Source organism: Aquarana catesbeiana, linkage group LG02, assembly GCF_042186555.1.
Source record: "Aquarana catesbeiana isolate 2022-GZ linkage group LG02, ASM4218655v1, whole genome shotgun sequence".
NCBI lineage: Eukaryota > Metazoa > Chordata > Amphibia > Anura > Ranidae > Aquarana > Aquarana catesbeiana.
The window spans coordinates 28406214-28694571 of NC_133325.1; the positions used below are offsets into that span (position 1 = coordinate 28406214).

Genomic DNA, 288358 nt, shown 5'->3' on the forward strand with positions numbered 1-288358 from the left:
CATCTCAGCACCCCACTCCTATCCCCCCCCTCATCTCAGCACCCCAATCCTATCCCCCCTCATCTCACCACCCCACTCCTATCCCCCCCTCATCTCACCACCCCACTCCTATCCCCCCCCCTCATCTCAGCACCCCACTCCTATATCCCCCCTCATCTCAGCACCCCACTCCTATCCCCCCTCATCTCACCACCCCACTCCTATCCCCCCCCCTCATCTCAGCACCCCACTCCTATCACCCCCCTCATCTCAGCACCCCACTCCTATCACCCCCCTCATCTCAGCACCCCACTCCTATCCCCCCCCCTCATCTCAGCACCCCACTCCTAACCCCCCCTCATCTCAGCACCCCACTCCTAACCCCCCCTCATCTCAGCACCCCACTCCTATCCCCCCCCTCATCTCAGCACCCCACTCCTATCCCCCCCTCATCACAGCACCCCACTCCTATCCCCCCTCATCTCAGCACCCCACTCCTATTCCCCCCCTCATCTCAGCACCCCACTTCTACCCCCCCATCTCACCACCCCACTCCTATCCCCCCCTCATCTCAGCACCCCACTCCTATCCCCCCTCATCTCAGCACCCCACTCCTATCCCCCCCTCATCTCACCACCCCACTCCTATCCCCCCCCTCATCTCAGCACCCCACTCCTATCCCCCCCTCATCTCAGCACCCCACTCCTATCCCCCCCCTCATCTCAGCACCCCACTCCTATCCCCCCCCTCATCTCAGCACCCCACTCCTATCCCCCCCCCTCATCTCAGCACCCCACTCCTATCCCCACCCCCATCTCAGCACCCCACTCCTATCCCCCCCCTCATCTCAGCACCCCACTCCTATCCCCCCCCTCATCTCAGCACCCCACTCCTATCCCCCCCCTCATCTCAGCACCCTACTCCTATCCCCCCCCCCCCATCTCAGCACCCCACTCCTATCCCCCCCCCCATCTCAGCACCCCACTCCTATCCCCCCCCTCATCTCAGCACCCCACTCCTATCCCCCCCCTCATCTCACCACCCCACTCCTATCCCCTCCCCATCTCAGCACCCCACTCCTACCCCCCCATCTCAGCACCCCAATTCTATCCACTCCCCATCTCAGCACCCCACTCCTATCCCGCCCCCCATCTCAGCACTCCACTCCTATCCCCCCCATCTCAGCACTCCACTCCTATCCCCCCCATCTCAGCACCCCACTCCTATCCCCCCCATCTCAGCACCTCACTCCTATCCCCCCCATCTCAGCACCCCACTCCTATTCCCCCCCATCTCAGCACCTCACTCCTACCCCCCCATCTCAGCACCCCACTCCTGCACCCCACTCCTACCCCCCCATCTCAGCACCCCACTCCTATGCACCCCACTCCTATCACCCCCCCATCTCAGCACCCCACTCCTATCCCCTCATCTCAGCACCCCACTCTTGCACCCCACTCCTACCCCCCTCATCTCAGCAACCCACTCCTATCACCCCCCCATCTCAGCACCCCACTCCTATCCCCTCATCTCAGCACCCCACTCTTGCACCCCACTCCTACCCCCCCATCTCAGCACCCCACTCCTATCCCCTCATCTCAGCACCCCACTCTTGCACCCCACTCCTATCCCCCCTCATCTCATCACCCCACTCCTATCCCCCCCTCATCTCACCACCCCACTCCTATCCCCCCCCCTCATCTCAGCACCCCACTCCTATCCCCCCCTCATCTCAGCACCCCACTCCTATCCCCCCCCCTCATCTCAGCACCCCACTCCTATCCCCCCCCTCATCTCAGCACCCCACTCCTATCCCCCCCCCTCATCTCAGCACCCCACTCCTATCCCCCCCTCATCTCAGCACCCCACTCCTATCCCCCCCTCATCACAGCACCCCACTCCTATCCCCCCCTCATCTCAGCACCCCACTCCTATCCCCCCCCCCCTCATCTCAGCACCCCACTCCTATCACCCCCCTCATCTCAGCACCCCACTCCTATCCCCCCCCTCATCTCAGCACCCCACTCCTATCCCCCCCTAATCTCAGCACCCCACTCCTATCCCCCCCTAATCTCAGCACCCCACTCCTATCCCCCCCCCCTCATCTCAGCACCCCACTCCTATCCCCCCCCCCTCATCTCAGCACCCCACTCCTATCCCCCCCCTCATCTCAGCACCCCACTCCTATCCCCCCCCTCATCTCAGCACCCCACTCCTATCCCCCCCCTCATCTCAGCACCCCACTCCTATCCCCTCCTCATCACAGCACCCCACTCCTATCCCCCCCTCATCTCAGCACCCCACTCCTATTCCCCCCCCCCTCATCTCAGCACCCCACTCCTATCCCCCCCCTCATCTCAGCACCCCACTCCTATCCCCCCCCTCATCTCAGCACCCCACTCCTATCCCCCCCCTCACCTCAGCACCCCACTCCTATCCCCCCCCCCCCCCTCATCTCAGCACCCCACTCCTATCCCCCCCCCTCATCTCAGCACCCCACTCCTATCCCCCCCCTCATCTCAGCACCCCACTCCTATCCCCCCCTCATCTCAGCACCCCACTCCTATCCCCCCTAATCTCAGCACCCCACTCCTATCCCCCCCTCATCTCAGCACCCCACTCCTATCCCCCCCCTCATCTCAGCACCCCACTCCTATCCCCCCCTCATCTCAGCACCCCACTCCTATCCCACCCTCATCTCAGCACCCCACTCCTATCCCCCCCCTCATCTCAGCACCCCACTCCTATCCCCCCCCTCATCTCAGCACCCCACTCCTATCCCCCCCTCATCTCAGCACCCCACTCCTATCCCCCCTAATCTCAGCACCCCACTCCTATCCCCCCCTCATCTCAGCACCCCACTCCTATCCCCCCCCTCATCTCAGCACCCCACTCCTATCCCCCCCTCATCTCAGCACCCCACTCCTATCCCACCCTCATCTCAGCACCCCACTCCTATCCCCCCCCTCATCTCAGCACCCCACTCCTATCCCCCCCCTCATCTCAGCACCCCACTCCTATCCCCCCCCCCATCTCAGCACCCCACTCCTATCCCCCCCCTCATCTCAGCACCCCACTCCTATCCCCCCCCTCATCTCAGCACCCCACTCCTATCCCCCCCCCTCATCTCAGCACCCTACTCCTATCCCCCCCCCTCATCTCAGCACCCCACTCCTATCCCCCCCCCCATCTCAGCACCCCACTCCTATCCCCCCCCTCATCTCAGCACCCCACTCCTATCCCCCCCCTCATCTCACCACCCCACTCCTATCCCCTCCCCATCTCAGCACCCCACTCCTACCCCCCCATCTCAGCACCCCAATTCTATCCACTCCCCATCTCAGCACCCCACTCCTATCCCGCCCCCCATCTCAGCACTCCACTCCTATCCCCCCCATCTCAGCACTCCACTCCTATCCCCCCCATCTCAGCACCCCACTCCTATCCCCCCCATCTCAGCACCTCACTCCTATCCCCCCCATCTCAGCACCCCACTCCTATTCCCCCCCATCTCAGCACCCCACTCCTACCCCCCCATCTCAGCACCCCACTCCTGCACCCCACTCCTACCCCCCCATCTCAGCACCCCACTCCTATGCACCCCACTCCTATCACCCCCCCATCTCAGCACCCCACTCCTATCCCCTCATCTCAGCACCCCACTCTTGCACCCCACTCCTACCCCCCTCATCTCAGCAACCCACTCCTATCACCCCCCCATCTCAGCACCCCACTCCTATCCCCTCATCTCAGCACCCCACTCTTGCACCCCACTCCTACCCCCCCATCTCAGCACCCCACTCCTATCCCCTCATCTCAGCACCCCACTCTTGCACCCCACTCCTACCCCCCTCATCTCAGCACCCCACTCCTATCCCCCCCCTCATCTCAGCACCCCACTCCTATCCCCTCATCTCAGCACCCCACTCCTATCCCCTCATCTCAGCACCCCACTCCTATCCCCCCCTCATCTCAGCACCCCACTCCTATCCCCCCATCTCAGCACCCCACTCCTACCCCCCTCATCTCAGCACCCCACTCGCACCCCACTTCTACCCCCCTCATCTCAGCACCCCACTCCTATCCCCCCCCATCTCAGCACCCCACTCCTATCCCCCCTTCTCAGTACCCAACTCCTATCCCCCCCCTCATCTCAGCACCCCACTCCTATCCCCCCCCTCATCTCAGCACCCCACTCCTATCCCCCCCTTCATCTCAGCACCCCACTCCTATCCCCACCCCCCATCTCAGCACCCCACTCCTATCCCCCCCCCCATCTCAGCACCCCACTCCTAACCCCCCCCATTTCAGCACCCCACTCCTATTCCCCCCCCCCCCTCATCTCAGCACCCCACTCCTATCCCCTCATCTCAGCACCCCACTCCTATCCCCACTCCTATCCCCCCCTCCATCTCAGCACCCCACTCCTATCCCCCCCCCATCTCAGCACCCCACTCCTACCCCCCATCTCAGCACCCCACTCCTACCCCCCATCTCAGCACCCCACCTCTACCCCCCCATCTCAGCACCCCACCTCTACCTCCCCATCTCAGCACCCCACCTCTACCCCCCCATCTCAGCACCCCACTCCTATCACCCCCCCATCTCAGCACCCCACTCCTTCCCCCCCATCTCAGCACCCCACTCCTGCACCCCACCTCTACCTCCCCATCTCAGCACCCCACTGCTATCCCCCCCCATCTCAGCACCCCACTGCTATCCCCCCCCATCTCAGCACCCCACTCCTATCCCCACCATCTAAGCACCCCACTCCTATCCCCTCATCTCAGCACCCCACCTCTACCCCCCCATCTCAGCACCCCACCTCTACCCCCCCATCTCAGCACCCCACCTCTACCTCCCCATCTCAGCACCCCACTCCTATCACCCCCCCATCTCAGCACCCCACTCCTTCCCCCCCATCTCAGCACCCCACTCCTGCACCCCACTCCTATCCCCCCCCATCTCAGCACCCCACTGCTATCCCCCCCCATCTCAGCACCCCACTCCTATCCCCCCCATCTCAGCACCCCACTCCTATCCCCACCATCTCAGCACCCCACTCCTATCCCCTCATCTCAGCACCCCAGTCTTGCACCCCACTCCTATCCCCCCCCATCTTAGCACCCCACTCCTATCTCCTCATCTTAGCACCCCACTCCTATCTCCTCATCTTAGCACCCCACTCCTATCTCCTCATCTCAGCACCCCACTCCTATCCCCCCCTCATCTCTGCATCCCACTCCTATCCCCCCCCTCATCTCAGCACCCCACTCCTATCCCCCCCTCATCTCAGCACCCCACTCCTATCCCCCCCATCTCAGCACTCCACTCCTATCCCCTCCCCATCTCAGCACCCCACCCCCCATCTCAGCACCCCACTCCTATCCCCCCACCTCAGCACCCCACTCCTATCCCCCTCATCTCAGCACCCCACTCCTATCCCCCTCATCTCAGCACCCCACTCCTATCCCCACCATCTCAGCACCCCACTCCTATCCCCACCATCTCAGCACCCCACTCCTATCCCCACCATCTCAGCACCCCACTCCTATCCCCACCATCTCAGCACCCCACTCCTATCCCCACCATCTCAGCACCCCACTCCTATCCCCACCATCTCAGCACCCCACTCCTATCCCCACCATCTCAGCACCCCACTCCTATCCCCACCATCTCAGCACCCCACTCTTGCACCCCACTCCTATCCCCCCCCATCTCAGCACCCCACTCCTATCTCCTCATCTTAGCACCCCACTCCTATCTCCTCATCTTAGCACCCCACTCCTATCTCCTCATCTTAGCACCCCACTCCTATCTCCTCATCTTAGCACCCCACTCCTATCCCCCCATCTCTGCACCCCACTCCTATCCCCCCCCCTCATCTCTGCATCCCACTCCTATCCCCCCCCCTCATCTCAGCACCCCACTCCTATCCCCCCCTCATCACAGCACCCCACTCCTATCCCCCCCTCATCTCAGCACCCCACTCCTATCTCCTCCATCTCAGCACCCCACTCCTATCCCCCCCATCTCAGCACTCCACTCCTATCCCCTCCCCATCTCAGCACACCACCCCCCATCTCAGCACCCCACTCCTATCCCCCTCATCTCAGCACCCCACTCCTATCCCCCCTATCTCAGCACCCCACTCCTATCCCCCTATCTCAGCACCCCACTTCTATCCCCTCCCCATCTCAGCACCCCACTTCTATCCTCTCCCCATCTCAGCACCCCACTTCTATCCTCTCCCCATCTCAGCACCCCACTTCTATCCTCTCCCCATCTCAGCACCCCACTCCTATCCCCCCATCTCAGCACCCCACTCCTATCCCCCTATCTCAGCACCCCACTCCCCATCTCAGCACCCCACTCCTATCCCGCCCCCCATCTCAGCACTCCACTCCTATCCCCCCCATCTCAGCACTCCACTCCTATCCCCCCCATCTCAGCACTCCACTCCTATCCCCCCCATCTCAGCACCTCACTCCTATCCCCCCCATCTCAGCACCCCACTCCTACCCCCCCATCTCAGCACCCCACTCCTGCACCCCACTCCTACCCCCCCATCTCAGCACCCCACTCCTATGCACCCCACTCCTATCCCCTCATCTCAGCACCCCACTCTTGCACCCCACTCCTACCCCCCCATCTCAGCACCCCACTCCTATCCCCTCATCTCAGCACCCCACTCTTGCACCCCACTCCTACCCCCCTCATCTCAGCAACCCACTCCTATCACACCCCCATCTCAGCACCCCACTCCTATCCCCCCCCTCATCTCAGCACCCCACTCCTATCCCCCCCCTCATCTCAGCACCCCACTCCTATCCCCTCATCTCAGCACCCCACTCCTATCCCCCCATCTCAGCACCCCACTCCTACCCCCCTCATCTCAGCACCCCACTCGCACCCCACTCCTACCCCCCTCATCTCAGCACCCCACTCCTATCCCCCCCCATCTCAGCACCCCACTCCTATCCCCCCTTCTCAGCACCCCACTCCTATCCCCCCTTCTCAGTACCCAACTCCTATCCCCCCCCCTCATCTCAGCACCCCACTCCTACCCCCCTCTCAGCACCCCACTCCTATCCCCCCCTTCATCTCAGCACCCCACTCCTATCCCCACCCCCCATCTCAGCACCCCACTCCTATCCCCACCCCCCATCTCAGCACCCCACTCCTATCCTCACCCCCCATCTCAGCACCCCACTCCTATCACCCCCCATCTCAGCACCCCACTCCTACCACCCCCCCATCTCAGCACCCCACTCCTATCCCCCCCCATCTCAGCACCCCCCCCCCATTTCAGCACCCCACTCCTATTCCCCCCCCTCATCTCAGCACCCCACTCCTATCCCCCCCCCATCTCAGCACCCCACTCCTATCCCCCCCCATCTCAGCACCCCACTCCTATCACCCCCCATCTCAGCACCCCACTCCTATCCCCCCCCCATCTCAACACCCCCCCCCCATTTCAGCACCCCTCAACTATTCCCCCCCCTCATCTCAGCACCCCACTCCTATCCCCTCATCACAGCACCCCACTCCTACCCCCCCATCTCAGCACCCCACTCCTATCCCCCCCCATCTCAGCACCCCACTCCTATCCCCCCATCTCAGCACCCCACTCCTACCCCCCATCTCAGCACCCCATTCCTACCCCCCATCTCAGCACCCCACTCCTACCCCCCATCTCAGCACCCCACCTCTACCCCCCCATCTCAGCACCCCACCTCTACCCCCCCATCTCAGCACCCCACTCCTACCCCCCTCATCTCAGCACACCACTCCTACCCCCTCATCTCAGCACCCCACTCCTATCCCCCCTCATCTCAGCACCCCACCTCTACCCCCCCCCCATCTCAGCACCCCACCTCTACCTCCCCATCTCAGCACCCCACCTCTACCTCCCCATCTCAGCACCCCACTCCTATCACCCCCCCATCTCAGCACCCCACTCCTTCCCCCCATCTCAGCACCCCACTCCTGCACCCCACTCCTATCCCCCCCATCTCAGCACCCCACTGCTATCCCCCCCCCATCTCAGCACCCCACTCCTATCCCCACCATCTCAGCACCCCACTCCTATCCCCTCATCTCAGCACCCCCATCTTAGCACCCCACTCCTATCTCCTCATCTTAGCACCCCACTCCTATCTCCTCATCTTAGCACCCCACTCCTATCTCCTCATCTTAGCACCCCACTCCTATCTCCTCATCTTAGCACCCCACTCCTACCCCCCCATCTCAGCACCCCACTCCTATCCCCCTCCCTCATCTCTGCACCCCACTCCTATCCCCCCCCCTCATCTCTGCACCCCTCTCCTATCCCCCCCTCATCTCAGCACCCCACTCCTATCCCCTCCCCATCTCAGCACCCCACCCCCCACCTCAGCACCCCACTCCTATCCCCCTCATCTCAGCACCCCACTCCTATCCCCCTCATCTCAGCACCCCACTCCTATCCCCCCCATCTCAGCACCCCACTCCTATCCCCCCCATCTCAGCACTCCACTCCTATCCCCCCCATCTCAGCACCCCACTCCTATCCCCCCCATCTCAGCACCCCACTCCTACCCCCCATCTCAGCACCCCACTTCTATCCCCTCCCCATCTCAGCACCCCACTCCTATCCCCTCCCCATCTCAGCACCCCACTCCTATCCCCTCCCCATCTCAGCACCCCACTCCTATCCCCTCCCCATCTCAGCACCCCACTCCTATCCCCACCATCTCAGCACCCCACTCCTATCCCCACCATCTCAGCACCCCACTCCTATCCCCACCATCTCAGCACCCCACTCCTATCCCCACCATCTCAGCACCCCACTCCTATCCCCACCATCTCAGCACCCCACTCCTATCCCCACCATATCAGCACCCCACTCTTGCACCCCACTCCTATCCCCCCCCATCTCAGCACCCCACTCCTATCTCCTCATCTTAGCACCCCACTCCTATCTCCTCATCTTAGCACCCCACTCCTATCTCCTCATCTTAGCACCCCACTCCTATCCCCCCCCCATCTCTGCACTCCACTCCTATCCCCCCCCCATCTCTGCACCCCACTCCTATCCCCCCCCCTCATCTCTGCATCCCACTCCTATCCCCCCCCCTCATCTCAGCACCCCACTCCTATCCCCCCCTCATCTCAGCACCCCACTCCTATCCCCCCCATCTCAGCACTCCACTCCTATCCCCTCCCCATCTCAGCACCCCACTCCTATCCCCCCATCTCAGCACCCCACTTCTATCTCCTCCCCATCTCAGCACCCCACTCCTATCCCCTCCCCATCTCAGCACCCTACTCCTATCCCCTCCCCATCTCAGCACCCTACTCCTATCCCCCCATCTCAGCACCCCACCTCTACCCCCCCATCTCAGCACCCCACTCCTATCCCCCCATCTCAGCACCCCACTCCTATCCCCCCATCTCAGCACCCCACTCCTATCCCCCCATCTCAGCACCCCACTCCTATCCCCCCCCCCTCATCTCAGCACCCCACAACTATCCCCCCCCTCATCTCAGCACCCCACTCCTATCCCCACCCCCCCATCTCAGCACCCCACTCCTATTCCCCCCCCCCCATCTCAGCACCCCACTCCTACCACCCCCCCATCTCAGCACCCCACTCCTATCCCCCCATCTCAGCACCCCACTCCTATCCCCCCCATCTCAGCACCCCACTCCTATCCCCCCCTCATCTCAGCACCCCACTCCTTCCCCCCCATCTCAGCACCCCACTCCTGCACCCCACTCCTATCCCCCCCATCTCAGCACCCCACTGCTATCCCCCCCCCCCCATCTCAGCACCCCACTCCTATCCCCACCATCTCAGCACCCCACTCCTATCCCCTCATCTCAGCACCCCCATCTTAGCACCCCACTCCTATCTCCTCATCTTAGCACCCCACTCCTATCTCCTCATCTTAGCACCCCACTCCTATCTCCTCATCTTAGCACCCCACTCCTACCCCCCCATTTCAGCACCCCACTCCTATCCCCCTCCCTCATCTCTGCACCCCACTCCTATCCCCCCCCCCTCATCTCTGCATCCCACTCCTATCCCCCCCCTCATCTCAGCACCCCACTCCTATCCCCCCCTCATCTCAGCACCCCACTCCTATCCCCCCCTCATCTCAGCACCCCACTCCTATCCCCTCCCCATCTCAGCACCCCACCCCCCATCTCAGCACCCCACTCCTATCCCCTCATCTCAGCACCCCACTCCTATCCCCCTCATCTCAGCACCCCACTCCTATCCCCCTCATCTCAGCACCCCACTCCTATCCCCCCCATCTCAGCACCCCACTCCTATCCCCCCCCATCTCAGCACCCCACTCCTACCCCCCATCTCAGCACCCCACTTTTATCCCCTCCCCATCTCAGCACCCCACTCCTATCCCCTCCCCATCTCAGCACCCCACTCCTATCCCCTCCCCATCTCAGCACCCCACTCTTATCCCCTCCCCATCTCAGCACCCCACTCCTATCCCCACCATCTCAGCACCCCACTCCTATCCCCACCATCTCAGCACCCCACTCCTATCCCCACCATCTCAGCACCCCACTCCTATCCCCACCATCTCAGCACCCCACTCCTATCCCCACCATCTCAGCACCCCACTCCTATCCCCACCATCTCAGCACCCCACTCCTATCCCCACCATCTCAGCACCCCACTCCTATCCCCACCATCTCAGCACCCCACTCCTATCCCCACCATCTCAGCACCCCACTCCTATCCCCACCATCTCAGCACCCCACTCCTATCCCCACCATCTCAGCACCCCACTCTTGCACCCCACTCCTATCCCCCCCCATCTCAGCACCCCACTCCTATCTCCTCATCTTAGCACCCCACTCCTATCTCCTCATCTTAGCACCCCACTCCTATCCCCCCATCTCTGCACCCCACTCCAATCCCCCCCCATCTCTGCACCCCACTCCTATCCCCCCCCCCTCATCTCTGCATCCCACTCCTATCCCCCCCCCTCATCTCAGCACCCCACTCCTATCCCCCCCTCATCTCAGCACCCCACTCCTATCCCCCCCATCTCAGCACTCCACTCCTATCCCCTCCCCATCTCAGCACCCCACTTCTATCTCCTCCCCATCTCAGCACCCCACTCCTATCCCCTCCCCATCTCAGCACCCTACTCCTATCCCCTCCCCATCTCAGCACCCCACTCCTATCCCCTCCCCATCTCAGCACCCCACTCCTATCCCCCCCTCATGACAGCACCCCACTCCTATCCCCCCCTCATCTCAGCACCCCACTCCTATTCCCCCCCCTCATCTCAGCACCCCACTTCTACCCCCCCCTCATCTCAGCACCCCACTCCTATCCCCCCCCCATCTCACCACCCCACTCCTATCCCCCCCTCATCTCAGCACCCCACTCCTATCCCCCCCTCATCTCAGCACCCCACTCCTATCCCCCCCGTCTCACCACCCCACTCCTATCCCCCCCCTCATCTCAGCACCCCACTCCTATCCCCCCCCTCATCTCAGCACCCCACTCCTATCCCCCCCCTCATCTCAGCACCCCACTCCTACCCCCCCCATCTCAGCACCCCACTCCTATCCCCCCCCTCATCTCAGCACCCCACTCCTATCCCCCCCCATCTCACCACCCCACTCCTATCCCCCCCCTCATCTCAGCACCCCACTCCTATCCCCCCCATCTCACCACCCCACTCCTATCCCCCCCTCATCTCACCACCCCACTCCTATCCCCCCCCTCATCTCAGCACCCCACTCCTATCCCCCCCCTCATCTCAGCACCCCACTCCTATCCCCCCCTCATCTCAGCACCCCACTCCTATCCCCCTCCTCATCTCAGCACCCCACTCCTATCCCCCCCCTCATCTCAGCACCCCACTCCTATCCCCCCCTCATCTCAGCACCCCACTCCTATCCCCCCCTCATCTCAGCACCCCACTCCTATCCCCCCCCTCATCTCAGCACCCCACTCCTATCCCCCCTCATCTCAGCACCCCACTCCTATCCCCCCCTCATCTCAGCACCCCACTCCTATCACCCCCCTCATCTCAGCACCCCACTCCTATCCCCCCCATCTCACCACCCCACTCCTATCCCCCCCTCATCTCAGCACCCCACTCCTATCCCCCCCTCATCTCAGCACCCCACTCCTATCCCCCCCTCATCTCAGCACCCCACTCCTATCCCCCCCATCTCAGCACCCCAGTCCTATCCCCTCATCTCAGCACCCCAGTCCTGTCCCCTCATCTCAGCACCCCACTCCTATCCCCTCATCACAGCACCCCACTCCTACCCCCCCCATCTCAGCACCCCACTCCTATCCCCCCCTCATCTCAGCACCCCACTCCTATCCCCCCCCTCATCTCAGCACCCCACTCCTATCCCCCCCTCATCTCAGCACCCCACTTCTACCCCCCCCCCCTCATCTCAGCACCCCACTCCTATCCCCCCCCTCATCTCAGCTCCCCACTCCTATCCCCCCTCATCTCAGCACCCCACTCCTATCCCCCCTCATCTCAGCACCCCACTCCTATCCCCCCCCCTCATCTCAGCACCCCACTCCTATCCCCCCCCCTCATCTCAGCACCCCACTCCTATCCCCCCCCTCATCTCAGCACCCCACTCCTATCCCCCCCTCATCTCAGCACCCCACTCCTATCCCCCCCTCATCTCAGCACCCCACTCCTATCCCCCCCCTCATCTCAGCACCCCACTCCTATCCCCCCCCTCATCTCAGCACCCCACTCCTATCCCCCCTCATCACAGCACCCCACTCCTATCCCCCCCTCATCTCAGCACCCCACTCCTATTCCCCCCCCTCATCTCAGCACCCCACTTCTACCCCCCCCTCATCTCAGCACCCCACTCCTATCCCCCCCATCTCACCACCCCACTCCTATCCCCCCCATCTCAGCACCCCACTCCTATCCCCCCTCATCTCAGCACCCCACTCCTATCCCCCCCCCTCATCTCAGAACCCCACTCCTATCCCCCCCCCTCATCTCAGAACCCCACTCCTATCCCCCCCCTCATCTCAGCACCCCACTCCTATCCCCCCCTCATCTCAGCACCCCACTCCTATCCCCCCCTCATCTCAGCACCCCACTCCTATCCCCCCCTCATCTCAGCACCCCCCTCCTATCCCACCCTCATCTCAGCACCCCACTCCTATCCCCCCCCTCATCTCAGCACCCCACTCCTATCCCCCCCCTCATCTCAGCACCCCACTCCTATCCCCCCCCTCATCTCAGCACCCCACTCCTATCCCCCCCCTCATCTCAGCACCCTACTCCTATCCCCCCCCTCATCTCAGCACCCTACTCCTATCCCCCCCCTCATCTCAGCACCCCACTCCTATCCCCCCCCTCATCTCAGCACCCCACTCCTATCCCCCCCTCATCTCAGCACCCCACTCCTATCCCCCCCCTCATCTCAGCACCCCACTCCTACCCCCCCATCTCAGCACCCCAATTCTATCCACTCCCCATCTCAGCACCCCACTCCTATCCCGCCCCCCATCTCAGCACTCCACTCCTATCCCCCCCATCTCAGCACTCCACTCCTATCCCCCCCATCTCAGCACCCCACTCCTATCCCCCCCATCTCAGCACCTCACTCCTATTCCCCCCCATCTCAGCACCCCACTCCTATTCCCCCCCATCTCAGCACCCCACTCCTACCCCCCCATCTCAGCACCCCACTCCTGCACCCCACTCCTACCCCCCCATCTCAGCACCCCACTCCTATGCACCCCACTCCTATCACCCCCCCATCTCAGCACCCCACTCCTATCCCCTCATCTCAGCACCCCACTCTTGCACCCCACTCCTACCCCCCTCATCTCAGCAACCCACTCCTATCACCCCCCCATCTCAGCACCCCACTCCTATCCCCTCATCTCAGCACCCCACTCTTGCACCCCACTCCTACCCCCCTCATCTCAGCAACCCACTCCTATCCCCTCATCTCAGCACCCCACTCTTGCACCCCACTCCTATCCCCCCCCTCATCTCAGCACCCCACTCCTATCCCCCCCCTCATCTCAGCACCCCACTCCTATCCCCTCATCTCAGCACCCCACTCCTATCCCCTCATCTCAGCACCCCACTCCTATCCCCCCCTCATCTCAGCACCCCACTCCTATCCCCCCCCATCTCAGCACCCCACTCCTATCCCCCCTTCTCAGTACCCAACTCCTATCCCCCCCTTCATCTCAGCACCCCACTCCTATCCCCACCCCCCATCTCAGCACCCCACTCCTATCCCCCCCCCCATCTCAGCACCCCACTCCTATCCCCCCCCCCATCTCAGCACCCCACTCCTATCCCCTCATCTCAGCACCCCACTCCTATCCCCCCCCCATCTCAGCACCCCACTCCTATCCCCCCCCCATCTCAGCACCCCACTCCTACCCCCCATCTCAGCACCCCACTCCTACCCCCCATCTCAGCACCCCACTCCTACCCCCCATCTCAGCACCCCACCTCTACCCCCCCATCTCAGCACCCCACTCCTATCCCCCCTCATCTCAGCACCCCACCTCTACCCCCCCATCTCAGCACCCCACCTCTACCTCCCCATCTCAGCACCCCACCTCTAACCCCCATCTCAGCACCCCACTCCTATCACCCCCCCATCTCAGCACCCCACTCCTTCCCCCCCATCTCAGCACCCCACTCCTGCACCCCACCTCTACCTCCCCATCTCAGCACCCCACTCCTATCACCCCCCCATCTCAGCACCCCACTGCTATCCCCCCCATCTCAGCACCCCACTCCTATCCCCACCATCTAAGCACCCCACTCCTATCCCCTCATCTCAGCACCCCACCTCTACCCCCCCATCTCAGCACCCCACCTCTACCTCCCCATCTCAGCACCCCACTCCTATCACCCCCCCATCTCAGCACCCCACTCCTTCCCCCCCATCTCAGCACCCCACTCCTGCACCCCACTGCTATCCCCCCCCCATCTCAGCACCCCACTGCTATCCCCCCCCCCATCTCAGCACCCCACTCCTATCCCCCCCATCTCAGCACCCCACTCCTATCCCCACCATCTCAGCACCCCACTCCTATCCCCTCATCTCAGCAACCCAGTCTTGCACCCCACTCCTATCCCCCCCCCCATCTTAGCACCCCACTCCTATCTCCTCATCTTAGCACCCCACTCCTTTCTCCTCATCTTAGCACCCCACTCCTATCTCCTCATCTTAGCACCCCACTCCTACCCCCCATCTCAGCACCCCACTCCTATCCCCCCCCCCTCATCTCTGCACCCCACTCCTATCCCCCCCCTCATCTCTGCACCCCACTCCTATCCCCCCCCTCATCTCAGCACCCCACTCCTATCCCCTCCCCATCTCAGCACCCCACCCCCCATCTCAGCACCCCACTCCTATCCCCCCACCTCAGCACCCCACTCCTATCCCCCTCATCTCAGCACCCCACTCCTATCCCCCTCATCTCAGCACCCCACTCCTATCCCCCCCATCTCAGCACCCCACTCCTATCCCCCCAATCTCAGCACCCCACTCCTACCCCCCATCTCAGCACCCCACTTCTATCCCCTCCCCATCTCAGCACCCCACTCTTATCCCCTCCCCATCTCAGCACCCCACTCTTATCCCCTCCCCATCTCAGCACCCCACTCTTATCCCCTCCCCATCTCAGCACCCCACTCTTATCCCCTCCCCATCTCAGCACCCCACTCCTATCCCCACCATCTCAGCACCCCACTCCTATCCCCACCATCTCAGCACCCCACTCCTATCCCCACCATCTCAGCACCCCACTCCTATCCCCACCATCTCAGCACCCCACTCCTATCCCCACCATCTCAGCACCCCACTCCTATCCCCACCATCTCAGCACCCCACTCCTATCCCCACCATCTCAGCACCCCACTCCTATCCCCACCATCTCAGCACCCCACTCCTATCCCCACCATCTCAGCACCCCACTCCTATCCCCACCATCTCAGCACCCCACTCCTATCCCCACCATCTCAGCACCCCACTCCTATCCCCACCATCTCAGCACCCCACTCCTATCCCCACCATCTCAGCACCCCACTCCTATCCCCACCATCTCAGCACCCCACTCCTATCTCCTCATCTTAGCACCCCACTCCTATCTCCTCATCTTAGCACCCCACTCCTATCTCCTCATCTTAGCACCCCACTCCTATCTCCTCATCTTAGCACCCCACTCCTATCTCCTCATCTTAGCACCCCACTCCTATCCCCCCCCCTCATCTCTGCATCCCACTCCTATCCCCCCCCCCTCATCTCAGCACCCCACTCCTATCCCCTCCCCATCTCAGCACTCCACTCCTATCCCCTCCCCATCTCAGCACCCCACTCTTATCCCCTCCCCATCTCAGCACCCCACTCCTATCCCCACCATCTCAGCACCCCACTCCTATCCCCACCATCTCAGCACCCCATTCCTATCCCCACCATCTCAGCACCCCACTCCTATCCCCACCATCTCAGCACCCCACTCCTATCCCCACCATCTCAGCACCCCACTCTTGCACCCCACTCCTATCTCCTCATCTTAGCACCCCACTCCTATCTCCTCATCTTAGCACCCCACTCCTATCTCCTCATCTTAGCACCCCACTCCTATCTCCTCATCTCTGCACCCCACTCCTATCCCCCCATCTCTGCACCCCACTCCTATCCCCCCCCCTCATCTCTGCATCCCACTCCTATCTCCTCCATCTCAGCACCCCACTCCTATCCTCCCCATCTCAGCACTCCACTCCTATCCCCTCCCCATCTCAGCACTCCACTCCTATCCCCTCCCCATCTCAGCACACCACCCCCCATCTCAGCACCCCACTCCTATCCCCCTCATCTCAGCACCCCACTCCTATCCCCCCTATCTCAGCACCCCACTCCTATCCCCTCTATCTCAGCACCCCACTTCTATCCCCTCCCCATCTCAGCACCCCACTTCTATCCTCTACCCATCTCAGCACCCCACTTCTATCCTCTCCCCATCTCAGCACCCCACTTCTATCCTCTCCCCATCTCAGCACCCCACTCCTATCCTCTCCCCATCTCAGCACCCCACTCCTATCCTCTCCCCATCTCAGCACCCCACTCCTATCCCCCTATCTCAGCACCCCACTCCTACCCCCCCATCTCAGCACCCCACTCCTACCCCCCCATCTCAGCACCCCAATTCTATCCACTCCCCATCTCAGCACCCCACTCCTATCCCGCCCCCCATCTCAGCACTCCACTCCTATCCCCCCCATCTCAGCACTCCACTCCTATCCCCCCCATCTCAGCACTCCACTCCTATCCCCCCCATCTCAGCACCCCACTCCTATTCCCCCCCATCTCAGCACCCCACTCCTACCCCCCCATCTCAGCACCCCACTCCTGCACCCCACTCCTACCCCCCCATCTCAGCACCCCACTCCTATGCACCCCACTCCTATCCCCTCATCTCAGCACCCCACTCCTATGCACCCCACTCCTATCCCCTCATCTCAGCACCCCACTCTTGCACCCCACTCCTACCCCCCCATCTCAGCACCCCACTCCTATCCCCTCATCTCAGCACCCCACTCTTGCACCCCACTCCTACCCCCCTCATCTCAGCAACCCACTCCTATCACACCCCCATCTCAGCACCCCACTCCTATCCCCCCCCCTCATCTCAGCACCCCACTCCTATCCCCCCCCTCATCTCAGCACCCCACTCCTATCCCCTCATCTCAGCACCCCACTCCTATCCCCCCCTCATCTCAGCACCCCACTCCTATCCCCCCATCTCAGCACCCCACTCCTACCCCCCTCATCTCAGCACCCCACTCGCACCCCACTCCTATCCCCCCCATCTCAGCACCCCACTCCTATCCCCCCCCATCTCAGCACCCCACTCCTATCCCCCCTTCTCAGCACCCCACTCCTATCCCCCATTCTCAGTACCCAACTCCTATCCCCCCCCTCATCTCAGCACCCCACTCCTACCCCCCTCTCAGCACCCCACTCCTATCCCCCCCCTTCATCTCAGCACCCCACTCCTATCCCCACCCCCCATCTCAGCACCCCACTCCTATCCCCACCCCCCATCTCAGCACCCCACTCCTATCCCCACCCCCCATCTCAGCACCCCACTCCTATCCCCACCCCCCATCTCAGCACCCCACTCCTATCCCCACCCCCCCATCTCAGCACCCCACTCCTATCCCCACCCCCCATCTCAGCACCCCACTCCTATCCCCCCCCATCTCAGCACCCCACTCCTATCCCCCCCCCATCTCAGCACCCCACTCCTATCACCCCCCATCTCAGCACCCCACTCCTACCACCCCCCCATCTCAGCACCCCACTCCTATCCCCCCCCATCTCAGCACCCCCCCCCATTTCAGCACCCCACTCCTATTCCCCCCCCTCATCTCAGCACCCCACTCCTATCCCCTCATCACAGCACCCCACTCCTACCCCCCCATCTCAGCACCCCACTCCTATCCCCCCCTCATCTCAGCACCCCACTCCTATCCCCCCCTCATCTCAGCACCCCACTCCTATCCCCCCCATCTCAGCACCCCAGTCCTATCCCCTCATCTCAGCACCCCAGTCCTGTCCCCTCATCACAGCACCCCACTCCTACCCCCCCCATCTCAGCACCCCACTCCTATCCCCCCCTCATCTCAGCACCCCACTCCTATCCCCCCCCTCATCTCAGCACCCCACTCCTATCCCCCCCTCATCTCAGCACCCCACTTCTACCCCCCCCCCTCATCTCAGCACCCCACTCCTATCCCCCCCCTCATCTCAGCTCCCCACTCCTATCCCCCCTCATCTCAGCACCCCACTCCTATCCCCCCTCATCTCAGCACCCCACTCCTATCCCCCCCCCTCATCTCAGCACCCCACTCCTATCCCCCCCCCTCATCTCAGCACCCCACTCCTATCCCCCCCCTCATCTCAGCACCCCACTCCTATCCCCCCCTCATCTCAGCACCCCACTCCTATCCCCCCCCTCATCTCAGCACCCCACTCCTATTCCCCCCCCTCATCTCAGCACCCCACTTCTACCCCCCCCCTCATCTCAGCACCCCACTCCTATCCCCCCCATCTCACCACCCCACTCCTATCCCCCCCATCTCAGCACCCCACTCCTATCCCCCCTCATCTCAGCACCCCACTCCTATCCCCCCCCCTCATCTCAGAACCCCACTCCTATCCCCCCCCCTCATCTCAGAACCCCACTCCTATCCCCCCCCTCATCTCAGCACCCCACTCCTATCCCCCCCTCATCTCAGCACCCCACTCCTATCCCCCCCTCATCTCAGCACCCCACTCCTATCCCCCCCTCATCTCAGCACCCCACTCCTATCCCACCCTCATCTCAGCACCCCACTCCTATCCCCCCCCTCATCTCAGCACCCCACTCCTATCCCCCCCCTCATCTCAGCACCCCACTCCTATCCCCCCCCTCATCTCAGCACCCTACTCCTATCCCCCCCCTCATCTCAGCACCCCACTCCTATCCCCCCCCTCATCTCAGCACCCCACTCCTATCCCCCCCTCATCTCAGCACCCCACTCCTATCCCCCCCCTCATCTCACCACCCCACTCCTATCCCCTCCCCATCTCACCACCCCACTCCTACCCCCCCATCTCAGCACCCCAATTCTATCCACTCCCCATCTCAGCACCCCACTCCTATCCCGCCCCCCATCTCAGCACTCCACTCCTATCCCCCCCATCTCAGCACTCCACTCCTATCCCCCCCATCTCAGCACCCCACTCCTATCCCCCCCATCTCAGCACCTCACTCCTATTCCCCCCCATCTCAGCACCCCACTCCTATTCCCCCCCATCTCAGCACCCCACTCCTACCCCCCCATCTCAGCACCCCACTCCTGCACCCCACTCCTACCCCCCCATCTCAGCACCCCACTCCTATGCACCCCACTCCTATCACCCCCCCATCTCAGCACCCCACTCCTATCCCCTCATCTCAGCACCCCACTCTTGCACCCCACTCCTACCCCCCTCATCTCAGCAACCCACTCCTATCACCCCCCCATCTCAGCACCCCACTCCTATCCCCTCATCTCAGCACCCCACTCTTGCACCCCACTCCTACCCCCCTCATCTCAGCAACCCACTCCTATCCCCTCATCTCAGCACCCCACTCTTGCACCCCACTCCTATCCCCCCCCTCATCTCAGCACCCCACTCCTATCCCCCCCCTCATCTCAGCACCCCACTCCTATCCCCTCATCTCAGCACCCCACTCCTATCCCCTCATCTCAGCACCCCACTCCTATCCCCCCCTCATCTCAGCACCCCACTCCTACCCCCCTCATCTCAGCACCCCACTCCTATCCCCCCCCATCTCAGCACCCCACTCCTATCCCCCCTTCTCAGTACCCAACTCCTATCCCCCCCTTCATCTCAGCACCCCACTCCTATCCCCACCCCCCATCTCAGCACCCCACTCCTATCCCCCCCCCCATCTCAGCACCCCACTCCTATCCCCCTCATCTCAGCACCCCACTCCTATCCCCCCCCCATCTCAGCACCCCACTCCTATCCCCCCCCATCTCAGCACCCCACTCCTACCCCCCATCTCAGCACCCCACTCCTACCCCCCATCTCAGCACCCCACTCCTACCCCCCATCTCAGCACCCCACCTCTACCCCCCCATCTCAGCACCCCACTCCTATCCCCCCTCATCTCAGCACCCCACCTCTACCCCCCCCATCTCAGCACCCCACCTCTACCTCCCCATCTCAGCATCCCACCTCTAACCCCCATCTCAGCACCCCACTCCTATCACCCCCCCATCTCAGCACCCCACTCCTTCCCCCCCATCTCAGCACCCCACTCCTGCACCCCACCTCTACCTCCCCATCTCAGCACCCCACTCCTATCACCCCCCCATCTCAGCACCCCACTGCTATCCCCCCCATCTCAGCACCCCACTCCTATCCCCTCATCTCAGCACCCCACCTCTACCCCCCCATCTCAGCACCCCACCTCTACCTCCCCATCTCAGCACCCCACTCCTATCACCCCCCCATCTCAGCACCCCACTCCTATCACCCCCCCATCTCAGCACCCCACTCCTTCCCCCCCATCTCAGCACCCCACTCCTGCACCCCACTGCTATCCCCCCACCATCTCAGCACCCCACTGCTATCCCCCCCCCCATCTCAGCACCCCACTCCTATCCCCCCCATCTCAGCACCCCACTCCTATCCCCACCATCTCAGCACCCCACTCCTATCCCCACCATCTCAGCACCCCACTCCTATCCCCACCATCTCAGCACCCCACTCCTATCCCCACCATCTCAGCACCCCACTCCTATCCCCACCATCTCAGCACCCCACTCCTATCCCCACCATCTCAGCACCCCACTCTTGCACCCCACTCCTATCCCCACCATCTCAGCACCCCACTCCTATCCCCACCATCTCAGCACCCCACTCCTATCCCCACCATCTCAGCACCCCACTCTTGCACCCCACTCCTATCTCCTCATCTTAGCACCCCACTCCTATCTCCTCATCTTAGCACCCCACTCCTATCTCCTCATCTTAGCACCCCACTCCTATCTCCTCATCTCTGCACCCCACTCCTATCCCCCCCCCTCATCTCTGCATCCCACTCCTATCTCCTCCATCTCAGCACCCCACTCCTATCCTCCCCATCTCAGCACTCCACTCCTATCCCCTCCCCATCTCAGCACTCCACTCCTATCCCCTCCCCATCTCAGCACACCACCCCCCATCTCAGCACCCCACTCCTATCCCCCTCATCTCAGCACCCCACTCCTATCCCCCCTATCTCAGCACCCCACTCCTATCCCCTCTATCTCAGCACCCCACTTCTATCCCCTCCCCATCTCAGCACCCCACTTCTATCCTCTCCCCATCTCAGCACCCCACTTCTATCCTCTCCCCATCTCAGCACCCCACTTCTATCCTCTCCCCATCTCAGCACCCCACTCCTATCCTCTCCCCATCTCAGCACCCCACTCCTATCCTCTCCCCATCTCAGCACCCCACTCCTATCCCCCTATCTCAGCACCCCACTCCTACCCCCCCATCTCAGCACCCCACTCCTACCCCCCCATCTCAGCACCCCAATTCTATCCACTCCCCATCTCAGCACCCCACTCCTATCCCGCCCCCCTTCTCAGCACTCCACTCCTATCCCCCCCATCTCAGCACTCCACTCCTATCCCCCCCATCTCAGCACTCCACTCCTATCCCCCCCATCTCAGCACCTCACTCCTATCCCCCCCATCTCAGCACCCCACTCCTATTCCCCCCCATCTCAGCACCCCACTCCTATTCCCCCCCATCTCAGCACCCCACTCCTACCCCCCCATCTCAGCACCCCACTCCTGCACCCCACTCCTATGCACCCCACTCCTATCCCCTCATCTCAGCACCCCACTCCTATGCACCCCACTCCTATCCCCTCATCTCAGCACCCCACTCTTGCACCCCACTCCTACCCCCCCATCTCAGCACCCCACTCCTATCCCCTCATCTCAGCACCCCACTCTTGCACCCCACTCCTACCCCCCTCATCTCAGCAACCCACTCCTATCACACCCCCATCTCAGCACCCCACTCCTATCCCCCCCCCCTCATCTCAGCACCCCACTCCTATCCCCCCCCTCATCTCAGCACCCCACTCCTATCCCCTCATCTCAGCACCCCACTCCTATCCCCCCCTCATCTCAGCACCCCACTCCTATCCCCCCATCTCAGCACCCCACTCCTACCCCCCTCATCTCAGCACCCCACTCGCACCCCACTCCTATCCCCCCCATCTCAGCACCCCACTCCTATCCCCCCCCATCTCAGCACCCCACTCCTATCCCCCCTTCTCAGCACCCCACTCCTATCCCCCATTCTCAGTACCCAACTCCTATCCCCCCCCTCATCTCAGCACCCCACTCCTATCCCCCCCTTCATCTCAGCACCCCACTCCTATCCCCACCCCCCATCTCAGCACCCCACTCCTATCCCCACCCCCCATCTCAGCACCCCACTCCTATCCCCACCCCCCATCTCAGCACCCCACTCCTATCCCCACCCCCCATCTCAGCACCCCACTCCTATCCCCACCCCCCATCTCAGCACCCCACTCCTATCCCCACCCCCCATCTCAGCACCCCACTCCTATCCCCACCCCCCATCTCAGCACCCCACTCCTATCCCCCCCCCATCTCAGCACCCCACTCCTATCCCCCCCCCATCTCAGCACCCCACTCCTATCCCCCCCCATCTCAGCACCCCACTCCTATCCCCCCCCCATCTCAGCACCCCACTCCTATCACCCCCCATCTCAGCACCCCACTCCTACCACCCCCCCATCTCAGCACCCCACTCCTATCCCCCCCCATCTCAGTACCCCCCCCCATTTCAGCACCCCACTCCTATTCCCCCCCCTCATCTCAGCACCCCACTCCTATCCCCTCATCACAGCACCCCACTCCTACCCCCCCATCTCAGCACCCCACTCCTATCCCCCCCCATCTCAGCACCCCACTCCTATCCCCCCCCATCTCAGCACCCCACTCCTACCCCCCATCTCAGCACCCCACTCCTACCCCCCATCTCAGCACCCCATTCCTACCCCCCATCTCAGCACCCCACTCCTACCCCCCATCTCAGCACCCCACCTCTACCCCCCCATCTCAGCACCCCACCTCTACCCCCCCATCTCAGCACCCCACTCCTACCCCCCTCATCTCAGCACACCACTCCTACCCCCTCATCTCAGCACCCCACTCCTATCCCCCCTCATCTCAGCACCCCACCTCTACCCCCCCCATCTCAGCACCCCACCTCTACCTCCCCATCTCAGCACCTCACCTCTACCCCACCATCTCAGCACCCCACCTCTACCTCCCCATCTCAGCACCCCACTCCTATCACCCCCCCATCTCAGCACCCCACTCCTTCCCCCCCATCTCAGCACCCCACTCCTGCACCCCACTCCTATCCCCCCCCATCTCAGCACCCCCATCTTAGCACCCCACTCCTATCTCCTCATCTTAGCACCCCACTCCTATCTCCTCATCTTAGCACCCCACTCCTATCTCCTCATCTTAGCACCCCACTCCTATCTCCTCATCTTAGCACCCCACTCCTATCTCCTCATCTTAGCACCCCACTCCTACCCCCCCATCTCAGCACCCCACTCCTATCCCCCTCCCTCATCTCTGCACCCCACTCCTATCCCCCCCCCTCATCTCTGCATCCCACTCCTATCCCCCCCCTCATCTCAGCACCCCACTCCTATCCCCCCTCATCTCAGCACCCCACTCCTATCCCCCCCTCATCTCAGCACCCCACTCCTATCCCCCCCCATCTCAGCACCCCACTCCTACCCCCCATCTCAGCACCCCAACTCCTACCCCCCATCTCAGCACCCCAACTCCTACCCCCCATCTCAGCACCCCACTCCTACCCCCCCATCTCAGCACCCCACCTCTACCCCCCCATCTCAGCACCCCACCTGCACCCCACCTCTACCCCCCCATCTCAGCACCCCACTCCTACCCCCCTCATCTCAGCACCCCACTCCTATCCCCCCCCATCTCAGCACCCCACTCCTATCCCCCCATCTCAGCACCCCACTCCTATCCCCCCCTCATCTCAGCACCCCACACCTATCCCCCCCCTCATCTCAGCACCCCACTCCTATCACCCCCTCATCTCAGCACCCCACTCCTATCCCCACCCCCCATCTCAGCACCCCACTCCTATTCTCCCCCCCCATCCCAGCACCCCACTCCTACCACCCCCCCATCTCAGCACCCCACTCCTATCCCCCCCCCATCTCAGCACCCCACTCCTATCCCCCCCCATCTCAGCACCCCACTCCTATCCCCCCCCTTCTCAGCACCCCACTCCTATCCCCCCCTCATCTCAGCACCCCACTCCTACCCCCCCATCTCAGCACCCCACTCCTTCCACTCCAATCCCCACCCCCCCTCTCAGCACCCCACTCCTATCCCCCCCCCATCTCAGCATCTCAGCACCCCACTCCTATCACCCCCCCATCTCAGCACCCCACTCCTACCACCCCCCCATCTCAGCACCCCACTCCTATCCCCCCCTCATCTCAGCACCCCACTCCTATCCCCCCCTCATCTCAGCACCCCACTCCTATCCCCCCCCTCATCTCAGCACCCCACTCCTATCCCCTCATCTCAGCACCCCACTCCTACCCCCCATCTCAGCACCCCACTCCTACCCCCCTCATCTCAGCACCCCACTCCTACCCCCTCATCTCAGCACCCCACTCCTATCCCCCCTCATCTCAGCACCCCACTCCTATCACCCCCTCATCTCAGCACCCCACTCCTATCACCCCCTCATCTCAGCACCCCACTCCTATCACCCCCTCATCTCAGCACCCCACTCCTATCCCCACCCCCCATCTCAGCACCCCACTCCTATCCCCACCCCCCATCTCAGCACCCCACTCCTATTCTCCCCCCCATCTCAGCACCCCACTCCTACCACCCCCCCATCTCAGCACCCCACTCCTATCCCCCCCATCTCAGCACCCCACTCCTATCCCCCCCCATCTCAGCACCCCACTCCTATCCCCCCCATCTCAGCACCCCACTCCTATCCCCCCCCTTCTCAGCACCCCACTCCTATCCCCCCCTCATCTCAGCACCCCACTCCTACCCCCCCATCTCAGCACCCCACTCCTTCCACTCCTATCCCCCCCATCTCAGCATCTCAGCACCCCACTCCTATCACCCCCCCATCTCAGCACCCCACTCCTACCACCCCCCCATCTCAGCACCCCACTCCTATCCCCCCCTCATCTCAGCACCCCACTCCTATCCCCCCCTCATCTCAGCACCCCACTCCTATCCCCCCCCTCATCTCAGCACCCCACTCCTATCCCCTCATCTCAGCACCCCAACTCCTACCCCCCATCTCAGCACCCCAACTCCTACCCCCCATCTCAGCACCCCAACTCCTACCCCCCATCTCAGCACCCCAACTCCTACCCCCCATCTCAGCACCCCAACTCCTACCCCCCATCTCAGCACCCCACCTCTACCCCCCCATCTCAGCACCCCACTCCTACCCCCTCATCTCAGCACCCCACTCCTATCCCCCCTCATCTCAGCACCCCACCTCTACCTCCCCATCTCAGCACCCCACCTCTACCCCCCCATCTCAGCACCCCACCTCTACCCCCCCATCTCAGCACCCCACCTCTACCTCCCCATCTCAGCACCCCACTCCTATCCCCCCCATCTCAGCAGCCCACCTCTACCCCCCCATCTCAGCACCCCACCTCTACCTCCCCATCTCAGCACCCCACTCCTATCCCCCCCCTCATCTCAGCACCCCACTGCTATCCCCCCCCCCATCTCAGCACCCCACTCCTATCCCCACCATCTCAGCACCCCACTCCTATCCCCACCATCTCAGCACCCCACTCCTATCCCCTCATCTCAGCACCCCACTCCTATCCCCTCATCTCAGCACCCCACTCTTGCACCCCACTCCTATCCCCCCCATCTCAGCACCCCACTCCTATCTCCTCATCTTAGCACCCCACTCCTATCTCCTCATCTTAGCACCCCACTCCTATCCCCCCCCCTCATCTCTGCACCCCACTCCTATCCCCCCCCCTCATCTCTGCATCCCACTCCTATCCCCCCCCCTCATCTCTGCATCCCACTCCTATCCCCCCCCCTCATCTCAGCACCCCACTCCTATCCCCCCCATCTCAGCACTCCACTCCTATCCCCTCCCCATCTCAGCACCCCACCCCCATCTCAGCACGCCTATCCCCCATTTCAACACCACATCCCCCCCCATTTCAGCACTCCTACCCCCCATCTCAACACCACATCCAATCATCTCATCCCCCCCGCTATCTCAGTACCCCATCCCCCCACATCTCAGCACCCCACTACCCCACATCTCATCACCCCATTTCGCCCCTAGCCCACAATCTTTGGAAATCACACAGCACCGGATGTAGAGGGGTTTGGCGATCCGTGTGCCCTTCAGGATAGGTGCTGAGATTCAGGTGTGTTCTCTATCATTCGAAAAATAATACACATATTACAAAGTAGGGTTGTCCCGATACCACTTTTTTAGGACTGAGTACAAGTACCGATACTTTTTTTCAAGTACTCGCCGATACCGATTACCGATACTTTTTTTTTTTTTTTTTTTTATGTCACGTGACAGTTTTTTTTTTTTTTTTTTTTAACAATGCTTTCTTTTTGTTGGGGAGGGGGGGGGGGGGTGGGGTCAACGGTGTCTGTGTGTGTTGTTTTTTTTGTTTTTTTTATTTACAATTTTTATTTTTTACAATAATTTTTTTTATTCATTTTTGCAATGGTTTTTTTTTTTTTTTTTTTTTTAATCAGCCCTGTTGGGGGGCTTTGGTGAGATATCAGGGGTCTTAACAGACCCCTAATATCTCCCCCTTGAGACAGAGAAAGAGACCGAGGATAGAGATTCCCAGTCCCTTTCTCTGCAGCCTCAGCTGCACTGAGAATGAATGGAGAGAAGACAGCGGCTCCTCTCCATTCATAAACTGAGACATTGTAATCACAAGAGATTACAATGTTTCAGTTATGTGAATGGACAGAGTCAGCTGACTCTATCCATTCACAAAGGAAGGAGGCGGAACGGAGGGGACAACGGAGAGGCAGAGGAACTGAGGAACGGAACGGAGGGGGACAGATAAGGAGAGGGGGACAGAGGAACGGAACGGAGGGGGACAGATAAGGAGAGGGGGACAGAGGAACGGAACGGAGGGGGACAGAGGAACGGAACGGAGGGGGACAGAAGAACAGAGTGGGCATGGAGGAGGATGCAGTGACAGTCAGCGGTGATCGCGTGGGGAAGTTACAAGCACCGATCACCGCTGTATGTCACTGAAAGCCGCGGGGGGGGGGGGGGAGCTAGTAACTCACCCACACGCCGATCACTGCTGACTGTCATAGTATCGGCGGAAGCATCGGGAGCATTTGCCCGAGTACAAGTACTTGGGCAAATGCTTGGTATCGGTACCGATACTAGTATCGGTATCGGGACAACCCTATTACAAAGGTTCTCCCCAATATCCATAATGTGTAATAAACCCCCCCCCCCCCCCCCCACAGGTGAAATAAGACCCCCCGGCGGGGTGACAACCAATACTTTATGATCACCCACCTAATATTGAGTAGATCCCCCTTTTGCCACCAGAACTACCCTGACCCGTCATTGGACTCCATTAGACCTCTGAAGGTACGCTGTGGTATCCGGCACCAAGCCGTTAGTACAGATCCTTTAAGTTGGGTAAGTTGTGCAGTGGGACCTCCATGGATCAGACTTGTTTATTACATCCCACAGATGCTCAACTTGTGATCTGGAGAATTTGGAGGCCAATTCAACACCTCAAAATCATTATGTTCACCATTCTTGAATTCATTGGGCCAGTCCACCTTCTTCCATTGCTTCATGGTCCAGTTCTGATGCTCATGTGTATGTTGTAGGCTCTTTTGACTGTGGACACTGGTCAGCATTGGTACCTTAACTAGTCTGTGGCCACACAGCCCCATACACAACACACTGCAATGCTCTGTGTTTTGACACCTTTTTATCAGAATCTGCATTATGTTTGTCAGCTATTTGATCTACAGTAGCTCTTCTATTGGATTGGAATACACAGAACAGCCTTCATTCCCCACCGCTATCAATGAGCTTTCCCTCCCCACCTCCATCAATGAGCCTTCCCTCCCCACCTCCATCAATAAGCCTTCCCTCCCCACCTCCATCAATGAGCCTTCCCTCCCCACCTCCATCAATGAGCCTTCCCTCCCCACCTCCATCAATGAGCCTTCCCTCCCCACCTCCATCAATGAGCCTTCCCTCCCCACCTCCATCAATGAGCCTTCCCTCCCCACCTCCATCAATGAGCCTTCCTTCCCCCACCTCCATCAATGAGCCTTCCTTCCCCCACCTCCATCAATGAGCCTTGGCCGCCCATCACCCTGTCACGATTGTTTGGATTTCCTTCCTTGGACCACTTTAGGCCAGTCCTGACCATGGCAGACTGGGAACATCCCACAAGAGCTGCAGTTTTGGAGTTGCTGTGACCCAGTCATCACAAACTTTTGACAGCGATTGGGTTTGGGGTGAATGGACAGGTCAGAGTCCAGGATTATACCTAGCACCCTGGCGTGAGGGGAGGGACTGATAGTTGTATTATTGTTCTTGATGGAAAAGTCATACGGGAGTGGGGAATATTAGATCTGTTTTAGAGAGATTTAATTTAAGGAAGTGGTGCGACATCCATGCTGATAGGTCAGTTAGTAATGCGAGAGGAGACTGGAGGATTGAGGTGAGGAGTAGATGGGTAGATTTGAGTGTCATCGGGGTAGAGATGGTACTGGAATCCTTGGAAGGTTATCAAGTGACCAAGAGAGGAGGTGTAGATAAAGAAGAGAAGGGGTCCACGAACAGAGCCTTGGGGGACCCCCACAGAAAGAGGAAGTAGAGAGGAGGATACAGAGTTGTAGGTAACATTGAAGGAGCGCAGTGATCGGTGGGAGGAGAACCAGGAAAGAGCAGACTCTTGGAGGCCAAGGGAGTGGAGCTGGTGGTCAGCAGTATTAAAGGCCGCAGAGAGGTCTAGTAGTAAGGGTATGGATTAGTGGCCATTGCTTTAAGCAGTTAGTAAATCGTTATTGCGTTTTAGTAGGGCAGTTTCTGTGGAGTGCTGTGAGCGAAAGTCAGACTGTAAGGGTCAAGAAGTGACAAGTGCTCTTCAAACGCATGCCTTTGTGATCCTTATAGTGCCCCCTATAGGTATTGCGTTCACCAGAACAACTCACCCCGCACAGGGGTATCTCGCTTTCACAGTATCTGCCACTGTGCAGCAATCTCCAGATCCGTGCTTGCGGTGTCAGTTTTCCTTTCTCTTTCTCTATAGGAAAGAGACACTTCCATAGCATAATTCCATTTTAGGAATAGATTTATTGGTGGTAAACAATAAAAAAAAAAAAACATACTCACATTGTCTCAATGAATACACAGCCTTTTAAAATCAGAAAGCCGTGACGATTCGTGTTCCATGTCCCGAAACCGGAAGTGACGCAAAGACGCTAGATGCTCCGCCCTGCGCATCATCAAGGCGTCATCTGGAGCGGCGCCATCTTGCTGCACTTCCCAGTTTATATAGCATGTGGTAATCCCTAAACTTTGTCACATGACCATGTCATTTTTGGCTGGCCCATATAATGTATACGGGCAAAATCAATGATATTATGTTACTGCATGTTACCCGTATCAATTCCTCATCATCCCAAATTGCTGGTAATCTCTTGGGTGCTTGTTAACTGGCTGCCCATGTTTTATCCTTTAATTTCGGTACCTTTATGACAGGTTCCCCCCAGATTTACCGTGAATGATCGTCACGGGGAGACTGCATGCTATACCAATAATAAAATACATGTAAAAAACACATTTAAATTTGCTATTATACTTGTGGAAACCTAAAAACAAGCATACCTTACTTAGTATGTGATATATATTAACCCCTATATAATATCCGAGTGTTTAACTGCTTGGCTACCGCGCCATAGTAAAATGAAGTCCTCTCTTTGGGTGGGGGGGGGGGAGATATCTGAATGATGCCTGTAGCTACAGGCATCATTCAGATATCATTCTTTCCAGCCGGCGATTCTGTGCACGATAAGAAAGATCATAGCGGCACTTCCACTGCTTGATCGTTCTTATAGGCGACGTCCCCCTCCCGCCACAGTCCGGTGCTTCTTCGGGCTCTCCCGTGCCATCGGGGACCCGGAGAAAGAATCGCCCGCTGCCGGATGAGGAGCATAGAGATTTCCGGTGACCAGATGATCACCAGTCATCTCTATGACCGTCGGAGGCCTGGGTGACGAGCATAGAGATTTCCGGTGACCAGGTGGTCACCAGTCATCTCTGTGACCGTCGGAGGCCCGGGTGCGACGTTATGACGTCACGCCCGGACCCCGCATTGTAAACAAAGCTGCGATCGCGGCTGTCAGCATGAGATCGGAGAATTTTTTTTTTTTCCGATCTTATGCTTTACAGCCTGGAGGAGAGATGTGGGGTCCACTCCATAAAGAGGACCTGTCACGATAGGTTCCTATTACAAGGGATGTTTACATTCCTTGTAATAGGAATAAAAGTGATCAAAAAAAATTTAATGTAAAAAAAGTGTAAAAATAAAATAAATAATAAAAACAATTTTTTAAAACGCCCCTGTCCCCGGTAGCTTGCACTCAGAAGTGAACACACACGTAAGCCCCACCCACATATGTAAACGCCGTTCAAACCACACGTGAGATATCGCCACGTGCGTTAGAGCGAGAGCAATAATTCTAGCCCTAGACCTCCCCTATAACTCTAAACTGGTAACCTGTAAACCTTTTCAAAGCGTCGCCTATGGAGATTTTTAAGTACCGAAGTTTGGCACCATTCCATGAGTGCGCACAATTTTAAAGCATGACATGTTGGGTATCTGTTTACTCGGCGTAACTTCATCTTTCACATTATGCAAAAACTTTTGGCTAACTTTACTGTTTTTTTTTTAAACATTTGAATAATTGCTGCGTAAATACCGTGCGAGATAAAAAGTTGCAATGACTGCCATTGTATACTCTAGGGTTTTTGCTAAAAAAACATAGATAATGTTTGGGGATTCTATGTAATTTTCTAGCAAAAAAAAATGATGATTTTTACATGTAGGAGAGAAATGTCAGAATTGGCCTGGTAGGCAAGTGGTTAACCGCTTGCCGACCGTCCGCTGCAGTGATACTGCAGCAGAATGGCACAGGCAGGCGAATCGCCGTCATGGTACGGCGGTATCATAGACGGCCACTAGGGGTCGCATGCGCGCCCCCTGCTTGCCCACAGAGCCGATGCCAGTGCCTGGCGGTCTCTATCACCACCGGGTTCCCGCGATCGCTCGGGGCACACGGAGAACTGGGAGCTGTGTGTGTAAACACACAGTTTCTGGTTCTCTGAGGGGAGAACTGACAGATCCTCTGTTCATACAGACTATGAACAAGCGATCTGTCGTGTCCCTCTGTCCTCCCCCCCTTCAGTTAGAACACTCCCTAGGACACACATTAACCCCTTCACTGCCAGTGATATTTTTACAGTTATCAATGCATTTTTAATCGCACTGATCGCTGTATTAATGCCAATGGTCCCAAAAATGTGTCAAAATTGTCCGACGTGTCCGCCATAATGTCGCAGTCATGATAAAAATCGCTGATCACTGCCATTACTAGTAAAACGATTTAATAATAAAAATGCCATAAAACTATCTCCTATTTTGTAGACGCTATAACTTTTGCGCAAACAAATCTATAAACGCTTATTGCGTTTTTTTTTTTTTTTTTTTTTCCAAAAATATGTAGACGAATATATATCGGCCTAAACTGAGGGAAAAAAAAATTTTTTTTTTTAATTTATTTCTTGGGAATATTTATTATAGCAAAATGTAATGCGTTTTTTTTTCAAAATTGTCGCTCTTTTTTTGTTTATAGCGCAAAAAATAAAAACCGTAGAGGTGATCAAATACCACCAAAAGAAAGCTCTATTTGTAGGGAAAAAAAGGACATTTTTGTTTGGGAGCCACGTCGCACGACCACGCAGTGCCGAATCGCAAAAAATGCTCTGGTCTTTGGCCAGCCAAATAATCCGGGGCTGAAGCGGTTAAAAAATGTAAAAAACGTAAAAGCGATTAAGTGAAGACTAAAAAATAAAATACAATTAGATGCCATAACACATGCGCTTGTTTGTATTACCCTGTGATCACTTTGATTTTATTGTACAAATTATTATGATGATAGTACTTTTTTAATAGATCCATATTAGAGCTGCACGATTAATCGTCAATAATCGTTATTGCAATTTTTTTTTTTTGCCGTTGCGATCTTGACAAAAGTGTTTCATGATTCTGTCTATGCAAAGAATTCTCTCTGCCCTTCTGAAGCCACAGCTGTCAAAAGAAAGGAAGAAAAAAACTGGGCATTCTGCCAAGAATCAGAACATTCTTTAGCAGTGCAACTAAGTATAAATATTGTAACAATTTGTCAATGGAATAGACTTTGTATGTAAATGAAGAAAGTTTAACCACTTAAACACTAAACCTTTCTCTGACATTTGGTGGTTTCAAGTTAAAATCTTTCTTTTTTTTGCTAGAAAATTACTTAGAACCCGTAAACATATTATATATATAATTTTTTTTTTTAGTAGAGACCCTAGAGAATAAAATGATGGTTGTTGCAATATTTTATGTCACACTGTATTTGCGCAGCGGTCTTTTAAATGCAATTTTTTGGGAAAAAATTACTTTAATGAATTAAAAAAAAACCATATTAAAAAAAAAAAAAAACAGTAAAGTTAGCCCAATTTTTTTTGTATAATGTGAAAGATTTTACGTTGCGAGAATCGTTAGAGAATCGTGATCTTTTTTTTCTAAGCAAAAAAATTGTGATTCTCATTTTTGCCAGAATCGTGCAGCTCTAATCCATATATTTTTGACCTATGCCATGTGGAAGCCGCCTTCTCCTTTATGATCCTATACCCAATCATTTAAAGGAGAGTTGTAAAGGCAGAAGGTTTTTTATCTTAATGCATTTCATGCACTAAGATGATAAAAACCTTCTGTGTGTAGCAGCACCCCCAGTTACCTACCTGAGCTCCTTCTCTCTCCAGCGATGTCCACGATCCACTCAGCCATCCAGTACACTCCTCCTGATTGGCTGAGACAGAGTAGCGGCGCTATTGGCTCCCATGGCTGTCAATCAAAGTCAGTCAGCCAATCAGGGGAGAGAGGGGCGGGGCCAGGTCGGGGCTCCATGTCTGAATGGATACACTGACCTTTGACTCAGCTTGGATGACTCCTGTAGCAAGCTGCTGGCTGAGGGGCACTCAAAGGAGGGAGGGACGAGGAGCAGCAAAGAGGGACCAGAGAAGAGAAGAATCAGGGCTGCTCTTTGTTCCAGTGTCCTGGTGCCATACTGACACAGGTACTCATTGATGGCCCTCTGCTGTGTGTGCAGCCGCTGCAGCATTGCCAACGTTGAGTTCCACCTTGGCAGTATGCTGCAGCTCAGGGAACATGACTGCCAGTTTCTTGTCCTCCTTGGGCACCCCCCCCTCCTCTCTAGGCTCACGTTACTCCTTCTTGTACCTGTGTACCATCATTGGAGCCTTCAAATCGCTGCGCATCCTCCTGCAGCATGTACCCAACACTGTGGTCGAATAGTTCGGGGGACTCCCCCATGCATGATGTTGGGGCTAGGGAAGGAGTGACTGTGGAGCCGATGGAATCGGCCGCTTTGGGAGCTGCATTGGCAGGCAAACTACTCTGAGCCTGGGTGACAGAGGATGAGGAGGGCTTTGTTATCCATTCCACTAACTCTTCTGGATGTTGTGGCTCAATAACAAGGCCAGCTGCAGAAAAAAAGGACAAGCTTGCCCCATGGCCACTTGCTGAGAATGCACAGTGTCCACAACCAGTACTGTCGATTTGTAGACACAGAGCCTGCTTGCCCTCTTTTAGTGGCCTGTGAGCGTCTGCCTCTCCTTGGTGGCCTTCCGGACATGCTGTAAATTTTGTTTGGCAAAACCACACTACACTGTTATGTGTATTGTGTACACCACCAGAAAAGTAGTAGCAAGTGCACCAGGGGTGCACGGTATTGTGTACACCAATAGAAGTGTAATAACAACTATGTGTGTACTGTGTGTACACCACCAGAAAAGTAGTAGCAAGTGCACTAGGGGACATAAGTGTAATAATAACTATGGGTGCACAGTACTGTGTACACCGACCTGAAGTATATTAGAAAAAGTACACCAGGAACGGCCTGCAGTCAGATATAGCTAAACTGTTTGGGGTGGATATATACGAGACTGTGTATGTGTGTGTGTGTGTGTGTGTGTGTGTGTGTGTGTGTGTATATATATATATATATATATATATATATATATATATATATATATATATATATATATATATATATATATTACACTGCAGCTAACTGAATAACCTGCCCGCCTGCTCAATCTAAATGATACTCTCTACTCTCTCTCCGGCCACGCCAACAACACACTACATGGGGCCGACGTGCAGGCAGCCTTATATAGTGTGGGGCATGGACTTAGCTCCCCTGAGCCATGATTGGGCAAAGGCACCCTGCCTTTGGCCAATTATGGCTCTCTTAGCTGAGGGCGCTGGGATTGGCCAAAGCATGCAGGTCATGGTGCATGCTTTGGCCAATCATCATACAGCAATGCACTGCGTTCCCGCTCTGCTCAAATTTGGCGCGAACATCCAATGTTCGAGTCGAACTTGTGTTTGACCCAAACAGAAAGCTCATCCCTACCCCTCACCAAGTCATGTATAGGGTACAATCCCCCAAAATTTCAAATGTGTGGGATTTTTATTATGACATTTAGCAAAATGTCTAGACACACTGTCATAGCCATTTATTATATTCTGTACATTTTCTTTTAGACAAATGCTTAACAGTCTTTTAGTACAGCCAATATACTGTAGCACACAGCTACATTCTAAGGCATACACTGCTCCTTCAGTATCGTACCCAATAAATTCCTTTATATCGTAGGTGGTACCATTACTGATAGATTTGAACTGTAACTTCTTTTCGTTAGGACGTTTCGTTTGAGTGCATGCAAAACATCTTTTGCACAAATAAAAACCTTTACCGGTAAAGAATGTAAAACTTTTTTGGAGGATCTAAAACACTTTTAACTAGTTGGTCACGAAGGATGGGGGCTCTCCTATATAAAAACTTAGGTCTCTTGGGTAATAAATCTTGGAGAAGTCTGTCCGACTTTAAAATATGCCAATGACATATTATTTTTTCAATTTTTTTTTGTGTTGGATATTTTAATCCAACACTATGGGTACTAGATCTGGTTGGCAATCTGATTTCTTATCTTTAATTAAATCTCCCCTGTTCATGTGTGTTACTTCTAGGATTTTCCCGTTGATAAATTCCTTGTCATATCCTTTCTGTACAAATCTATCACCAATCTTATTAGCCTGTGTAAGAAAATCCCCTACATTAGTGCATTTACATCTTAGTCGCATGATCTGTCCTTTTGGAATATAGAACAGCCAGTTTTTATGATGGCAACTTTTGATCGGTAAATAGCTGTTTCGATCCACGTTCTTAAAATGGGTTTTGGTGATATATTTGTCATTTACTCTAGATATTTCCAAATCTAGGAAAGATATGGTGTCCTCTCCAATTTGTCATGATATTTTGATGTTCCTATCGTCGTTGTTAAGCAAGTTAAAGAAATTTTGTAGATGGTCTCGATCCCCTTTCCATATAACAAACACATCATCAATATATCATTTATGAGTAAAATTAGTTCTTCAGGTGGCTCATTAAAAATTCTTTCTTCCTCCCATTGGGCCATGAAAAGTCCTGCAATACTAGGGGCAAACTTTGCTCCCATGGCCGCCCCAGTTTTTTGTTGGTAGTATTGATGATGGTACCAAAAATAACTGTGTTTAACCACTTGCTTACTGGACACTTAAACCCCCCTCCTATCCAGACCAATTTTCAGCTTTCAGCGCTGACGCACTTTGAATGACAATTGCGCGGTCATACAACACTGAACCCAAATTAAATTTTTATCATTTTTTCCCCACAAATAGAGCTTTCTTTTGGTGGTATTTGATCACCTCTGCGGTTTTTATTTTTTGGTAAAAAAAAATAAAAAGACTGAATTTTTTTTAAAAAAAATATTTTTTTTTTATATTTTGTTATAAAAAAATTAAAAAAGGTAATTTTTTCTCCTTCATTGATGTACGCTGATGAGGCGGCACTGATGGGTGGCAGTGATGGGCACTGATGGGTGGCAGTGATGGGTGGCAATAATGGGCACTGATCTGTTACACTGATAGGCAGCACTGCTAGGTGGCACTGATTGGCACTACTGGTGGGCACTGTTCGGTGGCACTTGTGGGCACTGTTCAGTGGCACTTGTGGGCACTGTTAGGTGGCACTGTTAGCTGGCAAAGATGAGGCAGATGTGCCTCTTCCACTTCGGGACCTTTGTCCCTCTCATCTGAGCCGGTGATCGGCTTTTTTTTTCTACTCGCGCTGTGTGAGTGTGTGTAGAAAAAAAGAAAACGATTACCGATGTTTTGTTTACATCATGTGATCAGCTGTCATTGGCTGACAGCTGATCACATGGTAAGGGGCCGGGTCAGTGATCTCGGATCGGTGATCAGACGAGTCTCAGTGACTCAGTGATCACAGTGCGCTCGGCGCAGAGCGTGTGCACAGGGGAGGCCGTCATATGACGGCCTCCCGGGAATTCAAGTCCGCGCTGTGGCCGTCATTCGGCCATAGCGCGGATGGCAAGTGGTTAAGACAGAAATTGAGACATTTGACAAGGAATTTTCTTTGCATACAGGGGAGTTTTGTAAATTTCCTAAGCCCCCATTTCGTAGCTTCACATGCCTGATAGTGGAGAATAATAGTGTATAAAGACGAAACGTCCGCTGTTGCCATCAGTAATGGTCCGGTATCTATTCTTTCTTCAAGTAACTGCAATATTTGTTTGGTATCTTTAAGATACGCTCTGGTAACATTCCCTCCCTCTTGCTCGTGACCCCCTCCATGACTTTTCCATTAAGATCAGTAATACAACTATCAGTCTCTCCTCTCATGCCAGGGTACTAGCTATAATCCTAGACTCTGACCTTTCCTTTCTTCCAATGGTTTTTATTTCAAGTTTTCAGATTTTCCATAGTAACACAAAATTACAAAATCAGTTAACGATTTTGTAGTGGTATTTCCAGCATTATCACCTATAACAGATATAAACTTACAATAATATGGTGCTGACATTTTGCCTCCTGAGATATCATTTATGGTATTATTGCTACATTTGTTTTTCAGAATGGATCCGTGCCTGGGCTAAATTGACATTTTTAGATTTCAGCATTAGAACCCACATTTCTTTGTCAGACCAATTAAAGATATAAGAGGTAGTGAAAGATAGGTATAGAAAGAAAAGAATAAGGAAAGAGTGAGAGTTTTAGAAAGTGACCCCTGTGTCCCTGGACCCCGATCCCCGCCCCCCGCCTGCCCCCTTATATCAATATAGTTCTGAGATCTCCTGTTAAGTACCGAGTCCAGGGGCTCCGTGTTTTTTCAAACTGTTGCATTTTATCATGTAAGATCGCTGTTATTTGTTCATTAAGCATGATTCAGGAGAGTTTGTGTTTGAGCAGATCGAATGGCACCACTGCCGATTTCCATGATTTGGCTATTGTGATTTTTGCCGATATAAATATAAACATTATAAGACGCCTTTGAGATTTTGAAGCTGAGTCTATCTTGGCACCTAGTACTGCCTGTTTTGGGGATTTAATTAAGTTTACCTGGGTGAGAGTGTATATAAAATTGTACACCCTGATCCAGTAGAGTTTCACCTTAGGGCATTGCCACCATGTGGTGCATCGTCCCCAGTTGTCCACAGCCCCAAAAGCATCTAGGGGATGCCGCGGGTATAAAGGTCACCAGTCTTGCTGGGACAATATACCATCTCATTAAAACTGCTTCTATTAGTGAAGTATTTATGATGGATTTTGTGGCCCTCTGGGCTATTTTGTGCCATTTGTCCAGCTCAATACTCTCCCGGAGGTTGGCCTACCATCTCTTCATATCTTCTAGCTTTTTAGTACAATTCGTGAGGACTATGTATATTTCAGAGATATGACCTCCAACCTTATCATATTGTGTGCAGAAATATTCCATAGGTGTCATCGTAGCTATGTCTGAATTTTTAGATATTGTAGACAAGAAGTGCACTATCTGTGTGTATCTGTAGAACTCTGAAATCGGTAACTGGTGTTTGTCCTCTAGTGCTCTACTCGTTAGGATGCCCCTATGATCACATAAATCTGCTATTCACAGTAGACCTTTGTTCGTCCACCACTCAAAGGTTCTGGGAGAGAGGCCCGGGGTGAATCTCGCTTTTTCCAATAGTGGAGCTAAAGGAGTATGTGGGGATTGGGGGTCTCTGCTTAGGAGACAGCCAAAGAATGGAGGACTTTGGGTGTGTCTTACAAGCTTCTGCTTCTATCCGCATCCAAATTGGATGTGGTTGTGAGCTATGGAATCTAGTAATATGTGCCAACTGTTTAGCGTAATAGTATTTTAACAAATATGGAAAGCCCAATCCGCCTTTTCTCTTGGGGGTGTGTAGCATGCGTATATTCACCCTAGGCCTCTTGTTTCCCCAGATAAATGACAGATGTTTCGTTTGGAATTATTTCAGGTCTGCTTTGGCTAGTGCCACTGGTAGTATTCTAAATAGATACAATATTCTTGGAAGCACGTTCATTTTGACCGAGTGCAGTCTGCCAAACCATGTCGGTGGACGGATCAACCATCTTGTTAGGTCTGCTCCTAGATTTTTAAATAATGCAGGGTAATTTTGGGAGTACAGTGTGTTCCAGGATGGAGTAAGATTATTTCCCAAATATTGGAGGGAATCCGTTTTCCATGTAAATTTGTAAGATCTTTTTACGGTGGAAATCGTGTTTTCTTCTAAGGAGATGTTCATGGCCTGCGATTTGTCATTGTTGATTTTGAAGCCTGAGATTATGGAGAATGGTTTGAGTATAGCATATAGGTTTGGAAGGGAGGTGATAGGGGATGAAATTGCCATCATTATATCATCCGCAAAAAGGATGCATTTGTGTTTGGTGCCCCCACATTCTATTCCCCTGATGTCTAAGGAGGCCCGTATCTGTATCGCTAATAGTTCTAATGCTAGCACAAAGAGTAGCGGGGACAATGGATAGCCTTGGCATGTCCCTCTTTGGATGTTAATTGGGTTTGAAAAATAGCCTTTTACTGTTAGTGCTGCCATCGGGGAGCTGTAGAGAGTTTTAAGCGTGGATAAGAAGTGAGTTCTGAATCCTAGTCGGGTCAGGACAAAGAAGAGGTAGTCCCAAGACAGAATCTAATGCTTTGTGAATATCCAATGATAGGAACATTCCCTGTCTTGGCCCCCTCCCATCCCAGTGGACCGCGGAAATGATGTCTATGACCCTACGTGTTTGATCTGTCGTTTGGCGCCCCGGTACGGATCCTGCCCGATCTGGGTGGATGTAGTTTGCTAAAAATGAGTTTATTCTGACCGCCAGAATCTTTGTCATAATCTTTAAGTCAGTGTTGATCAACTAAATTGGGCATTCATTTTTTACAACTTCCGTGATCTTTACCCTGTTTCGAGAGAACATGTATGAATGCTTTATTTTACTCGGCAGAAAGAGCCGTGCCCTGCCTAATTGCATTAAAGAAGGTACAAAGATGTGGGATCAGAAGCTCTTGAAATTTCCTATAGTATAGCCTTGAAAATCCCTCTGGGCCTGGGGCTTTGGAGGGGTTAAGATTCTTGATTGCCTGTACGATCTCAGTTTCAGTGAATGCTTGGTCCATTAATTCTAAATGCTCCTTCTGTATTTTCGGAAGAGGGATATGTCTAAAGAATTCCTTAATTTTATTCGGTCTTATTTTCTCTGAGGTACTATATAATTTGGCATAAAATTTTGTGAATTCGGTGACTAGTCTTTCTGGGTTCTGACTTAGCTGCCCATTATTTAGCCGCAGCTTAGGTAATGCTGATGTATAGGGACGGGCTACTAATTTTCTCGCTAGCAGTGTGGTGGGTTTATCACCCATCATGTAATATCTGTGCCGTGACCAGCGTATTCGTTTTTCCGCTTGTGTGGTAAGGCTTAGCTTCAGGGCTAATCCTGCCTTATTTATTTTATGTCTAATGTCCACCTGTGATGTCGCTTTTTGTTCCTTTAGGAGGTCTCGCAATGTCTGTTCCTGTTGTATCACCGTGCTGTCTCGAGATCGCTTACGTCGTGCCGCCAGTTGGAGTAATTTGCCTCTAATAGTGGGCTTGTGGGCTGCCCAATTTATTACAGGGGAAGTTGTTGCTGGTAGATTTTCCCTAAAGTATAGGCGTATCTCTTGTTCTATTTTTGCTACCATTATTGGATCGTTTAGAAGTGTGGTGTTTAATCACCATGGGGATGAGTGAGGTTTTTTCCACAGATTGGAAAGAGAAAGCCTGACCAGCGAGTGGTCCGACCATGGTGTGTTAAGTATCCTGACTGAGATCACACATGGTAATAGTGGGGTCCCTATAAAGAAATGGTCAATTCTGGAATATGTACGATGGCTTGGGAATAGAAGGTGTAGTCCCTGGCTGACGAATTATCCTCTCTCCACGCATCAAAAAGGTCGTTGTGCACCAGCCGTGCTAAGTGGCTGCTACTTTTAGGTACCGTTTATATATTAGTTTACTGTGTGATGATTTGTCCAATATTTGGTCTAACGGTAGGTTGCTGTCCCCTCCTAGGATCACCTGTCCCTGTGCTTTTGGGAGGAGTACTTCGAACATTTTATAGAAGAAGTCCATTTAACCTGTGTTAGGGGCATAATAAGAAATTAGGGTGGTTAACTGGTCATTTAAATGGCCCACTGCCATTATATATATCTACCCTGTTTGTTCCTAATTATGGTGGTAGGGACAAATGGTATTCTACGAGAGAAACATCACAGTTTTTTCTCCGGACCTGAACAAGTATAAAACTGTGGGTATTTTGTGCTGAGATATCTTGGGGTTGAGGTTTTGGAGAAGTGAGTCTCCTGCAACATCAAGATATCTGCTTGTTGTTTGTGATAATATTTGAAGGCTTTTGTTCTTTTAACGGGAGAATTGAAGCCCTGCACAATATGTGTGATGATGGTGTATTTGGTTTGGTGGTCAACCGCCATCGTGGTTCCGCAGAGCACACTTACCCAGACCTACATATGGAGCCGTCTGTGTCCTCATTCCAGCGGACGCAGAATTTCCAGTGGCCCACAGGGGTAAAGCCAGACCAGGGGGGGGGGGGTCACCCCCCCATTGAGAAAGGAAAGAAGAGAAGAAAGAAAGAGAAAGGTTAGTGATTTTTGGAGAAAACTCCAATACATAACTATTGGCATATAGTATAACAGTACTATATGTGACGCTGTCTCCTAGGGGACAGGGTTCACCCCAGGTAAAAATCCTGGGAACTAATGTGTGAGGTTGCTTTCATCCAAGAATGAAAGCCAGGTCACTTGAGTGGCAGGTGTGTCCACCCCGGCCTCAATTTTTGACCCTTTAAAAAAAAAAAAAAAAAAAAAAAAAAAAAAAAGCAGGATGCAAAAAAAACCCCCAGAAAATTATATTTTATTAGCTCTAAGTCCATCTAGCTAAAGTCTACGCCCGAGGCCTTCCTGCCTCTCTTTTGCCTGTATCGTGGGGGGTCGCCTCCATGTGGTGAACTTGTTCATCTGATCTAGTTTAATGTCCAGAAAAACAAAACAAAAATAAACCTGTTGAACAAGAAAGATTTATATGTTAACTTTTAACTTCAGCAAAAATCTGCAACTTTCTAGGCTTTAAAGCCTGAATTCCCTCTGGAGGGGTAATCTCCATAGCATAGGCGTGCACAGCCTATTGCATTAGGGTGTGCACCTCAAACCAAAGCTCAAACACACCTCTCTCTCTCTCTCTCTCTCTCTCTCTCTCTCTCTCTCTCTCTCTCTCTCTCTCTCTCTCTCTCTCTCTCTCTCTCTCTCTCTCTCTCTCTCTCTCTCTCTCTCTCTCTCTCTCTCTCTCTCTCTCTCTCTCTCTCTCTCTCTCTCTCTCTCTCTCTCTCTCTCTCTCTCTCTCTCTCCTCTCTCTCTCTCTCTCTCATCTCTCTCTCTCTCTCTCTATATATATATATATATATAATATATATATATATATATATATATATATATATATTATTGCATTGGTGGGCACTAATAGGTGGCACTGAAGCAGTGATGGGCACTGATGAGTGGCATAAATGGGCAACTAATCGGCACTGGTAGGTTCCGCTGATAGGCAGCACTGCTAGGTGGCACTGATTGGCACCACTGGTGGGCATTGATAGGGTGGCAATGGCAGGTGGCACTGGAAGGGGGTACTGATTGGCGCAGATGTGCCTCCTTCCTCTTCGGGACCGATGTCCCTTGCACATAAGCCAGTGATCGACTTTTATTTCTCCTCACGCTGTCATCGCGAGGAGAAAAAAAACGATTAGAGAGCTTTTGTTTACACACGTGATCAGCTGTCATTGGCTGACATCTGTTCACGTGGTAAGGGGCCGGGATCGGCCCCTTACTCAGATTTGTGATCACCCGAGTCTCAGTGACTTGGTGATCTCAGCGCGGGCTGCCCTGCAGGGGGCGCGTGGGGAGCGTGCAAAGGGGAGGCTGTCATATGACAACCTCCCAGAAATTCAGGTCCGCGCTGTAGCCGTCATTCGGCTATAGCGCACACGCCAAGAGGTTAAAATAACATTATCAAAGCGTTATTTTACCACATGTGAGAACAGTTTACAAAAAATGACATTTAAAAATTGACTTTATGTATGGGCAAAAAAAAAAAAAATCTATATATATACTTTTTTGCTGACAAGCCAGGCAGGGTTCATATTAATTTGAATTGTATATGTAATATAATAAAACACACACTTACTTACTTTTTTGCTGACAAGTTAGGCAGGGAGGGTTTTGGCCCATCGTGATTCATGTGTCTGGCTACCAGTGCCAGTGTCCTGCCGAAAAAGGTCCCCCAGCGGATAATGCCCCCCTGTACTGCGCAGGCGCAGTGTTTGCGCAATACAAACCACAACGGAGCCGCCAAAAATAGCCGCAGCTGTGAGTCAGCTGTACATGGCGCTCACTGCTCATGTGACCCGCCTGCCGCTATCCAGGCTGAGGCTCTGCTCTTCTTCCAAGGGAGAGAGAGGAGGCCCAGAGGGGGGGGGCGGAGTGCATACGTATATCACTCCGCCACCGCAACTATAGAAGTCGCAGCGGCAGAAAACAGATGTTTTTGCTTGCTAGACCAATGAGTGCTCAGCACAGGCCAGGGTTTAGGGTGTGCCTGTGCACACCCGGCACACCCTATGGGCACGCCTATACTCCATAGATGGGCTCAACTAGTCTTAGTCAGACCCGGTGCCCTTTGTGGATCAATGGGAGGGGATTCCCTGTAGGTAGATGCAAGACCCCTCGTGGGGGGTTCAAACTGATCTGCTCAGGTTGGTGACAGGAGTCTTCTGTTGTTCCTGGGCCTTTGTGAGGACCAAATGGGTGACAGAGCCCTGTTCTGGCGGTTGGTGGGCGGTGTAGGCAGGTGGTCCCTAGAGCTGATTCCCAGTCCCAGTAGGAGGGCTTTGCCGCCATGGTAATTTGAGAAGGAATAATTCTTGCCTTTGTATGTAAAGGAGAGTCTGAAGGGGAAAGACCACCTGTATTTGATTTGGCAGTTCAATAGTTGCAGTAGGAGCGGCTTTAGAGTGCAGGGTTTTTGCACCGTGGAGGGGGAAAGAGCCATGAATAATTGGATCGGGGCTCCAAGTAGATTCAGATCTTTTTTGTATCTGGAGGCCGCCATTAGTTTTTCTTTAATTTTGTAATAGTGCGGTTTCACTATTATTTCTCGTGGAAGTCCATCGGACCTTGGGGCTGTCAGGGCTCTGTGGATTCGGTCGACCTGTAGGTGATGCGGTAGTATGTCAGGTATTAGATCCGTCATGAGAATGTTCATGGCTCCCTCTAAGTCTGTGTGAGTTTCCAGCAGTCCCCGTATGCGTATGTTGTACCGGCGGGACCTATTCTCTAAATCCTCAATTTTAGCGTAAGCCTCCTCCAGTCGCCCCTGAAGTTCTGTTGTCATCCTGGTATTGTGGTTGATTCTATGCACAGTTTTGTCTACTTTCGTTTCAATAGTGTCCAGTCTGAGTCCAAAACTCTGTATATCCTGTTTTATATCATTAGTAATGATGGAGCACGCTTTAGATAATTCCTGCTGTAACATAGCCAAGAATCTTGCCAGCAGTACTGCATCTCCTACATAAGGGGCTTGTGGAAGTGAGGCTGGGGCTGGGCTGGACTGGCTAAAGAGAGATTCTGCTAAATCTGCCATGTTTCTATCCAAGGAGGAGCCTGGTGATCCTGCCCAGTCTGGATGTCCCAGGGATGCTCTGGTAGACAGGGATAGGGAGGGGGATTCTGCTCCCTCTATCTCCTCATCTGGGTCCTCGGAGGATTGAGAGGAGAAGGGGTCTCTTGGTGCTGCCATGGGAGAGGGATTGGAATGCTGCAGGGATTCGGGCTGCTCAGGGCTTCGGCCGCCTTGTGTGTCCTTCTTACCCGGCGCCATCTTGGGAGAGGGGGTATGTGCAGAGGAAGGTTGCTTTGGCTGATTTCTCCGTATATTCTGCTTGTATTGACGCTTCTGGCGTCTCATCTCCTTCCCCACGGGTACCGGTTCAGCTGAAGCTCAGTTTTGGGTCGTTCTGGCTGTTCCTGCACTAGTTGTAGCTGAATTGAAGCCGGCGGTGTGCGGAGCTCGGCTACTGCATTACCGTCCCGGCCGCCGCGCGCATGCGCACAATACTGACCTTTCCTTTCAGTCCCAAATCCAATCGCTGTAAAAAGCTTGTAGACTTCACCTCTGTAACATCTCTAAAATGCGACCCTTTTTAACTAATGAAACCACCAAGCTACTCATTCACTCCCTTGTTATCTCTCCCCTTGACTATTGCAAATCCCTTCTCATACATTCTCATGCAAATCCCTTCCCTACCTCTCCATAGGCTATCCCCTCTTCAGTCTATCATGAATGCTGCTGCCAGACTCATTCACCCTACCAACCATTTAGTTTCTGCTACACCTCTCTGCCAATCCCTCCCCTGGCTTCCGCTCACCCAAAATTCAAAATACTAGCAACAACTTACAAATCCACACACAACTCGGCCCCCAGCTACATCACTAACCTAAGTCTCAAAATACCAACATAATTATTCTCTTTGTTTCTTCCAAAACCTCCTGCTCTCTAGCTCCCTCGCCACCTCCTCCCATGATTGCCTCCAAGACTTTTCCCGAGCCCCTCTCATCCTATGGGACTCCCTACCCCAATCTGTCTGGCTATCTGCTACTCCTGTCTGCTTTTTGGCGATCCCTGAAACCCCTCCTCTTCAAAGAAGCCTATCCTGCCCCCACCTAACAACTGTACATTTATTTTCTCCATCAGCTCATCCCCCACAGTTATTACCTTTTTGTATCGCTTGACCCTCCCTCTTAGATTGTAAGCAGGGCCCCCTGATTCCTCCTGTATTGAATTGTGCCATAACTGTACTGTCTGCCCTCATGTTGTAAAGCTCCACGCAAATTGTTGGCGCTATATAATAATAATAATAGGGGGCGTGGCCTGAACTGACATGGAGATGGATGCCTAATCCCTGCGCTCCTGCCGCCACAGGAATATACTGACTGACTTTAGAGGAATTCAGAACCCACACAACTCTCAAACTATGGGTACTGCCTCCCGGAATTCTTCGGCATCCAGATCTCGTTCCCCTCGGGAACTGAACGGAGGATTAAGTCAAAATATCCCGGAGATGTTCCGCTCGCATAGAGGGACCATGGCGGCTTCCCGCCACGGAGCGACCCACACGCAGCCCCAGCCCTCGCCTCCGACGGTACACACGCTGCCCCCACAATCAAACTCTCAGATTCATGATGCCGGTATAGTACTCTCCCCACAACCGCATGTCAATATGCAAGACCTGAGGGCGATTGCGGACGATATAAAGGATACCCTCTCTGCCGCCATCTCGGAGCTCAGATTGGATATACGCTCCCTGACTGACAGAGTCCTCACCGTTGAAAAGGCCACAGAACGCCATGATTCGTACATATACAAAGCAGCCACCCGAATCGATTCCCATACCTTACAGATGAGGGACATGCAGCGACATTTAGAAGACCTCGATAACAGAGGCAGGCGTCACAACCTCCGGATCCGAGGCCTGCCGGAAACGATCGAGGGAGATAATATACCCCCCGCTGTGAATAGCCTCTTCAACAATCTCCTCAGCAGACCTCCACAAACGCCGATAGCAATGGAAAGAATCCATAGGGCCCTGAGACCCAAGGGCAGGGAGACAGACCCTCCAAGGGACATCATCTGCTGCATCGTTGATTACAAAATCAAAGAGGAAATACTCAGACAAGCGAGGGGCAGAACACAGATTTTACACGACGGACATATTGTTCAGATATACCAAGATCTATCTGGAATTACTCTGCAGCATCGTCGGGACCTAAAACCCCTACTTGACACCCTCCGATCGAAAGGTATCCAGTACAAATGGAAATATCCTTTTTGCCTGTCAGCCTCCACGATGGGTCGCACGGCCCTTCTGAAAGTGCCAGAAGACCTGCCGCACTTCTGCAGCGTCATGGGAATTCCACTTGTTGCTGTACCTAACTGGTACGCTGAATTCCGTCACACAGTTGCCAAGAAATCAGCTCCTCAGGCAGAACCGATGGAAGCCCAAGAAACCCGGTACCGCAGGAGAAGATCTCCGTCGGCCCCTCGGCTCCCTACCGGACCTCGTCCTGGATATCCAGATGTCAGTCCTACCGATTCCCCACGCAACAGAAGGGCTCGCAGAGACCGCTAACCTATTCCACATATTTAATGAAGCTAGCTCACTCGTTCATGGTTGAACATGTTTGAACTGTTTTCACTCTGTTCCTGACAATTGTTTGCTGTTATGTTCACTTCTCTTGAAACCTTACTATGGGCGCGGATCAAATGTCCTCAGTTTGAAAGTATGCTTCCACGCCCACTGTCATCTCTGCCCGGCAACACCCCTTCACAGTGGCAACTACAAGACCCATAACGCTCAGCGACACAGAGGCCGCCGCTTCTGACCTTCACGCATGCTCCGCCCACCTCCTTCTGAGCCGCTGACTACAACCCTACTTCATAGACCGCGGAACTGCACCCAACCCGTCCTGCATGTGATTTGGGCTTCCTCCCGCAGACCGCTTCCTTCGCCCTCATCTAAGGACCATTCTAGTGAGACAGCCTCCGATCCCAAGACTCGCACTGGCATACATGGGCTCTATGGGCGCTGCCCGTCTCGATTGGCTGGCTCCTAACCTGAACTATGGCAACTACAAGACCCATATTGCACCGCGACACAGAAGCCACCGTTTCTGTCCTTCACGCATACTCCGCCCCGCCTCCTTCTGAGCCGCTGACTACAACCCTGCTTCATAGACCGCGGAACTGCACCCAACCCGTCCTGCATGTGATGTGGTCTCCCTCCCGCAGACCGCTTCCCTCACCATCATCTACGGACCACTCTAGTAGGACAGCCCTCGAACCCAAGACTCGCACTGACATACATGGGCTCTATGGGCGCTGCCCGTCTCGATTGGCTGGCTTCTAACCTGTACTCTGGATCTTGGATGGAACCTTCCCAATCTACTGCTGATCTCTGGGCCGACTCATTAGTATTTCAATGAGCAGCAGGCCATTTCTTATTAGTATTTCCTCATATCACTTTAGAGCTGCCAGAGTCCGGGACTATGAGCCCTCATGTTCGCCATCTGCTCAGACCGCAAGTATCTTTGTAATGCTATTCTAACCCTAAGAGACTGATCTCACCTGTTCAATCATTTCAGTTCATTTCTAGATTGTTCTTTTAATATGTTTCAGTTCGCTTTTCTGATCCGGGCTCCCTGCCTGACTCAGCTGCTCATGGCCTTCCGATGCCTCCCCAGAATCGCAGACTCCGGCTGTATTGGATGCTATCGCATGGGCATGGCTCTGAGTTTGGCTATAGATCCTAGCTCAGAACTTAAAACATGCCCGTCTCAGGGCCTCCTTGTTGATATAATTTGCCTACCTATAATACTTATAGGGCAATTTGGTATTACTTAGATTGTTTACCTATAGTACTGTTTTTCTTGAACATATTCCTCCGTTAAGATAATAAATGAACCTGTGGCGGCGGACCGTTTTTATATAAACAGTCCTTCTCCACCGTTCTGGTTCTAGGTCAACCCCAACACGGTCGCCTTACTCGGTGTGGTCACCACCTTGTCGGTGCTCACCTTGTATACGCACCGTAACTTACCGATCTAGTGTATATATAGAGGTAGGTGGATACTTTACTCCACACCTCATCGGTAGTTCTTAGTGTCCCTTTCACTCCCTCCCAGCGAACCTCTTACGTGATAACATCAGCTCGCCTTCCCCGGTCCACTCCCTTCCTCTCCCGCGATTAACCCATGGCCAACCCCGTAGACCCCCGACCGTCTCTCCGCGATATGCGCCCACCCGTACAGACGCTTACACTTCACTCGATCAACATACGAGGCCTCAACACTCCCGAAAAACGGTCGAAACTCCTTTACTCCCTGCAACGAACAAAAACACACGTAGCCCTTATACAGGAGACACATTTCAGATCGGATTCCGTCCCTAAACTACAGAGTAACTACTTCCCCACGGTATACCATGCCCCTAACGCAGAAGCAAAATCCAAAGGTGTCTCCATTCTAATCTCCAAACATTGCCCCCTTCAGGTTACTGAGGTTGTCAAAGACCCACAGGGCAGATTCCTGTTCCTCAAGGGAACCCTTCACCAACGACCCATCACCATAGCCAATATTTATGCCCCCAATTCCCATCAAGTCTCCTTCTATCGCTCCACCATCCAACGACTCATAGGCTTCCAAGTGGGAACCTTGATTGTCAGCAGCGACTTCAACGTTGCACTGAACCCCTCTTTAGACACCTCCAATGGTGCCTCTCACCTTACCTACAGGGCTCTTCGAGCAATCAAATTGCAATTTACAACATTACTACTCCACGATACATGGCGCACACTTCATCCCAATGTGAAGGATTTCACCTTCTTCTCTGCCCCACACGGTAAATACTCTAGGATTGACCACTTCTTTCTTTCCCAAAACGATCTATCCCACCTCACAAAAGCCTCAATCGAACCCATGGTACTCTCGGATCACCACCCAATCTCTATGACATTAACCTTGCCAACGACTCAAGCCAGATCCCATATTTGGAGGCTTGACAGCTCCCTTTTGACCGACCCGGTTAATATACAACAGATAGCCACAAGCCTCTCCCAGTACTTCACAGAGAATACGTCCGATGACGTTGACATTTCCACCACATGGGCCGCACACAAATGTGTCATCAGAGGTAACTTCATCTCCCTGGCCGCCAACCGCGCTAAAGCTACACAAGCTCGTATCATCGACCTTACTACACGAATCACTAAACTAGAACGTGCCCACAAAGCTTCATTAGCTGTTTCCACGTTAACCAAACTTACACAGGCTAGGGAGGAACTTCTCACGGAACTTAATTGTAAAATGAAACGCAAATTCGCCTTATCTCAAAAAATGTACTATGAATTTAGCAACAAAGCGGGTAAATTTCTAGCAAGGGCACTACAAGCCAAGAAAGCCTCCTATGTTATCCACAAACTCAAAACTCCCACGGGTGACACTTTAGTTACTACGGAAGACATCTCTGACCAATTCCTTCACTACTTCTCTGATTTATACAATCTCCCCCCAACACACCCCACTAAAACTACCCTCCAGCGCACCTCATTTCTGTCTGATTTCCTCGATAAATACGCCCCAACCCCTATTAACCCGTCTGAATCTTCGGACCTGGACCGTCCACTCTAAAATGCTGAGATCCTCACAGCTCTAAAACAGATGAAACCAGGTAAAAGCCCGGGTCCGGACGGCCTGTCGGTTAGTTACTAAAAATCTTTCCCGGAAATCCTCATTCCTAACCTTACCCGAGCATTCAACAATCTCTCTGCCCCTGATACGACTAGTAGAGATATCCTTGAAGCCCATATTACCCTTATCCCCAAACAGGACAAAGATCCAACATTAGTCTCCAATTATCGTCCGCTGTCTGACCAGACCAACCATACCTATTACTCACGTGCTCGGGCTCACCTTTTCTTTCACCAAGGCGAATTGTTACCCCACTTGTCCCTGATCTCAAAACTTCCAGAATATGACATTCCCTTCTACACCTACCTACAAATCCGGCATTTTCTCACGCAGACTAGTCCAACCTCCAACTGGCACAGAGACTTTACTCCTTTCGAACTGCTTTGTAGCAGTGAAGAACCCCAGCGCCACTTGATCTCCACCATCTACGCACTCTTGTTCTCCAATCACAAACTTAAAGATGATGCTATCATTCGACGCTGGGAATCTGAGCTATCTATTGACCTCTCCACAGTGGAATGGGAACGTATATTAAGCCATACTCACAAGGGCTCCATTAACGTATCTATCCAAGAGAATAGATACAAAATATTCTCGAGATGGTACAGAATGCCCGTTAAGATCCATCAATTCCACCCATCTGTCCCTCCCACCTGTTGGAGATGCCACTCATCTGAAGGCACCCTCATACATATTTGGTGGGAATGCCCCCTCATCCAACCGTTCTGGACCGAGATACAAAGCAAGATCACCCAAATAACCACCTATACCCCATCCTTCACCCCTGCTCAATACATGCTCCATCATACCCCCATGTCCCCCTCCGCTTACAAAAAATCCCTTACTATACACCTTTATCAATGCCGCCAACCTCTGCATTCCTGCACTATGGAGAAACTCACCCCCCCCGTCTGTGGAAGACTGGTTCCGACGGGTGGATAGGTTGGCGGACATGGAAAAACTTATTAACCAAGCTAAAGATACTCCTCTCAAATTTACTACCACATGGGCCTGCTGGACCCATTTCAGGGAATCAAACATACAAGCTGCGCCACTTGTCAGCCCACCTCCACCCCTACACGCTCCATAAACGGAATTCAACACTCCTGTATACTCAGATCTTCCCCCCAAGGATCCCCTCATGTATCCTCTCCCCTCCCCCCCAAACACACTCAACGCTGGACGGCACATCCTATAATACTCATTAACTTCCTACCTTCCCCCTCCTAACCCTGCCTACTCCCTGACCGTTCCAACTAGAGGTTCTTCCTGAATATATATAGACACAATTCTGTACTTTTCCCCATAATAAAATCCCTAACCGCACGGGAACGTGCTCACGGACTCTGATATACCGAACATGTCTAACCCCCATCCAGTCTACCGTGGCCCCCACCCATTCACAGCATGGTCCCTTTAGGGGTGAATGGGTCCCGGGCAGACCATCTTGGTATATACTGTCTCTTCTTTAGTCACATATGACCACGCATTCTTCCCTCCCCCTACGTATAACAAACCCTCAAACACTCCCACGCTACCCCCATGTCTCACTGAACTCTTATCAACCCAGTGGTCAACGACTCTTTTATGTTTAGCAGCTTGTAGCCAATTGCACCAAACTCAAATGGAAGCTTCGGGAACAACAATTTTTATGGTTGGCTTAACCTATTGTTTCGTGTTTTCTGTCTTCCTTATTTGCTAATTTACAATGTAGAAGCTGTAACATGCCTGCTTCCTGTCTGTCATATTGTTGTTATTGTAAATCTGATAAAATTCAATAAATATTATTTGAAAAAAAAAAAATATAATAATAATAATAATATTTATGTGTAGCGCTACCCCCCAAGGAGCTGCTGGATCCCCACATGGTTGTTATGGGCAACAATAGTTTTCAATTTGTAGAAACACAGTCCCTGAGAATGGCACCTGGCTGCTCTAGGCCCAAAGTTAGAAATGTTGGGGTGCTCATGGCTGTCTTACACTGCACTCAAGCTGTCCCCCTTGGTCCCAGACATGTGAGGTAATGCACTACACTGTCCTCTCCTTCCTTTGGGTGTGATGGCTGGTTTGTACTCTTCTACCCTTAAAGTAGCTTACTATGTTCTGGAAACATTCAATGAGTTCCAGAAGGCAGGGGGAGGTAACCGAGCCACAGCCTGTGAAGCACTGCTCAGCCTCCTAAACGCAATTAACACATGTTCCTTTGCCTACAGGCGAGCCAAACTAAATTTACCTACATTAGCAACTGTGATGGTGCTACACAATGCATACAGTGAAGGCTATGTGGGTGGGTCATACCCCACTTTCTCCATTCATAAAATATCTTGTTAATCTTTTAAGTGAATAAAAGAAGTTCTGTGATTGGACGGGGTAGAGATTGTGACGTTCATTCCCCTTTCATCTTACTACCATAGAATACTCTATATTCATTGAAAAGACTTTCACTGTATGTGTTGTATGATAGCCAGAATTTGAAGTCTCAACACTGGAATTTTACTGGTTACTGTGCTGCCTGGGCTAAGTAACGCACCAGCCATCCACACATGGTACACACCTCAATAGAGGTGATTTATTGGCACACACCAAATATCCAAATATAATTTTTTCCTGGAGTTCAGCTTTAAGGAAGACAAACATTGTGAAAATGCCTTGATACATTTCATGCCACAGCACACAATGATGAAAGGGCCTTGACATGTTTCGTGCCACAGCACTTAGTCATAAGACTAACTCTTGTTCTTTATGAGTAAGTGCTAAAACACATCAAGGCGTTCTCACCACTGTACGTATGTCTTTTGGTATAAATCTCCTGTTTTCTTTATTGCACTCATGGGCTTTGATTTCTTGTGTGGTTTGCTTGCATAGCTAAGTATAGCATATTGCTTGACATGTTGTTTTTCTTTTTTTGTGGTGTAGGTTAAGTCATGATATTGACACATCAAACGTTGGAGCTTCCAGATACAAGTATATTTCAAATACAGCCACTTGAATGCCCTGGACTACACACAGGTGATAGTTATGGAATCTGCAATGTTGTATTTTTTCAGTTTATTAATTTAAAGTGGATCTCAGACCACTTGGTTGGGCTCTTGCCATAATGTACAAGTATGTTGTGTATTATGGCAGACTTGGCAACTAGTGCACCCCCCCTCCATTGGGGATTGGTCCAGGCTTGCTGTTGCCGTTATTATCCCCCCTGGTTATTCTTCCCAGTTCAACATTGTTCCTCCTGTGGGTGGCCACTGGTTATGTATCTCCTGCACATATGCACAGAAGTTACATCATCTCCGTCACCTGGCTGTGATCTTTTACAGGTATCGGGAGTATAGGCAACACTGTGCATGTCTCTTCTGCCAAAAAAAAAAACCTCTCATCACCTAGCAATTTTTTATTTCTTTATGTAGCGCCCACCAACTTAGGTGTGTGCTAATCAGTTAATTAGGATTAGTGTCAGGTAAAGTTGCCAGTGTTTTACCCTGTTGGTGTAAGCTGGTTGGTTAAGTTGGTTGGGAGATTTGAAAGAATAGAGGAGGGTGTGGCCACCTACACTCCCTGCAAGATTTCCATCACTTTCTCTGAAATGTTCTGGAAGGTGGGTGGACTGAGGGAGCAGAGTGGCAGGTAGTTTTTGGAGCTAGCTCTGAGCCAATCATTGTTTTGTTTGGGTAGAGGTGGGACTGTTATAAAAACTAAGGTCGCATGGTTCCTGGTGTGTTTGGAGATGGGAATTGAATCCAGAAAGGCTGCAAAGATGTGATCAGCAAGGAGCAGGCTTGAAGGCCTGGGGGTGTAATGCTCTCAGTGCTGGATAGCAAAAGAACTTGAACCTGAAGGCCTGAGAATTCAGAGGCCTCAGTGCTGGATGGTTCACCACATTAAGTTATCAGAAGAAACTCCGGTAGCAATGGGCCAGACATTACCGGCTGGGATGGTTCTGAACATGGGGAGCAGGAAGCAGTTGCTAAAAGGATGAATTAGATTGGGGTGAGCCCGGAATTTTCCTGAACTGACCTGGGAGGATCGCAGGAGTCAAGATAGGCAGGTGAGGCCTGGTACTTCTAACATCCACATACCAAGGTGTTTTTCAGAGAGGCACTGGTCAGTTCATTAAGGGAAGAGGATATAACTACTGGTAAAGGAACTAAAGATTAAGAGGCAACTCATACATCCTGGGGTCACAGACTAAATATTGCAAGATCTTTTCTAACATGCTGCAAGGAGAAGAATAAAGTTTATGTTCAAATCTTACTGGACTGTCTGCTGATGTTCTTCATGCAGGGGAGGAAAACAGAGATCCACTGACAGAAAGGTATGAACTAACAGCAGCTCCCAAGTGAGTAGTGCGCTACATTTACTTCAATTTCACTTGAAATTACCTTGAATTTATGTTGTTCAGGAATCATTGCAACAATAGAATATTCAGAAATATGGTCCCTGTAATACTTCTCGTTGGTTAACCACCTTTGTGGTGAATGACAGGGGCAGAGACGTGTGCTCCGTAATACAGTTGGCACCCATTTACAAAGTTGGCTCATAGTAAATCGTAACTGCAGCTGTGGATTGGCTGAACTTTGGAATTTCTGAACCAAAGTCCTGTTGAATTCAATGAAAATCTGAACCAAGGTTTAAAAACTGTGTAGAAAAGAGCAGACGACAATGTAAAATTGACCAGGATAGTTTAGGAAGCTTCTGACTTCTGGCTCTTCATTTACAGGGGAAGAGGTGGTCAAATTCAGAGTCCCGGGACCTTTGAAATTGAACCAGGTTATTATGGGACAAGGAAGGTGGTTGGAAGTCAGCCGCACTGGTTACATGGAGGACACTAAAATTGAAAAGGGTAACTGGAGTTTGTCAGCAATATTGGGGAGAGTAGAAGTGTATGAATCACAAAAGTGGTTGAATAAAATTAAGTCTTTGGCAGCCTGGATTTCCATTTGAGTGCCCTTACATTTCATTGTAATGCAAATGCACATGCTCTTAAAACTAGACATTGAGGTGTTAGAGTTATACACACTGGAGACTAGCCTATGAGGGATAATTTAGCGTACTCTGAAGATTGTTTTGTAAGGTGTTAACACACATATTCTGGCAACACACATACTCTAGAGCAGTGATGGGAAAACCTTGGCACCCCAGAGGTTTTGGAACTTCATTTCCCATGATGCTCACCTACACTGCAGAGTGCATAAGCATCATGAGAAATGTAGTTCCAAAACATCTGGGTTGCCAAGGTTCACCATCACTGCTCTAGAGTCTGGCTACTAAAGCCTAATTAATGTTTGTGCACTGCAGTATGGTCACCATCAAGTTAATGCAGATACACTGAAAACTGGTCACTGAGACATTGGTGTACACACATTGTAGACCAGTCACCAATAGGCATGTGCGCATACACTCTAAATTTTTCACTTAGGGGTGTACTCACTTTGGTTGCCAACGGTTTAGACATTAATGGCTGTGTATTGCGTTATTTTGAGGGGACATCAAATTTACACTGTCATACAAGCTATACACTCACTACTTTACATTGTAGCAAAGTGTAATTTCTTCAGTGTTGTCACATGAAAAGATATATATTAAAATATTTACAAAAATTTGAGGGGTGTACTCACTTTTGTGAGCTCTCTCTCTCTCTCTCTCTCTCTCTCTCTCTCTCTCTCTCTCTCTCTCTCTCTCTCTCTCTCTCTCTCGATATATATATATATATATATATATATATATATATATATATATATATCTATCTCTTTATATTACCATTACATCAGGGTCCCCAGAGAGCCGCCACCACTTACATCAGGGTCCCCAGGAAGCCTCCCCTTACATCAAGGTGCCCAGAGCCCCCCTTATTAAATTAGGGTCCCCAGAGAGCCCACCCCCTTACATCAGGGTCCCTGTGGTTGGGGACCCTGGGACTTGGGGCTATGGACCCCAGATTCTGGGCTTTAGCCCTAAAAGCTACCCCCTAGTGATGCTACTGCCTTCTACTATGAGCATGCCTCCGTTTTTTGCTAGTGTCATATGGCAGCCATTTCTTTTCTGATCAACCTCTTCCAATAAAAAGTATTGATCTATAGTTGACAACCCAATTAATCGATATGCCACATGCAGGGAAGTAGAGTCTGATCGATAATTGAAAGATATGGTCATACGTTACTGATGGCTTCTCTGCTTCCACCATTCAGTCTCATAATCTGATTAATTGAGATATGATCAGATTCATAACCACAGCATATATGCACTGCTGATCAACGCAAAATGATTAATGGTTTTCCGCATTGACCAATCGAAGTTATGGCTACTCGATTATTTGCTGATTCAACCCTTTTTGATTGAAACCCAGATAATTAAAACAAAGCACATATAGCCACCATTAGGAGGGTGGACATCTTCAACTCTGCTGCTTTTTGCTAATTTCATGTTCTTCAGTCATGACTCTTCTGGGCCAGCCCGGAAGTGATGTTCAGGCTCTGGTAAGATGCTTTCTTTAGTAAGCTGTGGTGCGCTCTCCAGGTCCAGAGCCTCTGGCTTTGCCTCAATCATTTCTGATGACTCAATCTGTGAGTAAGCAGACTGGACTGAGCTTCAGGATCCATCTTTGTCAAAATGTTGAGTTGCTTTTCTCTAGTTCTTACTTGCTTAGTGAGAGGAAATTGGAGCTGACGTCATCTACTAGGTGGAGTGTTGTGCTTTTAAATATACTTTAAACAGACACCTACTGTGCCCATGCAGGGCAAAGTGATAGTGTTCCCCTTCCACCCAATGCCCACTTTTCTTTTGCTTATTCCTCACCCTTCCCCTGTCACTGAAATTAGGGGTTTTGGCTACCCAGGGGAGCTGTAGCCTCACTCCCTGGTCATCTGGCTGCATTTGGCTGGTAGACTCAAGCAGTGCCACAGGATAGCGTGTCCCCTATACCTGGAAGTGACCTGTAGTGTTGCTGGTTGCAACAGAGGAAGGAGCAGTGAGAGAGTGTAGGCAAGGTGAGTATAGGGGGGTCACAGAGGGGAGGGAAGGCCTTTACAGAAAGCCTAAGCTTTGCTCTGAATAGTGACATCTCTTAAATTTTAAAGTGTATTCTAGTCAAATATTCAGGAGTTACAACGTTAACGCCAGCCAATTTTTTTTTCACTCACTTTCCATTCTAAGGACACTCTTCACTGGGACAGAAAGTGAGAAAAGACCTTCCTAACATGGATCCAGATGAAAATAAAGACCACTAAACTTTTTATTATTTTCATTGTTTCCTGCAACACCCCTGTAGAGAGATCCCATTACTTTTACGCCTGGAGTTCCAGCGTTGCCCCGTGTATGAGTCCACTTCGGTCTCTGCAACTCATATTGGAGCATGAATGGCACTGAGTAAAACACACCTCCATACATGTATACATAGACTGTGACCAAGAATGCATGCAATTTACTGAATGAATGTCCAGCAATTGGGTACTCAGTCTGGCCACAGATGGTTGCTGGATCATTGGATAGTTTTTGGATCATGTTTGAGCTGCTGAAGATAAACATGCTTATACCTAACCAGCATGCACGTTCCTGTGCGCTAAAGAATCTTGCTCTTACCTTTTGTGGGACAGTTGGTAAAAGCAGAACATTTCTGCTTCTTCCCAGGTGCTGCGAAACTTTGAATTCCCCAGCCAAAACAGAATGCATTAGTGAACTCAACTAGCAGATGTTCTCAGTTCTCTTCCACTTCTCTTCTCTTCCTGGATTCTCCTCCGAGATAGCACCTGATTCCAAAATTTGTGAAGGTCTGTCTCCACACTGGATTGTGTTCATGATTACAGAGGTTCCCCTTTTCAACCTAGACATCCCCTCTCTCTCCATTTCTCATCTTCTCTATTTCCCTTATTTCTCCTTCTCCCTGTAAATCCTTTATCCTTTTTATTTTTTCTTGTTGCAGATATTCTGTTGGCTAAGACCAATGGAGTAGCTCTTTTTTTTCCAGGAACATGTAGGCCTACCCAACTACTAACATTCTCTCCTCTTTAGTGGTGTCTCTAATATTAATAAATATGGTGTTATAGCTAGGGGGCCTTACCTGACTTTGTGGCATTCTCTGCATTGCTTACCTTAATGGATAAATCACCAATGCAAAGTACAACCTTTGTCCAGTATATCGGATATAGTACTCCTCTCTTTTGATTTTCTACATCTTGTACTGCCTGGTGCTTTGCCTTGTATAATGGAATACTTGAATAAAGTCAATAAGCTTTGCTCATGGTGATACCTAGATAGCTACTCAATCCCACCAACTGTGCAATTATGGCATAATTAGTCTAATGCTTATGTACAGACTGTTCAGAAGAGACAGATAAAGCGACTCTCCCCCCTTACACAACATAACATCTGAGGCACTTCACAAAAGTCAATTCTCATTTATTTTTATTACAAAGAGATTTTGTTTTTTTCCACAAGTTAAAAAGGAATTCTGTATAAAACTTGGCACTTGTGAACTGGTAGCATGGAGGGAGACATTGGGTACATAGCAGAGCCTCCCATCGTGCCCAATATCCACCCTGTATACATAATCCTCACAAACAACCCCTCCCCCCACCCCCCAAATAGGCTTTTTAAATACATAAAGAATTAAGCAAGAATGCTGGTTTTCTGGATTACAATAAATAAGGGTGTGTAATACACAGAGAAGAGACATCGTCCATGTCAGTCAATGTGGTGCGGAGGATAAAACCAATATATTGCAGAATTCAATGTTCTTGTGTAAACGTGACCGTACTGTCACCACTGGAGCATTTTGGGGAGAGCGACATGCTGGGGATCGACCCATCCTGATAAGATGAGATCAGGGATCATAATAGCAGATGCTCTAAAATCTAGTGGGAGAACTGTGACAATAAGAGGTCATCGGTACCACAAGGTGCTCCGTGTGAAGACAAACAGGAAGTGAAGGAAATTTCTCCGGTGGGAGATAATACTGACATTATTAATAATGTTAGTCAACATTACACCCTCTGTTTGGATAATACTGACACTGGAAGTTCCTTCTCTTCGAAATATAATACTGACATCGTAAGAGCAATCAGCAGCGTCTTCGTACAAAGTGCCTGCAAGGACGATCTTCTACGCTACGTATAACAATAAGGAGTGGCTTCGGCTATAAGTGCATTGTGAGATTGACAGCTGTGTCTTCTAATGCTGGTTGACAGAGATGCCACTAAAAGTGCATTGTGGAGGATTTTTTACGACTTGAATGTGAACGTTTTCATAACGACATCACAGTGCTTTGTGGCTGTTATACATCTTCTATTGCTAACTGGCAAGGAAAAACTTTTACAGGTAAATTTTGCGGAGAAGAGAAGTGCGAGGGCTACCTTAAAGTGACCCTACAGATGCATTATGGGAATGGCGCTGGAGTCCTGTACATAGAGCCTGTGATATGAGGGAAGGTTCCCTCAACGTCACCTTGTTAGAAAAATGGAATGAGATTTGGCAGATGAAATGCGAGGGTTAGCCTTGAGAAAAGGGTAAGCTTTGGGACTGGAGCTAGACTTGTGGGTTTACAGTATTTGTTAGGGTATGGATGAGAAGTAGGCTTAGCTTTAGAACAAGGATAAATATTAGGATAAAAGTGAGGGTAAGTATCAGGGTTGTAGTTAGGATAAGTGTTTGAATTTGAATGAGGTGTATGGGTAGTTCTTAAGAAAATTGTTGGTTACAGCTGGAGTTGGGATAAGAAAGTTTTAGCATGGCAGCAAGGGTAAGTTTAACAGTTAGAGTTATGGGAAACATTAGGACTAAGTATAGGTTTAGGATAAAGGTACCTGTTAGCATAAGTATTAGGATAGTAACCAGAGTTGGAGTCAGAGTTTAGATCAATGCAATAAGGAGAAGAAATAGAAACATTAATGCACAGAAACAAACATGGAGCCTCAGAGGAGACACAAAGGAGAGACACATAACGGATGTGACTTCTTGGGGAAGTGTTTCCCCCATTCCTACACACAAAATCATCACACCCCAATACCAGGAGATAAGTACCGTATAAGATAAAACAGAGGAGGCATACCTCCCCCTATCTTCCCCCTTACAGAAAGCTACAGGAAAAGTGCAGAGCAGTATAGGGGTATATCTACCTCCCCCAAGACCATAAGGGACCCCCTGTACCATATGGAATAATTCTACAGAAATACAGACATGACCACACATTACACACGTCACAATGGGGGAACTTATTGCTGAATATGAGGGACCATCTTTACCTGCCTCACTGAATTTAGGAGGTATAGAGGTTGTGGGACAAGATATTTGGCCCTTTGATATGTTCATTTTAGTGTTATTCCCTTTTTCAAAGGAGAACTAAAGATAAGAATACAGTACAACATGAGACACCGCCATTCAGCTTATCAGCGAGTTGGAGCTTCCAGGAAAGTTTTGTAAAAAATAGTGGAGCAAAGATATTTCCATGACATCAGAACAATAAGGCTTAACAGCAGTTGTCAGGTGGGAGCTCTGTATGTGGCCCGGAGAGATAACAAATATAAATATGAAATAAATCTATGATATGTCAATTCTATGAAAATGTGCAAAAAAAATGAACGCTGGGTGTGATATGTCTGGAACCACCAGGATAACTGGGTGGAGTGGGATATCGCAACTCAATCATTGCCTGAGACAAACAAAAGCTAGAGAATCATTGGAGAGTGAGCAATTGAATTATAATGGACACACACTGGACAATAAACCATTCATTTATAGAGACTCTAGCAGAAGTAGAGTACAAGTTGCTGGTATAAAAGCAGTTTTGTACACCTTGTATAGTCAAGTGTTGGCCACATCAGAATCAGAGCACTTGGATGACCGGGCCTTATTTAAGAGGCACTATCTGGTGACCAGCTTTATGTGTTGTACTATGTTAGATAATAACCAAAAGGGAAATGTAGGTATTGCCTTTATTTTCTCTTCCCTACTACAATCATCTTGTATGGATATGGATTGTGTTTTCTTTCATATCCTGCTCCATTTAAAACCAACTAATATGCTTTATTGTAGGTTGCTTCAGTTCTCCTTTAAAAAAATTTGGGGAGGCCTTGGTCCTGAATCTGTCAAGGTCTCAGGTTAAACCAGAATTTTTCTTTTGTTTTTACATGTTCCATGGCAAGCTACATGACTGGATCATGTGTTATGGGACAGTCTTGCAGACCAAATCACAAGGTCAATGATTAACATCCAATATTCCATGTCAATCTACCTACCTACTAAACTAGATTGTGGCCATAATGATTACCTTTCTTCCAAGGCCACCTCTTCTGTACTTACCTTTCTAACAAATCCACATGTTGTGATTAACATCCTACATAGATCACCTGTTTCATAATTATCTTATGACCGAGTCAATTATTCCATGATTAGCTGACTTGGTCACATGTTTTTTGACAATGTTCCTGACTAAGTCACCCATATGTTGGCTACTTTTCATTATATATTTTTTTAAGTTGTATACCGCATGGCGGACTGAAGGTATTACAGATAGCCAATATGTACTGCAGTGTAAATTGAATGTGTGCCAATTTTAATTACATATTCCTCTTTCAGGGTCAGTGTTGTAACCCTCCATGACCTGCTTCGATAAACACATATAATCTTCTCCTTAGTTATAATTGACTATACCAACATTTGACCCTATATGGACAACCTGCCTTCTCTCTCCACTAAACTTTCCATAAACATTATGCATATCATGATAACAAGATGCCTGCTACATGGGGATGTCTTCAGACTAACAGTCTTTATCTGCAGACATTCCTGAATCCATTTGTTTGTTTGGTCACATAGATCTTGCAGGAAACCCTGATCACATGACCCTGGCATGGAAAACTGCTTAGGAACATGATCCTGTACAGGAGCACGGTCTGGGGTATATAATTCCTGAAAAGGGGCTTAGAAGTAGGCCTTAACCCTTTACAAATTCCATAAAGCTGGTGTGCAGGTCCTGCCTGGTATATAGGAAATGCTGGGGAAAAAGTAGCTGCCATACTGTGGGCAGGACTGCATGTAGATCACTTATTTAACTGAAAAATACATTAAGAGGAGCATTGTTCCCAAAACTGTCCACTTCTAATTGTCTTACTGGACGCTGCACTGGTCATATAAGGCTACCTACCCCTGGTCAACAGAGGGGCAATTAAAGGAAGTCTCATAGAAATACCCATTATTTCAGCCTCAGAAAACAGCTCTGGTCAGAGAAGGGTTTCGCCCAAACCCTCCTGAAAAATTGTCTTTTTTGGCTTCATAGCGGGTTTTATGGTTCTCAATGTTATTGCCTCTTAGAGACTTTCTTGCCATTTTAGACAGGTTAATTCCAATTCATTTTTTATATGTGTGTCTTCATCCTCTATGTTCACCTGTTGCTATTAAATTCTTAGTTCCCCATCTCCAGCAGGGTCAAGGTTGTGCTCTGTGCTGAGAACAGATGCAGAGGGGCCCTGGGAGATGCCAAATGGGGACACAACAGGAGAACGAGCTGCCAACGGAGACAGAGATGGGGAAAAGCTTGGCGGTATTATTGAAGATAGAGAAGCTTCATTAATTATAGGAGAACGGCGAAGAGATGAGAAATTAGGGAAGGTTCTGGCCACAGCTGGTTTAGGAGGCACAGTCTTTGCACCTGGATGAGCCACAGATGTGATAAGAGGAGGAGGGTCAATGCGAGGTTGAGGAATGGCTTTGGGCTTTGGTTGGAAAGGTCTTCTCAGTGCAGACTCATCCTTGAGTCGAGCAATCTCCATAAAAACGCTGGCCAGTGGCTGAAATTGAGGACACCAGTTAAGCAAGTAATCCCAGTTGTAGCTGCCACGCAATTCCTCATCACTAGCCACAATGGCTGTCAGAGAGCCTTCCACAGATGGCTTGCCATCTTCAGGAAACGTGTAGTCCTTATGGTGAGGCATATTAAGTCCACAGCCCACTCCCATGAAAGCACCTCCTCCCCCACCATCATCACGATACTGGCTAGAAGACTTTTTGTTCTTGAACCACTGACCGCTGTCCATAGAGGGGTCACAGGAAATATCAGATAGTTGATCAGCATCTTGTTGGATTCCAGAATCTGGACCTCTTGCAGATATGTGTTCTTGCATAGAAGATGTAATGCTTGCCACACGTGGATACTCATTGATCATACGAATTTCATCATCTTCAGCAGCTTCAGCAGATCCACGTCCACTGGAATGTGAGGGGTCCAGAGACCCTCCTCTAGTGTAAGATCCATCCACAGTAGAAGAATCCATGGGGTAGCCTGGAAGAGTCTGGTGATAAATTCGATCGCCACTGCCAATAGCCGATTTATCATGTCCCATCCGTTGCAAAGTTCCACCTTGTAAACTGTCCATTTGTGCATCACCTTCTTGGCCTTTCTTTTGGATTCCCCGAGACCTGCAGACCACTAGTATAATGGCAACTGCAGCGAGCACAACAACCACTGCCAATGAGGAAGCCACTGACACAATAAGGAGCAAATTCAGGTCAGGTGCCAAACCAAAAGATGTATGTGTAATGTCTACTGTAACCTGTGCAATGGCAACTCGAGAGGATGGCAAGGGACTGTGGGCATGAACATCCATGGTCATTTCCCTAGTCTCTCTCTTAGAACGTCCAGAACGATGCCTTTGACTGTCTACCTTCAAATAAATTTGTCCAGTGGTTTCATTGATTCCAAAGTATGGTGATGGTTTAGAAAATGAGTAGAGAACTACCCCATCAGCCCCCTCATCTTCATCTGTGGCCTGGACATGGCCAATAATTTGTCCTTTAGCAGCTCCTTCTGGCACCTCAAAATTGAAGTATTGGGCTACAAATACAGGGTCATACTCATCCTCTCCAGTCACAAGGACTTGTACAGTGACTGTAGCAGAGAAATTACCAGCGTCTGTTGCTTTTATTATCATGCTGAAGGCTTTACTGCGCTCATAATCAAAACTCTGCCGGGAAAGTAGTTCCCCTGAGGTTCTGTTCATAGAGAATACATCTTTTCCAGTCAGCATTCCAGGTTCTGCTGGAGGAAGCTCAATCACGTTGTACAGCAGCTGGCCAAATATTCCTGTGTCAAGGTCGATGGCATGAATGATTGTGAGCAGAGTGTTTGCTGGTTGGTTTTCTCTAATGCTGGTTGTCAGTATCTGCACTGGGAAGTAAGGTTTGTTATCATTGATATCACGGACTTCCACAGTTAAAGGAACAAGAGCAAAGTTGGCTGGTCCATTCTGGCCATCAAAAGCCAAGATTACAAGGGTGTGCATGGCCTGCCTTTCTCTGTCCAGTTGGCGGACTAGCTTTATTGCTCCAGTTGCCTCATTGATCTGGAAGAGGTGACTCTCATCTCCAGAGGTGATTCTGTAATGCACCATGCCATTTTCACCAGAATCTGAGTCTTGTGCCAAGACCCGAAGAACTTCAGAGCCAACAGGAGCAGCTTCACTGAGGAGAACACTATAATCTGGCCGTGGAAACACAGGAGGGTTGTCATTGACATCCAGTATGGTGATTAGCACAGGAACAGAATGGCTACGTTGTGGGACACCTCGGTCTGATGCCCCCAAAGTCAAGTTATAGAAATTAGTGGTCTCAAAATCTAAAGCATCGGTTAAGATGATTGAGCCGACATGCTGAAAATGTCCATTCCACAAGCGCATTCCACTTTGCACCTGAAACACGTTGCCAACATTTCCACTCAAGATGGTGTAATCCAGTCCAGAATTTTCCAGACTCTGGTCAGCATCAGTGGCCTCTAGGATGAGGATAGTACTGCCTAGTGGAAGATCCTCAGGGACTGATGTAGTGTACTGCTGCTGTGGGAAGACTGGAGCATGGTCATTCACATCCATCAAAATTATCTGCACAGTGACAATGGAAGCCAGACTTGGAGAGCCATTATCTCGAGCTTCAACTATGACATCCACTAGTGGCCCCTGTGTTTCCAGCTCCATGGCCTGCGTTGTGAAAAGTGTCCCTGCAAGAAAATAAAAACGTGATTATCCACCATGGAAACTGGTGGCCATAATGCAGTATTTTATTGATTCACTCTATTCTGTATGAATGAATAACATTTGAACTGGAGAGAAAATAGCCTAATAATGGGAAAATTACATATTGTCTGACAATATCTAAGAAAGAAAGCCTCCAATATCCTAGTTACCTTATATGACTTAATGCTAAAGGAATGTCATTGTAAACTGACTATATGGACAAGCTAGCCCACTAATCTTTCAGGAATGTGCTATCTTCCTTAGAAGACCATTTTGCTCCAAAGGGGGTGAGTTGACCATTTCTTTACATTCGACTCCTATATATACAACAGCAAAAACTTGGAGTAACTGTCTCCTATCAGAGCTGCCATCATGCATGCGTCTGATTCTGGTCATCTGCGCAATGCCATATAATGGAGAGACCCATGGCGGGAACAGCATCTTTGGTTCAGTATTCTTGTTATATTTTCTAATATTACATTTGTTATCTGTATCTGTCATTACCTAATTAAATGTTATACTTATAAGTATTTGTGTGATCTCATTTTGCACATATCAAATACAACACCAAAAACGTAAACTATCACTTAACCATGATAAAATACCTAATAACAATCCATTTTCCCATATTTGCCCAGATTTAATGCACATGCATTTTCACAGGATAAACAACTCTGCAATTTTTATTTTTATTTTTTTTTAATATAAATAAGCCATTTTTTTTAGTATAAATACACCCCTTTGCCTTCTTTTCATGAGATGTTCTCAGTTCTCTTTTAAAGTACATGGTGAACAGAGCAAAACCTGTAGTGATAACAATTAGACATGTGCAATTTGTTTCATTCCAAATTAGCTTTTCGTCAAAATTCGGCATATTGGTCAATTCGGAAAAACATCCGAATTAACGAAAAACCTTTTAACAAATTTTTCCCAAAACAAATTTTCGAAAAGAACGAAAATTCTGAGAAACTAAAATCTGAAAATAAGAATGAAAATCTGAACATTCAAAAGTATGAAAATCCGAAAATTCTAAAATCTGAAAGAACAAAAAACATTTTGGATAATTTTTATTATAATTAAATTATTAAGTTTATTAATTATTATTATTATTAATAACAATAATAAAAACTATTAATAGTTATAAACTATTAAATTATAGGTATTAGAATTTCCTTTCAACTTTGGCTGTTAGTGAACGTAACAAATTATTAACCATTATTATAGTTTTATTATTATTATTTATTAATAATTATAAAAACTATAATAATAGTTATAAACTATTAAAATATAGGTACTGGAATTTCCTTTCAAATTTGGCTGCCTGTTAGTGAACGTAATGAATACAAATTTATCCGAATTTATGAATTTTCAAAATAACGAATACCACATCTATACGAATGTATGTATGTAAAAAAAAAAAAAACAGAATAAAACAAAAATGGAAAAAAAAAAACTAATTTTTCGGCAGTGCACATGTCTAATAACAATAAGTCGTATCTGTTGCCAACAAGGCAAACAATTCTAGTCTGGGAAGAACTGATGTGATCCTGCTTTAAGTGGTTTGCTCGATATCTGACACAGTTATGGTAATGAGAACTTACCGTTTTCTGGATGGATGTAGAATGCTCCACTTCCGGCTGACAGCACTGTGTAGGTGATTCTGCTGTTTTCCCCGGAGTCCCGATCTGTGGCTGAGATGGTGATAAGCGGAGTCCAGGCCTTCGTATGTTCCATGATGGTCACCTAATAGAACAAGACACAGGCAGTGATTGTAATGGCATTACTCAACTATCAGCACTAGAGGGAGCTCTTTTCCACATCATAACACTGAAGAGCCATTTAATAGCTTCACCAAGGGATCTATGTCACAGATTTGCAAAATGATTGCTTTTCAGTTCCGAGTAGAGATGGACAGAGTGATTTCCTTTATAAACTAGCTTTGTTAGATAATAAACTCTCAGCTTTGCTCATTCAAAATTAGCTTAAAGTTATATTACACCCAAAAGCAAATATTTATTATTTTGCAGCTTAAAAATTCTTAGCTACATTTGTTTTCATTTTTAGGCTTTCTTTCCCTTATTTTAATCTCGGCCAGTAAGTTTTTTGTTTTTCAGCAGAACAAGCAGGTGTAGCAGTTAGAGGGTTGTGACAAGCCGTTTACCACTGTCAGGGGTGCTTACAATTATCGACTTTTATTTATTCATGTAAAACCTTTATCCCAAAAGGAAAAAAAAACTGTTGTTGTAAACTGCTTATAAAGTGTTAGCCAGAGTTTGGCTTCAATTTGTTATTGTATCTAAATCTGCTAACACTCCCCTCCCCCGCAGACTGAAAATACTGTTGTCTGCAGTGTCCCCTGTGCTCCTTCATCCAGAGTGGGGGGGGCGCTCTAATACAGGAGGTGTGTTACTGGTTAGATAACTAGGTGAAACCAGAGAGAAAAAAAAAACATGCAGCCACCACATCTAATTATTGGTAAGCTGCAATATATTACATTTTCGGTTTTGGGTTTAATACCACTTTAAACAAAATTTACTACTTCTTTGTTTATAGGATGTGTTTAGGGAGTACAATTTATGTCTCTGTATTAGGTTTTTTACCCTTTTTTGAATGTATTAGATTATTAGAGTTTGGTTGCTTTTTTTTCACTTGCTTTTATTTAATGTGTGAAATAAAGGCTAAATGGGGAATTTCTGGCACAAGGCCAAGCCCGGGATAGGCGACAGAAGCTTCTGTAACCTTCAGAAGCCATTTAAAGCCTGGTGTCCACCAAAAAGAAAACTGTTAATGCTGATGTTTAATCTGCCAAAAATTTCCCTCCCTGGACCCCCCACCCTCTCACCAACAACATGCTAATTCTTTTTTTAAATAAAATCTCTCTCTTTTAATTTCACTCTCATTTTAGTCCCAATCACATCATCACTAAGTCTCTGTGCCTCTGCATGCAGTCCAGGCAGATTATGGCTGGTGGGAGGGGCCAGCAGGGTGCTATACATAGGGACCTTGGCCCCATGCTCCAGGGGGCCCACACGGCCACCTGGACAGGAGGACAGCATGTAGAATAACCGGTCCCTCCATGCAGCTGCCGAATGTCCGCTTCTCTTCCTCCCGCAGCAGCTGCAGGAAGGATATGGAGGGCATCAGTTCCTCTACATGCCGCTCCTGCCACCTCCCTATCGCTGTTCTGCTGTCCCGGGATCCTGTGTGCTTCCCTGGTGCCCCCACCTCTGCCGGGTTTCCCCCTCCCACCTCCTGACGGCTGCTGCAGGGGATCTGTCAGGATAGAGAGTGGGTAAGGAGCCGGTAAATGTGTCATTTACCGGATTCTTCCTTGTCTTAATGAATAGAGTCAGTGATCCGTAACGATCACTGACTCTGTTTTTTTACTTTTTTAAAAAATTTTATTTATTTTATTATTTTCATTCATTCACAGCTAAGGTATAGTAAAGTTTGTTTACTATGGGCGGCACAGTGGTGTAGTGGTAGCACTCTCGCCTAGCAGTAAGAAGGGTCACTGGTTCAAATCCCAACCACGACACTACCTGCCTGGAGTTTGCATGTTCTCCCTGTGCCTGCGTGGGTTTCCTCCGGGTACTCCGGTTTCCTCCCACACTCCAAAGACATGCTGGTAGGTTAATTAGATCCTGTCTAAATTGTCCCTAGTATGTATGAATGTGAGTTAGGGACCCTAGATTGTAAGCTCCTTGAGGGTAGGGACTGATGTGAATGTACAATGTATATGTAAAGCGCTGCGTAAATTGACGGCGCTATATAAGTACCTGAAATAAATAAATAAATAAATATGCCTCAGTTTATGAATGAGCAGAAAGCTCTGTACAGCTATTCCTGTTCATTCATTCTGTGCAGCTGAGGCTACAGAGAAAGGGACTGATGAATCTGTCATCAGTCCCTTTCTCTGTCTCAAAAGCGAGACATCAGGGGTCTAAACGGACCCCTGATATTTCACTAAAGCCCCCCCCAATGGGGATCCTAAAAAATGTGTAAAAAATAATAAAAAAATAAAACTGTGAAAAAAAAAATAACATTGTAAAAAAAAAAAGCTTCTGACACCAATGGCAGAACTACTAAGGTCACAAAGGTTGCACTTGCGACTGGGCTCTGGCGTTCCACCACCATGGGGGGTCCCCAAGATGTTAGGAAGGTGGCTCACTGCGGGACCATAATAAAGGGTCCAAGGATGGGAGTAAACGTCCCCAGAATCAGTGGGAAGGGCTCCAGGCAGGGGCCCTTCATGGCTTCTTGTATCCGGGCCCTGAAGGTTCCGTCTGGTCTACAGGTTAGTGTGTTGTGTTAAGGAGAAGGCCTACAGGTACAGTATGTGTGTTGCATTAAAGAGTGTTTGTACACAGTGCATGGGGCTAGTTTATGTTAAAAGTGAGCTTAGCCTTTAAAGTGTTTGTAACTCTACACTGCATGCCAGCTGCCAGGCCCTCTCTTGTATCCAGCTGTTATACGCAGTGTAAGTGTTTTTGTGGAAAACAAAGCATCTAAATACCATTTTTGCAGATATCTTCAGGCCAGTCACGTGACTCCCGGCCGCTCTTCTACTCCATCCAGGGCTACAGCGTGAGGAGCTGAGATCTCCCGCTAACGTCAGCCGGGAGGTCACGTGACTGCTGTGCTGGCCACTCAGCTCCTCCCGCTGTAGCCCTTAGATGGTGGTGGAGAGAGACTGGGAGTCATGTGACCAGCCTGAAGATATCTGCAAAAAAGGTATTTAGATGCTTTGTTTTCCACAAACCCTTACACAGCATGTTATAGCTGGATAAGAGAGGCTGGTAGTAAATTTTTTTAAATGTTTAAAATACTACTAATAGCGGCACGATGGGAGGGGAGGGGCGACACACACAGCTGACAGGCAGGGAGGGGCGAGAGGACAGAGTAGAGCTACGGATGACAGAGGCATGTAAACTGACCACAGTGTCAGGGCTCAGCAGCCATGATAAACTGCAATCAGTTTACAGGGGGGTGTGCAGAACCAGGCAAGATCAGCCTGGTATTTCAGGTGATAGAAGGGGCCAAGTTACACAGCACAAGCACTGTGCTGTATAACATGCTTTTTTTTTAGGGTAACAAACACTTTAAGCCTCAATTCACACCTGAGCATTTTGCCGTATCTATTTGCACATTTCCCTACACATGAAAAGGCTTAACATCGAAAATCATATTCTTTTGTATTTGGCTGTTCACACCTCTGTGCTCAGTCGATCAAAGCTTTAAAAGGTACATGAGCTTGCTTTGAAGCTGTGCCGTACGTTTTAGCTTCCACAGACTTAAATGAATGCACCTATAAACATGCAACACAAGCATTTTCACATGTTTTTTGGGATTGGGCAGTTATTCTCCTCTGCTCTCCTCTCACCCAAATAACCCAGCTTAGAAAAAAATAAATAAAGGAGCAAGGCCATGCTATGATGGATGCGAAGGCATGTATTCCTGCAGGCTCACCCCAGTCTTTACGACCCCGCTGTTATGCATTTCAAGAGCAAGAACAAGAGGCCAAGGTCCTGAGAGGACAGTGGGAAGCAGGTCTACCCAGACTGGGAGTCCTCTTTTTCTACAGTGAGCCTCTATAGCTGTATTACTCTGTATGCATACTTTTCATTCACCCAAATAAAAAGGCTTCAAAAACGCTTGGTCACGCTTCAAAAAGGCCTCCGCACATATGTGAGAGCCAAATCAGGGGCCACGTTGTGACTGTTCAGGGGAGATCTTCCACCTTCCTTGTACAGTCACCAACCACTGTAGAGATGTCATGAGGAAGGGCCTGGGGGCCCCTTCAATTTGGGTCATAGATTTTGTGACATCTACCTGGTACAGGCTTTGTCGGAACTCTGGAGCATTATCGTTGACATCCTGCAGCAGGAGGCGAAGGTCTGCCCGACTCTGGTGTTTTCCATCAGAAGTTTGAATGGTTAAGGTGTAAGACGTCCTCTCCTCATAGTCCAGTGGTTCTGTCAGCCATATCTGGCCACCATAGCGGAAGATGCTGAAGGTGCCCCCCGGGAACCCATCAACGGACAGCACATACCATAATGGGGGCCCCGAGTCTACGTCATTTGCTGTCACCTGAGCAACCTCAGAGCCAATCACAGCATCTAGAATGGAGAGAAAATGGGGTAACAGATGGTAAGCTTAGAGATATTTTTGAATAAAGTGATTCTGAACTAATTTACCTGCCAAAAGGCCTCCCCTACTGCATAGTCTGCACTGGTGATCCTGATATTCACTAATGAGGTGTTGAAGCTTTCTTTGTCACCTGTCTGCTCGCTGGGCTGATTTAGCTTCATCACATTACTGCTGTCCTCCACATGTTCTTACCCCTCCTGTACTAGTATATCCAAAGCCAAAATCTATTTTTTATTGGGTTTTGGATAGTAGTTGCTTTGCTGTTTATGTGTTGTAGGGGATATTCCACTTCCTGTCTTGGAGACACAATAGGAGGTGAGGGAAAACCCCTGTTAGACATATGTCTCCAGAATAGATGTCCCCATTGGAAGATGGAAAATTTGGTTGGCTCTTTTGCATTTGCAACTTACTACAGTCATGCATGGCTTCATGGTCCAAATCACGCAGTTTCCTTGTATGTCAACAATTCTGACTCCTGCTCCATGTAAACAAGCCCTTAGGTGGCTGAGTTTCTGTGTATTCTGGCCAGAATATAAAAATATTATTCTGGTGCTAATTGTAGACCTACCTTCAGAAACACTCAGCTCCATCTGAACAGGGATGGTAGGACTGTTATCATTTACATCCATTACTACCAGGGTGAGGGTTGTCGACCCAGTCAGTGGAGGAGACCCCCGATCCGTCGCTGTCACTAGCAACCTAAAATACACAAAGAAGTATGTAATATATTGTAGTACAGGGCTCAAAATTTCAAGTCCTGAACTACTAGACAGGCCTTAAGAGTTACTTGCCACCAGTTGCCCCACTCAACCCCTACCCTGCCCCGCCCCTAATTGTGCTCCTAAACACGCCCTCGTAAATTATCATCATGAGATTACACTGTTAAATGTTTTATGTAGAAATAAGTAACAAAAATAAATATTAACAACAACTTTAACAATATTAACATAAAGCATATTTCATGGATCTGACTGTGATAAATAAAATTGGTATAAAATATGATTGGCTACTATAGGTACTGTACACATCATTACTGCTCTGTTAAGAAAATATTTTAATGCTATATAAAATATAGCCTTAAAAAAACAAAAAAAAAAACAATGAATGACACTTTCACTGATTTAGGAAGCAGAGACACTTACAGCGGAGCACAACACGAGAGGGGAGCGGGAACTGCCAAAGTTAACTTTTCCTATTAACAAGCTGTTGATTGGTTGCTAGGCGGCCAATAGGAAAAGTAAACTTTGGCAGCACCCGCCCAACCCCCCTGCCCACACTGCCCCGCCCCCACCTCATCTAGTTCTTTCCCGACTCGTGCTGTATGCCAAGTCCTGCTAAGAGAATTACAGGGAGGTGGAGGCAGGGAGGAGAATCTGCTCCCATTCAACCCTGCCTGCCGGCAGCGAACGCCAACCCATCACCCCCCGAAGCGGCTCCACACTCGCCCTCAGCTTATTTCCACTTGCCTAATGCGAGCAGGTGAGTGGAAATTTTGAGGGCTTCTGTAGTATATGATGTCTTCAGAACAGGAGCTACAAGGAACTTGTTATTAAAACACAACCTTTTGATGGGTAACAAAAAGCCGTATATTCTAAAACTTGTAAAGTACCGGTCAGTGGAGGCAAAACAAGAGGAACATGGAGGATTTGTAGGACATTCAGTGTACACAGGGAAGATGTCAACATATAGACAGAATAGAGGATGGGGGCGTGGCTTGCCGGCTTGTGTGGATGGCTGCTTAGATTCACAGCTCCAGAGTTTATCCAGCTAAAGCGACTTAATTAGCGGCTCCTGTGAAGGGAAAACATACTCATCAGCTGCCCAAACACTCTAGCGCTGCCGACGGACATGCTGAAGAGGAGAAAATTGTCTACACTCCCCAGGAAACTGACAGACTATTATGCCCTGTCAGACCTAACGAGCGGCCAAGATGGCGCCGGCCGCGGCCGAGATATGACAGAGCGGCTCTCCTCACCATATCGCAATCAGAGCCCCACACTGACTCCGGAGCAACACAGATCCTCAGACATACAGGGTGAGTGCTCTCCTCCTAACTCACCCACAACTTCCAGCCCTGCCAAAACTCGGCTTAGAACGGATGAGCCACAGCAAACACTGCCTGTCACAGCTCCCTGCCTGTTCACTCTCCCTCCTCCACAAAAATCATCAATGCTTGATACATTCCCTGCTTCAGATCAGCCACTATCTGAGAACACCATGAAGAACATGCTGCTCTCACTAAGGCAAACACTATATACTGATCTTTCCACAGCTGTCTCCTCACTCTCACTAACTGTTAACCAGCATGATCAAGCCATAACACAAATGGATGCCAAGATGGGAGATTTATTCTCTGCTCACAATGAGCTAGTGGATGGCTTTGCAGACCATGAAGAGGAACTTCAAATGATTAATCTGAAGCTCGCAGACCTGGAAGACCGCTCCAGGCGAAACAATATTAAATTCCGTAATATTCCAGAGTCGATCCCACAATCGGATCTGGTACAATTTCTGCAATCCCTAATGCGTGCTCTTTCGCCTGACCTATCTGCTCGTGACATGGAAATTGACAGGGCACATAGACTACCAAAGCCATCTCACCTTCCTGCTTCCACACAGCTGTCGACTATAACCAAAGCACTTCAGAATCATAAGATACCCTACAAATGGGGTTTCCCTACTAAACTACTCATTACTCATCAAAACAAAACGCATGTAGTTCGTACCCTCTCTATGGGTCTTACACTCCTGAGAAACTGGCACATCATCCCGGAGGAACGGCCGTACCCTTCTGATCACCCTCCAATTCATATGGAGACCCTCCAAATCCCTGACATCTAGGACTCGTACCCTTCTACATACCCACTATATAGCTGGGAAACTGTAACGCCTCTATCCAGTACTTGCCTGCCTGTTCAGAGATACCTGTCCCACGTTGTGGACAAAAGTTCTCTCCCCCCTGCTGATTGTTTGCAGTAGTTTCTGCACATTGAGCCCAGGTCTCTTTTGTTACTGGGCTCTTCCTTTTTAATCACAGACCCTCTACCCACTCCCTGCACCAGCCGATCTCTACCCACCTTTCTACCAAGCTATACCCGGGTCGCTACCCCTTAAACAACAGACTACTCATCTTGCTTCTTAACACGGACATCAAAATATTTGCAAAAGTCATGGCATACAGATTAATGATCTGTCTTCCTTCTCTGGTGCACCCGGATCAAGTAGGCTTTAAGCCGGACAGACAGGCCCCGGATGCAACAAGAAGGGTCATCAGTTTAATTAATTGGGTCGCCCAATCACGAACGCCTTCTCTGCTACTATCATTTGACGCAGAGAAGGCGTTCGATAGGGTGCACTGGGGATTTCTAAGAGCAGTACTATCCAAATTTGGAATCACAGGCTGGTTTCAATCTGCCATACTTTCACTTTATTCAAATCCCTTGGCCAGAGTGCTATCAGACGGAACCCTGTCTACACCATTCGCGATTACTAACGGCACCCGCCAGGGTTGCCCACTCTCCCCTCTCGTCTTTGCTCTACTTATGGAACCTTTAGCAGCAAGGATTAGAGGGGATGAGCGCATTTCAGGCATCATACACAGCGACAAGGAACACAAAATAAGCCTCTTTGCCGATGATGTCATACTATTGATCACAAATCCAGCCCAATCTATGCCAGCAATCCAAGAGATCATTGCTCAATTTAGCTCTGCCTCCTTCTATAAAATTAACTCCTCTAAGTCCCTAATCCTCATGCTTAATCTCACACGCAGTCAACAATCCCTCCTGGAGAGGACTCTCCCCTATTCTTGGACAAAACAATCCATCCCATATTTAGGGATAAAATTAGCCTCCTCTCTTCCTCAACTCTATGACCTAAACTACCGTGCTTTCCAAAAACTACTTCCACAACTTTTAAACCAAATGCGCACAACAGGCCTTTCTAAACTAGGAAGGATTGCCTCCTTTAAAATGCTTATCCTCCCTAAACTGCTTTACCTATTTCGCACAGTGATTCTAACTATACCCCACTCCTTTTTCACATACATACAAAAACAACTCTCCAGATATATATGGGAAACCAAACCGCCCAGATGCGCTCACTACATCCTAAGCAGACATCATAAAAAATGAGGGGTAGGCCTTCCCCACATACAAACTTATTACTACGCTTCCATCCTGGACCAGCTCTACTACTGGTGGCACCCAAACTTCAATAAGTCCTGGTCGATCGTGGAATCATCTTCCTTCAAACCAAACACCCTACGTGAGGTACTCCTCACGTCAGTGGGCTCTCTACCAAACACAAGGACGGATCCCCCGTCAATCGCGGCCTCGTTGACAGTATGGAAGAAATTCACCCAGACGACCTCTACAGGTCACCCGTCGCACACAGTACCAATCCCTCTCAGATCGTTAATGCTGCTGTTACCTAACCTAAACCTACAAAATTGGCAGAAACACAAGATCAATACTATCTCAGACCTCTACCACACAAACAGTTCCCTAAAAACTCTCACGAATCTCCAAACCGAATACAACCTCCCCCACACAGAAGCCTTTACATTCTTGAGGATCTCTCACTTCCTTCAGTCATCTAAACTTCCCAATATGACCAAAATACCTGAACCGATACACAACTTCTATACACACACGACTTACCCAAAACATGGTATCTCCACAATGTACTCTGCACTGAATGACGATCGACCCTACTCCCGAATACCATCTCTCTCAAAATGGTCAGAAGAACTAAACATTACTATTACCCCCAATATGTGGACACGTGCCTTTAAACACACCTTCTCAGCTTCCCACTGCTCTAACCACTGAGAATCTTATCAAAAAACGATACACAGATGGTATCTTACACCCTACCGTCTCTCCAAATTCTTCCCAGGACATCCCTCTACATGCTGGAGAACATGTGGAAGCACAGGTACACTAACTCACATCCTATGGTTTTGCAGATCTATAAGCTCGTTCTGGAATCAAATATTTACCATAATCTCCAATATATCTCAGGTAACAACGCCTCCTAATCCCTCGTTAGCATTGTTACATCTGGGCATTGAAACATTTTCCACCAGATCATGAGTAGTAATAATGCATCTTCTACTCGCAGCAAAACTAAATATTGCCAAACTCTGGAAATCTACAGATTCTCCTTCCATTGCCAATACAATCACTGATCTGAACCTCCAGTGTAGCTAGGAAGAATCTAACTATGGAAACATTTTTGTTTAACTGGTCTGCCTGGCTTACACATCTAAAATGCTCTGTATCATTATAACGTACTCACTATCTCACAACTTCCCCTTAGCTCGCTTTGTCTCCTTTATTCTCTTATCCACACTCATACTATGAAATAATAACTCATTAAGCTGGTTGGTGCTCCTCCCCACCCTTCACCTCCCCACCCCTCCCATCTGGAGCCATTCTGTTTCTTTGTTTGCATTAATAAGCATGATCCACCACTGTTTAGTCTCATTTGTTAAACTACTTATGCTGTATTTCCAACTTCTTTCTCCGTTATGGACTCATTTACTCCAGTCGGAACATTCAACATGCTGTAACAACTGCATTTTCCTCTTTTTTTGTTTCTGAAAATTTTTATAAAGAATTATTGAAATATAAACAGAATAGAGACAGCATTGAGACCACACTCACCGTGCCTCAGACCAGATCTCCCGGTCTAAAATGGCAGCTGTTGCAATGACTCCCGTCTGGGCATCAATACGAAACAGATCCTTCATGGGCTGTGATGGCTCAAAAGCGTAAATGACCTGACCGTTCATTCCTTGGTCTGGATCTTCAGCGAGAACCTGGAAGACAGAAGAATACTCTTGTCACCCGTGTAAAAGCTGACAGTTACCTTATTCTGGCCTATAGAGGCCTGATCCCTAACTTTTGATTGGACAATCAAAATCTTAATTGACAGAATTCATGTTTATTGGGTTGAAGTGATTGTCCTACATGTGTAGAAATAAATGTATGTTCCTGATGCTTATTAGAGCTGAGCTTCTTGGATGAATTGCAAAACATCTTTAACATTATGGAACAAGTCTTGTTGAATGTGAACGTCTACTACTAACTATACTGTAGTCTGGATATATGAGAACCTTCACATATTCAGTCTATGCTATTTGCCAATCTGAGGATCAATTTTTTTATTGGATGTCACCATTCCCCTAAGACCAATGCTTCCACTCAGCTGGCAGCTTCTAGATATGTGCACGTCAGAAAGTTTTGTTTTGTTTCGTTTCAGATGCAGTCATTCATTGAAGAATTTAATTTTGTCATATTTATTATGTTATCCGGATTCGTTTTTGGAATTCATTTTGTATCTTCAGCATTCATTTCGTATATTCATCGGTCCAGGTGGATTCGAAAAATTTTGCAGTTTTTCTGGAAGATTACTATACTGTACATTATTGAATCGGAAGGATTCAGTATTTTTGGACGCTAGTCCAACCCACCAAGAGAAAGGGCATGAGTTGATTGGACAATATCGACTGGTGTCACATGCATCCGAATTAAAAAATGGAACGAAATTCGGATCCATTTTTTATCTGAATTTTTAAACAAATTTGAAAATTGAATTAATTTCACCATGGGCCCGAACTATGATCGCATCATGTGACGTCATCCAAATGAAACAAATGCATTAGTTAATTTCAGTATACGTTTTTTTGGATTTGTTGACATTCGTTACTATGGCCATTCAAAAATGAATACACATCCGAATCTCCAAAAATGAAATTTACGCCTGAAAAAGAATCAAAACGGAATGCACATATGTAGCAGTTTTGACAACTGGGATTTAAAAAAGAAAAAAGAGAGGTTATAGGATTACCTGTATGATGCGGCTCCCATCAGCCTGGGCCTCCCAGATATAAACCGTGTATTGTGGGAGCTGAAAGCGTGGTGCGTTGTCATTGGCATCCTGCAGCAGGACATTGATGGAAGTGAAGGCATAATGTTGGACCGTCTCTGCCTGAACCACCAACTTATACCGTGGGCTGGATTCGTAGTCCAACAGGGCTGGTTGTAGGACCGTAATCTGCCCTGTGGGGGAATGCAGGGTTAGGTATTTATTGTCCAGCTAATGGATGGTAACTTGGGGACATTAAAGGGTATAAATATGGGCAAATTCTAAAAAAAAATATTCAGCACAGTTCTCCAACGCACATTTCCTTATGTTCTGTTTTGTTAAAAACAGGAAGCTTTGGTTCTATATGGAGTCCATTTATAAGGGTACCTGTGTTCGGGTTGATGTTAAAGGCACCATGCTCATTTCCGCTGAGGAAGCTGTAGGTGATTTTCCCAGAAGAGCCTCCGTTGTGTGTGGCTCTCACCGCTCCAACCACAGAGCCTGCAGAGGAAGAAAAACACATGGAAAATGCAAAAAAAAGTAGATGTAAACCCAATCGCTAAAATCTTGCATAAGCTTTAACGTGTTACAGCAGTAGCAAACACTGCTTCATCACTAGTAGCTACAGATAAGCTTATAATTAAGCTTGCCTGCAGGTACAAGGAATATCTCCTAGTTTAGGAGCTATTCCCATTTGTAGCAGCCAGTGATGTCACCGACGCATGCACACTGCATTCTGAAAGGACGTGTGCCGTCCATTCAGGGTACCTTGCCTTGGCTCCAGCAGTGATGTTGTTGCGGCTCTGCCATTCAAACAGTCCTTAAACCCTGAAGGAAGACTGGGTGAAGAAGGAAGCCCTGTCAATGGTGACAGCGTGCCGCTGGAGGGCTTCGTTTTAAGGTAAGTCTTTCATAATGTGTTAGTATGACATAACATTAACTTATAGGGGAAGCGTTTTTTTTTCCATTCACGACTTTACTACCGCTTTAATGTAAGTCTTTTTCAATAATTTCAATTGTGCCTTGAAGACCCTTTTTCAAGTACATCCTGTAGGGTGACAATGCTCTGTCCTTGTCTCTCAATTATGCTCTTGCATTGTCACCCTGTCTCATGGGCTAGAGATTTTGACACACATCACACAAGCATATTCTACTGTTGTTGGAAAAAATGCTTTGCAGCCATTGCTGGAGTGCGCATAGACAGAGACAGGGCTGGACTGGAACAAAAATTTGGCCCTGGACTTCATCCAGAAGTTGCCTTTAATTTTGCAAACATGCACAAAACCAGTATATATACTGTTATATATACGGTGACCCCGCCCCACTCTGATGCAATGCAAGATTCCCGTTGCATCAGAGGGGGGGTGGGGTCACCCATACACGTCACTAGGAAACCCCGGCATTTCTCCTTGTCAGAGGGGGATGGGGTCACGTGAAGGGTGACTCCGCCCTTAGCTACATAGCTACATAAGAGCTGTCAAGCTGGCACCGCGTCATTGGCTGGGTCCCTCCGGTGGAGGCAGGATCCTGTGCGTATTCCTCACTGGAGTCGCTTGAGATCATCCATCGCTGGAGATCGAGAATTGGATTACATCGCTGGAGTAGGAGCATGGATTTATTGGATTACATCGCTGGAATCTCTCTTTTATTTTTTATTTTTTAATAAAGGACTTGTCCCAAGCCCTCTCCTGTGGTTTTTTTAACATTTTGACACTTTCGTTTTGGGAAATGGTAGGGGTACAACGTACCCCTTACCAATTCACATGGGGGGGGGCGGGATCTGGGTGTCCCCTTTGTTAAAGGGGGCTTCAAAATTCCGAAAAAACCCTGCCCGCAGACCCCCACAGCCCCTGGGCAAGGGTTGCGGGGATGAGCGAAAAAACCCCGCCCGCAGACCCCCACAACCCCTGGGCAAGGGTTGTGGGGATGAGGCCCTTGTCCCCATCAACATGGGGACATCCACCAAATGTTGAGGGCATGTGGCCTGGTACGGTTCAGGAGGGGGGGCACTCTCTCGTCCCCCCCTCTTTTCCTGCAGCCTGCCAGGTTGCGTGCTCGGATAAGGGTCTGGTGTAGATTTTTGGGGGAACCCCACGCCATTTTTTAAAAAATTTTGGCGCGGCAGAAAGCATATCACAGAGCTTAAAAATTATTCTATACCACAGAACAGGCCAGCTATTATATAAGTGGGACAGATGGAGGCCATTGTTGGACTCTTACAACAGTCTTTTATATCTTGGATTTAGTTCATTTGAATTATCTCAGCATTTTACTTTTGCGGACAGCTATTTGACCATAATATTATGTAAGACAGAAAGCTTACCAGTATGGCTGGTTCTAAAATGACTTTGTGGGAGCTATGTGACTAATTATTGTAAACACAATAGTGAAATCCTTGGTCTGGTATGACCCCACTCTCACCTTGCTGGCTGTTTTCTGACAAGCTGATGTCAGTGGAATCTCTCGGGAAACGAGGTCCTCTGGCTGCTTCCTCCCGTAGATGTATGACCAGCACAGCTGTGGTTGAAAGCGGAGGTTCCCCCAGATCTGAGGCCTGTACAAAGACTGTGCGATCCTTGGGACTCATTCCCTCCAGTGGCTCCAGCAAACGCACCTCCCCAGTGTAAGGGTCCACTGAAAACCCACCTTTTGTTGACTGTGGAGCCAGCCTGTAGAGAATAGAAGCATTGGCACCTGCATCCTTGTCTTCTGCTCTCATTGCAGTCAATGTCCGCTTGATGGGAGTATTACGGGACAGGTTTAGAAGGAACGGACTGCGCTGAAATGCTGGGGCATTGTCATTCACATCTCGGACTATAACTGTCACAGAGGCCTCTGCGCTACGTGGCCCTGAGGGGTCAGAATCCATAACCCATGCTATAAATGTGTAAGCAGCTCGGCGCTCGCGGTCAAGCTGAACTGAGGTTGTGATCTGTCCAGTTAGTGGATCAACATGGAAGGCTCCTTGAGTACCATTAGATAGATGGAATGTTGTTTGACCATTGGGGCCATGGTCAGGGTCAACGGCTATCAACTTTACAACTAAACTGCCTACAGGGGCATCTTCTGAGATCTCTGCGTTGTAAGAGACTGCTGAGAAGGTCGGTGTATTATCATTAAGATCCAGTACAGACACGGTGACAACTGTAGTGGCACTGAGGGATGGATTGCCACCATCTTGGACTAATACAGTGAGGCGGTAATCTGATACAGATTCTCGGTCCAAAGCCCGTGATGTGGAAAGGGCTCCAGATTTGGAGTCCAAATTGAAGTCAGTGGATGGATCACCATCTAATGAGAAGAAGAAAAGAAACATTAGGCATGACCGTATGGAATCCTCCAACGCATCACAGATTATAAAATCTGCCTTTTACACGATCATAGCTCTACTTTGCCCTTTTTTTACCCTTGGGTGATCTGTGAAAATGCCAGAAAACTTGAAAGTGACTCACCGATAAGCCGATACTGGAGGTGCCCATTGCTACTGGCGTCAGGGTCCCAGGCGCGAAGTATGCACAGGGTTGTGGGATCCTGATTTTCAGGCACTTCCAAGAACACATTGTCACTCTCAAATTTTGGAGCATTGTCATTCTCATCATCAATGGCGATGTGCACCCTGGCCTCTGACACACGCGGCGGCGAGCCTCCATCTCGCGCATAAACTGTAATACAAGGAGTGAGATGCAGTTAGCGGGTGTACAGAGTATAGGTCAGTAATATGGGGGGGGGGTAGGATCATCTTCCCCAACAAAAATATTTACCTGTTAGTTTGTACACCTCCTTCGCCTCTCGATCAAATGCTCGCTTGGTAGTCAGAATTCCAGTTTTTGGATCAAGAGAAAACTCGTCTCCGGTCACCCCTCCATATGTGATCTGTCCACCAGGACCTATGGAGACAAGAGGGATTTTGAAGAAGTTGTTCTCACCTCCATATTGTGGAAACACCATACAAGGTAAATTTTTATATAAGAAGCAGTGATTTTATTTAGTTCAATAATTTATTATATATATATTTATTCTATTAAGCACTGAACCATCCCAACATTGCCGACTATTGGTTAGTGAAGCATTTAATAACTAGAGACTGATCTGCACATGTGCTGAGCCCATTATGAGGGTCTCCCACCATCCCTGTGCTGAGATCCTGGGACTCTATACCTGCTATACTCGTTATGAGGTGTTCCCATTTCCATAATCCCTGCACTGCGTTCCCAGGTCTGTACACCTGCTGTGCTCATTATGAGGGGTTCCCACCATCCCTGTGCTGAGTGTCTGGGTCTGTACCCCTGCTGTGCCATTATGAGGGGTTCTCACCATCCCTGTGCTAAGTTCCCAGGTCTGCATAGGGACCAGGGTTGTTGGGAACCCCTCATAATGAGCATAGCAGATGTGCAGACCCAGGACCAACGATGGTGACAGAAAAAGCCGTCAAGTAGTTTAACTGTTCAACATCTATCAGCTGGACAATCAGTTTAGGGTGGAGTGGCAATACAAGTATGGTCTAACTTTCTGGTGATGTTTCTTGTTACACCAACATTTAGGGTATACTACAAAACAGTCACATTCAGCAGCCCCCCCCCCCCATTTAGCCCCCCCCACCACCACTTAACAGGGATCTATAAATGGAAGACCACAAGTCCCATCCGCAAAGAGGGACTCATCAATCTCAATGGAGCACAAATGTAGGGACAGTGCTTACCTCCTCCAGACCCACAACCAACGGCCTGTACCTTCATATAGACCTGGGGCTGGGGCAAATAGTCTGCAGTAGCCTGTGCATTGCACTGGTAACAGTTCCAATGCTCTGCCAGCTCCAATACAAAAAATGAATAAATGCATATATTTTCTTTCATTAATATGGGTGCATTTATTAATTTGCTTATATAGCAATGTCTATTTACACAGAGCTTTACATATGTATTATATACTCACATCAGTCCCTGCCCTCAAGGAGCTTACAATTTAATGTTCCTAACTCACATTCATACTAGGGCCAATTAGTAGCCAATTAATCTACCAGCATGTCTTTGGAGTGTGGGAGGAAATCAATGCATGCACAGGGAGAACATGCAAACTCTGTGCAGGTATACAGTAGCGCCATGGTTGGGATTCAAACCGATGAGCCTACTGCTGCTAGGCGGGAGTGCTAACTGCTTAGCCACTGTGCTGCCCAAAATTTGTCTTTGCATGCCAGGGAAAAGGACTGACGTGCAAATGAAGCAAACCCAGCCTCAAAATGTACTCTGTATTCTGCTAGCATAGTTCCCTTCACTCACCAAGATCTCTGTCCACAGCCCGCAATCTCAGCACACTTGTGCCGGCGGATTGGTTTTCCAGCACCTTCCCTTCATACTGGCTTTTCTCAAAGGTGGGGGTTTCATCATTTACATCAAGAATGGAGATGGAAAGAGTCTGTGTGCTGGACAGGCGAGGTGAGCCATGGTCTGTTGCCACTAAGGTTAGGTTATATCCAGGTGTCTCCTCACGATCTAGAGCTCTCACGACAGACAGGGCACCTGATTGGAAAGACATCAATGATATGATTAGTTATTGGACAAACCAGCAAACATTTTGGTGAGACAATCCTTATACATAAAGCACAGCAAACCTAAAGAGAGTGCTGAACCATAAGCTATTATAAGCCACTTGGGCTTAGGCCAGTTCCGCTGAAGGCCCGCCAGAAAAAATGGTTCACTCCACTTCAGCCCACTGTCTGCTGAAAACAGGTCACACGAGTGCAGAACAAACTTCACTCCTGTGATCCACAGGTAGAAGTACAGCTAAACAAGCTTTAGCTGTACCTCTTTAAAGGAATTATAACTCCTAAAGTAAAACACCCCCGTGAGAGGACTCCAATAGCATAACTGAAGCTGCCATAATTATTATTACTGTAGCCAGGTGCTGGGCTACAGCAATATGGAGAAGGAGACATTACCTTTTAATTATTCTCTTGCTCGATTGGGATACTGATGTATGCTACACCATTCTCCTTCAGCCAGCAGGGGGAGAGCTAAAGCTAAAAGATCCCACAGACTTCTTAGAGCGCTGAGAATCCTAGAAGTTGTAGTTTGAGTGGACAGCCATGTAATGGGACTAATAGACTCCTCACACTACCAATCTAACTAGTCACTGTGCAGTAGGAGGACTGGAGAGATGATTTTTATTAAACTGCCAAGGAAGGTTCTTCCTCTTGGCACTGAGGGAGTTAGATAGAGAGCACTCTCTGTCTGAATATTCGCCTCGCAGCTGAAGACCATACCAAAGATTTGAGCCTGAGACTGGGAGTGAGGTCACCTGGGAGCAGTGCAGCACCGCCCTGGCACTGCTGCTGCAGGGACTTTGGAGCGCTCACTCACCCTATGCTTCCCACCGCTTATCCCTGGAGGCTTATAAAGGAGAAACCAAGGGGACCCCCTCTTTTACAGCAAGAGGTCACTGCAGCATCTCAGGGACTGTTGAAAGGGTTATTCACCCATTGCTGATTCCAATTCATACTGCACTCTATACTGCACTTATTCCAAACCTAGACTGCACCTATAACAACCATATACTGAATTATACGAAACCTTTAGAGAATACATTAAGGTAAAAACCTTCTCCCTTTACAACCACTTTAACCACTTGCCGACCAGCCTCCGTCATTATACAGCGGCAGGTCGGCCTGATCCCGCAAGCCGTTGTAGCTGTATGTTGGCTCCTTTAAGCGGGATAGCAGGCACGAGCGCGCCTGCTGCACTGCGGGGGTGCCGATGCTCGTGATCGGTGGTCATCGCGCAATCTTGGACACGAGAGGCAAAACAGGGACGTGTGTGGGTATGTACCCACACACATCCCTGTTCTGTGAGGAGAGGCAGATTGTGAGTTCCTAATAGCTAGGAACCACGATCTCTCATCTCCTATAGTCAGTCCCCTCCCCCCACAGTTAGAACACACACTAAGGAACACAGTTAACCCTTTGATCGCCCCCTAGTGTTAACCCCTTCCCTGCCAGTGACATTTATACAGTAATCAGTGAATTTTTATAGCACTGATCGTTGTATAATTGTCAGTCGTCCCAAAAACGAGTCAAAAGTGTCCGATGTGTCCGCCATAATGTTGCAGTCTCGATAAAAATCGCAGATCGCCGCCATTACTAGTATAAAAGAAAATAATACAAATGCCATAAACCTATTTTGTAGACGCTATAACTTTTGCGCAATCCAATCGATATACGCTTATTGCAATTTTTTTTACCAAAAATATTTAGAAGAATACATATCGGCCTAAACTGAGAAAAAAATGAGCTTTTTTAAAAAAAAAAAAAATTGGGGATATTTATTATAGCAAAATGTAAAAAATATTGTGTTTTTTTTTCAAAATTGTCGCTCTTTTTTTGTTTATAGCGCAAAAAAGAAAAACCGCAGAGATGATCAAATACCACCAAAAGAAAGCTCTATTTGTGGGAAAAAAGGGACGTCAATTTTGTTTGGGCAAAGCGTCACGCGACCGCGCAATTGTCAGTTAAAACGACGCAATTCCGTATCACAAAAATGGCCTGGTCATTGAGCAGCCAAATCTTCCAGGGCTGAAGTGGTTAAGTATTGCTACTATTGCAACCCTAAAAATGTCAACTTTTCAGAGCTAGTTAAAAATAACGGTTTTAGGGACTTAGGAGCTAAATTGAGGAAAAGGACCTCCAAGGTAGTATTCTCAGGAATACTACCGGTACATCGAGCCACACCAGAAAGGCAGAGGGATATTAGGGAAGTAAACAAGTGGCTGAAGAGCTGGTGTAGTAAGTAGGGGTTTGGGTTCATGGAGGACTGGGCTGACTTCTCAGTCAATAACTGGTACTATAGAAGGGACGGACTGCACCTAAATGAGGAGGGTGCAGATCAGCTGGGAATGAAGATGACCAAAAAGTTAGAGGGGTTTTTAAACTAGGTGATGGGGGGAGGGTCCAGAGGTAGAGATAGTCAGCCTGGAACATATTCCAGAGGGTAGTATCGGGGCATTAGTGGTAGGCTGACTAAAGTACATAAACCCAAGGTAAGTATAGTAGCAAGTCCTAGTTGCAATCTCGGAACACCAAACAAGAGGATAATATGCAACCGGTCTAAACTACATGGCATGTTCACCAATGCCAGGAGCCTGGTGGACAAGATGGGTGAACTAGAGATACTGTTGTACGAGGAGGATTTGGATTTTGTGGGAATTTCAGAGACCTGGTTCAACAGCTCTCATGATTGGCTGGCAAATATTCAAGGGTATACCCTTTATCGCAAGGATAGAGAGGGTAAAAAAGGGGGAGGGGTATACCTATATATCAAGAATAATGTACAAGTGAATGTGAGAGATGACATCACTAAGGGAGCTAGGGAGAAGGTGGAATCCTTATGGGTAGAGCTCCAAAGGGATGAAGCTAAGGGGAAAATAATACTGGGAGTATGCTATAGGCCCCCTAACCTAAGGGAGGAAGGGGAGACAGATCTCCTATCACAATTTGGATTAGCAGCAAGGATGGGAAGTGTTATCATAATGGGGGATTTTAACTATCCATACTTAGACTGGGCGGAGGGAACCGCGCATTCATCTAAGGATCGCTAGATCCTAAACATCTTGCAGGATAATTTTATGGGTCAGATGGTAGACGCACCAACTAGAAATAAAGCATTACTGGATCTACTGATTACCAACAATACAGACCTGATCACGGATGTGGAAATACGGGGCAATTTAGGTAAAAGCGATCACAGTTCAGTTGGCTTCAGTATAAATCACACAAATAGGAAACATAGGGGGAATACAAAGACACTGAATTTCAAAAGGGCCAACTTCCCTAAACTACGAGCCTTGCTAGAAGGCATAAATTGGGAAAAAACCTTAGGAACAAAGAACACGGAGGAGAGATGGATTTGCTTTAGGAGCATATTAAATAAGTGCATGTAAACAGTAAAAAAGGGAGGACAGACCATATTGGCCCCATAAAGAATGAGGAAGGACATCTGGTTACAAAGGATGGGGAGATGGCGAAGGTTTCAAATTTATTCTTCTCAGTCTTCACGAGGGAATTGGGGGGCTTCAGTAACCAAAACTGCAGTGTTTATCCTCTTGACACATCACAGGAAGCACCTCCATGGTTAACAGAGGACAGAATTAAAATTAGACTTGGGAAACTTAACATTAATAAATCACTGGGACCAGATGGCTTGCACCCGAGGGTACTTAGGGAACTCAGTCAAGTAATTGCCAGACCATTGTTCCTAATTTTTACTGACAGTCTTACTTACTGGAATGGTACCAGCTGATTGGAGAATAACCAATGTAGCACCAATATTTAAAAAGGGCACAAAATACATCCCTGGTAATTACAGACCAGTTAGTCTAATATCAATAGTATGTAAACTCTTGGAGGGGATGATAAGGGACTATATACAAGATTTTAGTAATGAGAACGGTATCATTAGCAGTAATTGGATGGATTTATGAAGAATCGTTCTTGCCAAACCAATCTATTAACCTTCTATGAGGAGGTGAGTTGCCATCTAGACAAAGGAAGGCCTGTAGACGTGGTGTATCTGGATTTTGCAAAAGCATTTGACACAGTTCCCCATAAACCTTTACTTTATAAAATAAGGTCCGTTGGCATGGACCATAGGGTGAGTACATGGATTGAAAACTGGCTACAAGGGCGAGTTCAGAGGGTTTTGATAAATGGGGAGTACTCGGAATGGTGAGGGGTGGGTAGTGGGGTCCCCCAGGGTTCTGTGCTGGGAACAATCCAATTTAATTTGTTCATAAACGACCTGGAGGATGGGGTAAACAGTTCAATCTCTGTATTTGCGGACAATACTAAGCTAAGCAGGGCAATAACTTCTCCGCAGGATGTGGAAACCTTGCAAAAAGTTCTGAACAAATTAATGGGGTGGGCAACTACATGGCAAATGAGGTTCAATGTAGAAAGATGTAAAATAATGCATTTGGGTGACAAAAATATGAATGCAATCAATACACTGCAGGGAGAACCTCTGGGGGAATCTAGGATGGAAAAGGACCTGAGGGTCCTAGTAGATGGTAGGCTCAGCAATGGCATGCAATGACAAGCTGCTGCTAACAAAGCAAACAGAATATTGGCATGCATTAAAAAGGGGATCAACTCCAGAGATAAAACGATAATTCTGCCGCTCTACAAGACTCTGGTTCGGCCGCACCTGGAGTATGCTGTCCAGTTCTGGGCACCAGTCCTCAGGAAGGATGTACTGGAAATGGAGCAAGTACAAAGAAGGGCAACAAAGCTAATAAAGGGTCTGGAGGATATTAGTTTTGAGTAGGGATGAGCTTCGAGCTCGAGTCGAACTCATGTTCAACTCGAACATCGGCTGTTCGCCAGTTTGCCGAACAGCGAGTTTGGGGTGTTCGCGGCAAATTCGAAAGCCGCGGAACACCCTTTAAAAGTCTATGGGAGAAATCAAAAATGCTAATTTTAAAGGCTTATATGCATGGTATTTTTATAAAAAGTGTTTGGGGACCTGGGTCCTGCCCCAGGGGACATGTATCAGTCCAAAAAGAAGTTTTAAAAATGGCCATTTTTTCGGGAGCAGTGATTTTAATAATGCTCAAAGTGAAATAAAAGTGTAATATTCCTTTAAATTTCATACCTGGGGGGTGTCTATAGTATGCCTGTAAAGGGGCGCATGTTTCCCGTGTGTAGAACAGTCTGAGAGCAAAATGATATTTCAAAGGAAAAAAAGTCATTGAAAACTACTCGCGGCTATAATGAATTGTCGGTCTGCAAATACACATAAAAGTTAATTGATAAAAACGGCATGGGATTCCCCCACAGGGGAACCCCAAACCAAAATTAAAAAAAAACGGCGTGGGGGTCCCCCTCAAAATCCATAGGGGAACCCCGCGCCAAAATTAAAAAAAAAAATGGTGTGGGGTCCCCCTAAAAATCCGCAAGCACGCAACCTGGCAGGCCGCAGAAAAAGAGGGGAGGACCCCCCCGAACTGTACCAGGCCACATGCCCTCAACATTGGGAGGGTGCTTTGAGGTAGCCCCCCCAAAGAACCTCGTCCCCATGTTGATGAGGACAAGGGCCTCATCCCCACAACCCTTGGCTGGTGGTTGTGGGGGTCTGCGGGCGGGGGGCTTATCAGAATCTGGAAACCCCCTTTAATAAGGGGACCCTCAGATCCCGCCCCCCCTGTGTGAAATGGTAATGGGGTACAAAAGTACCCCTACCATTTCACAAAAAAACCCTTCTCCCTAGTTTTTCTTCCTTTCTTACAGCTCATCCTGTGCTTGGCGGCCTGGCTGCACCTTGAAACATACACTTCTTTTGTACTTACTTTCTCTCTATCCATACACTAATAGATGTTTCATTGTTTTCATTTGTAGTTAATTTGCATCTAAATCCTGATGATTGGTAGAAAGCCAAGAAACGCGTAGAGTTACAAACTTATGGATACACAAATTGTTTCATTATATAAGAATAATAATACTTCTTTTTTCTGTAATTGCTTTTATTACATGAGTTATGTTCCCTGTCTTACTGCCTGTATATGCCAAACTATGATGTATGATGTATCTTATGAAAAGAAAGGGGGGGGGGAAATGCCCGGTACTAGTGTCCGGGTAAGGGGTTACTTTAACAGCACTAATTGAATATCAATTATTCAATAATAACCAACTAAAATGCCGTAAATAGATTAAATATATCACTTTATTAAGTATTTTAAAACAACATTGAACATGTTGGACAGTATGTTGGATTAAGATAAAAAATATGTATATAGATGAATTTTTTTGGGTTCTGTTGAAACCCTGTTGCTACATATATCATCAGATAATGGGTCAGACTGAGCGAACTATAGTTGATAATAACATTGAATCGAAAAGCAATAAACAGAAATGCACAAACAAAAACAAAAAACAAAAACAAAAAACATACAACGTGGAACAACGTCCGGACGCCTATAGGATCTTGCTACGTGTGAGCTGGTACGGAGAAAAATTATAAATGTTTGGTGATGTTATTTAGTTTATTAACTAAATATCAATAATCAAATGATAGCCAAAAAGGTACCTGATAAGCGGACGAGAAAGATCCTAGGGAGATATACGGGAGAGGATGATGGGGAGGGGAGATCGCACGTACACGAGAAGCCAAAAAAGACATTAACTATGCCACCCCTCAACAGTGAACCATACAAGCCTGATGATCTGAAGGTGGTTAATCTATCTAGCCACCGTTTAAGTCCAGACCATCTCAGTCTCCTTGCCAAAGGTATGTCCTTCTCACCGACATCCACTATGGATGAGTTTACTGTATATAAGGACATTGCCTTATTCCTGAGAAAAGTTTTTCTACGATCCCTATATGAAGGTAAAAATGAAACCACAGCAACCAATCCCATTATAGATTCGGATGACCAACAGGCTTTGGATATTCTGAATTCTCTACTGTACGAAAACCAAGCACATAGTGAGGAGCCCCATACACTGATCAAACGATCAGTGGACCTAAAAATCAAATCACAGAAAATGCCTCCCCTGACCAAGAATAGATGGTTAAGCCTCTTTCTTGAGATGGTGCAATCCGACCTAGAGAAAATTAAATGGAACAAAAAAGGCAATGATAACCTAACCGATAGTGAAAGAATCGCCCTCGATGATCTTAAAAAAAGAAAAAATATTGTAATAAAAAATAGCGACAAGGGAGGCAATGTTGTCATCCTAGATGACACACACTATGAAAAAATAGCAAAAAAGCTACTCACTGATGCTACTACTTATCGCAGACTAGACCATAACCCCTTTCCAGCACTGATCCAGGATTTAAATCGGAAACTTACCTTTGCCAGGGATGAGGGATTGCTGACTATGCGAGAATACCAGCATCTTTCAGTACAGGACTTCAACACACCTACCTTTTACATAATCCCTAAACTGCATAAAAACTTGAATGATCCACCTGGTAGGCCGATTGTATCGGCCTGCCAAGGTCCTTTTGAACGCATTGGTGGGTACCTTGATCTCCTGCTGAAAGATATGGTCACGAGCCAAAAATCCTTCGTACAAGACACTCGTCATGTCTTGGCTAAGTTGACAGAGTTTGAGAATCTTGACCAATTGGGTGAAATCTGGCTAGTCGGTATTGACGTCGAGTCACTATATACCTCAATACCCCACGACTGCGGGATCAAAGCAGTTGATACCTTTTTGAACACCATCTATCCCGAATCAGGACCACAAAACGAATTTTTGATAGATCTGTTGAGATTTATGTTAAAAAACAATTACTTTCAATTTCTAACGGTCTATTACCAACAAATACGAGGTACATCCATGGGGGCAGCATGGGCACCCTCATACGCGTGCCTCCACTTAAGCTTTTGGGAGGAGATGATGGTGTTCCCTTCGTCGATGTACCGCAGCCATGTTCACGCCTGGTTGCGGTACATCGATGATATTTTTATGATCTGGCGGGGTACCCAAACCGACATGTTGAAGTTCATCCATGAACTGAATGTCAATTCATTTAATATACACCTGACGTACTCCTTCAGTCAAACAGAATTGTCCTTTCTCGATCTACAAATTCGTTTTGAGAATGGACAATTACTTACGTCTACTTACCGTAAGGAAACAGCAGCGAATACCTTTTTGAGCGCTACCAGTCACCATCCTCATTGGATAAAAAACGGTATCCCGGTAGGCCAATTCCTGCGCCTTAAACGAAACTGTACAAAAGCCAGTGATTACCGTAAGGAGAGCCAGGATCTCTACATGCGATTTAGAGAGCGTGGCTACTCACATCGGCAAATCAAACGAGCTAGGAAAAAGGCAGCGATTCGCAAACGCCAAAGCCTACTTTCCATTGAGCCAACCAGCATTCCTGATTCATTCCCTCAAAAAAAAGACGCACCAGTCAGGATAATAACCACCTTTGGATCCCAATGGAATGACATTCGGTCAGTTCTAGAAAAACATTGGGGTCTATTGGTAAATTCACCAGGACTAGGCAGGATCGTAGGCTCATCACCCCAGTTGGTTGCCCGACGGGCAAAGAATTTGGGAGATATTTTGATACAATCCGAATTCATTCGAAAACAAGAAAATACCTGGATATCAGAGTACCCACGAACACTTGGCATGTATCCTTGTAATAGATGCCAAATCTGCCCTTATGTAGACAGAACATCTACTTTTACAGACGCACACGGGAAAGGGTCATTCAAAATCTATGATTTAATTAATTGTTCCACATCCCGACTAATCTATATGATCACATGCCCGTGTCCCAAAATCTATATTGGAAAAACGAAAAGACAGTTAAAAATCCGCATCGGCGAACATTTGCGCGAAATTAATGACAAAACCAAAACTCCAGAAAAACCTCTAGCAAAGCACTTTGCGCAATTTCACGGGGGAAATTCACGAGGCATGAGGGTAAAAGGTATTTATGCTTTGCATTTGCCCCCCAGACGTGGCGACTTTGATCGTATATTATTACAAAAGGAGAAGTGGTGGGTGTACCGCCTAAAGTCGCTAGTCCCAGTGGGGCTAAACACTGAACTAAATTTTCAGCCCTTTTTACCCACCTAGATGGTTGCCCTACTTTACAATTGCCCTGTGTCTTTGGTTCAATACAGTTGGTATTTTTTGGTGTTATACATATATATGAGTGTGTGCCGATATGATTGATACCAATCACTTGGTATACACACATATGTTCAATGTTGTTTTAAAATACTTAATAAAGTGATATATTTAATCTATTTACGGCATTTTAGTTGGTTATTATTGAATAATTGATATTCAATTAGTGCTGTTAAAGTAACCCCTTACCCGGACACTAGTACCGGGCACTTCCCCCCCCCTTTCTTTTCTGTGTATTATGGTTACAGCTTGCACTTGATTGATTAAATTTTCCAGGTGTCTCTTGTTCCCCATCCTTTCCCTTACCCCTTGTATTATGTATCTTATGAAGCATGTCTTACGTCAATTTTATTAAAGTATCTTTTATCATTCACATCTTGTTACGTAACAGGTGACCGCGCCACCTTCTGACTTCATCGGGAAAGCCATAGGGAAGTCCTCGTCAAGTCCCCGTGCGTCAGAGGAGGGTGGGGTCACTGGGTGGCCCCGCCCTCCGTTATTTAAGAAGTGTCAGAAAAAGAGAAGCATCACACAGTGGGAGCCTCCCATGGATGTGGAGCGGCCCAAGAACGAAGTGGGGAAGAAGACGCCGCGGAGGAAGATGCCGGACGAGAACACCGGAGCAAGAAACAGAGGATCGGAGGAAGAACCAGAGGAAGAAGAAGATGGAGGAAGAAAGAAGGAAAAAGACCAGAAGAAGATGGAAAGACAAAGACTTTAAATAAAGGAATTGTCAAAAACTGTCTCTTGTAATTTTTAATACTTTTGACACTTTTTTGTGAAATGGTAGGGGTACTTTTGTACCCCATTACCATTTCACACAGGGGGGTGGGATCTGGGGGTCCCCTTGTTAAAGGGGGCTTCCAGATTCCGATAAGCCTCCCGCCCGCAGACCCCCACAACCACCGGCCAAGGGTTGTGGGGATGAGGCCCTTGTCCTCATCAACATGGGGACAAGGTGCTTTGGGGGGCTACCTCAAAGCACCCTCCCAATGTTGAGGGCATGTGGCCTGGTACAGTTCAGCAGGAGGGGCGCTCTCTCATCTCCCCCTCTTTTCCTGCGGCCTGCCAGGTTGCGTTCTTGGATAAGGGTCTGGTATGGATTTTTGGGGGGACCCCATGCCATTTTTTAAAAAAATTTGGGGGCGGGGTTCCCTTAAAATCAATTTTAAGGGGGACCCCCACGCCATTTTATTTTTTAATTTTGGCGCGGGGTTCCCCTTAATATCCATACCAGACCTGAAGGGCCTGGTATGGAATTTAGGGGGACCCCCAAGCCTTTTTTTTTTTTTTTTTGGTTCGGGGTTCCCCTATGGGGGAATCCATGCCGTTTTTATCAATGAACTTTTATGTGTATTGTCGGACCGACAATTCATTATAGCAGCGAGTAGTTTTCAATTACTTTTTTTCCTTTGAAATGTCATTTTGCTCTCAGACTGTTCTAAACACAGGAAACATGTGCCCCTTTACAGGCATACTATAGACACCCCCCAGGTATGAAATTTAAAGGAATATTACACTTTTATTGTTTCACTTTAAGCATTATTAAAATCACTGCTCCCGAAAAAACGGCTATTTTTAAAACTTTTTTTTGCATTGATACATGTCCCCTGGGGCAGGACCCAGGTCCCCAAACACTGTTTATGACAATAACTTGCATATAAGGCTTTAAAATTAGCACTTTTGATTATTCATGTTCGAGTCCCATAGACTTTAACAGTGTTCGCGTGTTCGAACAAATTTTTTGCCTGTTCGCATGTTCTGGTGCGAACCGAACAGGGGGGTGTTCGGCTCATCCCTAGTTATGAGGAAAGGTTGCAACACTGAACTTATTCTCTTTGGAGAAGAGACACTTAAGAGGAGATAGAATTTCAATATACAAATACTGTACTGGTGACCCCACAATGGGGATAAAACTTTTTCGCAGAAGGAAGTTTAACAAGACTAGTGGCCACTCATTAAAATTAGAAGAAAAGAGGTTTAACCTTAAACAACGTAGAGGATTCTTTACTGTAAGAGCGGCAAGGATGTGGAATTCCCTTCCACAGGCTGTGGTCTCAGCGGGGAGCATCGATAGTTTCAAGAAACTATTAGATACCTGAACGGCCACAACATACAGGGATATACAATGTAATAGTGACATATAATCACACACATGGGTTCAACTTGATGGACTTGTGTCTTTTTTCAACCTCACCTACTATGTAACTATGTAATAGAGCTGTGGCCAGGCTATAGATTTTCAAATATTATCATATTCTAAACAAGCAGCAAAAGAGTTTGCAACAGCTTTTCTCCGATCTTTGTGGCTATGGGCAGTATAGAGTAACTCATTTTCAAAGATTACAGTGGAAAGTGCCTTAACTTTGATTTCTGCAGCACATCTTTATCTGATCCACCTTCCAGCAGTAGTAATAAGCTTGGGTTTGGTCCCAGTGTTAATTTTGGCAGCAAATTTTGCTTTAGTCTTAGGACTAAAATGGCATTTTAGTTTAAGTCCCATTTGTGTTTTAGTCATAGTCTTTGACTAAAATGCCATTTTAGTTTTAGTCCCATTTTAGTCATCGTATTTTAGTCAACTAAAATCGAATGTGTTTAGTAAAATTGCAATGCATTATTTAAGCATTTCTCTAGAATTTTATGGTATTAAAGTGACACTAAACCTTTTGTTTTTTGTTTTTTAAATAACAAACATATCATACTTACCTCCACTGTGCAGTTCGTTTTGCACAGCGTGGCCCCGATCATTGTCTTCTAGGGTCCCCTGGCGGTGCTCGCGGCTCCTCCTAGCATCGGTAAACCCCCTGGGAGAAGCGTTCTCCCGGGGGGTTACCTTGAGGGTGTGCTCCCGAGTCCAGCATTTGCATCTATAGACACAGAATGCTGGACTCGGCCCCGCCCCCCAGCGTCCGCATCATTGGATTTGATTGACAGCAGCGGGAGTCAATGGCTGCCCTGCTATAAATCTATTTATTTAAGAGCCGAGGACCCCTTGCAGAGAGGAAGAGCGCATTTCCACCGAGTGATTGAAGGGCTAAGGTGAGTAAAACAGGGGGGCTAGGGGGCCGGTCAGTGTCAGAAGTTTTTTCACCTTAATGCATAGGATGCATTAAGGTGAAAAAACACGAGGGTTTACAACCCCTTTAAGGTTTGAACAAACTCACAGATACAGCTCCATGAAAACCGAAAGTTAGTTCACGAGGGTAAACGTCCCTCCTTGCCATTTTTGTCATGTTTTCAGTCCTTAACGAAAACGGATTTGATTTTTGTCATACTTTTCGTTAGTGGACAAAAATGTGCTGTACTTTTGTTTCGTTACTGTAAAAAATGCCGCTGACTAAAATGCTTTCGTTGACAAAATTAACACTGTTTGGTCCAAATCCAAACCCAGATGTTGTCATTGCCGGCTCAATCAGCTGTGGGTGGAGGATCCCATGTGACCATATTAGATCAATTATTTCAACCTACAGCTGATTGGCCAGGCATTTACAGCTGTCTTCTGGGATCAGCCAGGCCAGACCCAAACCCAGGCTCATCCCTGTCCATCAGTGACCTGAAAGCCTTCTAATCTCTAGTGTAAACACAGGAAAGGTGCACATAAGAAAGGAAAAGCTGAGTTCTGTCTAGACTCAAATACATCACTGCTTCTCTTTTTGAGGATGAATTGCTCGACAGTACCTGCTGCTACAGAAGTTATTGAGAGCTTTATTTAAATTTGTCTAGTAACCTGTCAATCTTACCTGAGTGTGGATGTATCTGGAACCGACCATCCTCATTACCTCCGGCTATCTGATAACCAACTCTCCCATTCTCTCCTAGGTCTGGATCTTGTGCCACCAGGAAAAGAGCTGTGGATCCAACAGGCAGGTCCTCTGATAGCCATAATGTAGCTGGTGTGAGGAACCGTGGAGTGTGGTCATTGCGGTCGCTGAGAAAAATTCTGGCGGTGACAGAAGTTGACCGACGCTGACTGGCGTTCAGTGCCCGATCTGTAGCTTCCACCATGAGTAGGTAAGAAGACACTTTTTCACGATCTAATGGCTTTGCTACACTTAATACCCCAGTCTCTGTGTCCAGTCGAAAAGTAGATTCAGCAGCTTCTGGCTCTTGCCGCATCAAGGAATAACGCACCTGGCTATTGGGGCCTGGACCATCGCGGTCTATAGCTTGGAAGGTAAAGATGGAGGAACCAACCTGGGCATCCTCTGGAATCACCAATGTCAGTGGATCCTCTGGAAACATTGGTGAGTGGTCATTTTTGTCCTGCACTTCAATCTCTACTTGCACTACCCTTGGGGGCAGATACATACCAGAAACTTCATGTGCTTCCTCAATGCTTACTCGGAGGCTGTGACGGGGCTGACTCTCGAAGTCCAGTTCTTGTACGAGAAATATGTTGCCAGTTCGACCATCCACCATAAAGTTTCCATGTTGGTCATCTAATAAAGTGTAGATCGCAGAACCATGAGGCGTTTTAGGGGAAACAGCACCCAGAAGAGACCCAGGTGGTAATCCTTCCATTGGCATCAGGACCAGTACACTGGGGTTGGGTTTGGTAGGGTAACGAGTAGATGTCACCACCTAAAAATTTAAATGTAACTACAGTCAGTTATTATAAATGTAAGTTTTTTTTTTTCTTTAACAGTTGGATACTTATCTGTGTGTACAGTACCTGAATACGAACAGTGGCCTCTGAGCTTTTAGCTGGAGATCCAGAGTCTCTAGCCTGGACAGTCATTGTGTAATGGGATCGATCTGCATGGTGTAAAACTGTTGCTGTGCGTAGCTCTCCTGTGTGCGGGTGAAGGGTGAATCGCTCTGCCCATGGACCTTGGTAGTAAAAAACAAGAAACACATAACTTGATGCATAAGCAAATTTAAAAAAAGGAGTAAAGACATATATGTATACAGTATATAGAGACCCAACCCAAGATTTGAGAGTTGGGGTCATGTGAGTAGATTCTGAACATTCTGAAGAAATGGATTTACTAATCTACAGCACATAATGCCCCTACATCAGTGGTCTTTGGGTGTAATAAAAGACATTCTTCCCCACGGGCATTGGTGCCATTGGTTGTAATAAAAGACCCCTCTTCTTGAGAACTGGTGTCACTGGGAATAATAAACCCCACTCCTGGCCAGTGGTGTTCAAAGGTAATTTACCTGCTTGTAAACTTCATGTCCCAAGACGTTCTTTGTTGTGACATCACAGCCAGAACTATACATTCTCTATTGGGCAGGAGATCATGCTCACTAGTACCTGTAATAGAATGCTGAGTCCAACGCCCATCAGCTGCTGCTGCTCTGCACAAGAGCTAACCTTGCACACAATGAGAAAGCACTGAATGTAGGGCCTTCTTATTGCAGGAGCTGTTCTATGGCAACCAGGGCCCCAGTTTGGGGAATGTTAATCCTCCATGGTATTTCTTATTCATAGTAATAGTCATTTATATTTTTCTCTCTTATATTATGCCCTCTCAAAGAGCGCAGAAATTCTGATGTCTAGTGTGCTGTCTGTAAAGGGAAGACTGGGGTAGGGCTTGAGCATAAGATAACAAAAAAGAAGACATTTAAAGACTTTATTTTATTTGCACTCTGACTAATATAACAGTTTAAAAAGAAAGCTAAAATTGTGCTTTAAAGGTCAGTTCACACAGAGCTGATATTTGACTCTTGTGTGGATGCAATATCCACTGCCTTGTCAAATTTCAGCTTGTTATATTTCTGCAGTTGTCAATGGGGTCTTTCATCTGACATGCTAGCTGCACCTTCTGCAAGGACCCATTTTCAGGGGTCCCCACCCTGTTGGAGTTGTTAGGTTCAGGCTCCTTTGAAGGACAGATACAACTTGATACTTCAAAGTACACTCTTGCTACAGGGAGATCAAGCCTGCGGAATCCCATTAAAATAAGAGCTTTACTGACCCTCCAACATCTACATTATTGGACTGGCCACCTCAGTGGGAGGTCTTTTATTTGTAGTAGAGGTAGGTACCTGACAAGCTGTAGATGACTGTTCCATTCTCCCCCTCATCTGGATCCTTTGCCAAGATGGATGCTGCAAACATGCCTGAACTTTTGCCCTCCATTATCTACGGAAAGAGAATACACAGAAGGGCATTACACTCTGGTCAAGAGAGAAGATATATTAAGCAGAATCAATTTCATTGTGACTATAAACTTTGTGCCCCTCCTAACGCTATAATTTCCCTGATATCATGGTATCCACCAATGAAACCTTCCCCCATTATCAAACAGAGAACCTCATTATCATGTCTTCCTGTTGTCACCTGTATTGGTGTTTCCCTTCCAGATACGGGGTACAAAAACTCAGGACGATTGTCATTCTCATCCAACACAGAGACATGGATGGTTCCGGTTACACTGCGTGGAGGAGCTCCACCATCTTGGGCAATGACCAATAGCTGGTAGTTGGCCTGGTGTTCCCGGTCAAGACTCCTTCTTACAGACAGTTCTCCTGTACAGACAGAAGGCAGGACATTTTGTAAATATATATTTTGGAGGAAGTTGAAGTTGATGGCTGCAGGATATGTTTGGATTTTTTTTTTAAAACACAGAATGTTCCCTACTTAATGGCCACTTACCAGTATGTGGGTGTATACTGAAGTCAGTTTCTTGAGCTGGAAGTCTGTAAGTAATACGTCCATTCTGACCAGCATCTCTGTCTGTAGCACTGACCCTTCCCACAATTTCTCCTGAGGGCCGATTCTCAGGAATACTCATAAAATACCTCTCCTCGCTAAGGCGCGGAGCATTGTCATTTTCATCAGTCACTCGAACACGCACGGTACAAGTGGCAGTTCGGATGCCAGATCCCCCAGATGCCAAGACTGCCAGAACGTAAACTTCACGACTTTCTCGATCCAAGGCCCCTCGTACATAAAGCCACCCAGTCTCTGGCTCAACGCTGAACCCCACGGCATCAGCGTCTGGTCTCAACCTATAACGTAAAGGGTTCTCACCTCCAACCGGAAGCAAAGCTTGCACCTGCACCAGCCGGCTCATTGGAGGGCTACCTTCTCGGACCTCTACGCGATAATCAGAGGCTCCACAGGCTGGCTCAGATTCCTGTTCCAGCACAAGAACAGTGACTTCTAACTCAGAAGTCAGCTGTGGGAATCCACCATCAAGGGCAAGAACACGCAGCTCATAATTTTCTTGTGTCAGGGGCCCAGTAGTCTGGATCTGTCCTGAACTGTCAACACTAAAGGGTCCCTGTGACACAATCTGGTAATTAATCTGTCCATTGGCTCCTGTATCAGGGTCTGTTGCTTTAGCAGTAAATATAACAGATCCAGTAGGTGGGGAGCCTTGGAGTCTCAAGGTATGCGAGGTCAAAGCAAAGATTGGTGGGTTGTCATTGATGTCGGTGATCCTAAAGTTAATCCGGGCCCGGGTATAGGCTGGAGGAGACCCACTGCGAGCTTGGACTTCTAGAGTAAGCTCAGCGTCTTGTTCTCGGTCAAGTGGTTGATGTGTGGACAATATTCCAGAACGAGGGTCCAGAGAGAAAAGGCCACGAGGGTCACCAAAGACCAGCGAGTACAGGATCACACTTGAGACACCTAGGAATAGTAAAAGTAGAGCCTCTTAGTGTTTTTAAAGCAAAAGAACAGGTATGCAAAATTAGATGGAAATAATGCACTCACAGTAATGGGTTAATATTCTGTCACCCTAAAAGCATTTTACTGTGGTGGTTGAATATCACAACATATATGTGTATAAAAGTGAGACCTACAGTATCTCACCAAGTGAGTACACCCCTCAGATTTTTTAAATATTTTATTATATCTTTTCATGTGACAACTCTAAAGAAATGACACTTTGCTACAATGTAAAGTAGTGAGTGTACAGCTTGTATAACAGTGTAAATTTGCTGTCCCCTCAAAATAACTCAACACACAGCCATTAATGTCTAAACCACTGGCAACAAAAGTGAGTACATCCCTAAGTGAAAATGTCCAATTTGGGCCCAAAGTGTAAATATTTTGTGTGGCCACTATTATTTTCCAGCACTGCCTTAACCCCCTTGGGCATGGAGCTCACCAGAGCTTCACAGGTTGCCACTGGAGTCCTCTTCCACTTCTCCATGACGACATCACAGAGCTGGTGGATGTTAGAGACCTTGCACTCCTCCACCTTCCGTTTGAGGATGCCCCACAGATGCTCAATAGGGTTTAGGTCTGGAGACATGCTTGGCCAGTCCATCACCTTTACCCTCAGCTTCTTTAGCAAGGCAGTGGTCGTCTTAGAGGTGTGTTTGGGGTCCTTCTCATGTTAAAATACTGTCCTGCGGCCCAGCCCCTGAAGAGAGGGGATCATGCTCTGCTTCAGTATGTCACAGTACATGTTGGCATTCATGGTTCCTTCAATGAACTGTAGCTCCCCAGTGCCGGCAGCACTCATGCAGCCCCAGACCATGACACTCCCACCACCATGCTTGACTGTAGGCAAGACACACTTGTCTTTGTTCTCCTCACCTGGTTGTTGCCACACACGCTTGACACCATCTGAACCGAATAAGTTTATCTTGGTCTCATCAGACCACAGGACATGGTTTTAGTAATCCATGTCCTTAGTCTGCTTGTCTTCAGCAAACTGTTTGCGGACTTTCTAGCGCATCATCCTTAGACCAATTTGATGCAGTGTGCAGCGTATGGTCTAAGCATTGACAGGCTGACCCTCCCCCCGCCCCTTCAACCTCTGCAGCAATGCTGGCAGCACTCATACATCTATTTCCCAAAGACAACCTCTGGATATGACGCTGAGCATGTGCACTCAACTTCTTTGGTCGACCATGGCGAGGCCTGTTCTGAGTGAAACCTGTCCTGTTAAACCTCTGTATGGTCTTGGCCATCATGCTGCAGCTCATTTTCAGGGTCTTGGCAATCTTCTTGTAGCCTTGGCCATCTTTATGTAGAGCAACAATTCTTTTTTTTAGATCCTCAGATAGTTCTTTGCCATGAAGTGCCATGTTAAACTTCCAGTGACCAGTATGAGAGAGTGAGAGTGATAACACCAAATTTAACACACCTGCTGCCCATTCACACCTTGTAACACTAACGAGTCACATGATACCTGAGAGGGAAAATGGCCCAATTTGGACATTTTCACTTAGGGGGTGTACTCACTTTTGTTGCCAGCGGTTTAGACATTAATGGCTGTGTGTTGAGTTATTTTGAGGGGACAGCAAATTTACACTGTTATACAAGCTGTACACTCACTACTTTACATTGTAGCAAAAGTGTAATTTCTTCAGTGTTGTCACATGAAAAGATATAATAACATTTTTAAAAAAATATGAGGGGTGTACTCACTTGTGTGAGATACTGTATGTATGTGGGTAATGCTTGGATTAGGCTTTTGTAGATATGCGGTATGAAGAAAATGGTTGTAGCTTGCCCAACCTGGTAAGGTCTGTGCTATTTTGACGATGAAAGTATTATTTCATACTCAGCACCCAGGGTATATGGAATTTTTTCAAGGAGCTTTCTTTAAGCCTTATTCTAAGTTTTCCATTAACTCTAACAAAGTCAGTGTTAAAATCTTTTGCATTACTTGTTGAACTCATGTAATGTATAGATGGCATAATTTTTTTATTTATCAAAGTTGAGTTTTTAGGAATAAATAAATGAATTGGAAAAATGTTTTATCCTACTAAGGGACGAAAGACAATGCAGATTCATTTGGGTGTATTTACTAAAAATAGACAAATAGACTTTGCAAGTGCAGTTGCTCCATAGCTTAGTAAATTAAGTGAAGCTTCACTTTCCAAAGAATACCCAATCACATGCAGGGAAAATAAAAATAAAAAAACAGCATTTTTGCTTGTGCATGATTGGAAAATGGATGTCAGCAGATTTTCCCCTTATTTAAGTTCTGTAGCAACTGCATTTCCAATGCTCAGTCTATTTGCCTTTAGTGAATCCACCCCAATTGTAATGAAAACCAATGCTTGTAAATTGCTAGGTAAATTGTGGATAAAGCAGATGTATCGGATCTTATAGAAATCTCAAAACGGTGTAGATACACAGTGCAGAAGTCATAACAGAATATACCTGCTGGGTTGGTGGCTTTCACACTACCCACACTTGTTCCAGGAGGCGTATCCTCAGATACTGTGAAGTCATACTGGGGCTGCAGAAATGTAGGCACATGGGCAGCACTCGGCAGAATGCTGACATTTACCCGGGCATTCATCTCGGCTCTGACTCCACCTCCATCCTGAGCTCCCACTTCCAGATGTAGGACAGAGCCAGCCCGTGCAGACAGAGCACGAGCCACGATAAGAGTACCTGAAAGAGAGTCACAGTAAGAACCTATACAGAGAGCATCACCATAATAGTTATAGTGTAGGGCCACCACCACATATCATAAACACTGGGTTTTATTTACGAAAAGCATATAGACTGTGCACTTTGCAAATGCAGTTGCACTCATTTTTCCAGAGCTTAGTAATGTAGTGAAGCTTTACTACATTAGATCAAAGAAATCAGCAGAGCTTCACTAAGCTCTATGAAAAATGAGTGCAACTGACCTTGCAAAGTGCACAGTCTATTTGCCTTTCGTAAATCCACCCCAGTGTGTTACCACCACCATAGATAATGGACAGTGTGCCACCACCACCATATATCATAGACAGTTTTCTACCACCACCATAGATCATAGACAGTGTGCCACCACCACCATATATCACAGACAGTGTGCCACCACCACCATAGATCATAGACAGTGTGCCACCACCACCATAGATCATAGACAGTGTTCCACCACCACCATAGATCATAGATAGTGTGCCACCACCACCATAGATCATAGATAGTGTGCCACCATAGATTATAGACAGCGTGCCGCCACCACCACCAAAAATCATAGATAGTGTGCCACCAACACCAGAAATCATAGACAGTGTACCACCACCACCATTGGTCATAGTCAGTGTACCACCACCACCACTGTAAGTTGCCAGAAGCACTTAGGTGTACCCACCATAGTTACTTTGTTAATGATGTCGGCAAAAACAATTGTCCATTTGTTTTACCAGTTCTTATTCTTATACATACTATTGATCCGGAGAGGAAAAAAAAAGCAAAATACCGGTGAGCCAAATTTACATTTTAATGTCTAAAGGATGTAAGCCAATTCTGAACTCATTACCTGAAGTCAGTTATATTTCCTAATATTCTTAATATCTCATAATTATAGCAAGGAAGGCATTCAATTCGCAAATGCATTTAGTTAGATATTACCTATTAAGTTTGACTGCCTGACAGCACAGAACAAATGCACATGCAGTTTCACAAGGCAAAGAGTACTTAATTTTTAAAATTTTATTTTAGTATACTATTTTTTTTTTAAATACGGCCCAAACACATTTAGCACTTGCTATCTTTTTCTGGACTGGTGTGCAGCTTTAGACCGTATGAATAAAAGCTGACCGCTGAGAGTACCCACACCAACGTAATATGGTTTTTCCCAATGAAGTAACTCATTTTGCTGGACACCTTGGCCTGTTACAAGAAGTGGAAAAATAACGGATCTACTGGCAGAATCAACAAGAAATAAAACTGTCGCTGTTGACAGACTTCATTAGACACGTCATTTTCGACTTTTCCACTAGTTAGGTTATTATAGAGCTCTGTCAGATAGCCACTAGAGGGAGGTGTGTATCTGACTTCCAGAAAGTACATTGATTTCCATGAGTGTACCGACTGGTAGAATGGCATTGCGAAGAAGGAGACAAGCATTGTGTAGTTCTGCAAATCAGGAAGCACAACCTGAGTATGTAATGAGGAATTATGATTCCCCACATGTACATATATAATTACAAATTACTATTAAAGGCAAGCTTTTTCAAACATTAACCCTTGACTGCCCGCCCACTATGGCCCTTTAACTGGGTCTTAAGGCTGGGGGGGGGGCAAGACAGATTTGGAAATTACGCGACCAGAGTCATTGGCTGTCACAGTGGTTATATGATGGGGAGCCCAGCCTGACAGCTCCTGATCATATCTCGAGTGAACGAGAGATGTCGGTGACAGCTTAGGCGTTGTGCTTGGAGCATGTAACCAATGCACTCTCAGTACAGAAACCTCAGCCACCACTGACACATAAGTATGGTGTGTGAGCATAAAGGCACATATGAGTTACATGGTTGGCAGGAGGTTAGCCCACCCTGGTAGCAACCACCATAGATGGTAGACATAGGTCCTCTTATAGGGGAACTAAACTCTACAAATCCCTACCTCCACTCCAACAATGCGACAGCTGCGAGGTCCCTCGCTGTCACCAACATCTTCTCCCTGGCTACTTTAGGGTGCCTGGTCTTCACCCACCTGGTGCCTGGTCTTCATTCCAGTGCTGAGGTGTTTGGAGAATATACACTGTGCTGAGTATGCACAGCTCAGTGTACATTCTAAAGAAGATTGTGAACAGGCATGTGAGTTTTAGTGCAGAAGAGACATGACATGTGATATAGTTAATTTGTTACATTTAGTTTCACTGTATATACCATTTTTTTGTGAAGTTGGCCATTTCCGAACCTCCTTTGGCTGCACTATTAATGAGGGGGGCTAAACCATACCTTGGCAAAAGCCTGCGTTGACACCTGAGCAGAGTGATTTTCCTGGTAATTTTGCTCATGTATTAAGCTTAGGCATTTGGTTCCTGGGCTGGGCAAGGAAAGGAGAGCAGTTCTAGAGGAGGAGAGGAGTCCTTTGGGTGCAAAAATGCATGTATCATGTATTTACAGGCACTCTCAATGCCAATGAAATAAAAAATGCCTGAATAGGCTAAACAAAAAAAAAAAAAAAAAAGCTAATGTCCTTTATTTGAGTGTAAGGCGTAGAGCTTATGGCCACTGAGCGTACAAGTGTGACCAGGGACAATTAGAAAGAATGGGATTCTGCATATTGAGTGTAGTCAGGCTTAGAAAAACAAGCTGAAAAACACTCAAGTGTGAAGGGGTCTAACAGTAAACATATGGTGGTCATATTATGTTCTTCCATCCCCTGTAAGGACCACATTATCGGAAACGTTGCCCAGTTTGCACATGCCAGAAATGTATTTGGCAGTAAACACTGTTGCTTACTTTTCTGGTCTGTCAAAATGTCCAAATTTCTTTAGCATCACATAAATCCACAACTGTACCACGTCACAATATTTTTTACTATGGTTTAAAAAATTTGTATTTTTACACAATTTTTTTTTTTTTTTTTAACAGTGACCTTACCTGTATCGGGTTCTATGCGTAGAAGTGGGGGGCTATTCCCTGATATGATATGGTAGGTGATGATACCATGAATTCCTTCATCTTTATCGCGGGCAGTCACACTGAGTATAGGAGTGCCTGGTGGGCTCAGTGTGCTTACACTACCCCCATATTCCAGAGGATAGAAGACTGGACGGTTATCATTGACATCTTCTACGGAAACCCTCACAACACATCCAGAACTCAGACCACCCTGCAAGAAACAAGAAGGATCTTAGATACATATACACTCTGTCCATCGACTGTATTCTTATTGTGTAGCGGGGGGGAGCAAAAGTCCATTCTTTAACCCACAGCAGTCCAGCTTAGATTATCACTTAAAATATAATATTAATGGTAAACCATTTTTTTTGCACAGTGCATACCGGTAGTTAACATAAAGGTATATAACATACAGTGAGAGGAAAAAGTATTTGATCCCCTGCTGATTTTGTACGTTTGCCCACTGACAAAGAAATGATCAGTCTATAATTTTAATGGTAGGTATACTTTAACAGTGAGAGACAGAATAACCACAAACAAATCCAGAAAAACGCATTTCAAAAAAGTTATAAATTGATTTGCATTTAAATGAATGAAATAAGTATTTGACCCCTTCACAAAGTATGACTTAGTACTTGGTGGCAAAACCCTTGCTGGCAATCACAGAGGTCAGACGTTTCTTGTAGTTGGTCATCAGGTTTGCACACATCTCAGGAGGGATTTTGTCCCACTCCTCTTTTCAGATCCTCTCCAAGTCATTAAGGTTTCGAGGCTGACGTTTGGTAACTCAAACCTTCAGCTCCCTCCACATATTTTCTTTGGGATTAAGGTCTGGAGAGTGGCTAGGCCACTCCAGGACCTTAATGTGCTTCTTCTTGAGCCACTCCTTTGTTGCCTTGGCCATGTGTTATGGGTCATTGTCATGCTGGAATACCCACTTACTGCACAACCCATTTTCAATGCCCTGGCTCAGGGAAGCAGGTTCTCATCCAATATTTGACAGTACATGGCCCCATCCATCGTCCCTTTGATGCGGTCAAGTTGTCCTGTCCCCTTAACAGAAAAACATCCCCAAAGCATAATGTTTCCACCTCTATGTTTGATAGTGGGGATGGTGCTTTTGGGGTCATAGGCAGCATTCCTCCTCCTCCAACACGGCGTGTTGAGTTGATGCCAAAGAGCTCGATTTTGGTCTCATTTGACCACAACACTTTCACCCAGTTTTCCTCTGAATCATTCAGATGTTCATTAGCAAACCTCAGACGGTCCTGTACATGTGCTTTCTTGAGCAGCGGTACCTTGCGGGCAGGATTTCAGTCCTTCATGACGTAGTGTGTTACCAATTGTTTTCTTGGTGACTATGGTCTCAGCTGCCTTGAGATCATTGACAAGATTCTCCCATGTAATTCTGGGCTGATTCCTCACCGTTCTCATGATCATTGAAACCTTACAAGGTGAGATCTTGCATGGAGCCCCAGACTGAGGGAGATTGACAGTTATTTTGTATTTCTTCCATTTGCGAATAATCACACCAACTATTGTCACCCTCTCACCAAGCTGCTTGGCGATGGTCTTGTAGCCCATTCAAGCTTTGTGTAGGTCTACAATCTTGTCCCTGACATCCTTGGACAGCTCTTTGGCTTTTGCCACGGTGGAGAGTTTGGAATCTGATTGCTTCTGTGAGCAGGTGTCTTTAAGAGACACCATTTAAGAGAGTGCTCCTAATCTCAGCTCATTACCTGCATAGAAGATACCTGGGAGCCAGAAATCTTGCTGATTGATAGGGGATCAAATACTTGTTTCACATATAACATGCAAATCAATTTATAACTTTTTTGAAATGCGTTTTCTGGATATTTTTGTTGTTATTCTGTCTCTCACTGTTAAAATAAACCGACCATTAAAATTATAGACCGATCATTTCTTTGTCAGTGGGCAAACGTACAAAATCAGCAGAGGGTCAAATACTTTTTTTCCTCACTGTATTTACATTATACTCTATATATTACACAAACAGACACCACCCTATTCACATAGAGTAGGCAATAACATCATTACTGTATAACAGAGCATCACTTTCTGGAATTTTCTCTAAGCCAGAAAACGTTTCTACACCAGTGCCCTACCCTACACTTACACACTGCCACACCACTTTTTACAACAATGCTAGGTTTACTCTCTATCATCTACCTAGACTGATATTTCTTCGATCTGGGTCCAATGAAGGATGGACTTATCACTGAATCCAAGGTTGGATGTACATGGACCATGAATGAAAGCCATGAGACTAATTCCGGCAACAGCCTGGCTATAGAGAGGTGCAGTAACTAGTGCTTCTCTAGTACTAGTAGAGAGCTTCCAAATTTCTGAAAATGTATTTGTGAGCGGTAGCCAATTGTTCCTATATTATGGAGAAATGGAAACAAAGATTTTAATGCATGTGCATCTGCCAAATTTGATCACAGCAGGTTTTGATGATCTGTCAACTACAAACAAAAAGAGGTGCTAGATCTTCTATCATTGGTATCTGATGTTGTCAAAGACCATTCTACTGAGACAAGATAACTTGCTTTGGCTAGGCTGCTTACAAATACCAAACAAAGGCCCCTAAAAAGAGGGGAGTCTTCAGACGCATCCAATAAAACAGGAGCACCACACCAAACATCTGAAAGTCCAAAGCAATGTTTTAATAAATGATCAGTAGAAAGAAATGCAGCATGTTTCGGGGATTTGGACTCTCCCCCTTCACCAGGACTTGTGTATTGTATAATCTATAAATGTGGCTGGACTTGTGTAAAAAAATCAAATTCAGCCACATTTAGATATTATACAATACATAAGAGTGTCCGAACCCCCAAAATGATTTCTTTCTACTGATTCACGTATGGATGCTCAGACCTTTAGTGGGAGCTCCTGATTACTCTAATGCCCAGATAAGTGTCCTTGTGTGATCCTTATAACGTGTTTTCTAAAGGGAAGCAAACATCCCAACTGCATTTTTGTGTCCAACCAGACCCTTAGGCCCCTTGCACATTGGGTCGTCTAGCTGCTATGCACCCAGGAGGGACAGGTGCAGCATCCAGGGCCCTAAGCACAGGTACCACTTGCTACAGCCTTCAGTCCCATCCTGCTGCAGACTGCCATAGACTGCTATCCTGCTAGACACTGCACTCGTCCTTCCTGGGAACACTAAAGATACACAGCAGCTTAACAGTCCCATGTGCAAGGTGATTGGGCTAGAACTTACCCTCTTGGATGGACCTTATGTTGAGAGGAAGGTCATTCAACGCTATATCCATGAATAGGTTAAACCAGTAACATCAGCGGTCCCGGTCCATACACCTTTTTCCCCATATTTTTATTCATAAAGGCAGAACATAAGACAGACCATAGACCAAATATGACAAATATAAAATGACACACTCCATGCACTAGGATAAAGGCCTACTAGGTAGTAGGGGCTGTGCTAAGGATGCTGTTACCATCAGTCCTTTCAGCATTCCTGGCTGTGCTGACAACTCCACCCAGCGACCCCTTGTGTCACACGTAACTCTGCCCCTACACGTGAGTACACATACCAGTAAGAAGGTGTACAGGCTGGGACCTCTGATATTACTGTATTAACCCTTTATTGGCTTACTCTCAATATAAAGCCCAACTACAAGAGTTGTAGCTCAATAAGAGTGTGATCTAGTTATAACAAATTTGCTGTGCAAATGCCCCAATCATTTACACAGCCATCGTGATAATCATCACAATCTGTCTAATATGTTTATTTCTTATGATCTTCAGCTCCATCTAATGGCCATAATGTGGAATTTTCCCGAAATACCTGATTCAGGAAAACACCTCATTATGGCCATTAGATGGAGTTGATGGACATTATAAATAAACACATTAGACAGATCATGTTGATTATTTGTGATCACTGTGTGAATGCCTCAAGCAAAAAGGCCCTCAACTGTGTTGTTTGGAAAGACACTTTGACACATTTGATTTCCTTTGAAAACTACATTATAAAGATCACAAACATATACTTATCTTGACTTGGCATTTATGAATTAGGGCAGTGAATTATGTACAGGGATGTGAATTTGATCAGTGTGATGGACAAATATAGACAGTTCTTACTGTCACACTGGGAGGGGATGTACTAAAACTGGAGAGTCCAAAATCTGGTGCATTTCTGCATAGAAACCAAGAAATCAGCTTCCAAGTTTTATTGTCAAAGCTTAATTGAACAAGCTGAAGTAAGCAGCTGATTGGCTACCATGCACACCTGCAATATAGTCTGAGTGCTCCAGCTTTAGTAAATCCCCCCTATATGTTTTTTGTGGATCACTTGATTATATGGTTGTTCTGTATTCCACATGTTTTATATATAAATTGCTGAGTCTTATTGCTAAGGCTCTGTTCACATCTAGCCGTTGCTATTTTTCGGGCGTTTTTTCTGGCTTTTATTTGGAGAGTTTTTTTGCAGAGTTTTTGCAGCATTTTTGTACAGGCATTCTGAAGTTCAAACTGTCACCAATGTAAAAGAATTAAAAAGCCTGTAATCTGCCAAAAAAGAAGCTCATGTACTTTTTTGAGCGACGGGCATTTTGCTTTAGGTGACAGAACGCTCAGATGTGAACAGGGGCCATTGAAATGAATGGGATTTGTTGGGCGTTTTTAGAGCTGAGGCTCATACCCCATACACACGATCAGAAATTCTGCCAGCAAAAGTCGGATCTGAGCTTTTGGTCAGAAATTCCGACCGTGTGTATGCTCCATTAGACGTTTGCTGGCAGAATTCCAGCCAGCAAAAGATTGGGAGCATGTTCTCTATTTTTCGGTTGGAAAAAGTTCCAATCGGAAATTGCGATCTTCTGTACAAATTCCGACACACAAATTTCCTACGCATGCTCGGAAACAATTTGACGCATGCTTGGAAGCATTGAACTTAATTTTCTCGGCTTGTCGTAGTGTTGTACGTTACCGCGTTCTTGACGGTCGAAAGTTCAGAGAACTTTTGTGTGACCGTGTTTATGCAAGGCAAGCTTGAGTGGAATTCCGTTGGAAAAACCAAGTTTTTTTCCAACGGAAAAAACACTTGCGTGTACGGGGCATTAGAGGAGAAAAACACCCAAAAACGCCTAGGTGTGAACAGAGTCTAATAAATAGGAGATTGGGTATACGATATAGGGGTAGAGAGAGAAACACTCTAATGATGGTTTTGGATATTTCTGGATAAATCCCCCATTTAGATGCTGACAGCTTAGAGGGGGAAAGTAGAGCGTGGAAGAGTCATTTATTGATATTCTCAGGGAGATGTCCGCCTGACTAAGATTGCTTACCAAAACTGGTTTCTAGTACTTATTTCAAAGTATTAATGGATCATCAAATACCATTCCTTGCTAACGGTAGTTGTAGAAACATTTGTTGGTTTGATTCGCCGAAGTGTTACTCGATCCAGTCCAAGCCCACACTTCAGTAGGACTACTAACTTTTCTGGTTCTTGGGACTGATTGACCTATTCTCTGTGTCTAAGGACTGGAGGTGGATATATAATATGGGTCTGAGCACTGACAGATTGATTATTTGGATCGTTAGACTTATTATATATACAGTATGTTGGGACCCGTTTATCTCTTTGGTTTTTAGAACTCATGGGGTAGTCTCTGGTTTACAGAGCTAAAGAAATGAATTCTGGATTTTATGACTACAGATAAGATAGGGTCTGTAGATTTGTTCTTAAGTCAAATTTGTATGTTGGAACAGGTATATTTTTTAAGTGTAACTCCAGCCAAAAAATATATTTTTAAGTTTTTTGAATAGCATATGGAAGGGTTACCACCCCTGTAAAATTTGTTTTGCTGTCTGTGTTTCTGTTCAGAAGATTTCAACTTACTTTATGTTCCTGCGATAATTGGATTTTGAACATTTTGTTTTGGGTTGTTGTGGAAACAAGTATTGGTGATAAAGCTTCAGTGGAGACACATTTTTCCCATGTTAAAGTGGTGTTCCAGCCACAATTTTGTTTTTTGTTTTTTAAAGTCAGCAGCTACAAACACTGTAGCTGCTGACTTTTAATAAGGACACTTACCTGTCCAAGGAACCCGCAATGTCGCCCCCAATCCCCCCCACCCCCCCCCCCCCGAGGCCAATCCATCCATCGGCCCGGGTGCAGGCACCGCCATTGTAACTAAGGGAAACCGGCAGTGGAGCCTTCAGGCTTCACCGCCGTATTCCTACTGCGCATGTGCGAGTCGCGTGGCGCTTTCTGAATGGCCCGTTGTCTTCTGGGACGCACACAGGTCCCAGAGGGCAGCGGGGTGAAGGAGGAAATGACGCCCTGGGCCACGGCCGAGGTAGGACAGAAGTACACTCAGTACTTCACATAAGATAAGTAAAAAGGAAAAAAAAAAATTCATTATCCAAAATCAAGTGGTGGAGGGGTTGTCATTCCTTTAAGCACAAGTTGTAAAATAGGGTGGAACTGCACTTTAACTCTTACAGGAGTGAATTTCCCTTCCTAGAGTTAAATTTCCTTTCACTTCCCTCTCACTTCCTGTTTCTCCCTTCGTTCGTAAGTACGAGTCGTTCGTAACTCAGATGGTCGTAACTCAGGGACTGCCTGTATTTGGATTACCATGATTTTTAATTTTTTTTTTTTTTTTTATTTAATAGTCTACAAATGTATCCAGAGCTGTATTTACCACAATGGCACAATACTTACAGATTGTGATACATTTTTTACTTATTTTTCCTTTTTCCTTCCACCTCTGGACATTTGTGGCTAAATCCGTTATAAGAAATATAGAAATATAGAGGGAAAGGGGTGCAGGGGTTGGTAAGAGAAATCAGAATCCTTTTTTAGAGGAAGCATACAACTTTCTCTTCTTTTTTTGGTGAGTACTACTAAAGCAGAACTCTGGGGCAGATATAAAAGACACAAATGAATGCAGCTCTGTATTCAATAATACAATATTATTTTTTTAATGCAATTGGTGTATTACCTAAATTTGACCTGATATCAAACTCTTGCAGTTACAATACAGCATTGCTGAGACTGGTAAAGGGAGAAGCAGCAAAAGGAGCTAATAAGTTGTGCTTATATACTAGCATAGGACATGCGCATAAGTGTGCTGCTTTTCTTTTTACTGTCCAGTCACAGGCTAGGTGAGGAACAAGCCCTGTGTTTTCTTTTTCTGTCAAGCAGGACTGTAATATGTGCCGGAGCACACATATTTACAAACCATGTGGTAGGTAAAACAGCTTCCTTAAATATATTTAATCTGTGTATTTAATACTTTGCCTGGAGTTCAGCTTTAAAATGTTGTTGTGAATATGGAGCCATGGGCGTAGAATAAGGTGTTGCAGGGGTCACAATTGCAACCATGCCCCTAGCCCCAGGGGGCACTGCAGCTCCCTGTCATATTATCACATCCTCCACAAAGTCCAGCTCCGATCTGCCCTAGGGCCCCACAGCCACGCTCCAATACTGGGCATCCACTTTGCCTTCCACAGTCCACACCCCTCTGTTCTCATTGGCTGGGGAGAAGCTGTGAGCCATTTCCTGAATGGAGAGGAGCATGGGGTGAGAACAGCCTAGGATGGGGAAGTGTCTGTGCTGTGTGCTGGCAACATGGAATGGTAACCGAGCTCAGCGAGTTAAGAGGAGAAGAGAGCCATCCTGTAGCCACGATGAGACCGATGTCACTGGTGAGGTAAGACACCGCTCAGTGTCTCCTAGTCACCAGCTGGGATTCTTTGCACTTCCCCCACCCAGAGATGTCTGCTTACCCCACTTTCCTGACAACTGGGGAGAAGACACACACCTCTGGGAGGTAACCTTCCCCCAACACTGACAAAGAAACCTTCAGAAATTGCTAAAACAAATCCCTTAACATTCCCTGAGGGGCTGCAGGCTCCAGATTTTGTGTCACACGGCTTTGCCCCCCCCCCCCAGATCTAAGTTGCACCCCCCCAAAGCCCCTAGGCCCTGACCACCCCCTCCACCCTGGATGCAATGCCCGACTGCTGAGCTCCTTTCCCATTATGGCACTCTATACTGCTCCTCCTCCACAGGGCTGAAATCACATTACTTTACAACACAGCCAGTTGGCCATGATCTTCACAGGGTGTATCTGCCTATTGCAACTACACTGCCAATCCGACCAGAGAATTTCACAGGTCAGAACGGCAACATAAAAGCCAGATACACCCTGTGAAGGCTGTATCTGTGTAAAGGAATGTGATTTCAGCCCTGTGTAGTGTGTTTGGGGGGGGGGGGAGCTCTGCCAAGTGACCTGCTAGGGGTCCCTATCCTCTGATTCTCCAGTGGTGACCCCTGTCCTCTGATGTAAGGAGGAACTCTGGGAACTCAAAACTCTTAAGCCGGGGGGGGGGGCATGTCAACTTTTGCATCGGGTCCCACAAGCTTCAAGTTATGCCTCTGATGGAGCCCCGAACAGTACCTTCTTTGGCTAAGTTTTAATCAGATGACACAAGAGGCAGAGCTTGTACAAAAGGACATAATCATTCAGATAGGCCTAGGACAGCACCTTGTCTAAATACGGTTCTGAACATATTTTATGATCTGGTTAAATCATTGCCTGCATTCCAGAATTTGTCTTTGAAATGCCCTTTGATCCTCTCGTTATTCCTCAGTATATTTTTTTTTCATCCCATACCCCATTCTCATTGCCTACACATCCCTCTGCTTTCCCCAGCTCCTCTTGTCTCCCAAGGCCCTCTCACCCCATCTGTGGCGGTCACATGAAGCAGGAAGAATCTTTCTCCATCGTCTCGATCCAGAATGTCTGAGAGGCAGATCTCTCCGCTGTCCGAGTGGATCTGAAACTGAGGTGGGGTTGCCGGGCTTAGAGAGTAGGATACGGTTCCTAGACTGCCACTATCTGCATCCGATGCTGAGACCTAGGAGAACAGAGAAACAAAGACTTTCATTTTCCCACAAAGGGCTCTGTGACAAATTACAGGCAATTACAAAAAAAAAGTTATTTAACTGCAATTTAAAATATTTCCACACCCAACAGTAGGGTTGTCGCGATACCACTTTTTTAGGATCGAGTAAAAGTACCGATACTTTTTTTCAAGTACTCGCCGATACCGATACTTTTTTTTTAATGTCACGTGACAGTGTTTTTTTTTTTTTTCTTTTTTTTTAGGGGGGTGGGGGTGGGGTGAACGGTGTCTGTGTGTTTTTTTTTATTTACATTTATTATTTTTTACAATAATATTTGTTTTATTCTTTATTGCAATATGTGTGTTTTTTTTTTTAATCAGCCCTGTTGGGGGGCTTTGGTGAGATATCAGGGGTCTTAACAGACCCCTGATATCTCCCCCTTGAGACAGAGAAAGAGACAGAGGTTAGAGATTCCCCAGTTCCTTTCTCTGCAGCCTCAGCTGCATTGAGAATGAATGGAGAGAAGACAGTGGCTCCTCTCCATTCATAAACTGAAACGTTGTAATCACAGGAGATTACAATGTTTCAGTTAATGAATGGACAGAGTCAGCTGACTCTATCCATTCACACAGCGGAGAGAGACAGCACAACGGAGGGGGACAGAGGAAGAGAGAGGAACAGCAGAACGGAGGGGGACAGAGGAAGAGAGAGGGACAGCGGAACGGAGGGGGACAGAGAAGGAGAGGGGCACAGCGAAGGGGGATAGAGGAACAGAGGGGGACAGAGAAGGAGAGGGGCACAGCGGAGGGGGACAGAGGAACGGAGGGGGACAGAGAAGGAGAGGGGCACAGCGGAGGGGGACAGAGGAACGGAGGGGGACAGCGGAGGGGGACAGAGGAACGGAGGGGGCATGGAGGATGCGGTAACAGTCAGCAGTGATTGCGTGTGGGGGAGTTACAAGCACCGATCACCGCTGTATGTCACTAAAGCAGCTGAAAGCAGCGGGGGGGAGAAGCTTGTAACTCCCCCATGCGCCGATCACCGCTGACTGTACAGGTATCGGCGGAAGCATCGGGAGCATTTGCCCGAGTACAAGTACTCGGGCAAATGCTCGGTATCGGTACCGATATTAGTATCGGTATCGGGACAACCCTACTCAACTGGAAGAAACTTTTCAGCCATGTATACCAGTTCTGTGCAGTGAGCATTGCCCTGACAATTATATGACACTCTAAACTTCTTCAGCTTCCCTTGAAGTGCCAACATAAAAGTTCAGCTCTTGTAAATTTTTTTTGGTTGCATGAAACCAAATGTAAATTATTACTGAATTACTAAGACAGTCTTTCTCAACCAGGGTTCTACATGATCCTAGGATTCCTCTAGAGCAGTGATGGTGAACCTTGGCACCCCAGATGTTTTGGAACTACATTTCCCATGATGCTCAACTATACTACATAGTGCATGAGCATCATGGGAAATGTAGTTCCAAAACATCTGGGGTGCCAAGGTTTGCCATCACTGCTCTAGAGGTTGCTTGGGATTCCTTGAACAATGAACTATCCATGTTGCTCAGATAAGTAACCAGTTACATCAGTGGTTTTTTGGTTATCTCTTAGGGGAAGCATTCTTCCCGTTGACCACCAATATAAGGAATGGTCCTCCAACTGATCATCAATGTAAGGAGCATTCTTCCCACTGACCACCAATGTAAGGATCATTCTTCCTACTGAACACCAATATAAGGAGCATTCTTCCCACTGACCACCAATTTAAGGAGCATTCTTCCCACTGTCCACCAGTGTAAGACACATTCTTCCTACTGACCACAAATGTACAAATTATTCCTCGTATTGACCATCAATGTAAGGAACATTCTTCCCACTTGCCACCAATTTAATGAGCTTTCCTCTCACTATCAATGTAATGAGCATTCTTCCTACTGTCCATCAAGGTACAGAGCATTCTTCCCACTGACCATCAATGTAAGGAACATTCTTCACACTGGCCATCAATGTACAGAGCATTCCTGTCCCTGATAACCAATGTAAGGAGCATCCTCCCCACTGTCCACCAATGTAAGGAGCATTCTTCCCACCGATTATCAATGTAAGGAGCATTCTGCCCAGTGGCTATCAATGTAAGGAGCATCCTTTCCACTGACCTCCAATGTACGGAGCATTTTTCGCACTGACCACCAATATAGGGAGCATTCTTTCCACTGGCCACCAATGTATGGAACATTCTTTTCACTGGCCACCAATGTAAGGAGCATTCTTCCCACTGACTATCAATGTAAGGAGCATCCTTCCCACTGACCTCCAATGTATGGAGTGTTTTGTGCACTGGCCACCAGTGTAAGGAGCATTCTTTTCACTGCCCACCAATGTAAGGTGCATTCTTCTCACTGTCCACCAATGTAAGGGACATTCTTCTCACTGACCACCAATGTAAGGAGCATTCTTCTCACTGACCACCAATGTAAGGGACATTCTTCCCACTGACCACCAATGTAAGTAGAAACCTTTTCACTGACCACCAATTTAAGAAGCATTCTTCTCGCTGATTATCAATGTAAGGAGCATCCTTCCCACTGTCGTCCAATGTAAAGAGTGTTTCTCCCACTGACCAACAATGTAAGTGATATTCCTCCCACTGACCACCGATGTAAGGAGCATTCTTCTCACTTACCAAAAAAGTAAAGTTCATTCTTTCTACTGATTACTACTGTAAGGAGAATTCCTCCTACTGACCACCAATGTATGGAGAATTCCTCCTACTGATCACCAATGTAAAGTGCCTTCTTCTCTCTGACCTATGGTGTAAAGGAGCTGTACTCCCATTGAACTCCAGTTTAAGAGGGTTCTTCTCCCATTGACCACATTATTATATTATTTGTTTAATTTCATTATTATTACTGGGTGTCAAACATTCTAAGTATGCCTCATTCTTTATTTGATTTACTATTATATCTCAGCTCACTCTTTGTGCTAATGTACTGTGACCTGTAGATATAGTAATTATCTGCAGGGGTTACCTGAGATCTTCAAGTTATTTCAGAGGTTTCTCTATGTTAAAAAGGTTGAGACAGTCTTTACTAATGCATTCAAATACATTTTAAACCATTATAGTTGGAAAATAAGACGGAAAGTGGGGCATTGTGGTTAGGTGACATACTGTACATGCTGTGGAAGTGATTGGAGGAGTCTGTATGCCACACATATTTCTTTCAAACCATTTAACAACCATGGAAAGTTGTGCTGAAAGGTTCTTTCACCGACTTTGGCTTGCTGTAAGAGCTGGAAAAGAGCACGATTTGTTGTAGCAGTATCTGATGGGTAAAATTCCTTATGTCATTTCAGGCTTTGGGACTGTTAGGTGTGTGAAATGACAAATGGACATGAGCAGCTGTACCCAGTAAAATATCAGAAAGTGTTAACATTTTAAAGGGCCTCCAACAGTTTGAAAGTCATAACAAACAAGAGCACAATGGGCATTTCCCACGCACGTCCAGTGCAATTATTGGACTTTACTATAAAATAGTAGGGTATGCTTACCATTGTGCTACTACATTGTAAAGTACACCATTCAGTATTGTAATCTTAAAAGAGAAGTTTGGGGTTTTTGCAGATTTATTCTTACCTAGGTGGATGTAGCATTGGTCCCCTAACGGCTCTAACACTGAGAACCGGGCGATCTAACAACGACAGATTGCTCGGTTCTCACAGCTCCCAGAGCAGAGAGCTACTGTCAGTAAGCAGCTCGCTGCTCTGCACACGCCTCACTCACTGGAGCGCTGGGCTGTGGAGGGAGCGGGAGTGGTCACCTCAGGCTCATAGCGGTTTGAGGCATGTGGGCGGATCCCGACCCCAGTTTCATGATCTTGCCTGAGCCTGGACTGGCTCTGTGACGTCAGAAGACAGTGAACTTCAGGTCGCTGTTTGCTAAAAATGGGTCACAGGAGTGCAGATCGAACTGCACTCCTGTGATCCACAAGAGAACTACAGCAAAATGAGTTTTGGCTGTACTTCTCCTTTAAAGAACAACTTAGCCCCGGGAGCTGCACCAAAAAAAGACAGAGGGCAAAGGGCTAGTCATTAATGTAGCACTCACCCCAGGAGGGGCCGCTCAGAATAACCCAGGTTCTCCCTTGTTAGTACAGAGGCTGCCATTCACAAACACAGTTCCATTCTTACAGCCTTTGCTTTGATGTATATTCCTCTATTTTCCTCTTTTTAAAACATCTATCTCAACTTCTTGTGCCCCACTCAGTTTATTCTATATTTACATTGATCTACATATACATTTAATACAGAGATTATTCTCATTTATAGAATGGCTTTTTCTGATATACAGTGTCCATCCAGTCTTCTCATGGTTCTTCCTTCCTCTTTACTCCCAATCTTGAGGTTTCTGCTATATTTTCCATACCCATTCACTCTTTTTGCCCATCCCATATAAATGATTACATTATTATCAAAACATTTAAACCATTGAATTTATTTCATATCGGATTTTATAACTTTTTGTGGCTACTAAATGAATGGGTACAGATGCATATAATGAATTTTGTGCATGTATTTGATATATACATTTTACTTTATGTTTTTATATCACACATGTATTATTTACTATTTTTTCATGTGCATATACAAATAATTTTTATTTCTCATATTTACACCTATATACACATAGGTAGCATTCTAGGTATTTAGTGTTTCATTGTACAATTGTTATATAGATACAGACACATATTTTTCCTTTCTACACGAATGCACTTTATATATATATGTATATGTCTCTAATGATGTATTTATTAAATGTATATGAATGAGTAACATTATACAATAATAATCACAATTTTTTTATAGCACTATACATGCACATTCATCCAGCACTTATAGTTATATAAAATGAATTATTAGATTTTTCAGGTTCACTTTAAGTTAATTTACCTGGATACACATATGTGCCCCTATACTCAACCACACATGTTTGTTATTAACCAAATTTCATTTAAATAATTGATTAGCTTCAATTAATTTTACAATTGATCACATGTTTAATATGCACTAGTATATATTTGTAGCAAAGTTTTGCGGTTGTATAGCTATGACTAAGCACCGTTGAGAGCGTGAAACGCGTCAGTTTTCTTACCCTGTACCCTGCTGTGGTTTGTACTTTTGTTATTTTGCATAATAAAGGCGTTTTTATTGGAGTGCGGCTATCCAGACCTCCCCTCTTCTAACAGTTCCATGCACGCTGACAATACAGGCTCAATCTGGGGAATGTCTTTTTGGAATTCATTCCTTAGGGGCATCGATGTTCAAGAATGTCATGTATAGTTAATTCACAGGCTAAAGGAACACGACAATGGGAGAATATGCTTCCAAAACATTGGCAACTTTGGGTTCCTTGTTCTGTGTGCCAGTGGCTTGCCTGCTATCTTGGGTATACTGTTCTCTCTACTCAATACCAACTTGCCGTTTGACTAAATGTCCCTCTTGTACCCAGTGTGAATTGCACTGAAATGTATTATTGTATATAGGGAGTCCTTACAGTCACATGTTTTCCCATCTAGTTTTGCTACTTCAGTTCCAGTTTCAGTTTGACCTAGGTGGCCTCTTTTATGCCTCTTGACTTCATTGCACCATGGTGATGGGATTATGTTAATAAGAATATGATAGCTAGTAGTAGTTGGCTCCATTCAACTGAACTTCAGTAATGTAGAAGACGTTTTGTACCTTATCCCAGGCCAGCCACTTCAGTTCTAAAGAAGATGATGTTTCCATAACTTGCAAACATCTGATCACAACCTATGGCAGTCAACATCTGCTATGACACAATAATGATTAAAGTGACTTGAGTTGCCCATGTGGATATAAATGCTAGCGGAATGTTTCTGACACTCATTTAAATTGAGTAAACAGGGAATGTAATTGTAGATGTACACTGCTTGTACACCAACCAGGGTTACCTGGGTGTGGTCTAGAATCCAGCTCATGTAACCCATAAAATGAATGTGACCAACTACTGTTAGCTATATCATCAATAACTAAATCCCTTTATAGATCATTTCTCCATTTCATCTTGTTTTGTGAACACAGGTGTCCTTTTATGAAAGTGCGGTAAAATACCGCTTTTCAGTTCTCAGGCATTCTCAGAGGAGATCGCTCTCCTCTGAGTGCCTGTTTATGAAAGTGTGTAGATCGCTTCTCATGTTGAGTTGAGGAGCGATCTACAAACGCCGGGAACTCCTGAGAATGGCTCCTCTCACTGTAATCTCGCGTGATATAGCGGGATTACAGTATGAGGAACCATAAAATACAAAGTGTAACACAAATCAGCACACATTATTCCCCAACATATTAATAAAATAATAAAGTTAAATTCCCCCTACACAATATATATTAACCTAATTATAAAAAAAACATTGTTTTTATCAATATTTAAAGATCATACATGTCCCTATTTAAATGTGAATGGTGTATAGTAAATGAATGTAATGCACATATGTAATGCAGCTATACACCATTCATATAAATGCAATAACATTTATAATCATTAAAAAAATAATTTTAATAAAGTATACAAGTATAAATATTTATTAATAAATTAAAATAAAATATATTTCATAATTGATAAACATAAAAATTGATAAACTGGTGCAATGCGAGAACACTGCGAATCCTCTGCGGGTTCCCGCATCGCACCGACTCGCATGTCAGTTCACACTGCCATATGCGAATCGCTGGGGAGTGTCAATACATTGTTAAGGACACCCCCAGTTCAGCTTGCATATCGCACTGCGAACTGACAGTCCGGACATGCGATCCGATTCTGGTCCGAACAGAAAAAAGGGTCCTGTGCGTGTTTGCACCGAAAGCAGTGCGATATCAGCCATACTATCTGTACAGCTGATATCGCAACGCACAGACATCGCATGTAATGTGAATGGCAGTGTGCTGCGAATTACATGCGATGCCTGTGCGATGTCCGGCATCGCACAAGTGTGAACTGGGCCTAAAAGTTAACACCCCCAAATCAGTTCGCATATCGCAGTGTGATCTGCAAACTCGGACAGTAGTCGAATCGCATGGGTGTGAACACCCTTGCGATCCGATTCTGCTGTGGACCAAAAAAAGGTTCCTGTAAGAGTTTGGTCCGAGTGCAATGCAAATTTAGAAATACTATCTGTATGGCTGAAATCGCATTGCACAGAGATCGGATGTGATTTTGCACTGAAGTGCGGTGCGAATCACATCCGATCTCGGACACCGCAGCAGTGGGAACTGGCCCTAAATCATATTGCATTTGCACCAAAATGGTACAGGACCCTTTATTTGGTCCGCACTGGGTGTGAACACCCATGCGATCCGATTCCTGCACCATTACATAGTTCGCACTGCGATCTGTGAAATGATCTGGGGGTGTCATTAACTTTACATTGACACCCGCAGTGGTGCGCAGATATCAATGTAGGTGCGATGTGAAAACCCGCTTAGGAATCACGCTGGTTCACGCATCGCACAAATGTGAACCCAGCCAGAGACGTGAACATCTAAAAAAAAATATATACATATATCTATACATATCTATATATATATCTATATATATATATAGAGAGAGAGAGAGAGAGCTATATAGCTATCTATATCTATCTATCTATCTATCTATCTATCTATCTATCTATATATATATATATATATATATATATATATATATATATATGTGTAAAAATATATATAATAGATGTATCTATATATAGATATATCTATAGATAGATATAGTCTATATATATCAATAAATATCTATTTATCTATATCTATCTATATCTATACGTATATATATATATATATACACACACACATATACATATATATATATATATATACACACACACTATAAATTTCACCAGTTTCAGGCTTCTCACTCTGATTCTCCACTTCTGAAATGGTGAATCAGAAAGTGAGAATTCTGTCACAGATCGCCAGTGAGGTGCTGAGATCGCACCTTCATAAACTGGCCGTTTCTGTGAAGTCAGTTACAAATTCTCACTGTGCTAAGATAATCAGCGGAGAACATGTTCTCCACTGATTATCTCAGTTTCATAAACTGGTAATGAGCTGAGATCAGCGGTGAGACTCGGGATCGCTGCTGATCTCAGTTTCATAAAAGGACACCCTAGTCTTTATTTACTTAGGCCCCTTTCACACTGGGGCGGTGGGGGCGTCGGCGGTACAACAGCGCTATTTTTAGCGCTGCTGTACCATCGTTCTTGCAGCGGTATTCGGCCGCTAGCGGTTCGGTTTTAACCCCCGCTGGCGGCCGAAAAATGTTAAATCCGCTCGTACAGTGTGGCTATAGCCGCGGTATTACCGCGGTATAGCCGCGCTGTCCCATTGATTTCAATGGGCAGGAGCGGTTTAGGAGTGGTGAATACACCGCTCCTTCCCCGCTCCAAAGAAGCGGCTCGCAGGACTTTTTTTACCGTCCTGCGAGCGCACCCGAGGGCTTTCACACTGAACAAACAGCGGAGGCTGTTTAGGGGCGGTTTTCAGGCGGTATTTTTAGCGCAATACCGCCTGAAAACCGCTCCAGTGTGAAAGGGGCCTTATAGAATGTTTGCATCTCAACGAAGTGTGGGGAATTCCCCTTTTAGACAATGTTCTAGTTGGAAGATTTACCCTCACCTCTTGTTCTGGTTACAAAAGTAACTTTTTGGATTTCTTAAAATTTTGTGTATTACTGGTAGTGGTCACCAGAACAAATAAAAATAGTAAATCTCCCTTGCAGGGACATAGACAGTAATGAGAACGTGGCAGGGGCTCTTTCCCTTCCACACGCTGCTTGTTTGCATTAAAGCGGTAGTAAAATGAAAAAAAAGTTTCCCCCTGCAAGGCACTATCATAGTGTGCTAGTATGCACCACATACTAGCACATTATGAAAGACCTACCTTAAAACGAAGCCCTCAACCGTCAAGCCCTCAGAAGCTTCCATCTTCACCCAGTCTTCCTTCCTGATTTGCAGACTCCGGCCGTTTGAATGGCCGACCCGCAATGAAGTTACTTCAGTGCATGCACGTGTGAGTCTGGGCCGCAGCACACAGCTTTGAAGGAATTGCACGGGGAGGCTGTTCCTTCATAGTGCATGCGCCAGTGACACCACCGGCTGCTGCTTGCTAGAACATCTAAAAGGTGCATGTTTAGGAGATATTCATTTTACCTACAGGTAAGTTTTATAATAAGCTTTCCTGTAGTTAAAAAGAAACAACTAGAGTTTACTACCACTTTAATTCAGTGTGTGGTGCATATCCTAGACATATGAAATGAGGGATGAAAATTTTGAGCCAGGGGGGTTAAATATTGGCCTGGATTAGTTCATCTAGGAATATCAGAAGGAAATAATCTTGTGGGCTTGAATTATAGTGGTGTGTGTGCCATTTGAACCCTGGTGAAATGGCATTGTTGCCCAATGGGCACTCTAACCTCTCCCAAATGTCACTCCTCATAGTAATGGAGATAAACATTGCAGAATATTTTGTGAGGAACTTGTTGATAATGCATCATTAGATGAAACTGTTGCTCTACTGGCCAAATGTCCCTAGCCTGGTGTCAAGTAAGCACATACTGCCCAGGCTCGGGTGACCTAGTGGAAAAATCACACAGCTACTCCCTTGTGTCTCCTGTATAATATATTGCTTAGTCTTTTTGCTCTGTGGAAATATACATTGCTTGGTGGAAAATCCGATATCTATACAGACACGTCTGCTTCTCCTGCTGGGCCTGACATCTCTTCGTCATTAACTGGAACCCATGGAGGAACTCAGAACATATCAGGAAGGTATAGTCAATCAGCTTCCTGTTCTGCTTTGTCCATCTCTGCTGGAGAACTATGACGGAGGAGACTGCTGGCAGCCAGAGACCCGTGCTGTGTCTCAGTGGGAGAGCTCCGGTCACTTCTGCTGGGATTACATCTAATAATCCAGCTGCATATATAACGTCAGCCTCTTTTTTCTGAGTCTGGGCTCTCTGCCTTTTATGTCCTGGTCTGCTGGGTCGGAGTTCCCAGCCTTCTCTATCCTCTTCTGCTAAATCTGGGCTCCTGGCCTTTTCTGTTGGGTCTGGGCTCCTAACCTGCTCTGCCTTTGTGCTTCTGGGTCTGGGCTTTTGACCTGTTTTTCTGGGTCTGGGCTCCCAGTCTTCTCTGTCCTGTTCTGTTGCATCTGAACGTTGGCCTCTTTTGTTCTGCTGAATAAGAGTTCTTGAACTGTTCAGATCTTGGCCTGTTTTGCTGGGTTTGAACTCTGGGCATGTTCTGTCCTGCTCTGCTGAGTCTGGGTTCCAGACGTGCTATGACCTGTTCTGCTGGGTCTGGGCTTTTGACCTGTTCTGCTGGGTCTAGGCTCCCATCTTGCTCGCTCCTGTTTCACTGAGTGTGAACTCTTTGCCTGCACTATCCTGTTGTGTCAGAGATGGGATCTATCCTGTTGTGCTGAATCTAAGATCTTGGCAAACTCTGTTCTTTTTCACTGAGTCTGAACTCTTGACCTGCTCTGATCTATTGTGTGGAAGGTAAGCTCTCAGCCTGCTCTGTCTTGTTCTGCAGTGTCTTGGCTCCCAATCCATTCTGTCCTGTTCTTCTGGGACTGAACCTGTGTCCTTTTTTGTTCTGCTGGGTAAGGGCTCTTGGGCTGTTCCTTGTATTTTTTTGCTAGGTCTTGGTTCTGGGCCTGCTCTGCTGGGTCTTAGCTCTTGGCATGTTCTTCTGGGTCTCAGTTCTGGGCATGCTCTGTCCTGTTGAGTCTGGGTTCCTGACTTACTAAGTCCAGTTACTAAGACTTACTAAGTCCCATTCTGCTGAGTCTGGGCTCTTGGCCTGTTCTGGGCATGTCTTTTCGTGTTCTGCTGGGTCTGGGCTTCTTGCTTGCTCTGGCATGTTCTGCTAGGTTGGACCCCTTGGCCTGTTCTGTCCTTTTACTGGGTCTCAACTCTCCTTCTGTCCTGTACTGCTCAGTTTAGACACCTATCTGGAACTGTCCTATTATGCTCCATTTGGGCACCTGGCCTGTTCTGTTCTTTTCAGTTGGGTTTGGGTTTTCAGCCTACACTCCTGGGTCTGAGCTCTAAGCCTGTTCTACTGGATCAGGGCTGTAGGCTTGTTCTGCTGGGTCTGGGTTCTAGGCCTATTCTGCCATTCTGTTAGATGTTCTGTCCTGTTCTGCTCAGTCTGGGGTCCTGGCCTGGAGAACCCTGTTCTGCTGGGTTTAGACTCCCAGTCTGTTCTGTGCTTTTCTGCTAGATCTGGGATCTTAATCTGTTCTGCTAGTTCTGAGCCTTTTCTGTCCTGTTTTTCTGGGTCTAGGTATGTTCAGTCCTGTTCTTCTGGGTCTGGACCTATTCTGTTTTGCTGCTCCTGGATATGTTCTGTCCTGTTCTTTTGGGTCTGAGCCTGTTCTGCCCTGTTCTACTGGGCCTAAGATCCCAGTCTACTCTGTCCTGTTCAGCTGGACCTGGGCTTTGGGTCTACTCTCTTCTATTGGATCAGGGATCTCGACTGTGTCGCATTCTGAGCCTGGGTTCTGGGTCTATTTTGTTCTGCTGGAACATGGCTTTTGGTCTGCTCTGCTGGAATTAGACTCCTGACCTGTCCAGTCTTGTGTTTCTGGGTTTGGGATCCTGAAATATTCCTTCCTGTTCTGCTAGGTCAGGGCTCCCAACCTGTTTCATTCTATTCTGCTGAGTCTATGCTCTGGGCCTGTTCTGTCCTGTTCTGCTGCTTCTAGCCTCTTGGTCTTCTCCACTCTCATTTGTTATTTAATAGGGAAATTGCCCTTTAATTGCGCATGCGGACTACCCTGGTGGGGGGGGGGGGGGTAATTTGTCCCGCTCTCTTTGTAGCATTAACGTGGCATAAAAACTGAATTGTTACTGCAAACCCTAAGTGTCCCCAGCCACCACAGCGGGTGCAGTGGTTAATAAACTGATTAACTCTTTCCTTGCTGGGTGGCAAGTGTGGCCCCATGCCTGTGAAACAGCAAGAATTAATCTCTCTGCTGAGTAAATATTAACACATCATGTCCTGCCAGAGTATAATCCGCTGTCTGGCTATAAATCATATGACGGCTGTGTCTTAACCCTGTCCCCGCCAGGCGCACGGTTAACTCTATCCTAGCACAGAGGATTCAGAATGGAGGGATACATCATATCTATCACCTGACTGCTAACTAATCCCGATTAGCTTCATGAAATATCACATGAAATGGTTTATGTGGGAGAAGAGGAGGTTTCATGTCTGTCGCCCTGCAGAAAATGACACATCTCAACCCGCCTGCATGCCTGCCAGGATTTCACAATCCTTCACAAGCGAGAGAAAAGAAGCCACTGTTAGTTTTTTAGTTTTTACAAACAGTCCAAAGTGCTGAAAATGCAAAAAGAGAGATAAAATGCAAAAGCAGTGACGTTTTTAATCTCGGCCCAAGCAGGGGGTGCCCCTGATTGACTGACAGGGTACTTAATGGGAAGCTGCCAAGACTCACAAAAGTGGGCTGCCATATGCCCAATAAATACTTAACGCGTTCACTACACAAATTTTTAAGAGTGGTGGGTCCAAAATGACCCCCTGGGGCAGCGGTTCCCAACCTGGGGAATGAGTACCTCAGGGGTACTTGAAAATATTTTTAAAGGCAGAAAATGGCAGGGAACTAATGTTGTTCCTTTGGTCCACTGAGTAAAAGACTGCGGCTGGTGTAAGTGTGTACAGAAGGTCCACAGAGGAATGCCACCTCTGTGCTTCCCAACAGCCATGCTATGGTGGAGTGGTATGCCCCCTGCTTCTCTTAAGAACGGATGCTGCCTTCTGCAATCTGGCACATAGAAGAAGTGGTGTAGAACAGGGATTGTGAGCTATAAATCGCACCATAATCGGCCCAACCCACCTCTCCTCAGGGTAGGACCCTCACAGGCCTCCAGTCTATTAAGGTGCCTCCATAAAATAAGGCCTGCTCCAATCCTCAGCACACCCCATTGAGCACTCAAGGAGCTGTTGTGAACCTCCCTGGACTGCAACATACAGGTGAGCTACCAGACGATACCCTTGCTCTATCTGCATCATCCTTGGTCCAGACACCCATGATGGAGGGAAGCTTAGCCCTCCAACCCACAGCGGCCCCAAAACCCCAGATCCAGGGCATGCAGTGTCACAAGCTGCACCCCAAACTGGGTCTAAGATAACACTGGGCACATCACTGCAATATGGTACACCCCAAAAGTCCCCCAGCCTTCCATTTTTCTCCTTCAACCAACTGACGTCAATATTTTTTCCTCCCACTAACATTAAACTCACTGCTCCCACTTTAAACCCCTCCCACGTAGCACAATTGGCTCCACCCCTATTAAACCCTCTGCCCCACCCTCATTGGGAGGTACAATTAATACAAGTTGGCTGCCAAGGGGTACCGAGTGAAAACAAGGTTGGAAACCTTTGCTCTTGGGGGTAGAAACTGCTCAGTAATGGCACACATAGCTGCAGCCAGTGTTCAGTCCCACCTTTCTGTATTTTTCCCGTTTTTGTATTTACCAGTTTCAGATTACTATTATTCTGTTGTATGATGACACCAAGTGGTGGTTTAGGGCCACTACAACTTGTTTATTAATGTGATTTGGTTTCTCCCTCTGTCCTCCCCTCATGTTTAATGCTAGTTAGTTCAGTCCTAACTAGTCCCTCCCTATTTCTTCCATGTTCTTTCAGTCAGAGTTAATTTTAAGCAAATTCATTATCTACTTACACTTCAAAAGACTAGAAAAACATCCTCTGTACTCAGGGGCTGACTGGCAACTTTAGGCCCAGGGGGCAAGTACAAGTACAACCCAGAGGCTCATGGTGCAGCACTTGCAATCCCCCCTGCTCTCCCTCTTCCCTGTCTCCTCCCAACACCCATCCCAGGCTGAAGCTCCACTCCAGGTACTCTTTGTTCACCACGTGGGTCGGGCTGGACAGTGCCTGCTGTACCGACTCTGGGTTCCCGAACCAGCCGGCAGGGGGCTACTTGGACTTGGTAGCTCACTGGCGATTACTTTTTACTCTTCTTCACCCGAAAGGTGTGGCCTTTATACAGGGCATAAGAGTGGCCCATGCTTGTACTTTTCTATAATTAAACTGTATTGGATTCAACTTCTGTGTCTTACTGAAGAATTAAATTGCCTGTGGGTAGCGCCAAGTCAGTGAGTGACCATACTGTCCAGACAGACTAGGTCTAAGGGGGTTAGTCAATGCACAAAGCAGTAGGGCTGCAACTAATGATTATTTTCATAATCGATTAGTTGGCTGATTATTGTTTTGATTAATTTTGATTAATCGATTAATCGGATAATAACTTTAAAAAAAGTGTGGTGTATAGTTTAGTTCATATGTAAAGTTTAAAATAAAAGGCAATTTATTCTTAAATATGTCTATGCAGTGGTAAATATAAATAACCAACTGTATGGTTAGGGAGCAAAATCTCTAATCCACTCTGAGAATAACAGACAGAAGAGATATATACTGTATATACTATTAGAGGTTGAATCTGGTAAATATCATCAGACTCGGAGATCAAATTTTTTATCTAAAGAAAAAAAAAAAAAAAATGAAAGACCTTGACAAATAATAAACTCTATCAGCAACCTCTACACACATCATGGTGCATACACACCGACTGGGTGTTCTTCCTCTTTACCGACAGATCACAATCTGTTACCTTTACCGGGTATAAACTTTAAAATACACAAACTACACATACTGTATACATGTTACATACACTTTATATAAAATATACACACACCGTACACAAAGCTACACATACTGTACATTAAATACAGTGCCTTAAAAATAGTATTCATACCACTTGAAATTTTACATACAGTATTTTGTCATGTTACAACCAAAAATGTAAATGGATTTTATTGGGATTTTATGTGATAGACCAACACAAAGTGGCACATAATTGTGAAGTGGAAGGAAAATGATAAATAGTTTTCACTTTTTTTTTACAAATAAATATGTGAAAAGTGTGGGGGGGCATTTGTATGGCGCCCCCCTGAGTCAATACTTTGTAGAACCCCCTTTCACTGCAATTACAGCTGCAAGTCTTTTTGGGGAGGTCTCTACCAAATTTGCACATCCAGAGAGTGATATTTTTGCCCATTCTTCTTTGCAAGATATCTCAAGCTCTGTCAGATTGGATGGAGAGCGTCTGTGAACAGCAATTTTCAAGTCTTGCCACAGATTCTCAATTGAATTCAGGTCTGGACTGTGACTGGGTCATTCTAACACAAGAATATGCTTTGATCTAAACTATTCCATTGTAGCTCTGGTTGTATGTTTAGGGTCATTGACCTGCTGGAAGGTGAACCTCCACCCCAGTCTCAAGTCTTTTGCAGACAGATTTTCTTCTAAGATTTCCCTGTATTTGGCTCCATCCATCTTCCCATCAGCTCTGACCAGCTTCCCTGTCCCTGCTGAAGAAAAACATCCCCACAACATGATGCTGCCACCACCATGTTTCACGGTGGGGATGGTGTGTTCAGGGTGATGTGCAGTGTTAGTTTTCTGCCACACATAGTGCTTTGCTTTTAGGCCAAAAAGAGTACCTTCTTCCACATGTTTGCTGTGTCCCCCACATGGCTTCTCGTGAACTGCAAACAGGACTTCTTATGGCTTCCTTTCAACAATGGCTTTCTTCTTGCCACTCTTCCATAAAGGTCAGATTTGTGGAGAGCACGACAGGAGTTGTCCTGTGGACAGATTCTCCCACCTGAGCTGTGGATCTCTGCAGCTCCTCCAGAGTTACCATGGGCCTCTTGGCTGCTTCTCTGATTAATGTTCTCCTTGCCTGGCCTGTCAGTTTAGATGGACGGCCATGTCTTGGTAGGTTTGTAGTTGTGCCATACTCTTTCCATTTTTGGATGATGGATTGAACAGTGCTCTGTGAGGGATATTTTTTATAACCTAACCTTCCTTGGCCTTCATGATGCTGTTTGTTCACTAAGGTTCTATAAAAAACCTGTGAGGGCTTCTCAGAACAGCTGTATTTATCCGGAGATTAAATGACACACAGGTGAACTCTATTTACTAATTAGGTGACTTCTGAAGGCAATTGGTTCCATTAGATTTTAGTTAGGGGTATCAGAGTAAAGGGGCCTGAATACAAATGCACCCCACACTTTTCACATATTTATTTGTAAAAAATGTTGAAAACCATTTATAATTTTTCTTCCACTTCACAATTATGTTCCACTCTGTGTTGGTCTATCACATAAAATCCCAATAAAATACATTTACATTTGTGGTTGTAACATGACAAAATGTGGAAAATGTCAAGGGGTATGAATACTTTTTCAAGACATTGTAAATATGCCGAAAACTACACACCCCATACATAAACCTATACATGCTGCAATCAAAATACACTCACTGTACACAAACCTTATACAAACTATAGGCATCGTACATGCACCTTATATTATCTACACACATACTACACACACCTTACATAAACTACACACACCATATGTTATTATTTATAATTATTATTATACAGAATTTATATAGCACCAACAGTTTGCGCATCGCTTTACAACATGAGGGCAGACAGTACAATACAGTTCAATACAGGAGGAATCGGAGGGCCCTGATATAAACTACACGCAAACTACACACACCTTATACAAACTACACACAAACTACACACATCTTATATAAACTACACACAAACTACACACACCTTATATAAACTACACGCAAACTACACACACCTTATACAAACTACAGACACCATACACAAAATATATACTGTACTACACACACTGTACACAAACTATATACTGTACTACACACACTGTACACAAACTATATACTGTACTACACACACTGTACACAAACTACACACATCCTACACAGACTACACACACCTTTTGTAAACTACATGCACCCTACACAAATTACACACTACACTCACCCTACTAAAACTACAGACACCATAAACAAACCACACAAACTATAAGTAACATACACAACATTATGCACACCTTATATGAACTATACATACCATATATAAACTATACACAATCTACGCATAATGCACAAAAACTACACATACCATACACAAAACTACACAACCACTGTACATAAACTATACACAATATTCACAAACTACACATACAGAAACTACACACATTTAACACAGACTATATTCCCAGTATACAATCTACACACCTCATACACAGACTATAGTCCCTGTATACAATCTACACACCTCATACACAGACTATAGTCCCTGTATACAATCTACACACCTCATACACAGACTATAGTCCCTGTATACAATCTACACACCTCATACACAGACTATAGTCCCAGTATACAATCTACACACCTCATACAATGACTATAGTCCCTGTATACAATCTACACACCTCATACACAGACTATAGTCCTGGTATATGTAGCTCCATGGAGTTTAGTCAGGGAGCTCTTCACAAATTTACTTGCCAAGAGTAAGGATGAGCTCCGGCGTGTTCGCATGGCGCACGTGCCGAGCCCGCCAGGAAGTCGGCACGGCGCAGCGCTAATCACAGGCAGGGAGACATTTCCCGATCTCTGCAGCCGCACATCGGGAAATGTCTCACTGCTTGTGATTAGCGCTGCCCCGTGCCGACTTCCTGGCGGGCACGGCACGTGCGCCATGCGAACACGCCGGAGCTCATCCCTAGCCAAGAGTAGTTATCTTGGTCGATTGATAGGGATCTATTGATTTTTCCCTAAGCTTGGCCTTGTTGCACTTTTCTCTTCTACCACTAGGTGGCCGGGTCTTTGGTGGTACTAGGTATGAGAAGGGCAACCCAAGGCCAGGTTATGGATATGTGGATACCCTAGCCAATGTGCAGAGGTTTTTTTGAATCCCTTGGCCAGCTGGGAGAGCCTATATATTCGGGTGAGGTCAGGTGATCAGGGTTTGGTGCCACCTGGGCGGCTGTCTGGGTGAACGTGTGTCGTACGCCCCGGGCTGCTAGGCCGGAGATTGAGCCTATCCCAGGGGCATCTGGCTGCCAGGTTGTGTGAGGGTCTGTCCAGAAGTGAGAGAGCAGCGCAGGGTTGGGATTGCGGCTTGCAGTCCAACCAGAAGTGACGGTTCTGCCGGCCGGAGAACCTGTTGTGGTCAGAGGTAGAAGGGAAGCTGTCGCCACGAAGGGGCCAGTCGCCTTTACCAGAGACCACAGTGAGTAACTGAAGCAAGTACCGGAACCATATTTTCACAGAAGAGCACGGTGGAGAATCGGGAAACTTTAGGCGGTGATCAAGTCAGGGACCCAACCAGAGGAGGAGATGCTTGCAGAGCAGCCTTGGATGTCAAGCCATGGACTGAGCCGGTTAGCAGGGGTGAAGCTTGAGGAGTATCTGGAGTGCCAAGCTAGGGACCCAGCAGGGAAGCGTGGGTGATGCTTGAGGGGATACAACCGCAAACCTTGGAGGAGCTCACGGGATTCAGAGTCAGTGAATCAGAGCATCTAGTGAGAGACCGAGAGCTCAGTATTGAAGAACTACAAGGAGCAGTTGTAGTGAAGCTGAAAGAACTGATACGTTTGAGTTAGGAACTGTTATAGGACTGTTACCATAGGGGATAGCAATCCGGCATGTGCAGAAGTGGCGCCTTGCTGGGGTCTTTCTCTACACGGCTGTCTTCCTATCGAAGTCTCAGAGTCTGCCAGTTGAGTTTGCAACTATCTAAGGGTGTCCTGGCCCTAACCCTCTTTCCCCCAAAATATATAAAAAGGACTGTCAAAAGAAATAAAACCTAATTTACATCCAAGAAGTGTCTGGCGCCCAATGACTTTCACCATCTTTGCACCCACTATGCCTCACAACCCACCACATATTGAAGGATGCTATCTTTGACCTTGGGGATTCTCATTAGACGAAAAGAGGTAAAAGACCTTGCTACATATATAATCTACACACCTCATACACAGACTATAGTCCTAGTATATAATCTACGCACCCATAACTCCCAACTGTCCCTGATTTCGAGGGACTGTCCCTGATGTCCCTCTGTCCCTCTTTCCTCCTCATTTGTCCCTCATTTTGGTCTGATCTATATAGATGTATATAAAATGCACTTTTTATCTATCAAAAAGTGTTTTCCAGCACTAAACCTTTCATCTGATTTCTAAATTACTGCATTTGTAAATTCCAAAAGCCAATATAAAAGAATAGTAGTGTTCAAAAAAAGTACTTGTGGGTTTACCCAATCTTGTTTTTTTTAACAAGTCTCTTTTAAGAGGGTGTGGCAAGGGGTGTGTCCTATGCCTGCATACTTTTACTTATAGGTGTCCCTCATTCCCATCTCAAAACTTTAGGAGGTATGCACACCTCATACACAGACTATAGTCCCTGTATACAATCTACACACCTCATACACAGACTATAGTCCCTGTATACAATCTACACACCTCATACACAGACTATAAGCCCAGTATACAATCTACACACCTCATACAATGACTATAGTCCCAGTATACAATCTACACACCTCATACAATGACTATAGTCCCAGTATACAATCTACACACCTCATACACAGACTATAGTCCCAGTATACAATCTACACACCTCATACACAGACTATAGTCCCAGTATACAATCTACACACCTCATACACAGACTATAGTCCCAGTATACAATCTACACACCTCATACACAATATATAGTCCCAGTATACAATCTACACACCTCATACACAGACTATAGTCCCTGTATACAATCTACACACCTCATACACAGACTATAAGCCCAGTATACAATCTACACACCTCATACAATGACTATAGTTCTAGTATACAATCTACACACCTCATACAATGACTATAGTCCCAGTATACAATCTACACACCTCATACACAGACTATAGTTCCTGTATACAATCTACACACCTCATACAATGACTATAGTCCCAGTATACAATCTACACACCTCATACACAGACTATAGTCCTAGTATACAATCTACACACCTCATACAATGACTATAGTCCCAGTATACAATCTACACACCTCATACAATGACTATAGTCCTAGTATACAATCTACACACCTCATACACAGACTATAGTCCCAGTATACAATCTACACACCTCATACACAGACTATAGTCCCAGTATACAATCTACACACCTCATACACAATATATAGTCCCAGTATACAATCTACACACCTCATACACAGATTATAGTCCTAGTATACAATCTACACACCTCATACACAGACTATAGTCCCAGTATACATTCTATACACCTCATACACAGACTATAGTTCTAGTATACAATCTACACACCTCATACACAGACTATAGTTCTAGTATACAATCTACACACCTCATATACAGACTATAGTTCTAGTATACAATCTACACACCTCATACACAGACTACAGTCCCTGCATACAATGTACACACCTCATACACAGACTATAGTCCTAGTATACAATCTACACACCTCATACAATGACTATAGTCCCAGTATACAATCTACACACCTCATACAATGACTATAGTCCTAGTATACAATCTACACACCTCATACACAGACTATAGTCCCAGTATACAATCTACACACCTCATACACAGACTATAGTCCCAGTATACAATCTACACACCTCATACACAATATATAGTCCCAGTATACAATCTACACACCTCATACACAGATTATAGTCCTAGTATACAATCTACACACCTCATACACAGACTATAGTCCCAGTATACATTCTATACACCTCATACACAGACTATAGTTCTAGTATACAATCTACACACCTCATACACAGACTATAGTTCTAGTATACAATCTACACACCTCATATACAGACTATAGTTCTAGTATACAATCTACACACCTCATACACAGACTACAGTCCCTGCATACAATGTACACACCTCATACACAGACTATAGTCCTAGTATACAATCTACACACCTCATACAATGACTATAGTCCCTGTATACAATCTACACACCTTATACACAGACTATAGTCCCAGTATACAATCTACACACCTCATACACAGACTATAGTCCCAGTATACAATCTTCACACCTCCTACACAGACTATAGTCCCAGTATACAATCTACACACCTCATACACAATCTATAGTCCCAGTATACAATCTACACACCTCATACACAGACTATAGTCCTAGTATACAATCTTCACACCTCATACACAGACTATAGTCCCAGTATACAATCTACACACCTCATACACAGATTATAGTCCTAGTATACAATCTACACACATCATACAATGACTATAGTCCCTGTATACAATCTACACACCTTATACACAGACTCTAGTCCCAGTATACAATCTACACACCTCATACACTGACTATAGTTCTAGTATACAATCTACACACCTCATACACAGACTATAGTCCTAGTATACAATCTACACAACTCATACACAGACTATAGTCCTAGTATACAATCTACACACCTCATACACAGACTATAGTCCCAGTATACAATCTACACACCTCATGCAATGACTATAGTCCCTGTATACAATCTACACACCTCTTACACAGACTATAGTCCTAGTATACAATTTACACACCTCATACACAAACTATAGTTCCAGTATACAATCTACACACCTCACACACAGACTATAGTCCTCCTAGTATACAATCTACACACATTGTACACAAACTTATACATATTGTTCTGAAACTACACTCTATCTACACACATCAAACACAATCCACACGCGCTGTACACATACTACACACAGTCTGTACATTGGCCTCACACACAATACACCCTCCATGCACACACAGCCCTGCTCTGGGTTAGTGCCAGGCGGCTCGGCCTCCCTCCCCCACCGATAAGCCGTCTCTTGACAAATGGAAACCAGGTGTTTGCAGGAGGAGAGGGAGATGTGTGTGGAGAATTGTCCACAGGAGACCGACAGCCAGGAAATGTGCGTTCCACTAGCCTGGCCAATGACCCCCTCCAACCGAACCATTTAGCCCAAAATCCCCAGCTGTGTACAGCCTGCGTCACCAAACAACACAGACTGAAAATACCCAGGACAACACCTCCACCACATGGAGCGTGTAATTATATATGACTGCGGACTGAAAACACAACACAGAGCACAGCCTGTGTACACATCACTGTGAGCGAGAGCAGAACACAAGATACATCTACTGCTACCACACCGCGTGTCCACCTTGATACACGTTTACTTCATACATTAAAACATGCCAATCCACTGATTTGTATTTATTATTATTTCAGGTATTTATATAGCACCAGCAATTTAAACAGCACTTTACATACTGTACATTCACAGTAGTCCCTGCCCCCTAAGAGCTTACAATCTAAGGTCTCTACATACACATACTTGGGCCACTTTGGACAACCTACCAGCATGTCTTTGGAGTGTTGGGGCAAATCATGCAAGCCCTGGAAGAACATGCAAATTTCATGCAGATAACATCCTTACCTGTATTTATTATGAGATCTGCCATCATTTAGATATGTACAATATACACATACACACAAATATACTGTATACACTATATAGCCAAAAGTCAATGCAACCAAAAACATATAAGGCCTCATGCACGCTGGGCAGCCCAGCTTTCCTGAACAACTTTTGGCAGGAGATAATCAGCATCAAAAACACATTTAGGCATGTCAATTAATAATTTATTCTGGCCATTGAAATTAATTAATGCTCAAGCACTAAATGTGCCTAGCGTCAATGCTCGTTTAGAGGCGTTTACACATGTTTAGTCACATCAAGTTTTTTTTCTGTCAAAACACTGCTCTAAACGCCTGTAAACGTTTGACTGCTGAAAAGCATAGGCTCATTTATGACCAACTAATAACCAATACCAATAACCAATAGGTTTATTGAACTTTTCAAAAGTACAACTTTCCAAATGTACCAAACAACAATGCCAACCACAGTATACCATGAGTACTCAAAAAACATAAACTCACATAGTCTAAGAGGCCTGTCCTTACCATAAGTGCCAGACAGGCATTAGATTGACCCCCAAATTTACCAAACAACAATGCCAGTTATAGTATACCATGAATCATTGAATTGAAAAAAATATATATAAATGGGAGAACTCATGAACAGTTCATATTTGAAAAAGTGGGTCCATATATTCGTGATTCAAATAGTGGTAGTCAATCACCCAAGTGAAAAGAAATCATCGCTGTGAGAACCTTCTGCCACCAAATAAGGATGTATAAGGATGCTTACTGGAACAATTGGACACTATTGAGCTGAGTGGGTCAAGCGAACATTGGTGTCACAACACCTAAATGTGGAAACTTCACTGGAATCTTCACAAATGGACCTTGTGATATTAGGAAAATACCGACAGCCACCATAGACAATGTAATGGTATGCAGACTTGTAGGGCCTTTCGGAGTCTGAAGTCTTCTCATCAATACTCCATTAGGACATGAATCCAAGGAGAAAGGATAGAAGACTCAACATAGTGTAAAACCATAGATAAATTTTATTTTAAAAATAGGTAAATCACTACATTTCAGTAAAACATCAAAAGCATGGAAAGTCAAGTTGTAGTGGCATAGACAGGACAGTAGACCCGACGCATTTGGTCTCAGTCAGGCATCATCTGGGCTGATTTCTTTTCACTTGGGTGATTGACTACCACTATTTGAATCACAAATATATGGACTCACCTTTTTCAAATATGAACTGTTCATGAGTTCTCATTTATATATATTTTTTTTTTCACTTCAATGATTCATATTCATTTATATTTATATAATTTATGTTTAGCGCTGCACTGTTTACACCTATTCCTTTTGCACAAGTTGTCTCTTGTAGTGCTGGCTGCTTTGTACTTATCACCATTTTATATGTTTGAACACTAAGCGTGATTTAACACTATATCACATAGTATACCGTGGGCACCCATAAACATAAACTCACATAGTCTAAAAGGCCTGTCCTTACCATCAGTGCCAGACAGGCATTAGACTGACCCCAGAGTTTACTTTGAGGGCATAGCCCATAAAGCAACATCAATTGCTGGCAAGGTGAAAACTGCCAATAAAGCTGTGACAAAACATCACAACGGGCGGGAGGGTGGGCAACTCTTGTGACATCTGAACCTCCTCAGAGCAGTTGGATGTGCCTCGGCGTAGCCTTTTCCTAGAGTTCAGGCTCCACCCAGTCATCTCAGGTCTTTTTAGCCAATCCTAAGAGAGCTACTTAACTTCCCTTTTAGGTTCACACCCACAGTGATGCCATGCTTCCAGCAGTCAAAGCTCCCTTTCCCTATAGGCGGTTCAAGGGGCCTTCATATGTGTGCATGGACACAAAGGCTAACATTGAGGGGCATTTTGAGGCAGAAAAAAAAGTCCTAAAAGCGGTGTTTTTACCGTCCTGTATGCATTAAAGCGAGAGTCCGGCGACCAATCTTTTTTTTTTTTTTTTTTTTTTTTTTTTTTTTAGGTCATTGAGACACTTTGCTAACCCCAAAATAATACTCACAGTTTGGGTGTAATATTTCCGCCTCTGTCTGTTTTCGGACTGAAGAATAACTTAAAAAATGTGATGCTGACTGTTTCCATCTTGTTTGTGGGCATGTGAAGCCCACAAGCATTGATTTCCTGGATGCGGTGAATGCTGTTCATTCACAGCTTGTTCACACGCATGATCATTGTTTCCGCACTGAATCTTGGGAAGCCTGACACTAAGCTCCCAGGAGACAGTGCGGCGCCGGGGAAAGGCAATAAACACGCCTACTCCCATTGGAGGAAAGACAGGAAGTGCCACAATAAAGTACAATATAAAGGTAATTACAGCGATAAAAAAAAAATTTGTGCGGCATTTGAACATCTATGCAATTAACTGAAGGGGGTAAGATTAAGTTAAAAATTTGAGTGGAACCCCACTTTAAGCCTTAGTGCACAAACAACTGGTAGATAGAGTATGTGCTTGAACAAAAGACTGATAATCATTAAAAGTAATGCCACGTACACACGATCGGAATTTCGGCCCGCAAAAGACCAATGAGAGTTTTTCGTCGGAAAATGCGACCGTGTGTACGCTCCATCAGACTTTTGCTGGCCAAATTCCAGCCAGCAAAAGATTGAGAGCATGTTCTCAATTTTTCGGTCGAAAAAAGTTCCTATCCGAAAATGCGATCGTCTGTGGCAATTCCGACGTGCAAAATTCCTACGCATGCTCAGAAAAAATTTGACGCATGCTCAGAAGCATTGAACTTCATTTTCTCGGCTCGTCGTAGTGTTGTATGTCACCACGTTCTTGACGGTCGTAAGTTCAGTGAACTTTTTCGTGACCGTGTGTATGCAAGGCAAACTTGAGCGGAATCCCGTCTGAAAAGCCATCATATCTTTTTCCGACGAAAAGTCCGATCGTGTGTACGCGGCATAAGAGTCAATTAAAAGTTCATATGCATGGGGGGGTGCATGATCTTAGCATCTCAAGTGTTGTAGAAGTTATTTCAATTATACAGACCATAATCAGGCGCCTCTTGTGAAAGTGCTGCAGCGCTCAGTCTCACACCTGTAGCTGCCTATCCAACACCTCGTGGACTCTCTAGCCAGCCTGCTTCGCCTCTGGTTTCTATTTTTGCTTTGTCACATTTTGCTTGTCTTCATGAATCTGATTGATGTAAGTATGACTAGTTTTTTAAAAACTGTATCATTTCTGCTACAACCAAATTTTTGCTAGTAGTCTCATGTATATATGATGATACTACTCTATTATTTTGAAATTTACATTACAGATAAAGATTTGATCACCCAACTTTAAATCCCTTGATGAAGGAATAATACATACCAATTTCCGAAACATGTTGGGTTATGTGCTGTACACTTCATCCGCTTGACCTTTCACCTCATAGGCTGCGGGTTGTAAGCACTAGGCTGTCATACCTATTTTGTACAACTGGATGTGTATATTTTGTATGTACTTGTATTTTGTGTAACTGTATTTGTATTGATACTTTTTCTATATTTTTTTTTATATGTCTAATAAAATTGGCACTTTTGTGCATTTTTACATAAACTACTCTTTATACTTTACATATATCTTTTGCCAGTAAAATCCCTAAGGGCGACCCCTGTTTTTCCCCACAGTGCACAGTTTTCTTTGTTCCATTTCAACTTAGGATGTTGGCATTTTTTACATACCTTAACTCTCATTCTATTTTGTATTTCTGTTGTAGAAGTTATTTCAAGTGTTTTACATGGGTATTTAAGCTATAGGCGTTTTTGTTTTAGCCAATGGAAAGCACTAAGAGACCACATCTTACAGGCTAAAATATGTCTACAAAAAACACATGAAAACACTCAAATTGCACGTTTTAAGGTGTTCCTATTCAAGTCTATAGGGCCAAAAACACCACATTTTGCCGGAAAAGTAGCTCAGTGGCTTTTGGAGTGTGAGACGTGGCATCTGAGCAGCCACTATTGAAATATATGGGATTTTGGATGTTGAGCATTTTGGAATTCTGCTCTTTGGCCTACAAAGCACTTAGGTGGAAATGGAGCCTTAGTCCCCTTTCACACAGACCTGATCTGTTTTTGCTTAGCTGAGCAGAGCGGCCGGATGACAGGTCCATACCTGCTCCGTTTATGCAGGGTGGACACAGACACAGTCCGCTCTGCTCTATAGGCAGCCGGATGTAAATCGACAAGCAGTCGATTTACACCCGGCTGCCCTCCGATCCGATTTGGGCAGCTGGAAGGGAACAGATCCTCTTCCATTTTTTTTTCCAGGTCGCACCCAGAGGCAGCCGAGTGTAAACGGACACAAGTCTACTTAAATCCATAGAAGATAATGGAGGGTCCAATTAAATTTGTTTGAAAAACAGACAGCTGGACCTGATCGGATCTATCGTGTGAAAGGGGCCTTAGCGTGTGAGTAGCTGGGTGGTTTAGAGGCACAAGACTTGTACTATAGGAGCAGAATCAGGTGTTTTTGGCCCTGTAGACAATAAAATGGAAATCCATAACTCACATAAACACTTTTTTTTCAAGCGCTTTTAGGCCCCCTGATTAAAATCTATGGAGCGAAAAATGTGTGATTCTGCCCCAAAAAGCTCATGTACAACCTATACAATGCACAAGTGTGAACGGGCTCATTGAGAACAATACGATTCTTTATCTTTAGCATTGTCATGCTTTAGCAATCTCACAACAAAATGTTTCAGTGTAAATGGGGGAAACTGTAACAAGAAAGAACAGAAAGTATACAAACAAGCCCATCCGTTAAAAAAATTGTTTTAAAGAAGGATAATGCACTCACAATGATCAGATCGGTTAATGCCTTCATAAAACACTGTGATCCTGGTCATTTTCCCAACCACCAATAGGAACTGGGAACCCAGGATGGTAACCCAGATATCAAGGATAACTTGCCACAAATTTGTGGCAGTGTTGAATTGTAAGTCTGTTAACTTGCTGCACATTTCCACTGGCAAATTGTACACTTGCAGAGAACTTGAAGCACAAGTTCTAGTTGACACTTTTTCAATTTGTAGCAAATTTGCGTGACATGTCTCTAGTAAGAACAAAGTTGCAGTGGTGAGTCTACAGCAAGAGCTCTGCAAGTCTACAGCATAAAAATTCAGCCACAGTGACCCCTGTGGTGGGATGACTATTGCACAACATAACTGAACCAGAACTTGCAGCAGACTTACTGAATTTTTGCAAATCTGGAGTCATGCAATGTGGACTTGCTGCAATTGTGGAAAAAACTTGTGAAGCCTAGCAAGTCTAGCAATAGCTTAGCAAGTCATTTTTAAACTTGCAGCACAATTGCTTGCTATCTGGGAACAGGTGATACCCAATGTGGCATGCAGCAAATAGGCACAGCTGGGTACAGATCCTCCACAGGAAGAAGTATTAAGAGACCATTGGAAGTAGAGTGTGGTATAACAGTCCAGAAGATCTTCTTCTCTCCAATGGCCAGTGTTTAGGGACAACCTATGGGTATGAGCCTGGATGAGGACCTGCTATGTGCTGTAGACAGCAGCATCCTTGTTGATGAGCAGCAACTTCTCAGGCAGTAGTGTCAACTTCCCAGTGACATTAGTAGGCATCCAGTTTTTAGAAGAATTTCCTCCTTCTCAAGTACGTGGACATCTGACCATCACCATCTGCTGCTGTATGGCCAAGAGTACGTGGACAACTCTCCAGTGAAGGGTCCTGCTAATACTCCAGTATACAAATACATTGCAGACAATTGTGCTTCTCCAACCTTGGGCTAACAAGGCTTTTTTCTTTTATGCTATGAGGAAGGCTGCAAAAGCCAAAATGCATTAGCATCTATTGTCTCATGCTTTTATATGTGTAGCTAATAAAGAGTACTTTTCAAGAGTACTCCGAGTTGCCAGGTTTCATTTTACTGATATCCACTACCTTGGGAGTTGAACGCCCCAGCCAGAGCACCGGTCTCCAGCTCCTGAATATATAATATAGCGGTTGAGCTATAAACCTTCTACATTTGTCTTTTCTGTTCCAGCATGTCTGTGCCACTAGCTACAAAGCCAGCTCCATAAAGACATGGTTTGGCCAGTTTGGTGTGGAACTCAAGTGGCCTGAATAGAGTCCTAACCTCAACCCTACTGAACATCACTGGAATGATTTGAAATGCTCATTGTGAGCCAGGTCTTCTTCAACATCAGTACTTGAACTCACAAATGTTAGTTAATTGTGCACACATTTCTATAGACATTCTCCATAATTTTGTGGAAAGCCTTCTAAGAAGGGTGGAGGATGTTATAACTGTAAAGGGAGGCAACTCCAAATTAATGGCCATTCTGTTGGAACGGGAAGTCCAACAAACTCATCTAGGTGTGATGATTGAATATCCACTAACTTTTGGCCTTGTGGATACCACTTACCCATAAGTTTTAACCTATTACTACTGCCTACCCTCCTCAATTGAGTTATTCGGCTATACTTAGTCCCCTTTTACACAAGAGAGCTTTGTAGCTCGAAGCTCCAATATAGACATTCTATAGACATTCTCCATAATTTTGTGGAAAGCCTTCTAAGAAGGGTGGAGGATGTTATAACTGCAAAGGGAGGCAACTCCAAATTAATGGCCATGCTGTTGGAATGGGATGTCCAACAAGCTCATCTAGGTGTGATGATCGAATATCCACCAACTTTTGGCCTTGTGGATACTACTTACCCATAAGTTTTAACCTATTACTACTGCCTACCCTCCTCAATTGAGTTATTCGTTGTTGTAGTAGTTGTACTTAGGCCCCTTTTACACAAGAGAGCTTTGTAGCTCGAAGCTCCAATAGGCTCAACATCCAAAATCTCATGTATTTCAATGGTGGCTGTTCACAGTGAGAGCTCAGGCAGCTGTAACTCTCTGCCTGATGCCCCAAAATTTAAATGAGCTGCTTTTCAGGCAGAATTGGGTGTTTTGGGCCCCACAGACTTGCATGGAAACGTCAGAAAACACGTGAATCAAGCTTTTTCTCACGTTGTTTTCAGGTGTTTTTTAGCCTGTAAGAACTGATCTCTCCCCAGTGCTAAAATAAAAATGCCTGAAGTTTGAATACACATGGAAAACATTTGAAACACGCTTCTAAAATGCTTGTTAATTCGTAAAAACTCTGCTTAGGTCTGAATGCAGGGCTCCATTGTGGAAGAACCACAATATAAATCAGGCAGATGATGCGATAAATGTGGTTCGGCATTCAGTTTGTCCACCCTTGCACTTCTCCCAGACAATGTGGTAATTAGAGGTAATACAAACAGACCCCCTTCGCTAGTAGTCACTTCCTCGCCTTCCTTCCTCTTTTAATGACTTCAAGGAACGTTTTCTTAGAAGGATTTCCGTATTTGTTCCTATTTGGTGCATTCTTCTGTATTTTGGTATTTGTATTTGGGACACAAAAATGACCGCTGTCACCTGACCGCACAATATCCAGGGATGTCCCTAGGAGCTCCACGACCCCTCTACCTCCAAAGGCTGCAACACTCGTAAGGCTCCATTCACAGGAGGTCAGATTGGAAAGGTCACCAGATCTATTGGGGGAAATATTGATTCCCTTATTCTCACCTATTTATAAAGGGCAAATTCTCTGCTCAATTTTACTATTTAAAAGGTTGAAATAACCCAACAATTAAAATTATGTAAATTTTAGACTTTCTGTATTTATACCTTATAGGTAAAGAGCTGTACAGAGAACACTGAGCCAGTCACATCAGTCTCTATACCAGAGGAGCTTACACTCTAATTCCCCCCCCCCCCAGTCGCACACTATTATTATTATTATTATTATTGTTATTAAACATTTATATAGTTCTGACATATACCATGGTGCTGTACAGAGATCACTGAGCCAGTGACATCAGTCTCTGCACCAGAGGAGCTTACACTCTAATGCCCCCCTACAATCACACACTATTATTATTATAATACAGTTATATAGCACTGATATATACCACAGTCCTGTACAGAGAACACATATCAGTCTTTGCACCATACAATAATTAAAAAAAACACACATTTTCAAATTATAAATAGTTTTGACTCTTTTGACTATGTACATAAAGCTGCAGGTTATCTGCTGTACATGCAAAGCTCTCATTGGGCAACATAATCCACCAGTGGAGGAGTATATGCCTAATGTATACTGGAGCTGAAAAGAGTCTGGTGACTCCTCTATTAGTTACCCAATGATAATATCTAAAATAAGGTATGTAATAAGAAATGGAAAGGTTTTTTTTGAAAATGTCATTAACTTGTTAATGGGGAGGTTCTACTCCTACCCCACTCCATCTAAAAGGAAATAAAAAAGCTTTGGCTGGAGTTAGGCTTTAACCAAACCCATCATATACAATACTGTCTCCCAGGAATTAGAAGAAATGTGTGTTTTCCCAGCTGCCTGTCAGATGCCTCTGAAAAGTGACCCACCGCGGATCGGTTCTTAACCACTCAAAGTGGAGTTCCACCCAAAAACGGAACTTCCGCTTTAAGGGAAGGTGACCCCCTGATATGCCACATTTGGGGGCGAGCGGAAACCCTCTTTATAGAGGGTTCCAGCTCCCACTTCCTCCCGGGGCTCCGCTGCGCCAAGAGAGAGATCACCTCTCCCCCCTCCCTCTCGGCAATCATCTGGGCGCAGCAGCTGGCGCATGCGCAGTGTGTGCCCAGCTGTGAAGCCACAGCCAGGCGCCCACAGTGACAATGCCGGCGCAGCAGAGAGGAGGGGGAGACAAGCGAGGCTTCATTCCCCCGCATCACTGGACCCTGGGACAGGTAAGTGTCCAATTATGAGGCCTCATGCACATGGACGTTTTTACAGCCACTTTTTTGAGCGTTTTTTGCAGCGTAAAAATGCCTGTCTATGTTAGTCTATGGCTTCATGCCCACCTAGGCGTTTTTGAGCTGCAAATGGCATAGGCGTTTTTAAGCTGTAAAAAAAACCCAGGACCAGTGGGTTCTGAGAGACGTTTTTCAGCTGTAAAAACGCTCTAACGCGGAAAAACGCTCAAAAACTTCGTTCACCAATGTTTTTTAACGTTTTTGATCCATTGAAAAAAAAAAAAAAAATTTGAAAAAAAAAAACGCTTAAAAACGCTAACGCGGAAAAACGCTCAAAAACGCTATTGCAAAAACGTTGAAAAAAGTTTAAAAAAAATCACTGCAAAGATACTGGCATTTTCATAATGTTATTTTAACATCCCGTGTGCATGAGGCCTTAGGCCGCTTTTTTGAGCGTTTTTTGCAGCTTAAAAAGGCCTGTCTATGTTAGTCTATGGCTTCATGCCCACCTAGGCGTTTTTGAGCTGCAAATGGCATAGGCGTTTTTAAGCTGTAACCCAGCAAAAATTGCAAAAATGTTGAAAAAAGCTGAAAAAAATCACTGCAAAGATACTGGCGTTTTCATAACATCCCGTGTGCATGAGGCCTTATTTAAAAGTCAGCAGCTGCAGTATTTGTAGCTGCTGACTTTTAATTTTTTTTTTTTTTAATTGGAACTCCGCTTTAAGGACCAAGCCTCTTTCTGAGATTTGGTGTTTACAAGTTAAAAACAGTTTTTTTTTTTTTTTGCTAGAAAATTACTTAGAACCCCCAAACATTATATGCATTTTTTTCTAACAAAAAATTCTAGAAAATAAAATGGTGGTCGTTGCAATACTTTCTGTCACACCGTATTTGCACAGCGGTCTTACAAGCGCACTTTTTTGGGGAAAAATACACTTCTTTTGAGTTAAAAAATAAGACAACAGTAAAGTTAGCCCAATTTTTTTTATATTGTGAAAGATAATGTTACGCCGAGTAAATTGATACCCAACATGTCATGCTTCAAAATTGCGCCAGCTTGTGGAATGGCGACAAACATTTACCCCTAAAAATCTCCATAGGCGACGTTTAAAACATTCTACAGGTTGCATGTTTAGACTTAAAGAGGAGGTCTAGGGCTAGAATTTTTTCTCCCACTCTACTGATTGCGGCAATACTTCACATGTGTGGTTTGAATACCGTTTTCATATGCGGGCGCTGCTCACGTTTAAAAAAAAAAAAATCTTATTTATTTTATCTTTTATTTTATTTTTTTACACTGTTCTTTTATAAAAAAATAAATTGTGTCACTTTTATTCCTATTACAAGGAATGTAAACATCCCTTGTAATAGAAAAAAGCATGACAGGACCTCTTAAATATGAGATTTGGGGTCAAAAAGACCTCAGATCTCATATTTACACAAAAATGCAATAAAAAAATAATATATATATTTTTTTTAATGTAAGGACCTACATGCGAGTTGAGCACACGGGGGTGGGGCCCTTTCATTTTTAATTTTTTTGTTAATTTTATTATTTCTTTTATTTAAATGTACTTTTTTTAACACTGTACCTTTATTTTTTTTAATTTTTGATCCTCTTTATGGAGAGATCTGGGGTCTTTTGGACTCCTCCGGCTCCTAATGCATCTGATCAAACCAAAATTGTTTTGATCAAAAGCTGTTAAAGCTGGTAACAGCCTCATCGCTTCTGGTTTCTGACATTACAGAAGAGGGTCGGGAACTTCCGTTCCTTCCACTCCTCCTATGTAATCTGACTGAAGAAGTCACATTGTTACCGTGCTCCCTGATTTGATAGGAGTGCCCAGTAAAGGCGGCAGTGGGAGGGGGGACCCACGTCCGCCTTCTGTAGAACTGATTGCATGGCTGTATAGCCACTCAAATAACTTCTACATCACAGAGAATTGCCTCCTGAAAATGTTCATACCGGGATGATGCTTGTAGCTGCAGACATCATCGCGGCATAACCACTAAAACTCTAGGACGTCATATGACGTCCTACGGGTGGCAAGTGGTTAAGCTGGTCATAGCAGATTTTTGTATGCATGTTTGTATGAAAATTTATACAAAAATTCTCAGTATGTTCAATGAGGTGGCAAATGTCATTCGAAAGTAGTTCAAAATTTCAATTGCTTTTAACATTCAAATTTGCAACATGTGGACTTTCCTGAACAAAACCACATTCACTGTTAAAAATTTGTTTGTTTGACAAAAAATTTTCCATCCTGCTCCCTTTAATTTTTTTGTGACAGCAGTTGAAAATTGTGAACAAAATTTTACTAGTATTTTGGCAGTTTTAGAGGGGCAGTAAGGGCTGCCATGTGAAAATAAGCCCTACGGCAAGAACTCTACAAATTACTTTTTAAATAACTGCATCAAAATGCAGCAAGCAGGAATTTTTGCAATGCAACACTATGGGCAAAGTATAGGTAGATGTTAATAGTGATACATTTGCGCCACCTCTATAAATATGTGTAGCTGTGCTAACCCAACCTATTAGGTAATAGAGTTTTCTTCAATGCGTACTCACAGCAATAAACACTTAATGAGCGAAATATTATGAAATATATATTCAAATATAAAATATAAAGACATTTCATGAAAAAAGGAAACAAACTAATGAAATAAAAAATATAATCAAAAGTGCTCAGTCTCATAAACGGCCTTCAAACTGTGATGAAATGTCATAGGACAAATAGGAGTCAAAATGGCTTGTGTGGTCCCTATGACCCAGATGTGTTGTCCACCCCCTCCCTGGTAAAAGCTTTTGATAACTTTACGTAATGACGAAACGCGTCAAGCTGGAACGCAGGGTGCGTAACTCCTAGTGTGAGTGGAATGCACGTCGGCTTGCAGTGGGCTCTTGCCTTCACCGCACTATATGGGAGCTTTTTAATGTTTTTTGCCCAAGTTTCTGTTTATTGTGGGTTTGTATGTGTCATCAATACATTTTTACTTTAAGCTATGAGGAGTTTTTTTTCCTAATTTTTCTCCACTATACACTGCTATTGGAGTGATCGGATATCGAGGAAGCTATACAAGAGTGAGGGTGGACAGCACAACTTGGTCATAGAGAACAAACAAGCCTTTTTGACTCCTATTTGTCGTATGACATTAGGGTCAACACCTTCTGGTGAGTGGGAATTTTGCATATATGTCACATGAGGTGATTTGGGCTCACTAAGAGGGACTGTCACATAGCGGGAGGCACTATCTAGACCAGCATTTCAGTTCAAGGAACTTTTTTTCATCACAGTTTGAAGGCTGTTTATGGGACTGAGCACTTTTGAATATATTTTTCATTTCATTTGTTTTTTCCTTTTTTCATGAAATGTATGTTTTAATATTTTTATATTTGAAGATATATTTCATAATATTTGTATTAGCAAGCGCTAATCACTCATTAAGGGCTCATTTACACTTGCTTCGGCTTCAACACACATTAACGGCTAGTTTACACTTGCTTCAAAACAAGGCTTCGGACGGGCTTTGTTAAAGCTCTCTGAACACTAGTCAAAGCTCCTGTCACTAAATAAAATGGTTAGCTTACAGTCCTGTTTACACCTTGCTTTTGCTTTGCTTTGCTTCGGCTTCACTTTATAGCCCGTGTAGCTTTAGTGGTGCTTCAAAGCCTCCAAAGAAGTCTATGGCAAAGCTCGCTTGAAGCCCCACTGAAGCCCCAACAAAGCCTCATCGAAGCCCCACAAAGCCTCACCGAAGTCCCACAAAGCCCCACCAAAGCCCCACTAAAGCCCCACCAAAGGCTCATCGAAGCATCATCGAAGCTCCACCAAAGCCTCATCGAAGCCCCACCAAAGCCCCATCGAAGCACCAAGCAAAAGCAAGGTGTAAACAGGACTGTAAGCTAACCATTTTATTTAGTGACAGGAGCTTTGACTGGCGTTCAGAGAGCCTTATTAAAGAGTGTCCAAAGCCATGTTTGGAAGCAAGTGTAAACTAGCCCTCAGTGTTTATTGTTGTGAGTACGCATTGAAGTCTAAGTAGATGCCTACTTTTTCTTATGGATTTGCTACTTTGCTGGATGGACTAGCAAAATGCTGCATTGGATTAACTGATGCAACAAATCCCACTGAGATGCATCTGCATTGTAAGCAAAACACTGTTTATTTACTGCATTTTGTTCATGAATGAACAGCAAAGTCTTTAAATGCAAATGCAGCGTTTTACAAAAAAAAACATCTAAGACAAGCCCTTAGTATCCATTCACATGCTTGTTCCCTCTATGTGAAAGTGTAAATGCAGCCTTAGGAAGCACCGGAGATAAAAAAAAAAATGTAAACAACATTCTGACTTTTATAGTTGAAATTCTGTGTTTAAAAGTCAGATTTCTGAGTTTCAAAGTCAAAATTGTATGATTAACAGTCAGAATTATGTCATGAAAAGTCAGAATTCTATGAATAAAGTTAGAATTCTGAGATTAAAATTTGAAAATCTGAGTTTCAAAGTCACAACTCTGAAATTAAAATCTTTTAATATTGGAATTTTGGCTTTTAATCATAGGATTTTGACTTTTAATCTAGAATTCTGAGTTTTAAACTCAGAATTCCGACTTTGATACCCAGCGTTTAGCCAGAATCTTAGCTCATTCCTATTGGGGAGAATGTTAAAGTGATATTAAAGGTTAAAATTTTTAAAAATTAAAATAATAAAATGTCATACTTACCTTCTCTGTGCAATGCAATGGCTCCTCTTCTTCTCTGAGTATCCCCATAGCAAGCCACTTGCTATGGGGGGCACTTGTTCATGCTCGCTCCCAAGCTTCGCTCTGTGTGTCTGTTAACACACAAAGCGGGGTTTGGCCCTGGTGCATCCTCACTGGCTATGATTGACAGCAGCAGGAGGCAATGGCTCCCAGTACTGTCCCTGAGCCAATGAGGAGGAGGAAAGTAGAGAGAGCCGCTGATATCGTGCACAGCACTAGATCGAGATTAATCTCAGGTAAGAGTGTGAGAGTGTGTGTGTGTGTGTGTGTGTGTGTGTGGGGGGGGGGGATGGTGGTGAGCTGCATACAGGAGGTTTTTTTATCTTAATGCAGAAAAGATTAAGGTAAAAAGCCCTCTGCCTTTAGAACCACTTTAATTATTTCATCACTGCCTGGTGTTAGGCTTTCAAGCACACCTAAACACAAGCATATCATTTCATAAAACCTTTAACAAAAATAATTTTTTAACTAATTTCAATATTTTTCAATATTTCATTTACAAATTAGTCTGGCATTATGAAGGTCCTTGCACATGTACTTCCTTTTATGAGGTGACAACGTCACATCCCTGTCTCCCAATTGTTTTATTGCATTATCATCCTGTCCGCATGATTTTCCTGTAGAAGCAATAAGCAGCCATGTTAGCACTGACACTGCAGACATGTTCTAACATTATCACTATTGGGAAGCCCGCCCAGAGCAATGATGAGCAACTGGATCACGTTTTTATACGTAGACAGGAATTTCCTAAAAGAGTACAGAGGCAATCAACAGCACTAAGATATAAAGAAGGATGAAAAATAAGCATGGCAATTGTTTAGCAAACTTATGCCGTGTACACACGGGCGGTCTTTTCGGCATCAAAGGTCTGACGGTCTTTCCGACGGACTTTTCGACAGACTTTTAACGGACTTCCGACGGACTTTCGAATGAACAGACTTGCCTACACACGATCACACCAAAGTCCGACGGATTCATACGTGATGACGTACGACCGGACTAAAGTAAGGAAGTTGGTAGCCAATAGCTGCCCTAACGTCGGTTTTCCGTCCGTCGGACTAGCATACAGACAAGCGTATTTTTCGACCGGACTCGAGTCTGTCGGAAAGATTTGAAACATGTTCGTCTGATTTTCGACTGAAAAAATCCGCTGCAGGTCCGATGAAGCCCATACATGGTCGGATTGTCCGACGGATTTGTCCCGTCGGACCAGTCCGGACGAAAATTCCACCCGTGTGTACACGGCATAAGTGTCATTTACTTAGGGTTTTCTTTAATTTTTGTTGACAATTGATGATGTCCACCTTGTTTGAATAGCCACACTTTTTAAAGTTTGTATTTAAATACAAACTTAGTAAACATAATTTTTAGTTAATTTGCCATCTTCTTTGTCTTATTCCACTACTGAACACCTTTCTTAGCTACTGTGTGATGGCTTGTCCTATCTTCACTTTCCCTGCATGACCCCGGACAGGAACATACAGTATATCACTGAGAACCTATGGTCAGGAAAATATTTGCCTGAACAAGTAACAATAGCCACCAGAAGTTTTTGGTCCTCAATCTTTAGAGTCTTAGCTGTGGCAACAGTTATAGTCATATAAATTCTCCACAATTAGCCTTGTTGAGTATTGGTGTAGGCCAGCCATTCTTCCTGCTCTCCCTGGCTCTGTAGGGCTCCTCAAGATGTTTGAGGTTCCTTGAGCTGTGATTGATTGACGTCCGATTGGGGGGGATCAATGAAACCAGTGCCACTTGACAAAACCAGTGCATGACACCAATAGCCACCACTGTAAGGAGAGAATTTTTCCCACTAACCATCAATATAAGGGGAATTTTCCACTGAAACCCAATCAGTTAGTCTTTGCAGGCGTTGCCTAAGGCCCGAAAGTTGTTTCAAGGGTTCCTCTTGGGTAAAAAGTAGTTTACTTCCTATAGGCTGGTAGACTAACCATTACTTGTCATTGAAGATCTTAAAATAACCCCAGCCTCTCCAAAATAATCCATACAGTCAATTCATAGTGTCTTTAAGAAACAGTGACAGCTTCTAAACACCATGCCTAGGAAAATTTCCACTGCCAGTAAGATTCTTGGCTCCAATAACTGAAGGCACACCCATTGGTTTGAGCATAGTCTTATTAGTGGGAACAGTGGTTCCTATTTACTTGCCTTGGGACTTCCAAACTGGTTGTTCCTTTTTTCCCTGTTTTTTCTCTCATTCATGTTTCTATTTTCACAAAGGTAATATCATTTTTGGAGTGATTTTGATATACTGAAGCTTGGGGCCTGGGGGCCTGAAGCTCTACCTATGGTACCCCTTCCTCAAGGATCCCTCTAATCTTTGCATGGGAATTTTGGTTGACGTGTTGCATTATCTGAGATGTCTGCATTATGATGGCATCTGTACCATGCAAAAAATGACTACATGTAAAAGGTCTTTGTACCTGATGTATTGAACCGATCTCTATATGCATTTTCTTAATTCTTTAATTTATGAAGCCAGTAAAAATCAGGGAATGTAACTTTAGCACCAGGATCCACCAGGGTCCTTACCATGTGGTAGGCACACTTCAGGGATCCTACAGTTCCATTCCAGGTAGGAACAGTACAATTAATTTCCATTACTAGTAGTTTCTCAAATAGTTGGGTTGACGAAAAAGACATCTCCCCCGCCCAGAAAGATACGAACATGTCAAATCCTCAAATCCTTAGAACTCTAAATCTATTGTTGTTAACAAAAAAAAAAACCCTTATAAATTGTGCCCCAGTTTGCGCTCACTGGGAAAAATATCCCTGCAAGCCCCTGAAGGCTAGTGGATACTCTCAGGATCAACATTCTAGTGTCTATTAACAGTTGTTTATGTTTTGTACACTTAGAGACAAGTCCAACATTAACAGAAACAAATCTACCGAACTGGATGGAACTGGCTCTTGTGGAAGTCCATCCTATATTTTTACAGCTCTTATTGTAAAGAACCCTTTCTGTATGCTGAGGTTGAAGTGAAGAGTCCCTTTCCAGGCAGTAGCACACCTACAGGGCCTTGAAAAAGTATTCATATCCCTTGAAATTTTCCACAATTTGTCATGTTACAACCAAAAACGTAAATGTATTTTATTGGGATTTTATGTGATAGACCGACACAAAGTGGCACATAATTGTGAAGTAAAAAGAAAATGATAAATGGTGTTTCAAATACAAATAAATATGTGAAAAGTGTGGCGTGCATTTGTATTCAGCCCCTTTTACTCTGATACCCCTAACTAAAATCTAGTGGAACCAATTGCGTAAGTTAACCTTAGTATAAATACGGTTGTTCTGTGAAGCCCTCAGAGGTTTGTTAGGGAAACTTAGTGAACAAACAGCATCATGAAGGCCAAGGAACACACTAATCAGGTCAGGGATAAAGTTGTGGAGAAGTTTAAAGCAGGGTTAGGTTATAAAAAAATATCCCAAGCTTTGAACATTTCATGGAGCACTGTTCAATCCATCATCCGCAAATGGAAAGAGTATGGCACAACTGCAAACCTACCAAGACATGGCCGTCCACCTAAACTGACAGGCCAGGCAAGGAGAGCATTAATCAAAGAAGAGTGGTAAGAAGAAAGCCATTGCTGAAAGAAAGCCATAAGAAGTCCTGTTTTCAGTTTGCGAGAAGCCATGTGGGGGACACAGCAAACATGTGGAAGAAGGTGCTCTGGTCAGATGAGACCAAGATGTAACTTTTTGGCCTAAAAGCAAAATTCTATGTGTGGTGGAAAACTAACACTGCAGAAAACTAACACTGCACATTACCCTGAACACACCATCCCCACAATGAACCACGGTGGTGGCAGCATCATGTTGTGGGGATGCTCTTCTTCAGCAAGGACAGGGAAGCTGGTCAGAGTTGATGAGAAGATGGATGGAGCCAAATACAAGGCAATCTTAGAAGAAAACCTGTTAAAGTCTGCAAAAGACTTAAGACTGGGGTGGAGGTTCACCTCCCAGCAGGTCAAAAACCCTAAACATACAGCCAGAGCTACAATGGAATGGTTCAGATCAACGCATATTCATGTGTTAGAATGGGCCAGTCGAAATCCAGACCTAAATCCAATAGAGAAGACTTGAAAACTGCCGTTCACAGACGCTCTCCATCCAATCTTACAGAATTTTTGCAAAAAAGAATGGGCAAACATTTCACTCTCTAGATGTGCAAAAAGACTTGCAGCTGTAATTGCAGCGAAAGGTGGGTTTTACAATGTATCGACTCAAGGGGGCTGAATACAAATGCACGCCACACTTTTCAGATATTTATTTGTAAAAAACTATTATTTGTTTGAAAACCATTTAGTATTTTTCTTCCACTTTACAATTATGTGCCACTTTGTGTTGGTCTATCACATAAAATTCCAATAAAATACATTTACGTTTTTGGTGGTAACATGACAAAATGTTGAAAATTTCAAGGGATATGAATACTTTTTCAAAGCACTGTATCCACTCCCAGAAGCTGTGACATCATCATGGTGTCCATGTTCTCTTCCTCACATGTCTCAGAACTCCCCTTGTGAGGTAACCAGAAAAGGATTGTAAGCTTCTTTCATCTCCAGGATATTGGACCAGTGGGGCGCTAAGAGGTATGGGAGGAAGAAGTGGTCACCATGATGATGTCCTGAATACAGGGCGCAGCTAAGTGTGCTGCTGACAGCCCAGCAACTAACTGCAACAAGAAGGTTGGTTGCTGCAAGAAGAAACCACAGCTTATTACCATAAGGATCTCTTTGACAACCTACAATTGAACAACTTTTCACATCCCACCAGTAGTTTAAAAAAGGAAAGGGATGGTCCCTAACTTGGGCAGTTTCCATTTGCAGTTATCATGGAAGCCTTATAACCTCCCACCATAGACTAGACACTCAAAACATTACTACTGTAAGCTTTTATGCATCAGTAATAGTGCCATTTGAACTTACCTTTAGGAAGCAGCTTCCCTGAGCAGTGCTCTCGCTGAGGGTGGCGTTATATACCGAATTGGCAAAGACAGGCTCATTATCGTTCACATCCAATAACTGGACTTTAACTATAGCCGTGGCGGTCAGAGCTGGCCTGCCACGATCTGAGGCCAACACCGTCATAGTTGGCTGTGGGTCACGCTCATAATCCAGTGGCGCTGTTGTAGTGATGACTCCGGTTTCGGGGTGGATGTGGAACCAAGGTGTGTCCAGAAGGCTGTATCTCACTTCTCCATTCTCTCCCAGATCTTTATCTCGGGCTGTGACTTGCAGGAGGAAGCTTCCGGGATGGACTGCTTCTGGCACACTGTGGCTATATTCTTGCCGATCAAACACTGGAGGATTGTCGTTAACGTCTGTTACCTCAAGGACAAAGGAGGATTCTGCCCTCAGTGGTGGAGTTCCTGTATCTGTGGCTAGAACCCGAAGCTTGTAGGAATCTCGTTCTTCACGGTCCAGCAACTTGTCCACACAGATGAGGTAGATGATGCTATCTTTTGTTGTCAAAGCAAACTTGCCCTCTCCGCCCTCCAGGGTCACATCCACATCAGGATGCTCTCCATAGTCTGGATCTGAAACCGAGATACGAGCCACATACTGCCCTGGCGTAGCCCCCTCAGATACTCGTGGGGCCCCATCCTCACTCAAGAAGATGATAGTCATGCTGGGTTGGTTATCGTTAGAATCCCGTACCTGAATGGAAACAAAAGCTGTTCCCACTTCTGGCTGTGCTGCCCCATCCCGGGCCTGGACAACCAGTTCATGGGCTTTCCGTGTCTCGTAATCCAAGGGTTTGCTGAGCTGTATGAGTCCAGAGTATGGATTGATGGTGAAGAAACCCTCTGGGTCACTTTGTCTGCGGTTTATCTCATAAGTTACCTCCCCGTTCTGGCCCAAGTCAGCATCTGTGGCATAGACTTGCAGGACGCTGGAGCCAGGTAAGAGGCTTTCGGAAATCAGGGTCTGGTAACGGCTTTGGTTGAAAACTGGGGCATGATCATTGATGTCCAATATAGATATGTCAAGCTTGATTTGTGAACTCCGGCTTGGAGAGCCACCATCATAAGCTTCCAAGATCAAAGTATAGACAGAACAGTTTTCCCGGTCCAGATTAGAGTTCACCACCAGATCTACAGATAGCACGCCGCTGGACATGCTCCGGGTTTCCAGCCGGAAGGCTTGCATAGGATCTCCACTTTGAATGAGATAGCCCTGAGTGCTCAACACTCCACTATCCAAATCTACGGCCGGTTCCAGTGGGTAGCGAGTGCCTCGTGGTGTGTGCTCAGGAATACTTAGCTCGATATGGTCCTTAGCAAAAGTAGGAGAGTGGTCATTGATATCATCCACATGGATGTGCACCTCTACCGTGACCCCCTCAGGGGTGACTGCTATGAAGCTGTAGAGGTTGCGCTGTTCCCTGTCCAAGACTCGAGCTGTCTTGATTATGCCAGTAAGTTCATCTATGTCTAAGTCACTGGTGACGCCGCTTCCCTCCTGATCTGATATGAAGAACATGTGCCCTGTGATCCCTGGTGGAAGACCTGCACTGATATCACCGATGATGGTGCCAGCCGGTTGCTCCTCATCAATGTGTAGCTCTAGCACGCCCAGAGAGGAGAAGGACGGGGAACATGCCCAAAGAAGCAGCAGGAGAAGCCTGGGAAGCAGCATCTTTTGTATGTCTGCTTCAAGGTCAGAGAAGATAATGGCCCATTCTGCAGAAAAGAAAAAGAAATTAGAAGTCAGTGGAGGAACATGATATATGAAACTGTGAATAGAGGAACAGGGACTGCCTGATTGTCTAATGTATCTCAAAAGCTCCCTCAGCTCTGCTGCCATCACCCTGTAGTTAGAGGGGCATACTTCTTGTATCATGGTTTCTATGACTGAATGACCCTGTGATGGAAAGGGCAAGCTGCTAATATGATGATCCCCATGACTGTATCAACTCGCAAAGAGAAGTTTAACATCTTAGGGGTTGATTTACCAAAACTGGAGAATGCTAAATCTGGTGAAGCTCTGCATAGAAACCAATCAGGTTCCAGGTTTTTTTTTTTGTCAAAGCTTAATTGAACAAGCTGAAGTTAGTAGCCGATTGGCTACCATGTCGATCTGTACCAGATTTTGTACTCTCCAATTTCAGTAAATCAACCACCAGTGTCAGGGACTGTATTTCCTTCAATTACTTTTTTATCTATCCCATGTGAGGAAGTGCTGGATGTCCCACAACTCCCTTGATCTCCCTCAGACAAGACTAAATATTTTTGTGGACCAGGGAAATTTGTAGCAATCTAGGAACACCGGTCCATGTCCTATGCAGATCTGGAAATCACCCAGTGTCCCTGGTTAGGACCGGTTGCCAGAACTGTTCTCTGGAAATGTTTTAAGAATTCCGGCAAGAAGTTTTGGTCTCAGACTGAAATGAGAATCATCTCTTGCCAACTTCAATATTAATAACAGCCAGAGAGGGGATTGCGCAGTGTGGAAATAATACACCGAAATAGACACAATACAGCTCTTGTACACAGAACCCCCTCCCCCCCCAATCCTTCCCCAAACTTCACACTGTCAAACAAACTTTTCCGATGCAAACAATTAAAATGCAGCATAGCGAGTGCTGAGAGAAAACACCACTGCAACTTCCTCCCTCTATACAGGGAGAACAATAAAATACTGTCTATATAGGCCAATGACACACTAAATATACAATAACTCAGACTAGATCATGTAACATGCAGGGAGTGATCATATATCACATATAATACAAAGAAGGATATAACGCAATTAACACACAGGGACTACACCACATATAACACATGGAGGATATAATACATAACGCTCAGTTCACAAAGCTTTAGCACATTGATAAGGATCTATATTTTAGCCATGTGACTGTAATTTCCCAATCTCATTGGATACAGCTGAAAATAACTGTCACTTTATTAAACCGTAATTTCCAATTGCAATGGATGCAACTGAAAAGAACTGTCACTTTATTCTAATGTAAATTCCAATCTTAATGGATGCAACTGAAAATAACTGTGAATTTTTTAAAAATAAATAAATATAATAACCATCTTTATCCGGGTAGTTTTGCTTTGTGGATTGAGTCTATAGAAGGAACATTTATCTATAGCACACAGGGGGATGCAACACGTTAGCACAGCTCAGAGGGAATAGAATGCATATATACTACATGGGAGGAGTCTGGCAAAAGGGTTCAGTATCTGGTCAGTTCAGGGCCAGCAGAGGGACAATATGGAGGATGACGTTGCAAGAACAGGCTAAGTGCCGAAGTGTCACCTCCACCAGATTATTCATTGCCAGTAAACTTTTATGTCATGCTGTTTTCTTCTAAATGCCGGTCCATCCCAAACTATTACATTCTTACCGAGCATCTAGCAATATAAAGGGCAGTTTAAAACACTGACCTCTGCTCCTTAAACAGTAGGGCACCTGTACCCAGGCAGTGTCTCTCCCACTCTCTGCCACTTAGTCTCTTCCACCAGTTTCCACCAAACTTCCCTTTCTTCAAGATGGGAACTTTAAACAGGAAAACTTCCTCCCCAGGGACCCGGCCTGGTTCAGGGTCATCTAATTGCTGGAAATATCTCTGGTGAGGATTTGCAGTCGTGTGGCTGGGGACTCCTCTCATGTGCCTGACCTTCCCCTTTCCCTGCTATGTAGTGTGGAGTGTCAGCTCTGCAGGGAACTATGGTGGACAATCAGAACTGATATTGTGGCAAATAAGGAAGAGTGGGCAGTGTGTGATATTATTATATGATGTCATTATTAGAGTGTGGGCTCTGCGGGGTACCATGGTGGACAATCGGAACTGACTCTAGAACAGCTAAGGAAGAGTGGACAGTGTATGATATTATTATATAATATTATTATTAGAGTGTCAGCTCTGTGGGAGACCATGGTGGACAATCGGAACTGACTCTAGAACAGCTAAGGAAGAGTGGACAGTGTATGATATTATTATATAATATTATTATTAGAGTGTCAGCTCTGTGGGAGACCATGGTGGACAATCGGAACTGACTCTAGAACAGCTAAGGAAGAGTGGACAGTGTATGATATTATTATATAATATTATTATTAGAGTGTCAGCTCTGTGGGAGACCATGGTGGACAATCGGAACTGACTCTAGAACAGCTAAGGAAGAGTGGACAGTGTATGATATTATTATACAATATTATTATTAGAGTGTCAGCTCTGCGGGAGACCATGGCGGACAACCAGAACTGATATTGTGGCAGGTAAGGAAGAGTGGGCAGTGTGTGATATTATTATATGATGTCATTATTAGAGTGTCAGCTCTGTGGGAGACCACGGTGGACAATCAGAACAGACTCTAGAACAGCTAATAAAGAGTGGGCAGTGTGTGATATTGTTACTATATGATGTCATTATTGAAGTGTCAGCTGTTTGGAGTAACACAATGGACAATCAGAAGCAACACCATGACATCTAAGGAAGAGTAGGCAGTGTGCAATATTATTACATGACGTCATTATTAGAGTGTAAGCTCTGTGAGGGATCATGGTGAGCAATCAGAACCAACATTGTGACAGCTAAGAAGGAGTGGGCAGTGTGACATATCATTACATGATGTTTTTATTAGAGTGTCAGCTCTGTGGGATAGAAAGGTGTGCAATGAAAGGTGTGCAATTAATATCATTATTGAAGTGTCAGCTCTGTGAGGGTAGAAAAGGGAAGGCTGTGTGTAGAGTTTGGACCAGTGTCATTATTGGATTGTCAGCTCTATGGGGTAGAAAGACACAGACTGCATATGATGTTTGGTTTGATGGCTTTATTGAAGTGTCAGCTCTGTGGGGTAGAAAGGGGCAGAATGTGTGTAGAGTTTGGATGAGTATAGTTATTGGATTTTCAGGTCTATGGGGTAGAAAGAAGCAGACTGCATATGATGTTTGGATTGAAGGCATTATTGAAGTGTCAGCTCTGTGGGGTAAAAAGGGGCAGAATGTGTGTAGAGTTTGGATGAGTATAGTTATTGGATTGTAAGCTCTATGGGGTGGAAAGACGCAGACTGCATATGATGTTTGGTTTGATGGCATTATTGAAGTGTCAGCTCTGTGGGGTAGCAAGGGGAAGATTGTGTGTAGAGTTTGAAACAGTATCATTATTGGATTGTCATCTTTTTGGGATAGAAAGAAGTGACTGCATATGATGTTTGGATTGAAGGCATTATTGAAGTGTCAGCTCTGTGGGGTAGAAAGGGACAGAATGCGTGTAGATTTTGGACCAGTATAGTTATTGGATTGTCAGCTCTATGGGGTAGAAAGAAGCAGACCGCATATGATGTTTGGATTGAAGGCATTAGTGAAGTGTCAGCTCTGTGGGGTAGAAAGGTAAAGATTGTGTGTAGAGTTTGGACCAGTATAGTACCAGTATAATATCCAATATATTGGATTATCAGTTCTATGGGGTAGAAAGAAGCAGACAGCATATGATGTTTGGTTTTTGGCATTATTTAAGTGTCAGCTCTGTGGGTTAAAAAGGGGTAGAATGCATGTAGAGATTGGACCAGTATGGTTATTGAAGTGTCAGCTCTGTGGGGTAGTAAGCAGTGGACTGTGTGCAATAATTGGATTGATGGCGCTATTGAAGTGTCAGCTTTGCTGGACAAAAGGGGTAGGGGCTGCCCGATTATTGACCTCGGTCAGACGGTTACACACACACGTCAGACTCACCGTTAGAGTGTAAGCTCTTGCGGCCGCTGTCTCATGCTGGCCTTGCTGGCAGTCGCACTTGGTTCTAATCCAGATTCCATCCCCGGAGACCTCGCGCCGTCTCTCCTAGGCCAGTGCCCGGCCGCCCGTCTCTTTTCTGTACCTGCCTTGTTGGCGTCTCCTCTCGGTGCAGTCTCGGTGCGCTCTGGAAGGCCCTTACATCTGGTGGTGGGATGTCTCTTCTCTCTCAGCGCTTTGTTCTCACCCCAAGTCTGTCTCTTTCATCCTCTTTGTGCACAGGGCGGTCCCTCTGCTCACTATTGTTCTGTCTGATGGATGTCTCTTTCGCGGAGTGCGCTTTTCGCCGCTCGCCTATTCTCTCCAGATGTGGCCGACTCTTTCGGAGGGGAGAGATCTCCAGTGGAGGGGGTCTCGGGATGGGGGTCTCTCCGACAGTCTCTCCGTCTCAGCCTGTCTCTCTGGCTGGGACAATGGATTGAGACAGCTGTGGATGGGAGAGAGAGCGCAAGGCTCAGAGGGAAGGAGAGAGGCTCTGAAACATGATTCTCCCCCCACCGCCTTCCCCAGCATCACCCCCCCTACACACCTCCTCCATCCTCTACCCCCCTTCCTCCTCCTCCTCCTCCTCCTGCATCCTTTCCTCCCCCCTCCTCTCTGCTGCTGCGCCCCCCTCCCTCCTCGCTGCTCCTGCTCTCTGTCTCATCTGCTAATTTATGCTGAATTCCAGGACCAGAGAGAGAGGGCTGCATGGAGACTGGGGAGAGAGGGACCCCCACAGATGCTCAGCCCTTGTGAATTTATATATTGTACAACCAGCATTACATTGTATCCATTGCCTCCCCCCCCCCCCCCCCCCCCCCGAGTAGCGGAATCCCATCCTTATTTTTATATGCCATTATTAGGTCCCATTCACACTTAGCGATTTGGAATCGCAGGGCGGAATTGGTGCAATTTTGCCTGCGATTTTCAAATCAAGTGTCAGTCATGGTAAAAAGCGCCTTTGGGTGCCACTTATTGTAAATGGCTCCCTAAAGGTAGTGTGATTTTGCCACGATAGTCATGCAGCAAAATCCACCTTTTAAAAGCTTGTCGCCCAAAATGGAGCTGGAGCTGCTTCAGGGCGACAACAATCGCGCATAGGGCACCATATTCACTTCAATGTGTGACACGCGGAAGCGCATGAAAATAACCCACACAAAATTGCGAGAGGGGAACGCGAGTTCCCGCTACGTGATGTGTTAATGGGGCCTTAACCATATTCTGTAATACACACATATACTATATACATATAATATATATATATATATATATATATATATATATATATATATATATATATATATGGGACATTGCACATGCAACTTGATGAAGGGCAGAGTTCCTGTCTGAAATATGCATGAAGATTGAAGTAAAGCTCTTTTTAACAGAAACTGAGATTGCATCTCCAATTTTTTGTTACATATCTGGTGGAAGAAGGACTACCACATCGGATGTGAATATCTAAAAGCCCTTTCACATTGACAGCTCGGCCGTTTTAGTGGCGCTTTACCGTCATTTTAGAGGCGCTTTCGCCACTAGCAGGGCACTTTTAACCCCCACTAGTGGCCGAATAAAGGGTTAAAAGCCTCCACAAAGTGCCATTGCCGATTTGGCGGCGTTGCCCATTGATTTCAATGGGCAGGGGCGCTTTAGGAGCCCCAAAGATGCTGCTTGCAGGACTTTTTTAACGTCCTGCAAGAGCAGCGCCCCAGTGTGAAAGCACTCAGAGCCGGTTCACACGGGGGCGACTTGTCAGGCGACCTAGCCGCCTGACAAGTCGCCTCCCGTTCTGTACAATGGAACCGTTCTAATCGGAGCGACGCAAGTCGCTCCGACTTGGAAGAAAGGTTCCTGTACTACTTTGGGGGCGACTTGCATAGACTTCTATACAGAAGTCGTCTTGCAAGTCGCCGCGGCAGTCGTGTGCAGGTCGCCTCGGTGAGGCGACCTGCAAGTCGTGCCGCTTCTAATGTGAACCGGCGCTCAGGCTTTCACACTGGGACAGCAGATGAGGCATTTTTCAGGTGCTTTACAGACGCTATTTTTAGCGCTAATCTTCCCGCATTGTCAAATCGCAATGAAACCGCAAAACGCATGTTCAGGTGCCATTCATTTTCAATAGCACCTAATCATAGTGTTGTTTTGCAGGGATTATAGCGGCAATCGAAAACACACAAAGCTTGTCGCCTAAAAGAAGCTCCTGCTTTCTTTATGGGCGGCATGTTGTGCTTTGCCGCGCAGTTTATCGTGGCAAAAGGGCACCATGTTATGGGTGTCATTGAAAATAAATGGCACCCGAACATGCGTTTTGTGATTGCAGCAATTCTGCCTGATGTCCCAAAATGTCAAATGTGAATGGAGCCATATTCATACATAATAGGGTATATTTATAAAGCAGCGAATACGACATTCACCCATCATTGACGGAAGGTAAATCATCCCACTGTATGTGTTTTAAATGACAGTGGTTGATTGATTTACCGCCAGTGAATGTTTGGTGAAAGTCACATTTGCTGTTTTGCAAATGGTGGCCTTACACGCTTTAATTTTCTTTTTAATCTGATCAATGTGTGATTTGAGCACATGATTTAATCTGCAAACAATCGAATAGCTATAACTTACCTTCCAGTTGATTTAGACTCGATTTCAATCGGATTTGATCAAACGGTGCCAACTGGCCAGTATGGAATATTATAGATCATTTAACACCAATCGGCAGCACTGAGATACCTTGTTGGTGAATATGATTACATTGTGACCAATCAAATTATGAGATTGCATGGTTACGGTCCTATTTTAGCTATTGGTCGAAATCTACTCTCTCTCTCTCTCTATTTCTTTGTTTCTCTCTATCTTTCTTGTTCTCGCTCTTCCTTCTCTCTTTCTTTCCGTCTCTCTTTTTCTCTATCTTTCTTATTTTCTCTCTCTCCCCCTTCTCTTTTTCTTTTATTTTTTCTCTTTTTCTTGCTTTCTCTCTCTCCTTCCTCCCTCCTTTCTTTCTTTCTTTCTTTCTTTCTTTCTTTCTTTCTTTCTTTCTTTCTTTCTTTCTTTCTCATCCTCCCTCTCTCTCGTCTTTTCTCTCTCATCCTCCCTCTCTCTCGTCCTCCCTCTCTCTCTCGTCCTCTCTCTCGTCCTCTCTCTCGTCCTCTCTCTCTCTCTTGTCCTTTCTCTCTTTCGTCCTCCCTCTCTCTCGTCCTCCCTCTCTCTCTCGTCCTCCCTCTCTCTCGTCCTCCCTCTCTCTCTCGTCCTCCCTCTCTCTCGTCCTCCCTCTCTCTCTTGTCCTCCCTCTCTCTCTCTTGTCCTCCCTCTCTCTCTCTTGTCCTCCCTCTCTCGTCCTCTCTCGTCCTCCCTCCCTCGTCCTCTCTCGTCCTCCCTCTCTCTCGTCCTTTCTCTTTCGTCCTCCCTCTCTCTCGTCCTCTCTCTCTCGTCCTCCCTCCCTCTCTCGTCCTCCCTCCCTCTCTCGTCCTCCCTCCCTCTCTCGTCCTCCCTCCCTCTCTCGTCCTCCCTCTCTCTTTCGTCCTCCCTCTCTCTCGTCCTCTCGTCCTCCCTCTCTCTCTCATCCTCCCTCTCTCTCGTCCTCCCTCCCTCTCTCTCTCTCTCTCTCTCTCTCGTCCTCCCTCTCTCTCGTCCTCCCTCTCTCTTTCGTCCTCCCTCTCTCTCGTCCTCTCGTCCTCCCTCTCTCTCTCATCCTCCCTCTCTCTCGTCCTCCCTCCCTCTCTCTCTCTCTCTCTCTCTCGTCCTCCCTCTCTCTCGTCCTCCCTCTCTCTTTCGTCCTCCCTCTCTCTCGTCCTCTCGTCCTCCCTCTCTCTCTCATCCTCCCTCTCTCTCGTCCTCTCTCTCTCTCTCTGTCTCTCGTCCTCTCTCTCGTCCTCCCTCTCTCTCGTCCTCCCTCTCTCTCGTCCTCCCTCTCTCTCTTGTCCTCCCTCTCTCTCGTCCTCCCTCTCTCTCTCCCTCTTTCGTCCTCCCTCTCTCTCGTCCTCCCTCTCTCTCGTCCTACCTCTCTCTCATCCTCCCTCTCTCTCTTGTCCTCCCTCTCTCTCGTCCTCTCTCTCGTCCTCCCTCTCTCTCTCTCGTCCTCCCTCTCTCTCTCCCTCTTTCGTCCTCCCTCTCTCTCATCCTCCCTCTCTCTCTCTCTCTCGTCCTCCCTCTCTCTCGTCCTCCCTCTCTCTCGTCCTCCCTCTCTCTCGTCCTCCCTCTCTCTCTTGTCCTCCCTCTCTCTCTCGTCCTCCCTCTCTCTCTCGTCCTCCCTCTCTCTCGTCCTCCCTCTCTGTCTCGTCCTCCCTCTCTCTCTCTCTCTCTCTCTCTCTCGTCCTCTCTCTCTCGTCCTCTCTCTCTCTCGTCCTCGCTCTCTCTCTCGTCCTCTCTCTCTCTCTCGTCCTCTCTCTCTCTCTCTCGTCCTCTCTCTCTCTCTCTCGTCCTCTCTCTCTCGTCCTCTCTCTCTCTCTCGTCCTCTCTCTCGTCCTCTCTCTCTCTCGTCCTCTCTCTCTCTCGTCCTCTCTCTCTCGTCCTCTCTCTCTCGTCCTCTCTCTCTCGTCCTCCCTCTCTCTCTTGTCCTCTCTCTCTCTCTCTCTCGTCCTCCCTCTCTCTCGTCCTCTCTCTCTCTCTCTCGTCCTCTCTCTCTCTCTCGTCCTCTCTCTCGTCCTCTCTCTCTCTCGTCCTCTCTCTCTCTCGTCCTCTCTCTCTCGTCCTCTCTCTCTCGTCCTCCCTCTCTCTCTTGTCCTCTCTCTCTCTCTCTCTCTCGTCCTCTCTCTCTCTCGTCCTCTCTCTCTCTCGTCCTCTCTCTCTCGTCCTCTCTCTCTCGTCCTCCCTCTCTCTCTTGTCCTCTCTCTCTCTCGTCCTCTCTCTCTCTCGTCCTCTCTCTCTCTCGTCCTCTCTCGTCCTCTCTCTCTCGTCCTCTCTCTCTCGTCCTCCCTCTCTCTCTTGTCCTCTCTCTCTCTCTCTCTCGTCCTCTCTCTCTCTCGTCCTCCCTCTCTCTCGTCCTCCCTCTCTCTCTTGTCCTTTCTCTTTCGTCCTCCCTCTCTTTCGTCCTCCCTCTCTGTGCTTTTTAGGGCACAGCTTCCAAGTCCTCCTACAGGGTTTGGACATTTTGGTATTTGCATATTCTTAACAAGCAATAAATGAACTGTTAACCATTTACAGACCGGAAGATTTTCCCCCTTAATAACCAGGCCATTTTTTGCGATACGGCACTGTGTTGCTTTAACTGACAATTGTGCGGTCATGCGACGTTGTACCCAAACAAACTTGATGTCCTTTTTTCTCACAAATAGAGCTTTCTGTTTGTGGTATTTGATCACCTCTGTGGTTTTTATTGTTTGCGCTATAAACAAAAAAAGAGCGACTATTTTGAAAAAAAACTATATTTTTTATTTTTTGCTATAATAAATATCTAAAAAAAAGATTTAAAAAAAGAAATCTGTTCATCAGTTTAGGCTGATTATACATTCTTCTACATATTTTTGGTAAAAAGAAAAAAAAATCGCAATAAGCGTATATTGATTGGTTTGAACAAACATTATAGTGTCTACAAAATAGGGGATAGATTTATGGCATTTTTATTATTTTCTTTTTTTTGTTTACTAGTAATGGCAGCGATCTGCGTTTTTTTGCGGGACTGCGACATTGCGGCAGACAGATCTGACACTTTTGACACTTTTTTGAGACCATTGGCATTTATACAGCGATCAGTGCTATAAAAATGCACTGATTACTGTGTAAATGTCATTGGCAGGGAAGGGGTTAACACTAGGGGGCGATCAAGGGGTTAAGTGTGCTCCCTGGGAGGTGTTTCTAACTGTGGGGGGGGGTGGGACTGACTAGAGGAGGAGACAGATCACTGTTCCTAATCACTAGGAACAGCAGACCTGTCTCTCCTCCCCTGTCAGGACAGGGATCTGTCTGTTTACATTGATAGATCCCGTTCTGGCTCTCGTTCCCGCGATCACAGGTGGCCGGCGGACATTGTGGCCGCCTGCCACACGCATCGGGTCCCCCGCTGTGTAGCGGGCGCACATGCACCTGCTATCGCTCTTAAAGAGGCCGACATACACCTATGGTGATTTGCGGGAACGTGCCGACCTGCGGCCGTATAACAAAGCCCCCCCACTGACTTCTGTAGCTGCAGGCACAAAAAAAGCAAAATGCTTTTTTGCTTTAAAATAACTTGGCAGCAACAAAAATGTGATACTCCAGAGAATGGATAGAAAGTTCAATGCAATATAATACTTTTGATAATGAAATTGTACATTTATTTATAAATAGGTCTGTACAGCTGAACAAAAACCGGAACTATCGGGGACGAAGGAGGGTCGGAGGGATTTGGTTGCTATAAAGGGAGAGTTGGGAGCTGTAAATGTGTGTTTGTAAGCTCTAAGGAGCAGGGCCCTCTGATTAAAATGTATTGTATTTGTACTGTCTACCCTCAAGTTGTAAAGCGCTACGTAAACTGTTGGCGCTATATAAATCCTGTATAATAATAATAATAATAATGAGGACCCATTTACACTTTACTTACTTTGTTGGAGTGTAAGGCCTGCTAAAGGTAAAATGCAGGATACTGATCAGAAAAATAGAAGCGACTCAGGGCAAACGCTGCAGATTGCTAGAAGAAAGTTGTTAATGGCATATTCCACTTTTTGGGGAAAAAAATAAATAAATGCACCCATAATTAATATTTTAAAAATGTGCATTTATTATTTTATTGTATTGGAGCATGCAAAGCTTTGCAACTGTGATCAGTGAATTGTAGTTGCATTGCACAGGCTCCTGCAGACTATTCCTCCAGTCTCAGGTTTGTCCCGAGATACGGTGATGGAAGCGTTATTGAACCCCGAAAACAAACATTTATTATATTGCATAAAATTGCATATTATATTACCAATTCTTAGATGTGATGGCTGCATTTGTTTTCTTTTTAGGCTTTCTTTCTTCTATTTTAATCTGTTGATCATGGCAGTAAGTCTGTTGTTTTTCAAAAGAACAAGCTCTCTTCCAGATGTATTAGTTACAGGTAGACAAACCATTAAATCATTATTATTTTACAGGATCATATAGCGCCAACAGTTTACGTAGTGCTTTACGTACAATACAATAGGGAGATAATACAGTTACAATAGCATAAAATACAATAGGGTTAGGAGGGCCCTTCTCTGAAGAGCTTACAAAATCGTGATAGAAATGCTTACAATGACCAGTTTTATGTAAAAGCCAGGACTAAGGACTAATGCCCGGAACGCGGGGTGCTCTAATACAGGAAGTGTTACTGGCTGAATTACCAGGTGAAAACAGAGGGAAAAAAAGTCACAAAAAAAAAGAAACCTAATGCAGCCACCACATATAATGATTGGCAAGCTGCAATATACTACATATTTGGTCTTGGGTTTAATACCATTTTCAGTTATGGAGCTGGAAGAAGTATTAATGGACTATGAGTGGGGTGACATCACTGCCCTTGTGATCCATTGAGAATTACCGCCAACGTGTAACACCAAAGCGTCTGGCGGCCTATCCAGTCACGCAAAGCGATGCACATTTGGGACCATCCTGCTCCACAGCATGCACGGCACGCCCAACCACCAGACACAGAGTTCCTGCCTAGAAATGCCCAATTTTCTCCCATCAGGCCTAACAGCTTCTTCTTTTGCCCCCCAAAACACATATGAGTGGCCCAATATCCAGACCAGGCCCTACACCGCACCTGAAATAAAAGAAAAAATATACCACAAATAACAACCAATATTAACCTGACAACAGGTGAGGACAAACATATAACTTGAACCGATGCAATTCCCACTTACCAATGCACTTGACCGCCTCTTCATTCAACCCCCATCTAGCAGCCTCCATAGCCGCCCCAATTTGGAAAGAATTGCAAGGAAAATTCCTTTTCCCCCAAACCCAACGCCCTTAAGCATTTCCAGCAAACAGAAATTAATTAAAATCTGGACAAAGGGGACCAATCAGCGTGTACCAAATAGGACCTGCTAAATCCGGGTGCACTGTGAGAAACACCCTTACCGCCTCCATCGGACATAAGGATGAACCCAGCACCGAAAATACTTGAACCTTCCTGCCCCTGCCCACCTGATCAGTTTTGGACTTGCACAAAACCAGGGATAAACTATCCTCCCCATAGGTGACCTCTGTAGCCCACATACCCCCCTGTACCCTCTTGGAAGGGCTAACTAGTTTGCCCTTCGAAAAGCACCAAAGAACCCCAGGGAAAAGACCGTTTTAAACAAGGAAACTTCATAGGCCGATGAACACAGAAAAACCAACTGGACTAAAACCTTCCGCAAAAGCTCAAAGAAACAGGGCGCCTGGAGTCCTTGCGTGTCTGAGAGCGCCGATACCCAAAAATCTTTAGTGAAGCCCCGACAACCCTGCAATTTGAATAAAAATGCCAATCCTGCCAATTTTCTCTCCCTACACCAACACCCCCTTCTCATGATTCCACGAGACAAAATACAGAACCACCAACCGCACTTCTGGGCCCTCCTGCTCCACCTCAGCCTGTTGCAATAAAGACAACCATTCTCGCCAAACCTTGCTATATGCAGCCTACGTCACATTACTTACAGACCGCCTGATCCACCCGGAGACGACCCCAAGGCAATCTTCCACAGCCAGTCGGGACAAGGAACCCTGCATCGCTCTGCCGCTGGCACCAACTCCCGGAACCTGTCCCACTGAAAGTGAGACAAAAAGCGTCAGCTATGACGTTCTCAACTCCCGGGAGGTGCACAGCATAAAAAAAAACATTTAACTGCAGACATCACAACACTTATGCCCTGTACACACGGTCGAACATTGATTGGACATTCCGACAACAAAACCCTAGGATTTTTTCCGACGGATGTTGGCTCAAACTTGTCTTGCATACACAAGGTCACACAAAGTTGTCGGAAAATCCGATCATTCTGAACGCGGTGAAGTAAAATACATACGTCGGGACTATAAACGGGGCAGTAGCCAATAGCTTTCATCTCTTTATTTATTCTGAGCATGCGTGGCACTTTGTGCGTCGGATTTGTGTACACACGATCGGAAATTCCGACAACGGATTCCGACAACGGATTTTGTGTGTCGGAAAATCCGATGGAAAATGTGTGATGGAGCCTACACACGGTCGGAATTTCCGACAACAAGGTCCTATCACACATTTTCCGTCAGAAAATCCAACCGTGTGTACGGGGCATAAGTGTTGGAGCAGTCGAACCACAGGTGGAGACGAGGCCGAGACCTTGTTGATGATCTGTACCACCCCAAGATTGTCCCCATGAAAGCGCACTTTCAGGTCCCTGAAAGACTCTCCCCACAGCTCCACGGCCAGCACCACCGGAAACAATTCCAGCAATACCAAATTACGGAGAAAACCCGCCTCTTTCCACAATTCCGGCCAAGGTCCTGCACTCCAATGGCCCTGAAAGAAGGCCCCAAATCCAGTCGAGCCGGCCACATCCATGTAAAGTTCCAGGTCAAAGTTACTAACTGGCCCGGACATCCACAATGCCCGCCCATTAAAAGATTACAAAAACGAGTGCCACACTCGCAAATCCTCCCTGTGCTCCTTTACAAGTTGCATGAAAAGAGTGGGCGAATTGACCAACAGCCGTCGGCAAAATACTCTCCCCATCGGTAGGATGCGACACGCAAAATTTAACTTACCCAACAATGACTGCAGTTTCCGAAGTTGAACCTTGCGCAATCCCAAGAGTCCCCGAATCTCTTCCTTGAGTGCCGCCAGCTTGTCTTCCGGCAGGCGACACTCCATGGCGTCAGAATCCAATACAATGCCCAGGAAACTAATCACGGTAGTCGGCCCCTCCGTTTTTTCCAGGGCCAAGGGGATACCAAAACGAGCGGTGATGTATTCTAACGTAGCTAGCAGCACCACGCAGATCTCAGGGGAGGACAGGCCCACACAAAGAAAATCATCCAACTAATGGATGATGGAATTCACCCCTGAGACGTCTCGCACTACCTACTCCACAAAGGAACTGAACTTCTCAAATAGTGCACATGAAATAGAACAGCCCATGGGCAGGCAGCGATCCACATAGAATTCCTCCTGCCAATGACATCCAAGCAAACGAAAGCTATCTGGCTGAACAGGAAGCAATCTAAATGCAGAAGCGGATTTGGCCATCACAGCCCCTTGCCCATAACGTCATACCCAGAAAACAGTCGCATTGTTGACCGACCCTCCCTTCGGGAAGGAAAGGTGGTGAATTTAGGCTAAATTTATTGGGCTCCTTCTTCAGCACGACCCCTAAGGGCGAGATAACCAAATCCTCTAAAGGTAATGAAGGAAGGGCCACCCATGCGGCCTAATGCAACTTCCTTCCGAAATTTCTCAGAAACCACTTCGGAATGTTGCGAGGCCAAGTGCAAATTCCGGGACACTGGTGGCACTTTGGCCAGGGTAGAAGGTATTCGAAATCCCTCAGAGAGACCCGAGCCTAACAACCGCGCCGCCTCCACATCGGGGTATCTATCGAGGAAAGGCTGCATCTTTTTCAACCTTCACTGGCCTCATCCCTTTTGTTAACAAACTCACAAGACCCTTCCCCTACTTGAAGCATCGGGACAAGGGATGGGCACTTCCGCAGCCGGAATATTCATGCTGGTATCGGCAAGACCCCCCAAACTTGCATGAACCGTCACTATACTGCCAACAGACCCCCTTCTTCTTTGCGGCCGATTGTCTGGGGTTGGATGAGCCACCGACCCCCCCCCCTTGAAAAAACTGATTTGATGTCATATGTCACATCCACAAACGAATGTCCTTGTGGTCCCACGACAATGACGGGCGAATCACAAGGACAGTAGTTTGACATTAACAAGAAGAAAAATTGGACTTACAAGGCTGCCTAGGAAGGGTCCCACTAGCCGACGGTCCCACCTCCATCGCTGCAGGTCATCCGAGCGATTCTCACCGGAGGCCCCGCCCCTGCTGACTCATAGCCAGGGGCGGCACCCGCATGGTCCATCTCCTGCCATGGGGCAGGCCAAGGGGGGACTCCGGTACTCCCTGAGGCCCCGCCCTCCGAGCTCCATCTATGAGGGGGATTCCTCCCAGGACCATCTACTGCAGGCACAGCAGAACTCTTTGCAGGTGGTCCTGAAGGGGCCCGTACTGGACTCCCAGTGTGACGCCAAGCTCTGGGGGAGGAGTCCGGGGAGAAGTGTTCCAGAGGCCGAGACCTCCGAGCTCGTGTGGACTCCTGCCCCCCGTACCTGCTCCGGAGGTCCGATCTCCAAGCACAGTGGACAGCTGCTTCTGCAGCCACTCTGCTCCCCGTGATGCCGCCTCCGCCCGCAGCTGGGCCAACAGTCCTTCCACCTCCGACATGCTGGACACTTGCCAAGCTCGCTCCTTAAGCTGCCACTGGACGCTGAGAAGTAGACATCTCCTTTTTACTGCCTGTGTCCCCTCCTCCCCCAGCTGCCCCATTCAGATGAGCTCTCTCATTTCCCACTCTGTCCCCTGTTTCCCTTGTCATGTAAGCCCTATGCTATTTTTTTTTTTTTTTACTCCAGGCTTCTCTTGTCAAGCATTGTACTGATTATTAACACACCTACCCCATGCAATGGTTAAAACTTATTTTTTTTATTAGCGAGGTGGGGAAAATCTCAGGACTGCAGTAGAAATCATTGGGAATGTCTAAATATTGTGTTCAGGCTGCTGTAGGAGGACAATATGTAATAATTGAGTGGCAGATGGTTTCACCCATGTGAACATTTTATATTAGTTACATATGAGTCATATATTCAAATCCATATTTGCAGCCCGGGAAGACGTGACAAGATTAAGGTTGCCAGGTTCCTGGCAGTTGGCTGTGTTGGGGAGTGCTAATTGGCTCTTCAGATTGCCGGAATCTGAATGGGATTACACAAAAAGATTCAACACACTGAAAATGATTTTGTGACTTACCCAACAATTTTTTTCTTTTTTTATGGACAGATGTCTCATCACTGGCTGTCTTTAAGACCCCTTTCACACTGGGGCGTTTTTCAGGCGCTTTAGCGCTAAAAATAGCATCTTTAAAGCGCCTGAAAAATGCCTCATCTGCAGTCCCAGTGTGAAAACCCGAGTGCTTTCACACTGGGATGGTGCGCTTGCAGGACGTTAGAAAAAGGTCCTGCAAGCAGCATCTTTGGGGTGGTGGGGGAGCGGTGTATACACCGCTCCTCCACCGCCCCTGCCCATTGGAATGCATGGGCAGCGCTACCAAAGCACCTGCAAAGTGATTCGGCAGTGGCGATACGAAGGGGGCTTTTAACCCTTTTTAACCCCCTCTAGGGGGTTAAAAGCACCTTGCTCCCGCCCGAATAGCGGCGCTGATGCCAACCTCTATATCATTTATGAATAAATTAAACAGAATTGTTCCCGAGACAGGGCTTTAGGGTACCCCACTTACCACTCTAGACCATTCTACTGGCTACTTATCACCACCCCTTGTAAACGCCCCATAACCCATTTTCTATCCAGTTACATACCCTATGGTCTATGGCAACAGACCTCAATTTGTAAATTAAGCATTTATAGGGAACTATATCGAATGCCTTTGAAAAATCCAGATTCACCACATCCACAGGCCTCCCTTAATCTCAGGGGCAGCTCACTTTCTGGTAGAAGGTTAACAGCTTGGTCTGGCAGGAATGATCTTCCATAAATCCAAGCTGATTACTACTAATGATACTGTATTCATCAGCAAAATCTTGGACATAGCCCCTTATCATCCTCTCTAACAGTTTATATACTATCAATGTTAGACTGACTGGTCTGTAGTTTCCAGGTATGTTTCTCAGGCCTTTTTTAAATATTGGTACAATTTTGGCTGTTCGCCAGTCAGCTGGTACCATTCCAGTCATTAAGCTGTTCCTAAAAGTTCAGGAATAATGGTCTGGCTATAAGCTGGCTAAATTCTTGATGGACACTCGGGTGTAAGCAATCAGGTCCTGGTGATTTTTTTGGGTTAATTTTTTCAAGTCTTTTTCTGACACTGGCTTCTGTTAGCCAAAATGATTGCATTGGTTAGAACCAATGTAAGCACATATGTGCTATAACTGTGGGATCCCCATGGAAGCTGGAAATCACTGTTGTGGGCATCGCTACTACACTGCTACCCCAGTGATCTCCACTAGCTTCCGAGTGAACACAGGAGGCCACTTGCTTGTCATGGATGCAATTCAAAAAAGTCTTAGCATTTTCTCAATGAATACACAGAGTTCTTTGATTGGATGAACTGAAGATCTCGACATCACCAGCTTGTCTCCCCACCCTCACCATCCATTGAGAATATGCAAAGTGTTCCCTGAATAGTGTCATTGCCAAGCAAGCGACCACAGGGTGTACATTAGTCACAGGACCCAGAAGCTAGAAGAGATCACTGAAGCATTGGCATCCATTTCAGTGATTTCTGGCTTCCACAGGAATCCCACAGATATGGCGCATACACACTTATACTGGTCCAGGCTGTATCAATGAAACTATGGAAAAATTGCCATACATAAACTTTAGCTTTAAACTTTAACTTTAGCATACTCTGATCCCTTCTTCAGGATTTATACATTTCAATCTGACTGACAAAGGGATCTGAGTTATCCTGAAAGCTTGCATCTTTAATAACTCAAGTTAGCCAATAAAGGGGATCACATAAGCTGCATAATTTCTGCATGTATTGATGGCTAACATGGAACAGTGTTGTACTGCTAAAGGTCCTGCTGAAATCTTCCCCTCAATTCAGCCAACTGGTGTTCCCACACCTCCTTGTCTCTGAGAACACCTGTTGGCTGAAATGGAAGATTACTTTGGGCAATTTACATCCATGAGTTTGTGTAGCCCGTCTGACCCTAGTACAATGTTTTTTGTTACTTTGTATGATTTAGGGCCAAATATCCAAATATATGACCTGGTTGGACATCTCATCCCAAAACCATGGACATTAGTATCGAGCTGCCTTCCTTAATGGCTGTAACAGCCTCTATTTGTTCTGAGAAGACTTTCCATTAAATTTTGGAGTGTGTTTGCGGAAATTTTGCCCGTTCAACCAAATGAGCATTTGTGAGGTCAGGTAATAATGATGGGTGAGAAGACCTGGCTCTCCATCAGTGTTCCAGTCCATCCCAAAGGTGTTCAATAGGGCGGAGGTCAGGGCTCTGTGCAGGACACGAGTTCCTCCACACCAAACTCATCAAACCATATCTTTATTGACTAGAAAAAACTTGAAGCGTCGCTCTAAGCGAGGGGAGAAGTTCTCCTCCCCTGGCCCTCAGATGTGGAGTGCTGGCATCTAAATGAACACATCCAGTGGTAGCAATATCAAGTATCCCAGGATATCCCTATTCTGAGGCCTCAGCTAGCGCTACTCCACTAATCAAGTCCACTGACCTGTTTTGCCCCATCCACTGGGCTTAGACAAAGCCCCAGGGCGGGGCAAAATGTGTTGGGTACATGGTTAGTGGAGTAGTGCTGGCTGGGTTTGGGTCAGGAGAGCGGCATCCCAGATGCTTGATATTATTATTGCTGCATTTATTTATGGAGCTGGCCTTCTACACAGGGGTACAGTCATGGTGGAACAGAAAAAGGCCTTGTCTGGAACATCATGTCAGCTGTAAGGCCCCTTTCAGACAGAGTAGAATCCATCCAAGCAGATCCCCCGGCTCAGAAGGGGATCTCTCCGCTGATCTTCACTGAGCAGGCAGATGACAGGCTCTGTATAGCGGACACGGACACAGCCACAGCCACAGCCACGCTGTTCTCTATAGGGCGGTCAGATTGAAACAGACTACCTATCTGTTTCCATCCGATCCGAACTGCAGGACGATCCCCATCTGTCTGTTTTAAGCGGATCAGATTGGATGCTGGCAGGTGACAGCGAACACATGTCTGCTGACATCCGCCTCCTCATAGAGAAAAATAGATGGTCTGGTCGGGTCCGTCTGAAAACCAGACAGGTGGACCCTATTGGTCCGCTGGTGTGAAGGAAGCCTAATGCCGCATACACACGATCGGATTTTCCGACAACAAAAACGTGGATTTTTTTCCGAAGGATGTTGGCTCAAACTTGTCCTGCATACACACGGTCACACAAATGTTGCCGGAAATTCCGAATGTCAAGAACGCGGTACAACGAGCCGAGAATAAGGAAGTTCAATAGCCAGTGCAGCTCCTTCTGCTTGATTCAGAGCATGCGTGAACTTTTGTGCGATGGGCTTGTGTACACACGATCGGACTTTCCGACAACAAGTTTTGTTGTCGGAAAATTTGAGAGCCTGCTCTCAAACATTTGTGTGCGGAAATTCGACAGGAAATGTTCGATGGAGCCTACACACGGTCGGACTTTCCGACAACAAGCTCACATCGAACATTTCCCGTCGGAAATTACGATCGTGCGTATGCGGCATTAGAGAGATGGTGCCAGCCATAAGGCTTGTGATTGGACTCATGCCCATGTGCATACACAGATATTCAGACATGGGAGCCTAACTAAGCGTGCATAGGAGTGCGAGCACAACACCGTGCATGTGGGCGCACGGCATGTCCACCACAGATACTGGCACCTAGCGGCTTATTTAAACTTGGGCCCTGAATGGGATCCCTCTTCAAAGAACAACACAGGTGTAAAGCAGTCATTACATTGTTCTCAGTTTTTTCCATAATTTTTTTTTCCATAATATAAACATTGTTCTCGGTTATGCTTGAGGACTACAGAACCCCTCCAATCCATGTTATGGAGAAGAGGTAAAGAGGAGGTGTTCTGGATTCCTGTCCTACGGTGACAACGCTGCTCCTCCATAGACACAGTACGGTGAGTGTTGTCACCCTAGAACAGGAAGTGTGTTACTGGCAGGATGACCAGGAAAAATGCCTGCAAAAAGAAAACAAATGCAACCACATCTCAGGACTGGTTAGTTGCAACATACTACATTTGTGTTCTTGAGTTTGAATACCATTAATTTCCTTATGATGATCTAGTAGACTATATATGTGCACACTGCACAGTATCAGGCAGCTGCAGGAATAGCTGATGAAATCTTGGATATATGAAAATTAGTCTTCTTATGTTTAGAAAAATATTCTCCTCCCGTATCATCCGCTAGTCACAGACAGTTCTTATTACTGCTCCAAAAATAGGTTGAAAAGCATCAAATTTCAGCACCTGCCCATTGTAGAGGAATTCCCCTGAGAACTTCATATGGTGGAATCAGGAGAGAAAAGGACAGAGATTCTCATCAACGCTCAATACACCATGAGGGAGGATTACACATCCCCCATCACAGCGAGGTGGACAGAGATCTTCCATCACTACAAGGAGATGTACATAGAAATACACACTCATCACCTGATGGGGAACTCATTCTGTAATGGCTTCATTGTATATTAATGTATGATGAGAGAGATCTGACTGGGCTTTTCTGTGCTGCACTATGGCCAATGTCAGAGCTATATACAGTGCCTTGAAAAAGTATTCATACCCCTTGAAATTTTTCACATTTTGTCATGTTACAACCAAAAACTTAAATGTATTTTATTGGGATTTTATGTGATAGACCGACACAAAGTGGCACGTAATTGTAAAGTGGAAGGAAAATTATATATGGTTTTCAACATTTCTCACAAATAAATATGTAAAAAGTGTGGGGGGCATTTGTATTCAGCCCCCCCAAGTCAGTACATTGTAGAACCACCTTTCACTGCAATTACAGCTGCAAGTCTTTTTGGGGATGTCTCTACCAGCTTTGCACATCTAGAGAGTAGGGATGGGCCTAACAGACATCTGTTCGGTTCGCACCAGAACTTTCGAACACCGCAAAAGTTCGGACCCGGGGCCGGGTCACCCGGTTACGTAACGGGTGACCCCGCCCCCTCTAACATCACGGGGAAAGCCATAGGGAAGTCCCCATCAAGTCCCTGTGCGTCAGAGGGGGGCGGGGTCACCAGGTGGCCCCACCCTCCGTTATATAAGAAATGTCAGAAGAAGAGAAGCGTCACACAGCAGGAGCCTCCAATGGATGCGGAGCGGCCCAAGAACGAAGCGGGGAAGAAGACGCCGCGGAGGAAGATGCTGGACGAGAACACCGGAGCAAGAAGCAGAGGATCGGAGGAAGAAGCAGAGGAAGAAGAAGATGGAGGAAGAAACTGAAGGAAGAAGGAATGAAGGAAGAAGACCCGAAGAAGATGGAAAGAAGAAGACTTTAAATAAAGGAAGGAATAAAGGTCTCTTGTCATTTTTAACATTTTTGACACTTTTTTTGTGAAATGGTAGGGGTACTTTTGTACGCCATTACCATTTCACACAGGGTGGGCGGGATCTGGGGGTCCCCTTGTTAAAGGGGGCTTCCAGATTCTGATAAGCCCCCCGCCCGCAGACCCCCACAACCACCGGCCAAGGGTTGTGGGGATGAGGCCCTTGTCCTCATCAACATGGGGACAAGGTGCTTTGGGGGGCATACCTTAAAGCACCCTCCCAATGTTGAGGGCATGTGGCCTGGTACGGTTCAGGAGGGGGGGGGGGGGCGCTCTCTCGTCCCTCCCTCTTTTCCTGCGGCCTGCCAGGTTGCATGCTCGGATAAGGGTCTGGTATGGATTTTTTTTTTTAATTTATTTTGGCACGGGTTCCCCTTAAAATCCATACCAGACCTGAAGGGCCTGGTATGGAATTTAGGGGGAATCCCACGCCATTTTTTTTTTTTAATTTTGGTTCGGGGTTCCCCTGTGGGGAAATCCCATGTCGTTTTTATCAATGAACTTTTATGTGTATTGTCGAACCGACAATTCATTAATAGCCTCGAGTAGTTTTAAATGACTTTTTTTCCTCTGAAATGTCATTTTGCTGTCAAAATGTTCTAAACACAGGAAACATGCGCCCCTTTACAGGCATACTATGGACACCCTCCACGTACGCAATTTAAAGTCATATTAATTTTTTTTTGTTTCACTTTAAGCATTATTAAAATCACTGCTCCCGAAAAAACGTCCGTTTTTAAAACTTCTTTTTGCATTGATACATGTCCCCTGGGGCAGGACCCAGGTCCCCAAACACTTTTTATGGCAATACTATGCATATAAGCCTTTAAAATTAGCACTTTTGATTTCTCCCATAGACTTTTAAAGGGTGTTCCGCGGCTTTCGAATTTGCCACGAACACCTCAAATTGTTCGCTGTTCGGCGAACAGCCGATGTTCGAGTCGAACATGAGTTTGACTCGAACTCGAAGCTCATCCCTACTCATGACCCAGTAAGTCAGTGGATCATCAGCTGGAAAGCTCTCCATCTTTGTTTTGGCCCCGAAGTAATCATCCACCATGTGATGCATACGCTGCCGATGGGATGTGGAAGCTGACAGCCCTGGGTGGCGAGGACTAAAAAAATTCCAAAATGCCTCACTTAGGCAGACACCTTCTCCAACACTCCTCTCTTGACCAACAGAAGACTCAAAATTAAACTACGTTTTCCATGACACTGTAACCTACTGGACTCAGGAAAAACGTTCAATAAAATCCTCTTTATCATGTCCTCAAGAGATTTTCTGCACTCTCTGTGGGGACGCCAAGTATTCTTGGGTCCTTTCGCAGGCTTTGAAGCATGAGGTTGCCCATGCACCTCATATTTGCTGAGGCTTGAGAAGCAGACTCCTGGGGGTCACTCAGGATGACAGCATCTGGAACTTCCTCCTCCTAGCCACGTATTACTCCCAAGGGTCCTGGGGTTTGAAAGCTATTGCTTACAGATTAACGCATGTCTTCCTCTTCTTCGAAGCCTATGAAAGTGCCAGAATCCTCCTCCTCATCCTCCTCCCCTCTCTCCTCCTGTGTGTTCTGTGACATAGGAATGATGGTGTCTGCATAAAGTGGGCCTTGAGAGGAAAGGAAGTCCTCCTCTTCCTCCTGCTGATCTGCTTCCAGTGCCCTGTCCATAATGCCATGCAGGGTCTGCTCCAGCAGGAACACAAGAGGGATTGTGTCACTGATGCATGCACTGTCACAGTGTCATCAGTGACCTCATCCGCTCAGTGGAAATGAGGCATAAACTAATATTCTACACTGACAATTGAAGAAAATAGCACAGTATAGCACACTAACTAACTAATAGCACTTAACAGGACCCTGTTCTATCTCTCTTTACGCCAAAATCACACAAAATGGCTGCCAATAAAAGAATACTTTTATACTGTGGGGCAGGAATGAGCCATGATTGGATAAAGTCATGATGACAGTGTCCAATCATGACTCTGACAGTGCTCTGTGCCCTGATTGGCTGAATCTTCCACTGCTTCAGCCAATCAGGGCTTGCAATGCACTGTTCAGTGCCGCAATGCATTGTGATCAGTTCGGGGGGGGAACAAACATTTGTTCGGATGTTCGCCGAAAGGCCAAACCCCGAAAGTTCGGCCTGAACTTATGCTCGGGCCGAACTGTTCGCCCCATCCCTACTACAGAGTGATATTTTTGCCCATTCTTCTTTGCAAACTCGCTCAAGCTCTGTCAGATTCTGTCAGCATCTGAGAACAGCAATTTTCAAGTCTTGACACAGATTCTCTATTGGTTTTAGGTCTGGACTGGGACTGGGCCATTCTAATGCCGCATACACACGAGCGGACCAGATTCCCTGTCCCTGCTGAAGAAAAGCATCCCCACAACATAATGCTGCCACCACCATGTTTCACGGTGGGGATGGTGTGTTCAGGGTGATGTGCAGTGTTAGTTTTCCGCCACACATAGCGTTTTGCTTTTAGGCCAAAAAGTTAAATTTTGACCAGAGCACCTTTTTCCACATGTTTTCTGTGTCCCCCACATGGCTTCTCGCAAACTGCAAACGGGACTTCTTATGGCTTTCTTTATACAATGACTTTCTTCTTGCCACTCTTCCATAAAGGCCAGATCTGTGGAGAGCACGACTAATAGTTGTCCTGTGGACAGATTCTCCTATGGGAGCTGTGGATCTCTGCAGCTCCTCCAGAGTTACCATGGACCTCTTGTCTGCTTCTCTGATGAATGTTCTCCTTGCCAGTTTAGGTGGACGGCCATGTCTTGGTAGGTTTGCAGTTGTGCCATACTCTTTCCATTTGCGGATGATGGATTGAACAGTGCTCCATGAAATGTTCAAAGCTTGGGATATTTTTTTAAAACCTAGCCCTGCTTTAAACTTCTCCACAACTTTCCCTGACCTGATTAGTGTGTTCCTTGGCCTTCATGATGCTGTTTGTTCACTAAGTTTCCCTAACAAAACTCTGAGGGCTTCACAGAACAACTGTATTTATACTAAGGTTAACTTACGCAATTGGTTCCACTAGATTTTAGTTAGGGGTATCAGAGTAAAAGGGGCTGAAAACAAATGCCCCCCACACTTTTCAGATATTTGTTTGTATTTGAAACACCATTTATCATTTTCTTTTCACTTCACAATTATGTGCCACTTTGTGTTGGTCTATCACATAAAATCCCAATAAAATACATTTACGTTTTTCGGATTATGGATTGAACAGTGCTCTGTGAGATGTTCAAAGCTTGGGATTTTTATTTATAACCTAACCCTGCTTTAAACTTCTTCATAACTTTATCCCTGACCTGTCTGGTGTGTTCCTTGGCCTTCATGATTATTATTATTATTATTATTATTATATCATGATGCTGTTTGTTCACTAAGGTTCTCTAACAAACCTCTGGGGGTTTCACAGAACAGCTGTATTTATACTGAGATTAAATTATACACAGGTGGACTCTATTTACAAATTAGGTGATTTGTGATGGTGATTGGTTCCACTAGATTTTAGTTAGGGGTATCAGTGTAAAGGGGGTTGAATACAAATGGACGCCAAACTTTTCACATATTTATTTGTAAAACATTTTGAAAACCATTTATCATTTTCCTTCCACTTCACAATTACGTGCCACTTTGTGTTGGTCTATCAAATAAAATCCCAATAAAATTCATTTACATTTTTGGTTGTAACATGACAAAATGTGGAAAATTTCAAGGGGTATGAATACTTTTTCAAGGCACTGGAAATGTATAAAAATAATAGTGTGTGACTGTGGGGGGACATTAGAGTGTAAGCTCCTCTGGTACAGGGACTGATGTGACAGGCTCAGTGTTCTCTGTGCAGTGCTGTGGTATATGTCAGAGCTATAAAAATGTAATAAAATGATGGGACATAAATACAAATAAAACAAGCCCCGCTCTGGCCCAGCCCCAGAGTGTACTATATTGGAATTACAGATGTGAAGCCAGTGTCACAGATGTTTCCCTTTAGTGATGTGGGGACGGAGAGGATGCTGGGTTGGGATCGGACGTTTTGATCTCGCGGTAAGGTCGGGCATCTTAGCGTCCCTGGTCGGTGCGCTCTGTGCTGTACGCCTGGTTCTGGTGTGTCGTTAGGCTGGAGGTTCTCCTCTGAAAGGTTGTGTACCCTGATATGGGGTGACCCTCCTCTCACACCATCACTGGCAGTGCAGCCCCCCTCCCTTCTATACTTCACAGCTAACAACTATGGCAGACTTTCCTGTGAGTGCAGGAAGAGCAGTGTGGAGACATGGAGGAAGGGGGTGTGCGGGTCAGACAAAGAGAAGGAGGAGACCGAGGGGGAGGGGGGACACCGCCATCATTTCTTCCATGGAACTTCACTGTCACCCCACTGCACCTCTCACCCTGTACACTATCGTGTACACCACACTGCATATACACCGCACTGCATATACACCACACTACACACTGCATATACACCGCACTGCATATACACCACATTACACACTGCATATACACCGCACTGCATATACACCACATTACACACTGCATATACACCGCACTGCATATACACCACATTACACACTACATATACACCACATTACACACTACATATACACCACATTACACACTACATATACACCACATTACACACTGCATATATACTGCACTGCATATACACCACATTACACACTACATATACACCACATTACACACTACATATACACCACACTACACACTGCATATACACCACATTACACACTGCATATACACCGCACTGCATATACACCACATTACACACTGCATATACACCGCACTGCATATACACCACATTACACACTACATATACACCACACTACACACTGCATATACACCACATTACACACTGCATATACACCGCACTGCATATACACCACACTACACACTGCATATACACCACATTACACACTGCATATACACCGCACTGCATATACACCACATTACACACTGCATATACACCGCACTGCATATACACCACATTACACACTACATATACACCACACTACACACTGCATATACACCACATTACACACTGCATATACACCGCACTGCATATACACCACATTACACACTGCATATACACCGCACTGCATATACACCACACTACACACTGCATATACACCACATTACACACTACATATACACCACATTACACACTACATATACACCACACTACACACTGCATATACACCACATTACACACTGCATATACACCACACTACATATACACCACATTACACACTACATATACACCACATTACACACTACATATACACCACACTACACACTGCATATACACCACATTACACACTGCATATACACCGCACTGCATATACACCACATTACACACTGCATATACACCGCACTGCATATACACCACACTACACACTGCATATACACCACATTACACACTGCATATACACCGCACTGCATATACACCACACTACACACTGCATATACACCACATTACACACTGCATATACACCACACTACATATACACCACATTACACACTACATATACACCACATTACACACTACATATACACCACACTACACACTGCATATACACCACATTACACACTGCATATACACCGCACTGCATATACACCACACTACACACTGCATATACACCACTTTACATATACACCACATTACACACTGCATATACACCGCACTACATATACACCACATTACACACTACATATACACCACATTACACACTACATATACACCACATTACACACTACATATACACCACACTACATATACACCACACTACACACTGCATATACACCGCACTACATATACACCACATTACACCGCACTACATATACACCACATTACACACTGCATATACACCGCACTACATATACACCACACTACACACTGCATATACACCGCACTACATATACACCACACTACACACTGCATATACACCACACTACATATACACCACGTTACACACTGCATATACACTGCACACTACATATACACCACATTACACACTGCATATACACCACACTACATATACACCACGTTACACACTGCATATACACTGCACACTACATATACACCACATTACACACTGCATATACACTGCACACTACATATACACCACATTACACACTGCATATACACCACACTACATATACACCACATTACACACTGCATATACACCACACTACATACTGCATATACACCACACTACATATACACCACATTACACACTGCATATACACCACACTACATATACACCACATTACACACTGCATATACACTGCACACTACATATACACCACATTACACACTGCATATACACTGCACACTACATATACACCACATTACACACTGCATATACACTGCACACTACATATACACCACATTACATATACACCACACTACACACTGCATATACACTGCACACTACATATACACCACATTACACACTGCATATACACTGCACACTACATATACACCACATTACACACTGCATATACACCACACTACATATACACCACATTACACACTGCATATACACCACACTACATACTGCATATACACCACACTACATATACACCACATTACACACTGCATATACACCACACTACATATACACCACATTACACACTGCATATACACTGCACACTACATATACACCACATTACACACTGCATATACACTGCACACTACATATACACCACATTACACACTGCATATACACTGCACACTACATATACACCACATTACACACTGCATATACACTGCACACTACATATACACCACATTACATATACACCACACTACACACTGCATATACACCACACTACACACTGCATATATACTGCACACTACATATACACCACATTACATATACACCACACTACATATACACCACACTACACACTGCATATACACCACACTACATATACACCACATTACACACTGCATATACACCATACTACACACTGCATATATACTGCACACTACATATACACCACATTACATATACACCACACTACATATACACCACACTACACACTGCATATACACCACACTACATATACACCGCACTACATATACACTGCACACAACATATACACCACACTACACACTGCATATACACCGCACACAACATATACACCACATTACACACTGCATATACACCACACACAACATATACACCACATTACACACTGCATATACACCGCACACTACATATACACGGCACACACTACACACTACATATACACCACACTACACACACACCGCACACTACATATACACCACACACTACATATACACCACACACTACATATGCACCACACTACACACCGCACAGTACATATACACCGCACACTACAAATTCTCTGCACACTACACACTACATATACACTGCACACCATGGACACAGTGCACGCTCTGCTACATTGTACCGCACACTCCACATACAAATAGAAAACGACTGTGTAAACATCTATACATAGCATGGGGAATTTTCACTGATCACTTTGCACACCAAGGTTTACACCGCACTTTTCTGTACATCCAAACCCCAAAAATGTACACTGTGTGACAAATTAAGACTGTGGCTCACACACTTCCCATACACAATGTATACATCTGACTTCTACACACACTGCAGATTTACAATCACACACCCTCCTGGGCGCCCTCCTTGGTTCTGTTCTCATAATTCATCTTCTTCCTCCGGATCCATTGTCGGAATTTAGTCATTTGGTCAGGAAAGGGACAGAAATAACCCTTCCTGTTCTCAGCGGAATTCACTTTACACTGCGTGCAGAAATAAACAGGTGGAGGCACCAGAGTCTGACCCCCCCAGCCCAATATGACAGTCTCTCCCCTCCTCCATTCATTGTTCTATAAACTGTCACAGGTCAGCAGAGCGGTCACTCACCTGTCACTCATGTTCACTTTCACATAGTGTTTTCCCCCAGGGAGAATGTATTAAAGGGGCACTCCAGGGTTGTTTAAATGCTAGAGTGCAAACATAACCATTAGGATGTGTTTGGGCTAGAACATGCGCATTTTCATGCTTTGAGGTGCATTGTGTTAGCTTATTCACAATGGGTCGTAATACATCCCATCTGGAGGTGCGTTTAAAATGTATGAGAATGTATAAGCTTCAACAAGTTTCAAAAGTTTTCAATCTTCTTAAATCTGCAACTTTTAAAATAATTTTTAGATAGGTATAATGTTAAAATCATTCCTGGTGATCCTGCCATGAAAATTGTTGTTTCCCTGCTTCTTGTTTTATGGTGACACTTGTCTCCAAATTGTGCTCCTGTGTTGTCCCAATGTCACATACACCACTTAGGGGAACAGTTCCTGTGTTGTCACCCTGTCTTCTTATGCAACCCTGATGGTGCCAGCTGAGCTCCTGTGCTGTCAGCCTCTTACTGCACCCCTAATGGTGCCAGCTGAGGTCCTGTGCTGTCAGCCTCTTACTGCACCCCTAATGGTGACAGCTGAGCTCCTTTGCTGTCAGCCTCTTACTGCACCCCTAATGGTGACAGCTGAGCTCCTTTGCTGTCAGCCTCTTACTGCACCCCTAATGGTGACAGCTGAGCTCCTGTGCTGTCAGCCTCTTACTGCACCCCTAATGGTGACAGCTGAGCTCCTTTGCTGTCAGCCTCTTACTGCACCCCTAATGGTGACAGCTGAGCTCCTTTGCTGTCAGCCTCTTACTGCACCCCTAATGGTGACAGCTGAGCTCCTTTGCTGTCAGCCTCTTACTGCACCCCTAATGGTGACAACTAAGCTCCTATTTTGTCACTCTGTCATGTGCACCCTTGATGGTGACAAGTGAGCACCAGTGTTGTCACCCTGTCACTTTACCCCTGATGGTGACAATAAATGGCCGTACCGACACACATTGCACAGGTGTGGTCCATCGTCACCACTTTCAGGAAGTCTCCAGAGCAATAATGCTGGAGCAAGTGCATGTAGACAGGAAGTGGCTTAAAGCGGCTGCAGGAGATCAGCAACACTGGGATAAGGTAAAAAAATATGAGAATTGTTTATGTTAAACAGCGCTGTAGCAAACTAAACGCCATCCATTTTAAGTTTAGAACCCTCTTTAATATTACAAATATAATAACTATACAGTGTTTTGTGTAATTGCATGTATTCAATATTACCTTTTACGTTAAAGCTGAGCTCCGGGGTATACTAATATTATCTACTTCATCATGTGTATTCTTCTTGAATCTCAGTGCTCTTGGTGTATTTCTTCCAGATCTGTGCAGTAATCCAGTGTGAGATTTCCTATAATAAAGACCAAACTTCTTTTTACTTTTTCATTTTTCTCTTTCTCTTTCTTTCACCCTTTTCACTCTAACCCATTCTCACTGCTTCATACTCTTTTCTCCATTTTTTTCACACTATTCTCACCTATTCACTTCGTGTTTCCGTTTTTCAGGTCTTTTTCTTCACAGCTATGGTCTTTCTTCACCCCCTTTTCTTTCACTCAGTTTTCCTTTTTTGTTTCACCATCCCCCTTCCCTGGTCTTTTTCTGTACTATCTTGGTTATTTCTCTCATATTCTATTCTCTCTTTCTCTGAACTTTTTTTCTTTTACTTCTTCACTTTTTTCCTTCTCTTTCTTTTATTCGTTTTTTACTCCAACCCATTTTCACTCCTTCATATTCTCCCTTCATTTTTTTCACACTATTCTTACCTATTCACCTCGTGTTTTTGCTTTTCAGGTCCTTTTTTTTCCCCCCTTCCACTGAGGTCACCCCGTCACACTCTGACCCAATCTGGGGATTTCTCGTTGCCGGGTCTGCTGCCTGGACACACTCCCTCAGCTTCGGACCCTGGCATTGTGGGTGGGCTCTGCATTCAGGGCTGCGCCGCCTTTGCACGGACGCATTTGTAAGTTCATGGTCTTTGTGGAAGAATGTGGAATTTTATGTTTTACGTTTGCCCACTCGTCCTTTAAACTACTCTAAATATTGCTAATTTCCCCTATTTATAGGTGATTAATACGGTTATGCTCCTGATGAGTGGCTATAAGGTCCAGAAACGGCGTAGAGCTTACAACTACCTTTATTCACACACCATTATTAGCTATGTATGGACGTTCCATTGTTATTGCATTTTGTCTTTGCCACTTTTTTCTGGTGACACTGCGTGCCACATATTTACTGTTATGCATTTTTTATTCATATCCTCATATGTTTACATACAAGTCCTTGTTGGAATGTATTTTATGATTGAATACAAATTATATTTATTGAGCTATGTGCCTACAAATGTAAACTTATGAATTTATGTATTACTTCATATTAAAAAATTGAAACTTTATTCTAGTTTGACTTCTGCTCCCGTGTGCCTCACTTAAAGTCCCACATCCTTTTTCCTTTTTAGTTTTTAATATTGAACCGGGATGGAGGAGGGGTATGAACGGCCCCACTATCCTCATTTAAAGTCCCAATACTGCTGATTTCTCTCCTTTTAATCATATATTAAAGACCACTCACTACTGCTCCCTCTCCTTGTGCATGGTGACTGGTCTTGTCTCCACCCCCTCCTGTAGTTTTCTACAGACAAACTATAGTGGGTGGAGTCTGCTGGGCCCCCTCCCACAGCTCTGCTCTCAGCACCGACCATGCACAGCCCAGTGATGATGTCACCGCTGCTTTTACAAGGTAATAGCTCAGTTTGCACAGGAATTTGGTACACACAAAGTGGATTATATCCTTTGTGGTTATGTTAATTACATTTTTGTGCCTGGAGTTCAGCTTTAGTTTACTATATGCCTATTGCAGGGAATGTGGCAATGTTGTACATCACATTTTGGGATTCTCATGATTGGCTAGCTTGCTGAAATGCTCATAACTCCACCTGAATGTATGTGGGATTGCCTGCAAAACATTTATTGTTTATATTATCTAATAGCACACCTCCCAACTGTAGCGCCCTCTACCTTTAGGTAGGTGCTTTATAGTATTTTTCTGATATTGTAGGATATAGGGACAGGTAAATTTAGCCAGGTCTAGGTTAATTTAGGGTTGGAAGTATCAGAATAGAAGGGGGTGTGGCCACCTACACTTGGGCTCAGGGAGACCTACGCTGAAAAAACGGTGTACAATGTACTCCATACTCATTCACATAGGGTGAGGGGCCGGGATCTGGGGCCCCCCTTATTAAAGGGGGCTTCCGAATTCTGATAAACCCTCCGCCCGCAGACCCTGACAACCAACGGCCAGAGGCCTTTATCCTCATCAACATGGGGACAAGGTGCTTTTGGGTTGGGGGGCCGCAGGGCGCCCCCTTCCCCAAAGCGCCCACCCCTCATGTTGAGGGCATGCGGCCTGGTACGGTTCAGGATGGGGGGGGGGCGCTCGCTTGTCCCCACCCCCTTTCCTTAACGGCCGGGCTGCGTGCTCGTATAAAGGTCTGGTATGGATTTTGGACGGACCCCCACGCCATTTTTCCGGCGTAGGGGGTTCCCCTTAAAATCCATACCAGACCTAAGGGCCTGGTATGCCCCTGGAGGGGAACCCATGCCGGTTTTTTATTTAAAATTTGGCGCGGCGTTCTCCCTCATGATTCACACCAAACACCTGTCAGCAATGTTTGTCGCTCATCAGGAAAAGGAAAAAAACACAGTTTTCCTTTCCCGATGAGCGAGCCAGCGTGAGATGTACAGTACCCTGTCGCCGAGAACCAGCGCAATGGGATCGCGCTGGAAACACATTCTCGCGGTCAGGTACTGTAGCACTCATTGTAAAGGATTTCAGCAAGTTCAATAGAGGCTGGAACAGATAAAATATTTGCAGCAAATCATATTTTCCTCTACATATTTGGATGAGTCCAGGCAGAGCTGGGGTTCCAACTTCCAATGGATAGGTGAGATAGTCTGCATGTGTGTGGTCGTCTGCTGACATACCCCTACGGGGGCAGGAGTGGGATGCTGCACTGTGTCCTCCCACAATGATCACTATCCCCCCCACTATTGTACTGAGATGGTAATTGTTGGTCAATTTGCCATTTTGACAGATTCCCCCCATTGTCAGGAGGACACAATGGAAGCCATCAATATCTCAGTCACCCAGAAGGCGTCAGACATTACAATGCAAATTAATCTCAATTAGACAAACCGAGGCAGCTGTGCAGAGACACACCCCAATGGCAGCAGACACAGAATGAATAGACATGAGATACTGCCTGGGTACAATCATTAATTCTCATCCGACAGTATAGGGGTGTGCGATTCCACATCTCAGCAGACACACCCAGACATTTGTTTGATGAGGGGTGCATGGGCAAGGGGTGCCTTGATAATCCCCAGAGGGGGCATTCATGAGGAAAGGGTGCTTTTATTATTCTGATGGGGATGTAAATTATTATTATTATTATTATTATACAGTATTTATATAGCGCCAACAGTTTACGTAGCGCTTTACAACTTGAGGGTAGACAGTACAAGTACAATACAATTTGATACAGTAGGAATCAGAGGGCCCTGCTCCTTAGAGCTTACAATCTAAGAAATGGGGGTATATGAGGAAGGCGCAGTCTAAGGCTGGCCATAGAGGAGTAGAAAATGGTTTTATAAAGAGTGTGATAATGCCATCATTTATAAATATACCCCCCCACACATATTGACGTTCATGCACAACACAAAAGGTACATATTTTTGTCGATCGATTACAGGATAAACACTCATGCTCATGCGCACTACGATTTATAGTGTTGTTCTTGATCATCTACGCTACTGATGCTTCAGAAATCAGTCGCTCGTACTAAAAATTCCAACATTACTGTTTTTTGTAATAAATCTTTGCATATTGAGAATTGATAGGAGCTCACTAACATTTGGAAAGTTGAACAATCGGGCTCATCTTTGGCCAGCCTTATAATCCTGGTGTGGGGTATATGAGGGGGTGCACCCTTATAATCCTTCTGTGGGGTATGAGGAGGGTGCAGTCTTATAATCTTGGTGTGGGGTATATGAGGAGGGTGCAGTCTTATAATCTTGGTGTGGGGTATATGAGGAGGGTGCAGTTTTATAATCCTGGTGTGGGGTATATGAGGAGGGTGCATCCTTATAATCCTGGTGTGGGGAATATGAGGAGGGTGCATCCTTATAATCTTGGTGTGGGGTATATGAGGAGGGTGCAGTTTTATAATCCTGGTGTGGGGTATATGAGGAGGGTGCATCCTTATAATACTGGTGTGGGGAATATGAGGAGGGTGCATCCTTATAATCTTGGTGTGGGGTATATGAGGAGGGTGCATCCTTATAATCTTGGTGTGGGGTATATGAGGAGGGTGCACCCTTATAATCCTGGTGTGGGGAATATGAGGAGGGTGCATCCTTATAATCCTGGTGTGGGGTATATGAGGAGGGTGCATCCTTATAATCTTGGTGTGGGGTATATGAGGAGGGTGCACCCTTATAATCCTGGTGTGGGGTATATGAGGAGGGTGCATCCTTATAATCCTGGTGTGGGGAATATGAGGAGGGTGCATCCTTATAATCTTGGTGTGGGGTATATGAGGAGGGTGCACCCTTATAATCCTGGTGTGGGGAATATGAGGAGGGTGCATCCTTATAATCTTGGTGTGGGGTATATGAGGAGGGTGCAGTTTTATAATCCTGGTGTGGGGTATATGAGGAGGGTGCATCCTTATAATACTGGTGTGGGGTATATGAGGAGGGTGCACCCTTATAATCCTGGTGTGGGGTATATGAGGAGGGTGCATCCTTATAATCCTGGTGTGGGGTTTATGAGGAGGGTGCACCCTTATAATCCTGGTGTGGAGTATATGAGGAGGGTTCAGCCTTATAATCCTGGTATGGGGTATAGGTAATAAGAAAAACTACACTTAGTGCCAATCAAATCACATAAACTTATAGAGCCTCACTCAAACACAAAATACAAGTGTAGTACAGTCCCCTAGAGGACTGCTCAGTATTACCTGCTCATCTGCATAGCCGTGACTGGGTGAACTTTTTGACCCACCTGACACTCTGGGTTCAGACATCCTTGTATCACTGTAGGGCAATAATCAGACAACTCAATGTATTTAGGTTCTATGATTATTTTACTTGAACCAATAAAAGGGGAAGTTGTCACAAACAGGAGGTGATAAATCTGCTGAGTTCTAAGCGACAGCGCCAACTCAGCAAAAGAATTCCTCCGAAATGCACAAGATGATATTCTAACCACAAAACACATATACATATATGTACACTTCCTTTAGGAATACATTTGTCTCCCCCCTAGACAGATGATACAGCTAACTGCTTATACTGCTACTATGAAAACGATGGAACCTGCCCAGCCTATAACGCTATTCTAACAAGGAGAACGGTCTGTGGAAGAGTAATATAGGGGGCCTGTCTACAAGTAATGGCAATAAAGTCCACGTTGCAGATCTAATATTTTTCACCGGCTAGTTGGAGCTTGTTAACTGTAATTCGATGGAGTGTAGTGAGACAATAAATTCCTTGGAATGGAGAAGCTAAAGATGTCTAAGCACAGTGTTCAAATAATGCAGTAAAGTATCCCTGGGGTAAAGATGTCTGTGCAAAATGTCTCAATGCTAGTGTGACAAAGAATGAATAAAGGTCGAGCGATTTGCCCTCTCACAAACCAGATCACTCCGATGTCTTCTGAACAGGAACTCCTGTAGCGACAATCGTGCAGCGGGTCCGCTGTCTCAATCTTTGGGGTTCTGTTTACCAGAGCCTGGACCCCAAGGCTTTTTTTGCCCTTGGGCTTGACTTTGGACCTTTCCCCTAGTATTTGATTGGGGAGGCCATCACCACTGCCTGGAGGACGAGCTCCAGGGGCTGGGGTCAGAGATTGTCTAAATGAAGGTAACAACGTGGTTTTACCCCCGGTAATTTTCTGGATATATTTGTCCAGAGCAACCCCAAACAGGCATTCTCCATGAAACGGGAACCCAGCTAAATATTTTTTGCATGAAGCATCAGCTGCCCAATGTTTAAGCCAAAGGGACCTGCGCATATGTATCAGCAGGAGAGTGAGGCGAGATGCTTGCTGAGCAGAATCCATAATGGCATCAACCATGAAACACAAGGCTTTAGGAAGTTCTGCATAAACCTCGGCCTCCTCAGTGGAAAGGAGGCTAAGCACCTGCTTCATTTGTTCCTTGAGGAACTGGCCCATGCCAATTGCTGCAACCGTAGGTTGGACCACAGCGCCCGCCACAGAGTAAGAGGCTTTAAATAAAGTTTCCAACTTTTTGTCAGTTGGATCCGTCAGGCTGCAAAACCTGACGGGTACAGACTCATCCTGTGAGGCTGCCTCCAGTCTTGCAGGGGGGGATGGTATCCTGCAGGCATGTCCAGAACCCCTAGATGTAGGTGGTGATTTCCTGGTGCCTCTTCTACCTCCCCCTGAAGCCCTCTTACGAGGAGACATAGTCCTAAGCTGCAAAGGTACTAGTGTAAAGCGCAATCACTGTTCTGCTATAGTCTTATAATATAAACATTAGCTATAAACTGCACAACCTGATGCCAAGTAGGTGTCTTAGGTTTGCCAGGATCCAATCCACGGGGATGCTTACTAAGCCCACAGCTCTGTGTCCCACTACTTACAGGAGCTCTTGCGCCTTGGGCTTTTAAAACGGCTGCTTTGCGCCTGCGCACTGGCGCGCCGTGCACGCCACATGTGCACAGCGCCGCAACCACGCCCCCCTCCTTCCCTGCTGACCCTGCTGTAAAAGCACGCCCGTAGGGCCATCATGGCGGCGGCCGGGGCAAGGGGGAGAAAGGAGACCATTAGAGGACTGCGTGGGACCCCCGGACTACGTGGGATCCCCCCCTTTGTGTTTATGTGGCAGAGCCTGCAGTGGAGGAGGTGAGCGGCATTCACAGACCAGCTTCACTGAGCGTGTATCCTGGAAGGCATGTAAGTATACACCAGGTTGTCTCTTACTCCCTCTAGTGGTGAAAACATGGTAAGCATTGTCTTCACTTACCTTATCCCATACTTGCCAACTTGCCCGAATTTCTCGGGACATTCCTGGGATTTAGACCCTTTTCCTGATTTAATAATTTCCTGGGTGATGTCCCAAGAAATTAGTTTTTTCCCGATTTTCGCGGCTGAGGTTCGCGCCGCAGGCCGCCATTTTCAAGGAGACCATAGGCTGGCTAGATGGCTTCAATAGAGATTGAGCTGCGGCACCGCCCACCCCCGGCCCGCTCCGCCCCGCTGCCAGTCTCTGTGACCTGTTATGGAAAGGGGCGGGGGATGGGCGGCGCCGCAGCTCAATCTCTACTGTAACCATGCGGCTCCGCTTGACCAACTTTGGGGCCATATAGCCTGGATGTCACGGGGGGGCCAGTCTGGATGTCACGGGGGGGGGGGTGGATGTCACAGGGGGGCCGGTCTGGATGTCACAGGGGGGCGGTCTGGATGTCACGGGGTGGTCGATCTGGATGTCACGGGGGGGGCCAGTCTGCATGTCACGGGGGGGGCGGTCTGGATGTCAAAGGGGGGGCCGGTCTGGATGTCACGGGGGGGTGGTCTGGATGTCACGGGGGGGCGTATAGTGTGGATGTCACAGGGGGGCCAGTCTGGATGTCACAGGGGGGGTGCCGTATAGTCTGGATGTCACAGGGGGGGCCAGTCTGGATGTCACAGGGGGGGCGTATAGTCTGGGTGTCACAGGGGGGGCTGTATAGTCTGGATGTCACAGGGGGGGCGTATAGTTTGGATGTCACAGGGGGGGCGTATAGTCTTGATGTCACAGGGGGGCGTATAGTCTGGATGTCACAGGGGGGTGCCATATAGTCTGGATGTCAGCAGGGGGGGTGCCGTATAGTTTGGATGTCACCAGGGGGAGTGCCGTATAGTCTGGATGTCACAGGGGGGGGGCGTATAGTCTGGGTGTCACGGGGGGGCTGTATAGTCTGGATGTCACGGGGGGGCATATAGTCTGGATGTCACGGGGGGGCCAGTCTGGATGTCACGGAAGGGAGCCGTATAGTCCGGGTGTCAGTGGGGGGGCTGTATAGTCTGGATGTCACAGGGGGGGGGGGAAAGGTCTGGATGTCACAGGGGGGGTGCGTATAGTCTGAAATTCAAGGGGGGCGTATAGTCTGGATCTCACAGGGGGGTGCCGTATAGTCTGGATGTCACGGGGGGGGCAGTCTGGATGTCACAGGGGGGGCCATATAGTCTGGGTGTCACGGGGGGGCTGTATAGTCTGGATGTCACAGGGGGGGCCGCATAGTCTGGATGTCACGGGGGGGCTGTATAGTCTGGATGTCACGGGGGGGGGTGCCGTATAGTCTGGATGTCATGGGGGGGCAGTCTGGATGTCACGGGGGGGCATATAGTCTGGGTGTCACAGGGGAGGGCTGTATAGTCTGGATGTCACGGGGGGTGCCGTATAGTCTGGATGTCACAGGGGGGGGCATATAGTCTGGGTGTCACAGGGGGGCCGTATAGTCTGGATGACACAGGGGGGGCCGTATAGTCTGGATGACACAGGGGGGGCCGTATAGTCTGGATGTCACAGGGGCAGTGCCGTATAGTCTGGATGTCACGGGGGGGCTGTATAGTCTGGATGTCACGTGGGGTCGTATAGTCTGGATGTCACGGGAGGGGGGCGTATAGTCTGGATGTCACGGGGGGGGCGTATAGTCTGGAAGTCACAGGGGGGCACTAGATGTAAGGAGGACTGATGGCCGCCGGCCGCCATTTTCAAGGAGACCGTAGGCTGGCTAGATGGCTACAATAGAGATTGAGCTGCGGCGCCGCCCACCCCCCGGCCCGCTCCGCCCCGCTGCCAGTCTCTGTGACCTGTAATGGAAAGGGGCAGGGGATGGGCAGCGCCGCAGCTCAATCTCTACTGTAACCATGCGGCTCCACTTGACCAACTTTGGGGCCGTATAGCCTGGATGTCACGGGGGGGGGCAGTCTGGATTTCACAGGGAGGGCCTGTCTGGATGTCACGGGGGGGGCGGTCTGGATGTCACGGGGGGGCTGGTCTGGATGTCACAGGGGGGGGCCCGGTCTGGATGTCACAGGGGGGGGCCGGTCTGGATGTCACGGGGGGTGGTCTGGATGTCACGGGGGGGGGCTGTATAGTCTGGATGTCACAGGGGGGCCAGTCTGGATGTCACGGGGGGCGTATAGTCTGGATGTCACGGGGGGGGGCAGTCTGGATGTCACGGGGGGGCCGTATAGTCTGGATGTCACAGGGGGGGCCAGTCTGGATGTCACGGGGGGGCCGTATAGTCTGGGTGTCACAGGGGGGGCCGTATAGTCTGAATGTCACAGGGGGGCACTAGATGTAAGGAGGACTGATGGGGACACAGATGTAAGGAGGACTGATGGGGACACAGATGTAAGGAGGACTGATGGGGACACAGATGCAAGGAGGACTGATGGGGACACAGATGTAAGGAGGACTCTGCTGATGGGAAAACAGATGTGAGGAAGGCTTCACTGGGGACACCTGATGGCATCTGGTGGCAGGTGACACGCTCAGGGCTCCCACTGATTCTGCATTATGGTGAGTTGAATGATTTCTTTTTATATTACAATAATAATAATAGAATAATAATTGTAATAATAGAAATAATGCGCTTCAATCATCCTGACACCATAACAATCATGGTGCCGGGATGATTGAAGCGCTAACACCAGGTGTTTGGAGTATCTTTATCTGCTGATTGTTAAACTCTGGAATACACATTTCTATTGTGGTGTAGGATCTGGGGCTGCTGTCCCTCCCTTCCTGTCCCCCCCTTTCCCCCTTTCCCCCCCTTTCCCCCTCCATTCCTCATTCATCTCAGACTCTAACCACACCCCATTTGAGCCATGCCCATTTAAGCCACGCCCACCTTCCCACGTAAACCACGCCCATTTTTTTTATTTCAACCATGTCACGCCCACAAATGCATGCACCGCCCCCTAATTATAATGCGACTCCACCTACAGCCTTAAAAGTGTCCCTAAAAATATTTTTACAATGTTTTACAATGTTGGCAACTATGTTATCCCCGCCGCAGGAACTGCTGTGAACAGACAGATTCCAGCCTTCATCCATCACAGCAACCTTCAACCTTCAGGGTTCTGAGTTCCTACTCACAGGATCCTCTTCCCTGGACCTGTAGAAGACTCTGCCAGAAACTTTTCGTGCCACTGTTATATTAGTACACCAAAGCCTGGATCCCAGATCCCAGACCTCCAAGGAGAGACATTACAGGCAAAACCTTGTTTCTTCTTATCACGAGGCCCGGGTACCAGCCATCTTAGGCGCTTTAGCATTGGCCCGAGGTATGGATACGGTTGTATAGCTACTAGGTCCTCGCAGACCATCAAACAGCTTTCTTCTTAGCACATCTTCCAACCACCTTAGACACTGGTGAAAAAACTGAGGTACTCTCCATATGGGAGGGGTTATATAGGGGAGAAACTCACTTTGTAATTAGGGTTACCAGTGTCCAATCACCTGAAGGTACTATCTAACCCACTAAGTAATTATCAAGCCTCTGTGTCCCGTGATGTATGAACAAGAAACACATGTACATAAATATTCACAGTCTTTGCCATGACACTCAAAATTCAGCTCAGGTGCATCCTGTTTCCACTGATCATCCTTGAGATGTTTCTACAACTTGATCGGAGTCCACCTGTGGTAAATTCAGTTGATTGGACATGATCTGGAAAGGCACACACAGTTAACAGTACATGTCAGAGCACAAACCAAGCCATGAAGTCAAAAGAATTGTCTGTAGACCTCCGAGACAGGATTGTATGGAAGCACAGATCTGAGGAAGGGTACAGAAAAATTTCTGCAGCATTGAAGGCCCCAATGAGCACAGTGGCCTCCATCATCCGTAAATGAAAGAAGTTTGGAACTACCAGGACCCTTCCTAGAGCGGGCCATCCGGCCAAACTGAGCGATCAAGGAAGAAGGGCCTTAGTCAGTGAGGTGACCAAGAACCCGATGGTCACTCTGACAGATCTCCAGTGTTTTCCTGTGGAGAGAGGAGAAGAACCTTCCAGAAGAACAACCATCTCTGCAGCACTCGACCAATCAGGCTTGCATAGTAGAGTGGCCAGACAGAAGCCACTCCTCAGTGAAAGGCACATGACATCCCGCCTAGCGTTTGCCAAAAGGCATTTGAAGGACTCCTGAGCCCTCAAGGCTCAGAGGCTCCAGAGGTCCCACGGGCAAGCTGTGGTCCTGCTGGAGAGTGCTGAAAGCAGCTCGGAGGAAGGGGAGCTGGTGGTGGATTCCCTGGAGGCAGTGGGGGTGTCGGGATCAGTGGTTGGAGGGGCTTCCTGCCCAGTGCAGCCTGGTAAGTCATTGTCTGTTCCTTCTGTCTTTTCAAACTGCTTCTGTATCTTTGGTGCATATTGTTGGTGTGGGGGGGATTTATTAAGGTTCCACTGGTCAGGTGGGAGGTGCCCGGTTCTGGGGGGAGAGATAGGGGTCTTTGGGATTCTTTACGGGAGTTGTTGCGCCACTTAGAAGATGGTGCTTTTAGGGACTCTGCCCCGGTTAGGCCATTGCCCCCCTCAGGTTAGTGAGTCTCCTGCTACTGTTGGTACTGCCCCTCAGAAGGAGCTATCGTTGGTGGTTGCGGGCGCTCAGACAGAAAAAGACACAACGCGAGTAATCGCAGTGGCGGCGAACAAGGGTAAGGGCGCTGAAAGAGTGCGCTTGGCAGATGCAGCGAGGTGAGAGGTATATGTGTGCTTTGAGGGACCGCTAGGAGGTTCGGGAAAAGATTTGGAAGGGCGAGTTTGTGGAAATATTTTCCCTGCTCCCACTTGAAAAATTCAACTTAGATTGGGTCAAACCAGATGAGAGCAAAAAAAAGGAGGAGGAAAAGAGGAGGTATTGACTTATTCCGCGTACGTTTGCAAATTAGTTGCAAGCTTTTGTGATATTTGCCAGTGTGATTGGAAAAAAAGCCCCGGAGAACTGTTCAGCCTTGTTTTGCTACTTAGGGGCCATTAGTGAGGCTCACAGGGTGTATGGAGGCCTGGCATGGCTCCGCTATGACAAACAATTTTGTCAGCGAAGGGCCGTTCGCCCCTCCATTCAGTGGGACCGCAAAGATATCAGCCTCTGGATGAAGTTGATGACTTCTTCCAGGGCTACGGGTCCGTTCTTTCCCAGGGGAGGGGGGGTCGGTGGTGCTTCCTCCTCTGGATCGTCGGCCTCTAGAAGGAAGGGGTTTTGCTGACAGTTTAATGAGTGGACATGTTGGTTTGGAAGCTCGTGTCGCTACAAACATGAGTGATCAGAGTGTGGAGGTACCCATCCCCTCCCCCGCTTTATTAAACAGGGAAAGGGTCGTGCTGGTGTTGCCGGTGGAAAAAGGGAAGATGCCGGTGAGGCTGAAAAAGATGCTCCATTTCCTAAGTAGATATCCTGATAGAGCGGCGGCTGGTCTTTTGGAGGCGGTGTTCAAGGAAGGTTTTCGCATCCCAAGTGCGGTCCGGGAGGTTCCTCCCTTCTCCGGAAATTTACGCTTGGCATTTTTGCATCAGGAGGTGGTATCGGTTAAGCCGTTTAAAGAGGTTTCTTTGGGTCGCATGGCGGGCTCTTTTCCTGTCCTGCCTTCACCGGGGCTAGTGGTATCCCCATTGGGTGTGGTTCCGAAAAAAGAACCAGGGCAGTTTAGGATGATTCACCATCTTTCTTACCCTAAGGGTGGCTCTGTGAATGATGGTATTGACCTGCAGGTCTGTGCAGTTACCTATACATCATTCGATGCAGCTGTCTTTTGGGTTAGGAAGTATGAGAGGGGATCACTGGCCAAATCCGATGTTGAATCGGCATTCCGGCTGCTGCCGGTACATCCGCAAAGTTTCCGTTTGTTAGGGTGTTGTTGGAAAGGGCCTTAGTTTGTAGATCGCTGCCTACCGATGGGTTGTTCATGTGCCCTGTTTGAGGCCTTTAGTTTGTTTCTGGAATGGGCAGTTAGGGAGGTAGCAGGGGTGAATTCGGTCATCCATTATCTGGATGATGTCCAGTGCATTGGGCCGCCTGAGTCCAGGTGTTGTGTGATATTGCTGGGGACGTTACAATACCTGGCCGAGGTGTTTGGTATTCCATTGGCGGCTGACAAGACTGAAGGCCTGGCCACGGAACTGGTGTTTCTTGGTATTACCATTGATTCTGTGGGGATGGAATGTAGATTGGTTAATGACAAATTGGTAGCACTCTGCCAGGAAGTGAATCAAGCCAGTGTACGGCGGAAGATTAGATTAAGGCTGTATTCACACCAGTCCGGTGCGAATTCCAGCTCCGTTCTCTGTGTAATAGATTTTAAAATGTTTTGCAAATTGGATGCGGTGTAAACAGCATCCAACTCGCATAGGTGTGAACTCAGCCTGAAGAAATTGCAATCTTTATTAGGCAAGCTGAATTTTGCCTGCAGAATTATCTCCATGGATTGACGGATTTCCTGCAGGCGACTGTCGGCGGCCACATGAGGCGTCAAGGTCCCTAGTCACTATGTACAGCTGTCCAGGGAGCTACAGGCTAATCTCTGGATTTTGTACTAGTTTCTGGAATCCTTTAACCACTTGCCGACCGCCTCACGCATATATACGTGAGCAGAATGGCACGGGCAGGCAAAAATCATGTACCCATACGTGATTGCCTTCCCGCGGGCGGGGGGTCCGATCGGACCCCCCCCCCAGTGCCAGCGGCGGTCGGCATTTGGCTATGAGCGATGAGAGACAAGGGGGAGACCATCCGATCGTGGCCCCCCCCTCGCGATCGCTCCCAGCCAATGAGGAACATCCCCTGCCTGTGTATAGTACACACAGGCAGAGGATGTGATGTCATCTCTCCTCGGCTCGGCAGTTTCCGTTCTAGCGCCGAGGAGAGAAGACATGTAAGTGCACCAACACACACACACACACACACACAGTAGAACATGCCAGGCACACAAAACACCCCCGATCCCCCCAGATCGCCCCCCGATCCCCCCCCAATCACCCCTCCCCCCTCCCTGTCACACTGACACCAAGCAGTATTTTTTTTTTTTTTTATGATTACTGCATGGTGTCAGTTAGTGACAGTTACTATGGTAGGACAGTGAGTGTTACCCCCCTTTAGGTCTACGGTACCCCCCTAACCCCCCCTAATAAAGTTTTAACCCCTTGATCACCCCCTGTCACCAGTGTCGCTAAGCGATCATTTTTCTGATCGCTGTATTAGTGTCGCTGGTGACGCTAGTTAGGAACGTAAATATTTAGGTTCGCCGTCAGCATTTTATAGCGACAGGGACCCCCATATACTATCTAATAAATGTTTTAACCCCTTGATTGCCCCCTAGTTAACCCTTTCACCACTGATCACCGTATAACCGTTACGGGTGACGCTGGTTAGTTGGTTTATTTTTCATAGTGTCAGGGCACCTGCCGTTTATTACCGAATAAAGGTTTAGCCCCCTGATCGCCCGGCGGTGATATGTGTCACCCCAGGCAGCGTCAGATTAGCGCCAGTACCGCTAACACCCACGCACACAGCATACGCCTCCCTTAGTGGTATAGTATCTGAACGCATCAATATCTGATCCGATCAGATCTATACTAGCGTCCCCAGCAGTTTAGGGTTCCCAAAAACGCAGTGTTAGCGGGATCAGCCCAGATACCCGCTAGCACCTGCGTTTTGCCCCTCCGCCCGGCCCAGCCCAGCCCACCCAAGTGCAGTATCGATCGATCACTGTCACTTACAAAAACGCTAAACGCATAACTGCAGCGTTCGCAGAGTCAGGCCTGATCCCTGCGATCGCTAACAGTTTTTTTGGTAGCGTTTTGGTGAACTGGCAAGCACCAGCGGCCTAGTACACCCCGGTCGTAGTCAAACCAGCACTGCAGTAACACTTGGTGACGTGGCGAGTCCCATAAGTGCAGTTCAAGCTGGTGAGGTGGCAAGCACAAGTAGTGTCCCGCTGCCACCAAAAAGACAAACACAGGCCCGTTGTGCCCATAATGCCCTTCCTGCTGCATTCGCCAATCCTAATTGGGAACCGACCACTTCTGCAGCGCCCATACTTCCCCCATTCACATCCCCAACCAAATGCAGTCGGCTGCATGAGGGGCATTTTCTTTATGTCCTCCCGAGTACCCCTACCCAACGAACCCCCCCAAAAAAGATGTTGTGTCTGCAGCAAGCGCGGATATAGGCGTGACACCCTCTATTATTGTCCCTCCTGTCCTGACAATCCTGGTCTTTGCATTGGTGAATGTTTTGAACGCTACCATTCACTAGTTGAGTATTAGCGTAGGGTACAGCATTGCACAGACTAGGCACACTTTCACAGGGTCTCCCAAGATGCCATCGCATTTTGAGTGACCCGAACCTGGAACCGGTTACAGTTATAAAAGTTACAAAAAAAAGTGTAAAAAAAAAAAAAAAACAAAAAAAAAAAACCACATACAAAAATATAAAATAAAAAAAAAATAGTTGTCGTTTTATTGTTCTCTCTCTCTCTATTCTCTCTATTGTTCTGCTCTTTTTTACTGTATTCTATTCTGCAATGTTTTATTGTTATTATGTTTTATCATGTTTGTTTTTCAGGTCTGCAATTTTTTATACTTTACCGTTTACTGTGCTTTATTGTTAACCATTTTTTTGTCTTCAGGTACGCCATTCACGACTTTGAGTGGTTATACCAGCATGATGCCTGCAGGTTTAGGTATCATCTTGGTATCATTCTTTTCAGCCAGCGGTCGGCTTTCATATAAAAGCAATCCTAGCGGATAATTAGCCTCTAGACTGCTTTTACAAGCAGTGGGAGGGAATGCCCCCCCCACCATCTTCCGTGTTTTTCTCTGGCTCTCCTGTCTCAACAGGGAACCTGAGAATGCAGCCAGTGATTCAGCCAGCTGACCATAGAGCTGATCAGAGACCAGAGTGGCTCCAAACATCTCTATGGCCTAAGAAACCGGAAGTTATGAGCATTTCATGACTTAGATTTCGCCGGATGTAAACAGCGCCATTGGGAAATTGGGAAAGCATTTTATCACACCGATCTTGGTGTGGTCAGATGCTTTGAGGGCAGAGGAGAAATCTAGGGTCTAATAGACCCCAATTTTTTCAAAAAAGAGTACCTGTCACTACCTATTGCTATGATAGGGGATATTTACATTCCCTGAGATAACAATAAAAATGATTTAAAAAAAAAAATATGAAAGGAACAGTTTAAAAATAAGATAAAAAAGCAAAAAAATAAATAAATAAAAAAAAAAAAAAAAAAAAGCACCCCTGTCCCCCCTGCTCTTGCGCTAAGGCAAACGCAAGCGTCGGTCTGGCGTCAAATGTAAACAGCAATTGCACCATGCATGTGAGGTATCACCGCGAAGGTCAGATCGAGGGCAGTAATTTTAGCAGTAGACCTCCTCTGTAAATCTAAAGTGGTAACCTGTAAAGGCTTTTAAAGGCTTTTAAAAATGTATTTAGTTTGTCGCCACTGCACGTTTGTGCGCAATTTTAAAGCATGTCATGTTTGGTATCCATGTACTCGGCCTAAGATCATCTTTTTTATTTCATCAAACATTTGGGCAATATAGTGTTTTAGTGCATTAAAATTAAAAAAAGTGTGTTTTTTCCCCAAAAAATGCGTTTGAAAAATCGCTGCGCAAATACTGTGTGAAAAAAAAAATGAAACACCCACCATTTTAATCTGTAGGGCATTTGCTTTAAAAAAATATATAATGTGTGGGGGTTCAAAGTAATTTTCTTGCAAAAAAAAATAATTTTTTCATGTAATCAAAAAGTGTCAGAAAGGGCTTTGTATTCAAGTGGTTAGAAGAGTGGGTGATGTGTGACATAAGCTTATAAATGTTGTGCATAAAATGCCAGGACAGTTCAAAACCCCCCCAAATGACCCAATTTTGGAAAGTAGACACCCCAATCTATTTGCTGAGAGGCATGTCGAGTCCATGGAATATTTTATATTGTGACACAAGTTGCGGGAAAGAGACAATTTTTTTTTTTTTTTTTTTTGCACAAAGTTGTCACTAAATGATATATTGCTCAAACATGCCATGGGAATATGTAAAATTACACCCCAAAATACATTCTGTTGCTTCTCCTGAGTATGGGGATACCACATGTGTGGGACTTTTTGGGAGCCTAGCCGCGCACGGGACCCAGAAAACCAAGCACCGCCTTCAGGCTTTCTAGGGGCGTAAATTTTTGATTTCACTCTTCACTGCCTATCACAGTTTCGGAGGCCATGGAATGCCCAGGTGGCAAAACCCCCCCCCAAATGACCCCATTTTGGAAAGTAGACATCCCAAGCTATTTGCTGAGAGGTATAGTGAGTATTTTGCAGACCTCACTTTTTGTCACAAAGTTTTGAAAATTGAAAAAAGAAAAAAAAAATTTTTTTCTTGTCTTTCTTTATTTTCAAAAACAAATGAGAGCTGCAAAATACTCACCATGCCTCTCAGCAAATAGCTTGGGGTGTCTACTTTCCAAAATGGGGTCATTTGGGGGGGGGTTGTGCCACCTGGGCATTTTATGGCATTCAAAACTGTGATAGGTAGTGAGGAGTAAAATAAAAAATGTACGCCCTTAGAAATCCTGAAGGCAGTGATTGGTTTTCGGGGCCCCGTACGCGGCTAGGCTCCCAAAAAGTCCCACACGTGTGGTATCCCCGTACTCAGGAGAAGCAGCTAAATGTATTTTGGGGTGCAATTCCACATATGCCCATGGCCTGTGTGAGCAATATATCATTTAGTGACAACTTTTTGTAATTTTTTTTTTTTTTTGTCATTATTCAATCACTTGGGACAAAAAAAATTAATATTCAATGGGCTCAACATGCCTCTCAGCAATTTCCTTGGGGTGTCTACTTTCCAAAATGGGGTCATTTGTGGGGGTTTTGTACTGCCCTGCCATTTTAGCACCTCAAGAAACGACATAGGCAGTCATAAATTAAAGGCTGTGTAAATTCCAGAAAATGTACCCAAGTTTGTAGGCGCTATAACTTTTGCGCAAACCAATAAATATACACTTATTGACATTTTTTTACCAAAGACATGTGGCCGAATACATTTTGGCCTAAATGTATGACTAAAATTGAGTTTATTGGATTTTTTTTAGAACAAAAAGTAGAAAATATCAATTTTTTTCAAAATTTTCAGTCTTTTTCCGTGTATAGCGCAAAAAATAAAAACGGCAGAGGTGATCAAATACCATCAAAAGAAAGCTCTATTTGTGGGAAGAAAAGGACGCAAATTTTGTTTGGGTACAGCATTGCATGACTGCGCAATTAGCAGTTAAAGCGACGCAGTGCCAAATTGTAAAAAGTGCTCTGGTCAGGAAGGGGGTAAATCCTTCCGGGGCTGAAGTGGTTAACGGCCATTCATTGTGGCAATCAGGACCGGTTAGCAATGCAGACTTGGTCCTTTTCACAGACGCGGTGGGGTCGGTGGGTTATGCAGCTTGGCAGGAGGCTGGGTTTCTGAAGAACCTGATCCTGCTGGAGCTTTTTCCCATAGTTCTGTCAGTGGAGCTTTGGGGTGAGACCTTTAGGAACAAGAGAGTGCGCATCAATTGTGATAACCTGGGGGTGGTGTCGGCGATTAACAACATATTGGCCTCTTCGCCTCCTGTAGTTAGGCTGTTACGTTATTTAGTGCTAAGTTTTTTGCATATCACAGGGTCTGCCAACAAATTGGCGGTTGCTCTGTCTTGTTTACAGTGGGACATTTTCCGGGAGCTCGCACCAGAGGCAGAACAGGTGGGGGTGCCCTGTCCTCAGCAGTTGTGGAAAATTGCATTGGAATCGCTGCTGGACTGATACGGAATTTGCTCAGTGCTGGAGCATGAGCAGCTTATGCCAGGGTTTGGCAAGAATGGTTTTCTTTACTGGAAGAGGTAGGTGAGGTGACTAAGGGGGCGGATATGTCATCCTTGGTGTTGTTCTTTGTCTGCAGCAACCTTACGAGAGGTGTCTCGGAGTCCGGGGTGAGTAGGAAATTGGAAGCTCTGGCGTTTCTCTTTCAGCTGTCGGGGTATGCAGATTTCACCAAGTCCTTTGTGGTCCGCCAGGCGCTTAAGGGTTACTGTCTCAGCAGGGTTTCCAGGTGCCCGGTTTCTTTTTCAGTGCTGGGTTCTTTGCAAATCTAGAAGGGGTTTGTTCCTGTTTCAAGCTGCTTTTTTGTTGGCCTTCTTTGGGGCTTTTCGGATCAGTGAACTGGTTAGCCCTTCCAGGAAGGTGCTAGGGGGCCTTATGTTAAGGTACGTGCAGTGCTCTGACTTATCGATCAAGATATGGATCAGGCAATCCAAGACAGATCAGTTGGGCAGAGGGGTGCAAGTAGAACTATTCAAGGGAAACAGCACCCAATTGTGTCCGGTAAAGGTAATGACGCAGTTTCTGCTTGTTCGCCCAAGGGTGGATGGTGCTTTATTCGTGCACCTGGCTGGCTCCTTTCTTTCCAAGTTCCAATTCATGGCAGTTTTCCAAATTGCTTGTCTGCAGGGGGATTGGTTCCTGGGCAGTATGCGGCTCATTCTCTTCGCATAGAAGCAGCTACCGAAGTGGCTCAGTGGGGCCTTCCTGAAGACGTGATAAAGCATATTGGCAGGTGGGAGTCTTTGAGATATCGTATGTATGTTAGGCCCCACTTGTTGTGAATATTTTCCAGGATATATGTGTGTAGTTTTTTTTCTGGTCTTTCTGTTTTGTATTTCTTTCTTTTTTGTGACAGACTGTCATCTGGTGCTGTTGTGCAGGGTTGTTATTGCGTCTTTTTAGATTCCCCAGGATGTCTCAACTGGATATTGGGACATTCGTACGTGTTCTGGGGGGCAAAGAGGGCGGAGGTCAGACCCGAGGGCAGGCAGTTGGGGGTTGCTAGAGACGAGGGCAGGGTCAGATGGATTAGGGTTCCTGGGATGCTGTGGCACAGGGCTATTCCCGAGATGACGGTTTTTCGCGGCTAGACAGGCAGCCAGACATTTTGGTCCTACTCGTGGGGGGAAATGATTTGGAAATCCATCCTATGAGGCAGCTTATCAAGGATATCCAGTGGGATTTCCTTTGATTGCAGTCCCCTTTTCCTGACATGATTTTTGTGTGGTCAGACATTGTGGCCCGTATTTGTCCTGGAGAGGGGCCTGGTCGATTGAGAAATTTAACAAGGCCCGTATAAAGGTGAATAAAGAGGTGGGCAGGTTTATTGCTCGTAATGGTGGGGTGGTGGTCAGGCATTTGGAGTTGGAAATTAACACATGGAGGTATCTTAGAGGGGATGGCGTACATCTCAATGCGGTCAGGATCGACCTATGGACGTTGGGCTTGCAGGATGGTATTCAGAGGACTTTTCTGGTGTGGCGGCGGGCACAAGTGTAAGGTGTCACACTCAGGGGCTTAACTAGAAATCACAGGGCCTCATAGCAAAATGTTGTATGGGCCCCCCCCCCCTGCAAACAGCCCCCCCCACAAAAAAAATGGTGGGGCTTAAGTTAAATAAAGGGGGTGGCTTAAAGGGCGTGGCTCAAAGGAGGTGTGGTTCGAGTCTGAGATGAATGAGGGATGAAGGAAGGAAGGAAGGAAGGAAGGAAGGAAGGAAGGAAGGAAGGCCCAGATCCTACACCACAATAGCAATATAGTATTCCAGAAAATTTAACAATCAACAGATAAAGACACTCCAAACACCTGGTGTTAGCGCTTCAATCATCACGGCACCATGGTTGTTATGGTGTCAGGATGATTAAAGCGCATTATTTATATTATTACATTGTAATATAAATTGAAATAGTTCAACTCACCATAATGCAGAATCAGTGGAAGCCCCGAGTGTGTCGCTTGCCACATCGCCTGCCACCAGATGCCATCAGAGTCCATCCTTATATCAGGCATTTCCAGCAGAATCTGTTCTTACATCCCCAGTAGGGTCCCTCCTTACATCAGGTGCCCCCAGTGGAGTCCCTCCTTACATCAGGTGCACCCAATAGAGTCCTTCCTTACATCAGGCATTCCCAGTAGAGTCCCTCCTTACATCAAGCATTCCCAGTAGAGTCCCTCCTTACATCAGGTGCCCCCAGTAGAGTCCCTCCTTACATCAGGTGCCCCCAGTAGAGTCCCTCCTTACATCAGGTGCCCCCAGTAGAGTCCCACCTTACATCAGGTGCCCCCAGTAGAGTCCCTCCTTACATCAGGCATTCCCAGTAGAGTCCCTCCTTACATCAGGCATTCCCAGTAGGGTCCTTCCTTTCATCAGGCATTCCCAGTAGGATCCTTCCTTACATCAGGCATTCCCATTAGAGACCCTCCTTACATCAGGCATTCCCAGTAGAGTCCCTCCTTACATCAGGTGCCCCCAGTAGAGTCCCTCCTTACATCAGGCATTCCCAGTAGAGTCCCTCCTTACACCAGGTGCCCCCAGTAGAGTCCTTCCTTACATCAGGCATTCCCAGTAGAGTCCCTCCTTACATCAGCTATCCCCAGTTACCAGTGGCGTCACTAGGGTTGGTGTCACCCGGTGCAGAAAAATATGGTGTTACCCCCCTTCCCCCATAGTCCTCCCTCAGTACAGACCCTCCTCTATAAGTATAGACCCTCCTCCATCAGTACAGATCCCCCTGGACAAACCAGCCCCATCTGTACAGACCCCCCCAGGACAACTCAACCCCCTCCATCTGTACAGACCCCCTCCAGGAGTACAGACCCCCAGGACAATTCACCCCCCGGAGTACAGACCCCCAGTACAAATCCCCCCCCCCCAAGGAATACAGACCACCCCAGGACAATTCACCCCCCAGGAATACAGACCCCCCAGGAGAATTCACCACCCTCCCAGGAGTACAGACCCCCCCAGGAGTATGCCCGGAGAGTTACCTGCTCAGACTGTCACTGACTCTCCGGGCGGCACGATGTGATAGGAGGCAGCCAGTGAGAGAGACAGCTGAGTCTCAGTCAGACAGGGATAGCACGGCGCCGGGACCCAGGACTCTCCATCGGGCCTCGGCACCGCTCAGGACTCACTGTGCTCATCTCCGCGCCTTTTACAGAACCAGGAGGCGGAGCCTGGGTGGCAAGAAAATGGCCAATAGAAATGGAGCGCCATTTCTATTGCAGCCGCTTTCATTGCCACTTGGGCTCTGCCTCTTGGTTCTTCCTTAACTGGTCTTCTGTAAAATCACTGGCTAAATCCTGCCACCTTACCCTCCGCAACATCTCCAGAATTTGACCCTTCCTGACTAATGACACCACAAAGCAACTTATTCACTCCTTGATTATTTCCCGCCTTGACTACTGCAACTCTCTCCTTAAAGCAGGCTATCCCCCTTCAGTCTATTATGAATGCTGCTGCTAGACTAATACACCTCACTAATCGATCCGTGACTGCCAATCTCTTCACTGGCTTCCCCTACCCCACCGTGTAAAATTCAAAATGCTAACCATAACATACAAGGCCATTCACAACATCGCCCCCATCTACATCACCAACCTCATCTACAGATATCACCCAAATCGTCCCCTCTGCTCCTCCCAGGACCTCCTGCTCTCTAACTCCCTTGTTACCTCCTCCCATGCTCGCCTTCAGGACTTCTCCAGAGCCTCTCCCATCTTCTGGAACTCCCTGCCCCAGTATGTCCCCCCTACCCTGTCCACCTTTAGGAGATCCCTGAAAACTCATTTAATCAGGGAAGCCTATCCCACACCCACATAACTGCCCCCGAGACACCCCCATCAAATCATTCTCTGCAGCTATTACCTTTTGTACCACCACCCCCTCCCTTTAGAATGTAAGCTCTATGAGCAGGGCCCTCCTGTACCTTTTGTATTGAACTGTACTGTAATTGTGTTGTCCCCCCTATACATTGTAAAACGCTGCATAAACTGTTGGCGCTATATAAATCTCGTATAATAATAATAATAATAATAATAAAATGGTGACAGAGACAGAAATGACCAGTGCTGCGGACCTCTAGTGGTGGCAAGGAAAAAAAAAAAAAGTTGGTAAATACAGTATGCATTCCTCATTTTCCCCGGGTCCCACTCAGCTGCGGGCCCCATAGCGCCCTCGTGGGTCGCTATGGCGGTATTTCCGCCACTGGTGACACTTATGCCACTGTGGCGGTTGGGGTCCTTGAGGAGGGTATACAAAATTAGGTATTTGATAAAACGGTGGGATCCATCGCAGGTATAGAGTCTTCCCAGTTGGGTCTGGTTCAGTCTAGAATACCAGAATGTAAGGTGGTAGGGATCTGTGGTCAGTTAGTGAGTCCTCGAGGTGGTGTTGCGTCTGGGGACAGAATCTACGTTAGCAGGTACCACAGGTTCCAAAATTGGGGAGATGGTGTTACATATGGTTACATAGTAGGTGAGGTTGAAAAAAGACACAAGTCCATCAAGTCCAACCTATGTGTGTGATTATGTGTCAGTATTACATTACATATCCCTGTATATTGCGGTCATTCAGGTGATTATCTAATAGTTTCTTGAAGCTATCAATGCTCCCCGCTGAGACCACCGCCTGTGGAAGGGAATTCCACATCCTTGCCGCTCTTACAGTAAAGAACCCTCTAGGTAGTTTAAGGTTAAACCTCTTTTCTTCTAATTGTAATGAGTGGCCACGAGTCTTATTAAACTCTCTTCTGCGAAAAAGTTTTATCCCTATTGTGGGGTCACCAGTACAGTATTTGTAAATTGAAATCATATCCCCTCTCAAGCGTCTCTTCTCCAGAGAGAATAAGTTCAGTGCTCGCAACCTTTCCTCATAACTAAGATCCTCCAGACCCTTTATTAGCTTTGTTGCCCTTCTTTGTACTCGCTCCATTTCCAGTACGTCCCTCCTGAGGACTGGTGCCCAGAACTGGACAGCATACTCCAGGTGCGGGCAGACCAGAGTCTTGTAGAGCGGGAGAATTATCGTTTTATCTCTGCAGTTGATCCCCCTTTTAATGCATGCCAATATTCTGTTTGCTTTATTAGCAGCAGCTTGGCATTGCATGCCATTGCTGAGCCTATCATCCACTAGGACCCCCAGGTCCTTTTCCATCCTAGATTCCCCCAGAGGTTCTCCCCCCAGTGTATAGATTGCATTCATATTTTTGCCACCCAAATGCATTATTTTACATTGAACCTCATTTGCCATGTAGTCGCCCACCCCATTAATTTGTTCAGGTCTTTTTGCAAGATTTCCACATCCTGCGGAGAAGTTATTGCCCTGCTTAGCTTAGTATCGTCTGCAAATACAGAGATTGAACTGTTTATCCCATCCTCCAGGTCGTTTATGAACAAATTAAATAGGATTGGTCCCAGCACAGAACCCTGGGGAACCCCACTACCCACCCCTGACCATTCTGAGTACTCCCCATTTATCACCACCCTCTGAACACGCCCTTGTAGCCAGTTTTCAATCCATGTACTCACCCTATGGTCCATGCCAACGCACCTTATTTTGTACAGTAAACGTTTATGGGGAACTGTGTCAAATGCTTTTGCAAAATCCAGATACACCACGTCTACGGGCCTTCCTTTATCTAGATGGCAACTCATCTCCTCATAGAAGGTTAATAGATTGGTTTGGCAAGAACGATTCTTCATGAATCCATGCTGATTACTGCTAATGATATCATTCTTATTACTAAAATCTTGTATATAGTCCCTTATCATCCCCTCCAAGAGTTTACATACTATTGATGTTAGGCTAACTGGTCTGTAATTCCCAGGGATGTTTTTTGGGCCCTTTTTAAATATTGGTGCTACATTGGCTTTTCTCCAATCAGCTGGTACCATTCCAGTCAATAGACTGTCTGTAAAAATTAGGAACAACGGTCTGGCAATCACCTGACTGAGTTCCCTAAGTACCCTCGGATGCAAGCCATCTGGTCCCGGTGATTTATTAATGTTAAGTTTCTCAAGTCTAATTTTAATTCCATCCTCTGTTAACCATGTAGGTGCTTCCTGTGTTGTGTCATGAGGATAAACACTGCAGTTTTGGTTACTGAAGCCCCCCGATTCACTCGTGAAGACTGAGGAGAAGAATAAATTCAATACCTTTGCCATCTCCCCATCCTTTGTAACCAGATGTCCTTCCTCATTCTTTATGGGGCCAATATGGTCTGTCCTCCCTTTTTTACTGTTTACATACTTAAAGAATTTCTTGGGATTTTTTTTGCTCTCCTCCGCTATGTGTCTTTCATGTTCTATCTTAGCCAACCTAATTGCACCCTTACATTTCTTATTGCATTCTTTATAAATTCTGAATGCTGTGGATGATCCCTCAACCCTGTATTTTTTTAAAGCCTTCTCCTTTGCTTTTATATGCATTTTTACATTGGAGTTAAGCCATCCAGGATGTTTGTTCGCTCTTTTAAATTTATTACCCAATGGGATACATTGGCTAATGCCCTTATTTAATATGCTCTTAAAGCAAACCCATCTCTCCTCCGTATTCTTTGTTCCTAATATTTTATCCCAATTTATGCCTTTTAGCAAGGTTTGTAGTTTAGGGAAGTTGGCTCTTTTGAAATTCAGTGTCTTTGTGTTCCCTTCATGTCTCCTATTTGTGTGATTTATACTGAAACTAATTGACCTGTGATCGCTGTTACCTAAATTGCCCCGTATTTCCACATCTGTTATCAGGTCTGTATTGTTGGTAATCAGTAGATCTAGTAATGTTTTATTTCTAGTTGGTGCGTCTACCATCTGACCCATAAAATTGTCCTGCAAGACACTAAGGAACTGGCGAGCCTTAAATGAATGCGCGGTTCCCTCCGCCCAGTCTGTGTCTGGATAATTAAAATCCCCCATTATGATAACACTTCCCATCCTTGCTGCTAATCCAATTTGTGATAGGAGATCCATCTCCACTTCCTCCCTCAGGTTAGGGGGCCTATAGCATACTCCCAGTATTATTTTCCCCTTAGCTTCATCCCTTTGGAGCTCTACCCATAAAGATTCCACCTCCTCCCTAGCCCCCTCAGTGATGTCATCTCTCACATTCACTTGTACATTATTCTTGATATATAGGCATACCCCTCCCCCTTTTTTACCCTCTCTGTCCTTGCGGTATAGGGTATACCCTTGAATGTTTGCCAGCCAATCATGAGAGCTGTTGAACCAGGTCTCTGAAATTCCCACAAAATCCAAATCCTCCTTGTACAACAGTATCTCTAGTTCACCCATCTTGTCCGCCAGGCTCCTGACATTGGTGAACATGCCACATAGTTTAGACCGGTCGCATATTGTCCTCGTATTGGGTGTTTCAAGATTGCAACTTGGACTTGCTACTATACTCACCTTGTGTTGTCAAGGATCTGCAATCAGTTAGTCGTATTAGAGCTGAAGCGTTTAAAAAGGTTTATGTTTAAAATATGGTTTTGAATTAATAAAAGGCCAGACAGCCATTTAAATCCAATACAGTGTCAGTGTCCTTATTTAAGGAAAAAAAAAGGGGGTTTTAGGTACAATTTGGAGTACAATTTGAAGTTGGGACAGTAAGTTATCTGAACTACCCTAGTCAAGACATGTACGAAGCTAGAAAGGAATGTAAGCAGAGGGCATACTGTACATGACAGGGTCGAAGTAACTACCAGACAGCAACAGGTTAAATTAGGGATGGTTAGACAGAATAACCCGCTCTTACCTGATTGCAGGAATTATGTGGTAGATGGGGAGGAGCTGGATATAGTTGAGGGGAGGAATGAGGGGACATCAGTTGCAGGTGGAAAATCATTGATGGAACGTCCCTCCCTCCCACCCTGGTGGAAGAAGTTTGTTGCTGTAAGTGGATGAAGATGGTCGTTGCGGTTGGGGTCCTTGACGAGGGTACACAAAATGAGGCATTTGATGAAATGGTGGGGCCCGTCACAGGTATGGAGTCCTCCCGGTTGGGTCTGGTTCAGTCTAGACTAACGGGGAGTAAGGTGGTAGGGATCAGTGGTCAGTTAGTGAGTCCTCGAGGTGGTGTTGCGGCTGGAGACAGAATCTAACTTAGCAGGTACCACAGATTCCAAAGTTGGGGAGATGGTGTCGTCAAGGATCTGCAATCAGTTAGTCGTATTAGAGCTGGAGCATTTAAGAAGGTTTATGTTTAAAATATGGTTTTGAATTAATAAAAGGCCAGACTGCCATTTAAATCCAATACAGTGTCAGTGTCCTTATTTATGGAAAAAAGGGGGTTGTAGGTACAATTTTGAGTTGGGGCATCTGAACTACCCTAGTCATGAATACTTATGTACATGGGATTATTTTAGTTTTTTTATTTTAATAAATTTGCAAAGATTTCAAACAAACTTCTTTTACGTTGTCATTATAGGGTATGGTTTGCAGAATTTGGAGATAAATAATTAATTTAATCCATTTTGAAATAAGGCTGTAACAACAAAACGTGGAAAAAGTACAGCGCTGTTAATACTTTCCAGATACACTGTATAGGGCAACATTATTGTAAATAAAGTGTATGAGGAGTGTGCAGCCATATTAACCTGGTATGGGGTATTTGAGGGGGGTACACCCTTATAATCCCGGTATGGGGTATATGAGGAGGTTGAAGCCTTATAATAATGGTATGGGGTATATGAGGAGGGTGCAATATTTTAATCCTGGTATGGGGTATATTAGGAGGGTGCACACTTATAATCCTGGTATGGGGTATATGAGGAGGGTGCATCCTTATAATCCTAGTACAGGATACATGAGGAGGGTGCAGCCTTATAATCCTGGTAGGGGGTATATATAAAGAGGGTGCACCTTTATAACCCTGGAGGGTAGGTATGTGAGAAGGATGCATTTTTATAATCTTAGAGGGATTTTTTTTAAGGCGGATGCACCCCTATAATCCTGCTGTGGTGTATATTTGAGCAGCAAGCACCCCTATAATCCTGCTGGGGGGTATATATAAGAAGGATGAACCCCCTATATTCCTGGTGGGGGTATATGAAGAGGGTGAAATTCTATAATCCTAGCAGGGGGTATATGAAGAGGGAGCAAATCTATAATTCTGATGGGGATTATATGGGGTGAGTACCCCCTTATATACCTGTTATGGGGTATATATGAGGAGGGTGCACCCCAAAAATCTATTTGAGGAGGGTGCACCTCTATAATTCTGGAGGTAGAAAATGTGGGTGCACCCCTATAATCCTGGTGGGGGTGGGGGTATATAAGGAGGGCGCATCCCTATATTCGTGCTTGGAAGTACTGTATATGAGAAGGATATGCACCAATTATCCTGTTAGGAGTATAGGAGGTGAGTGCACCCCTATAATTCTGGTGGGGTCTAAGAGCAAGGTGCACCCTTATAACCCTGCTGGCCTAATATACTTGAAAGATGCACTACTGTAATTCTTAAGGCGAGAATATATGCAGAGGGTGGGCCCCTAAAATCCTTGTGCGAGGTGGGGGTATATTAGGAGGGTGCCCCCCCTATAATCCTGCACTCAGTACATGAGAGAAGTATATTTTTGCTGAGTCTCCTTGTCTATTTGTAAGGCGCTCAGTCAGCGTTTCGTTGGTGAGATCAGAGGCTGCAAAGGAGGATCTGGTTCTGTCTCATCAGCAAAGACCCAAAACACTGAAGACGGCAGGGAGGGAAGAGCCCCTGTCATTGTGATGGTGACATTGTACACAGAGCAGTCACTGGACTGCAGAGCTTACAATCCTTGGGCAGCACTGTAATACCTGGAGTGCACTGTGAAATAAAGTTATATAATACAGATACAGAAGCCTAAAGAAGACCAAATAAATCTTCACATACTCTTCACCAAATAAACAGCCATAATAATGCGACTCCATGGCAAAGGGTGCTGCATAGTGACTCTGAATGCACTATATACAGCCTTGTCTGTTATAGTGGGAATTTCTCTGCTTTGCGGGTTACATAGTTACATAGTAGGTGAGGTTGAAAAAAGACACAAGTCCATCAAGTCCAACCTATGTGTGATTATGTGTCAGTATTACATTGTATATCCCTGTATGTTGCGGTCATTCAGGTGCTTATCTAATAGTTTCTTGAAGCTATCGATGCTCCCCGCTGAGACTACCGCCTGTGGAAGGGAATTCCACATCCTTTCCGCTCTTACAGTAAAGAACCCTCTACGTAGTTTAAAGTTAAACCTCTTTTCTTCCAATTTTAATGAGTGGCCACAAGTCTTGTTAAACTCTCTTCTGCAAAAAAGTTTTATTTCCATTGTGGGGTCACCAGTATGGTATTTGTATATTGAAATCATATCCCTTCTCAAGTGTCTCTTCTCCAGAGAGAATAAGTTCAGTGCTAGCAACCTTTCCTCATAACTAAGATCCTCCAGACCCTTTATTAGCTTTGTTGCCCTTCTTTGTACTCACTCCATTTCCAGTACATCCTTCCTGAGGACTGGTGCCCAGAACTGGACAGCATACTCCAGGTGCGGCCGGACCAGAGTCTTGTAGAGTGGGAGAATTGTCGTTTTATCTCTGGAGTTGATCCCCTTTTTAATGCATGCCAATATTCTGTTTGCTTTTTTAGCAGCAGCTTGGCATTGCATGCCATTGCTGAGCCTATCATCTACTAGGACCCCCAGGTCCTTTTCCATCCTAGATTCCCCCAGAGGTTCTCCCCCAGTGTATAGATTGCATTCATATTTTTGCCACCCAAATGCATTATTTTACATTTTTCTACATTGAACCTCATTTGCCATGTAGTTGTCCACCCCATTAATTTGTTCAGATCTTTTTGCAAGGTTTCCACATCCTGCAGAGAAGTTATTGCCCTGCTTAGCTTAGTATTGTCTGCAAATACAGAGATTGAACTGTTTACCCCATCCTCCAGGTCATTTATGAATAAATTAAATAGGATTGGTCCCAGCACAGAACCCTGGGGGACCTCACTTCCCACCCCTGACCATTCTGAGTACTCCCCATTTATCACCACCCTTTGAACTCGCCCTTGTAGCCAGCTTTCAATCCATGTACTCACCCTATGGTCCATGCCAACGGACCTTATTTTGTACAGTAAACGTTTATGGGGAACTGTGTCAAATGCTTTTGCAAAATCCCGATACACCACGTCTATGGGCCTTCCTTTATCTAGATGGCAACTCACCTCCTCATAGAAGGTTGGTAGATTGGTTTGGCAAGAACGATTCTTCATGAATCCATGCTGATTACTGCTAATGATACCGTTCTCATTACTAAAATCTTGTATATAGTCCCTTATCATCCCTTCCAAGAGTTTACATACTATTGATGTTAGGCTAACTAGTCTGTAAATCCCAGGGATGTATTTTGGGCCCTTTTTAAATATTGGTGCTACGTTGGCTTTTTTCCAATCAGCTGGTACCATTCCAGTCAGGAGACTGTCTGTAAAAAATAGGAACAACGGTCTGGCAATCACTTGACTGAGTTCCCTAAGTACCCTCGGATGCAAGCAATCTGGTCCCGGTGATTTATTAATGTTAAGTTTCTCAAGTCTAATTTAATTTCTGTCCTCAGTTAACCATGTAGGTGCTTCATGTGTTGTGTCATGAGGGTAAACACTGCAGTTTTGGTTACTGAAGCCCCCCCGGTTCACTCGTGAAGACTGAGGAGAAGAATAAATTCAATACCTTCGCCATCTCCCCATCCTTTGTAACCAGATGTCCTTCCTCATTCTTTATGGTGGCAATATGGTCAGGGCCATCTTTAGCGCAGGGCAAACGGGGCACTTGCCCTGGGCCCAATCTTTGTTGGGGGGCCCTCGCTAGCCGTGAATTGGGGCCCCGATGACAGCTTTGCAAAGCGCACAGAGGACAGGGGAGGATGTATTCTGCGCTAGCCAGCTGAGAGGAGGCGGGGCCGGGAGCTCCACTGACGCTCTGACCCTGTCTACGTGCAGCCTATATACTCGGAAAAGAGCATCTGTAGTGAGAGCCAGTGATTGGAGTGTGAGCGTCAGTGGAGCTCCCGGCCCCGCCCCCTCTATACTAGCTGGTGAATACAGAGGTCCGGGGGCGGGGCCAGGAGCTCCAATGACACTCCCACTCCGATCACTGGCTCTCACTACAGACGCTCTATTCCGAGTACACAGCCTGTACGTGGGCGAGGTCAGAGCTCAGTGGAGCTTCCAGCCCCGCCCCTCTCAGCTGGTTAGTGTGGGAATACATCCTCCCCTGTCCTCTGTGCGCTCTGCAAAGCTGTCATCGGGGCCCCAATTCACGGGTGATGCGGGCCCCCCAACAAAGCATCAGTGGAGCTCCTGGCTGTTGCAGTGAGAGCAGAGAGTGGAAGCCCCGCCCACACACCTGAATGTATGTAGTTAGTTTGGCTGGCCAGGTTTGTCCTTACACCCATAAAATGACTGAATATTTAAACCCTGAGCTGTGTTATTCAACTGTAAAGCTGTGCATTGCTGGAAGTTTTCTGACCATCTCCTGTATAATGTCCGCAGTCTCTGATTGTCTCCTGCAGTATGTCCGCAGTCTCTGATTGTCTCCTGCAGTATGTCCGCAGTCTCTGATTGTCTCCTGCAGTATGTCCGCAGTCTCTGATTGTCTCCTGCAGTATGTCCGCAGTCTCTGAATGTCTCCTGCAGTATGTCCGCAGTCTCTAATTGTCTTCTGCAGTATGTCCGCAGTCTCTGGTAATCTCTTGCAGTATGTCCACAGTCTCTGGTAATCTCCTGCAGTATGTCCGCAGTCTCTGGTAATCTCTTGCAGTATGTTCGCAGTCTCTGGTAATCTCCTGCAGTATGTCCGCAGTCTCTGATTGTCTCCTGCAGTATGCCCGCAGTCTCTGAACCTCTCCTGTAGTATGTCTGCACTCTGACACTCTCCTGTAGTATGTGTATTAATGTGCCCCTTTACTTGCTCAATTATTTGGGATTGCTTCACTGCTCAGTGGGAGGCAATGATGTGCATTAACCGCTAGCAACCAATCAGCGAACAATAGTGATCTGCTTTAATCTCTAGCAACCAATCCGTAAGTGGTAATGATGTGCTGTAACCCCTAGCAACCAATTAGTGAGCGCTAATAATGTACATCAACCTCTAGCAACCAATCGGCAAGCAGAAATTATGTGTTGTAACCTCTAGAAACCAGCCAGTGAGCAGTAAGGATAGGCTGTAACCTCTGGCAAACAATTGCAATCACTGCGTGATCTGCTGCAGTAAACTGATTTTGAGTCTACCTGCTATTTTTTGTTTGTCTCAGAATGGAGGGGGGGGGGGCAAGAAAATGTTTGCCCAGGGCCCAATCAGAATTAAAGATGGCCCTGAATATGGTCTGTCCTCCCTTTTTTACTGTTTACATACTTAAAGAATTTCTTGGGATTTTTTTTGCTCTCCTCCGCTATGTGTCTTTCATGTTACTGACACATAATCACACACATAGGTTGGACTTGATGGACGTGTGTCTTTTTTCAACCTCACCTACTATGTAACTATGTAACTATATGTTCTATCTTAGCCGTCCTAATTGCACCCTTACATTTCTTGTTGCATTCTTTATAAAGTCTGAATGCTGAGGATGATCCCTCAACCCGGTATTTTTTGAAGGCCTTCTCCTTTGCTTTTATATGCATTTTTACATTGGAGTTAAGCCATCCAGGACTTTTGTTCTCTCTTTTAAATGTATTACCCAATGGGATGCATTGGCTAATGCCCTTATTTAATATGCTCTTATTTAATATGCTCTTAAAGCAAACCCATCTCTCCTCCGTGTTCTTTGTTCCTAATATTTTATCCCAATTTATGCCCTTTAGCAAGGTTTGTAGTTTAGGGAAGTTGGCTCTTTTGAAATTCAGTGTCTTTGTATTCCCTTTATGTTTCCTATTTTTTTGATTTATACTGAAACTAATTGACCTGTGATTGCTGTTACCTAAATTTCCACATCCGTGATCAGGTCTGTATTGTTGGTAATCAGTAGATCCAGTAATGCTTTATTTCTAGTTGGTGCATCTACCATCTGACCCATAAAATTGTCTTGCAAGACATTAAGGAATTGGCGAGCCTTAAATGAATGCGTGGTTCCCTCCACCCAGTTTGTCTGGATAATTAAAATCCCCCATTATGATAACACTTCTCATCCTTGCTGCTAATCCAAATTGTGATAGGAGATCTGTCTCCACTTCCTCCCTCAGGTTAGGTGGCCTATAGCATACTTCCAGTATTATTTTTCCCTTAGCTTCATCCCTTTGGAGCTCTACCCATAAGGATTCCACCTCCTCCCTAGCTCCCTCAGTGATGTCATCTCTCACATTCACTTGTACATTATTCTTGATATATAGGCATACCCCTCCCCCTTTTTTACCCTCTCTATCCTTACGGTAAATGGTATACCCTTGAATGTTTGCCAGCCAATCATCTTGAACCAGGTCTCTGAAATTCCCACAAAATCCAAATCCTCTTCGTACAACGGTATCTCTAGTTCACCCATCTTGTCCGCCATGTTCCTGGCATTGGTGAACATGCCACATAGTTTAGGCCGGTCGCATATTGTCCTCGTATTGGGTGTTTCGAGATTGCAACTAGGACTTGCTACTATACTTACCTTGTGTTTTTGTGCTTTGGTCAACCTACCACTAATGCCCCCAATACTACCCTCTGGAATATCTTCCGTGCTGACTATCTCTACCTCTGGACCCCCCCCCCATCGCCTTGTCATCGTTTGTCATAAAAAAGTCAACAAATAGTTACTCAAATTTATTTTTGAAATCTGAAAAAAATAAAACAAATAAAGCAAAAAAAAAAAAAAAATACAGTATAAATGCCGCATCCTATTTTCTTATTGGAAATTTCCCTTAAAGCAGCCAAAACTGAATTACAGGGACTTGCTGCACCACAGGGGATCCTTTCTAATAAGTACAAAAAAAAAAAAAAAGGCCAGAAATATATCCACTCGTCAATTAGCATGTTATGACAATAAGTCCTCAGCACACAGTAGATGTGTATTGGGTTGCGATTCAATAAACCCCATCAGTCCCTTAAAAAAAAATTGTACCGGGGGGTGTGGCTTGGATGGCTTCTGGATCGGACGTGTCTCCCTGAAGCTCCCGGCCAGGCCTGCCTGCATACTGCTTAAAACAGCACAACAGCTCCAGCACCATGGGCAAACCTTGTAAGGCTAAAGAAGCGGACCTCAGGAGGCATGCTACAAGGTCTTCCTCGGCCCCCCCACCTCTCATAACCGAGTATTTCGGGCATGGAGCTCCGGCGGGATAGCACAAGGCCAAGATGGCACCGACGCCAGCTCCAGCATCTGCTGCGGCCCTCTCCTCTCCTCCACGCGGATCTCTTCAGGGCACAGGACTGACATGTATGCTTCTGAGGGTGATCTGTTGCTTGATCGCCCCCCAGCTCCCCCAGCTACCATCCTGACTGGGTCCCCTGCTCCCTCTGGGGAACACGTGCTGGGAAGCCTATCGCAGACATTTCCCCCCTGCCTCATGGAGCCCCCACCATCAGCACATACCGGCCAGATATCTCTCTCCTGGGAACCCTCAGCCTCGGACTGGGACCCCCGCTCCCTCCCACAAAGGCCTCAGACGACCAGAGACAGAATCCCCTCTCTGTCCCCGCAGCACAAGGACTCATATCAGGCCTCAGTGCCTTCTCCAACCCCACAGCGTGCAGGACCTCAGGGGGCTCATTCACTTGCCGGTCACCAGCATGGAGCAAGCACAGCAGTGAAAATTACATCCACTGCTCCCCCACACACACCCCAGAGAGGTTACCCTCCATCTACCACCCACTCAATCACTACGCAGGACTTTCATGCCCACGCTACAATAGACTCTGAACCTGAACCTGAAGAGTGCACATCATAGAGGGATTATGTTCGCTGTATGCCCACAAAACAGGACTTTCGCTTACTTATACAAGAAGTGCGCGACACATGCAGATCTGAAATCAATATGCTTCGCACTGATTTACACCAGCTAACTACCAAAGTCACATCTTTGGAGGAAGACGCATGTGATACAAAGCTTGAAATATCGCAAATACATGATCGCCTGACTTCCCAAGCCTCAGCTCTCAGAGACTTCCAACGCCACCTTGAATACCTTGACAACAGAGGCAGGCGCAACAACATCAGGGTTCGTGGTCTCCCAGAAGCTACTCAAGATGAGAATTTGCATGTAACGCTGCAAGCTATCTTCAATAACATACTGGGTCACCCGGAAAACCAGTGAGTTAAAATGGACCGTGCCCACCGTGCACTCCGCCCAAGAGGACCGGGATCCAGACCACGCAATGTAATTTGCAGGGTTCATAACTTTGCCCTGAAGGAGGACATAATGAGGAAAGCACGTAATATGCATACCATTGATTTAGATGACGCTTCCATACAGCTTTTCCCAGACCTGTCCTGGATCACCCTTCAGCAACGGCGCTCCCTGCAGCCGCTCCTCACCTCCCTGGAGGAAGATGACTACCATTGGGGCTTTCCTTTCAGTCTCACAGCTAAGAAAGACGGGAGGTCCAACACACTACGGTATCCCGAAGACCTCCATTCTTTCTGCAGAGAGTTGGATATTCCGGTTCCGCCTACCCCTGGATGGGACCCCCTCCCCGCCAATTCCACCTCGCCCGGAACCTTGGATCCAGGTGAATGGGAGAAAACGCCCGAGACCGCATCCTGCCGGACCTCCCTCGTCCTCCTCCCAGAGATAACGTTTCGCTTTTCTGAGACACCTAACTACATTGCTGTGCTACTATTTGGGTCTCCTTTTTCTGACCACTTTTTTATTTTTTTTGAGTTTAAGGACTTACCCTGTTGGTTCACTTGCTTAAATAATGGCTAAGTTATATCCACCAAGCATCCAAGTTCATGGCTTTGATATGTAACCTGTTAAGACTACTACTAACTGATACTATTTAACTCTTTCAAATAGCAGAAGGTACACCCCGTCCCCTGCCTACCCCTACTCACCTAATCCTCCCATCTTATCCTCCCCCTTCCTCTTCTCCCCCACCCTCCCCCTCCCATTCCCTACTATCCCCCTATCCTTCATGTACCAAGGTAAAGCATTATACCTAGAAGAACATCCTCGCCCCTCCTTGGCTCCTTTAACGGGGCACCAGGACGGATGGCATGCTTCTATTTTTGATGTCAGACTGTTCAACTATGGTTATCTATTGAGCAAATTATCATATCAGTTCCCTCTATATATGAGGTCATAGTTCCGGTTAAAGGATATATTAGTTATCATTTGATAAAAGCAGGTTTCTTTTCTGATTTATATTGCTGTGCCGCAAATTTGGTTAAACGCAGGCAGGCCTGGGAGAGGGTCACACCCATCCTGGGCCTATCCTATCCTCCCCCTGGTGATCTCCGAATGGCTTCCTATTCAACCCCCTTTGGTGGTTTTTTGTTTCCCTCCCCTGTAGTGGGGGGCCCTTTGGAGATCCCCAACCCATCACCTTTTTCAGGTGGGTTAAATAGTGTATGGTTACCATCTAATTGTACTAAAATTTGTTTTTTTTCTCACTTATCTCTCTCCTCTTTTTTCTATTGCTGGAATTTCTCCCCCACTCTCTCTCTTTCACTACCATCCCATGGACATTTCCTGCCTCTGGAGCCCGGACTTCATCTACAGATTCGGGAATCCCGGATATGTATCTACTTAGCGGTCTCAACTGCCTCACTTCCTAAATATCAAAGTCTCGTTCAACTGGCTGGGTAATTAATTGCCTCTCCCCCCTACCCATCCGCCATGATTGACATACTATCTTTAAATGTGAAAGGCCTCAACTCCAACACCAAACATAGCTTAGCACTGCGGGAATTCAAACGGTCCAAGGCTGACATAATTTTTATTCAGGAGACACATCTCTTTTCAAACAAGGCTCACCCTTCCAGCTACAATCCTTATTCTCTGACCCTCTGGGGCACTATCTTATTCTACAAGGTACATGGAAAGGTTCCAATCTTACTCTGTGGGACATTTACGCCCCGAACACTAACCAAAATTTCTTTTTATCCAAAGTATATAAACGTCTGTTTGCATCTCCCCACCAATACCTAGTCATCGGAGGGGACTTCAATCTAACCTATTCCTCATGCCTGGATAGACACTCCCTAGGGCAAGGACAGGCCCCTAAAGCCACTCTTTTCCGCCAACTAACTAGGAAATATGCCTTGTTTGATTCTTGGTGAACCATTTATCCGTCGGCTAAACAATTCACCTTCTACTCCCACCATAAATCCCATTCACGGCTGGACTACTTTTTCGTAAACGCTCTGACCCTGAGAGCTTGTACAGGCTCAGACATTCAGGCTATCTCATGGTCGGACCATGCCCTGATCAAACTATCCCTTGCACTCTCCCCGGGAACTTTCCGCACTTGTCATTGGCGCTTGAATTACTTTTTGCTCAAACATGACCGCTCCAAGGTGGAACTGGAACAAACCCTGAAGCTATATTTTGCAGAAAACCACTCTTCTGAGGTTTCCACTTCCTCCCTGTGGGAGGGCCATAAAGCAGTCTTTAGAGGCCAATGCATCTCACTCTCTACTGCGCTTAAAAGAAATGCTAATGCTACTCGCCAGGCTCTATTAGATAAGCTTAAGCTTATAGAAGCACGGTTGCTTTCCTCCCCGTCCCTACACGTCCTTAGAGAACTTATAAGTGTCAGGGCTGGACTAAAATATGTTGATCTGGGTAAGATTGAAAAAGCGCTACTACGACTACGACACACCTACTACGACAAGGCTAATAAACCACACACGCTACTAGCGAGACAACTACGAGAACGCGCGGCGACTGCCTCAACTTCTCATCTTAAGGATGAGAGAGGCATTCTTCAATTCCACCCCACCAAAATTGCCCAGATCTTCCATGACTACTTCTCCGCGCTGTATAATGATCCGACTGTTCCACATGATCCTTACCCACCTGACCTATCCCAAACGATTCACTCCTACCTAGCGGACTGTGACCTACCCCAGCTTTCCCCTTCTGCCCTCGCAACCCTAAACGCATCCATTACAGAGGAGGAAGTCACTGACACGATTAAAACCTTTCCGAATAATAAAGCCCCGGGACCTGATGGACTACCATACCACTACTACAAAACCTTTTTACCGCACTTACTCCCCCATATGACAACCCTGTTTAATTTGTTCCTGTCTGATAGGCCTGCTCCGAGAGATATGCAAACCTCCTATCTCACGCTGATCCCCAAACCAGGGAAAGACCACACTCTCCCATCCAATTACAGACCTATAGCACTCCTCAACACCGATTTGAAAATTTTCACGAAGCTATTGGCAAATAGACTAAACAATTTTATGCCGTCGTTGATACATAAGGACCAGGTGGGATTTATCCCCCTTCGTCAAGCAGGGGACAACACTCGAAGGGTCATTGACCTTGTGAAGGTTGCCAACAGGAACAAGTTAGAGGCATTGTTGCTCAGTCTTGATGCGGAAAAAGCTTTCGATAGGCTGAGCTGGCCCTTCCTGTTTGCAACCCTCCGCAGAGCCGGAATTGAAGGCCCCTTTTTCATAGCCATTTCCCACTTATACTCATCCCCCTCGGCATTGGTCCGCACTCAATTCGCTTCATCCTCTACTTTTGCAATATCAAATGGGACCCGACAAGGATGCCCACTATCCCCTCTCCTTTACGCCTTGTGTATTGAACCACTAGCAGCCCATATAAGGGAGAATCCAAATATTCACGGCATCCCAGTCCGTACCAGAGACTTTAAAATCTCCTTATACGCTAACGACGTCCTCCTCACCCTGACACAACCTCGTGTTTCTCTTCCGAACCTACATTTAGAGCTGGATTGATATAGCGCCCTTTTAGGGTATAAAATTAATAACTCTAAAATTGAAGCCTCCCCCTTAATATACCCCCTCAGACATTAACGATTCTCTCGCAAACATTTAACTATTTCTGGAAAACCTCCTAATTAAAATACCTTGGGGTCCACCTCACTCCCACATACGATACTCTCTATAAGGCTAACTTTCCCCAGTTATACACTTTTATTAGAGCCTCATTGGCCAAATGGAAGTCCCTGAAGTTGTCTCTTCTCGGCCGTCTAGCGACCCTGAAGATGACAATTTTACCCCAGCTTTTATACCTTTTTGAGACGCTCCCTATACCTATACCATCCCCGCATCTCAAGAGGCTCCAGGGCGACCTGATAAACTTCTTTTGGAACTATATGAGGCACCGGAATGCTAAATCGTTTTTGTACGCTCCCTGCAGTCAAGGTGGCCTAGCATTTCCTAACATAGCCAAATATTATCTTGCTACCCAGCTACGCCCTGTAGCCTCTTGGTGCACTCTTCATGCTTTTAACCGTTGGACGCAGATTGAGAAGCTGTGGTTGGCCCCTGTCCATCCGAACTCCATGTTGTGGAGTTCTGATGTGCCTACCGATAGCTTACATTTATTAGGGCCAATGTCTCTATTACGCCTGCTGTGGCGACGAGCCAAATCGACATACCCACTTACCACCTCTGCTTCACCAGTTACGTCCTTCTTATTTACACCTAATATCTCCGACAGTCTGACCTCACAGATGTCACACTTCTGGATGGAGAAGGCCCTATTCCGATATGGCCAGTTGATCGACCCTAGAACCCGATTGCTGAGATCTTTCCAGGATCTGCAAAACGCCTTTGATATCCCCAAACAGGCCTTTTTTAGTTACCTGCAAATAGGACATTATGCTCAATTCCTGGTACCCAATCTTCAATTTTCCCCTCTAACTGAATTTGAAAAACTGTGCTTAGAGGGCTCTTCCCCTAAGGGTATGATCTCGCGCACCTATCAACTCTTAACTTGGGATTTCTCGCCAACGGGACCTCGTCATAATTACATGGACAAGTGGGAGCAGGCCCTGGGTGTAGACCTTCCTCTACTTACATGACAGGCAGTGCTGTCTCTTGGCCTAGGCTAACAAGGCCCAGGCCTAGGGCGGCACTTTGCGGGGGGGCGGCAAAATAGCCGCCCCCCCCCCCACACAAAACCCCCCCTACCCGTCCTCCCGAGTCTCGCACGGCCGCCTTCCGCACATATACAATCCCCGGCAGCCGGTGACTTGATGTACTGCGGCACTTGTTATGTGCAGTACAAGTGTATGGAGCGTACTTGGCCAGGTGAGGGGGGAGGGACTAGTACCCCCATAGAGCGGCCGGTGACTGGCCATACAACTGGCGGAGTAATGCTCCGCCCACTCTGCTCCACTGGCATCCTTACATGTTGTGGGGCGGGTTTGTGTCCAGGGGAGGAGAGCGAGGAGGTCGTGAGGATTCGGAACCCCCAGGCAGGAGGAGGCGGAAAGCATACAGTGACACCCTCCAGGAAGCGGGTGATGTCGAGCCCCCCCCCAGCTGTGAAGCGGTGACTGAGGCTGCAGGTACTGGCACTGTGACAGGGAAGAGGCGGGCTGTCGGACCATTTCCCCCCGCTCACCCCCCTCCTCTTTTTCTGTTAGCCATGCAGGATAAGAGAGGAGGGGGCTCTTTTCAGATTTGCCACCCAGCTTCCTGCCCGTTTTTTCCCCCTCCCCATGGCCACAGCAGAAACCAATCAAAACACTAGGGGAGCATCATGGGAAATGTAGTCCCTTAAGCCATTTACTTTCCCTTTCATTTCACCCCATCTCCTTGCATTAAAAACAGGGTTGGTGTATATGCTTACTATTGAATAAACTATTCAAGGGAGAGCGCCACGCTGCCCAGCGCCACCAGAGAGAGTGCCATTCTGCCCAGCGCCACCAGGGAGCGCCGCGCTGCCCAGAGCCACCAGCGAGAGCGCCACGCTGTCCAGCGCCACCAGCGAGAGCGCCACGCTGTCCAGCGCCACCAGCGAGAGCGCCACACTGTCCAGCGCCACCAGAGAGAGCGCCACACTGCCCAGCACCACCAGAGAGAGCGCCACACTGCCCAGCACCACCAGAGAGAGCGCCACGCTGTCCAGCGCCACCAGAGAGAGCGCCACGCTGTCCAGCGCCACCAGAGAGAGCGCCACACTGCCCAGCACCACCAGAGAGCGCCACACTGCCCAGCGCCACCAGAGAGAGCACTACACAACACAGGGTGAGGGAACATCCAGCCAGAGGGATCACTGCTGCTGTTTTGCTGGGTCTGGTAAGATGGCCTGTCTGAGGGGGAGAGGACTGAGGGGGGGTGGCACCATGTTTTACCGCACCAGGTGATATTCAAACTCCCCATAGAGGAGAGCGGGGGTCTGACAGGTCTGTCTCAGCACAGTGAGTGGAGACGGACCTTTCATCCGCCTGCTCAGCGGCGATGAATGGAGCGATCCCTGCTGAGCTAGCGGTGTCCGTCAAAATGGATCGACCCCATGTGAAAGGGGCCTTACAGTGTCACCTCATGAGATAAAACATGGGAGCGTGTTTAGGGGCAGGGGAGGGGTTAGGTGGGGAAAGTGGTGGTGAGTAACTCTTAGGCTGCTTTCACACTGGGGCGTCGGCGGTAAAGTGTTGTCATTTATGCAGAGGTATTTGACGGCTAGGGGGGCACTTTTAACCCCCGCTAGCGGTCGAAAAAGGGTTAAAATGACCCGCAAAGCGCCACTGCAGCGGCGCTTTGCCAGCGGTTCAGCGGCGCTGCCCATTCATTTCAATGGGCAGGGGCGTTTTAGGAGCGGTGTATACACCGCTCCTTCACCGCTCCAAAGATGCTGCTTGCAGGAGTTTTTTAAATGTCCTGCCAGCGCATCGCCTCAGTGTGAAAGCACTCAGGATTTCACACTGAGACTGCAGGGGAGCCGTTTTTCAGGCGCTTTACAGGCACTATTTTTAGCCCAAAAGTGCCTGAAAAACGCTTTAGTGTGAATAGGGTCTTAAGGCCTGGCTAATGGCTCATGACTTGAAATTTTGAGGCCTGCATTGTACATTCACATTGGTCCCTGCCCTCAAGGAGCTTACAAGTAGGCACTCGGTACCCACTTTTAATGTACAGAGAGGAAGAGGTGGTCCCTAAATAGGAAGGGGTGTGGTTTACAGATGACCAAGTGGGTCTTAAACAGGGTGTGGCTTTGACAGGAAGGGGCGGGGCATATTTAAATTAGGGGGTGCACGAGTTTAGTCAGGCCTAGGGCAGCACAAAACCTAAATACACCACTGATGACAGGTCATATGGTCTCAGGCCTTTAAGAGCTCTGTTTGCACACTCTATAAGTAGAATCAGTATAAGATTCTGTTTCATTGGTATCAAACCCCGGACCTGCTCCACTCCATATATCCATCGACTGACTGTCGCTGTTGGCGTTGCTGTAAAGATAGGGGGACGCTATTTCATATCTACTGGGCCTGCCCTTTGATTACTCCCTATTGGCAAATGGTACATTCCTTGCTCAAGTCCGTCTTTGATGCTGAAGTCCCCTTCGACCCGAAGACCTTTTTATTGGGTCTTCCACTGATCTCTCTCTCTAAATTGTCCAAAAAACTTCTATCACACATATTAACTGCTGCACGATGTTTGGTGGCCTTAAAATGGAAACAGATCTTTATCCGAGCTGCACTCCAGGATAAGAGATGTCAAGAGAATGGAATATCTGACAGCCTCCATGAATGATACTCTTGAGAAACATAATCGCATATGAGAATTATGGGTCTTCTTTGAAAACCCCATAACCTAATGTTCCTTAACCTTTGATGTACCTGTATGGCTCCCTTTTTTCTTTCAGGAAACTCCGGGCTCCAGAGGCGGACAGCTACTCCCCCCTCCTCCTCATCCTCTACCACTCTTCTTCTCTTTTTACTTTCTCTATTCTACCCCTCCCCTTTTTTCTTGTTCATTTATTCTCTGATTAATTGCACAAGGTATAAATGATGTACTATCTGAATAATAATCCGATGATGATACCTCCTGATGATTGTTCAACTAGAGGCTTTATCTCTCTGTTCATTTATATACTCCTCTGCTGAATGTTTACCAGAAGTACTTATAATGCCACAAAATCGCACTTCCTTGTAACTTTTGTTGTTAATTCTTTATTTCTTTGGAAAATCAATAAAAAATTGTCAATTTTCAAAAAAAAAATTTTAAATTGTACCATTAAAAAGATGAGCTGTTTTACTCATGTCTCTGCCAGCCCATGAGTCCCATTCGCAAAATTCTAATACAAGGATAAGTTACCTAATTTTAGTAATATGACTATAATTTTCAATTTTCATTGGACTTAAATGAAAATAGCTACTGTCATATTTTTGAATCTAGATATTCTTATCCTAGTATGTTACTTTGTTAATGTCTGATGTCTCCCACTTCCCCTCCCCTTAATCAGTGCCTTTGGCATTTAACCCTTCCAGGAGTTTCAGATTCTTGTGTTACCTCACAGAACGCTGTAGCTCCTTCCTCCCCTATGTTGCCACAGCACTTAGCAGTGACCTATTACGCCTATTGACCTAGGTGTCAGAGGTAGGAGCCACAGTACCTGGCAAGACACATACACATCCAGGTGTAGCTCCCTCCTAGTTAGAGTATAGGATGCTAGGGACATTTAGTTTGGTTCCTCTGTAGCTAGCAGAGCAGTTGTTGATTTCTTTAACCTGCTCAGTGTTTCACAGGCTGCTGGTCTGATTATGCCCCCCTGTATTCTAGAGGGTTCTGGAATCATAGTGGGAAGCAGGGCAGTCTGAATATTTATGGGAACCCAGCCAATCCCTGAGGAAGTGTACCCAGTAAGTGGCTGGAAAGCCCATAAATAGCCTGAGCCCTACTGGAGCAGGTTAGTAGTTGGCTCTGGGTCCAGTCCTGCAGGAGGAGCCCATACTTAGGAGCCTCTGACCCTAGGGCAGTTCGCTGGAAGGCTGCTGGATGTTTAAGGCCTTAGCATAGTGTACCATACCTGGGGGCCTACTTCAGTGGTTTTAGTCTGGGAATTTGGTCTGGAGAACTTTTTGAAGAGTGCCAGATGGAAGTTGGAGGAGAGTGTCCAGCTGTCCTGTGGTATTGTGAGCTTTGTTTCTCCCTCACTGACGATTGCCCAGTGGATATTGGAAAAAGACAATCGGTGATCCTGAGAAATTGTGACTACTCACCTAATTTCCAAGCCCTTGTGGCTCTGTACTGGTTCACTTTCCTTCAGAGGGTTCTCCTCCTGCTCTAATGCACAGAGACTGATAAGTAGTAGGAGACGTGTCCTCTGATTATTCAGTGTTCTTCAGGTATCTCATGCTTCACTTCAACCCATCCAAGTTCTGACAAGTAATACAAAGCATAAAATATAATCCCTAGGCTCTTTATCGAGCCAGAGAGAGGGAGAGAAAATGCTGAGTGCCTGGCTGTCTCTGCACTAAAATTGGGGAAGGAACCAGTTGAATTACAGTGCTCCTTCAGGTGGTGCACTACACAACATTCCCAGAAGTATCGAATGCCGAAGCGACTGACAGAGCCAACAATGTGGCAAGAACCAGTTCACACCGGGCCACTGCTTTACCATTTTCACTGCCTCTTGAATCAGTGGCAGGGGCAGCGGCAGCTTTGACACACATAGGGGACTTCCTTCTAGAACCCCCCCAGCCCCCATGCAACCCCCCCAGCCCCCATCATGTATCCAGGACTCCACTGTCCCACTTGTGGGCCCAAGACCAGCATTGCTTTTGTCACTGAATAGGGCAGAGGCAGCTCCTGTCACAAGCTAAATGCTATAACAAAGCATTGGTCCCCCATGTGATTGCATACATATATATAAGCATTCATCAGACAAGACTATATACAAAAATGACCATTGCGTTACACCTGTTAAATATGCCTGTGCACGTCTGGATGTGAGCAATAATTCTAGGCCCATTTTTCACAGTTACCTCTAAACTGATGACCTGTAGGGGCTTTTTAAAGCATCACCTAATGAGTTTCTATGCTGAGCATTTCCTCCCTATTACATCTGAGCAGTGGCGGCCCATCCATGGAGGGCGCACGGGCGCCGCCTCCCCTATCAATGCGTCCGGCCCCCTGATCTACATATCAGTGTAACATGAATACATGAATCTACATATCAATGTCGCCGAACCATGGATTCCAAGGCGACGGGGTGTATTTTGAAGCACCTGATTAGAGACAGAGCCTCTAATAGGCTTCAAAGAAAGGTGAGCTCGGAGTGCAGAACATTGTGCTCCGAGCCCACCCAGTTGTGTGACCGTAGCGACAACGCTGTATCCTGGGCTAGGCCGACAAGGCCCAGGCCTAGGGCAGCACTTTTCAGGGGGCAGCACGGAAAGAGTGCCCGCCAGCTTGCGCTACACTGTTAGTCTTATGGGGTGGACTGGGCTGAGAGGCAAATTAGTCTAGCTGCTGCACTGCTTCCGGTATGCGGCGGCCGGCATGCCTCAATTGTTGGGGGGGGGGCACACTTCTAAATTTGACTGTCCTATCATTCTGGACCACAAACCTTCCTCACTGTGCTATATGTTTTCTGCTGCACCATTGGCATGCTTATATCTTCTTAGTCCTCTCCATAAAATTATCAGAAATTTGTGCTTAAAGCAGAACTATAGGCAACACTTTTTTTTTCCTTTTTGGATAGAATAAGGGAGGGTTATAACCCCTGTCAGTTTATTTTTGGCCATCTCTGTCCCATTGAATAGACTTTCCCTTCATTTCCTGCCCCATAGCCAAACAGGAAATGAGAGAAAATCTATGCAAATTAAGGGAATCCATTGACCCCCCCCCCAGGCCCTCAGAACTAATGTCCCCACTCAAAAATTTCAGGACGGGTCTTAAACAGCAAGAGGTGTGACCTTGACAGGAAGGGGTGGGTCATATTTAAATTAGGGGGTGCATGAGTTTAGTCAGGCCTAGGGCAGCACAAAACCTAAATACACTACTGCATAGCGAATAAATTTTCGCTATTGTCACACTAAAGTTCCTCCCCACCAATCAGGAGACAGGACTGTGAGATCTGTTTCCCAATTGACCAAAGCGTCAGGCGATCCTATTGGATGTCTAGCGCTTTGGCAGAAGACTCACGGCAGAGGAAGCTGGAGGAGCGGACACCACATCTGCCGCTGCCTGCACTCCAGGAGAGGACACCACAGCCCCGCCACATGAGCGGGTAAGTACCGGGCTGGAACGCCCGTGGGGGGGTGCGGTGCCACACTGCCGGGGGGGTGTTTGCCACCCCCCCAAAGAAGAACTCACCAGCTGCCACTGCATCTGGGCAGCCCATGTGACTATAGAGCAGTGTTTCTCAACTAGGGTTCCTCCAGAGGTTGCTAGGGGTTCCTTGAGCAATGAGCAAATTCTGCCTCTCAGATAAGTTTCCACTGACACCATTGATCTTTCTAGCTATCTGTAAGGGGTAATTCGTCCCAATGTCCACAAGTGTAAGGAGCATTCTTCCCACTGACCATCACATTAATGTATCATGAGTTGTAGATATAGTAATTTTTAACAGGGGTTCCCTGAGACTGGAAGGTAATTTCAAGGGTTCCTTTATGTTGAAAAGGTTGAGAAAGGCTGCTATAGTCACACATGTGGGCGTAAACACAGTGGTAAATGACAGCCCATTCTCTCCCTCCTCCTCCATGCCCACTAACCAGCTAAACACAATGGGGGTGAGATATTGCATGTACAGTAGATTAACGGAGACTTCACCTCCCTCTTATTCTAAGACAAAGGCTGGAGGGGCGTGACACAGCTTGTGACAGGCATAAATCTGCCCATACCATGTTATTGCCAAATAATAATAAGGCCCCTTTCACACTGGGGCGGTTTGCAGGCGCTATTTCGCTAAAAATAGCGCCTGCAAACTGACCCGAAACAGCCGCTGCTGTCTCTCCAGTGTGAAAGCCCCGAGGGCTTTCACACTGGAGTGGTGCGCTGGCAGGATGGGAAAAAAAGTCCTGCTAGCAGCATCTTCGGAGCGGTGAAGGAGCAGTGTATACACCGCTCCTTCACCGCCCCTGCCCATTGAAATCAATGGAACAGCGCGGCTATACCGCCAGCAAAGCGCCTCTGCAGAGGCGCTTTGCGGTGGTTTTTAACCCTTTCTCGGCTGATAGCGGGGGGTAAAACTGCGCCGCTACCGGCTGAATACCGACGGTAAAGCGCTGCTAACAATAGCGGCGCTTTACTGCCAACGCCGCCCCCGCCCCAGTGTGAAAGGGGCCTAAAGATTTGTTTTAAAATAATATATTTGTATGATGATTTAAAACAGTATATTGATATTATTTATGTATTTTTACTTTGTATTCCAAAGGCTGTTTTTTTGGGGGTTTTTTTTGAACATTTGACCAGCAGCAGAGGACTATAAGCTCCTCCTGCTAATGTTTCCCTGCAGACAGGCTAGGAGAGAGCTGGGTCATGTGACATCTGTATATTGATTAGGAAAAAAAGGTACTTGTATGTTTTTTTTTTCTAATTAAAATAATTACAGTGCCATCATCCACATACAGAAATAAAAGGGACAATGTCAATTAAAGTTTGTGTTTAGTATCACTTTAAGGCTTGACATGTTGGGTATCTATGCAATCGGAACAACCTCATCTTTTATATTTTACCAAAAATTGGGTCATTTATTGTGTTTGTGTTCCGGGGGCATTTTTAATGGAAGGGCAGACTCTGTATAATAGATGGGGCAATGAACAGAATCTTATTGGCGCAGATATAATGAAGACCAGGCAATCATCAGAAGACCATGGTGGCAGGTACAGTGGAGTGACAGATTCTGCAAAGGATCGGGCAATAAAAAGACAGTGGGAATATAATGCAGGGACAAATTCTGTAGAAGAGAAGGCTGGGAGGCAGATAGTTGACATGTGTCGCCCTTCCTGAAAAGGCCAGTTATAGGTGAGGGGCTGGCAGTGGCCATTTGTTTGTCCTGTTGGAATACTGGTGAGGGGATGCATTGGACACCTTTGCTGCCATTGTCCTATATGCTGGGTGTCCAATGCACCCCTGTGCCTTTAACCACTTCAGCTCCAGAAGGTTTTACCCCCTTCATGACCAGGCCATTTTTTGTGATACTGCACTGTGTTGTTTTAACTGAAAATTGTGCAGTCGTGCGACCCTGTACCCGAAAAAAAATTGATGTCCTTTTTTTTCCCACAAATAGATCTTTCTTTTGGTGGTATTTGATCACCTCTGCGGTTTTTATTTTTTGTGCTATAAACAAAAAAAGACCGACAATTTTGAAACCAAAAAAATATATATATTTTACTTTCTGCTATAAAACATATCCAAAAAAAAAATGTAAAAAAATTGAATTTCTTCATCAATTTAGGCCAATATGTATTCTGCTACATATTTTTGGGTAATCCCAATAAGCGTATATTGATTGTAGACGCTGGATGGGATAGATTTATGGACTTTTTTGTTTTTGTTTTTACTAGTAATGGCGGCGATCAGCGATTTTTAGCAGGACTGCGACATTGCGGTGGACAAATCTGGCACTAAGTGACACTTTTTGGGGACCAGTGCCCTCCACCCCATCATAATGCCCACAGCCACCCCTTCCATCATACTGCCCTCTATGCCACCCCCTCCCATCATACTGCCCTCCATCCAATCATACTGCCCTCCCCTGCCACCCCCTCCCATCATACTGCATTCCACCCCATCATACTGCCCTCCACTGCCACCCCTCCCATCATACTCCCCTCCACTGCCACCTCCTCCGATCAAAAATAAAATATAATTGTAAAGAGATAAAATAACAAAAATTAAAAACTATTGATCCCATCCACTGCTCTACTGACCACGTCCATTGCCCTACTGACAATATCCACTGCTCTACTGACCACGTCCACTGTCCTGCAGTACTGACAATATCCACTGCTCTACTGACCACTTCCACTCATCCACTGCTTTACTGACTGACACCATTCACAGTCCACACTCAGAAGCATTGCTGGGGGGTGCGTGGGGTGCGGTCCGCACCCGGGTGACACGCACTAGAGGGGTAACACCCGTGGGTAGCGGCACCGCTAACACTGCCCGCTGCCCTACACTAATCTGCTCCTCTCAGATCTCTTGTATCCCTCAGTGGAGCGGACTGAAGCCGCCTCCTCCTCTTCCTCCCACATCCACACAGGAGGAGGAGACCGAGGGACACCGCTGTGTGTATCTGTCCGAACTGTTCTGAGGTCTGTACACTTTACTGTGTGTAGTCTAGATGGAATATGGACATGGGGGGGGTGCTATGGGAGGGCAGAGGGGGTATCTGTACTAATGGGGGAGTCTGCACTGAGGGGGAGGGGGTGTCTATACTGATAAGGGGGTCTGCATTGAGGGGGGTGTTTATACTGAGGGGGGTCTGCATTGAGTGTCTATACTGATGAGGGAGGTCTGCATTAAGGGTGGGTGTTTATACTAATTGGGGGGTCTGCACTAAGGGGGTCTATACTGATGGGGTAGTCTGCACTTGGGGGGTGTCTATACTAATGGAGGGGGTCTGAACTGAGATGGAAGTGTATACCGATGGGAGGAGGTCTGCACTGAGATGGGGGGTATATATTCTGATGGGGGAGGTCTTCACTAAGGGGGTCTATACTGTCTATATGATGGGGGGTCTGCACTGAGGGGGGTGTCTATACTGATGGAGGGGGGGTCTGTACTGAGGGGGAGGTCTATACTGACGGAGGGGGGTCTGTACCGAGGGGGGAGTCTATACTCATGGAGGGGGCTCTATACTGCGGGAGGGAGATCTGTAATTAGTGGGGGGGCTCTATACTGAAGGAGGGGGGTCTGTACTGAGGGGGAGGTCTATACTCATGGAGGGGGTCTGTACTGAGGGAGGGGGATCTATACTGTGGGAGGAAGGTCTGTGCTTAGTGGGGGGTCTATACTGAGAAAGGGGGGTCTGTACTGAGGGGAGACTATAGTTGGTGGAGGGGGAGTGACACCAATTTTTTCCGCACCAGGTGACACCAACCCTAGTGGCGCCACTGTCCACACTGACACCGCTGGCGGAACTACCAGCAAAAGGGCTCCGTACATAGCTCATTCCAGAACCCTGCACTTTGTGCATAGCTCATTCCAGAATCCTGCACTCTGTGCATAGCTCATTCCAGAACCCTTCACTCTGTACATAGCTCATTCCATAACCCTGCACTCTGTACATAGCTCTTCCCAGAACCCTGCACTCTGTACATACTGTAGCTCTTCCCAGAACCCTGAATTCTGTATATAGCTCATCCCAGAACCCTGCACTCTGTACATAGCTCATTCTAGAACCCTGCACTCTGTATATAGTTCATCCCAGAACCCTGCACTCTGTACATGGCTCATCCCAGAACCCTGCACTCTGTACATAGCTCATCCCAGAACCCTGCACTCTGTACATAGCTCATCCCAGAACCCTGCACTCTGTATATAGCTCATTCTAGAACCCTGCACTCTGTATATAGCTCATCCCAGAACTAGGGATGAGCTTCGTGTTCGAGTCGAACCCATGTTCGACTCGAACATCGGCTGTTCGATCGTTCGCCGAATTGCAAACGTTATGGGCCGTTCGCGCTAAATTCGTGTGGCGCGTCACGGCCCATAATTCACTGCGGCATCGCAGTGCATTGCTGGCTGATGATTGGCCAAGCATGCACTATGACCCGCATGCTTGGCCAATCACAGCGCCGTCAGTAGAGAGAGCTGTAATTGGCCAAAGCCAGAGTGGCTTTGGCCAATTATGGCTCAGGGGATTTAGTACACACCCCACACTATATAAGGCCGCCTGCACGGCGGCCCTGTGTAGTGTGTGTTCCGGTGTGCTGAGAGATAGAGAGAGAGAGAGACAGTGTCATTTGATTTGAGTTAGATAGATTAGGCAGAACAGTCAGTCAGTTAGCTGCACTTACAGTGTATTGTGTATATATATGCATCCCAGGTGTTGCATATATATATATACACTGTATTCAGTTTAGCTAGATCCGTTCCTGTTATCTTCTATCTAGACTATTTACATTTAATGCAGTGCGTCCTGCTCACAGTGTTCAGCTAGATCCGTTCCTGCTATTTACATTTAGTGCAGTGCGTCCTGCTCACAGTGTTTAGCTAGATCCGTTCCTGTTATCTTCTAGACTATTTACATTTAGTGCAGTGCGTCCTGCTCACAGTGTTCAGCTAGATCCGTTCCTGCAATTTACATTTAGTGCAGTGCGTCCTGCTCACAGTGTTCAGCTAGATCCGTTCCTGCTATTTACATTTAGTGCAGTGCGTCCTGCTCACAGTGTTCAGCTAGATCCGTTCCTGTTATCTTCTAGACTATTTACATTTAGTGCAGTGCGTCCTGCTCACAGTGTTCAGCTAGATCCGTTCCTGCAATTTACATTTAGTGCAGTGCGTCCTGCTCACAGTGTTCAGCTAGATCCGTTCCTGCTATTTACATTTAGTGCAGTGCGTCCTGCTCACAGTGTTCAGCTAGATCCGTTCCTGCTATTTACATTTAGTGCAGTGCGTCCTGCTCACAGTGTTCAGCTAGATCCGTTCCTGTTATTTACATTTAGTGCAGTGCGTCCTGTTCACAGTGTTCAGCTAGATCCGTTCCTGCTATTTACATTTAGTGCAGTGCGTCCTGCTCACAGTGTTCAGCTAGATCCGTTCCTGCTATTTACATTTAGTGCAGTGCGTCCTGCTCACAGTGTTCAGCTAGATCCGTTCCTGCTATTTACATTTAGTGCAGTGCGTCCTGCTCACAGTGTTCAGCTAGATCCGTTCCTGTTATCTTCTAGACTATTTACATTTAGTGCAGTGCGTCCTGCTCACAGTGTTCAGCTAGATCCGTTCCTGCTATTTACATTTAGTGCAGTGCGTCCTGCTCACAGTGTTCAGCTAGAGCCGTTCCTGCTATTTACATTTAGTGCAGTGCGTCCTGCTCACAGTGTTCAGCTAGATCCGTTCCTGTTATCTTCTAGACTATTTACATTTAGTGCAGTGCGTCCTGCTCACAGTGTTCAGCTAGATCCGTTCCTGCTATTTACATTTAGTGCAGTGCGTCCTGCTCACAGTGTTCAGCTAGATCCGTTCCTGTTATCTTCTAGACTATTTACATTTAGTGCAGTGCGTCCTGCTCACAGTGTTCAGCTAGATCCGTTCCTGTTATCTTCTAGACTATTTACATTTAGTGCAGTGCGTCCTGCTCACAGTGTTCAGCTAGATCCGTTCCTGTTATCTTCTAGACTATTTACATTTAGTGCAGTGCGTCCTGCTCACAGTGTTCAGCTAGATCCGTTCCTGTTAAATTCCTACTGACAGGCAGGCTTGTCTGGTTACAGTATATAAAGCTACCTGAAGAAAATTACAGGTGTTCTATTTGATCCTATTAGTACCACGGTCAGGCAGCTAGACTATTTACATTTAGTACAGTGCGTCCTGCTCACAGTGTTCAGCTAGATCCGTTCCTGTTATCTTCCTACTGACAGGCAGGCTTGTCTGGTTACAGTATATAAAGCTACCTGAAGAAAATTACAGGTGTTCTATTTGATCCTATTAGTACCACGGTCAGGCAGCTAGACTATTTACATTTAGTACAGTGCGTCCTGCTCACAGTGTACAGCTAGATCCGTTCCTGTTATCTTCCTACTGACAGGCAGGCTTGTCTGGTTACAGTATATAAAGCTACCTGAAGAAAATTACAGGTGTTCTATTTGATCCTATTAGTACCACGGTCAGGCAGCTAGACTATTTACATTTAGTACAGTGCGTCCTGCTCACAGTGTTCAGCTAGATCCGTTCCTGTTATCTTCCTACTGACAGGCAGGCTTGTCTGGTTACAGTATATAAAGCTACTTGAAGAAAATTACAGGTGTTCTATCCCAGCTTAGTGCAGCTACAGGCCATTAGTATGTCTGGAAGGCCAAAAAGGAGAGGCAGACAGTCACAAGCCAATAAGAGAGGGCAAGCAGGCTCTGTGTCTAGTGCTGGTCGTGGAGACGGTGCATCCTCATCAGCACGTGGCCATGGGACACGCTTGGCCTTTTTTTCGGCAGCTGGCCGTGTTGAGCCGCAACATGCGGAAGACTTGGTCGAGTGGATGACCAAGCCGTCCTCATCCTCCTCATCCTCTCTCACCCATGCCCAGGGTGCTTTGTCTGGCAAAGCAGCGGCCTCTTCCCTCAGCTCAATGTCATCAGTGACTCCTTCCCTAGCTCCACCATGTCCTCATGAGGATTCCCTCGAACTGTTTGACCACAGTGTTGGGTACATGCTCCAGGAGGATGCCCAGCGTTTGGAAGGCTCTGATGACGATACTGAGCTCGATGAAGGCAGTAACATGAGCACGGACAGAGGGGGTGCCCAAGAAGGACAGCAATCTGGCAGTCATGCTCCCCCTGCTGCAGCATACTGCCAGGTTTGCTCCAGTGATGAGGAGGGAGGGGATGATGAGGTCACTGACTCAACGTGGGTGCCTGATAGGAGAGAGGAGGAGGAGGAGGAGGAGGAGGAGGAGGCGGCGGCACATCACCAACGAGGCAGGATGCCCTCCAGGGGCCAGCCTAAGGGCAGCACATTGACTGCATCACACCCCAAAGCTCCACATGTGCAGGGCGCTGCAGTCTCTGCGCGTTATTCAAAAAGTTCTTTGGTGTGGGCCTTTTTTGAGACGAGTGCATCAGATCGCACCGCTGCTATTTGCAACATATGTCTCAAGCGTATCTCGCGTGGCCAAAACATCTCCCGCTTGGGTACCACATGCTTGACCAGACATATGTTGACCTGCCATGCAGTTCGTTGGCAAGTGTATCTAAAAGACCCACACCAAAGAACAAAGAGGATCTCTCCTTGCTCCTCATCAGCTGAGATTTCCAACCCCACTAGACCTTCAGTCCTCTCTGAGACCTGCAGTGAGAGGAATGAAGGTGTAGAATTAGGTGTGTCACAGCCAAGTACTTGTGGGCAATCTGCTTTTGGTACACCGACGTCAGATTGTACCAGGCAAATTTCCCTGCCCCAGCTGCTGCACCGCCGAAAGAAGTTTGCTCCCAGCCATCCACATGCCCAGCGGTTGAATGCTAGCTTGGCAAAATTGCTAGCACTTCAACTGCTGCCTTTTCAGTTGGTAGACTCTGCCCCCTTCCGTGAGTTTGTGGAATGTGCGGTTCCTCAGTGGCAGGTACCCAAACGCCACTTTTTCTCACGGAAGGCGATTCCGGCTCTCTACCGGCATGTGGAAGGCAATGTCCATGCCTCGCTGGACAGGGCGGTCAGCGGTAAGGTGCATATTACCGCTGACTCATGGTCCAGCAGGCATGGACAGGGACGTTACCTAAGTTTCACGGCGCATTGGGTGACTCTGCTGGCAGCTGGGAAGGATGCAGGACAAGGTGCAGTAGTGTTGGAGGTTGTTCCGCCACCACGCCTCCAAAATGCTGATTGTGACACACCTCTCTCCTCCACCCCCTCCTCTTCTTCTTCCTCCATGGCCTCTTCCTCGGAACCAGCGGTGCTCCGTAGGCGTTCATGGGGCTACGCAAGTACGCAGGCCAAAAGATGCCATGCGGTGCTTGAGCTGGTGTGCTTGGGGGACAGGAGCCACACTGGGGCAGAGGTTCTGTCAGCTCTGCAGGGGCAGGTTCAGAGGTGGTTGACGCCACGCCAACTTAAGGCAGGAATGGTGGTTTGCGACAATGGCACCAACCTCCTCTCTGCCCTCCGACAGGGACAAATGACCCATGTGCCCTGTTTGGCTCACGTCCTTAACTTGGTGGTGCAGCGGTTCTTGGGCAGGTACCCGGGCTTACAGGATGTCCTGAGGCAGGCCAGGAAAGTCTGTGTGCATTTCCGCCGGTCATATAATGCCAGTGCTCGGCTGACGGACCTCCAAAAGGAGTTTAACCTGCCCAAGAACCTCCTAATCTGTGACATGCCCACCAGGTGGAACTCAACGTTGGCCATGCTGCAGCGGCTGCACACGCAGCAGAGGGCCATCAATGAGTACCTGTGCGACTATGGCACCAGGACAGGGTCAGGGGAGCTTGGTTTTTTTTCCCCACGCCAGTGGGCCATGATCAGGGATGCATGCACTGTCCTGTCACCATTCGAGGAGGCCACGAGGATGGTGAGCAGTGACAGTGCATGCATCAGTGACACTGTCCCCCTTGTCCACCTGTTGGAGCACACGCTGCGTGGAATAATGGACAGGGCACTTGAGGCAGAACAGAGGCAGGAAGAGGAGGACTTCCTTAGCTCTCAAGGCCCCCTTTATCCAGACAGTGTTCCTGCGTGCCCACCGATCACACAGGAAGAGGACGAGGAGGAAGAGGAGGAGGAGGAAGATTGTGTCAGTATGGAGGTTGAGCCTGGCACTCAGCATCAGCAGCAGTCTTTAAGGGATCAGTCCCAAGAAACACATGGACTTGTACGTGGCTGGGAGGAGGTGGCTGCGGACCATGTCGTTCTTAGTGACCCAGAGGACTCCGGACCGAATGCCTCAGCAAACCTACGCTGCATGGCCTCCCTGATCCTGCAAAGCCTGCGTAAGGATCCTCGTATTCGTGGTATCAAGGAGAAGGACCAATACTGGCTGGCAACCCTCCTTGATCCACGTTACAAGGGTAAGGTTGCGGACCTTATCTTGCCATCGCAGAGGGAGCAGAGGATGAAACATCTTTGGGAGGCCTTGCAGAAAGGTCTGTGCAACGCGTTCCCAGAGACTGGGAGGTTACAAACTCCTGTTTCTGGACAACGTGTTGCTGAGGCTTCGGTCAGTCAAAGAAGGAGCGGTGGAGAAGGTGGCCGTCTGACCGATGCGTTCAGACAATTTTTTGGTCCGCAGCCCCAAGGTATGATCGGTTCCAGCAACCATCGCCAGCGTCTGTTTTACATGGTGCAGGAATACCTAGGGGCAAGATCAGACTTGGACACCTTTCCCACCGAAAATCCTCTGGGTTACTGGGTCTTGAGGATGGATCACTGGCCAGAGCTTGCACAGTATGCAATTGAGCTACTGGCCTGTCCTGCATCCAGCGTTCTTTCGGAACGCACATTCAGTGCTGCTGGAGGCGTGGTAACCGATCACAGGGTGCGTCTGTCCACCGACTCGGTCGATCGGCTGACCTTCATAAAAATGAATGAGTCTTGGATCACCACCAGCTACCAAGCACCTGATGCTGATGTAACCGAATAATTTTTTTTGAAATCTCAGATCCCTTCAAAGACTGCCTATGCTGATGCTGAGTGACTATCCCTGAGTAATTATCCTCTTCCTCCTCAATCATCACGCTGATAGCTTGTAAGAACATTTTTGGTTCTGGGCGCCACCACCAGTGCCTAAGGCACAATTTTTCAGCCCCTGTTTAACAGGGGCGTGTAATTACAATTTTTGATGTAATACTTTGCAGCAGGGCTCGTTCCTGCATTCCAACTAGAGTGTCTGTGAGGGGTTGCAGTGTTGTGGCACCAGCACCAGTGCCTAGGGCCCAATTTTTCTGCCCCTGTCTAACAGGGGCGTGTAATTACAATTTTTGATGCAATACTTTGCAGCAGGGCTCGTTCCTGCGTTCCAACTAGAGTGTCTGTGAGGGGTTGCAGTGTTGTGGCACCAGCACCAGTGCCTAAGGCCCAATTTTTCTGCCCCTGTCTAACAGGGGCGTGTAATTACAATTTTTGATGCAATACTTTGCAGCAGGGCTCGTTCCTGCGTTCCAACTAGAGTGTCTGTGAGGGGTTGCAGTGTTGTGGCACCAGCACCAGTGCCTAAGGCCCAATTTTTCTGCCCCTGTCTAACAGGGGCGTGTAATTACAATTTTTGATGCAATACTTTGCAGCAGGGCTCGTTCCTGCGTTCCAACTAGAGTGTCTGTGAGGGGTTGCAGTGTTGTGGCACCCGCACCAGTGCCTAAGGCCCAATTTTTCTGCCCCTGTCTAACAGGGGCGTGTAATTACAATTTTTGAAGCAATACTTTGCAGCAGGGCTCGTTCCTGCGTTCCAACTAGAGTGTCTGTGAGGGGTTGCAGTGTTGTGGCACCAGCACCAGTGCCTAAGGCCTAATTTTTCAGCTCCTGTTCAACAGGGGCATGTAATTACAATTCTTGATCTAATATTTCACAGCAGGGCCCTGTGAGGGCTTACAGTGTTGTGGCCACAGCAACACCTAAGGCCCAAATTTCTGCTGAGTATATAGGGCAGGACCCTACTTTCAAACATCTAACTTACAAACGACTCCTACTTGCAAACGGAAGGAGACAACAGGAAGTGAGATGAAATCTACCCCTAGGAAGGGAAATTCTCTCCTGTAAGAGTTAATATGGGAAAACAATTTCTCCTTTCCACTGATGCTTTCCAATCCTTGTTCCACAAAAAAACCCAAATTTTCAAAAAACATTTTTCATTGGGACAAAAAAGTGAGGTGAAATCTTCTGAAGAGGAGGAAAGACAGCAAAACAAATGTCACAGGGGTGATAACCCTTCCCTATGTTTTCCAAAAAGCTTAGAAAAGATTTTTTGGCTGGAGCTAAACACGTTAAAAATGTTCAAAATTACAAACAGATTCTACTTAACAACAAACCTACAGTCCCTGTCTTGTTTGCACCGCCTGTATACTGCTTTTCAGAGTATATAGGGCCTGGTGGCCCCACACCTTTCCTTATTTTAATTTGGGTGCGGGGTTCCCCTTAATATCCATACAAGACCCAAAGGGCCTGGTAATGGACTGGGGGGTACCCATGCCGTTTGTCTCACTGATTTTCCTCCATATTGCCATGACCCGACATGACATTAAACCCGCAAGCAGTTTTAAATGAGATTTTTTCCTTTAAAAATGACATTTGGTGCAGGGACTGTTCTAAACATGGGAAACACGCGTCACTTTACAGGCATACTATAGACACCCCCCAGGTACGATATTTAAAGGAATATTTCACTTTTTTTTTTTTTACTTTAAGCATCATTAAAATCACTGCTCCCGAAAAAACGGACGTTTTTAAAAGTTTTTTTTGCATTGATACATGTCCCCTGGGGTAGGACCCGGGTCCCCAAACCCTTTTTAGGACAATACCATGCAAATTAGCCTTTAAAATGAGCACTTTTGATTTCGAACGTTCGAGTCCCATAGACGTCAATGGGGTTCTAACGTTCGTGCGAACTTTCGGTCCGTTCGCGGGTTCTGGTGCGAACCGAACCGGGGGGTGTTCGGCTCATCCCTACCCAGAACCATGCACTCTGTACATGGCTCATCCCGGCACCCTGCATTCTGTACATGGCTCACCCAAGAACCCTGCACTCTGTACATAGCTCATCCCAGAACGCTGCACCCTGTACATAGCTCATCCCAGAACCCTGCACTCTGTATATAGCTCAGTATAGATTGTAGATTTTGAAGAGTTGGGTAACAAACAGAAGAACAGTGGGGGCAGAGATGATGGAGGGGTAGATTCTGTAGAAGAGATGGGTGATAAAAAGAAAACTACAGGGGCAGATATCATGTTGGGATAGATTCTGTAGAGGAGATGAGGCAATAAACAGAAGACCATGGGCGATAATTCAGTAGATGGGCAGATTCTGTAGCAAAGTTGTGGCAATAAGAAGACAACAGTAGATGGCACATATAATGGAGGGGTAGATTTTGTAGAAGACACGAGGCAATAAACAGACAATGGTGGAGGGGCAGATATAATGGAGGGGTAGATTCTGTAGAAGACATGGGGCAATAAACAGATGATGGTGGGGCCAGATATATTGGAGGGGTGGTAGATTCTGTAGAAGACATGGGGCAATAAACAGAAGATGGTGGGGAGCAGATATAATGGAGGGGCAAATTCTGTAGAAGACATGGGGCAATAAACAGAAGATGCTGGGGGCAGATATAATGGAGGGGTAGATTCTGTAGAAGACATGGGGCAATAAACAGATGATGGTGGGGGCAGATATAATGGAGGAGTAGATTCTATAGAAGACACAGGGGAAATAAACAGAAGATGGTGGGGAGCAGATATCATGGAGGGGCAGATTCTGTAGAAGACATGGGGCAATAAACAGATGATGGTGGGGCAGATATAAAGGAGGGGCAGATTCTGTAGAAGACACAGGGTCAATAAACAGAAGATGCTGGGGGCAGATATAATGGAGGGGCAGATACTGTAGATGACATGGGGCAATAAACAGAATATTGTGGGGGCGGATATAATGGTGGGGTAGATTCTGTAGAAGAAACAGGGGCAATAAACAGAAGATGCTGGGGGCAGATATAATGGAGGGGCAGATTCTGTACAAGACATGGGGCAATAAGCAGATGATGATGAGGGGCAGATATCATGGAGGGGTAGATTCTGTAGACGACACATGGGAAATAACAGAGGATGGTGGGGGCAGATTCTGTAGAAAACACGGGGCAATGAATAGAAGATGGTGGGAGACAGATATAATGGAAGGGCAGATTCTGTAGAAAACATGGGCAATAAACAAAAGATGCTGGGGGCAGATATAACAGAGTGGTAGATTCTGTAAAAGACATGGGACAATAAACAGATGATGGTGGGGAGCAGATATAGTGGAGGGGCAAATTCTGTAGAAGACATGGGGCAATAAACAGAAGATGCTAGGGGCAGATATAATGGAGGGGTAGATTCTGTAGAAGACATGGGGCAATAAACAGAAGATGGTGGGGGCAGATATAATGGAGGGGCAGATTCCGTAGAAGACATGGAGCAATAAACAGACAATGGTGGGGGCAGATATAATGGAGGGGCAGATTCTGTAGAAGACACAGGGCAATAAACAGATGATGGTGGGGGGGGCAGATATAATGGAGGGTCAGATTCTGTAGAAGACATGGAGCAATAAACAGACAATGGTGGGGGCAGATATAATGGAGGGGCAGATTCTGTAGAAGACACAGAGCAATAAACAGACAATGAGGGGGGCAGATATAATGGAGGGGCAGATTCTGTAGAAAACATGGGGCAATAAACAGATAAAGGTGGGGGGGCAGATATAATGGAGGGGTAGATTCTGTAGAAGACAGGGGGCAATAAACAGAAGATGGTGGGGTACAGATATAATGGAGGGGCGGATTCTATAGAAAACACGGTCAATAAACAAAAGATGCTGGGGGCAGATATAACGAAGTGGTAGATTCTGTAGAAGACATGGGGCAATAAACAGATGATGGTGGGGGCAGATATAATGGAGGGGCAGATTCTGTAGAAAACATGGGGCAATAAACATATAATGGTGGGGGGGGCAGATATAATGGAGGGGTAGATTCTGTAGAAGACACAGGGGAAATAAACAGAAGATGGTGGGGAGCAGATATCATGGAGGGGCAGATTCTGTAGAAGACATGGGGCAATAAACAGATGATGGTGGGGCAGATATAATGGAGGGGCAGATTCTGTAGAAGACACAGGGTCAATAAACAGAAGATGCTGGGGGCAGATATAATGGAGGGGCAGATACTGTAGATGACATGGGGCAATAAACAGAATATTGTGGGGGCGGATATAATGGTGGGGTAGATTCTGTAGAAGAAACAGGGGCAATAAACAGAAGATGCTGGGGGCAGATATAATGGAGGGGCAGATTCTGTACAAGACATGGGGCAATAAGCAGATGATGATGAGGGGCAGATATCATGGAGGGGTAGATTCTGTAGATGACACATGGGAAATAACAGAGGATGGTGGGGGCAGATTCTGTAGAAAACACGGGGCAATGAATAGAAGATGGTGGGAGACAGATATAATGGAAGGGCAGATTCTGTAGAAAACATGGGCAATAAACAAAAGATGCTGGGGGCAGATATAACAGAGGGGTAGATTCTGTAGAAGACACAGGGGAAATAAACAGAAGATGGTGGGGAGCAGATATAATGGAGGGGCAGATTCTGTAGAAGACATGGGGTAATAAACAGATGATGGTGAGGGGCAGATATGGCGGAGGACCAGGTTTTGTAGCAGGTCATGTGATGTTGGATGGAGATGACACAGACAAGGCCGCGTTGTTTTGTGGAGGGCCAGCGGTCTCTTTTCTCTGGGGTGACTCAGTGACCCGATACTCGTCCTCTCCTCACATTCCATCCTCTGGCTGTAAACTCTGAGCGGCCCCTCTCCCACTTTCCATTTCCCCACATCTGAATACAATCAGATGCGGCACGCCAGCTCCATGTGTCTGCAAGGCCAGGCCGGGTCCAGCTGCTCGGCCCCGGGGGAGGAAGCGCAGTTTACTCCACTCTCACTTATCGGCTACTACTACGAGGCGGCTGCAGAACGCCCGTCCTCGGGGGCCGCAGACAGGCCGGTTAACCACTTTCCATGGCGGATTTGTAACATTTCCTTATTAAGGAGAGGAATAAAGATTTTTACACTCTGCCAGGTGAATCACAATTTCCTTGTGTTCTATAGAAGAATATAAACATATTATGGATACAGTGCAGAATAAAAACAATACGGCCTCCCAGTTCCATGAGATAATGCGCTAGGCACGGTCTTCCCTCCCTCTGGTGAACATATCAGGGCAGGTTCTGAGTCCAGTCTAAGCTAAGGAAACGCAGAACGGGGGGGTTGGGGAGACTTGGCTCAAACTTTTTGAAACTTGTTTAACTCTTTCTGCCGTTTAAAACTGAAAACACAAAATCAGCACTGGACTGTACTGGAGATTTTAGAACAAGTAGCCATTTTGTACATAATTTTTTCTGGTCAGGACTCAAAAAAAAAACCTAAAAGGTAAATATAAAATATTACACATTAATACTTAATATTCTCCTTTACAACCATAAGCACTCTTGTCCATTTTTCCCTGATTCTCCTTACCATCTGTGGTCAAAATATTTGTTGTATACATAGCTCAATAACTCAAGTGGAAATTTACATGTGAATGACACATCCCATTGCCTTATCTTTTAATGGATGGCTTGCTCTAGTGCCTCATTCCAACGGTTGGGCCAGGGAAGTTGCAAAAACAACACTGCCCCCTGACTGCCCACCTAAAGTTCACAGTACAGCCGGAGGGGGCTGTTCACATGCCACAGCTGTGATGCTTTGTTTAGTGGCTGCAACAAAAGTAACAGCTTGTTGAGTTTGCAGGCAGCACTGCCTGTCAAGCTCGTCCATTCAAGTCAATGCAGAGAGGCAAACACTTGGTCATGGTTACATGGCATTAGTCCCATTCAGCTAAAAAAAAAAAAAAAACGGTATTCAGGAGGCATCAGAATCACCTTCTAAACAACTGACAGTGGCTGCTTAGCTGCACTCTGAAAATTGATCCACCATGGATCACTTTTCTGAAAATGGGCTGGTGTGAACCTAGCCTAAAGGTTCAGATAGACACACCGAGTCTCAAACCAGACAGCGTCTGCGGTGCTGTGTCTTTACCTCACCCATAGTGCTCCGGAAATTCTACATCATGTATTCAATGTCTATTTGTAAAAATTGTGTAAAAAGTAAAAAAAAATGAAGATACATAACAACAGTTTTAATAAATAGTAATTTTAATAAATTAAAAATGTACATAAAATCATTATTATAGTTTCATTTTATTTGTATGATGAGGAGAGAAGATATGTAATTACATAAAGCTGAGATTTAGTCCAGCCCTTAATAAATAAAATAAAATAAATATATATAAATTAGTATCTCACAAAAGTGAGTACACCCCTCACATTTATGTAAATATTTTATTATGTCTTTTAATGTGACAACACTGAAGAAATTACACTTTGCTACAATGTAAAGTAGTGAGTGTACAGCTTGCATAACAATGAAAACTTGCTGTCAACTCAAAAAACTCAACACACAGCTATGAGTACACCCCTAAGTGAAAATGTCCAAATTTGCTCCAGTTAGCCATTATTTTGTGTGGCCACCACTATTTTCCAGCACTGCCTTAATCCTCTTGGGCATGGAGTTCACCAGAGCTTCACAGGTTGCCACTGGAGTCCTCTTCCACTCCTCCATAACAACATCACGGAGCTGGTGGATCTTAGAGACCTTGCGCTACTCCACCTTCCGTTTGAGAAGATGATGATCAATAGGGTTTAGGTCTGGAGACATGCTTGGCCAGTCCGTCACCTTTACCCTCAGCTTCTTTAGCAAGGCAATGGTTGTCTTGGAGGTGTTTGGGGTCGCTATCATGTTGGAATACTGCCCTGCGGCCCAGTTTCCAAAGGGAGGGGATCATGCTCTGCTTCAGTATGTCACATGTTGGCATTCATGGTTTCCTCAATGATCTGTAGCTCCCCAGTGCCGGCAGCACTCATGCAGCCACAGACCATGACACTCCCACCATCATGCTTGACTGTAGACAAGACACACTTGTCTTTGTACTCCTCACCTGGTTGCCACCACACACGCTTGACACCATCTGAAACAAATACTTTATCTTGGCCTCATTAGACCACAGGACATGGTTCCATAATCCATGTCCTTAGTCTACTTGTCTTCAGCAAACTGTTTGTGGGCTTCCTTGTGCATGATCTTTAGAAGAGGCTTCCTTCTGGGATGACAGCCATGCAGACCAATTTGATGCACAGCTTATGGTCTGAGCACTGACAGGCTGACCCCCCACCTCTTCAACCTCTGCAGCAATGCTGGCAGCACTCATACATCTATTTCCCAAAGAACCTGTCCTGTTAAACCCTGTATGGTCTTGTCCACCATGCTGCAGCTCAGTTTCAGGGTGTTGGCAATTTTCTTATAGCCTAGGCCATCTTTATGTAGAGCAACAATTCTTTTTTTCAGATCCTCAGAGAGTTCTTTGCCATGAGGTGCCATGTTGAACTTCCAGTGACCAGTATGAGAGAGTGAGAGCGATGACACCAAATTTAACACACCTTCTCCCCATTCACACCTGAGACCTTGTAACACCAGGGATGGACTGGCCATCGGGACTACCGGGAGATTCCCGGTGGGCCGATGGCTCAGTCTGGGCCAGTCATACTTTCAACCGCATCTGCGGTGCCCGGCGATCTACCCGTCAACCGCCAACAGCTGGCGCCTGACGGGTAGATCGAGATTAGCCAGCATGCAGAGTAGCGCAGGGAGCTTCTGTAGTAATAAGTTCTCTCTCGTGTCATCACGCTGTTCTCCGGCGGCCCCGCCCCCTCCTCTCTTCTCGTCTATACTAATTGGCTTGTAGGATCATCTGGTATAGACCAGAAGAGAGGAGGGGGCGGGGCCGCCGCAGAACAGCGTGATGACACGAGAGAGAACTTATTACTACAGAAGCTCCCTGCGCTACTCTGCATGCTGGCTAGTAAGACCCCACAATGTGCCCTGATGATGTGCTATGTGCCCCATCATGTGCCCCGCTATGTGCCCCATCATGTGCCCCGCTATGTGCCCCATCATGTGCCCCGCTATGTGCCCCATCATGTGCCCCGCTATGTGCCCCATCATGTGCCCTGCTATGTGCCCCATCATGTGCCCTGCTATGTGCCCCATCATGTTCCCCAGCTATGTGCCCCATCATGTGCCCCATCATGTGCCCCATCATGTGCCCTGCTATGTGCCCTGCTATGTGCCCCATCATGTGCCCTGCTATGTGCCCCATCATGTTCCCCAGCTATGTGCCCCATCATGTGTCCCGCTATGTGCCCCATCATGTGCCCCGCTATGTGCCCCATCATGTGCCCCGCTATGTGCCCCATCATGTGCCCCGCTATGTGCCCTGCTATGTGCCCCATCATGTGCCCCGCTATGTGCCCCATCATGTGCCCCGCTATGTGCCCCGCTATGTGCCCCGCTATGTGCCCCATCATGTGCCCCATCATGTGCCCCGATGTGCTATGTTCCCCATTATGTGCCCCGATGTGCTATGTTCCCCATCATGTGCCCCGAGGTGCTATGTTCCCCATCATGTGCCCCGATGTGCTATGTGCCCCATCATGTGCCCAGAGCCCTGATGTGCCCCATGCCCTGATGTGCCCCGATGTGCCACGTGCCCTAATGTGCCATGTAGCCTGATGTGCCCTAATGTGCTATGTGCCCTGATGTGCCCCGTGCCCTGATGTGCCATGTGCCACGTGCCCTAATGTGCCATGTAGCCTGATGTGCCCTAATGTGCCCCATAATGTGCCCTGATGTGCCCCATCATGTGCCCTGATGTGCCATAATGTGCCCTGATGTGCCATGTGCCCCGTGCCCTAATGTGCCATGTGGCCTCATGTGCCCCATAATGTGCCCCATCATGTGCCATGTGCCCCGTGCCCTGATGTGCTATGTGCCCTGATGTACCATGTGGCCTGATGTGCCCCATGCCCTGATGTGCGATGTGCACCATAATGTGCCATGTGCCCCATCATGTGCCCTGATGTGCCATAATGTGCCCTGATGTGCCCCGTGCCCTGATGTGCCCTGTGCCCTGATGTGCCATGTGCCCCGTGCCCTGATGTGCCATGTGGCCTGATGTGCCCCGTGCCCTGATGTGCCATAATGTGCCCCGTGCCCTGATGTGCCATGTGGCCTGATGTGCCCCGTGCCCTGATGTGCCATGTGCCCTGATGTGCCATAATGTGCCCTGATGTGCCCCGTGCCCTGATGTGCCATGCAGCCTGATGTGCCATGATTTGCCCCGTGCCCTGATGTGCCATGTGCCCTGATGTACCATGATGTGCCATGTGCCCTGATGTGCCCCGTGCCCTGATGTGCCCCGTGCCCTGATGTGCTATGTGCCCTGATGCGCCCTGATGTGCTATGTGCCCGGATGTGCTGTGCCCCGATGTCCTATGCCCTGATGTGCCTTGTGCCCCGATGTGCTTTGCCCTGATGTCCTGTGCCCTGATGTCCTGTGCCCCGGTGTGCTGTGCCTCAATGTCGTGTGCTCTGATGTTCTGTGCCCTGATGTGCTATACCCTAATGTACTGTGCCCTGATGTGTTGTGCCCTATTAGCTGATGTGCTGGGCTCTGTACCCTGATATGCTGTGCACTGTACCCTGATATGTTGTGCCCTGTACGCTGATGTACACTGTACCCTGATATGTTGTGCCCTGTACGCTGATGTACTGGGCACTGTACCCTGATATGTTGTGCCCTGTACGCTGATGTGCTGGGCACTGTACCCTGATATGTTGTGCCCTGTACGCTGATGTACTGGGCACTGTACCCTGATATGTTGTGCCCTGTACGCTGATGTACTGGGCTCTGTACCCTGATGTGCTGTGCCCTGTACCCTGATGTGCTGTACCCTGATGTGCTGTACCCTGATGTGCTGTGCCCTGTACCCTGATGTGCTGTACCCTGATGTGCTGTGCCCTGATGTGCCTTGTGCCCTGATGTGCTGGGCTCCGTACCCTGATGTGGCCTGATGTGCTGTGCCCTGATGTGCCTTGTGCCCTGATGTGTTGTGCCCTGATGTGCCTTGTGCCCTGATGTGCTGGGCTCTGTACCCTGATGTGGCCTGATGTACCGTGCCCTGATGTGTTGTGCCCTGGGCCGGTCTGGATGAAGTCCAGGGCCACATTTTTGTCCCAGTCCAGCCCTGTGTAACACTAACGAGTCACATGACACCGGGGAGGGAAAAAGGCTAGTTGGACCCAATTTGGACATTTTCACTTAGGGGTGTGCTCACTTTTGTTGCCAGCAGTTTAGACATTAAAGTGGAGTTCCAACTCCCAAAAAAAAATTAGTAATGTGTTTAAAAAAAAAAAAAACATTTGGAGAATTTTTTTTTTTTTTACTCACCTCTAAATGCCTGTTGTTAGGGGGTCCCTCGTAGTCTGCCTACTTCGGTGCCTGGGCTCCTAACGTCACTTCCCTCGGCGCAGGAAGGGAGATTGCCTCTCCCCCCTCCCTCTTGTCAATCATCTGGAACACGGGACCGGTCCCAGATGATTGCAGGGCCAGTGACAGCGCGCGGCGTTAGAATGCCGGCGCTGCCGAGCGGAGGGGGGGACGAGCAGGGCTTCGATCCCTGGCATCGCTGGACCCTGGGACAGGTAAGTGTCCAATTAAAAGTCAGCAGCTGCAGTATTTGTAGCTGCTGACTTTAATTTTTTTTTTTAAATGGGAACCCCACTTTAATGGCTGTGTGTTGCGTTATTTTGAGGGGACAGCAAATTTACACTGTTATACAAGCTGTACACTCACTACTTTACATTGTAGTAAAGTGTCATTTCTTCAGTGTTGTCACATGAAAAGATAGAATAAAATATTTACAAAAATTTGAGGGGTGTACTTACTTTTGTGAGATATTGTATATATAGTATTTACAGTATAAATAGGATAGATAGATATACACTTGGCCACTTTATTAAGTACATCTGTTCAATGGCTTGGTAACACAAATTGCTAATCAGCCAACCACATGGCAGCAACTCAATGCATTTAGCCATCTAGATGTGGTGAAGACCACTTGCTGAAGTTCAAACTGAGCATCAGAATAGGGAATAAAGGGGATTTAAGTGACTTTGAACATCTACTGGGATTTTCATGCACAACCATCTCTTTACAGAGAATGGTCCGAAAAAGAGAAAATATCCAGTGAGCGGAAGTTGTGTGGAAGAAAATGCCTTGTTGAGGTCAGAGGAGAATGGGCAGACTGGTTTGAGATGATAGAAAGGCAACAGTAACTCAAAAAATCACTCGTTACAACCAAGGTATGCAAAATACCATCTCTGAATGCACAACACATCAAACCTTGAATCAGATGGGCTACAGCAGCAGAAGACCACACCGGGTGCCACGCCTGTCAGCTAAGAACAGGAAACTGGGGCTACAATTGGCACAGGATCACTAAAATTGGACAACAGAAGATTGGAAAAACGTTGCCTGGTCTAATGAGTCTCGATTTCAGCTGCAACATTCAGATGGTCGGGTCAGAATTTGGTGTAAACCGGTTCAGACTGGTGGTGGTGGTGTAATGTGTGGGGGATACTTTCTTGGCACACTTTGGGGCTCTTAGTACCAATTGAGCATTGTTTAACCACTTGCTTACTAGGCACTTAAACCCCCCTCCTATCCAGACCAATTTTCAGCTTTCAGTGCTCTCACACTTTGAATGACAATTACTCAGTCATGCAACACTGTACCCAAATGATTTTTTTTCCCTTTTTTTCATACAAATAGAGCTTTATTTTGGTGGTATTTGATCACCTCTGGGTTTTTTATTTTTTGAGCTATAAATGAAAAAAGACCGAAAATTTTGAAAAAAAACAAATTTTTTCTAATTTCTGTGATAAAATTTTGCAAATTCGTAATTTTTCTTCATAAATTTTGGCCACAATTTATACTGCTACATATCTTTGGTAAAAATAACCAAAAATTTGTGGAAATTATTTGGTCTGTGTGAAAGTTTTAGAGTCTACAAGCTATGGTGCAAATCATAAAAAAATTATCACATCTGATGTACTGAGGCCTATCTCATTTCCTGAGACCCTAACAAGCCAGGAAAGTATAAATGCCCCCCAAATAACCCCTTTTTGGAAAGTAGACATTTCAATGTATTTAGTTAGAGGCATGGTGAGTTATTTGAAGTTGTATTTTTTTCCCACAATTCTTTGCAAAATTGAGATTTTTTTTTTTCCCACAAAATTGTCATTGTAATAGCTTATTACTCTCACATGGCATGTGTATACCACAAATGACACCCCAAAATACATTCTGCTACTCCTCCTGAGTATTACGATACCACATGTGTGGGCCTTTTTCACTGCCTGGCCACATACAGAGGCCCAACATGCATGGAGTGCCATCAGGTGTTCTAGGAGCATAAATTACACATCACATTTCTCAACCACCTATTACACTTTTGAAGGCCCTGGAGCACCAGGACAATGGAAACACCCACAAAATGACCCCATTTTGGAAAGCTAACACCCCAACGTATAATCTATGAGGCATAATGAGTCTTTTGAATGGTTTATTTTTTTCCAGAAGTTTTTGGAAAATGTGGAAAAAAATGCAAACGCATTTTTTTTACACAAAGTTGTCCGTTTATAAGATATTTCCAACACATAGCATTTAGATAGCAAAAATGACACCCCAAAATACATTCTGCTACTCCTCCTGAGTATTACGACACCACATGTGTGGGACTTTTTCACTGCCTGGCCACATACAGAGGCCCAACATGCATGGAGCACCATCAGGTGTTCTAGGAGCATAAATTACACATCACATTTCTTAACCACCTATTACACTTTTGAAGGCCCTGGAGCACCAGGACAATGGAAACACCCACAAAATGACCCCATTTTGGAAAGCTAACACCCCAATGTATAATCTATGAGGCATAATGAGTCTTTTGAATGGTTTATTTTTTTCCAGAAGTTTTTGGAAAATGTGGAAAAAAATGAAAACACATTTTTTTTTTACACAAAGTTGTCCGTTTATAAGATATTTCCAACACATAGCATTTAGATAGCAAAAATGACACCCCAAAATACATTCTGCTACTCTTCCTGAGTATTACGATACCACATGTGTGGGACTTTTTCACTGCTTGGCCACATACAGAGGCCCAACATGCATGGAGCACCATCAGGTGTTCTAGGAGCATAAATTACACGTCACATTTCTCAACCACCTATTGCACTTTTGAAGGCCCTGGAGCACCAGGACAATCGAAACACCCACAAAATGACCCCATTTTGGAAAGCTAACACCCCAATGTATAATCTATGAGGCATAATGAGTCTTTTGAATGGTTTATTTTTTTCCAGAAGTTTTTGGAAAATGTGGAAAAAAATGAAAACGCTTTTTTTTTTACACAAAGTTGTCAGTTTATAAGATATTTCCAACACATAGCATTTAGATAGCAAAATGACACCCCAAAATACATTCTGCTACTCCTCCTGAGTATGGCGATACCACATGTGTGAGACTTCTACACAGCCTGGCCACATACAGAGATCCAACATGCAAGGAACACCGTCAGGTGTTCCAGGGACACATAGCATGCACATACCAAGAATTACACCCCAAAATACATTATGCTGAGCAAAGCGTAAACAAAAAAGATTACCTGTGGTTGTAGTAGCGCAGTCGTACACAGGAGGATAGCACTGGTCCAGGCAGCAGGCAGGGACTTGGTCAGCAGCGGCGAACACAATTGTCCAGGCAGCAGGCAGGGTTACTGTCCATATAAAGTCCAGGGTCAGTGCAGGCAGAGATATTGTCCGCAGTGCCAAAAATATTGGTCCTGGTAGTAGGCAGGTCCATGTGGTGTGGTCAGTGCAACAGGCAGAGGCATGACGGCAGTAAGTCCTACAGGCAGAAGTAGGGCCTCGTTCAGGACAGAATGGGGACAGGGGTAGAGGCTTCTCCCACCCAAATCTCTTTGAAGCCTCAGAGTCTCCAGACCCTAATCTAGGATTGAGAAAACAAAATAAATTGTTTTCTTCATCCAGAAAAACAATTCTGGAGCCCCTCACATATGTGAGACCCCTGTGTTGAATCCCACTAGTCCAGGTGCAGGGTACAAGATCAGTCCAAGAGGCAGGCAAATATCATGGTCAAACAGTCCAAGGTCAGTTCCAGATCAGGCAGAGGTATGTACAGAATCGTTGGGCAGAAGCATGGTCGAATAACAGTCCAGGGTCAGTTCCAGATCAGGCAGAGGTATGTGCAGAATCGTTAGGCAGAAGCGTGGTCAAATAACAAGCCAGGGTCAGTTACAGAGGGGGCAGTGGCATAAGGGGTGTGAGGGTAAATTGCAGGAACGGAGGCTTACGTTTACCATACTTCACTAATAATTTACTGAAGTATGGTAACGACGAAAACATTCACCTACGCAGAGGCCTGGTTCAGAAGGACACTGTGCACAATAATAAGATGTGTCTCTTCTGAATCCAGCTCTGGTACACACCTTACATTTTTTTTGCCGTCGTTGGCCTGTTGGTTTGGGAGGGATCTTATCTGGAAAGTGGCGTTCGGAGAGTCGACTTAGAACATCAGATCGGATATTTTCTGGGGGGGCGTTCGGGAATGTAAGGGCAGTGAAAACTTCCTCCTGGTAGCCAAGGAAGCGTTTGGGGTTTTGGGTGGAGTTACGATAAATGACATAAGAATTGTAGATGGCCAAATGAAAAAAATAAATTGCGACTTTCTTATACCAATGGTATGTCCGTCTTGTGGCAAGGTACGGTTCCAGCATCTGGTCATTCAAGTCGACTCCCCCCATAAACAAATTATAGTCAAAGATGCATTTAGGTTTCTGTATGGGGCCATTTCTTCTGGGGATTTCCATGAAGGTATCATCGTGGATTGAAGACAACATGTACACATCTCTTTTGTCTCTCCACTTCACTGCCAAAATCTCGTTGTTTCGTAGACTCGCCGTTTCTCCTTCTCTAAATTTTTTATTGACCAGACTTTGAGGAAAGCCCTTCCGGTTCTTTTAATGGTACCACATGCAGGCGTCTTCATCCGATGCAGGTTGTGGAACAGGGGCAGAGATGTGTAGAAGTTATCTACGTACAGGTGGTAGCCTTTCTCCAGTAGGGGGTATGTGAGATCCCAAACAATTTTCCCGCTTGATCCCAAGTAGTCTGGGCAATTAGGGGGTTGCAGCTGGGTGTCCTTCCCTTCTTACACTTTGAAGGCATACAAGTAACCTGTGACTCAGTCACATAATTTGTATACCTTCACCCCATAGCGTGCCCTTTTACTGGGAATATATTGCTTTATTTTAAGCCTGCCACTAAACTTAAGAAGGGACTCATCCACACATATGTTTTTGTCTGGGGTAAACAGCAGGGGGAATAGTGCAGAAAAATAATCTAAAAGTGGCCGAATTTTGAAAAGTCTATCATAGTTTGGGTTATTTCGGGGAGGGCACTGGGTATTGTCATTGAAATGAAGAAACCTCATTATCATGAGGTATCTGTTTCTGGGCATTACCTTGGAGTATATTGGCATGTGTTGGAGGGGGTGGGTTGACCAATAGGACAGCAAAGTGTTTTTTTTCGTGAGTCCCATGTTAAATGTGAGCCCTAAAAAAACCTTCAATTCCTCCACCGTTAGGTCTCTCCATTCGTAGGGACGGGCATAGTAGGACGTTGGATTATTCGCAATGAATTGCTGTGCATAAAGGTTGCACTGGGCCACAATACTTGACAGCATGTCCTCGGTAAAAATTAAATTAAAAAAATCTATTGGGGAAAAATTCTCCGTGTTCACCTGGACTCCTGGCTGGGTAGTGAAAGGGGGAATGTTGGCTTCTCCTGAATTAGGAGGAAGCCACAAGGGGTTCTGCAGGGCATAGGGAAGGCTGGCATGGGTCCTTGGCCTTTCTTGCCGAGGCACTGCGGTGCTGGTGGATGGCACTGCGGTGCTGGTGGACGGGACTTCCGTGCTGGTGGACGGGACTGCCGTGCTGGTGGACGGGACTGCCGTGCTGGTAGATGCCACTGCCTCCCCACCAGAACGTCTTCGTTTGGCGGGCCGAATCTCTTCCTCCTCTGAGTCACTCAGTGTTTCACTACTGAGGACTGGCTCATAATTTATGTCCGACTCGGAATCGGAAAGGGAATCTGAAAAAGAGAGCTCCCCGTTGCTCTCGTCGGCCTGGGACAGTATTTGGTACGCCTCCTCGGCGGAAAAGCTTCTTTTGGCCATGGTTGCTAAGCCTGCACTGATGGGCACTGATGAGGCGGCACTGATGAGCACAGATGGGCACTGAGGTGGCACAGAGGGGCACTGATGAGGTGGAACAGATGTGCACTGATGAGGTGGAACAGATGTGCACTAATGAGGTGGAACAGATGTGCACTGATGAGGCGGCACAGGTGGGCACTGATGAGGCGGCACAGGTGGGCACTGATGAGGCGGCACAGGTGGGCACTGATGAGGTGGAACAGATGTGCACTGAGATTGCACAGATGTGCACTTATGAGGTGGCACAGCTGGGCACTGATGGGACGGCACAGATGGGGCGGCACAGATGGAGCGGCACAGATGGGGCGGCACAGATGGAGCAGCACAGATGGGCACTGATGAGGCGGCACAGATGTGCACTGAGGCAGCACAGATGTGCACTGATTGGCACAGGTGGGCACTGATGAGGTGGCACAGGTGGGCACTGATGAGGTGGCACAGGTGGTCACTGATTGTGCAGATGTGCAGCTGGATCACTGATGCACTGATCACCGCTGGGCAGACAGGTGGGCACCGATTGGCACAGGTGGGCACCGATTGGCACAGGTGGGCACCGATTTGGCACAGGTGGGCACCGATTTGGCACTGTACTGATGCTGCACTATTGATGGGGCACTGTATTGATGGGGCACTGTGTTAATGGGGCACTGTGTTGATGGGCACTGTATTGATGGGCACTGTGGGCACAGTAAATGGCAAACACTCACTGAAGGCTGACAGATCTCTCTCTCCTAACACGCTGTCTCTGTGTGAGGAGAGAGAGCCGGCAATGAGAGATGATCTCAATTGTTTACATTTTAGATCATCTCTCATTGGAGGCAGCGATTGCGCTGTAAACGGCCGCTGTAATTGGCCGTTTACAGCGATCTGTGATTGGCTGTGTCCAAGGGACACGGCCAACACAGAATTTCCCCGTTGCGCGCTCGTGAGCGCGCATGGGGAGCGAGGAAAGGGGAGGCCGTCATATGACGTCCTCCCGGGAATTGACATCCGCGCTGAAGCCGTCATTCGGCTACGGCCGGATGTCAGGAGGTTAAACACCACGGCCTACCTGAGTCTTGTTGCTGACCATGTCCATCCCTTTATGACTACAGTGTCCCCATCTTCTGATGGCTCCTTCCAGCAGGATAATGCACCATGTCACAAAGCTCCAATCATCTCACCACTGGACAATGAGGTCACTGTACTCCAAAGGCCTCCACACTCACCAGATCTCAATCCAATAGAGCACCTTTGGGATGTGGTGGAACTTGGCATCATGGATGTGCAGCAAATCTGCAGCAACTGCATGATGCTATCATGTCACTATGGGCCAAAACCTCTGAGGAATGTTCCCAACACATTGTTGGGTCTATGCCACAAAGAATGAAGGCAAAAGGGGGTCCAACCCAGTACTAGCAAGGTGTACCTAATAAAGTGAGTGTAGATATTTGGTGCATGAGCAGGGCAGCATACAAAATAATACAGATGGTCCACGGCACATTGTTGTTTGAGCTCCCAGTGATAAAAGCATAATTTTTTTTTGTGCATACATCTGCAAATACATGTGAAGTCACATTCCTGTGCTAAGGCACCTTCAGAAGTGCGGTCCCTAACTGTAAACTAGAGTTTCCAACTATGGGACATATAAACACAGACTCACCTAGAGGCAGCCCTTTTCTCCTCAAAAGTATAGAGACACCAGAAGACCCGACATATCATCCCTACAACAGCGGTGGACAGCACTTGGAACCAGTCCAACAATCCATGGTATATTATGTCTCTGAGACTTTGATTTATTTAACTCTTCAACATAAATTCAAAGTATTGTAACAATACAAGTGGCAACATTTGGGAAACGTCTGTTTTGTATTTTGGCTTGACAAAGAGCAACATGTTCAAAACTGTTGCCGTTTGTTTTGTTGCAATGCATTGAACCTTTGTTTATTTCAAGTATATCTAAAGACAAAGATTTTTTTTTTTTTTTCGCTATTTGACACAGTAGGGCAGTGTTCATTTTGGCAGCAAATTTCGATTTAGTTTTAGTCTTATGCTGCGTACACACGACCGGTTTAGCCGTCGGAATAAACTCCAAAGGTTTCTCCGAAGGAACTCCAACGGAATTCCATTCAAGCGGTCTTGCCTACACATGGTCAACCCAAAGTCCGACCGTCCAGAACGCGGTGATGTACAACACGTACGACGGGACTAGAAAAAGGAAGTTCAATAGCCAGTAACCAATAGCTTCTGTCTCATACTTGCTTAAGAGTATGCATTGTTTTTGGTCCATCAAAACAGCATACAGACGAGCGGTTTTCCCGATAGGAATTGGGTCCTTCGGAAATATTTACAACAAGTTCCATTTCTAGGTCTGTCAGAATTTTCAAAAAAAAAAAAGTCCGATGAGGCCTACACACGATCGGAATAGACGATGAAAACCTTCCGTCTGACTTTTTCTGTCGGACATTCCGCTCGTGTGTACGCGGCATTAGTCTTAGGACTAAAATGGCATTTTAGTTTTAGTCCCATTTTAGTCTTCTGCAATTGTTTTAGTTTTAGTCATATTTAGTTGACTAAATCTCCAGTACATTTTAGTCGACTAAAACTCATTTTAGTTGTCTAAAATCTAATGGGTGTAATTAAATTGTATCGCATTAGTTAACATTTCTCTACAATTTGCAAAATCATTATATACTGCTGGAGTGAAAAATCTAATATGTTATTTATTATGGTATTGAGGTATGAACATGCACTACAGACCAGTGTTAATTTTGAAGTCAAACTTCAATTTAGTTTTAGTCTTATGCCCTGTACACACAGTCGGATTTTCCGATGGAAAAAGTGCGATCGGATTGCGTTGTCGGAAATTCCGATCGTGTGTGTGCTCCATCAGACTTTTTCCATCGGAATTTCTGACACACAAAGTTTGAGAGCAGGATATAAAATTTTCCGACAACAAAATCTGATCGGTTAAATTCCGATCGTGTGTACACAAATCCAATGCACACAAGTGTCATGCATGCTCGGAATAAATTAAGAGACGAAAGCTATTGGCTACTGCCCCGTTTATAGTCCCGACGTATGCGTTTTACGTCACCGCGTTCAGAACGATTGGATTTTCCGACAACTTTGTGCGACCGTGTGTACGCAAGACAAGTTTGGCCCAAAATCCGTCGGAAAAAATCCGCCGGATTTTGTGGTCAGAATGTACGATCAATGTCCGATCGTGTGTACAGGGCATTAGTCTTTTGACTAAAATGGCATTTTAGTTTTAGTCCCATTTTAGTCTTTTGACTAAAATTTAATTTTAGTTTTAGTCGTATTTTAGTCATCTCAGTTGTTTTAGTTTTAGTCGTATTTTAGTCGACTAAAATAATATTCACTTAGTCGACTAAAACATTTTAGTCGATGAAATTAACACTGCAGTAGGGAAGAATTAAAAAAACCCTATTCATTTTTTTATAGAGAAGTGCCATAAAAATAGAAAAAATGATTCATGGTACCTTAGTCCCCTCAGAATACGGACAGAGGAGAGAGAGAGAGGCTATGTTTGGACTTTGATGATACCATAGAATTAACTGGTATTAAAGTGGAGGTCCGCTGAAAAAAAAATATAAAAAGCCAGCAGCTACAAATACTGCAGCTGCTGACTTTTAATATATGGACACTTACCTGTGCAGGGAGCCCGTGATGCCGGCAGCCGAAGCCGATCCGTTCTTCAGCTCTCAGCTGCTGCCGCCGCCATCCTCGGTAAGGGAATAAGGAAGTGAAGCCGTGCGGCTTCACTTTCTGGTTCCCTACTGCACATGCGCAAGTCACGCTGCGCATCCTCTCAGGTCCCTGCTGTATTCTGTGTCTCACAGAATACAGCGGGGGAGGACGGGGGAGGCACTGGAAGTGGCATAGGTCACCGCAAGCACCGCTGTGAGCTATGTCAGGAAGTGGGAGCAAATACCTGTATTAGACAGGTATCTGCTCCCTCCTCTCTCCTGAAAGGTGCCAAATGTGACACCGGAGGGGGGGAGGAATCCAAAAAGTGGAAGTTCCATTTTTGGGTGGAACTCCACTTTAACTGGACAGTCAGAAGTAAAATTATTCAAGGAATTTTGATTACAAAAAGGTAATATAATAACTCATTTTACAAAAATAGATAAAAACAGATTATGGCAATCAAGAAAGTTACATCCTGTCTTTAACAGCCAGGATATCAAAACCATATATATTAGTTACTCTACATGTTTCACGGACTTAGCAGCTTCTTCAGGAGCTTTCTATAGTTAGATGATGTAGAGAAATGATTGTCATATACAGTAGCTAGAGAGATAAAGAAAATATACATATTATTTACAAGATATTTTATGTGAATACCACAAATAACAGTTCATGTATATAAGACATCTGTTGCAACACACCCACCTTCCATACGTCTTACTCAGTAGGCCAAAGGCCCGGCAAAAGAGGTGACCCACCCCGGAGGGCAAGGGAGCTTTTTGGAAGGCACTAGATACAGCTATTGCTAGCCTAATTAAAAGAGGAAACAGGAAAAGATGTCAAATGTGTCCAAAATCGTCCCCCAGGAATGACAAAAGTACAATACACTCGAAACAGCCTAAACCTCTTTACATATGCAGAAACGTAACAATAAGATTACATACCTGAGAGGGGCTTGGTTTTAATATATATATATATATATATATATATATATATATATATATATATATATATGATCACGCAGGCTTAGTGGGGTGTTATAGTTATTCCCTATGAAAAGGATTAACTCTGGAAAGAAAGGGGCACAAAAATTAGCTCAATGTATAATGCACCAAATGTGCAAGCTGCAGGCAAACAAGTGTATAAAGACACAGTTAAACATGTGATCAAAAACCACAGTACAGTCTATATAAAGTATACTTTTTTTGGGTGAAATCAAGGTATAAGGCTGTGCTGATCTGTAAAGCATATATTCCTACAGGAAACATGATAATATATGATGTTATTATTCATTTTTTATTTGCCGTCTGTTTCTCTTTGGGGAGAATTTGCCTCACTTCCTGATCCAAAGACTGAGCAGGAAGTGAAAAGAGATCTCACTAAAGCAGGGATCTTCAAACTGCGGCCCACGGGACAGATGGAGCCCTTTGCCTGCCTTTATTTTGCCTTTGGAGCACTGTTCCTTCCAATGATATGAGGCACTATTCCTCCCCCTGACACCAACAAAGAGGTACCATTTATTCAACTGACACCAACAATGGGGGTACTATTACTCCCACTGACACCGAGGACTTTTCCTTCCACCGATACTAACAATGGAGCACTATTCCCCCCACTGACATCAACAGTGGGGAAATATTCCTTCCACTTACTCCAACAATGGGGTACTATTGCTTCCACTGATACCAATGATGGGGCACAATTCCTCCCACTGACACTAACAACGGGGCACTATTCCTTCCACTGATACCAATTATGAGGCACTATTCCTCCCACTGACACAAAAGATGGGATACTATTCTTTCCACTGACACTCATAGGGCATAACTCCTTTCAATTGAACAATTGGGGAGTATTCCTCCCAGTAATACTAATTATGGGGCACTATTCCGCCCACTGACACCAATGAATGAACACTATTCCTCCCACTTACACCATCAATGGGGCACTATTCCTACCACTGACACCAATGATAGGGCACTATTCCTCCCACTGACATCATCAATGGGGCACTATTCCTCCCACTGACACCAGTGGCGTAACTAGAACCTTCAGGGCCCTGATGCAAGAAACCATGAAGGCCCCCCTTGACCGCCGGACAGAGCCCTTTCCTCCGAGCCCGGTGGCGGAACAACAGGGCCCGGTTGCAAGTGGGCGGCTACATATAAAGGAACCGATTTCTCCATTTCCCCCACGCTTCTCCTCCTTTCTCTTCCGCAGGCATTCAGCGGCTGAAGGAGGAAAATGGAGAGATTGGTTCCTCTATACAAGTGTTTCTCAATCTGTTTCAAGTCAGGGCACCCTTGAAATATACCCCTAGGTGAATGGGGCTGCACTGCAACGGCTCTGCAGCTGTGTGCATTGCATGCAGTTGCAGCATAGTGATGATGCATTTAAAGGGTTAAAACAGGTGGTCAGTAGGCAACATATTGCCCCTTTACCGGCTGTCAAATGCCTCTGAAAAGCGATCTGAGCATGGATTGCTTTTCAGAGGAACAACATTTTTTTGCTGATACTATGAACAAGCAAAAAAAAAAAAAAATCTGTTCTGATTGTACACATATAGGGGGTCAGGATTAAAAGCGCATACATAAAATGTGCATACATACATGTAAACACAGGTACGCACACACAAACACATACATACACATATATAAACACACACACATATACATTATGTATATATATACATACATATATATATATATATATACATATATACACACACACATACAGTATCTCACAAAAGTGAGTACACCCCTCACATTTTTGTAAATATTTGATTCTATCTTTTCATGTGACAACACTGAAGAAATGACACTTTTCTACAATGTAAAGTAGTGAGTGTACAGCTTGTATAACAGTGTAAATTTGCTGTCCCCTCAAAATAACTCAACACACAGCCATCAATGTCTAAACCGCTGGCAACAAAAGTGAGTACACCCCTAAGTGAAAATGTCCAAATTGGGCCCAATTAGCCATTTTCCCTCCCTGGTGTCATGTGACTCGTTAGTGTTACAAGGTCTCAGGTGTGAATGGGGAGCAGGTGTGTTAAATTTGGTGTTATCGCTCTCACTCTCTCATACTGGTCCCTGGAAGTTCAATATGGCACCTCATGGCAAAGAACTCTCTGAGGATCTGAAAAAAAAGAATTTTTGCTCTACATAAAGATGGCCTAGGCTATAAGACCCTGAAACTGAGCTGCAGCACATTGGCCAAGACCATACAGCGGTTTAACAGGACAGGTTCCACTCAGAACAGGCCTCGCTATGGTCGACCAAAGAAGTTGAGGTCACGTGCTCAGCGTCATATCCAGAGATTGTCTTTGAGAAATAGTCATATGAGTGCTGCCAGCATTGCTGCAGAGGTTGAAGGGGTGGGGGTCAGCCTGTCAGTGCCCAGACCATACGCCGCACACTGCATCAAATTGGTCTACATGGCTGTCATCCCAAAAGGAAGCCTCTTCTAAATATGTTGCACAAGAAAGCCTGCAAACAGTTTGCTGAAGACAAGCAGACTAACAAAATGAATTACTGGAACCATGTCCTGTGGTCTGATAAGACCAAGATAAACTTATTTGGTTCAGGTGGTGTCAAACGTGTGTGGCGGCAACCATGTGAGGAGTACAAAGACAAGTGTGTCTTGCCTACAGTCAATCATGGTGGTGGGAGTGTCATGGTCTGGGGCTGCATGAGTGCTGCCGGCACTGGGGAGCTACAGTTCATTGAGGGAACCATGAATGCCAACATGTACTGTGACATACTGAAGCAGATCATGATCCCCTCCTTTCAGAGACTGGGCCACAGGGCAGTATTCCAACATGATAACTACCCCAAACACACCTCCAAGACGACCACTGCCTTGCTGAAGGGTAAAGGTAATGGACTGGCCAAGCATGTCTCCAGACCTAAACCCTACTGAGTATCTGTGGGGCATCCTCAAACGGAAGGTGGAGGAGCACAAGGTATACAGAGGGCCCTCAAGGGCCCCCTGCAGCATGGGGCCCAGTCGCCATGGCGACCTCAGCAAAACCTATACTTCCGCCACTGACTGACACCAATGATAGGGCACTAATCCTACCACTGACACCAATAATGGGGGCATTTTCCTCTCACTGACACCAAGAATGTGGCACTTTTCCTTGCACTGACATTAACAATGGAACACTATCCTGGTATGCTTTTACTGCTGCAACTCCAGCTAGAATCGCATTACTGAAAACTGCTTCCTATGTCCCTTTTAACTCTGGTATGCTTTTTTGCTTAACCATCTGTAGACTGTCCACATTGCTTTTGTTTCCTCCCTATGCCTTTCCTTTAAATTATGGCCTCCTTATCTTTATTAGCTATGCACCAATAAGTCTGTTTCTGAAGTGAGAATTTTTCTTGGCATAGCCAGCCTTGTTTTATTAACTCCCTGATTAGCAATTAGAAGCACCTACTCCCATTCCTAGCAGTGTATAACTAAGCATCTCTTGGGAAAGGCACGTTTGCCAATATGGTTGCCACCTCATCCCTTTAAACCCGAGCGCATATTAATTACACAGGTTCTGTGGCTGATTAAGGTGGTAATTAAACTCACTTGGTGCCTTATCTGCATTTAATTAGCCTCAGAATCTGTGTAATTCAAATGTGTTGGGGTTTAAAGGGATGAGGTGGCAACTCTATTTGCCAAGGGGTGGCACGCTTGCAGATGGGGTTCTTTCTAAAAGTGGGGGTATTTCTATAAGTGGGAGCACTTCTGACTCTGCACTTCAGTCAATGCACAAAGCGAAGGAACACAGGAAAACACCTTGAAAAATACAATACTGGTGACCTTTCAGCTTTTCCTCCCCCCTCTAAATGCAATGTCTACCTCTCCTTCTGACAGCTGTGTCTTCTATCCTTAAACTAACTCTCCTGCACACCTCTTCTCCACCCCACACATTATATATATCACCCTCACTTCTGTCCTCTCCATATTATTGCACTCACCAACTCCAGCTAATTCTAAATTCATACGCCCAATACCAAACCACTGGGGCATGTCCCTTCATATAAATCACACTCCCACATTACCTCCCTCACCCTTCTGCTTCTCCTATCCTCTGGTGATGTATCCCCAAACCCTGGGCCTCCTTCATCTAACTGTACTCAACACACCCATTATCATACACCCTCTGGCTGCAGCCACAATGCACACAATCTAGTTCCCATTTCTCTTCTTCCCAAGACCAGACTCCAGTGGCAGCTAATGCTCAAAATTTTTGGGGGGGGTGCAAACAAACTGAAAAATTCTGAAAAAAAAAACCCATCAATTGCAGCCTCACTGTGCCCATCAAACACAGCCACTGCGCCTCAAACGCTGCCACTGTGCCCATCAAACGCTGCCACTGTGCCCATCAAACACAGCCACTGTGCCCATCAAAAGCAGCCACTGTGCCCATCAAACGCAGCTACTTTGCCCATCAAACGCTGCCACTGTGCCCATCAAATGCTGCCACTGTGCCCATCAAATGCTGCCACTGTGCCCATTAAATGCTGCCACTGTGCCCCAAATCCTGCCACTGGGCCCCAAATCCTGCCACTGTGCCCCAAATGTTGCCACTGTGCCCCAAGTGCTGCCACTGTGCCCCAAATGTTGCCACTGTGCCCAAATGTTGCCACTAGTGCTTCACTGTGCCCGCACCGTCTGCCTGGCACTTACCTTGTCTCAGATGGGCAGCGGGTGACGGCGGCAGACGGTGAGCGGTGTCCACCATTTCTTTCCCGACCCTGATGTCTTCTCCCGCCCGCTCCTCCTCTCGTCCTCTGCTATGATTAGACACCTGATAGGTGTCCAATCACAGCGCCTGTCATTTCAGCCAATCAAGTGACAGGTAACACGGACCCTGCAACCTGATTGGCTGAGAGGCGGTTCAATGTTAGCAAAGCGAATTCCTTCGCTTTGCTAACATACAGCTGAATGAGAAGCGAACGCACAGCATTGCACTCGCTTCTCACATTTTTGGGCGCCCATTAGAGCCTATGGCTCTAATCAGGTGCTTCCAAAAAACACCCCCGCTGGTGTAATTCAGATGCCTGGAGCCCAAAAATGGGCCCGGCACCTGAATAGGGGGTGTTAGCAGCGACCATAGATAGATTCATGCAATGCATGAATCTATCTAAGGTGATTAGAGCGGTGCAAGAAGGGGGGGCGGCGCTCCTGCGCCCTTTATGGGCGCACCGCCACTGCACTCCCTTTCTCTTGTGCCCTTTGGAATGCTCATTCTGCCTGTAATAAACTCACCTCCCTCCACAACCTCTTTATCACTAACTCATTCAATCTACTCGCCATTACCGAAACCTGGCTTCACCAATTCGACACTGCGTCTTCTGCTGCTCTATCCCATGGTGGTCTTCTTTGGACTCACTCCCCCAGACCTAGTGGACACAAAGGAGGGGGTGTTGGAATCCTTTTAGACTCACATAGCACCTTTCAAGTACTTCACCCACCTCCCTCTCTGTCACTCTCCCCACTGCATTTGTCTCTTCTCCCCAGTTTCTCTAAGGATAGCTGTGCTCTACCGGCCCCCTGGTCCAGTATCATCCTTTCTTGATGACTTCTCTGCCTGGCTACCTTACTTTCTCTTTTCTGAAATCCCCACAATCATTCTTGGGTTCTTCAACATCCCTACTAATACTAACATTCCTACAACTTCCAAACTTCTCAGTCTAAACTCCTCCTTTGACCTGAAGCAATGGATACATGATCCTACTCACTCTGAAGGCAATTCCCTTGACCTCATCTTTTCCCACCTATGCACTCCATGCCACCTCTCCAACTATCCTTACCCTCTCTATGATCACTACCTTATTAATTTCACTCTCTTCCTCTCCTCCGCCTCCTCTCCCCCCATACACCTAACGGTTAACCGTAGAAACCTTCGCCATCTCAACCCTTTTCTTCTCTACTCTGCGACTGACCACCTCTATGATAAAATTGCACCTCTATCCTGCACACCAACCTAGCCACTTCTGTCTACACTTCTAGCCTCACTGGACACACTGGCCCCCCTCATTACACACAAACGGCAAACAGATGATACTAGAAGTCTGAAAAAACACAGCCATGCTCTCGAGTGCCTGTGATGTAAGGCGAAGTCCCAGAAAGATTTCATCCAGTATAAATCTGCCCTCCAAAAATACAATTCCAGCCTCCTCACTGCCAAGCAGACCTATTTCATCACTCTCATTAAAAACTCCACCGCCTCCACCTACTAACTCACTCACTGCCCAGGAGATCGCCAATCACTTCAAACAGAAGATTGATACAATTCGCAAGGAGATCTCTACTGTTCAGATACCCTCCATGCTTTACACCTCATGCCCACAGGTGCAATCATTACTTCCCTCTTTCAACCCCACCACTTTAGACGAGGTTGCTAAATTACTTGCTAACGTCCATCTTACCACCTGCCCTTTGGATCCTGTTCCCTCGCAAATGCTACATTCACCCTCTAGCTCTATTCTACACTCTCTAACCCACATCTTCAATCTCTCCCTCTCTTCTGGCATCTTCCCAAACTCTTTAAAACATGCACTTGTCAGCCTCATACTTAAAAAGCCCTCACTGGTCCCATCCAATCTTAACAACCTATGCCCCATCTCCTTGCTCCCCTTTTAATCCAAACTCCTTGAACGTCTGGTCTACAACCGACTGATCGTCCACCTTGCTGATAATAGCCTCCTTGATCCCCTTCAGTCTGGATTTCGTCCTCAACATTCCATAGAAACTGCTCTCCTAAAACTAACAAACGATCTACTAACGGCCAAAACTAAGGGACACTATTCTGTACTCCTACTCCTGGACCTCTCCGCTGCCTTCGATACAGTTAACCACCCCCTCCTCAAAAAAAAACTCCACGCCTTTGGTCTCCTGGTTCTCTACCTACCTATTTAACCACACTTTTAGCGATACTTACAATTCTAATTCCTCCTCTCCTTTTTCTTTCTCTGTTGGGGTCCTGTTGGGGTCCCCCAAGGTTCTGTTCTTGGACCTCTCCTATTTTCAATGTACACCTCCTCCCTGGGTCAGCTGATAGCCTCCCATGGCTTCCAATACCATCTCTACGCTGACGACACTCAAATCTATTTCTCTACCCCTCAACCCACTCCTTCAGTCTCCTCACGTATCACTATTTTACTATCAGATGTATCAGTCTGGATGTCGCACCACTTCCTTAAACTTAACCTATCCAAAACCGAACTTATAATTTTTCCTCCCCCTTCCCCTGATCTCTCTGTCAATCCATGGCACAACTATCAGCCCATCCCCACATGCCAAGGTCCTAGGTGTAGTCCTGGACTCGGAACTCTCCTTTAAGCCCCACGTCCAATCACTGTCCAAATCTTGCCGCCTCAACCTCCGGAACATCTCCAAAATACGCCCCTTTCTAACCAATGACACAACAAAGCTCTTAATTCACGTGGTCATCTCTCGTCTCAACTACTGCAACTCTCTTCTCATTGGCTTGCCTCTACATAGTCTATTCCCCCTTCAGTCCATCATGAATGCTGCTGCCAGACTCATCTACCTTACCAATCGCTCTGTGTCTGCTACTCCTCTCTGTCAATCTATCCACTGGCTTCAGCTCACCCAACAAACTACTAACAACTACCTACAAAGCAATCCACAACTCGGCCCTCAGCTACATCACTGACCTAGTCTCAAAATATCAACCTAATCGTTCTCTTTGTTTTTCTCAAGACCTTCTGCTCTCTAATCACCTCCTGCCATGCTCTTATCCAGGACTTTTCCAGAGCCTCTCCAAGCCTATGGAACTCCTTACCCCAATCTGTCCGTCTATCTCCTACTCTATTAGCTTTTAGACGATCCCTGAAAACCCTCCTCTTCAGAGAAGCCTATCCTACCCACACCTAAAAACTGTATTTTCATTTTGTTCATCTGATCATCCCCCACAGCTACTACCCTTTCTTCCACATGACCCTCCCCTAGATTGTAAGCTCTAACGAGCAGGGCCCTCTGATCCCTCCTGTATTGAATTGTATTGTAATTGTACTGTCTTCCCCGATGTTGTAAAGCTCTGCGCAAACTGTTGGTGCTATATAAATCCTGTATAATAATAATAATAATAATATTCCCCCCACTGACATCAATGACAGAGCACAATTCCTCCCACTGACACCAAAAATGGCGCACTATTTCTACCAATGATAGGGCACTATTCCTACCACTGACACCATCAATAGGGCACTATTCCTACCACTGACATCAATGATAGGGCACTAATCCTCCCACTGACACCAACAAAGAGGTACCATTGCTTCCACTGACACCAACAATGGGGGCACTATACTGTATCTCCCACTGATACCAATGATGGGGGACTTTTCCTTTCACTGATACTAACATTGCAGCACTATTCCCCCCACTGATTACTACAGTGGGGCACTATTCCTTCTACTTACTCCAACAATGGGACACTATTTCTGAAACTGACACCAATGATGGGGCGCTATTCCTCCCACTGACACCAGTGATAGAGCACAATTCATCACACTGACACTAACAATGGGTCAAGTGGAAACAAAAGGTAATCTCTGTGGGGGGGGGAGTTGATGGAGAAAATGAAAAAACAGTTGTTGTTAGGTGTGGGTAGGGTAGGCTTCTCTGAAGAGAAGGGTTTTCAGGGATCGTCTAAAAGCTAATAGAGTAGGAGATAAGCGGACAAATTGGGGTAGGGCATTCCACAGTCACCAGATGGGGATATATATATATATATATATATATATATATATATATATATATATATATATATATATGTGTGTGTGTAGCGCTGGTAGATTTGCGATCTACCATATGTTAGGTAAATTTAGTAACTCGTTCGTTAAATAGGCTAAGTTTGCCTCTGTTCCAGCTTGGCTGTCGTTGTGTGTGTTTCCGGACTGACCAGTGGGTGTCGCTGTTATTACTGGTCAGTGTTGGAAAGGCAATGTGTCGAAGCGTATGGATGCTCTTCTTTTCCGGAGACAACTCGGTGGAGGTGGTCCTCCGAGTTGCATTCTGGGCGAGGGTATTTATGGGACAGACGCCATATTTGGGGGTTCGTTTTACAGCCACCCGCTGGCCCTCCTGGCCGACAGGTATGCGTTAGAGAGCAATCTCGTGGTCCTCCGTTCCGGAGGCCCACGCCGCTTCGGCGCAGGGGTGGGCCCAGAAGCTTGTCTGGGGCCTACCACAGCAGCGGAGGAATGGTCCTGAGCTGTCTATCCAGAAGGGAAGAAGCTGGACAACCGAAGAGATCCCAGGGGAGGACCCGTCATGGAAGGATCACGCAGCGTGCTGGTCTGGAGAGGGGCCTGGTCACTCAGTTGGAGGACGTATCCTAAAAGTAACTATACAGCATAGTGTTGCCGGGTTGGCTTAAAGGTTCAAGCACTGTGACTGATGTTCATTGCAGAAAATCCCGATATATCCTGTGGCAGAGGATCGTACAGGTTTATCCCAAACAAGTCTGTGGCAGAGACTTTTGTTCGTGCTACGTACTGGCTGCTAGGCAAGTGAGAGAGGCCTATCCAGACGAGCAAAGAGTGTGTCCCACGAGGGGAGCGCATTCCATTGTAATATCCAAATTCTACCAGGACATTTGTCAAGAAACTTACAAGAAGATATTTGAGTTTCTTCTGCAGTTTCCCTTCTGCCTCTTTCCTGCTACTTCCTTAAGAAATCGTTTAATAAAACATTGAAAACGTACTCAAGTGTTGGTGCGTGTATCGTCCAGAGGTAAACTCAACGGAACCCTAGACCCGGTGCCCGTAAAACAGAGGGAAGGAGAGTGAAGGTAACAAGCCCGCTTAAATCAGCAGCTCCGCAGAGAGTTAGTCCTACATATATATATAATAGAGAGAGAGAGAGAGAGAGAGAGAGAGTGCCTTAAAAAAGTATTCCTACACCTTGAAATTTTCCACATTTTGTCATGTTACAACCAAAAACGTAAATGTATTTTATTGGGATTTATTGTAATAGACCAACACAAAGTGGCACATAATTGTCAAGTAGAAGGAACATGATAAATGGTTTTCAGCATTTTTTACAAATATGTGAAAAGTGTGGGGGGCATTTGTATTTAGCCCCCTTTACTCTGATACACTAAACTAAAATGTAGTGGAACCAATTGCCTTCAGATAATATAACATCACATAATTAGTAAAGTCCACCTGTGTGTGATTTTATCACAGTATAAATACAGCTGTTCTGTGAAGGCCTCAGAGGTTTGTTAGAGAACTTTAGTGAACAAACAGATTCATGAAGACCAAGGAACACACCAGACAGGTCAGGGATAAAGTTGTGGAGACGTTTAAAGCAGGGTTAGATTATAAAAAATATCCCAAGCTTTGAACATCTCACGGAGCTCTGTTCAATCCATCATTGGAAAATGGAAAGAGTATGGCACAACTGCAAACCTACCAAGACATGGCCGTCCACCTAAACTGACAGGCCGGGCAAGGAGAGCATTAATCAGAGAAGCAGCCAGGAGGCCCATGGTAACTCTGGAGGAGCTGCAGAGATCCACAGCTCAGGTGGGAGAATCTGTCCACAGGACAACTATTAGTCGTGTTCTCCACAAATCTGATCTTTATGGAAGAGTGGCAAGAAGAAAGACATTGTTGAAAGAAATCCATAAGAAGTCCTGTTTGCAGTTTGTGAGAAGCTATGTGGGAGACTCAGAAAACATGTGAAAGAAGGTGCTCTGGTCAGATGAGACCAAAATTTTACTTTTTGGCCTAAAAACAAAATGCTATGCATGGCGGAAAACTAATGCCGCGTACACACGAGCGGACTTTACGGCGGACTGGATTTCGTCGGACAATTCGATCGTGTGTGGGCTCCAGCGGACTTTGTTTTCTCAAAAGTTGGACGGACTTAGATTTGAAACATGTTTTAAATCAATCCGTCGAAATCGAGTCCGTTTGAAAAATCCGCTCGTGTGTATGCTAGTTCAACGGACAAAAAGCCACGCTAGGGCAGCTATTGGCTACTGGCTATGAGCTTCCTTGTTTTAGTCCGGTGTACATCATCACGTACGAATTTGACGGACTTTGGTGGATTGTGTGTAGGCAAGTCCGTTCATTCAGAAAGTCCGTTGAAAAGTCAGCCGGGCAAAGTCTGCCGTAAAGTCCGCAAGTGTGTACGCGGCATAACACTGCACATCACCCTGAACACACCATCCCCACCTTAAAACATGGTGGTTGCAGCATCATGTTGTGGGGATGCTTTTCTTCAGCAGGGACAGGGAAGCTGGTCAGAGTTGATGAGAAGATGGATGGAGCCAAATACAGGGCAATCTTAGAAGAAAACCTGTTAGAGTCTGCAAAAGACATTAGACTGGGGTGGAAGTTCACCTTCCAGCAGGACAACAACCCTAAACACACAGCCAGATCTACAATGGAATGGTTTAGATCAAAGCATATTCATGTGTTAGAATGACCCAGTCAAAGTCCAGACCTAAATCCAATTGAGAATCAAGACTTGAAAATTGCTGTTCACAGACGTTCTCCATCCAATCTGACAGAGCTTGAGCTAATTTGCAAAGAAGAATGGACAAAAATGTCCCTCTCTAGATGTGCAAAGCTGGTAGAGACATCCCCAAAATACTTGCAGCTGTAATTGCAGTGAAAGGGGGTTCTACAAAGTATTGACTCAGGGGGGCGCCATACAAATGTACCCCCCACACTTTTCAGATCTTTATTTGTAAAAAAATGTGAAAACCAGTTTTTATTTTCCTTTCACTTCACAATTATGTGCCACTTGGTGTTGGTCTAATATATATATGAGGGTTTTGTGTAATGTGCGGCTCCTGACACTTCTTTATTGGCCATTGAAAGATTTCCCTTTTATTCTTGTTCCAGTGGCAAGTTTTATTTTCCCTTCTGGTGGAAGTAACAAAAATAATTCCAATTGGGACACAGGCAACAACACTTTAAATAAAAATCACAGTGGTGGCGCAACCCCCCCCCCAAAAAAAAACTGTCTTTTTGCCCAGAGTTGCACTTTAAGTAATTCTTTGTTCTGATCACTTCAATGATTCACTGACCACACCAGCCAAACTGTCTGTGAATTGGTTGATTTGCTGGTCAGTCTCTGATTCACTCCCTGTTATGTTTTAGAAGGCCTTCAAATTTAACTGCCAATCTTTTTTATTTGAAACCGTGCCTAAACTGCATCAGTCATTGTGTGATCAGTTAGCAGTCCCAGTAATTGGAACATCTATGCTCTGTTAGATCTGCAGAGTGGACGTTCGCCAATCAATGAACTGCTAATGGCTTCCAGCAAACGTTACCACTGTCAGATAGCCCACTCTCATAATCTGATGTTTATAGAATCTATGCCAGATTCAGCAGGCATTTTAGTGCTTCCAGGTAGGGCTGCAGCCTCCTGCTACAGGATTTTGATTGGTGTTATCTCCTTTCATAGAACTACAAATGGGCGAGGATGGAACCCAGGATCACACTAGCTGTGTGTGTTCGGGTCTCAAGTTCAAAGAAAAAGACCTGCTACTATAGAGATTATTATGATCACTATTATACAGGATTTATATAGCGCCAACAGTTTATACAGCACTTTACAAATAAAGGGAGTTTGTACAGTTACAATACAGTTCAAGACAAAAGGGTTAGGGGCCCTGCTTGTGAGAGCTTACAATCTATAGGAGGGGGTACAAAAGGTGATAACTGCTGGGTTGAGTTGATTGAGAAAGTATAATTCAGTGTTTAGGTAAAGGCACGATAGGCCTTCCTAGAACAGATTAATTTTCAAAAATTGCCTAAGGCAGACAGAGAAGGGGGTAACCAGAAAGGTTGTGGTTGGGAGTTCCAGAGGACTGTAGTGGTTCTGGGGAATTCCTGGAGGTGAACATGGGAGGAGGTGACGAGGGAGATGGAAAACACGAGGTCTTGGAAGGAGGGGAGAGGATGATTTGGGTGATAAGAAGTTGGTGATGTAGTTAGGGGCAGAGTTGTGGATGGCATTGTATGTTTATCATAGTATTGTGAATAATATATGTTGGACAGGTGGAAGTAAGCCAATGAAGGGTTTGACAGAGAGGGGTGAACGACACTTAGCAGTTGGAAAGTGGATGAAACTGGCAGTAGCATTCATGATGGGCTGAAGGGAGAAAATCTGTGTAAATGTAGGCCAAAGAGAAGGAAGTTACAATAGTCAAGGTGAGAGATAACGAAGGAGTGAATTAGTATCTTGGATGTATCATTGGTTAAGAAGGATCATGTTTTGGAAACGTTAGGTGGGTGAAGGCGACAAGATTTAACTTTGACGGCAGCTGATCCTGGATGAGTTCGATCTGATCTTTGAAACACAATACAAGTTGGATCTCTAATTCCAACATGGACAACAAGCCCTGCTGGAATCACTTACAGCGAAGGTGTACAGAAACAATCCATAACAAAAAGCAGCTGTAGAAATTTACGGGAAAATGATGAGTAAGAGAGCCTGTCATAACACGGGATACTATTTGTGGATAATCACAAAAAGACACGGCGGCTGTTTTATAACATTTAGAAAAGAATATTCCTCTGCTCCGCAAAAGTTCCTCCATAATAGTAATAGTAAAATGTGAGTCACCTCTTTTATCCCCAGCTCCATTCTGAATCATCCTGGACAGACACGGCAGGTAGAGCTGCCCATTCAGGGGAAATGATAATTCCCCCTCAGCTCTGCCAGTGGCTTCTGAATTCTGGGAATATTCATGTCTCACCTGTTCGTCCTCTATAGTATTGCCAAACTGGTGAGACATTTGTTTATAATGGTATACATGAGAAATTCAATTTTTTTTTTTTAAGAGACCATAACTTTTTTTTTCTAAATAGCCAGTTCACTGCATTTTTATCTTTCAACACTTTGTGGTATTTTTAAAGCTGTTTGGAAAAAATTGCCTAACTTTCTCCAGATTTTGCCACTGTGCAATATCCATCTTGTAGACAGATCTTAAAAAAATGTTAAAGACTTCCTACAATTCTTTCATTTCACCAGAATTTGCGGAACACCAATCTCTGCGTGTTGTTTGCACATCTGTGAAAGCTTCTCAGTTTTAGGTAGACTTCTTCTTTGCAGCTTCCAGCTGTACAACTGTATTAAGATTTCCTTAATTATTTTGTAAATTTCACTAGAAATTTGCTGTGCATTAATTCCAGTATGTAGCCTGTCCATCTGTTGAAGCTTTCTAATTTTTCTTACAACAAAATTGTACAAATCTATAAAGACCTCCAAGTTTTGTTTCTTTTTTTTGTTTATGATGGTACACATTAACACTATTTTTTTCTTTTTTGAGAGACTAGAACTTTATTTCTCCTTTGACGGCGACATCATCACGTTCGTTCTTTCCGAGACGGTGGATGGGCGCGCGATATAGGAAGTAGAGTGAGACTAATGGTTGTACCGCAACTCTGGAAAATCGTATTTACACTGCTTGTTTGCTGATAGATGAGTTCTCTCTTTCTTTTTCGTCTTATGTCTTTGAATACCTTTAGCAACAGCGGTAGTTCTGGATTTCCCATAAGGGTTGAGGGAGACCTTACTTCCCTAGGCTGGGCGAGACTGCTGCGGTGGTCATTGCTTTCTGGTAAGCCGGTTATTCATACACTTTGGGTGGTGATCTGGATGCACTTTGTTTGCTTTGAAGACTTTGTCACGATTCCTTTTCTGCATATTTATTCTTGCTCATCTGGATGGACACTGTCATTTAAAAATTTATGGATTTTTCCTTGATGGGACTTTGCATTAGTTTTTCTTTTTTCACTTTTCTTCTTTTTTCACCTTGGTATTTACTCAACATTTTTTATGTATATTCATATTATCATATTTATGAGTTTTAATTAGCGCTGCATCTTCTTTTGGATATAACACGCTATATAATCCATGTATGGTGATGGTCCTTCACTGTTCAATCAGTGGTCTGGGGGGCGTGTCTATGAACAAGCATTATTACTTAACTGCATAGCTCCCAACTGTCCCTGATTTTGAAGGACTGTGCCTGATTTGGAGCAATGTCCCACTGTCCCTCATTCCTCCTCATTTGTCTCTCATTTTGGTCTGATCTATATAGATGTATATAAAATGCACTTTTTATCTTTCAAAAAGTGTTTCCCAGTGCTAAACCTTTCATCCAGTTTCTAAATTGCTGCATTTGTAAATTTCAAAAGCCAATATAAAGGAATAGTAGTGGTAAAAAAAAACACTCATGGGTTTAACAAATCTTTTTTTGTTTTTTTGTTTGTATAATTCTCCTTTAAGAGGCGTGGCAGGGGGTGTTTTCTATGCCTACATATTTTTGCTGATAGGTGTCCCTCGTTTCCATCTCAAAATGTTGGGAGGTATGCTTAACTGCAAAAAAGGTGTGCAGAAAAGTCTGGTCAGTACTGCCTGGAAGGAAAGCCCAAAACAACACCTCCCAACTTTTTGAGATGGGAATGAGGGACACCTATCAGCAAAAGTATGCAAGCATAGGACACACCCCTTGCCACGCCCCCTTAAAGGAGAATTGTACAAAAAAACAAGATTGGTTAAACCCACAAGTGTTTTTTGTTTACCACTACTATTCCTTTATATTGGCAAATATACAGCAATTTAGAATTTGGATGAAAGGTTTAGCACTGGGAAAGACTTTTTGAAAGATAAAAGTGCATTTTATATACAACTATATAGATCAGACCAAAATGAGGGACACATGAGGAGGAAAGAGGGACAGAGGGACATTGCTCCAAATCAGGGACAGGCCCTCGAAATCAGGGACAGTTGGTGAGCTATGGCCAGATCATAAGACTGGCTGAAGGGAATTACAAATCCTTTAGAACGAAAAAAAAAAAAAAAAAAAAAATGAAGACCGCATACTCTCAAAGCCGATGTATGCAGATGATAATTCTCGGGGCCTGGAAATGATAATTCTTGGGTCTCATGAACAGAAACTGGCACTTAAGAGTAATCCTGTTTTCCAGAATTATATTTATGAGATGTAAATAGAGTCCAATGTCCGTGCATGAAAAGACTGACAGCAATACGAGAACTCACTAACATATTGACTCAGTGTGTGCCTGCAGCCTCCCCCCTGACTCACTTGCTGCCTGTGGCTGACTCTTGGCCTGGCGTCATGTGTAATTATACTCCCCGGAGACACAAAGTCCGGATCTACAGCGGTGTTGAGGATGGAGGGTCCTCCACTGGTCAGCCTGGGATGGATCTCCAGTCCCTGTCCTCTGACAGAGGGGTGTCATATGCCTCTATTCCGCCATATTACCCCCCACATGGGGGAACTTCCAGGGTTGTGAATTCAAATTGTTTACTTTTTCATGGAGAGCTGCCCAACTTAGATTTTTTTTGCAGACCCGTTGCTGTGATAACATTAGACCAATAACGACAGTGGCGTCTGAATTTCAAGAGTCATTCTGTAATAGTAACGTAAGAAAGAGTAAGCAGTAAGATGGAAAATATTCATCCATAATCTCATTGGACGTCAGGAAATCCTAATTCTTTGTATCAGATTGCAACATCTCTTTTTATTGTATCATTATTATGTAATGCTAAAGTACAACTAAAATACAGTCTAAATAAGAACCAAATCCAGTTACTATGTGAAGTACAAATCTTAAAAAGTAAACAAAACTGCTTCTTTTATCTCCCCTGACTGAGCCAAATCTTCCTTCATTTTCATCTCTCACGCTCCCCTCCCAGACACTGCAGCTCATAGTGGTTGGGGGGGGGGGGGGGGTTCTGCAGCAGTGGCAGCATAGCTTCCAACTGTCCCTGATTTCGAGGGACTGACCCTGATTTGGAGCAATGTCCCTCTGTCCTTCTTTCCTCCTCATTTGTCCCTCATTTGGTCTGATCTATATAGCTGTATATAAAATGCACTTTTTATCTTAAAGTGTTTCCCAGTGCTAAATCTTTCATCCAATTTCTAAATTGCTGCATTTGTAAATTCCAAAAGCCAATATAAAGGAATAATAGTGGTAAAAAAAAAAAACACTTGTGGGTTTAACCAATCTTTTTTTTTTTTGTACAATTCTCCTTTAAGGGGGCGTGGCAAGGGGTGTGTCCTATGCCTGCTGATAGGTGTCCCTCATTCCTATCTCAAAAAGTTGGGAGGTATGGTGGCAGTGCTACCATTCCATGAAGCATAGCTCCCAACTGTCCCTGATTTCAAGGGACTGTCCCTGATTTGGAACAATGTCCCTCTGTCCCTCTTTCCTCCTCATTTGTCCCTCATTTTGGTCGGACCTATATAGTTGTATATAAAATGCAATTTTTATCTTTCACAAAGTGTTTCCCAGAGCTAAACCTTTCATCCAATTTCTAAATTGCTGCATTTGTAAATTTCAAAAGCCAATATAAAGGAATAGTAGTGGTAAATAAAAAAAAAGCACTGGTGGATTTAACTAGTGATTTTTTTTTTGTACAATTCTCCTTTAAGGGGATGTGGCAAGGGGTGTGTCCTATGTCTACATACTTTTGCTAATAGGTGTCCCTTGTTCCCATCTCAAAAAGTTGGGAGATATGAGGAAGCAGTGGGTGGGACTAGGTGTGGTCAGGTGGTGATTAACAGGCTATGTAGTGAAAGAGAGGTCCCTCGAGCCGCACATCACTGCATATCCACTAGTGGAGAAGTATGTGGCAGTCCTAACCTAGACTCCAGCCAGGCCACACCCCCAATGCATTTTGCCTTGCCCCTGGAGCTTAAAGGGGTTGTAAACCCTTTTTTTTTTTTTTTTTTTTTTTTTAAATAACAAACATATCATACTTACCTCCACTGTGCAGTTCGTTTTGCACAGAGTGGCCCCAATCCTTGACTTCTGGGGTCCTCCGGCGCCACATCGAGTGCCCAGGTGGGAAAAGGCTCTCCTAAGGTGGACACCCGTGCGGGCGCGCTCCCGAGTCCTGCATCTGTGTCCATTCACACAGAATGCAGGACTCGGCCCCGCACCCCCCCCATGTAATTGGATTTGATTGACAGCAGCAGGAGCCAATGGCTGCGCTGTTATCAATCTATCCAATCAAGAGCCGAGACAATGGGCAGAGAGGAAGAGCGCATCTCCGCCGAGGGAACGAACGGGCTCAGGTGAGTAAGACGGGGGGGCCTGGTCAGTGTCAGAAGTTTTTTCACCCTAATGCATAGGATGCATTAAGGTGAAAAAACACGAGGGTTTACAACCCCTTTAAAGGGAACCTTTAACCTCCCACAGCACTCTCCTCCTCTCCATCCTGCCCCCTCCCCTCTTCCGCAGCACAGATTACGGGGTTTTTAGTTTTTTTTTAGTTCACTTACCTTTTTTTTCTTGCTAAAGCCTCAGCCCGCCCCCCTCTTCCGGCATTCACATAGGCAAATGACACCAGTGCCTCGAGTCCTAGGATGCATGACATACAGTCCCATTCAGTAAGGAGGAGGGGGCGGGCCTAGCGTGCATCCACCCGGAAGAGCCGGCAACTGTCAGGAGGAAACATGGTGGTGCTGGACTCATGCAGCGGCTTCAGCGAAGAGATCCCAGCAGCTCAACGCTGGATCCCCTGGCTAGGTGAGTATCCTTACTGTGCAGAACACAGTATCCGGTAAACAGGGGGGAACAAATATTAAAGGGGGAAGGGAAAGGCTAAAGTTCCTCTTTAATCATGGGGAATTGGTGATTAACAAGCTACAGGCTTCGCCCCCTGCAACATCTTCTCCTCCTACTTTAGTGCAAGCAGGTGTTCCGTCAGATTAGGCGACCCGTCAGAGTTGGTAACGGAAGTGATGTTCTGTTGCCGCCATCTTGTTACACCCCACACTCCTCCATAGTAATGATACACCGAAAAGGGGGCAAGCGGACATCTTGTTACATCCACCGGAGTTTTGCATTTCACAGGAAATGGAGCTTATAAAGTAAAATAAAGTATTTGGAAATCTATCGGACTGTTTACATGTTGAATTATAAAATCAGAGGTGTTCTGTGAGATTAGCAAACCTGTGAGATCAGCAGGTTTGCCGCTACTTTTAAAATTCAACATGTAAATAGTCCGTCAGATTTCTAAATACTGCATTTCACCTTATAAACTCTGTTTTCTGTTAAAAATAACTGTGTAATGCAAAACTCCGGTGGGTGTAACAAGATGTCCGCTTGCCCCCTTCTTGGTGTATCATTACAATGGAGGAGTGTGGGGTGTAGCAAGATGGCGGCGACGGAATGTCACTTCTTACATGAGAGCGACAACTCTGCCCTGGATTCAGGAGCAGTGCAGCATCGTTGTCACCTCATCACAGGAAATTGCATTAGGTGGACTTCACTGGCAGGATCAACAGGTACTATTAAAGTATAGGTATTGGAATTCCTTTCAAATTTGGCTTTTAATCAACGTAACAAATACGAATTTATCCGAAGTTACAAATTATCCAAAATAACGAATGCTAAACAATTGGAATGGAACAAATTAATAATAAACAATAATAATAATAAAACGTTTTTATTATTATTATTGTTATTATTCATTTTTTACGTTCCATTCGTTTACATAGTTACATAGTTAGTCAGGTTGAAAAAACACGCAAGTCCATCTAGTTCAACCAAAAAAATAGATACAGCATTCGTTATTTTGGATAATTCGTAGCCTCGGATAAATTCGTATTTGTTACGTTCACTAACAGCCAAATTTGAAAGGAAGTTCCAATACCTAGAATTGAATAGTTAAGTTATTATTAGTTAGTTATCATTTCAGATTTTTTAATTTTCGGGTTTTCAGATTTTCGATCTTATTTTTGGATTTTCATTCTTTTGAATTTCCGTTCTTATTTTCGGCTTTTCAGATTTCCGAATTTCTGAATTTTCTGATTTTTGGATTTGGAATTTGCGAATTTCGATTTACAAATTTTTCGAATTTACAAATTATATTCAAATTTAGGAATTCAGGAATTTTTGAATATTTGAATTTACGAATATTTGAAAAAAAATTGTTAAATGGGTTTTCATTATTTCGGATATTTCCTAATTAACAAATTTGTCGAAATTCGTTAAAAAAACTAATTTGTAACTAAACGAATTGCACATGTCTACTGTGTATACAAGGAGGGGGAATTGTCTGAAGAAGCCTCACTACACATGTGGGCCTGTCATTATCAGCTTGCTACTCCCCATTTTTCATTGGCCGGCTTATGAGCCATTCTCTGCAGGAGAAGGAACAAGAGTTGAGGGGCATTGGCCTGGCATCCAGTGATCCTAGTGATTACATGGGAGCCTTGCTATCCCTGCATCCTTTGTGCTGCTCCACAAGCATCCTGACTGGGTGTGCAAGAAGTGGGAGTTGTCTGACAAAGCCTTGCTGGGCATGTGGGTCCACCATTATCCACATACACTATAACAGTGGTCTCCAAACTGTGGCCTGGGGCCCGAATGTGGCCCTTTGCTTGCTCTTATCTGGCCCTTGGGGCAGTATTTTATTCACTGACACCAACGAAGGGCACAATTTCTCCCTATGACACCAACAATGGGGCCCAATAATAGCAATGATGGGGGGACCATTCCTTCCAATGACACCAATGATGGGGCAGAGTTCCTCCCAATGACACCAATGATGGGGCAGAGTTCCTCCTAATGACACCAATGATGGGGGACCATTCCTCCCAATGATGGGACAGAGTTCTTCTCAATGACACCAATGATGGGGCAGAGTTCCTCCCAATGACACCAAAGATCGAGCACTATTCCTCCCAATGATACCAATGATGGGGAACAGTTCCACTCCAATGGTGGAGCAGAGTTCCTCCCTATGACACCAAAGATCGGGCACTATTTCTCCCAATGATACCAATGATGGGGCACAGTTCCCCCCAATGACCTCAACAATGGGGCACTATTAATCTCACTGACACCAAAATGGGGCATTGTTTACTCCAACTGATGCTGGGACAATTTCTACTAATGGCCACAGTCCATCCCCTAAAGTCTGAAGGACAGTAAACTGGCCCTTTGTTTAGAAAGTTTGGAGACCTCTGCACTATAGGTTAGAAAAAGGAACTTGAACTCACAAACCTTCAAGGAACCAACTCACCGCTCCCAAAACCCAGGCAATGAGACCCGGCCAGGAGTGTTTTTAAAAAAGGCATCCATCACTTCTAATGATTACATGGGAGCTATGATATCCCTGCATCCATCATGCTGCTTTGCAGAGACCCTGACTGCACGTACATAGGGTGGAAATTGCTTCCACCACTTCCATCGTGCCATTTTATTTATTCCTGCCCAGCTCATGTGCCATACATTGGAAACAATCTAGAAACAAGAGTTGGTAGGAAGTCTTTCACCATAGCTCTCAACTGTCCCTGATTTTGAGGGACTGTCCCTGATTTAGAGCAATGACCCTCCGTCCCTCATTTCTCTTCATTTGTCCCTCATTTTGGTCTGATGTATGAAGATGTTATCAGAAACCATGAAATCAGGCCGAGACAGAAGTACAGTGAAATCACACTTGTTTAATAATAAAAGTAAAAAGAACAAACGTAGTCAAAACATAGCCAAAGCTCAGTAACCGGAACAGATAGTCAGCCAAGCCAGAAGTCAGGGATCAACGTAGTTGCACATCAAGCAGGATCTGGAGCCAGAAGGGATGTCAGCAAAGCAAGTCTTGAACAGGATCACAGGAGTTTTTGTGATGGTGAGCAAGGTGAAGGCAGCGCTCCTCTGGACTGGACGGCTTAAGTATGCAGGACTGACGAGCAAGATATCATCAACAGCTGAGTACCTGTGGGGAAAAGGGACCTGGCAATTAGCAGACAGCTGAGCGGCCAGCTCAGAGAAGGAAGGGCTGAGCCCAGCCCTGACACCTTTATATAAAATGCACTTTTTAGAAGAAAGTGTTTTCCAGAAGTGTTTTCCAGCACTAAACCTTTCATCTGATTTTTAAATTGATGCATTTGTAAATTCCAAAAGCCAATATAAAGGAATAATAGTGGTAAAAAAGCACTTGTGGGTTTAATCAATCTTGTTTTTATTGTACAATTCTCCTCTAAGGGGGTGTGGCAGGGGGTGTGTCCTATGCTTGCACACTTTTGCTGATAGGTATCCCTCATTCCCATCTCAGAAAGTTGGGAGGTATGCTTTCACTGACAACTGCCTCAAAGTGGATTTTTTTTCTTACATCCTGTTGTGAGTACAGGACAGGAAGTGAAGGGAAATCTTCTAAAATGGGGGCACAGGCAGCAATAACAACCTGACTAAGGTCCTTTCACTTCCAAACACAAAAAAAACCCCACAAAAACTTTTTTTGCTGTTAGTTGCACCATTCAGAGATTTTTTTCTATACATGGGGATCTTCTTTCTTTTCACTGTACAAAGATCATTTTTTCATCTTCTAAACTTTTGCAGGATATTAATGATAATCATTGTATGAGAAGGACACAGAGGGGAGTCATAGATAATAGTTTGCGCAGATCTTATCACAGCCTGGAGAAGATTTGTGTGGAGGGCTTCCAACAGCCGGTGCAGCGTATGTCAGGGAGGAGATAGAACAGCTGACATTTGTTTCTGGCTCCGTGTCTCTTCCTG

General features: G+C 46.4%; 1 protein-coding gene across 2 annotated transcripts; it reads right to left on the reverse strand.

Annotated features, from left to right (window-relative positions):
• Positions 1–59124: 59124 nt before the first annotated feature.
• Positions 59125–165841, reverse strand: DCHS1 (dachsous cadherin-related 1). 2 transcript variants are annotated; one of them, XM_073612704.1, is made up of 22 exons: positions 165083–165841; positions 162422–162905; positions 156659–158415; positions 115425–115601; positions 106662–106893; positions 103489–103725; positions 100015–100995; positions 99700–99887; positions 99405–99501; positions 98083–98240; positions 97151–97991; positions 84043–84282; positions 82528–82653; positions 82219–82428; positions 81188–82057; positions 79154–79267; positions 78749–78960; positions 77563–77717; positions 72462–72592; positions 71576–71862; positions 67345–67486; positions 59125–65727 (listed from the first exon to the last, which is right to left on the reverse strand). In XM_073612704.1, the coding sequence occupies exons 3-22, from the start codon at positions 158369–158371 to the stop codon at positions 63134–63136; spliced, it is 9705 nt and encodes a 3234-aa protein (XP_073468805.1). In that variant the 5' UTR covers positions 158372–158415; positions 162422–162905; positions 165083–165841; the 3' UTR covers positions 59125–63133. The 2 variants fall into 2 exon arrangements, with proteins under 2 accessions (XP_073468805.1, XP_073468804.1); XM_073612703.1 differs by lacking the exon at positions 165083–165841 and having other exon boundaries at positions 162422–163015.
• Between the last annotated feature and the right edge of the window lie 122517 nt (positions 165842–288358).

Coding starts and splice junctions, on each gene's coding strand:
- DCHS1 (XM_073612704.1), bottom strand. CDS start 158,371: ATGCTGCTTCCCAGGCTTCTCCTGCTGCTTCTTTGGGCATGTTCCCCG. Junction 77,718..78,748: donor ATGGGAGCCGCATCATACAG/GTAATCCTATAA, acceptor TCTGTCTTCCAG/GTTCTCGCTGAAGATCCAGA. Junction 71,863..72,461: donor GGAGCTGAGTGTTTCTGAAG/GTAGGTCTACAA, acceptor TCTCCATTCTAG/ATGCTGTGATTGGCTCTGAG.